The sequence below is a fragment of the Lissotriton helveticus genome, chromosome 2_1, assembly GCF_964261635.1.
Source record: "Lissotriton helveticus chromosome 2_1, aLisHel1.1, whole genome shotgun sequence".
NCBI lineage: Eukaryota > Metazoa > Chordata > Amphibia > Caudata > Salamandridae > Lissotriton > Lissotriton helveticus.
Genome location: NC_136059.1, coordinates 163,805,770 through 164,076,422, shown reverse-complemented (window position 1 = coordinate 164,076,422; position 270,653 = coordinate 163,805,770). Strand labels below are relative to the sequence as shown.

Sequence of the window (270,653 nt, the reverse complement as noted above, 5' to 3'; positions counted from 1 at the left end):
ATAGGCACACTTCCTTTAAAAGAAGTAAATAGAACCATTATGTGTGCAAGCTCCTGCAAAACCCACACACAATACAGTCTACACCTACAGATGTGTGAGAACTGAATCCAGTCTTTGCTGCTCAAATTTTATATCACTTACTGTATAATCCTGTCACTACTTCCTGTCAAAGATAGTTATTTAATGCAGTTTTAATATCGCAGACTTTATCCAAAGGTGTTAGCGCGCTTTACAATAGAACCAAGTACGTTACATAAGGAGATTTACACACTAACAAGTTAAGTTACAAATACAATCAAGATAATTGAAAGAGTAAAAATAAAATGAGAGGTGACAAAATTAGGTAAATAAAAGGTATAGCATACATATTTACAACGTTAAGCTCAAGTATATGCCAAGCGGGCTTGAGGGTCATGAAAAGGGGTGAATTAATCTTGGAAGTGTCTTTGGAAGGGAAGAGATTTAAGAACTGTTTTGAAAGTCCAGATAGAGGTGGTGGTGGTTCGGGGGAAGCCAGTTCCAGATTCTAGCCGCATTCCCAGAGAAGGATTAAGCCATGCATATTTCCCTTTTGTTGCCAGCTCATCATCCCAGTCATTGCTTTCCTTCCACAATGATCACGGATCTGTGCTTTGCTTACCTGTAGTTCAAGCTCAAACCATGCATACAACTCCCAGAATGCAACGTTTTGTTCCTCGAGGGCCCAGAAATAGAATTTCATTATCTCAACAACAAGAAGACGTAGAAAAGCCGCACATCAGATGAGGCTTCAGAATGTATTAATGTGCCCCCCAAAAGTCTCTGACGTGCTTCTGAGGGGTCCTGGATTGCACCGGGAAAATTCCACGTCGCCCATGGCTAACAGCAAAATCCAAAGTTCTGCTCCTCCCATGCTTCCAGGCTCTTGCTATGTTCCCGGACCCCACCCATTTCCTCTTTTCCAAATACCCACATGCAATGGTGACCGGGACTCCTTTCCTGCCCTCTGCTGGGGCAAGGAGCAATGCGTCCACCCCCGGTGAGAACCTGCCCCTGCAGCCGGCCCTGACCCTGCTCATTGCCGTGCTGGTCCCCTGCGTGGTGGTGCTGGCCCTGCTGAACTGCGCCCTGCTGCTCCAGAGGCTGCCGGAGTGCTTCAGGGCGAGGAAGCGGGGCGCGGGCGGGTCGCCATGGAGCGTGGATATAGAGCATGGCGACGAGTCCACCTCGGTGGAGAGCAGCAGCCGGGGCTCCCAGGAGCTGGGGGCGGCCTCTGGCAGCGCGGCGAGCCAGGGACTGGATGTGGCCCGTGCGCTGGGGGACGGGCCGACCCCCGGAGATCGCGACCTCGGCTCCTTCCGGCCCGCCATCACCGTGACCGTCACCCAGGCCTCGGGGTCACTGCGCGGGCAGCCCCTGCGCGGCTTGAACCAAAGGAGGATGTCCCAAAGGACCGTGTCATCCAGTGACCTGGAGGGTCGAGCGAGCCAGGTGCCCCCCAACACTCCAGTGAGCACCCCAGGGCCTCGGGTAGGTACTCGCCAAGCAGCAGTGGTCCGCTTGGACCTCCGGTCTAAAGATGCCCCAGGAGGGCCTCCATCCACGCCTGGGGTTTGAGTCATCAGCACTTCACCTGCTGGGACTTGTAGGCCAGATCTGTCATGGGGAAAGTGAAAATACAAGTCCCAGCATGCAAAGCTCTGTTGGCTTAAAAACAGGACTAGCTGATGAAGATGCTTTGGTGATTACACAATCAGGTACCTGTTGGCCATATATTATAAAGTAGAATGAATGTTACAGAACTTAAAATATGGTGACTGGGTGGACAACTTGAGATCTATACTGTCGTAGGTATGTACTTTTCTTTTACAAATTATCATTGTTCAGTATTCTAGTCTAAAGAGAGCTGTGGTAAATGAAGATGCAGAGAAGCCAGTAGTACAGGTGATAACAGGATGGTTTATGCTTTAGAATAAGAGTCATAGGTCACAGGTAGAAGATGGTAAGCAGCAGAAGACATAAAACTATGGAGAGCATGCATGGCATAGAAATGAAAATACCGGACACACCTCCCTTCTTTAAGGAAACAATGGAAAAGAATGCAGATAATGTGGTAATACTCAACATCATAAATTAAGAAAAATGATTGAGGTAAAAATTCACACACCAATACATAAAGTAAACGGACCAGGGAATGGAAATAATAATAATGCAATTTCATAAATAACAAACACAAAGACAAAAAGTCCTACAGAAAATACAGAGGACAGGGGAGGGGAGAATGCATGATATAGAATGAAGAAAAATGCAAAAACTAGGGGTCACCGTTCCTAAAAGAAGAGTTCTATGGAGGTTAAACAGATTGAGAGGGAGAGTAAACTAGACTGTTTATAATACAAACGGTTCCAGAGTGCGAGCCGCTCCTACCCTGGTCCTCTGGTATTCCGGAAACAGTATAGTGGAGGAGAGTGACGTAGCATAAAGTAAAGTGTTGAGTGGAGTTTAGTAGAGTGGATTAGCGTAGAGTCTAGTAAACTGTTGTAAATTGTAGATGTGTGTCGTAGATTGTTGGGAAGTCTTGTACACTGGTCATTGTAGGGTCATACAATGGAGAAGAGGGGCATAGTGTAGTTGAGTCTTTTGGGTTGCTATACAGTGGAGTAGATTGGAGTTGAGTGGAATAGTTTACAGTGGAGTAAGGTGGCAGAGCTGAGTGTTAAGTTGTGGAGTAGAGTGGAATGGCAAAGCATGCACTGGAGTAAAGTGTCACAGAGTGAAGTGTGGTACAGTGGAGTGGACTGGTGTGTCATAGAGTTTTGGAAACAGTTGTAGAGTGGAGTGCCACAGAGTGTTGTAGAGTGAAGTGTCGTTCAGTTGAGTGGGAGAGAGTAGCATAGAGTGGGGTAGTTTGTCATAGAGTGCAGTAAAGTGGGGTGGCGTGGCATAGAGGGAGTTGCGTGGAGTGTCGTATGGTGGCATAGAGTAAAGTAGAGTTCTGTATATTGCATAGACTGGAGTACACTGTTGTTAAATGGACTTCTATCAGGTAGAGTATTGTATGGTAGAGTGGAGGGGCTTAGAATGTCGTTTACTGGACTAAAGTGGAGTAGACTACAGTGGAATACCATAGAGTGGAGTGGTGTACAGTTGTATAGTGTAGAGACGAGTGGGGTATAGTCAAGTGAAGTGCCGTAGAGTCGAATAGCGTGGAGTAGCAAAGAGTGGAATTGTGTACAGTGGAGTGGAGTACATGGAATAGCGTAGAGTGGAATACCAGTACAGTAGAGTGGAGTGGTGTAGAGTGGAATAGCGTACAGTGGAATGGTGTGTTGCAGAGTGTCAGAGTGTCATACAGTGGGTAAAGTGCCATACAGTTGAGTAGTGTAGAGTGGCGTAAAGTGTCATAAATTGGAATGGCGTGTTGTGGAGTGGCATGTCAAAAGCTAGAGTGGACCGACATACAGTAGTATAGACTGTAGTGGCGTAGAGTCAAGTAGTGTGTCGTAAATTAGTGTTGAGTGCTGGAGAGTGGCATACCGAACAGTAAAGTGGAGAGGTATACAGTAGAATAACGCAGAGTGGAATGGCATACAGTAGAGTGTCATAGAATGGAATAGAATGAAGTGGTGTACAGTGGAATAGCATGCAGTGGAGTGGCCTACAGTGGAGTTGCATACAGTTGAGTCCCGGGATGTACATTTGAGCAGCGTATCATGTAGTGGCATAGACTGGAGTGGACTTAGATTGGAATAGCGTACAGTGGCATAGTGTTGGAGTGGAATAGTGTGGATTGGTGTAGAGTGTAATACCTTACAGTAGAGTGGAATGGCATACAGTGGAGTGGCATAGACTGGAGTGCCTTAGAGTCGAGCAGCCTGTCATACAATACAGTAGAGTGGAATACTGTAGAGTAGAATGGCATACATTTGAATGGCATATAGTGGAGTTGCGTACAGTCGAGTAGCCTGTCACAGAGTAGACTGGTCGGCATAGAGTGGAATGGCATTGAGTGGAATGGCTGCTAATGACTGCCTTTATAAAAGTAAAAGGCAGCCATGTTGCTTTTACCACACTCTAGCTGCGCCCTGGGTTAGGGCCTCAAATATAGTTTAGTAGGTTATATTATTGTTCCCTACCTATTACCACTTAATAAAGGTGGTAATAAGTAGGGACATTAATTTGCATTTTTCTCTATTTTTTTTTTAAAGTTTATACAGTACCACAATAGTTACAGAAACAAAAAAATATTCAAAAAACCTAAAATACACTCATGTACACTATATTAGTGAAATATAATAGTATATGTATGAATAATTAAACAAATGTGTTTTTTATTTAAAAAAAAGTAGTGCAGTAATTTGTAGGTAATACCGCTGCAGCACATCAACTCTTTTGGAAACAATTGAGAATGTAGAAAATTGAAATTACACAGTAGTACAGTATATTTGTGAAATATAGTGTAGTAAAGTGTATCTTACATTTCTTTGTAACATATTTAATTTTTTTCTACGTTTGTAGTACAATGGTACTCCAAAACTTTTTTTTTAAAATACATAGAAAAATATGATTAATTTTCCCTACCTATTATCACTTTAATAAAGTTGCTTTGCCTGTGTTCAGAGTTAGTCTTAGAAATAGTGAAGTAGTAGGTTTTATGTTTTTTCCTCTACCTGTTACCACTTTAAAAAAGTAGTAATCGGTCGGGAACCCAGAACATAGCTAAAGAGGGGTTAAACAAGGCTGCCTTTTACTTTTGTGAAGGAGCCATTACCCAATCATAGACTACCTTGTCATCGGCATGTACTGCGAAGTACCGCAGTAGATTGACAGTATTTTGTGAAATTTCGCAGCTTTAGATATCACTATGTTTAACTCCCTTAAACTTTAAAACTACTTACCCTAGTTACCTGTACTACCAAAACAGCACCATGTTTATTTATTTTATTTATTTAGAAGTTTTCTATAGCGCTAACAAGACCCGAAGGTAGCAGAGCGCTTTACAGTAAAAGGAATGACAGGGTGAACAAAAAGACACGTAACAAATAAAGGCAGTAACCATGTGCACACCATAGTCTATATTCATGCCAAATTTCATGAAAACCCAACCCATCATTTTGCCGCTATGCCCAAGCACAAAGTCTGTGGAAAAGGCAATGGCGGAAAAACGTGTTTCGGGCCTCCCCTGTTTTTCTTTGCATTTCCCTGACCAATCCCCATGTAACATTGCATCACTCACCAAAGTAGAAAAGGCAATAGGTCTGCAAAGTTCCGTGGAGATTCATCAAATGGGTGCAATTTATTAACGTTAAAAAATCTGAGGAGTTCCTATCACCTGTAATCCTAACTATAAACACAGTGGCTACCGTCACTCTGTAATATGTAGATTTACATATTACACCAGTAGTCCCTGGCACTGCAGGAGACTACTTATTGTAAGGATGTGCGCATTGTTGAACGCGGTCACTCATAGTCAGATTAGCGAATGGCTGAAGTGGGCTGGCACTGTTCCCCGTGGTATCTGCTGTTGTGAGCGGAAGCAAAATGTCAGCTACACTGTAGCAGACCAATGAATGAAGGGGGCTGATTGAAAGACATGTATAGTAAGCAGTGTTTCCCAAACAGTGGGGTTGTGTGCCGATGTTGTGGTTGGTCGCAAAAGTTCATGCAATTAATAAAGATACCTTTAAATTCTGCATTTATGTTGTCACATTTCAGGCCTCAAAATCATAATAATGCTACTAGACCTACTGGTCTAGTAACTTGAATAATTTACTCGCCCTGACTGCAAATTACTTGACACATAAACTGGTCTCATTATATCATCCTAGACAAATATTTTATTTTGCAGAGCCACCTTTTTCTTCATTATCACATATGAGAGCGCCTTCCAATATGATTTCAGCATTCCTTCTATACAAAAGAAAATTGATTTGATTTAATAGACTAAACATTTGCTCCATACAGAATAAGAATCTAGCCCACATATAACGTACAGATGACCCCTGACTTGTCTCTTAGTCCAGTAATAGCATTGCCAACAGGGCAGGGATGTTTCTAAGCTTATCTTTAAAAACTCAACTTTTAATACATACATATCTAAAGCATGTAGTGGTAGTGCCTTTACTGACAGACCATCCATCTTCCATTGAAATGCAAAAAACTTTCCCACTAACATGCAGTTTTACTTATAAAACTACGTAGTGTTAATAATCCATGAAAATTTTGTTTCAGCAAACCTATTTATCATTTGCACATCACCAAGTAGTGTTCTGATTTTGTTTTCATCCTATTAAAATATATTTTTCCATGCCATAAAATTACAAAACAAGGGCTTTCATAACTACTGAAATGTATTTCGAAAAGTTTGTCAAGTTCACTTTTTAGCTAGCTACTTAAATGTGTTGGAATAAAACATGACATCCTACAACCTTTCATTTCACACTTTTGGTACAGCACTTTCCTCAGACAGTTCTTTACACAGTCATTGAACTTTGCAGTCAGAGAAAGAAAAGTAATTGTAGATGTATACGTGACTTTTGACCTCTGTCTCTAAACATAGGATACATGTGACAAGATAAAAACAAGATTTAAAGGCGCCTTCACTTTGTAAGAGAACAGAACACCTGTTTCTCAGTAGGGCCTAAATATTATTTCTCAGCAAGGGGCAAGCCAGCCCTAAATATAGCTCGCTCTGATAAAATCTGACTTGTGAGTGGGTGATTTGTCAAGGCCTGCATTTGTTGCGCTTCAAAGACAGAGGCCAAAGGAGCCTATGTCCTCTGACAAATTGCTGCTTTTTAGGTCTCGGCAACGAGAACTATTGTCGCCATGTAAGCTCGCAAGGGAGTACAGAGCGGTGCACGAGCCGACCAGGGTCTGTGGACGCGCACACACAAAGGCAGGCAGGCAGGCACACACCAGACAGACACAGACAGACACACGCACGCACACACGCACACACACACACACACACACACCCTCCCTCTCTGCCCACTCCCTCTCTGCCGCCCCCCCCTCTACCCCCACTCACCGGCTCTTTCCCTCTGCAGCGGGTCAGTCACGGCAGCAGGCAGGCTCGGTGTCTTCTCCAGCGATCTTCAGCTGATGTGCACGCTCACGCTGCGTCTCCTGCGCGCCCACCACGCTGTTTCGCGCCCGTTGATCCTCAGCTTGTGATTACTACTCCTTCTAACCCGGATTCTAAATTACTATTTCTTGGTTCTCTAACTCCACTCTGTTGATTCGTAACAAACTGATATTCAGCACATTTCACAGTCTCGCTTTTGCTTCTCATAAATACAATAAGATTATTTTAAGCAATGTCTACCCTTCTTTTGGTTCTGTGCCTATTATGCTTCGGACTATAGAGTTTTAGAAAGTGTGGTGGAAGATTCCATGATATCAGCGGTGTGCACAGTGCAGAGTGAGTGTGCAGAATGCCGAGTAGTGAGTGCCGAGTAGTGAGTGCCGAGTAGTGAGTGCCGAGTAGTGAGTGCCGAGTAGTGAGTGCAGAGTAGTGAGTGCAGAGTAGTGAGTGCAGAGTAGTGAGTGCAGAGTAGTGAGTGTGTGCAGTGTAGTGAGTGTGTGCAGAGGAGTGAGTGCAGAGGAGTGAGTGCAGAGGAGTGAGTGCAGAGGAGTGAGTGCAGAGTAGTGAGTAGTGAGTGCAGAGTAGTGAGTAGTGAGTGCAGAGTAGTGAGTAGCGAGTGCAGAGTAGTGAGTGCAGAGTAGTGAGTGCAGAGTAGTGAGTAGTGAGTGCAGAGTAGTGAGTAGTGAGTGCAGAGTAGTGAGTAGTGAGTGCAGAGTAGTGAGTGCAGAGTAGTGAGTGCAGAGTAGTGAGTAGTGAGTGCAGAGTAGTGAGTGCAGAGTAGTGAGTGCAAAGTAGTGAGTGCAGAGTAGTGAGTAGTGAGTGCAGAGTAGTGAGTGCAGAGTAGTGAGTGCAGAGTAGTGAGTAGTGAGTGCAGAGTAGTGAGTGCAGAGTAGTGAGTGCAAAGTAGTGAGTGCAGAGTAGTGAGTGCAGAGTAGTGAGTAGTGAGTGCAGAGTAGTGAGTGCAGAGTAGTGAGTGCAAAGTAGTGAGTGCAGAGTAGTGAGTAGTGAGTGCAGAGTAGTGAGTGCAGAGTAGTGAGTGCAGAGTAGTGAGTAGTGAGTGCAGAGTAGTGAGTGCAGAGTAGTGAGTGCAAAGTAGTGAGTGCAGAGTAGTGAGTAGTGAGTGCAGAGTAGTGAGTGCAGAGTAGTGAGTGCAGAGTAGTGAGTGCAGAGTGCAGAGTGCAGAGTAGTGAGTGCAGAGTGCAGAGTAGTGAGTGCAGAGTGCAGAGTAGTGAGTGCAGAGTGCAGTGCAGGTATGTGCAGTGCAGTGCAGGTATGTGCAGTGCAGTGCAGGTGAGTGCAGGTGAGTGCAGTGCAGGTGAGTGCAGTGCAGGTGAGTGCAGTACAGGTGAGTGCAGTGCAGTGCAGGTGAGTGCAGTGCAGGTGAGTGCAGTGCAGGTGAGTGCAGTGCAGGTGAGTGCAGTGCAGTGCAGGTCAGTGCAGTGCAGGTGAGTGCAGTGCAGTGCAGGTGAGTGCAGTGCAGTGCAATGCAGGTGAGTGCAGTGCAGTGCATGTGAGTGCAGTGCAGTGCAGGTGAGTGCAGTGCAGGTGAGTGCAGTGCAGGTGAGTGCAGTGCAGGTGAGTGCAGTGCAGGTGAGTGCAGTGCAGGTGAGTGCAGTGCAGGTGAGTGCAGTGCAGTGCAGGTGAGTGCAGTGCAGTGCAGGTGAGTGCAGTGCAGGGGAGTGCAGTGCAGGTGAGTGCAGTGCAGTGCAGGTGAGTGCAGTGTGTGCAGGTGAGTGCAGTGCAGGTGAGTGCAGTGCAGTGCAGGTGAGTGCAGTGCAGTGCAGGTGAGTGCAGTGCAGTGGAGTGCAGGTGAGTGCAGTGCAGGTGAGTGCAGTGCAGTGGCATGCAGGTGAGTGCAGTGCAGGTGAGTGCAGTGCAGTGGCGTGCAGGTGAGTGCAGTGCAGGTGAGTGCAGTGCAGGTGAGTGCAGTGCAGTGCAGGTGAGTGCAGTGCAGGTGAGTGCAGTGCAGGTGAGTGCAGTGCAGTGCAGGTGAGTGCAGTGCAGGTGAGTGCAGGTGAGTGTAGTGCAGTGCAGGTGAGTGCAGTGCAGGTGAGTGCAGTGCAGGTGAGTGCAGTGCAGGTGAGTGCAGGTGAGTGCAGTGCAGGTGAGTGCAGTGCAGTGCAGGTGAGTGCAGTGCAGGTGAGTGCAGTGCAGTGCAGTGCAGGTGAGTGCAGTGCAGTGCAGTGCAGGTGAGTGCAGTGCAGGTGAGTGCAGTTGAGTGCAGTGCAGTGCAGGTGAGTGCAGTGCAGGTGAGTGCAGTGCAGGTGAGTGCAGTGCAGGTGAGTGCAGTGCAGTGCAGGTGAGTGCAGTGCAGGTGAGTGCAGGTGAGTGCAGTGCAGGTGAGTGCAGTGCAGTGCAGGTGAGTGCAGGTGAGTGCAGTACAGGTGAGTGCAGTGCAGTGCAGGTGAGTGCAGTGCAGGTGAGTGCAGTGCAGGTGAGTGCAGTGCAGGTGAGTGCAGTGCAGTGCAGGTGAGTGCAGTGCAGTGCAATGCAGATGAGTGCAGTGCAGTGCATGTGAGTGCAGTGCAGTGCAGGTGAGTGCAGTGCAGTGCAGGTGAGTGCAGTGCAGGTGAGTGCAGTGCAGGTGAGTGCAGTGCAGGTGAGTGCAGTGCAGTGCACGTGAGTGCAGTGCAGGTGAGTGCAGTGCAGGTGAGTGCAGTGCAGGTGAGTGCAGTGCAGGTGAGTGCAGTGCAGTGCAGGTCAGTGCAGGTCAGTGCAGGTGAGTGCAGTGCAGTGCAGTGCAGTGCAGGTGAGTGCAGTGCAGTGGAGTGCAGTGCAGTGGAGTGCAGTGAAGGTGAGTGCAGTGCAGTGCAGGTGAGTGCAGTGCAGTGGAGTGCAGTGCAGTGCAGGTGAGTGCAGGTGAGTGCAGTGCAGGTGAGTGCAGTGCAGGTGAGTGCAGTGCAGGTGAGTGCAGTGCGTGCAGTGCAGGTGAGTGCAGTGCAGGTGAGTGCAGTGCAGGTGAGTGCAGTGCAGTGCAGGTGAGTGCAGTGCAGTGGAGTGCAGGTGAGTGCAGTGCAGTGCAGGTGAGTGCAGTGCAGTGCAGGTGAGTGCAGTGCAGGTGAGTGCAGGTGAGTGCAGTGCAGGTGAGTGCAGTGCAGGTGAGTGCAGGTGAGTGCAGTGCAGTGCAGGTGAGTGCAGTGCAGTGCTGGTGAGTGCAGTGTAGGTGAGTGCAGTGCAGGTGAGTGCAGTGCAGGTGAGTGCAGTGCAGGTGAGTGCAGTGCAGTGCAGGTGAGTGCAGTGCAGGTGAGTACAGTGCAGGTGAGTGCAGTGCAGTGCAGGTGAGTGCAGTGTGTGCAGTGCAGGTGAGTGCAGTGCAGGTGAGTGCAGGTGAGTGCAGTGCAGTGCAGGTGAGTGCAGTGCAGGTGAGTGCAGTGCAGTGGAGTGCAGGTGAGTGCAGTGCAGGTGAGTGCAGTGCAGTGGCATGCAGGTGAGTGCAGTGCAGGTGAGTGCAGTGCAGTGGCGTGCAGGTGAGTGCAGTGCAGGTGAGTGCAGTGCAGGGCAGGGCAGTGCAGGTGAGTGCAGTGCAGGTGAGTGCAGTGCAGGTGAGTGCAGTGCAGTGCAGGTGAGTGCAGTGCAGGTGAGTGCAGGTGAGTGTAGTGCAGTGCAGGTGAGTGCAGTGCAGGTGAGTGCAGTGCAGGTGAGTGCAGTGCAGGTGAGTGCAGTGCAGTGCAGTGCAGTGCAGGTGAGTGCAGTGCAGGTGAGTGCAGTGCAGGTGAGTGCAGTGCAGTGCAGTGCAGGTGAGTGCAGTGCAGTGCAGTGCAGGTGAGTGCAGTGCAGGTGAGTGCAGTTGAGTGCAGTGCAGGTGAGTGCAGTGCAGGTGAGTGCAGTGCAGGTGAGTGCAGGTGAGTGCAGTGCAGTGCAGGTGAGTGCAGTGCAGGTGAGTGCAGTGCAGTGCAGGTGAGTGCAGTGCAGGTGAGTGCAGTGCAGGTGAGTGCAGGTGAGTGCAGTGCAGGTGAGTGCAGTGCAGTGCAGTGCAGGTGAGTGCAGTGCAGGTGAGTGCAGTGCAGGTGAGTGCAGTGCAGGTGAGTGCAGTGCAGTGCAGGTGAGTGCAGTGCAGGTGAGTGCAGTGCAGGTGAGTGCAGTGCAGGTGAGTGCAGTTGAGTGCAGTGCAGTGCAGGTGAGTGCAGTGCAGGTGAGTGCAGTGCAGTGCAGGTGAGTGCAGAGTGGTGTGTATTGACAATGTAAATGACAATGCCATTTATTTATGATTTAAAGAAAAAAAAAGAAATGTCATGAGCAATGCCAATAGCTCTACCTTTAATGATGCCGAGACCATTGCATTGTAAATGCTTGTTAACATGGGGATTGGTGTTCATCAACTCCTCTCATTTTACTGTTAGGGAAAGTAAAGTGAATTATTTAACTATCTTTCAGGGGTATAGGTGTTTGAAAGGAAAGCCTGTGTGATGTCATTTTTTGTAACACGCAACAACATTTGAATATATACAAATGAACTGTATGCGTTCAGCAGCTAGGAAAGCAAATATGAAGCCCATTTATTTTGTAATTCAGTAGTGTGATGAAAACAAATATGTTAATAGGTTAAAAACAAATCAATACACATTACTTGTTGGTGCACAAATAATAAACTTTCACTTAAACCCGATTTCCGCTCATGATCATTTGTTTGCAGTATAGTTTTATCAGTAAAACAGTGTCTGTGCAAATTTAGTGACCATTTCAAATGAAAATGTGTTGTCTGTAAATGACAATGCGCTACCACACAATTTTTTTGGTTACATAAAAAAAAATCACCCTACTCATGTCATTAACCCCTTCGGTGCTGATGACGGCTCCCGGTCGTCATCAGTTACGGTGTGGGTGTGCTGATGACGGCCGGGAGCCGTCATGACCACGCCCCCTATCGGAATGTGCCGCACAGGCACAGAATTCCGGCCGCAGCCAGGGGGTTAAAGCTGGGTGAGCCGCAAAAGTTTGTCATTGTAAAAAGTGGGTTCTGCTTCTAAAAGGTTTGGAAACCATTGATATAGTCTGAGTATATATGCTTTTTATTAAAAGTAAAAGGTTTTGGCAAACGTCAGACCTAAAAGGAATCCAGTGCCTGAAGCAAGAATGCACAGTTTTATGCTGTCCTCCTGTGTGCAGGCAAAATATTGTGTCTCATGTTGATGACATTCTATTTCACTAATAACTGTCTTGTCAGTAATAAGGAAACGTAGCTAAAGGAGACTGACCCATTATCACATTGTAAGGACTACGTCAAAGGGCTGAATCAAGTCTGAATTGCTAGCCAAAGGGCCTGTATTTTCATGACACCTTTAAGAAAGCCTGTGTGCTTACAAGCCTTTGCAAGCCATAACTCCAGCAACATGCTATCCTACCAACAAAGCAATGCAAATTGATGACTAGCCCTGTGATTGTATGACAAGATAAGGCATTCATACTTCAGGCACTTCCTAAACAAAAAAGTCATGAGCCAGCAATAAATGTCCTCATACTGGAGAAAATGCATAAGCTCTCAATTAAAATATGTCCGCAGTTTAACAAACTTTCTACATGATCCGAATCAACATAATCTAATTGGGACACAAATAAGACAAGACAATTTAACGATCCTCAAAATGCCATAGACAAGTAGGACACCTCATCCAAACAATGGTAAAGTGTAAAAACACATGAAAGCCAGTGGCTTAAGAGGCTGACCCAAAGCAGTCTCTCTCTCTGTACTTCTTATCAAACTTAAAAAAAAATTGATAACATGAGGTCTTTGGACGGATGAAGCTGACCTAATAATGTATTCTGGTGTTTGTATCGGAAACTGGATATATGTTGATTAGGGGCCATGCTATTCCTATCCAGGAGAAACAACAAAAGGAGGGACAAAGATTAAGCTACTGTTCTAAAGTAATCTGGTGCTTATCTGTCGTGGGATTGATTTTTGTCCTCCGGGGTGCCAAGTTTTGTTTTCTGGTCTAGTATTTTCTTGGATGGGACTGGCCCGACATATAGATACGTATCCAAGTGGGAGTAGTATAGTTTGTAGTTGTGTCTGATATTACAGGGAACTCCATTTCCTCCCCCAGGTAACCTGGCTCAGTCAGGGCCTAGTCACCAGATGCCTTAACCACATGCGTGCTCATGACAAGCTCAGCATATATATATATGTATGTATATATGTATATATGTATATTCACTGAAACAACACATGTTAAAGTAACATTATGGTTAGGTGTGATAAAAAATCAGTTTTTGTTTATAAAAAAAAACATAAATTCACTGGAAAAAAATTAAAATTAAAGGCACAGGGCCTGGGAGGAGGGGCAGGCGCAGAGTAACCCTACCCTGCCCCTTATATATTTATATATACTTTTTAATTCTGGACAGGGGACTAAGTCCCTGAGTCCTGTAATGGCTCCCAGCGACACCTTTTTCATGTTGCTGGCAACTAATCAGAGCACCGCGATTGCTGCGGTATGACTCCCGCAGGAGAGAATTGGCACAAGGGAAAAAGCTCCCTGGCCTAAAGAGAAAGCTCTTATTTTTAAATTTGGTTCGAGGGACTCTTGCAAGAGTTACTCAAACCCCATGGTCCTGATATACAAATATTTTCTAAGCAACTACTGAATGGATTTACACCAAAGAGTACAATCTGCGTGGCAAGATCTAGCTTCCAGCCAAATTTGGTGTAATTCCGTAGAGCAGTTGTTGCTTTAGCACTGCTTAAAGAAGTCTATGGAAAATGCACGGGAAATTTGCTTTTGGGACAGCCCCATTTTTTTTTCTCACCCCCGCTTGACAGATTACGCTGAAACTTTCCAGGAAGGAGCTTAAGTGAATTCGCTTTTTTTGGAAAGTTTTTCATGAAGATTTGTCAAACTGCACTAAAGTTTGTAGCAAATGAAAAAACGCTGTGTGTGTATATTGCCTGGTGGGGGTCACCAATTGGTAGTTATAGTTAGGTTAGTTGTTCCATAAGCAAAGCATTTTTTGTGTTGCTAATAACTTCAGCATCATTTTATGAGTCTCCATGAAACTTTACAAAAAAGGTGCTACTTTTTGACTAGCTTGTACATGGAATGTTTCAGGGTGATCAAGCAGGGACAGAGAAAAAAGGAGGGTTCTGCAACGCAAAATCCCCATGCATTCTCCATAGATTTCTTTAAGATGATCTACAGCAAAAACTGCTGAACGGAATGACACCAAATTTAGCATAAAGCTAGATCTTGGTCCACAGATTGCGTTTTTGTGAAATGGTGTAAATCCATTCATCCCTTCAGTATTTTTTTGAGAAATGAAGGTTAAAAAATAATTGGATAACTGGACGGTTGGGTCCGTGAGAGTCTTGAGAGACTCTTGTGGGAGTGTCAGCTTAAAAATAGAGCCTTCTGATTGGCCCAGGGAGATAGATTTCCCTTGGACCATCTTGTTCTCATGGGAGCCAATCTCTAGCGGGAGCGAGCGATCTAATTACAGAACTAATGGACTTAGACCCCTGTACTGAACTTGTTTAAAACAAAAATATACATGTTGAACATGAACCCTGCTACCCATTAAGTGTAGGTATAATGTCAATCACAAGTTTGCTTTACCTATGGGGGTTGTATGTATGATAGCCGTAGTGATGCTTCATATTATTCTGAACTATTTTGCACTTTCATAGCTCTGCTAACTATAACCGGTGAGTTGCTGTGTTCTATTTAGTTCAAAACATTAATGTTGTCACTGACATATTCACCTAACTATAACCTTCTTCAACCTTTGTTTTTTCAGTGAATTACTAAGGTTTTATTTTTAAACAATGACATATCTTTTTATCACACCTAACTATAAAGTTACATTAGCCTTTGTTTTTTTCAGTGAATATATATGCTTCAAGACAATACCTTTCAGCCTTAGAGTGCCGCATAAACTATGCAAATAAGGAAGTAGGGTACTCGTGGTAGTTACCAAGATTTAGGTGAAGAGCGGCTCCTTTATATGGAGCACCCTTCAATATCCCCGACACAGTAAATCTGCTCACTTCAAATGTCTTTTTTTGTAGCAGAGCTTTTAAGCATGGGATTAGCAAAGTGCCATCCACGCCACGCTGAAAAATGACTAAAGCTCTTTACCCCTCCAGGTACATCATTTCAGCTTTTGATTTTCTTTGGATTGGTATAATACCATCCAAGCCAACCTGGAATTAAATAATCAACCTCTGAGCCATGCTCTTGTTCGAATTTGTAAAAGAGGTATTGTTTGGCCAAACACACTTGAGCACCCAGTATGCATCAAGACTATCCCCTTTCGAGGTTAGACTGATGCGTAAGTTATGCAAAAAAGGATGCTCTGGGTAGTTCCCAAGATTTAGGTGGAATGCAGCTCCTTTATATGGAGCACCGTGCAACACCAGTCTTTTGTCATTTTAAAGCATAGGATTAACTTTTTGTAGGGTGCTCCATATAAAGGAGTTGCTCCCCACCTAAATCTTGGGAACGACCCAGAGTTCCCTGCTTCCTTTTTTGCATACATATATCATATAATATATTAAACGCAGAAACCTGACCGCCAAAGGTAGCGGGAGTGGAGCGTAGACCTCCACTCCGGTACCAGGTGTTTAGTCGAGTAACAAACACCAATGAAGCCACATCACAAATTCCAGTGCCAGCAATCCATATTTATTTTCGTAGAAGTGCAAGAGCGAGTGCCCTCCCTGACGCGTTTCGCTCTGCAGGCGGAGCTTGATCACATGACGCGTCAGGAGTAGGCGGTGCAATAAATTCAATTTAAAAGCCCAAGCGCCTAAAGAAACAGGACGCAAGGGTTGCAACACAGCAAATAGGCCAACAATTCATAATTAAAGCAATAGTGCCAGTCAATTATGTACAAAAGGACAATGTTAAGAGCATAGTGCTCAAATGACATGTCAGAATAGCGTCACATGATTTGATCTGACAGCCACTCAAAGGGAGTAAAATGGAAATTGTAAATTAATTTTGTCAGAATCGACCAGAATGTAAAGCACTCTTAAATCTTCACAAATGAAAATAAATAGTGTGCTCAAAAAATCAAATGCAAGTGCATCCAAACATTCTATTACACATTGGTCAAAAGAATTATTTACATGTTCCCTGAGAGAGTTGTCAACGACCCCTATCATAAACACAATACATGTTCAGGTGTCAAGAAAAGTGCCTAAGTGCTAAAGTGCAAGTGCTTCAGAACAATTTCATAATCCAATGAAATACATTATTTTGGCTACGGAAGACTTGAATTGAAAAACTGCAAATGTAAACAAGAAAGACAAAATTTAACACTCAAATGTAACATGTCTCAATGAAATAATCAGAAACAGAGAAATCCCAAGAAATACAGATCAAAAAGGGGAGAAAACTCATTTCAAAAAGGTTAAGGCCAAATACACACAATTTATATAAAATGATGTAATTCATCAAAAGCATTTAACCCGTTAGGGGACCGGGTATCAAGCAATAGAATGAAAAATGCTTCCTTTTGGCGCAGCATTTTTTCGCGATCACCTCCTCTGCTAGGATTGGCTACGGAACACAACAAGGTGTATGTGAAGTCCTTGAGTTTCTTGTCGTGTACCGCTTTGAAGTGGCGAGCCACTGGATAGTTCCTATCTGAGTTAACTATAGACCGGATGTGCTGCAAAATACGCTGATGCGCAGGTAGTTTTGTACTGCCAATATAGGAAAGAGAACATGTGCAGGTAAGCTGGTAGATTACAAAATCACTGCGACATGTCAGATGTTCTCTTATTGGAATCAACCTATCGTTGAAAGCAGATACATAGTGTGTGCCATTGACCGCAAATGTGCAGGCTCGGCATGAGGTGCACCTAAAAAAAACAGGTTTATTGAGCCAATTCGTTTTAGGTGGAAGTTCAGGTTGGGTTCTATCTAATGAATCTTTCATTGAAGGAGCCCTCCTAAACGTGATGGCTGGTGATTTAGGTAAAAATGGGGCAAGAATAACATCAGTGAGTACAATTGGCCACTCCGATCTAATGATGTTACTGATCTTAGATGTTTGAGAGCAGTAGGTGGTGATGAACCGAACAGAGCCCTGTTCTGTGGATTCAAGGATCTCCTTATTTTTAGAGATTAGGAGTTCCTCGCGGGGGCGAGCACGTACCTTAGTCATAGCCTGATCTAAAATGACTTTGCTATAGCCACGTCTGAGGAATCTGGACCTGGATTCCATTAAACATTGGTTTAAGATGTCAGGACTACTGCAGATGCGTTTAATCCGGATAAATTCACCCAAAGGAATGCTGTTGATTGTGTGTGGTGGATGAGCACTGCGGGCATGCAAGATGGAATTACCCGCAGTGCTCTTTCTGTGAAGTTTAGTTTGTATGGTATCATGATCAATGTAGACCTGGACATCCAAGAATTCTGCGAAATCAGATGTGATATTGGCAGTAAACTTTAGATTCCTGTCATTGACATTGATGTCAGTGACGAATGAAGCAGCTTGTTCCTTGGTGCCCCGCCAGACGATAAAAATATCGTCAATAAAGCGCCAATAATGCGCTAGGTGAGGGAGCCAGTGTGCATGGGTGACTCCAAGAACATGCCTCTCCCACCAGCCAACATGAAGACATGAATAGCTGGGGGAGAAGCATGAACCCATGGCCACCCCGCGTTCCTGATGGTAAAAATCTTTTCCAAATTGGAAATAGTTGTTGAAGAGGCATAAGCGTATCATATCCAAAAGCATGAGGTTATGATCTCTAAAACCTGCCTCTCATCCATCCAGAAAATATTTGACTGATTCAAGGCCCTGGAGATGGTTGATGCTGGTTTAAAGTGCCTCAATATCCATCACCAGGAAACAAAAATCAGGACACCAAGTGATTTGACTGACCTTAACCAAAAAATCCGTAGTGTCTTTCAAAAAAGAAGGAAGAGAAAACATATGTGATTGAAGGAAAAAATCCACATATTTAGAAATATTCTCGTTCATACTACCCTGAGCAGAAATGATAGGACGACCAGGGACAGGAAAAGTGCATTTGTGAATTTTGGGTAACAAATAAGAGTGGGGTGATGGGATGTGATACATTCAAAAACTTGGATTCATTCTTTGTCAATAAGCCAGTTCTATACCAGAGATTGATGTCTTTTCTAGTTTTTTCATGGCTTTTAAGCATCACAAATTTAGTGCATTTTGTGTAACAAAGGGGATCACATAGTTGTCGAGCCGCTTCAGAAATGTAATCAGTTTTGGCCCATAACACTGTATTTCCCCCTTTGTCGGCATTCTTCACTACAACCATATTGTTACCCTGGATTTTTTTCACAAGTTTGGTATACTGTGTATTATTGAAATCAACTTGTTTTTTCTTTTTCTGCACCGATTTATTGAGTGCCTTCAATTCTGTTATGATCCTATCACTAAAGACATCCAATGCATCAAGGGCAAAAATGTGGATTTCCCTCGAAAGGTGGTGGGGGGAGAGCAATTAACCGTGATAGCTTGACTCACTGTCAAATCAGTTTGCGAGTTATTTTCATTATCTAAAGACAATAACGTCTGCAGACCCTGCAAATGTTTTACCTGAAGAGATTCGACATTAGATGTTTCAACCTCAGGTACAGCACGTAAAATTGACGTATCAGGATGTAACAAAAAAATTTTTTGCAATTTAATTTTCCTAATAAATTTAAAAACATCGATTCGTGCTTGGACATAAGAAAAGTCATTAGGTGGACAATATGAGAGTCCTAAAGAGAGGAGTTGTTCTTGCGCCCTGGACAATGTCAGATCTGTCAGGTTGATCACTGTGTTGTCTTGTTCACTGGCTAATTGTTCCAGTTCTTGCGAGTTTTGCCTCGCCTTCCACCTCTTTTTGGCAATACGTTTTCTGCAGCGGCGTTTTTGACTGCCGCTTTGTCTGCTTGGGGAGGAGTGTTCCGTGAGCGCAGAGAGTACCTCCGGTCCTCGCTGACAAAATTTAGTTCGTCAACCACAGAGAACTTTGTCAAATCAACTGAAATTGCATCAGCTCGTGATAGACTGCCCTCAGAGCCACTGAATGACGCTACTGATAGATTGTCTTCATTTGTCAATGCAGGGCACGTAGCTGCCCCTGGATCAGTAGTCGTGGTTGTTTTCTGCTGGGTGGACATGGCTTTGCGCTTGTAAGAGTCGTATTTACGTGAAAAAGTAAAAATACGACCTGTCGCGTAGTCCTCTTTGTCCCTGGCAAACTTATTGATTTTCCCTTCTTGAATAGTTTGCTCCAACTTGGCGAGTCTTTGGTCAATTTCTTTGCGGGTGTTCGCTATTACAAGCATAGGATTAACTTTTTGTAGGGTGCTCCATATAAAGGAGTTGCTCCCCACCTAAATCTTGGGAACGACCCAGAGTTCCCTGCTTCCTTTTTTGCATACATATATCATATAATATATACTCACATCCATAGAAAGTCAGATTTAATCATTCTAAGAAAACATTTATTGCCTCAAACAATGGTTGCTTTGCCATCAAAGGAAGTTGGAAAATCTGTGTGTGGCAAGTGGTCTTTTTTGCTCTCTTTTGCCTTGTGGCCTTTTCAACAGCTTTGGTGGTGGAGGATAAGGGGGGGGGCATACGAAAGTAGAGCAGGGCCTGGCCCACCTGGCCCTGAAGTAGAGACGCCAATGCTCCTAAGTTATCCTTCACATCCAACTTGGATCCCAAATCTGTTTAAATAGCATCCTTCAAAAATGTCTTGGAGCGCTCCACTAAACTATTTGCAGAAGTACGATACAGGGTTGTCTTTGCCTTCTTAATTTCATTAAGTTTTAAAAATTTAGCCATTTAATCCAAAATAAATTGCTTATCATTGTCGGAAACTTGATTATTTGGCACACCTTCTCTTGCAAAAACCATCTTTTAAAACATTATTCATATTATTAGTACTTGGAACATCAGCAAACCTAAGTGTGACCCATTTAGAGAAATAATCCGTCAGGACAGTGAGGTATGTCAGATTAGAAGGTAATTTAGCATAACGTGCTGCATAGTCAATGGCTGAATTGTGCCATTCTTTAAGATGTAAATCATCACATTAAGACTTTCTTTGACACTTTCCAGCATTGTTGAAATCTGTCCACAAAATCTCAATGTGACAATCCATGTCTGGCCACTAATATTTTTTTTAAATAACTGCTTAGTAGCCATCGTACCAGGATGTTCACTATGCGCAATTTTAATTAACCACTCTTAAGATGACTGGAGGAATAAAGCGTCTGTGTCCAGTTATCCTACCGTTTTCCTCTGTGAACAAAGAAGTTATTTGTTGGGAAGGTACCAGGGATTTATCCAGTACACAGATTTGAGGCCACCCTCCAACCATGCATAGTTTTACATCCTTGTAACTGCTAGTCCTTATCGCACTCCTGTATCCACTCATTCTCCGTAACCGCTCCAATAAAAGCTTGCAATTCATTCACGACTGCTACCACCCTCTCATTATCTTCCACCTCAGAGTCCTCAGTGTTGCCTGATAATGGCATCCATGACCAGCAGTCAGTGTGCATATTTTTGCCTTCTGGAACATATTTAATATCAAAGGGATATTCCTGGAGCCTTGAAATCAAATGCACTAACCTGGCCGACGCTTCACTTGTAGTATTGTATTCATGTGATAAACCAATCTTTTATGGTCCGTAACAAGATCATATTTGCTGCGCCATAATTATCATTCATCTTCCTGATTGTAAGTAGGAAAATGTCACCCATAGTTCAGACTTTGAGGTCATGAGAGTGAACATTTGGATACTCCAATCTCAATTATCTCCATATTTAAATGGTTTTCTATTCGAACGATTTCCTCGTAATCCTACCCTTTCCCCGCTTGTGACGCCTAAAAAAAATGTTTAATTCTTCACTTGTATGGTGTTTGTATTCTGCATTGTGTGAGGCACCCGAGGCCTGCGATGCTTTTTGGTGAATTTGAAACTTAAATTTGACTTAGGAGTCATAGATTTGTGGAGTTGGTAGGATGTGGCTGGTGTAAGTAGTACCATGGACAGTATCATTCCGGATCTCTTCTAACCTTTGACTGTAGTAGGGCTAGATGCTCATAGAGCTCAGTAGGAGCATGTAAAGATCACTATCTGCTGACCGTAATTTCCTTAACTGTACACATGCAACATCCATCAGGGTTACCTTTCTTTGCTAACTCTGTATTGCGTACAAAATGCGAACTCTCCCATTTTTTCCTTATTGGTGTTATGATCCATAACAAGAGATGGAGCCTAAGTCTCCACAAAATGGCTCAGCATAGGAGCATGATTATACCTGAATGTTAAAAATGTATTCTTCATTACTGGTACTGCCTCCACTTTGCCCAACTAAAAATCTAATTTGTATTTCAATATTTGTTCACTTTGTTTCTGAAAGTCAAAGATATCATTACTGAACACACACCACACTGTGTTGTTAAATAAACCATCATCTACACTGTTAAATAAACAATCCTCTACACAAAAAAAATGATTTTTTTTACCAAAATCTATTTGGGTTGAAAAATTACTTTGTATATTAAATCTTAATCAAGCAACAGAAACATGTTGGTCACACATTCTACAGTACTCAACCCTATTTACAACCTTCTATCTCTTTTCCTCTTGCAGCAATTCAGTAAAGGCAACACAATTTGGCATTTCTCCATTTAGCTCTGAAATGCTTCTAACTAGTTTTAAGTTTGCCAGTCTATAAACCTTATTCTCTAAATGTTGCGATGTTGGTATTTTTTACAATCAATGACATACATTGTCCTGTTACTTTCACACTCATCCTGCTCCAGTCTTTCAGTTGCACCTTGTAGTGTGTGAAGGCAAGCTGTCATAGGATGTCTCAATAATTAAAATGGGGAGGCCTTGGTGGATGAACGAGGGGTAGGGTAGTACGATAGAACCACAACATAGATTGTACCACATTCTGTATTATACATTTTCTCACAAATGCTAATTAAACACAATTTCCCAATACACGGTTCATGCACTCAACTAAACCATTAGTCTATGGGTGGTACAGTGGGCTTCTCAGAAGTTTAATGCCCCCCTGTTGAAGAAATAACTTTAATTATTCACTAACAAGTTGCACACCATTGTCCGATACAATTGTACCCTACTCATAAAAACACATCCTTCAAGAAGTCCAAGGCCTTTTTTGATGTGGGATCCCCTATGAAGCTCACTTCTGGCCACTTTGAATAGTAGAATCTAGAAGAGGATCGTAGAGCATTGAAAGGACCCACAAGGTCAATACCAACTTTTTCCCTTGGCCCTATCTCGGGTATCGAAAGATATCGGAAGTGGGCGCCTCACCCACAGTTTTTCGTGGCATTTTTCATCATTTGCGTCCTCTCCTCATCAAGATATGTGAACACTGCCTTGATGGACTCAACCAGTAGTTGTAGTTTCTAATAAATTTGTCTGGTTAGAAGGAGGGATACATTAGAATACAAACATCTTGCAATATATCTAGTAGATTTCTCTGTTTTATTCAGGGAGTATCAAATAAATGATTACAAATTTTATTAGGCTGTTAGTTGAAGACAATTGTTAATACATCCAGTTTTTGCCTATAGGTATCTGCGTCGTCTTGTTCCCTATTGGGTCATATGCCTTTTTCGAGGCTTATAAGATCCCAAACTGATCAGCATTTCTTTCATATCAATTGTTTCAAGTTAAATACATTTTTTAAGATTTACCCTGTGCTTTATCACAGGAAGACTCTGTAGTCAGGGTGGGCATTGCTCTATGGTAAAGTATAGGGAAATGCTTTAAAACACTATCTTGGAAAAAGGTAGTAAAAATGTTTCTATGATAAATATTAATGTAAAATTATTTTATATATTTTAAATGTAGAACGAAAATAAATAATCCTACAGCACTATTCAACTGTTTTAAAATAAAACTTGAATGTAACAATTTTAAATTACATTACAATTATTTTTCTGATTTGATTTAAAATAAAGTAAATTCCCAACTATAGTAAAAACAAATGTTTTTATTATGCATTAATAATTAAGTGATGTATAGAATTAATTAAAAGTAAATCAATTATATTTTAATACAATTGTTGCATTCATTTTTAAATTAATAATAATAATAATAATCCACATTTGTAAAGCGCACAATCACCCGTAAGGGTCTCTAGGCGGTGGGGGCCGTCGGGAAGATTAAGCAAGCTATTGCCCAGAGCCACATGGTGCTGGGCTAACCTGCCGCCGGAGCCGGGGATCGAACCGTGATCCCCAGATTCCAGCGTCAGTCGCCCTGCCCGCGGCGCCACACCTCTCCCACTAAGGGTATTAACATATTTTATAATTAAATAATAAACATGTACTATTATAGTTTAACATTGAAATATATTTAATTTATTTTTGTTTGCAACTATTTTAAATAATTTAGCTTAACAATATTTCCTATGGCAGTGGTTGGGCATGTGTAGTGCTGGACATACTGTTTATTTCCATTTTTTTCCCTAGTTGTAACTTGTACTTGTAAATTTGGCTCCACCCTCCTTTTTTAGGTGATTGAGATATATGTCCACACGTTTGGAGCAACGTTACACTCATATTTTGTGACTAGCCATGACTAGCCAAAAGAATTAAAGTTGCTCAAAAGTGTAGGAGTATATTGGTCGTGTAAATTACTCAAAAGTGTATTTAACTTTGTGAATAGCCCCCTCCATGTTAACTGTTTGGGGAGACTTTTAGATAAGCTGAAGTTAAATCACTAAACAAATCCCACAGTTGTTGAGTATCTGAGACTTTCCTAGGTTGACATGTTATTAATTAGCTTTTTGGGAATTTGGAGGTGTAAGACCTAAAAACCTAAAAAAAGCCACTTTTATGGGGACAGACCGAGGAACCAGATTTTCTTATTGAAAATTGCAACAAATGATGTGTTTTCTGTGGATTAAAATGTTTAAGGTTATTAGCAAAAGGCATATTGAACCCTGTTTATCTGAAGTATAGGGTTTGGGCCTTTTTCATAGTAAGCATTCTGTCCTACTTAATATGAAATAGAAATATACGAAGAGCGGATTGGGCTCCTGGAATGAGGAATGGGGATGAAGCACCTGATTGGTTTCCCAAAACCAACATCATACCCGATGCCTGGAACAGTCTGCAGTTCTCCTAGGTGAAAACAAGTTCCCTCTGTTAGTAAAAGTCAGAATTCAGCACAGTTTTGTTTCTATTTCTTTTATATTATTATTCTCTTGGTTTTCTTTTTTTTCTCATTTTTATTATTTTTATTTCCCAGTCTTTGCTTTTCTAAAGGAAAGACCTGTGCAGTAATTTACATTTGTATTAACCTATGCTTGTTGCAAGGTTACGTTTGCAGAATCTTACATTTGTGAATATTCTGTATTAATGTTCTATCTGGGACAGTTGGTTGGTGAATTGGATCAACTGCTGCTGCTCTACGTGATGGTCCAGCAACGTTATGGAATAAAGACTACTGAAACTTACCTGATGTCTTCTTTCCTTACAACACACTGCATGGCCCTAGTCATTTCAATATAGCTCCGTGGATTGTTCTCATTTAGTAGTATGGACCATTGGAACAATTCACTGAATGAGAAGGTATTGCACCGTGCAGGTCTTTAATCATTGTAAGGTAAATAGTGTGCATATACCAAGCTCTGCTAATTCATCATGTAAGACCTACTTTGTGCATAGCTGCCAGGTGGCTTCATGCCCAGTGGTGTACCAAAGGTGCCATGGGCCCTAAAACAAGTGAGGAAAATGAGCCACTCTGCCCACCTGTTAAGTGATAAGACTCCCATACCAAGGGTGTGATGGGCCTTCAGACCTCAGGGCCGCCATGCATCTTCAGCTGCAGCCCCATTGATAGCTGTGCCCCTGTGAATCTCATATGTCTGACAAAGAACCTTGCCATCTGACGCATTTGAGGCTCATGGCTGCAGTGTCAAATGTGAAACTACAAGTTCCAGAATGCACATGCTGATGATGAAACATCGAAGCCATGTCGGAAGGTTTACATGGTTGACCTCTTCCTTAGCAGATGCAAGGCTTGCGACAACACAGCACAATTATTATTCTAACAATTTCTTATTTAATGAATAGGCTCACAAATAAAGGCAGGTAAAATTCTGGAAACACAGTGTACACAAATGTAATGGGTAAGACGGCACCAAAACAGCCGAAAATATACCATTTAATCAATCGTACATATTTAACATGGTGCTGTGATCATCTGTAGAATGCATTTTGGTTGATTCAAAATCGCAAACTCTTCCGCCGAATCCACTGCTATTCTCACCTCAACCATCACCACCACTCTTTGTTTTTCCAACCGGCCATACATCCGAGGTCCTCGAGGGGTAAACATCCTTTACAACGCAACTTTTACCACGCAGTGCCTTTACGACGCAACTTTTACAACGCAAACCATTACAACGCATTGCGCTGGGGGGCGCTCTAGGATAGGGAATAGATTAAATTTACTATCCAACACCTTCCCTACTATCCACGGGGACTGGAGTTGGAATAGTAAATTAAACTATTCACTATCCAGCACCCCAAAGCACTATGCGTTGTAAAGGTATTTGTTGTAAATACCGCGTTGTAAAGGCATGCGTGGTAAAAGTATGCGTTGTAACGTCATACATCCTCCTCGAGGCCCTCTTAAGCCACAGGTTAGATGCCTTGCACTGGTTGTATTATTTCCACCAAGAAACTCTCATATTGGAACCCAATACACTGCAAATCTCTGCTGTCCCCGTCCAGTCCACCATTGGAAAAGCTACTGCCAGGAATTGAAACACTTACTGCCTGTGTATGAGATCTGTATGTGTGTTCCCAATACAGCCTGTGAGAAAATCCCTCTTTTGCATGATGGTCCCCATTTTCTGTTGACTGGTATTGGTAGTTTTTGAGCCGTGCACACTGGGGCACTGCTGTCTAGTCCCTAATGTAGGTCTGTGACCCCTTAAACATGGTAGCATTGGCTAATCCCCAATTCAAATGTTTTAACTTTCCAGTAAGGCCATAGTATGTGGTGCAAGAAAATACACCAATGCCATGGGAATTTAAATGCCACCTGTGGACTACAAAAGGGGGTGGTGATGGACGGAGCATCTGAACCAATCAAACACTCACACCCAGTCAAAAGATCTGGGTTTGATCCATCACTGTTCTTTAGCCCACTCTGCCACCCCAGTTCAGACATGGCTATATGCAAATCAGTCTGACCCTGTGCCTCATGGGAACAGTCCAGCCCGTACTGCCAAGCCATGCCTTCCCTGGACCGGAAACAAGCTTCCGAGGACCGGTTTCTGGCATTCCAGCCGTCTTCAGCCCGGCTTGCTTGAATCCAGTGGCAAAGTGAGCAAGGGACTCACGTCTGAGCATACCCTGCCACACTTATGGCGGCCAAAGCGGTACAACTATTGACACGTGGAGTATAATGTGTGAGCTCTCCTGAAGATTAGTGGCATGCTTTCTTAGAGAAAAGCTATGAATGTCTGTCTGCTCTTCCTAGGATGCCACACGAGTCTGAATGTTTCTCAAGAAGTGTATATGTTGATAAATATCTGTTTACCTTTCCACATTCAGGGCCTGCCCTATATCGTGGCACACAAGACATTTACCTTCGGTGGCAGGAAATAAGAGCAGCAGAATCCTTTCTTCAAACTGTACCATTTCATTCTTCTTTAATGTCAGGATGTCTGTTTCTCAAAAAATAGATTATGGTAACAGCCACTGAAGGCAGCTAATGAGATGCATGCATGCCTCTCCAGAGCATCCTTCAGCCTGTTGTAACTGATTAATAACAATACAATGTTTGTTTCTTTTTTTAAATGAATGGTTTCGTGTGCCACTAAACAGTTTTGTGTGTGTCGAGAGTGTAAGAAATGTATTCAACGAAAATGGCATGTTTTTCTAAGGTAGATTGCAGTTTGTTGTAAAAGGTTTCCTTTATATTTACAGTTTGATTGAGATACATGTGATTTACAGTAGGTAAAATGGCACTGGGTTCGCTTGGGTATGCTGTGTATATCTGCTCGGGTTTATGCATGCGCCTGTGCATAAAGTATGCATTTACTCCGAGGGCCATTGTTGAAGTGGCTGTGCCCGGTACATGGAGCCATCTAGCAACCCTAATTGCCATTTCTGTTAGTGATAAAGAGATAACGTTACTGACCTGTAGTGTAACATCTGACTGATTATACTAATGAGACCAAGAGTGAATGCCTAGTATGCGACTGTTTCAAAGAGGGCAAAAAACGGAGGGTCATCGGGACCCGTGCTAGCCGTAAAAGACGGTGCTTAGTAGCACAAATTAATTAACCTGGTTTGTACACACTGCAAGTGTTCAGTTTGCATGTGTGTTTTGTAGGGAGGCAGCATTAACTCTGATTTCCAAAGTAAGCAAATACTGAAAAAACACCTCCGGAATCCCCAAATAGTTTCCACTACAAACAGAAAACCGAAATTATGTTGCAGAATGCTACTGTGTGTCAAAGTTGGGTAGTATTATTATTGTAAGTCACACTATATGCTATTGGAGGGCTTATTCATTTTATGTGCGTGTGTGTGTGTACACACGCTGGTGAAATGGAATGAAACCTCTATGTATTCTAAACGGGTAAAAAAAGAGATCAGTATCACACACCCCAGTATATACCCTCTTCATTATCCCATATTGCTAAATACATTTTTTGCATTTGGATTTATGAGGCCCTTGCGCCACGTTTACGCCGCTGTTGCGTCACGCAAGGCGGCGTAAACGTGGCGCATCCCTACGAACGATTTACAACGTGACGCATCTAGGCAGATGCGTCACGTTGTAAAGCCCTGCGCCGCTTGTGGGCGTTCCGGCGCAGGGTGGGCGTTCCGGGGCAGGTGCGCCTCGCAAAAGTGGCTGAGTGAAATCTATAAGATTTCACTCAGTCACTTTCAGGCCAATGCTGTGTCAAAAGCCTGCGCCTGCTTGAAGCAGGCGTAGGTCTTGATGCAGCATTGGTCAGATAGGGCACCCTCGAGCCTTGCTGGAGCTGCATCGCGCTTGCGACGCAACTCCAGCAATGCGCCGCCTTTACGGCACAGATGCGTCACGCATCTGTGCCGTTTTTGCCCCATGGTGCGCCGCATTGTAAATGCGGCGCACCATGGGTGGCGGAGCTGTGGCGCACTGTGGCGCACATTAACTGGCGCATCCCTGGGGATGCGCCAGTTAACATAAATCTGCCCCTAAGGATTTAAGGCATATGACGTTTCAAGTGTGCCGGCCACACTTCTGTGGTGCCTCCTGCAGCCTCTCCTACTGTTAACAGTGTCAAGAAAGCACAGAGGCGCTCACCATAGCACACAGCTCATGCAGTCACTGCTTGAACACCAGCAGGGCTATTCGCAGAAAAATGCAATAAGTCTTCAGCATTAAAAAAAGCATTTTTGATTTTCTGTTGTAATTGTCGTATACTTCTGTTGCCAAATGTACAGGGGACAATTCTGTACATAGACCACACGCGCAGTCCGCTGTGATGGCCTTTCTTGGGGGGTGTACATGCACCAGCTAGCCTTTAGGGGCCAGTTGTACGACCTGCCAAATAGCGCCTTGCAAATTGCGTCGCAATTGCGACTACCAATTTGTGCGGCGCTATTTGGTTTGGCATGTACAATAGTGTTCTTAACACTGTTTGCGATTCCCAATGGGGTCGCAAATTGCGAGGCTCATGAATATTATATTATATGAGCCTCTCGCAGTTTGCGACCCCATTGGGAATGACAGGCCCTCCCAGGGATGGTGGCCTCCTGGGCTCAGCAGACCACCATGTCTGGGACTGCTTTTAAAGAAAGGTTTTTTTTTTTTTTTTTTTTTTTTAGATGCAGCCCGTTTTCCTTAAAGGAAAACGGGCTGTATTAAAAAAAAAAAAAAAGAGACGTTTTGGTTTCATTTTTTATGGGCAGGCAGTGGCCCCTGGGACCACACCTGCCTCTAAAAAATAACATTGGGACCCCTTCCCATTTGCAAATGCATTACCATCTACTTGAAGTAGGTGGTCATTTGAGAGTGTTTTGCCACCGCAATTGCGGTTGCAAAACATTGGTAGATAGCTTTGCGGTTGCTATTAGGAAGGGAACTCCCGTTCTCATAGTGAGTCGCAAAACAGTATTTTGCGAGTTGCAATTTATTTGCGAGTCGCAAAATACTGTTTGTACATGGGCCCATGCTTTTTAGCGTGCGCAAATGGGTCCGTGACCATTTTACGCACATCTGGCCCTAAGTGTTTTACAGTTTGTTAGATGTTGTACACATTATGGCGGAGGAGCATTGCCTTGCTTTTGGTACCAAAATACCTCAAAATGTCCATGAAAGTAAATGGCATTTAACAATTCCAGGTAAATTATATATTGGTGAATACAATCTTTGATACACATTGTTTTTATTTTTGTTATCTCATATATGGTATGATTTATAAGATGTAGCGGTTTGCTTCTGCTAACTATCCATGTTGCAGGGGGGGCGTGGCCAAGCAGCATGGCCGACAGGACGCGAGCTCCTTCGGCTCCCTGACGGCCGCCGCTATAATCCTGAAGATAAGATCCTTCCAGCCCACCTCAGCGCTTGGTTGAGGGTCCCACGATACTGGAATCTGCTGGATTCCCCCCTGACCCGTTTTGAGGCGGAGGATGGGCGGATTGCGGGAGTGATCTGACCGGCAGAGCTGGCGCCGGACCGATTTGAAATTGAGGCCGGGGACTGCGGCCTAGCCCGGGCATCAGCCTGCTCCGGACGCGGGAGGACCCACTGCCATCGGGGCCTCCCGTTATCACCGGGGCGCCGGAGTGGCGTTGGGATCCTCTGGGGACGAGGAGTCCAGACGCGCCGTCCTTGCTGCCCGTCGACTGGCCTGTGGCAAGGGAAGTGGCCAGCCCATACGCGACAGCATATGGCAAATTGAGGCCGCGGATCGGGCCTGGTCGCGGCCGGGGTCGGACGGTTCCCGGGGAGCCCGCTGCCATCGGGGACCCCCCGGCCTGCAGGAGCTGGTGAGCTGGTGAGCTGAGATCGGGCGGGGCTGCGGGGAGTTGATTGCTCCGGAGGCGGCGCTGGGCCGCGGGGAGCGACACGCCTGGTGCGGGGGAGCCCACTGCCATCGTGGCCCACCGTAGTAGCTGGTCCGCCGCAGCGCCTGGAGCCTATTGAAGACCTGTGGCCTGGTATTCGTGCCCTGTTTGAATCTTGTGCTGGTGCTGTGGCGGCGGCCTGTCCGCTCTGGGACGGGGCCGCGCCGACTTGTAGCCCGGAGTTGTGCCTATGAATTAAGCCTGTTGGAGTGCCTGGCCCAGCTGGCCCACCGCCAGACCCCCTTCAACTGAGACCAGGGGCTGCAGATTGGCTCCGGGCGCCGGCCGCCTCTGGTTGACGGGGGAGGCCACTGCCATCGGGACCTCCCGCTGTCACCGGGGCACCGGAGTGGCGTCAGGGCCTCCTGGAGACGGGGAGCCCGTATGGATTGAATTTCCTGCTGCCTGCCGGCCGCCCTGCTTTGTGGGGGCGTTACTTGCCACTTAAGGCCGCGGATCGGGCCTGGTCGCGAACTTGACCGGCGGGTTTCGGGGGGGGGGGCCACCCTGGGCTCGGAAGAGAACGACGGAGGAGGGCTTGGCGAGCGGAATGGCTCTATGAGAGGCTAACTAGATTAGAGCTGGCGCCGGGCCGCAGAGACGCTGACTTCCTGGTGCGGAGGAGCCCATTGATACCAAGGCCCTCCGCAGTGACTGGGGGGGCCGCAGAGTTTGGACCTATTCAGTTGCCTGGGACCCGGTCCCTGTTCCCTGGCTGACTCTTGGCCTTGGGGTGGAGCAGCGGCCTGTCCGGTGCGGGACGGGGCCGCGCAGCTTGAGGGTGGGAACTGAGCCTGCCTGTGAAGACTGGAAGTGGAGTAAACACGGAAGGCCCGTCGCCATCGAGGCCCCTCCCCCCTGCATGTAAGCGGTAACGGACTACGGCGGCTCGGCGAAGGACTGGGTCTTGGTTGCCCGGACCGGGGGCTGCATCCTGGGCCTAAGTGGCGTGTCCCCCCTGGCGAGAGGAGACCTACTGCTGCAGGGACCTTCAGATGAATCTGGGGAGCAGGTCTTGGGCGGAAGTGTCCGTACACGCGAGAACAGAGTCCTGCGGTGGTGTGGAGGAGGCAACTACCTGTACTTGGATTGGGCTTCCCCTCCCCGTTTAGACTGGGGCCTGGCTTGGCGTTCAACATAGCTGACGGATTGGAGCCTGGACAGGGCAGGTATTTGCTCCTCAGGGCTAAGCTAGATGGCAGGGATGTTACCCTTTTAAATACTTATGCACCGAATGTGGATGATCCAGGATTTTTTCAGGCCCTGGAGATTGTGGACCGAATTTCCCGGTGCCTGGTACGTGTGGGACATCTAGGTGCTCTGCTGTGTGGAGACTCTAGTGGGAGAAAGACCTCTGAGGAGACCCCTGTCACAACTCATGATGCGCAAGGACAGAACGCCTCGGGCTACTCAGCCCAATACTATAACGCAAAATACCACGCAAAGGCTCCCCTCGCAGAGACTCACGCGCCAGTCGGGGCAGGAAGAGGGGGATCCAGCCTCGGAGGAGCCATCGCGGGCGGAATTGTTGAAAGCAATACAGGGGTCTCACTCGGCCTTGGAGCGACAGATTGAGACGGTGTCCATTGACGTGAACCTCCTACGGACTAACCTGCGTAAGGTGGCCGATAAAGTCACAGATGTGGAGGGAAACATTACTCAATTGCAAGGGGAGGTCGCGTCCCTCAAGAAGACGGTCTCATAACTATCTTCCAAGACTGAGGCCTTGGAGCGGAGGGCGGAAGATGCGGAAGGGAGAGCGCGCCGCAGTAACATACGTGTGTTGGGTGCTCCTGAAAGAGTAGAGGCGGGCAACCTGGAACGCTTTCTTGAGCATTGGATTCGTACGGTATTGTGCCCTGAAGGTCTGTCGGAGTTCTTTGTGATAGAAAGGGCCCACAGAGTGTTAGTCCCACCCCCGAGGCCTGGAGTCCCTCCACGGGCTCTCATTGCCAAAATCCTAAACTACCGCGACAGGGACTGCATCCTAAAAGCGGCGAGAGAGTCCAAAGACCTTACATTCGAGAATTCAAAGGTATCTATTTATCCGGACTATACACAATTGGTTCAGGAACAGCGCAAGTCCTTTCTAGCAGTCAAACAAAAGCTTAGGGCGATGCAGCTACAGTACATGCTACTCTACCCAGCGAAGCTCAAGGTTATGTCCCAAGGGAAGGCCGACTTCTTTGAAACCCCCGCGGAAGTATGGGAGTGGCTCGAGATTCGGGGGGATGCCCTCCCTCCCGGAGAACGGGCGGGTGCCCGTAGTACTTGGGGGACCAGGCCACGGAGGCGGCGCAGCCGGAGAAGACGTCGAGGGTCCCGTACAGATGAGAGTGTGGAGAGCAACCGAGTCATGGTGGAAGAAGGTGGCTCCCTTCGCATGGATTTGCCGGAGTCGAATCGATTGCAGGAGGCATCTCGACCTACTTCTCCGGGGGTGATCCTGGTACCAGATACTTTGCTGCCCACTGCGGAGGTGGTCTTCCCAACGAGTGCAACGATCCCGGAGACGGCCGGGGCAGGACCCGGACTGACTGCCGTGAGGAGGAGCCATGGCCCTGCATCATTGTTGGACGCTGGTCATGATGCTGCACTCATGCTGGACAGTAAGGGGGTTATGGCTGATGGGGAGGGGCGCTGTCAGTTGCTGAAGCTTGGGGGAGGGGGGAGAGGGTGGGGCTCAAGGGGCTGTGTGAATGGCGTTCTCCTTTATTGTAAGAGCCGGGGTGGGGGGTTTAGTTTTAGGTCCTGATGGGCGGCCTGGTGGGGAGTCGAGAAGGGGGGTGGGAGGGTAGTTGTCTTCCCTTTTTTCCTTTTTGGTTTTGTGCGTAGGTTAGTAAGGGAGACTGATGGGGAAGCTGTGTACGTCCTGGCACCAGCGTGGGAAGGGCATGTCAGCAGTTGAGGTTGTTGCTAGTATATTGCTCGTGGGTGAGGTTGGGGTTGGAAGGGGTTGGTTGTTAGAGGTAGTTGTAGGCATCGCATGTATGACACATTGGGCATGGGTCTGGGGAAACACTGAGAGTGTAGTATGGGGGGAGGTGGGACACATAATAGACAATGAGTTACAAGTTTGTGAGTTGGAATGTGAGAGGGCTTGGTACTTGCACGAAATGATACAGAGTATCATCTTGGCTTCGAAGACATAAGGTGTCAATTGCATGTCTGCAGGAGACTCATCTTACCAAGGAAGGGGCACAGAAGTTGGGTAGGAAATGGCGGGGTCAGGTGTTCCATTCCTCATACGCTAGGAGAGTGTTGATTTGGGTGGCGCCCGGGGTCCCGTTTGCACCCCAGTATGTAGAGGCAGATATTCAGGGCAGGTATTTGCTCCTCGGGGCTAAGCTAGATGGCAGGGATGTTACACTTTTAAATACTTATGCACCGAATGTGGATGATCCAGGATTTTTTCAGGCCCTGCAGGATATTCTGATTGACGACCTAGAGGCACCACTACTCTGGTTAGGGACTTTAAGTGTGTCCTGGACCCGGTCCTGGACAGATCTCCGCCCCGGGAGGGCACGAAACCCCGTATGACGAAACAGCTTCACGAGGTTATGGAGAATGTAGGAGCTGTGGATATCTAGCGTCAGGCCAATCCGACGCTGCAGGTATGTATACCTGCTTTTCCCCCACTCATAATACACACAGTCGCCTCGCTAGGGTACTGGTTGCTAACGCAGAGAGCAGCATGACTATGCAAGTGACACATCAGGGGCGCTACCTGTCCGACCACTCCCCGGTGGTTTGTCTGGTGGGATGGGGAGCTCCGGTTTCCCGTCCGCGTGCTTGGAGATTCCCAATGGATGTTCTCCGTGACTCCTTGGGCAGAGCACACGTGTAGAAGGCCCTGACTGATTATGTGGACCTTAATTGGGGGCTGGAGGACATGTCGTTGGCTACTAAATGGGAAGCCCTGAAGGCCGTGGTGAGGGGAGCCTGTATGGGATTGACATATGGCATCCGCAGACAGCTTATTAAGGACTTGCAGTCAGCGGAAGGGGAGCTATTGAGTGTTCATACCGACGGGTCTCCTGACGACCTGCAGCGTACGGACGAACGGGTGGCCCAAGGGAAATTCCACGACATGCTAGATCGTTTGGATAAGTACACCCTCTGCCAATATAGGCAGAGGCTCCATAGAGAAGTAGATAAATCAGGGCGACTGCTAGCCTGGATCCTCCGTAAGGAGCAAACCCCGGAACGTATAGTGGCTCTGCGAGACGCCCATGGCAAGGTGGTCCACTCGGAAAGGGAGATTCTTGAGACTCTTAGTTCCCACCTTCAGCAGGTATATACCGTGGACCCAGGCGTATCCGAGGCCTTTTACTCCGCTTATTTGCAGGGGCTGACCCTTCCTTCTATTTCCGCATCCGCGCATAAAGATCTGGATGCAGTACTATCGGCGGAGGAGGTGCGGTCGGCTAACGCCCGCCTGCCGCGCGCAAAGTCGCCGGGTAGTGACGGCTATCCGCCAGAGTTTTATCAGGAGTTCTGAGGCACGATGGCGCGTCTTTTGGTACAGGTCTATGCGGAAGCTTTTGAGACCGGATCTCTCCCTCGGAGCATGTCCAGTAGAGAAATTTGTATGATCCTGAAACCAGGAGGCGATCAGCTTGACCCTTCCGCATATCGCCCTATCACCATGATTAATACTGACGCTAACATTTTGACTAAGTTATTGGCCACCAGCTTGGCCCCGCTTATGACGCACTTGGTCCACCCGGACCAATGCGGCTTTATTCCGGGGCGTAACACCGCCATGAACCTAAGGCGTTTGAACCATATCATGCATGAGGTTCAGGGGTTGGATGAGCAGATGGTGCTCGTATCTATTGACCTGGCCAAAGCGTTCGACAACGTGGACTGGGCTTACCTACAGGAGGTTCTCCGGGCGATGGGTCTGGGCCTGGGCTTTTGCCGATGGGTCCGTATCCTCTACGACTCCCCCAGAGCTCGGGTGCGATTGGGGACTGCGCGTTCAGAGGATTGGCAGTTGGGGCGGGGTACTCGACAGGGGTGTCCCCTCTCACCACTTCTCTTTGCTCTAGCGATTGAGCCTCTGGCCGTCCGGATCCGTCTGGATATGTCGCAATGGGGTATGCAAGTGGGAAACATGTGTAATATTGTCTCCTTGTATGCAGACAATGCCTTGTTGTATTTGAGGGTCCCGAGAGAGGCGCTTCCCATGTTACTCACTCAGCTGCACAGATTTGGAGACGCGTTGGGATTGCGTCTCAATAGACGTAAGTCTTTGATTTATCCGTGGTCAGGATTCGACTCGGTACCTGAGGATGATTTGCCGGAGCTCGGGCTCCGGTGGGAGACGGATTCCTTTCGGTACTTGGGGATTGAGGTGGCATCTACGGAGGCGAGATCCCTGGCCTGTAATATTGAGGTGATTCAATCCCTGCAGAGATCCGTGTCCTTTTGCAACACCCTCCCGCTGTCCCTGATGGGCCGACTTGCTGTCGCGAAGATGGTGATGTTGCCCAGGACGCTGTATATCCTACAAAATACGTTGTAACCCCTTCACCCCAGGGTCTTTCGCACACTCAACGCACTCCTTACATCCCTGCTTTGGGCGAACCGACGTAGTCGGGTTGCCCTTCACACAATGGTGAGAACCTTCGAGGAGGGTGGCCTAGAGGCCCCACGCTTTGACCTGTACTACAATGCCACGCAGTTGATGCCGACCGCTAGATGGTTTGCAGACACGGACATCTGGGAGACACAATTGCTGGCGGGTAAGGTGACGGTACAGGAGCTCCAAGTGGCACTGATGCGGGGAAGGGGGGCAAGCAAGACTCTGCCCTACATCGTGAGACATACAGCGAACGTTTGGCACCGCTTTGTTGAGAGGGTGCTCCGGGCGGCGCCATTCCACAGGGACCTGTCGCTCTGGATCCTGGCACCCATGGTATCGTTGGAGGAGCAGATGTCCTTCCGGGCCTGTCGGGAGGGAGGCTGTTAGACCTTGGCAGATCTGTACCCAACTGAAACCTTCTTGACATATGAACAGGCGGAGGCGGCTTTCGCCCTGGGTAGAGGACAGTTCCTGCATTACCAGGGACTACGGGATGTAGTGAGGTCGCTATGGGCACAGTTCTTAGAGATCCCCCCAATGACCTACACCCTGGACGTATTACTGTCATGTGGTAGAGGCCGTCGACTTGTCTCCCTGCTGTATGCGGCCATGCGTAGGAACTCTACCCCGCCGGTCCCTCCGGCGTGGGTGGCTTGGGAGGAGAATTTGGGTGCCTCAGTGGAGCAAGAGCAACGCAAGCGTATTGGTGGCCTTACAAAGAAGGTCTCTTGTAATGCGCGCTTTAAGTTAATACATTTCAATTTCCTGCACCGCACCTATCTCACCCTGATCTTGCTACAGCGTTACTCCCCGGGCAGGAGGGATGATTGCCCCAGATGTGGCGTAGGGGGAGCGGGGTTCCTACACTTGGCCTGGGGATGTCCAATTGTCCAGAGCTTTTGGGGGACGGTGGTGGAATATATTATATTATTGCCGCAACTGGGATGCGCATTACGCTAACACCTTTGCACTGCTTGCTTGCGTTGGTACCTAGGCCAAAGATACGGAAATTGTCTTATAAATTGATGCAATTGATGCTAGTGCTGGCCAGGCGGAGAGTGGCTATCACTTGGATGGGTCAGAGGGCTCTGGAGATTTCTAAGTGGCTGAGTGATGTGCAGGAATGGTCCCTAGCAGAAGAGACACATATGCAGAGCTGTAAAAGGGAAGAGAAGCTACAGGAGGACCTGCTGGCTTGGCGCGTACTGTGTTCCACAATAGGGGTCCTAGACCAAGCCTCCCATAGTGAGTCAGAGGGGACGAGTGGAGAATTATTCTCATCGATAGGTTCAGACGCTGAGGAAGATAATGGGGAGTCATGGTAAAGGTGCAGTGCGGTGTAGGGACTGGCCCAGCGCTCACAGAATGCTAACTGGTATCTGATACTTTGAAGTGTGTCATGAGTAACTATGTATCTCAGTGTGACCTCTGGTCAACCAGCCGTGCCTTAATGAGTCTGTCAATGTGCATATATGATGTTTTGATGCTGATGGGGGGGATCTTGTTGTTTGTTAATTGTCTTAAAAAATGACAAAAATAAAGTGTATAAAAAAAACTATCCATGTTGCAGGACCCTTGGCATCATCTTGCTGGCATAGTCAAAACCTCAACATCACCAGTTGCTTTTCAATCACTCCCTCTCACAGGCGACCCCGGCGGTACAGTACGCACAGAAGACGAGCACCCAGAGAAAGCGCCAGGGCAACACTATTCTAATTGTGAGTCCCATGGACTCCGTTCACTTCGAGCAGCCCAGCACCATCCGGCACGACCACACGGCAATCCCCTTCTCTGCCAACAGCTCATCGGCTGGTCCCGGCTTGGACAGCGACTTTGGAGCCAGTGCTGGTGAGATTTCCACTCTTTACTTTATGCTCTCTTGAAGATGTTGTATCAAGAGGGGTGACTGGGTTGGTATTGGATTCTATGGAGTTTATTATGCATCCCATCATCACTAACCCTTGAGTAACCATCCTTCCTGCAGACCCTATGCCTCATTCCTCGTACATGAACCCTATATTTATCCCCTTAAGATCATATTTGTGTCTGAAGTCAGAGGATCCAATATACAAGCTTTTTGGTGTGACTTAAATCTGACTTTTCAGGAAGAGCCTTTGTGAATTGGGCCATCAATGTGTCCGGTGAATCCCGAGTCAAAACCTTAAACGGGGCATGGCCTGTGCCTGTGACATGATGTGTGTTCTCTGTGCAGAATTTGTCCTGGTCCTTAACAAAATGAACACTTATCTCCCTGTCCTTGGTCCTGGTCGTCCTCCTCCCTCACTCCTTAGGCAGCTCCCTAAACCCATCTAACACTGAGTGTCACAGCCTACTCTCGCCCGCCTTGTGTCTGCCGTTGTGCTGTTCGGGTAATGCTGTGTTCAAGCTGAACTTACTGTTCTGCTCAAGAAAGTTGGAAACGGCATGGAAAATGTTATTGACCCAATGAATGATAAATAAAGAAATTTAAAAGGTCCGTATGTGTTTTTGGCTCTAATACTACCCTTTGTCACCCGTTTTTGAATTGTAGGATCCTCCTGTAGGACACCTATATATGATCTGGGCCGGGTTCTGTGTGCTCTTCTTTTTGTACTGCTTCGGCCTGCCCTTTATAAAAAAAAAAAAAACCCTACTGGGAAACCCCTTCTGTTTTGTTGTTTCTTGCAGATTTGCTGCCAATTGAGAGATAGGGGCCAGTTCAAGTGCCCACGGGACAGACCGTGGCTACTGCGGCTCAATCGTGTTGCAGAGTGTCCCGTGCTCTGTCCTACTGTGGCTCTGCAAACCTGGCCAAGGGCGTCCCCGTTTGCACTGGACTCTCAGGGTAGTGAGGACCAGCAGTCCCCGCTTCTCATGGAAGCAGTGTGGGTTCCAGATATCAGCACTCAAAAGACCATCAACAGTCTTCATTGTCCAGCCCAGTGCTTCCCATTTACACAAAGGAAATTTAATCTCACACCTGTAAATTCTACACAGTACAATTTATAATTCAAAGCTGTGTCACTGGGTGTGATCCTCCTTCATGGCACTACACCAGCTGATCCTTTTTCCTTGTATCGACCCTTTTAGTAGGCTAGTAAAAGCATGATTCCAACTGAGCCCTTCATTTCACCACAGTCAAACGTGCATTCAGTTCACCAAAGTGCTCAAGTTATTCCTAGCTGTGGTCCAGCGGGTAGGTGATTCTGTTCCTCATTCCTATTGAGCAGTTCTAGATGTCTCTCTGCACTCCTACGGGTGGAACCCTCTGTGAACTGGGATATCCCAAGGTCCCTGGGTAAGCCGGGCGTGGGCTGTGTGGGGATTGAGTGCTCACTTGGCTCAGTCCTGTGATGCTGTGACAAAGGTGCAATCCCAGCGGGTGTGGACCCCTTAGATAGTGGAGAGGTCAGTGGCCCACTCCAGGCCAATGTCCGTAAATGTGGCCTCTTTCGGGCTGAATCGAGGATCACGGCAGGCTCACCGTGCCCAGGCCAATGGCAGTTGCAGCTCTAATCCGGCCAGATCAAGAACACGGCAGAGATAGTCCCGTCCAGCTACAGGCTGTTGCACCCTGCCTGGATCAGGCTAATTGATGATCAAAGACAGTTGCATCCCTGATCGGGCCAAATGATGATCATGGCAGATGGAGCCTTGGCAAAACCTTGGGCTCTACAACAACTTGCAAAGGTTCCCGCCATGAACCACTTATGGGAGACCGCAAAGACCCTCTTCAATGAGGTTTAGACCCCGTTTTCTCTCTATGGATGTTCCTCAGTCCCTGGAGACATGCGGGGTCTCTCTCCTTCCGGACAATCTTGCCTCCTGCATAGCCAGGCAGACTCCTTAAAACTCTCAGCAGAGAGGCAGGTAGACCCCCAGATCTTCCAGCAGAAAGTGCAGACTTCTGGTGATGTCACTGCATCTCTTGGAGACTGTCTGTCGGGCAGACATCAGTCCTGATCACACAGCGGTCCTTCCAGTCCTCTGCGGAGCACTTTCTTTTTTTGTCATGAATGACTTGGAACTGGAGGAAAGTGAGCTAATTTGAGAATCACCTTTCTGCACATTTTCCAGAGAGAGCAAATGCATCCACTGTTTCAAACTTCAGGACTGCTTTGAGGTGGTTCTTCTTTCAGGTTTCCTCCAGAGGCTGCTCTACAAACACAGCCTTTGTGCACAGTGATTCTTCTCACTGCAAGTATCAATGCAGCTTTCTCCAAATTTGAGAATCCACAACACGATCATAACAAAGTGTGAGGTTTCTGTATCTGGTTGTCGTCAGGCCAACTGAAACAGCAATCTGGGGTGGAAAAAAGGGGCGGGCCTGACCATAAAACATTCTCCCCTTGGACAACAGAAACTGTCCCTTAGACCTACCATCAGCCCATGGTTTTCTTCATACTTAGCTGCTAGTAAACTAGACCTACAACAGCTTATGACTTAGATCATACAATAAAGATTTTATAAAAAGAATATAAGGCAAAAACAAGGCAATTTTATGATCAAATTAAGTGGACCAAAAAAACCTGTTTTTTAATAGAATTCGTGCTGTGCACAGTATGACAAAGGAACTCTTGACGGTAGTAATGGAATTACAGGAACCCAAGGATATGCATACCTAAATCCCATGTTCTGTCCAAAGCTGTGAGTTTGGCAACATTATTTTCTGAGAAAATAAATACAGTCAAACGACATCAAATCCGTTATTTCTACACAGCCTTCCTATGATTCGGATTGGATTTGAGATCAAATAAATCGTGAACAACTTCACAGAATTTTCTTTTGCGTCCCTCCACCTTGAGGTTGGTTGTAAGCTGCAGTCGCCCCTATGGTCCTCCGTTTGATATTGGCCATGCTCAATACATGAAAAGTCTATCCCTTTATGATTCAAAGAGGTTATGTCTATCTTTGATTCTGCCCTTGAAGCTGAAGTTGTTCCACGTTTGTGGAAGAAAGCATCAGTTAAACCCTTATCGGGAAAAAAAACAAATCGAGACCATTTCAAGCCCAACAATTTTCACCCACTCTCTCTCCTGCCACATCTGTCTAAATTGTGGTGGCCTCCAGATCGGTGTTCAAGGCTCCATTCTAACCTGGATGTAAACATTTCTGACCTGAGTCAGGTGGTCTCCATCTCTTCCCTACTCCTCACAACCAGCAAGATTTCTTTGTGGTGTACATCAGTGACCCATCCTATCTCAGTGACTGTGTCCTCTCTACGTGCTCCTGTTGGCTGACGTACAACATCAACGCAACGCAAATTGTTATGTCTACCAACAATACTCAGTTAATTTTTCGGACTATACTTAGTTCCTGTATTAACGTTCACTGCTCTGTCAGATTGTTGCAGTAACAAGATGGCGGATGGCAACAAACCATCTAAAACTAAATCCCAGTAGAACAGAACTGCTTTTACGCCAGGTAAGTTTAAAATGACCAGTCTCATGTGGCCTTCTGAGATGGGTGCTTCTCCGTCTCCACCGTTAAGAGTTTGGAACCTGGGGATACTTGTTGAATCCTACTTGGGATTTTGATCCCATGTGTTTAATGTGACTAGAACCTGTGTTTTTTGACCTGCAAGTTATTTGCTCCATTCTCCCCTAGATTGATAACTTAAAGATATCTGTTGTCAGCACTTTAATGTCACAGACATTGGACTATAGAAATCCTGTTTAGTTGCAGTCCCTCAAATATGCAGAAGCCCATCTCTTCTGTTTAAAGAAATGCGAATCGTTTTGCCTACTCTGGCAATTACAGGTGTTACCTGTTCACAAAAGAATTGCTTTCAAAGCACTAGACATCCTCCATACGATATTTTATGTCTGCAAGCCGGAGTTGTTGGCCAAAAAATGTATCTCGAATAAACTATCTAGAACAGTGTTCCTTAACCTATTGTCCACGGACCCTCTGGGGGTCGCAAACCCTACTCATGGGGTCCTCGGCTGCTTATAGAATTCTAAAATTCCTAATAGAAGATTAATAAAGTAAACATTTAAAAAAAAAGCAGAATGTAAAACTAAAAACATTAAAGCTTTTGTAATTGTGAAGGATTTTGAAATTGGAGGCTAGAAATTAAGTTGGTATCCTTGGCATGATTTGTGGTAGCAGTCCAAGTACAGTAAACAGAATATAGTATGGACAGTTTGTGGCCTCAACTGCAGCACTGGTGTGCCTGGACAAAAAGGGCATGCATCAAGGACAAAAAAGACTAACAGCCTGATTCATCAATCTCCCGTTTTGCGAGCCCCTAATAGCGATTCATAACGAATCGCTATTAAGGACTTGCAAAACGGGATTCATGTAGGAATTGCATAAAGAAATGCGATTCCTACACATTCCTTATTTGCGATTAGCAAATTGCTAATCGCAAATAAGGAATAACTCCCCATTCATTCCTATGGGCCTAAAGGCTCATAGGAATGAATGGGGAGACATTCCTTATTTGCGAATAGCAATTTTCTAATCGCAAATAAGATAGCGATTTCAAGGGTGCCAGGGGTGTCCAAAGGACACCCTGTAGCACCCCTGAAATGTAATCTACATTGGAGTTGCGCACACACATGTCCAAAGGACATGTGTGTGTGTGTAACATGCAAAAGAAAAAAATGCACTAAAGTGCTTTAATCTATTTTTTCGCTATTTACCACGAAGTCAGACTTCGTGGTAAATAGCGGCCAAATATAGCGAAATAGCTATTTAAAATTGGTTGATGAATTGCATTTAAGGAATCTCTAATAGAGATTCCTTAAATGCAATTCCTCGCACAATAGTGAATTCTGTAATAGCGATTATTGCATTTGGGATGATGAATCCCAAATGCAATAATTGCGCTCGCAAAGGGCCAGATTCTCAGAATCTGGCCCTTGCGAGCCGATTTTCGTTTCATGAATCAGGCTGTTAGTGGCATGCTAAGGTTTCCCATGCCACTTCATCTTTTGGAAATAAAACCACATTTTAAAAAGCTCCCACCTTCCCTTTAAAACTAAGTTTAGGACTTCACACAGTCTTGGCCCGGCCCAAACTTCAGCACACAGGCTTGGATTGGATTAGCGTGGCACTAGGACCAAAAAAGTCAGGGTACCAGATACATTTGCAGTTGGGCACTCAAGGCAGAGGAACATACTCATAAACCATACATGGGACATTCCCATCCCAACAACTTGTGTCATTGAATAAATGTTGCTTCTAGAAGCCAATATCTAAATCCAAAAATTGTTGTAATCGGGGACGAAAAGAGCGCATTGTTGTGCTCGGAGTTGTATTCTGTTTCAGGATGGGTATTTTTCTTAATCTGAAATCAAGACTTTATGCAAAAAGTCCATTTGCCATTGTTGGCCTATGCTGTGTGAAAGAAAATGTGTGCACATTTTAATCAAAGTGTGAAAGGGTTTATTAGCAGTGGAAAAAATATCTGTAATCTCGGATGCAGCCGACCATGGGGTCCCCCAGCAAACTGTATATGAACGGGCTCTGTAAGCAACGGCAAGGCACCACGATGTAGCAACTAACATACAGGCTTTCAATGGGGATAACATGCCTTTGAAAAACAAAGTACATACACAATTGTCTGGGATCATGAGAAAGGAATAAGGCTGCCTTCAAATCTAGCAAGAATGCAAACTTGTATATTTGACTGAGCAAGCTAAGCAACACTTTCTCATCTCTGGGGCCAAGATGTGATAGACAGGAACTTTATTTAGGAATACTAAGCATGAGCCAGAAAACATGGCTGCAGGAGTCGGTTACACTGAAGCAGTAATTAGTAGTTCACCGCTGGTTCTTCTAAAGCCGAAGTCACCTCAGTAGAAGATGCAGGTTTCAATCAATGAATCAGAAGTTTATATAGCGCGATACTCGCCCATGAGGGTCTTAAGGCGCTGGGGTGGCGAGGGGGCGGCGGCTCCAGGTCAGTCGAAGAGACAGGTCATGAGGTCCTTCCTGAAAGTGTGCAGGGTGGGGGAGCATCTGATGTTCACAAGGAGCTCGTTCCAGGCTTTCGCTGCGATGTAGGAGAAAGCTCTCCTGCCGGTTCTCTTTCTGTGGTTGCGGGGAACCTCTGCCAGGGCGAGGTGGGCGGAGCGGAGGTTCCTCTTGGGTACATGAAAGGATAGTCTCTTGTTGAGGTAATCGGTCTGATGTTGTTGAAGGATTTATAGGCGTGGGTGAGGAGTTTAAAGGTTACCCTCTTTTCGACGGGGAGCAAGTGGAGGCCGCGTAGGTGTTGGATCATGTGCTCATGGCGTGGGGTCCCGAGGACGAGTCTGGCTGCGACGTTCTGGATGGTTTGTAGTTTGTGTAGAAGAGTTTTGTTGATTCCGGTGTGGAGGGTGATGCCGTAGTCCAGACTGCTGGTTATGAGTGCGTGGTTGACTGTCCTTCTGCAGTCTAGGGGGATCCATTTGAAGATCGTATGGAGGAACCTCAATTGGCTCCCAATAGAAGGTAGATCCACCTACAAGATTGCATGTATCACGCACAAAGCACTTCACCAAAACACCCCCTCCTACCTGGCAGAGAAATTGCAAAAAGCTGGGTGCTCCAGGTCTCTGAGGAGCTCTAACTCCCTCGTCCTTATCCCTCCTAAACTCAAATATAAAAAAGCCCAATCTCGTGCTTTTTCGGGGAACGCCCCCATGATCTGAAATTCTCTCCCCAAAGATCTTCGATGCAACCCCTCGTACCCTCTCTTCAAAAAGAGACTCAAAATACTCCTTCTCAACAAATATTGGGGAACGTAATTTCTCTATATTCTGACAATCTTCGCTCCTGGCTCCCTGGTTCTCGCCTCCTCTCAACCCCTTCCCCGCCTTCCATCCCTCATCTCCCCTGTCTACACTCCTATCTCCCTCTGAATTTCTACACTACCCCACCCATATTGATCTCCATCCCCTCTACTACCCCCCTCCCATTCTAATACCTTGTATAATTATATTACTCATATTGAAATGCACATTGTTTATTTTGTTGCAAATGTTATCTACCTTGTAAAGCGCTCTGATACCCTCGGGTCCAGTAGCGCTATATAAAACCTTGGAAATAAAGAAAGAAAGAAAGAAAGAAAAGCTGGTGGAGGCGACGGCGTGATCTGGCGGTTCATGGAGAGGGAGGAGTCGAGGATGATTCCGAGGTTCTGAGCATGGTTTGAAGGGGTGGGTGGGCTCCCGAGGACAGGCGGTGGTGCAGGGTCCGAGGATGAGGATCTCGGTTTTCTCTGAGTTTAGCTTCAGGCAGCTGTCCTCCATCCAGGCGGCCACGTTCTTCATTCCTTCCTGGAAGCAGAGTCTGGTGTCTTCGGGATTCTTCGTGAGCGAGAGGATGAGCTGGGTGTCGTCGGCGTAGGGTACTATGTTAAGCCCATGTTGTCTGGCAGTGAGGGAGGCCATGTAGATGTTGAAGAGCGTAGGGCTGAGAGATGATTCCTGGGGTACTCCGCAGCTGATTTCCGTGGGTTTGGAGAGGAAGGGAGGGAGTCGGATCCTCTGTGTTCTGTCGGAGATGAAGGATTGGATCCAGTCGAGGGCAGCTCCTTGTATTCCTGCGTCGTGAAATCTACCAGCGAGCATGTGATGTGAGACGGTGTTGAACGCTGCGAAGAGGTCTCGTAGGATGGGGTCCGATGTGTGTCCCTGATCCAGTAGCATGCGGATGTAGTCTGTGGCGGCGAGGAGGGCGGTCTCAGTGCTGTGGTTGCTGCGGAATCCAGACTGAGGGGCGTCCAGTTTCAGCCTACGTCCAAACGAGTCTATATTATTATTTTTCAACACTGACAATTCATCCTATTGAAAAGGTAAGATTAAGGTCAACCATCCCTCTGATTAGATAATATCCAATCACCTATGCAGGCTTGTGAGTCTTTCTTTGTCTTCGTTTCATTGTATCTCTCTAAGCGTCTGGATAGCAACTTTGTGATTGGTGGGAGAGTGATAGTCCTAGTCTCCCAAGGACAGTGCTCAATTTAGGTGACAGTCTTACAGAGCTTACAGATTCCTGCATAGTGGAGTGAAACCTAAATCTTGTCAAAGCCTGAGAGAAGAATTACTATAAACATTGTTCCAACAGCTGTGTAACTGCTGTATAATTTTTAGGTGACTGTTCCAGAGCTGGAGAGCACCGTGTGCTTGCCATCTGCAAATTAAACTTAGTTACTTATATGGAGACCTCAGTTTTTGGGCGCAGGATAAAAGTAAGCCAGAAAAAGAGAAACAGTGTTTGACTTGGGGTTTTCTCTTGTTAATGTACCCCAGTGCTTCAATTATATAGGCATATGTTCATGTATTCATGTTCATTTATTACCGAGTACGTTTTTTACTGTGTATTTTACAGTGGCCGCTAATAGATTTACCATGAGCCCCATGTCACCTTTAGTTATGTGAAAGTTCTGCAATTGGTTTTAAACAGTATTTCACCCTGTACATTATCGATGTTTTTCGAAATATTCAACAAGGCCCCATCCTTGACAGTGGGTGTAAGAGCAGCTGATTGAATTGATTTTTATTGTTTTTATAAATACTCAACAAAAGACACTTATGTTTTTAGATCACGTATTAGCCTGAAAGACCTTGCTGCTAGTTGTAGGACTGCCACAATACAGGATCCAGACCTAAAACTGTGAAAGTTGGGGCGGGGCCAAGATGGCGGCCGAGTAGAACGTGCCTGCTCGCTGCTCCATTCTACCACCTAGGCCCCGCCGTACTACCAGCAAATAGGCCGCCGGAGTGGTGTAGAATCGTCACCCCCTCCCCCGGACAATATCGGAGTGCCAATTGGGGTGGAAAAGAGATGCAGAGACGAGATACATCCTACGCCCGAGAGCGAGCGAGCGCCGTGCCCGAGAGCGGCAGATACAGTTGTCGCGACAGCCCGCGGTGTGAGACCGGGCGGTCTGGGACATGCCCCGGACCACCATACCTGGCTGAGACTCTGCTTTCCAAAAGGCATCAGCGGAGGTTTGTCTGTGGGCCTGGTGATAGAGGTGCACCCCGACGCTGTGAATTGGCCCTTGAAGAGGCTAAGATTGGGCAGCCTGCACGAGGTCCGCCACACCCTGCCTAGGACGAGCGCTTTGGAGGCAGAGGGGGGCGTGTTTCCTGGAGACCAGATCGGCAGCGTCAGCCCGGACGGTCCAGCGGAGGGCGTGAGCACAACGTGAGATGCCGGCAAAGGACAGCATGTGATCGCACACAGACTCAGACGGAGGTGAGCAGCATCACCCTCCTCCTCCCTGATCCCCGGAGAAGGACACGAAGCGGTGTCTCATGCTGAGAGGCCTGCGCAGGCTGGTAGGCCTTGATACCAACTGCAGTCAGGGCTTAGGACAGTAATCCTGAGCCACGCGGCTGCCTGACTGGAGGAGAAGATCCCTACTGCCTTGGCCCTGTGGGAAAAGCAACACGACCAAGGTGTGACACAGGAGCAAGGAGTAGTTCAGAGAGCAACCCTCCCCCAAGCGCATCTGGACGGCATTTACCTCCCCCCCACCACTCCAACAGGAGATCATCCGCCTGCAAGACCTGCAATTGGATCTCCAGGTGCATGCAGAGGACCTTGAAAACCATTCCAGACGGAACAATATCAGGATCAGCGCGGTCCCGCAGGGGGCGGATGGGCAAGATATCGAAGTTTACTCTTTCGCTTCATCCTGGGATCCCTGCCTGAAAAATGGATCAAGCTAGAGAGGACTCATCGGGTGGGCCCAAAGAGTGCGGCGAAAGCACCTCCGCCAGATATCCTCATGTGCGCCCATGACTTTCAGCTTAAAGAGAGGATCCTCCGAGCAGCCAGAGACAAAATCCTGACGAATTTCGTTCCAATAGGCCCCTCTTGACCAGGACTTAGCAGCATCTACTCTACAAAAGAGAAGGGAGTTCAGACTGATTACTGCTCACCTGCGCTCAAAAGAAATTTCATACTCCTGGGGACATCCGTTCAGACTCCTTTTTAAATGGGACGGTAAGTTATTCAAGATTCGCTCCCTGCTAGATGCCAAGTAGCCGTTAGGCCTGTCTGACGAAGAGCTGAGCACCCAAGCACAGGAAGGAACTAGGAGAAGATCCCCGGGAACAGAGAGCTGGAAGAGAGTTGGCCTGTATCCGCTTCGCCTTCGACCAAACTCTGGCTAAAGCGACAATCGGTCATTGCCTCCCTGGAGGTTGACTCCGCTAATACGGATTGAGACCTGTTTTGTCATGTTTATTGGGAGGGGGTGGCTGGTATAAATGCATACAACTGATGCTCCCCGGCTACTACTTACTGGGGTTTGGGCGGGGCGGAGGGGCAAAACGGGTCCTGCTGACATCTCACACCTTTCCATGGGCTTGATCACCCAGGACTATTATGATGATCGTAATTTCTTGTTTATTCTTAATTGTATTGTTTTTGGGTTCATCAAGTTCCCTCCTCCCTCACACATAAGCTTCCCAGTCCGAGGCAGCTTAGCTGGGGTTAGGCTCTGGATGCATAACACCAAAACATTTACGAACGAGGCCGGTCTTTGTGGATACTATGGCCTTACAGACTCCTATAGCGCTCTAATTAACCTATCCCTATGGCAGCGGCTCTTAAAATAATACCGCTCAATGTAAAAGGCCTCAATAGTCCAAATAAGAGACAGGCCGTCCTGTCATTTTTGGAAAACTCAGGCGCACATATATGTCTTCTCCAAGAGACACATCTTCTGTCCAAGGATACCCACAGATTGCGCACCAGGGCATTCCCTCACCAACAATTTTCATCCCAACCCTCCAAGACAGTAGGAGTTGGCAGTTTAGTTTCTGCTAAGTTCCAGGGTAAAGTAGGCCCCAAGTGCGCCGAAATGAAGGGAAGGCTGCTGGCGCACACATTCACCTTAGGTCAGCAAAGGCTCACCATCACCACAGTCTAAGCCCCGAATGCTGGGCAGGAAGACATTCTACAGGAGGCGGAAAAAGGGATATCCGAATTCCCTGACAGATCACTGATCATTGGGGGGGAATCTCAATCTCTTCCTTGATAACGAACTGGACAGATCTAGTCAAGGCTACGGACAGACGAGGGCGCTTACTAAAAAGGGGAGACAGCTTCTAACGGATGCAGGGCTGACGGATATATGGAGGTCCCATAACCCGACGTCTAGAGAGTATATGTTTTACTCGCACCCCCACAAGACATATGCTAGAATTGACTACATACTGACCAACAACACGTTGTCCCAGCAGATGCAGCACATCGAGATACTTCCCTGTACCCTATCGGATCACTCAGCAGTGCGTATATCTCTAGCCCTATCTTGCCTACGCCCAGCCCGTCTGCTCTGGAGGTTAAGGGAGACGATGCTACAATGCCCCACAGTAGTTCAGCTGGTCACAAAGTGAAATGAAAGAGTTAGAGCGCATACACCAAAGAACTGGTGCTCCCAGGATGTGAAAACAACTTACAGCCGCGAGAGCTCAACTGGCCGGCCTACATATCGACAGAGCTGAGCATTCTGCCCTGCGGCTTTGGCACGCATTCTGAGGGTGATAGAAGTGGGAAACTCTTGGCTAATAGATTACGGACTCAGCGGCAGTCCTCTTACATTTTCATGCTAATTGATCACACTGGGAAAGAGCAGACCACTGACCAGGGTATTGCAGACACCTTCAGGCAATACAATGCATCCCTGTACGGACGCAGAAGCTCCCTCACGATGTCCCCACCCAATTCTTACAAGGAGTGAGGACTTCCAGGCTGGTTCCAAGCCAAGTGAAAGACCTTGAATCTCCGATTCGGCTGGAGTAGGTTATTTCCGCCATATTTAAGTAAAAAACACTTAAATCTCCGGGCCCGGATGGATTTTCTTCAGTTTTTTATAAAACCTTCTGCGCCACGCTGGCCCCACTGTTAGTGAGGGTATTTAACTCGATTGGGTTGTACTCTCCCATACCACCTACAATGCTGGAAGCATTAGTTACAGTTATATCCAAACCAGGAAAGGACAAACGAGATTGCGCGTCGTACCGTCCTATTTCCCTCCTCAACATGCACCTAAAAATATTCACTGGGATCTTGGTGCAGAGGCTCTCCCCCTGTTTTCCCGGGCTGATTGACCCGGACCAATCGGGCTTTGTACCGGGCTGCCAGTGATTCGACAATACTAAACACCTACTACATATAATAGATAAATCTGAACGCTTCGAAGTCAATCGCATTATATTCTCTGTAGATGGCGAGAAGGTGTTTGACAGGGTGTACTGGCCTACTCTCAAAGCAACACTGGGTCACTTCGGACTGCCGGAGCGTTTTATCAACTGGGTGCTCGGTAGTTACCCCTACACTGCCGCCTCAGTCAGGGTGAATGGTTTGGTCTCACACCCCTTCCCTATTCAACAAGGGACACGGCAGGGATGCCCACTCTTGCCACTCCTGATCGCCCTGTACATGGAGCCTACGGCCCAAACCGTGTGCAACGATCCCTTAATATCCAGGGTGAAGTTCGGCGGCGAAGATCATGAAATTAGCCTCTATGCCGATGATGTGGTGGCCACCTTGGAGTAACCTGAGGAATCTTTACCCGCCTTACTGGAGGAATTAGATCGCTTTGCACAAGCATCTGGATTTAAGGTTAATCTTAACAAATCGCAGGCCCTTAGTTTGACCCTCAGTCCGGACACATTAGAGATGCTTCAGCGGACACACCACCTCCAATGGGCACGGGATACAATTCCCTACCTAGGCCTACAACTCACAGCCAGTATACAAAGCACCACTTCACTGAATTACACGACGCTGCTGCGACACATATACGCGATTGTCTCCACAGATGGAGACCACACTCACTGTCTTGGTTGGGTTGTATAGCGGCAATAAAAATGACAGTACTACCTAAGATAATATATTTGTTTCAAGCCCTCCCTGTAGCCCCCCATCGCCCCCCCCCACATCCCCTCTCTGGGGTGTTGCACTCACTACAGAGGGATCTGGAGCGCTTTGTTTGGTGGGACCAACGTCCCAGAATGCATAGAGAACTAGGCTATAGGACCCTAACTGAAGGGGGGTTAGCGATCCCAAACTTGCAGGAATCCTACTGGGCGGTGCAGCGGAGGGCTCTGGTTGAGTGGTCCTGACCTGAATCATAGAAACACTGGCTGTGCATGGATAGGGCCCTAGCTAGACAACCACTATGGGGAGTCCCCTTTCTCCCAAAAGCAACTAGGCCTCGCAACCTGTACCTCTCAATAGTTACGCATTCTACTTTATCAGCTTAGGACAGGGTCGCTGTAGGAAGGTAGAATCTGACTGCATGGCTGCCCCACTCTTTTCCTGGTGTTTTGATGGTTTTTGACTTAGTTTGGCTGGGATCCCTGCTAATCAGGGCCCCGCCTATCTGCTTTCCTCTTTAAAGTGATTCCATGTACATAAGGTACACTCCAGATTGGTTACTGGGTTACCCTTGTGAGTTCCTAGTATATGGTACCTTAGGTACTAAAGGCATAGGTACCCCAGAGGCCTACCAGGGACTGAAGCATGTATTATGCCACCCCTGGGAAGCCTACCAAAATGGTACCACAGGACTGCTACTGCAGCCTGAGTAAGGTGGTGCATGCACACCTTACTGAGATGTAGGCTACCTATATCTACCTCATATCACTGACACTTATAAACTATATCTACCTCATATCACTGACACATATAAACCTATAAGTCACTCCAATGGCAGGCCTTATCAATCCTGAAGGCAGAGTGCTTGGTTTTGTGTGAGAGGGTGCCCATGCATGAGCAGGGACCCTCTGCAGCTTTTGGAATCTATTCTCTGTAGCTGTTCTATGATGCAGCCAGACCATAAACTCTTAAGTGCATTATAACCTCGCGGTTATTGCTAACTTTGGAATGGCTGCATGGAAACATGTTGTGTTTGGTGTCAAACACTTAGGAATCCTACCACCCCGCCAGTCCTGGCAGCAAGGGCTAGAATTCCACCCTTCTAGAGGGAGAAGACAAGTACCCACTGACCTAACCGGTAATAGTTTAAAAGAGCCCCAGCATCATAAAATGGATGCTTCAGCCACAGACACGAGTCTGACCTGCTGCTGCTGGATGAAACTCCAGCAGGGGAGGCCAATAGGTTTCCTGTCACAGGGAGGTGTAATCACCTCCCAGACAGGGTTTAGTGTATTGGGGCTGGGTGGGTGCATTCAGATAATGCTTTCCAGACCGTTCTGGGGGCACACTTGATGTCCCTGTGCATATCCCAGTTCAAACCGGTTGCAGGGGCACTCAGCCCCTGCTCTGGCATGAAACTGGACAAAGGGAAAGGGGTGTAGCCACCCCCTCCCCAGACCCTCCCATAGGTGGGTCGCCAGAGTATGTCCAAGCCCTAATCTTTGTATAAGTATGGGATCCCAGTCCTTAGGACTTCAGATTACACCTGGACAAAACTCTGCAACATATATGCTGGAACTTCGACATTCTACATTGACTAGAAGACGGACGAATCTCCCTTGGGGTCAAGGAGTGACTCCCCTGCAGGCACCAAAGAAGCATCTTGCCGGTCTGCATTTTCGGGGCTCTCGCTGAACTCCGAAGTATTTACGACTCAGGACACGGACTTCCAGACTTCTCAGAGGCTGACACGAGATCCCAGCAAAGCTGAGACCCGCAGCCCTCACGAGTGACGTGGGACCGGAACTCCTGGACACCGTGCACATTTGCTAGTGCATCCATTTCCCGAGCTTTCCTGAAGTTGTGCATTGGGCTACTTGTAGTCCAAGCCCCGAGCACCATTTGCACTGAAGATTGTAGGCCTACACTCCAGGAGTGTTCCGTGAGCCCGCTTCTAGCATTTCTGCTTGAGGCCCCTTCGCGATCCCTGGTCCGCCGATAAGTGGGACCCCACGAAGGTAACTCTTCTTTTCCTTGGCTTCCCTGGTTACTCAAGACGTGCCCTGACTCCCACCAAGGGGTGAGTCCATCAGACCTTGCTGGTCTACACCGAAGCCAATCTCTGCTTTCTGTGTGGGTTGCTGTTGCCAAGGCTTGTTGGGTTCAATCCGGAAACCGACACCGCAGCACTCGACATCCTTCATGGGACAGCTCGAATCCAGCTTCTGGTCGTCGTCGCATCCTGGTCCTCGTGGCTGAAGAGTCAAGCTTCACCTTCTTCACCTGAAATCACCCGACATCGGTGGGCATCCGCTCATCGCCTTCCTGGTCCCTGGCAAGTGACCCAGACTCTTTCCCCTCTGCTTTCAGGTTCTTCACATCTCCGATCCACCCGGACACTTTCCACATGGTCGCCAGCCGCACTTTGCAGCAGCTCGCCATTGAAATCAACGACGAAAACCGACACGAAAAGACACCTATGCACCCGGCTTCCCTGGGTGAGGTAACTCGAGTACTCCGGTGCTCCCATGGGTGTTGACTCTAGAACCTCCTAGTTCTAAAGGGGTTTGCTCCAAGTCCTCTTCTAAGTGTCATTAATCTTTAAATTTCCAACCACGACTTTCCCCATTGAAGTTAATGGTGATTCGCGGCTGTGTTTAGACACTGCATGCGTCCCAAGGGGGTCCCCTGTGTGTCTACCTTGGGTGGTTCCTGGTAGCCCCAGCGGTTCTAAAGGCTCTAGGCCTTGTATCCATGTCAGTCGTGGTTCTTATACCACTTTCTTAATTTATGGTCTGGTATGCCCCTAGGGCTCAACGTATATTGTGCTAATTTACTGTGTGCTAAATAAGTTTACTGAATGTACTTTTGCCTCTAGCCTCATAAAGAGACTAGAGGGATGTGTTTAGAATAAATACATATATTCTATATATATATATACCTTGTGTGGTTCTCCTTTCAATTGGTCATTCATGAGATTATAGACTGGTAAAACAAGCTGCTTTACATTCCTTAAAGACTTAGCCTGAAGGCTGCTCTCCACAGCTACCACTAGGATAGCTTTCTATATAGGTTGTCTTTAAACCTACCATCAATAATGGTCGTTTGGATTGGTGCAAGGTGCCCACTAGAATAGTGGACAGCATATGATAGGCCAACTTCTCACAGTTGCCACCTCACAAGGACTCGCAACATTTCCATCCCCAATCCCACCTATAGTCTGCAACCCTTACTTTACCCCAGGGCTTGATGTGTCAGTGTTTGCACAATGGTCGAAAGAAGGCTGCTGCTCAATAGGACATTTCTTTGACGTGGAGGGGCCCCTGTCTTTCAATGACTTTTATGCGCAGCATAATATCCCGGAGAAGGAGCGCTACCGATACAAGCAGATCCGACGCAGGGTAATGCTGCCAGAGGTACGAGGGGGGGGGCAGAGACACCACTTACACCATTCGAAAAATGGTTACTCACAATACACACCCTCGCACGCTTTACAACACTTCTATAGGTTTCTCCTGCGCAAGCCTGGGACAGAGAAAACCCCTGGACAGTTAAGGTGGGAGGACGCTCTCGCAGAAGGAATGGACAGATGTTTACTATAGGGCCTGACATACAGCATGTAGCGTTGCTAATATTGAAACCGCAACGTAAATTGCGACCTATAATTATCTGACACCTCAGCATCCCCACACACATAACCTACTATGCTGGAGAGACTGCGGCTCACTGGGTACTCTGACTCACCTACTGTGGGAATGCCCCAAATATCAAGCTATTGGGAACTAGACGACATTGACGCCCACTTTAAAACCCAAATTCCTCTCTTCCCAGGCTACACACTCCTGGGCCTGCCTAATCCTCTCTCCTTCCCACTTAGATCATGGAGGGCCAGGCAGATGGCTCTAGCGCTGTTGGCAGCCGTACAAAATATCCTATCTCACTGGGCGAATGCAACACCACCCACCTACTTTGGGTGGCTCCTTAGACTGTGTTGGATCCTGGGGATGGAAAAAATCTCCCTTTCACTCTCCAATCCCAAGGCCTCCTTCCAGGACCTTTGGGAGCCCATCCTATCGCTGCTAACTTTGAAACTCAAAGAACTCAAGGCCGAAATATTTAAGATTAATACGATTAGCACACCCACCGACAGGTTGGGGGGTGGTTCTGGCGTTTTGGGATCTTTTGTCTCCTTATTTATCTTAGCCACCCCATAGGTGGGCGCGCAGCAATGAACATAGAATGCCTTTCAATTTTGCACTTTGTATTTTTATCTAGAAATTAATAAAGAATTTTTAAAAAAACTATAAGTTGGTATTGCGCATCAGCACATAATGGCGAAACTGTGTGCTCAAATGTGAAATGATGGGCAATATGTTGCTAAGTAGGGCAGAGGCCTAAGAAAGGATCAACTAGCAAGTGATCAATAAGGAACCCTGGCTTTCTCGACCCGTATATCCATTTCGGGCATTAGCTTGGCATGCATCGTTTCGTCAAAAAGGCTGTAAGACGAGATGGACTTTCGGCCAGGGTATCCCTGTCTGGCTTTGTATAAAAATGTAACCAAATACCTGGTTCGCCAGTAGAAGGGGACTCTGGTATTTAATAGTGGCTCGGCTCTCTGGCGGAGCACCATCCTCGGCCAATGTACATCCTAGTTTGCGCTCGTAGAGCAACATAACACTGGTGGATACATCAGTAGGAGGAGACCATATGGAAGCTGATGGATATTCAGTTAGAAGGAATAGAATGGATATCTGGGCAGAGAGCATCTTGAACTATTGACATAAAGTTACGCTAGACCTCTCAGTCAAAGCAGATAAAATTGACCAGACTTATGATTTTATAGTGCCTGGTGTCTTCTACATTATTCTCCTTTGTGGGCAAAACCTTGTACCACAGGTTGCTACCCCTCTTCCTTCTGCTGAATGTCAGTAGTAATTGAACACATTAACGTTATAAACATTGCATATTCCATGTTAGACACTGGTAATGTACACATAGGCCCTTGATACAGGTATGGGGGTTAAACTCCAATCCCTGCGCTGACGGAAGCTTGCAGAGGGATCAGAATTATGAGTTGTGTGATAATTATCATCCTCTTGCAGTCTTCCACTGACCGATTCTAGCACGTCAAACCTGTCTAAATTAGCCTGGGAAAAGGCCAGGAAAAAAAAGGTAGAACATGAAAAATGTAGTGTTCAATACAGATTCTGTATGTTTTGCTTAATTTCCAAGATTAAAACACATACATTGAGGTGTTTATTACACTTTTTAAATACCACAGGAAAATGGTACTTCGTGGCTGTTGTAAATATTCCCTATTATGCACAATTTGTAAGAGGGCCACAGTGCCCATTCTTACAAATGCAAGAACTATAAAAACCAGTTGGGACTGGACCTTCCTGCCTCCTGATTTAGAGTGAGTAATGAACTACCTCACTTCGCATAATCCAGTAACTGTTCTTTCTTGGGTTGCAGGTGTTTCCCTACGGATCCTGTCCTCGGACAGTGAGAGCTGCTCTTACTCCTGGGTGTCCGGCCTGGAGTGGGACTACTATGACCCGGGCTACAAGAGAAGAAATCAACGCCGTATACAACGACACCAGTTTCCGATTCTCTGTAGCAAGCAGTATTGGGTATGAGAAGACCTCAAACTGGGCCCAAGCTACTGAGGCCTCTGCTCTGACATGCCTGGGTCGGCTTCCGCTAAGAACCTCAGCCAGCAGTCTCAGTAAATTGTCTCCATTATCACTCTGTATCATTGTGGGAGATCCACTACCTGGGTATTCAGGTCAATACTGGTCTAATTTGGAAGAAGATAGTCGAAAGGTGACGGAGGAAGCGGCTGCAACCAGTAACGCTGTTTTTTTGCACGTATTAACATGTTATGTCATGTATAGCTATATGTATTTACACAGTCACTTGCACACACATGTCCACATCACGCTGTGAAACATCTGACAAGCACTTGGGCTCCGTGGCCACCTGACAGAGCCTACTCTGAGCCCTGCAACACTACACTTGACCCTTGATTTATTTCTCCATTTATTATTTAATGCCATCACTAAACTTGACCCTTGATTTTTCTCCATTTATTGTTTAATGCCAACACTGCACTTGACCCTTGATTTTTCTCCATTTATTGCTTAATGCAGCACTGCACTTGACCCTTTATTTTTCTCCATTTATTGTTTAATGCCAACACTGCACTTGACCCTTGATTTTTCTCTATTTATTGTTGAATGCCAACACTGCACTTGACCTTTGATTTTGCTCTATTTATTGTTTAATGCCAACACTGCACTTGACCTTTAATTTTGCTCTATTTATTGTTTAATGCCAACACTGCACTTGACCCTTGATTTTTCTCCATTTATTGTTTAATACCAACACTGCACTTGACCCTTGATTTTTGTCCATTTATTGTTTAATGCCATCACTATACTTGACCCTTGATTTTATTTCTCCATGTTTATTAACGATTTTTCGTCTATGCAGGCACCCACACAAACCTATCTTGTCTGTTCACATGCCCGCACATACTCACATCCGACTTAGAAAAATTAACCCTCACCCACACTCTACATTCAAGAGAACATATTAGGCCAAAATAATATTGAAATGTGATTTTCTGTTAATGTGGTGCTAAGCAGAATCTGTTTCAAAAGAACCATCTTTAAATCGTACAACTTAATCCGACTCCCATAGACCGTCCGTGTATTTATATCCATGTGCGTCTAATTTTTATGTATTTATTTATTTTGTTTATGTCAACTGCACAAAATCTAAATCGAAAGTAGGCCCTGTCCCCGTCTATGAAAGTGAAATATGTATTTTTTAAAGAGCTTGATGAGTTTTAATGGCTGACTCAGGAGGGAAAAAAAGACCTATTTTAATTGTATTTTATTCTAGAAATATTTATTAAAGTTGTATATTATTTTCGTTGTGCTTGGGATGCTAGTGTTTTTACTTCTCAGTATCAGGACAATGGCAGGATACCCTTCCTGGGCGAGTTGTGCACTATACAAATATACGTAACATAACAATATCTGTGAAATTAAATGAAATGAAAAATTATATTTATATAGCGCATAGACTACCCCGAGGCCTCGCAGCGCTTTGACTGAATTCCAAGACGGTAGGCTGGGGTAGTTAACAAGCTTTTCCAAACAAGTGAGTTTTTAAAGACCTCCTGAATGACATCCGGTTGTTGTTCTCTCTAAGGTCAAGTGGGAGGGAATTCCATATTCTCGCAGCATTGTGTGAGAATGAGCGACCGCCCCAGCGAGCTCTGTTAATTTTAGTCGCGGTGGCTAGATGCAACGAGCTGGAGCGGAGAGCTCTGAGAGGGGGGTAGGGAGTGGCTAGGGGGTACATGATGGCTGGGCCTGTTCTATGAATGGCTTTTTGGACGAGGCACATGGCTTTGAATTGTACCCTGGCAGCTACAGGAAGCCAATGTAGCTTCTTTAGAGCATGTTTGGCCGACTGCCAGGAGAGTTGGATCGCTCACAAGATTCATCCCATTAGCGCAAACTGTGCATTGACTTCATTCAGAATTCTAAGTTTTTTATTTTTGTACTTTAAATTACTGTAATTTGGGGAAAATTGTATTTACCAACTTGGCAGTGGGCTATATTGTTCTAATAGTGCTCCACAGCAAAGGTTATGATTCCACTTCACTTCATACAGCTTTTTTCAACTCGCATATAAATCTTGCATGTGAAATATAAAAGGTGCCTGATTCTGAAGTACGGATTCCTTGGATTTAGAAAGGCAACTGAACGGAAAACTCAAGTCCCGTGCATAGTGTGGACAGTTGGTGCATTTCTGAAACATGGCTCGTCAGTAAATGCTGGAGACTGAGTATAAATAAAATAATAAATAAATAAGGGTTAACGACTTGATGATTTGGCCCATGTTGCAGTGACACTCGTTTGTTAGTCTTTTCTGTCCAAACCCATAATGTGAAACTGAACTCCTTTATCTTTGGCATTTTCAGTGTTACCTGGGAGTCCTCCCAGCCCCCTTCTATTGGACTAATTTGGAACTACTCTACTACTTCTGTAGTGACAACCCTCACACCTGTTACTTTGGTTTGCAGGGTACCAGTATCAGGTGGTGCTTGACTCTTCCTTTTCGCCTCACATATCTTTGAGGTGACCCTATGGCCTCACATATCATTGAGGTGACCCTATAGGAATATTATTATGCTCTTTTTATAGTTTCTTTATCCGAATGATGAAAATATTTAACGTATGCTGATTCAGTCTTGATTATTGTAGCTCTTCAACTATTCTGGTTTTTCCATTACGTATGACTCATATGGATACTTTTGAATTTTGTTATTTATTTGGAGTTGATAGTGACTGCCTACCTTAACAGCCACCCAGCTACGCTTGACTCATTCGGACATTTTGGATCTTGGGTTATTTTCTCTGGAGCCTCAAGATCATAGCTACACTTGTATGATGTAATGATACGTGCGCCGCATATTCCAGCTTTATTAGCCTTGAAAAAGTCCCAGTACTTATTCAGAGTACGGATGAAACACGTGTCGGCTGTCGTTTTATCAATTGGAAAATAACTTTTATGGATCAATAAAGAAAAAGATGACATAAATATGAACTTTATCCACTGATTTGTTCTGTCCTATACCACAAGCTACAGATTGTATTTGGATTCAATACTGTTACGACTATTAATCATATTAGTCTTAAATGTACTTGCACCTGAGGATTGTGCTCTCCTTGACCGTTCTCGTCTGAATATACATTTGTCAATCCTTTTGGTTTGACAACTTTGATCCTTCCTGGTAGTGGGGATATTGGTCTATGCAGCACTCCGTCTTTGATATTTAGAAAGATTGTATTGACTTTTCCAGCACTGTTTCTCAGTAAACTGTTATTAGTGTATGTGCGGTCTCTTCCAAATCTTTGGACACACCATTACAGTTTCTTGTATGACCTATTACTTTGTGGCCTGGTCTGCAGGAGGACATCTTCTGAGAAGGCCTGAGCCTTCTGAAAGCCCTAATGATGGGTTGAATTCAGAGCTAATTCTGGACCACATATTTCTTTTAGAACCCAAATTGTGCAGAACAATGCTGGCAGTCTCAAAGCACTTCTCACAAGATGAGAGCCAGTAGCCTGTGTATTTTTAAGTTTGTTTTCAGGACTACCACTGAATATGTAAATAAATGTCATCTAAAATCTGTATGGGTGGGCGTGGCCAACATTGGTGGACAAACTCTGGGAATTTCTCCTGCTGAAGAGACAATGTGGTGGTGGAGATTTGTGAGGAAGACCATCTGCGAAGCACCCCGAAATATAGCAGGTGCTGAAGTTCATGACTGTGACTATAGTTTGAAGATTCCCCATGCCTGGAACTAGAAAACTGAGGTGATGAAGTTGGTCTGCGTTGACTGAACCACACGCTGCAGCCAAGCACTGGTGGCTCCCATGCGGCTAAAGAGATACATCTTTATGCGGGATCCAACCTCCATCTCTGATGCTGACAAAGACCGAGCACTCGAGGGTCTCCCCGATGTCCAAGGGGTGTCCTGAATTAGAGGTGACACCCTATTGGAGAGTTGGGGATTACTCAAGCAATTATTATGCTCCATTCTTTCCAGAACCCTTTTCTCCTTCCCCAGTGTTTTTTTTTTTCTCATAGAATTTTAATGGCACCCAAGCCTGTAGTCTTTATAATGAAGCATCTTTGGTGGCCAAAACACCAGATGGTGGCCAGATGCCAAGTTTTCTCTTTCCCTGAAGTATTATTTTTTTTTAACCGGTGCTCCTTATTGCACCTGGCCAAACTGTAGAAAGCTACCAGAGGACCCCACGTTAAGTGTTGATTTCAGGCCTTTCACTACCTTTCGACTAGATGGTAGGTTCTTCGTGGACAGAAACGAGGCTGTCATCACGACTGAGGTCATGCGTGTTCTGGGAAGAAGTGTTTGATTTATGATGTCTAGGGAGCAGGGATTTCCCTTGTGGACATGAAGGCAGATGTCTACAGTTGAAACAGCACAGAATAGGGAGGGATGAAAATCTGGACCGTCTATGATTGTTGTTGCTGCCTCAGCAGGACCAAAGGATAGCAGCAACCAAGAGCGAGAAGTGGGGTCACGGTGTGGCGCCGTGCTGAGGGAAGACCTCTGCGGGCTGCTGTACAAAACTGAAAGGAATACCACTCAAGTGATCATGACATTCAAGGGGTGGAGCAATGAGAAGGAAGGCAAACACAATGGCTCAAAGCAGCCATTCCACTGGAGACCGACCAAACTGAGATGAATGGTGTGATTCAGTGCCTCGTCACATGAGCACCTAAAGGGTACAGCTGATACTCATAGGCACTGCGCAGTATGACATCTAGAGGGAGGCGATAAGCAACTAGAAGCAGGCCCACTCGCGGGGCTTGGCGCTCGGAGAGACAGAAGTGTAGCAGAGAGTAAATAATATGAGGTACCAGAATACTTTTTCTGACTTTACCAAGAAGCCAAATTGGCGGTGTGGGTTGAATCGGACAACTGGAAGGTTCACAATGGAGGAGGCCCATTAGAGCAACCAACAGATCCATTGATATGTATGGAGGAAACTTTTAATTTACTATCCGAGGGCTGTCCACCACATTTCCACCCCATATGACCTGCTGAATGTGGGCGTTTTCTTGATCTAACAAAGAGATGAACACTGCAGGTACGTGGTAATGACAAAGAACTTAAACAAATGTAATTCGACCTATTATAATGGAATTGCTCTCAGACTGCCCTTTTGGTTGGTAATAGATATTGTTAATTTGATATATTGCCAATATAGGTAAATTTACAAAAACCTTAATCATTGCTGATACCCGTATGTGGATATCCTCTCAATGGATCCCGCCCTCCTGTTCCGCACTTCCCTCTATCCGCTGCTAGTCATACACAATAGTAATATGTTGGTTAGCACTAGATCTAAAGAAAGGAGAATGGAATAAAAGAGAGGCCCGGGATATCACCATTCTGACTTGCCACGCTGACACCTACTCTGCTTGGCGCAGACATCCACCTGGGTGGATATCTGAAGACGAGTGATATATTGAATACCTTAGCCCTGTACTGAAGCACCTTACTCTTGCTGTACCAAATGGTACACCTTCAGAATATCTCAAAGTCTCTGGGGTTTGGATGGAACTCTGACATTCCTAGTACTGAATAATGTCTCCGCAGTTGATATTTGGAGTTTAGGCTTCATCTCGCTCCCCTCGCTGAAAAGGCTTCTGCCCTATGTATTTGTGAGACCACACTCTCTTGTTCAGATATAATTTGAAGGCTTTTTCTTATACAGTACCAGCGGCGGCTCCTCTACAATGGCGGAGGAGCATCGCCCCACTGGCACAGAGCCAGCAGCTGAAAAATAACACTATATTTTATTGTTTTATTTTTCAGCTGCTGGCTGAACCAGCTTATAAAGGTAGCGGCGGGGCCAGGCCAAGTCAGATGGGGCGGACTGGTGTGCACGGCTAAGTGCGCAAGTCAGTTTGGCCAGCCAAATAACATACGCAGTTAGGTTTCTCCAACCCAGCTGTATTGCACAGCCTGGTTGGAGAAACATCACGGACTCCCTGTGCCTGAGCGAGCACTAAACCAGCCCGCTGATACCAATCCCTGTGCAGCTCTCATGCTTGGTAATAGCGTGAAAGCCGCGCGGATATTCAATGGTGAGTCTATGGTGCCGTCCCAGGGACTGATGAGAGCAGAGGAGCACCAAGGCCCGAGGTATCAGGTAAATTGTTATTTATTTATTATTAGCCCCACCTGCACTCCCTCCATGCGCTCCACCCAAACACTCTCCACCCGCCCGACCACTTTTTATTTGTGTCGGCTGCCACTGCACAGTAACATAAATAAACATTCATTGGGACTGTATACGCCACACTGATACCATTGAATCCCTTTCGTAAGTTTAAGCCACTACCCTAAATAGAATATGTACATCGTGAAAATATCGACCATCTTTAAAGGGGGTGTGGGTCCTTTCCACTTCTTATGCAGCACAGTATCCGAATGAGCAGCAACAAGTAATAGTTTGTACTCCTACTGTGGTATCTGTGAAACAGTACTTTATTTTTCTTTTAATAAACATTCTTTGCTGAGTGTTTATTGATGTCAACACCAAAACAAATCAACAATAACAGTTGCCATGGAGTACATAGTCGGGGAGAAATATCATAAAGATTCGATGTACATGGGGTAGTACCAATGTCAAGTACCAACGCGCATGTCGCACATGCTGTTCTGGCATCACCAAGTCTAAAAGAACATAAAACCCACTCAGCCACCTTCGTCCAGAAGGAATAAACTGCTAGATTCATCAAAGACCCGTTTTGCGAGTCTTTAATAGCGATTCATAAGGAATCGCTATTAAGGACTTGCAAAACGGGATTCATGTAGGAATTGCAAAAAATATTGCGATTCCTACATGTTCCTTATTTGCGATTAGCAAATTGCTAATCGCAAATAAGGAATAACTCCCCATGCATTCCTATGGGCCTACAGGCAAATAAGGATGCGATTTCAAGGGTGCAGGGGTGTCCAAAGGACACCCTGTAGCACCCCTGAAATGTGAATTTACACTGATGTTGTGCACACATGTGTCCAAAGGACATGTGTGTGTGTAACATGCAACTTAGAAAAATGCATTAAAGTTTTCGCTATTTACCACGAGGTTTGACTTCGTGGTAAATAGCGGTCCTAAATTGCGAATTCGCAATTTTTAAATGTTTCATGAATAGCATTTAAGGAATCTCTAATAGAGATTCCTTAAATGCTAATCCTCGCATATTAGCGAATTCTTTATTAGCGATTCTTGCATTTGGGATGATGAATCCCAAATGCAAAAATTGCACTCGCAAAGAGCCAGATTCTCAGAATCTGGCCCTTTTGCAAGCGCATTTCGCTTGATGAATCTGGCTGAAAGTGTCGGGTGATGCCAAGGTAAGTGTAAAAAGGAGCTTCCGGGTGTTGACAGTGGGGGCAATGTGGGGATTTTGAACGGTCCGTGTTGTGCAGGGTTAAAGGTGTTCTGAAAGTGCGATGCAGAAAATGAATGTGTGTGAGCTTAAACCTGGCATTACTGGAATTAGACCGCACTAGGCCACACATTCTTGCCCACTGTATGTCCTTATTTGTACCCCACGTTCTCCGTCCTAAGCTGCTCTGGAGGAGGGTGGTTCACGTGTGTGTTCTGTCTGCTGATACAGCCTTGTAAAGATGCATAGCCAGATGTCGCCCTCCCCTCTGTTCCAGCAAGACCCAAAATGTATGTCAAGTGTTGCTGGGAACGAGGTCCATAGATCTTTAGTTATGGCTGTGAGGCTGGCATGGTTCAGGCAGTGTCCTTTTCCCAGGTTAAAACTATAGTGGGCAGCTTCAAAGGATGTCAATTCTTCATTGGGGAAACGAGCCCCCTAACGGTTCGCATGCCCCTTCTCAGCAGGGGGACATGGACACAGAGTCTGCGAGTTCCCTGAATGCCGGCAGGTCCCAGAACACAAACTCCCTGGCAAAGAAGGCTTTTCCAAGGTCCACTTCACAGTGCGTTCCCACAGCAGTGCAGTGTGTTTCACCAGGAAAGGGCACGCTGCCCACCAGGAAAGGGCACGCTGCCCTCCCCTCTTCCTCCCACCAGCAGCATCTGGGGTAATGTGAAGTCTCTAGTAGAGTCCATCTATACCTTCTTCTCCCAATCATCTCCTTCCATGAGCCAGGGTGCTGCAGGCTGCATTAGCGCGGCCAAGTAAGATTGCTCCAGATGTGGGAATGCCAGTCCTCCCTCCGCCAATGGATGGAACAGGATGTTCCTGGCGACCCAGCTGCGACCTCTGCCCATATCAGAGAGGTAGGATGGGTGTTCAGTTGCCTGAAGCTATCCAGAGGGAGATGGTCAAACGGGTGTTGAATGCAGTAAAGGCAGCATGGCACAAAAAATAAAAAATTGTAGCCAGCTTTGTGCTCCATGATGGAGAGCTGGATATTGTTCCAAAACTGGATGAAGGATCGGCGGCCCTCCACGACCCTGGTAATATTGTACTGTAAGCGTTTCTGAGTCGTGTATGCCACCATCATGCCCAGATAGCAAAACTAATCACTTTCTCAGCAGAGTGGGAGGACCGGCAAGGGATCAGTGGGCTACGACTGTAGAGTACCCAGTGGGAAGACTCTGATTTCTTGTAGTTAATACGGAGGCGGAGATCTCGACAAACCTGTCTAAGCGATCCAGCAGTAGGGAGAGTGAGTGTCTGGGCACTGATCAGTCAAAAAGGGAGACATCTGCAAAAAGAGACACCAGGTGAGTAGTTTCCCCCAAAGTAATCGCCCAGGGCGCAATCTCCCGCCAAATCCAAACGGGCACAAGTACCAAGGCGAGGGCAAAAAGGAGCAGAGATAGTGGACAGCCCTGTCGCGTCCCTCTACTAAGGGGCAGCTTTCAGCGCATAGTTTGCCGACTCTCACCCTGGCAGGAGGGCTCATGCACAATAGTTTTACCCAGGAGCGAGAATGAGGGCCAACCCCCATCGCTCCCAAGATCTGCATGAGGTATTGCCAATCCACTGTATTGAAGGTTTTGGCAATATCAATTGAGACAACGGCTAGCTCATTCTCCCTACCCCTAATGCAAGATGTTAATCTCCAGAGATTCCTAGTAGAGTTACAACCAGGTATGAACCCGCGTTGATCATCATGGACTAAATACTTAATCACTGGGCACAACTGGAGTTTGGGGGCTTAACAACAAAGAATTTTCATATCCGTATTAATCATGGTCAAAGGTCTATAGGAGGAGGGATCCGAACTGTCTAACCCTGGTTTTAGCATCATCGATATGTAACCCTTGTGCAAGGATCCGGGCAGTACCTGGGAGTGTTAAGCTTCGAGGTACTCTTCTAACAAGTGCTGGCTAAGGGAAAGGAAGAATGCCTGGTAAAACTCCACATGGAAGCCATCGCCACCTGGTGCCTTTCCCCTTGGCAGCTGGTGGTGTGCCGTTTGAACCTCCTCCACAGTGAGCTCTGCCTCCAAATCCTTCATTGCCTCTTCATCCAGTTGGGGTAGGGGTTTGAAATTCATAAATGCAGTAATACGACCTGGATCAGGCTGATTGGGGCGTCTGTAGACTTGATGTTGGTGAGTCTTCAGTGCATCAACGACACCACTTTTGGTGTAAATATTCCTTGCCGAAGAATCTCTATGGTAGCGTACAGGGGAACGGGGAGTCTCTCGTCTGAGGATCCAAGCTAACAATTGTCCGGCACTATTGCCCTCCCTGTAGAGAAGTTGGTGGTATGATTTTAGGGTATATTTCTCTAGCCTGTTCCACACTTCTGTGACGTGATGCCATGCTTCTAGCTCTCTATGGTGGTCAAAGGTGCCATCAGGGGATATTTGCTGCAAGCGTGCCAGCTCCTCTCTGCGTGGCAACTCGGGCTGGAGGGAACACCTCACTAGACAAGAGAGTTCAACGAGCTCAACACAGTACCTCCAAATCACCGCTTTCATCGCTTCCCATTCCATTGCACGATACAGTGTGGTGGACCAATTTATCGCAGACTAATTCGAAAGAGACTCTGCAATTGTCTCCCTTCCCTCCACCTGTTGAAGAATCTCAGGGGAAAGTTTCCATCCCGTGGGTAATCAATGTGTGTTCCCCCAGCCAATTTCACAGAGCACCGGGGCATGGTCTGAAAAATAACTGGATAAGTAGGCTGTTATTTGTACCCTCCCCAGTGAGTCCGATAACAGTATGTGATCTAAACTGTGGTATGTGCATGAGTGGGTGAATAGCAAGTGATTTCTTTCACAGAGAGGTGAGTGGCCCTCCATTTATCACAGTGCCTCATGTTAGGGACTCCCTCTTATAGGGTATGTGCTATTTTAGGTTTTGTGTCAGGCGAGGGGGTTGGCTGCCCATCTCACCATCTAGTACGCAATTGAAGTCCCCACTCCAGACTGTCCAACTCTCTGGTGCCAGTGATATAACTGCCTGAATTTTGGTGAAGAATTGCCCATCATCAATGTTAGGTCATAATTATTCACAATGGTCTATTTCACACCATAAAGTCTGTTCTATACAAGTAAGAAATGCCTCCCCTCAGCTTCCATGTATGTCAGATCAAAGGGCGTCCCAGGTGTTTTCCAAATAAGGACTCTCATGGCAAATGTTGAGTAGTTAGCAGAGTTAAGCTGTCCCTTCCATTTTCTGGCCAACTGGCCCGCTTCCATGTTGCACATGCGATATGAATAGCGTTCTTCTTCAGAAAAGACAGTATTCTATACCTTTTTCTGTAAGTATCCAGACCTCTCACATTCCAGGATATGAACTTATATGTACCAGAACAAACCAGTATGACTGTAAATGTGCGTGGTAATCAAGAATTCCCTCCCTGGAGGAGGAGCTACGCTAGCAACCAAGATGGCCGCGTAAGCTCCCGGCTCTGCCGACCTCCGCCAGTAGCTCATGAATCCTGGTATTTATCCTGAATTCGCACCGGACTCCCGGGTGACTGAGGTGTTCCTGAATCTAAAGGTGCAATCCCGAGATTTCCATCTTCTCGAATGATGAAGATATGCCGTGTTTTCATTCTCGGCCTAACCCAGCGTTGAAGCCGGGGCCTCAATTTCTAACCCATCCGGGTTGAAGTTGAACAACATCGGCCACGGGACTTGGGCGGTGTCCGGTCTCCCGAAGTGGAGAATATCCTGACTGATTTGGATGGCGATACTGTGGTCGGTTGATTCCGAAGATACAGCGGCGTGACGCATCGGTCGCTGTGGTCGGGGGTCCGTTGCCCGGAGGCTCTGCTAGGCTCCCGGGGTCGACGGGCTTGGATCCTCGCTGGCGGCGAAGGTGTCGATATCGCGAACTTGAGAGCGCCCGCTGTTGCCATCGGCCCCACCTGTGCCTGATATCCCGGAGTAGTCGACCTCCAGGGTTCAAGACCTGATCTGTCGCTTTGCGAGAGGGGATGGAGCGGGTGGAATATACGCCGTCGCTGCGGATCGTAATGGCCGCCATTGGGGTGCTCCTCTCGCAGGTCACCGCCATCATCCAGAAAATGGTCGTAACAGTTGACAATATCTGCCTGAGACCGGACTACGACCCCTCGATAGGTTTGAAACAAGCTGTGTTACCCGCGGAGCAGGTTAAGCCTGAGACTGAGGGCCCCGTGCGGAAGCCAGATTTGGTGTTTTCTGTCGGCTCCCAAATAACAGCTAGCGAGCATGGGACTATCATAAGCTCATCATGCGCAAGGTCGATACCGCCCAAGATGGACATAGACAATCTTATACTCCATAATAAGTTCCTCAGTGACTATCGGAGTGATTCGTTATCCTTTTCCTCCCAGTTGGCTCAATCACGTTCTTGTGTCTTCTCTTTGGTGGACAGTTATCTCCGTTGGACTTGTGGACTTCGAGTACTAGTATCCTGGTTTCGATCCTACCGTCCTGACTTTGACTTTTTGGAACATTTGGATACTTCTATTGAGATGGCAGTTCGAGCGGAGAGGGCTCGCATGAAAGGGCTCGCATGAAAAATCGGAGTGGCCAGGGTTGAATTTGACTGTCTGGGTTTGATAAAATGGCTTCATTTGCTACGGGACTTGTAACCTATAATGATGTGGGAGTCGGGTGGTTTTCGCAAACTCCCCCGGTTGGCTTGTAATTGTAGCTTTAAATTGTCTGATTATATTTAGGGGTGGGTCGCTTCTGGTGGGTGGTAAGGGAGACCGGGGGCCTGTCTGATATCTCCTCCTTCACTCTTTTCCTTCTTTTAGGTTTAGTTCTTGGGCGACAGGCACGCTGCTAGTGGGGTTAGGCCGTAGCCATTGCAGGGGTGCAGGGTCGGGGGGTATGAGTTTTTTTTTTTTTGTCTTTGTTTAGTTCTATGGCCTTTTTTCTTTTCTCTTTTTTCTCCTTTTTACGAGAGGTGGGTTGTTTATCCTGAATCGCATTTCCTCTCTTATCTGGGTGTCTACTCTGGTCTTATATATTCTGAATCGCGGGTGGGCGGGTCCTGCAGACTGAGGCTTACCGAGGTTGTTGATTATACGGTCTCTCCTTTTTCATATGCTTCTCGACGTTGACGTCTCATACTCCTGTGTATTGATTTCTCTGCATTGGCCTATTCATCTACATACGGTTGTATCTATTCTATTGTATGGCACCTGATATTTGTAATATTTCCTCTTGTTTCGCTTCAATAAAAAGATTTTTAAAAATGATGACATGAACCCAAGGGTCAGCACAGAAAAACTTGCATTAATACCCCCCCCCCACACACACACAGGTGTAACTTAACTCCCTTCTTATACAAGTCCAGTTACTTTGATGTGTCACAACAAACACTATTTTAGCACAAATCCCCAGCAGACACCAAACGGGTCTCGACATAGGAAAAAAAAAGCCCCCAAAGGACCCTCCCAACCACCAAGTAGCGGCATTATCCCACCCAAATATCACATGCTAAAGCCAGACCGAATACAGAATATCAAGGACCACCCGGACAGAAGTTAACAGCCAGCAAGCATGTCATTCAGTACATACATAAACCATATGAAGACAAATCCAGATTACGGCAGCACAGTTTCAGGCACAGTGTAGCTGTTTTGTGAAGGCGAGTCGTAGTCGCTGTCTCCAAAGTTTCGGACACTAAGGTATGATCATCTGTGGTTGAGTTTATGGTTCAGTTCTCCCTGACCACAATGTGGGTGGACCTCCCGCAGGCAGCTGCCCCCACCCTTGGGGCTTCTACTTTAGCCCTTCCCTGTGCCAGTAGAAAATAGGTCTGCACTGCTCAACATGTGCTCCAGGATTCGGTTATACATATCCAGCCAGGCCCATACCTCTGCAGTGTGCTAGAAAAAGTGTGATTTTCCAATGGCTATGACACAGAGCTTCACAGGGTATAGTAACATGTACTTGATGTCCATTTCCCAAAGCTGCGTCTTTACTGCAAGGAAGGATTTGCACCTCTCCGGGGCTATTTGTGTGTAGTCTGTGTATGTAGCAGTGTTATTGTTCTCAAATTGTGGGACTGACATTTCCTTGGTGACCCTCAGTATGGCATCTCTATAGCCATAGTCTAAAATTCTGGCAATGAGGACTCTGGGCTGCTCCGCCAACGTTGGCTAGGGGACCAGTGGCATATGAGCTCGCTCTATTACAAAGAAGTCTGAGAGGCCTCTGGGTCGCATTTGCCGCTCTCAATCTTCAAGCAAGATCTCCGCCACCTGGCTCAGCCCGTTCAGGAAATCCGAGAAGTCGCATATTGTTTTGGCATGAATGACCTTCAGCGTCTTCCATTCGATTTTCCAGAACATTTGTGACAACTGGCATCTGGGATACCTGTTGCTTAAGTAGACCGACTTGCGTTTGCAAAGTCATAATGTTGGTTTCTGCATTATCCATTTTGTCTGTTACTTTCCATAGGTCCGTACACAATAGGTTTACTTCAATGGAGACATTTGCTATCTGTCCTTCCAGTGCCTCCCTGGAGCATTGCATAGCAGTAAGAAGAGGCGCCCAGGAAGGCTCCGCTGAGTGCTCCGGGAGATATTCCGGAGTCATCGCCTGAACCTACTGGGTTATCCTGTCGGCTGATGAGTAGTGGTGTATTGGGTTATGGTATTACCCTGGGTCTGATGTTCTGGCCTATCTTTTTCCATGGTAGCATTGTAACAGGGTACACTGACACAGATGACCTCAACAGTTTGATACCTCCCACAATATTGTGAAGGGTTGCGGACTTAAGCGTGCTATCTATCTAGATTGTCCACATATGGGGCGTGCAGAAAACAGCCACCGAGATACTGACTGAGAAGGAACAGAGCTTCGTCTCCGCAGAAGTGCTGCTGGCACTGAGGTGCCTGCCAAACTGCTGAGGGGTCACTGATCTCCAGCTTGGAGGGGGCCAGCAGATAGAGAAAGCACAGACTGGAGAGCTCAGACCGGCCCCCTCTGCACCTTCGGTCGGGCCCCATGGCGAGGCAGCACTCTGCACCAGTCAGGGCCTCAGCAGACACCAGGTGACGGTCGGTGCCGCAGCTCCACTTTATCTGTGCAGGTCACCATGCACCCTCCCCGCAAGTCATCCCCCCACCCGAACATCCTTGCACTAGTCACCCAGGGTGGGGGGAGGGGGGTGGGTAGACCTACCATGGTGATGTGCCGCTTGGTCGCCCAGTCTCTATGCCGGTCTCTGCCGTTCTGGGTGTGGGGGCTGCCTTCAGCGGTCAGACCCCCAGTGGTGAGCCAAATCTCTGTGAGCAGCAGGGGCACTGGGGGTGTGGGGGGTTCCCCAGAAAGGCACTTCAAGGTGTTCACCATCCCATTGAGCAGAAGGGGTGAAACCGCTCCAAGTGTCCACTGTATCCAGGCTGGCCCTCACTCCGTCCAGGTGAGTGTGCAAAGACTCAGTGCCCCCAAAGCACCACCCCTGCAGACACTCAGCAGGGGGGGGTGTCCGCCAGAGCAAATTCACGCCTGTCCATCTGGCCGTCACGCCTATACGCTCAGTTCCATTAGCAACAGCCCGCAAGCCAGCTCCATATGGGGTGGGCCAACTCTCCCCCAGTTGCCAAGGCCTCGGGTGGACACCTTCCTCCAAGCCTCGGAAGTACCAGACCACTCCTGCACACAGATAGAACACAAGTGCTCACTGCGCCAAGCTGTGGACATTAGACTTGAGGTCCAACCCAACACAGGCCAGCCGGCCCAGCCACCCAAGCAGGCCCAGCCACCCAAGCAGGCCCTAATATGGCTCCAGCTCCAACACTGGCGGGTGTCTGCTCATTATCAACAGGGGACCTCCAGCAGCCGCTCAATCTGTTGAGCATCATAGTGCCTATATAGGCAACACTCCCCACCCTATGCAAAGTTAGCATGCACAATGGAATGAATAAATAAATACACAACACAATTTTTTGTTTGGAAAAGATTGCTGCAGGTTTATTCCGTACAAAAGTATGCAACATGGTGGGTTAACTTACGGGCGATGCAAGGGCAGGCAGCGGTGACTGACCTATGCTACCCTGCCCGCCTGATGATCCCAATTGTACTGTGGCCAATCTAATCAGTGCTATCAGTTAAGATGGGATCTCCCTCCCTTGGATCCCATGGACCACTGGTCCACCATCTTACTCAGGGCACTTTTTTGGGCTGAGCGTTGCAAGGCCAGCCCCTGGTTGTTCAGGCTTACAACTACCCTAAGGACTAGTGGGGCGCTGACTATTTTCTTCCAGGGACCTGCCATAAAGACTCCTGGCTTTTGGCACTGGCACCCCTATTGTGCTCCTGAAGAGGTACCCTTCCACCTCCGGATCGTGCTGTAACTCTGCCAAAGCTCTGGAAGCCGGGTCGCCTCCAGAGCCCCCCACTGAGGACTGCTGTTCCCCTCACTTGCAACCTGCTATTTCCAGTGCCCCACTAATGTCCAGTAAGAACAGATCCAGGCCCACCTTTGACAGGTGTGCCCTGTCCTCAAAATACCCTTTGGTGTTGGCATGAATTAGCCCGTGCCTGATGAAGCCAAAGCACTTTGGTCCGTGAACTTGCGCATGGCGCTCTTTACCCTTCTCTGGTATTGTTCAACTGCCTCACATGGCCTGGCACCTTGCCATACCCTTCGCTGGACTATTTCTGAACACCATAACTTGCATTGCCCAATGTATTTGCTGATTTCACCCATATCTGCTATCATTGCCTGAAACAATGCCCCTCTGCCCATAACCATGAGATCGTTGTCTCAAAGGTGGATGACCATGATGTTCGGGGCCTCCCCACCCTTCCAGTCTCTGCTGCAGTTTGTTGAGCAGGCTGTGCCATCTCATGCCAGGGTACCCCAGCCAGACTACCGGTGTGTGAGAGAACCTGTGCTTCCAAGTCCTGTGTTCAAACCATTACGCCAACCTGGGGATGCACGAGTGGCCGATCACCCACACCTTGAACCCCGGCAAAATAAATGGATGCTAATTTTCACACACTTATTTAATGATGCTACACATTAAACCAGGCAAATCTAGTAAAAAATCGTATCACACTGCTCACAATACTGCACGATATACATAACAAATTAATGACACTTCTAAGCATATCATTCTGTTGGTGCCTAGCCAACCCCTCGAAGCCCTTCACGGGGGGATGTAGCGCTCATAACAATGTGATTCCCAGTGTACCACCTTTTTTATGCGCTCTGGTGAGGCCAACCTTGAAAGCCGTGGTGGCTGCCCCAAATCTGAACGAATGACTAGAAAACTTCTTGTCTGGGTGCGCATGGCCTGACAACACCAAGCAAGCCATCATGATCCGGTCCACCTGAAATTTTGTGAGTGGCACCCAATCAGCATGAATTAAAAAATAGCCTGCTGAGTTCGGGCGGACGACTAAATAATCGCTGACCAGCACGACCGGGCATTACCGTTTGTCCCCCAGAGGCTGTAAAACTACTTGTGTCCCTCACCTGCCTGGTCAGTTTTGGATCTTCTGATGTGTATCTTTAGGGAGTTACTAGTCAGCTGGACATCCTGGCTACATAAAGCATCTCCTGACCCATCCTTTTTGGAGCTAGCTACCAATTCACTCATTCTAAACGCCCCAAAAATGCCAGTCAGAATGCTGAGACTGGCCTCAAAGTGGGAATTCATGGCCTTGCCAACCACCTCCAATATGCCTTGCAGTGTATTGAAATCGATAGGTGGCCTAGTGTCTGGTACCTTGATATCGTCTCTAGCCCACGCATTGAGAGCAGCCGGAATGAGGAAGGTCTTAGCTGGATCCTGCGACCCAATGACTTTTGCATTGTGACTTACAGCTACTAAGTGGCTTGTGACCCACGAATGTTCTTTTGCCCACAGTACAAATGATTGAACTCTGTGCTCCATCTGAGTCGAATACTGCCCTTCACCCCAGAGACTTTAAAAAATGTGGGGAAATAGGCCTTGTACTTCTTCCTGGTCCCAGATGCGAGGGAAATGTCCCCCAGTTTCTTTAAGCGCAGTTCCACAGTAGAATATGCCCGAGGTGTGTCGGGAAGAGGGCCATCTCTGCTCTCGCTCATGGCCATGTCTCCCGCAAACGGAGACACTAAAAACAAGAGAGATCGTCAGCTGCCACATTCTTGACTCCCTCAATCTGTCTGGCCTGAACTCAACATTGATGCGCAGACAAGCCCTGACTAGCTCCCTTAACAAACAAAGGACCAGGGGGCACTTAGCTGTTTGCCCATTGATGGCCTGCACCACTGCCATGTTGTCCAAGCAGAACAGGACTCTCTTGGATGCTAAAGCCTCAGGCCAGAAGTGCCGGGCAGCCACTATGGGAAACAACTCAAGTAAGGTGACGTTCGCTGTGATCTTCTTCCTGAGCCAGGCATTCGGCCACTTTTTGGCACACCACTCACTGCCCATTATTGCCCCATAGCCCTCTCTTCCTGACGCATCAGTGAATATGCAAAGTTTTGGGCTGCCCACCCACGGGGACCTACATATCACAGTACCATTGAAATTCAACAAAAACTCAGCCACATTAGTAGGTCCTCCTTCAAACCTTTACTCGGTCTGACCATGTGATGTTTCTTCTTCACATTGGCTGTGGCCCTGGCTAGTCTCCTTGCAAAAACTCTGTCCGCTGGGATCCCCCTGGCTGCGAAATTTAGTTTACCGAACAGGCTATGGATAACATCCAGGGGGGGCCTTGTCCTTAGCCTGTATATCCTGGCACAATGTCTGTACTTTGCCTGCTGGAAGCCTGGACACACCCTCAACTGTGTCCAATTCAATGTCCAGAAAAGTGAAAACCTGTGCCGGACCCTCAGTCTTCCCAGGCGCCAAGGGGACACCTAAATGCCCAATCAGCTCCTGGAAGCACTGTAATGCTTTGTTGCATCCCTGCTCCTCCAATGAATAGGAAATCATCTAAGTAGTGAGTTACCCCTTCAATGCCATGTGACCAAGTAAGCACCCATTGTAGAAAACAACTGAATGCCTCAAAGTATGTGCAGGACGCCCTGCAACCCATCGGCATACACCTGTAGTAGAAAAACTGTCCCTGCCACTTGAAACCCAGCAGGTGAGGACTCTCTGGGTGGACCCGCACCAAGCGAAAGGCCGACTCAATGTCCGCCTTTACCATCCAGGCCCCTTTACCTGCACTCCCCATAATGTTGATCGATACGTCGAACGAACAGTAAGAGACGGAATAGGTTCCGTCCTCCAGCCAGTGCTTAACCGAATTACCCTCCGGGTAAGACAGGTGGTGGATCAATCTGAAAGTCCCCTGATCTTTTTTAGGGACCACTCCAAGGGGGAGACCAAAAAGCATCTGTATCAGGCATGAATGATATTCCTCTGTATACGGCATGAGGAGCCTGACCCTTTCCTGGACACAAATTCGTACTGCTATAGCGGAGGAGCAGCCGTTTCCAACTAAGATTACAGTGTTTACATTACACCGAACTCGCACTTACTGACAATTGCATTAACGTCTTTATTCAGAAGACAGGATGCTGTATCCAAAGAGCTACACCCTCAAAATAATGACAATCACAGATGTCTTCATAACCTACACAAGCATTGGCAAAGTCAGTAGATATGGGTGTCATTTTGAGAACAAAACTAAAACATAAAAAGCATACTCCAGTAAAGAAGAAAAAAAAAATTTGTTTTTTTTACATACAAGGCATCTGCGAGATAAAGTGCCATGATACAGTGTACTTTTGAGATGTAAAATAATCTGTCAGGTGTTGCAACATTGCAATGCAAGTCCACCAAAGGAGGCTGAAGGATACATCAAACAGCCAGTTGCCTGAGGGGTGAGAGACTTGTCTGGGCGGCGTTGAGTGCCTCACCTTGACTTGCAAGCATAAAAGTTCAATGCATGTCTGCGTTGTGAAGCTTTCAAATCAACATCATGCCTTCTTGTACCAGGCACTTCCCTTTAGGACTGGTACTGCAGCTACGAGTGATGTATCATCATGTCGTTAGGATAACTGCACTAGTAACAGTCATAAAGGAATGGCTCCTGGGCACAGGTTATGTATTTTGGAGCAGATTTACAAGCCCCTTGCGCCACTTTTACGTCACTTTTCCCGTGTTAAAAGTTACGCAAAAGTGGCGCAAAGGGCTTGTAAATCTGCCCCTTTGTTTTTACTGCCTCTTTATTCCCTCTCCTTCTCCTAAATTCTCTGAGGTTTTAGTATGCAGTTTACAATCAACTACATCAGGCAATATTTAACATCTACATAGACAATGTAAATGATCCATCTATCCTTAATCTTACCTATCGTTTTCAATCTTGTGCACTTTCTCAATTCTCCTTATTGCTCAGGACAACACAATATCCTGCACCGCGTTTAGTCCACTATGTTTGTCAGACCACTGTTTGATAGAATTTTCTATCCTGCATGCTTGGAGAACTGCAGTTTTATAGCAGCAACAAATGCTGTACACAGAATACAGGAATCTGTGAATTCCAGAAGTGGAAAGTACCCTCCAAGCTTCTCTTAAGGCCCCACCAGGCCCCTGCACCTCTCTAGTATCGTCCACATCTCTTCAGTATGTCAAAATCTCTCTTTAGTACCCTCCAAGCTTCTCTTCGATATCATCCAAGCCTCTCTTCGGTACCCTCCAAGCCTGTCTTCGGTATCCTCCAAGCCTGTCTTCAGTATCCTCCAAGTTTGTCTTCGGTATCCTCCAAGCCAGTCTTCAGTATCCTCCAAGTTTGTCTTCGGTATCCTCCAAGCCAGTCTTCGGTATCCCCGCACATCAGAACCATACCGTCCTTTGTGGAATTCAAAAGACAACTCAAATCCCTGTTCCTCAACCGTTCTCTTGTTTGTGGATAACACGGTACAGACAGCAACCACAGAGCTATGCAACCGCAATGATTCCTGAAACCAAAGAAGTTTCTGCATTACAATTACGCAGCTCTTACTCTAACACTCATTGATTGTTAATACCTTTCTTATGTCATGTTTCTGTTGATTATATGCTATTCTCTTAATGTAAAGCGCTCTGCTACCTTTGGGTCTTGACAGCGCTATAGAAAACGTCTGAAATAAATAAATAAAAAATATCCTCTAAGCCTCTCTTAAGTATCCCCCGAGCCTCTCTTCAGTATCCCCCAAACCTCTCTTCGGTATGCCCCGAGCTTCTCTTCGGTATCCCCTGAATCTCTCTTCGGTATCCGCTGAATCTCTCTTCGGTATCTGCTGAATCTCTCTTCGGTATCTGCTGAATCTCTCTTCGGTATCCCCCCAAGCCTCTCTTCGGTAACTTCCAAGCCTCTCTTCGGTATCTTCCAAGCCTCCCTTTGGTATCATCCACGCATCTCTTCGGTATCCCCCAAACCTCTCTGCGGTATCCTCCAACCCGCTCTTTAGTATTCTTCACCCTTCTCTTCAGTGTCCATCAAGTTTCTCTTCAGATCGATTGAAATCCAGGGCCTCATTTACTATTATTTCAGGCAATGCAACAACGCTAGGGAAATCGCTGCGTTACGTAAAACGGAGAGATCAAAAATGCACTCTATCTATAATGATATGGTGCACTTGCGCTCCCTCCTAGCAGTGGCCGCCAGTGTGTTGCCTAGAGCCAGTGCAGACACCCTTGCACCATGGTGCAAGGAGGCCTGAATTATAAGCGGGATTGTTTTGTGCACGAAGAGACACTATACTGCACAAATCTTTAGACGCGTATTCCTCTCTCTGAAAGAGGACATAATGAAGAGAAATAAAGCTATTTCTCCTTGTTAATGCCTGTCTGTGGGGGGTGCACCATTGTGGCATAATCCCAGGTTCACTGCCTTTAGTTAAATCTAGGATTGGGTCAAATTCCATGGATGGATGTGAATGCCCATGCTCCAACCATGCAATGCCTCTCACAACTAAATGTAACAGCGCAAACCACTGCGTTGTATTTTATTCTTTATAAAATGTGTATAGCGAAATACTCCTGAAAGAAGCATTTATGAAAATATATTTATTCAATTTTTTATGGTTATTTTTTTATGGTTGATCAGCGAGATCCAGACCCAAATAAAGTAGGTGAAAATAATTCCGTGTAAGAAAAACTTAAATCAATGGGGGTACTCTTGTGCTTAAGTTGAGGTATGTATACTGCTTTATTTAGTGGAATATAATTATTTTTAGATACAGCATGGACAACAGACAATTGTATAGTTATTTAAATGTCACATTAAATTACAACTTAAGAAGAGTGTGCCTATTGATTTGTTGCTCTTATACTATTTTTTTTTCATTTAATGGCAGTGTTAGGGTCAGGCTCTGACTTATCCACCATAAAACACATAACAAAAAAATGAACGAAATAAAACCTTTATGAATAGTGTGCTATACATATTATTTACCCATCTTCTGTGGGAAGACTGACTGCCCTAGTGTGTTTACATTTCTTTGCAGCTGCACGGTGTGGCACAAATTCCTCTTTTGTGCTTTTTAAAATCCCATTTAAGGCCTTGGTTGCCTTGCGATGACATGTTTTACACAAGGACAGCGCAAGTGCTTTGTAATTCTGGCCCCCATATGTTTTAGAGACATGCCTTTGATATAGTAACATGTTTCTAATGAATGAACAGACACTAAGGGGCTCATTAGGATGACAGGCGGACTTTGTCTGCCCGCCATCCTGTCGGAATTCGGGACCACCCGCCATAAGGGCGGGGGTCCCGTGGGGGTATTAGGATGTGCCCGCCACAGTGGCGGGCACATTCTGCATTTTCAGCATTGTGGCGGGCCACAATGCTAAAAATGCATATCAGCATTTGCATAAAAAGCGGCAGGCACCGCGCGGTGCCTGCCACTTTGTTTATGCAAATGAAGGGGGGTACCACAGGTTACCCCCCGTGTGCACCCCCCACCTATACTTCACTCTGGGGGCCCGCAGGGGGCCCCCAGAGTGAAGACCGCATGCCTTTCCATGGCGGCATCGCCACCGCCGAAAGGCACCTAAGAACACCCATCATAATATGGCTGGCGGTGTCTGATAGACACCGCCACCATATTATTCCTTTTCTGCCCCGGCCGCAAGGCGACCGGGGTGGAAAAGCGGCGGACGGTCTTTCTGTCCGCCGAGGTCCCCCCCCCGCCATACTAATATGGTGGGGAAAACGAGTGTGGATGTGATCTTGCACATTTTATTTCTCTCCAAAATTAGAAATATTTAAGACAGTACAGTTCAAGATTTCGCACTCACTGCAAATGGTCCACCACCTTATCTTGAAGACTCCACTGCTCTAGTCTGATTTTGAGCTGCAAGACTCTTCTACTCACTTCAAAGACTGGACCACTGTATATGCAGCTCGATGCTTGAGCCGATTAAATCCGTTTCCTCTCTAAAATCAAGTCCACCACTGCACAGCCACTACTTAATATTCTCAACCTTGTCGCTCAGGCAGTGTAGGGTCCCAACAGCTTTCAAAATGGGAACTGTTCTAAAATACCTGGGGCCTCATTTATGAGGCTATGCGTCACTTTTACGCCGCTGGTGCGTCACTTTTTGGGACGCACCAGTGGCGTAAAAAATGCGCCTTGTTGCGCCATATTTACAAAGTGACGCATCTAGGTAGATGCGTCACTTTGTAAACCCCTGCGCTACATTCTACCTGCGTCAGGTATAATGTATGCAGGAAGGCGTTCTGACGCAAGAAAGGGTCATAGAAGTGACGCAGTGAAATCTATAAGATTTCACTGCACCACTTCTAGGACACAAATGCGTCAATTTCTTACGCCTGCCTCACAGCAGGCGTAAGACTGACGCAGGCCCTTTCACATGGGGCTTGCCCCATGTGAAAGGTCACATTGCTGGAGTTGCGTCACTTTTGTGACACACTCCAGCAATGCGTCACTTTTGCGCCATACAGATACACCAGAAATACTGACGTATCTGTAACTCCTTGCGACATGATGCGTCATACTGTAAATATGACGCATCATTGGTGTCGCAGTGAAAAGTGACGCATCGCTGTTTTCACGCAGTGATGCGTCACTTTTCGTAAATGAGGCCCCTAGATCCCTCAAACACATCTACGTTTTGCCTCTCTCGCCAGCAGCTGCCACACTTGTGGGACCCTATGTTGTAAAGGAACTCTGGTCCTTCCAGGAATCTGTCACCAAGGACTTGGCCAGTGTGCCAACTCGAATCAGAATAGCAAAAGTAGTACTAAAACCATTCTACAAACCACTGATCAATATTTGAGCAAGATTTCTTCCAGGTAATCAATCAATCAATCAAGATACTTATAAAGCGTCTACATACCCGTGGGGGTCTCAAGACGCTGGGACAAACAATTCCATGGAACATTACAAGGATAGTTAGTGGACACTGAAGAACTTAAAATCAATCCTAGTCTAGTGCACAATATGAACCGTAACTACAATCAAGACAAATAAAATAGCAGCAGCAACGTTCAACAAAAGTGTAAAAAAAGAACTACTCTAACATGACTGCAGCAGTAAGTCTATAGCAATCCTACCCTCTTTCTGCTACTTTTAAGCACTGGTCTAATTCTAGCACAAACAAACAAACAAAACATTCAGAGTTTCAGAAATGATACACACCAGTGCACCTGTTTGAACAAGGTCAGCTGCACTGAGAAGTCAGTGAGTGAAGTAAAAATGCCTTCAGTCCTAGTAGCCTTCAGCTAGACCTGGAGATCGGGTTCTATGTGGCCTGTCCCAGGGTCAGCAGCATGAAGATTACTCTGTGCCCTTCATTCTCTGTGCTCAACTTCAATAACAATCTTGAGGCTAGAAACTCTTAGCAAAAGCAATTAACAGAAAGTGGCCTGATGCCCTTTCGATTATTTTAATTTTACGAGTTTGTGTGCTTTTGAAATAACAGCAAACAAGACACGTAGTTGTCAACCTTCTAGAAACACTGGGAAATTAATAACAATCAAATGAAACATTTACAGATCAGTGTTCCACCTAAATACTGCAAATATGTTCAAGTATGCTTGATTATCACATTGCAGAACAGATTATCAATGGAATATGTGTCCCATCAATCACACGCAGTCTGCATTTATATGACTCTACATATTCAATTTTTTTGATTGAATATAACCTGTAACTGAAGCAGCTGAATACCCCCACTAGAAAAGACATTCATCACGCATCTAGGAGTGGTATGCCAAGGGTTCCATAACCAAACCAGCTCAAACAACAAGTTTGCCCCATCTTGACCCTTGCTGTGGGAAAGGAGTATAAAAGTCTGATCCAGCCCAGAATTTGATGACCTCTTGCAATCTTTTCCAGATATGTCTTCAGACACGCCCACCTCAGGGATTCAAAGGCTTGCTCCATATCCAGTGCCACAACAGTGTTGGGGAGCTCAGGCAGTACCACGGTCACTACATGGAATAGCCTTCTAGTATTGGAAGAAATGTGACAACCTGGGATAAATCCACTCTGGTATGAATGGATCAGTTTGGAATCAAGATTCAGTAACAAGGGTCAGTGTGAAGCTCTCTCGTGTTTTGACCGTGCCCAGTTTTGGGGAATACCACTGAGTTGCTTTCTCAACTGCAACTGCTCTGAAAACTGAAACTACCTATCTCAGCTTCGGTAAAGGACTCAAGACATGGCTCTTTCGGCAATGATTTGTGTTTGTTCTCTTTTCTTTCTTTTAATCTGTCCCTTGGCGCCGGCAAACCCTCTGTGGGTAGCTGCGCGCCTTGAAAGTTAAATAAATATATATATATCCTGAATCAGCACATGGAAGGGGCAGTCGTCAGGATGTTGTTCCATATCCTGAGTCTATAGATGCAAAAGGCATGTTTCCTGTGTTTTCTTTTTCTTTTTTCCCTTTTTCTCCAGTCTGATAGGGTCCTGGTTGCAGGTATATCGAAGGTCACCACATATAGTGAGCTTCTCAGCCATAAAGGCAGATTGTGATGTTTTTCTGTATGATGGAGTCTGCTTTAAAGATCAAGCAAATGGAGCACCATTAGGATGGGGCTGGTTTGATCAGATTTCTTCAGGGCTTGGATGAGATGTGCTGCACTGTGCTGGATGCTCTTTAAGGGGCACAGTGTGTAGTTTGGGAGGCCATGGACCAGGGCGTCTTGGCCATTCAGATACAAGGGTCTGAACAGCCATTCTCAAGTCACTTTCTGGCAGGAATGGTTTAACTTTCTTCGGTACACAGAGCTGATAAAAAGCCATGTAGATTTTCTAGGTACATGTCACCGAGGCAGGTTTGTATCATTTCTCACTTGTTGTTCTTGGTAAATAACTACAATTACGTCTTGGTAGGCCTGAGTTTCATTTAGGCTCTGGACTTCCAGGTCTGGATGAGGCACAGACCGTGTTTTAGGTGATGGTTGTCTGGAACACACAGAGGAGACTTTTTTGTTTGAGTTTGTTTACTGAATTATCCTGGATTAACCGGCTCACCGTAGAGCATGAAAGAGGCGATACACACAATCTACACATTCTCCACAATTCTGGTCTCAATCAATCAATCAATCAGAGTACTTGTAAAGCACGCTACTTACCCATGAGTGTCTCAAGGCGCTGAGGGGAGGGGATGCCGCTACTGCTCGAAGAGCCAGGTCTTGAGGAGTCTTTTTTGAAGGCGAGTAGGTCTTGGGTCTGCCATAAGTGGGTAGGGAGGGTGTTCCAGGTCTTAGCGGCGAGGTAGGAGAAGGATCTGCTGCCGGAGGTTGTTCGTTGGATGCGGGGAACAGCGGCGAGGGTGAGGCTGGTGGAGCGGAGGTGGGGGTGTAGAAGCTAAGTCTGCTGTTCAGGTAGGCTGGTCCGGCGTTGTGTAGTGCTTTGTGTGTGTGGGTGAGGAGCTTGAAGGTGATCCTCTTGTTGATGGGGAGCCAGTGTAGGTCTCACAGGTGGGGGGTGATGTGGCTGCGGCGGGGGACGTTGACGATCAGTCGGGCGGAGGCGGATTGGATGCGTTGTAGTCGTCGTAGGTGTTTGGCTGGGATTCCTGCGTAGAGTTAGTTGCCGTAGTCCAGTCTGCTGCTGACAAGGGCCTGTGTCACCGTTCTTCTTGTTTCGGTCAGGATCCACTTGTAGATCCTGCGGAGCATGCAGAGGGTGTTGAAGCAGGAGGCTGGGATGGCGTTGACTTGTTTAGACATGGAGAGTAAGGAGTTGAGGATGAATCCTAGGTTGCGTGCATGGTCGGTGGGTGTCGGTGCTGTTCCCAGTGTGGTCGTCCACCAGGAGTCGTCCCAGGCTGAGGGGGTGGGTCCGAGGATGAGTACCTCCGTCTTGTCGGAGTTCAGCTTCAGGCGGCTGTTCCTCATCCAGTCGGCGACAGCCTTCATTCCCTCGTGGACGTTGGTTTTGGCGGTGTGCGGGTCCTTGGTGAGGGAGAGGATGAGCTGGGCATTATCTGCGTAGGAGATGATATTGAGGTCGTGTTGGCGGGCCGCTTGTGTAAGGGGGGCCATGTAGATGTTGAACAGTGTCGGGCTGAGGGTTGAGCCCTGGGGGATGCCGCAGATGATGTCGGTGGCCTCGGATCGGAAGGGCGGGAGGCGGACGCTCTGGGTTCTGCCGGAAAGGAAGGACGAGGTCCAGTCAAGGGCCTTCTCTTAGATTCCGGCTTCTAGGAGGCGTGTCTTTAGAGTGCGATGGCAGACCGTGTCGAAGGTGGCTGACAGTTTATAGGTAAAGGTCTATAGCTGAGTTAGTCAACCTATTGACAAAAGCAATTCTAGGTCTAAAGAACTAAAATGAGATAAGAAACCCCACCACTCAATTGGCCAAAATTATAACCCAAGAACCAATATTTTAGAGCCAGAGTATGCAAAATGAATCTCTTTTTATTTTGTTGTAATCTTTGCACTATTTTCTTTGTTTTGGATTTTATGTTTAAATCAAACTGTATATGTCTTCATTAAAGAATCATAAAAAACATCAAGCATTCATTATGCAAAAATTAGTGAACAGTACAAACAAAACATAGACTGAAGTTGATGGAGGCAAGGTGGTAGATAAGACTATGCGCGATTCGGCGTTATCGCCTTCATCGGGTCATCAGGTCACCGTCTTATTGCACTGAAAACTGATCACCATGAGAATTTCTAGTCCAGATACCACATATTGATGAAAAAGGCGGTCAGCGGCATGTGAAAAGATATCAATTTCCCAAGGAAGTGAAGATAGTTCACTATGTACAAGTCGAGGGCATCATGGAATAGAGTGGTGTACAGTGTCCCAAGTACGATAAAGATGTAGAAGTTATCAAAGCACTAAAGTCTTAAAGATAAACTTTACGCGTGCAAAATGATCGTCTCAATAGGGATAGCTCCGGGCGCTTCTTTATGTAAACGAAAATTACTTCAAAGGGTTGGTGCGCTTTAGGCAGTGAATGATAGCCTCGTTTTGTTCGGTAAAAACTGATGCGAATTTGATTTAGGGACTTTCAGTGTTCCGTACCACAGTATCCGTTTGGAACAGAGAAGCGTATCCCCAGAAACAGAGAGTCCGCATGTAGATAGGGGGTTCTGATATGTGCAGGCTGGATACGTATTGTGGAATGACCGTCATAGACCAAGGCGGCTGACAGGTCCAGGAGGATGAGGGCTGATGTTTCGCCGTTGTCTAGTTGGCGCCTGATGTCGTCTGTGGTGGCGATGAGGGCTGTCTCGGTGCTGTGGTTTCCTCTGAACCCGGACTGGGACGGGTCCAAGATGTTGTTTTCTTCCAGGTGGCGGGTCAGTTGCATGTTGATGATTTTCTCGATGACCTTCGCCGGGAATGGGAGCAGGGAAATGGGCCGGAAATTCTTGAGGTCCTTGGTGTCTGCCTTGGGCTTCTTGAGGAGAGCATTGATTTCGGCGTGTTTCCAGCTTTCCGGGAATGTCGCTGTTTCGAAGGAGAAGTTGATGACCTTCCGTAGTTGGGGTGCGATAGCAGCGTCTGCTTTGTTGAATACGTGGTGTGGGCACGGGTCTGACGGAGATCCTGAGTGGATGGAGTTCATGACCTTGCGTGTCTCGTCGTCGTGGACGTTGGACCAGGAGGTCAGGCGGTTGGCGCTGGTGGTGTTCACAGGGGAGGTGGGGTCTGGCATAGTTGGGGCGGTCATGGTGTTGAAGCTGTCATTGATGTCAGCCATCTTGCGGTGGAAGAAGATGGCCAGTGAGTTGCACAGTTCTTGTGAGGTTGGTATGTTGTTGGCGTTGGCACAGGGGTTGGAGAGTTCCTTTACGATGCTGAAAAGCTCTTTGCTGTCGTGTGCGTTGTTATCCAGGCGGTCTTTGAAGGAGGATCTCTTGGCTAATCTGATGAGGTGGTGATGTCTGCGGGTGGCGTCCTTGTGGGCTGCGTGGTTGTCCGGAGTGCGTTCGTGGAGCCATATCTTCTCCAGTTTCTGGCATGCGCGTTTGGAGGTCTGCAGCTCGTCGGTGAACCAGGTGGCTCTCTTGCTGGTTTGGTTGTTGGAGGGTTTCTTGAGTGGGGCAAGGGTGTTGGCGCAGTTGTCGATCCACTGTCTGAGGTTGCGGGCTTCGGTGTCTGGGTTGGTGGGGTCGGTGGGTGGGTTTTGGGCGAGGGTGGTGATCAGCTGGTCTTCGGTGACTTTGCTCCAGCAGCGGCGAGGTAGCTGTTGGGTGCGGTGGTGCGTGGTTGGTTTATTGAAGGTGAAATGGATGCAGTGGTGGTTGGTCCAGTGGAGTTCGGTGGTGTGGTGTGGGTGCCTGTGGAGAAGACGGGGTCCAGCGTCTCACAGGAAATATAACATGTAAAACACAGTTCTAACTTACCTGTGCATCATCTGGTAACATAACTCTCCCGTTAGTAATTATATCAGGACTAAGCATCCACTTATTCAAAGAATCTCATTTAGTGACTCACTGTTTTGTTGAGTATTCCCTCATTGTTTGGCTCACACCACATAAAGCATTCAGTTCATGTATGCCCTCCGACTCTCCTCAAACACTTGAAGCTGGTCATTCAGTTTATAAAGCACCCTCATTCTGTCATGTCCGATGGTAAGGCAGCATTCCAGTATTACAGGATACAGCTTGGCAACAGCCAGTAGAGTCCAATCCTCTTTTTAATGCCTAGTAATGCCAACAATGTCCTGCACATCATGCAGAAGTGCCAGTTCAAGAAATGGCTGTAGGTGTGAGTCTCTCAACGTCTGCAGTTGGTGCCAGATGGAGCTCCAGTAAGTTTGCAACTTTAGACGTAGCCACAAAACAACGAAATGCATCTCCTCTGGTTTGGTCACATCTCAAACCTTTTGCGTTAGGTGCAAGTTTCGCCCTGTAAAGTTTTTAAGGAGACCAGTGCAAAATCTGAATTTTAATAGAGCCTTGCAAAGGCTTCTACCATGTTCATGTAGTAGATCATTCCATCCCATTGAGTTCATTGCAAGGCTTTTGAAGGTGTGGTTCCCACCTTTTATAAAGGTGTTTCAGGCTCGGTTTAGAATACAGTATGTCTTTATGTTTGATATAGGACCTAGGCCAATTTCCTGTATGGTCCCCATTTTCCAGATAGTCATGCAAAGTTTATGTATCCACTGCATGTTATTCAGCAACTAGTAAGGCAGGCATTAATTTGCAGACAACTCAAACTATTGTAGTATGGTTTTTCGGGCCTCTTTTTGTGTGCATGTTAAGTTTGCATGGCTTATTAGAAGTTTAAACGCCATTTTACCCTTTGCTGCTTTTTGCAGACGACACTGCTTAGCTGTTTATGCAAAGTTAGCTTTCACGAAGGTCTATACATGAGAGGTTTGTTTTTCAACATCTCTAGACATACATCGTGCCCCCAGTCTGTACAGTGAGTGCTGAGTCGTCAAGGTTATCATAACATGTGAGCCTGTTTATCGGCGTGTCCCTGTAACACATTCTAGACACAACATTTTGGCAGCTGCAAGCCGAGTAGGATTCTGGCGTCTTTATCATAGCACACTTGCCATAATTTTACACACTTGGAAGATTCCAGGGATGCAGAGAGACTAGCCGATCCAGATGTAATTTACACTTACTGAGCGGACAGGTAATGAGGTCCCCCAAAACAAGCTCAAGAGAACTTCTATAGTTTTATAATACATAGTTCCTATATAGGAAGGGTGTTTAAATGAGGCGCTTTTAATCACCTGTTTGCACTATCATTGTAATATGATTCCTCCTTTTGTATTTTATGGAGTTGTAACCATGCTGGCCATATTATTTTTAATCATATGTTTGCTTATTTTGACTAAAATACTGCGCTTGAGAGCACGTCGTTAAAATAAATATTTTAACCTTACCGAGTCTCTTTTTTACTCCTGTTGTGGAATGGTATGAGAATATAACAAAATAGTGTTCTCACTTCCCACCATTCCTGAAATGGTCCTAAGTCACATGTTCTAGGTTGTCTAATCATTGGTTACTTTGCTATAGGATGAAGAGCTAATGTGACACTGATTGCTAGCTGGTTGGGGTTTCTAGGTACTGAGGTGAGTTTCTGGTACACCACAATTCACTAATGTCCTAGGTCTCTGTGCACAGTTCTGTGTATGAGCAGAAATCCTTGCAACACTATTTTGAGTCAAAATAGAATCTTCTGCACATGCATACAACTTGCCGTCTGTAAGGACGTGACCAGTGAGAGGATGCCACTGCACGCACATTGTGGTCAGTGAAATGCCTCCTAGCCAATCGAATTTCTGTATTGTTCCAAGTATGTGCTTGCAGATATAGGGATGAATGAAAGTTGGTACAAAGCGCACTCGGGTCAAGACATTAATCTGATCTCCTAATATGTGTGCAATGTTGGAACTATGCCTACTGAGCATATGTATAATAGTACATATGTGGCCTAGCCCCTACCTAGGTGACTAGGACTCCAACATGCATCAATTTGAACATAAAATGTTTGTATGATAGATTTAAATTTAATACAACTTTATTGATGTATCAATTCTACATTTATTCTTTAAACATAAATCAAAAGAAGAATTTTGATATGCACATATAACACAAATTCCAAAATGCAAACAAGTTTTCCTTGTAAATACACAATTACATCAGTTTTAACATTTAAAGATTCCAGCCCAATGCATTTCGAGACATTGTCTCTTCGTCAGGGGTCTGTCTGTAAGAACATAAAAAAGAATCACGATGTAACACAATCATTTGATGTAAAAGCGAAAGGTTAGTGTTAGTAATACACTCTCAATGTTTATTGACTCCACATTTGTGACACAGACCATCACCATAGTGCCATAAACCAAAAATTAAAACTTACGCGGAATCTCTGATGACAACTGTATTGTCAACTGAAACCATATTGTGAAAAAAAACATTTCGAGATCACTATTTCGCCTAAAGATACTAAAAACAACTATCAATGTATGAAAGTCAACCTTTTATCCCTTAAAATCAGTGGTCAGTTGCTGGCTTTCGCTACATATGTCGCCGCTAGTGTCTTAATAGATGCTGAATATATCCTCTTTTTAATCATACATGACCTTGAGGAGGAAATCTTCAATTAAAAAAATTATTTGTCAAAACGTATGGAAACCGAACCCTGGGACACATTTCTGGAAGAACTCAATCTAAAACTTGATAAATATGGCAAAGAACTACAAGAGACTAAATTAAGAAAATTTAAGAGACACTATCGAGTACAAATTGAATGAAGCGTATACTTGGGCAGAGGTATACGCCCAACTCAGATTTAATAAACGTACCACTCAAACATCATCTGAGGAAAGGGTCGTCTCAGATCGTGATCTAGATACCTCCAGATAACCAGTTCGTCAATAAACAGTGAGCATAGAGAAATCTAAGGAGTCATCAGAATCCACATTAGGATCATCTCCAAGAGTGTCTTTTCTAGAGTGGGCTATAGAAACTGTGAGATCTCCAGAAGAACCGACAGGATCATTCATAAGCAAGAAACAAGGAGAGGAAAAGGAGAAAGAGAAAGAAAAACTCAAGAAAGGTTTACGGAGTCAAACACAGAAATGAGTCTGGTTGTAAATATGTCTCAATTGCACCTTTTAAAATTTGAAATTGGAGTTCTCAATAAAGGTATATCGTTCATGAGCACTTATAACACATCAGAATTTGAAACTGAGATAGCGCTTTTTAAATTTATGAGAACTCTCAGACTAAGGAATTTCTTCACAAATGTGTGTCCGCAAGATCCGACTAAGGAAACTGCTACATTTAAAGCTAGAAGTACTTTCATGGCGCCGGTTTCTCATAAGACTTAGGATACTTTTGAGTTACTCATAAAAAAAGATATAAAGAAACTAAATTACGGAAGTAGACAAAGTAATTTAAGCAGGGCAGAATATAGTACATTAAAAGCATTGGCGAAGAATACGGGCATAACCATCCAAAAAGCGAACAAAGGAGGAGGACTTGTTGTCATGGATACAGAATATTACAACAGAAAAGCCATGGAACATGTGAATGACACTAAAACTTATGGATACCTAAACTCAGATCTAACCACCGAAATTGCGGAAAATCTCAATAAAATCTTGGATATTGCTGAAGAACATCATTGGATAGATTCAACTACAAAAAAGTATCTAACAAATTCATTCCCAAAGAGACCAAGAATCTACTTCTTACCTAAAATACATAAAAGTCAAACTGACCCTCCTTTCAGACCTATTGTAGCAGGCTGTGAATCGATATTTGAGAATCTTGGAAGATTTATTGACCATTACCTACAGCCATTTGTCCAGCAATGGACTACCTATATTGAAGATACAACTGATTTTTTAAGAAGTCTTGAGAACCTCAACGAACCTGTTTCAGAGGAGTGGATTCTTTGCACGATAGATGTAATTGCTTTACATACCTCTATCCCCCATGCTAGTGGGTTGGAAGCTGTAGAATGGGCACTACTAAACCAAGAAAATTTGGATGCACCGACATGTTTTATTCTCCAACTTCTAGAATTCTGTTTGCAAAACAGCTATTTCACCTGGCAAGACAAATTCTTTATTCAATTGAATGGTATATGCATAGGATTTCCAGGAGCACCTGCATATGCCAATACATTCATGGCTAAGTTTGAAAATGATTTCATTTTATCTGATGTTACATGGAAAGAAGGTCTTATTTTCATTCGAAGATACATTGATGACTTATTGCTCTATTATATAGTAGCTTCCATCCGCCATATCTTGTCAACAACTTGCCACTTTCACAATTTTTACGCATTTGTCGAATTTCATCAGATCTCAAATCTTGTGAAGAGACTTGCTTACAGCAAAAACAAAATTACCTAGACAGAGGATACCCTGAAACTCTAGTACAGAGCAAAATGGAGAAAGCGAGACTGATACCAAGACAAAAATTATTGAAAAAAACTGAAAGATTACCCACACAAAGAACAGTGTTTGTTTCGAAATATTCTACGGCATCCAGGGACATCAGACAAATCATAATGAAACGCTGGGAACTATTAGAAACAGAAGAGGATTTTCAACAGCTATTCAAAAATAAGCCGCTTTTCGCATACACTAGGGCTAAAAATCTTAAAGAAATGTTATCCAATAAAGGTAATACCAGAACAGAAAAGACATCGCAGAAACCTGGAACATTCAAATGCTGGAATTATGTGCATTGCAATAATGCTATTTTAGGGGACACTCTTTTGCATCCCCAATCAAGAAGTAAAATCAAATTACACAATCACACAACCTGTGATTCAGAGTATGTAATATATACCATCAAATGTCCATGTGGACTTTTATAGGTGGGAAAAACAGAGAGAAGAATGAAAATATGCCTTTCAGAACACAAAAGCAGGATACGAACTGGTAATTTGACTTCCCCACTAGCAACTCATTGGAATGATCAACGGCACACGATTGCTCAGCTTAAATTTCAAATTATTGAACAGGTCAACAAACAACCTGGGGCTAACAACTCAACAAAAACTTCTCCAGAGAGAAGTTTACTGGATAAAAAAAATTGAGAACCTTATATCCTTTAGGATTAAATGACAAATTGGAGATGTCGTGTTTTCTCTAAGTATGCCTCTCAAAAATTTTCACATCAGCTGACTACGGATACACTTTACATAGTTTTGCACATATCATTAGCTTTAATATAGGTAGAATAAACATTCATGTATCTATTATTTACAATTGTTTGGAATTTAATAAATTGCATTGGGATATTGTCGATATATTGTAACATCTATGATAATATCTATGCCTAACTGTCACCTATTTTCACTTTCATTTTCTATACACTGGGGTTAGTGTTTTCACTGTTGGATTCTATTTGAATTTTGTGTGAACTTTATTTACATCATGTCGTGGCTACAGGTTTCCCGGTTTTTCTTCGGGTCATGTATTTATTCCGTTTTCGATTTGCACTGATTTTGAAGTCCCTCTTCGAGGTTCACACAAGTAATGAAGATGTTACGTACATGCTGGTAGTTGTATCGATTCGGAGATCAGTCCGTTTTTGATATTGTTGACACGGAAGTTTTCGTTTTTCGTTTCATGAAGTACAGAGATTTTTCCAACGAAAACGGCTCTTTTTTTCTAAAAAAACTTGACATGTAGTCTGTTTTCCATGTTCCTTATGTAAGGAATCACATGATACTCTGAACGAGTATTTTTCTGGAAAGAACACTGGTTGTCAATACGGGATGGAACGAGCATGTACTATCCGCGTTGATAGTTTTGTGGACATAACGAAGAGACCGTGGTAAGCGAATCACGAGTACTTAATTTACTTTAGTGTTAATTGTTTTTCCTGAGATAGTTTGTGAGTTACAAAGCAGCTTATTCTATGGTATTTCAGATTGCAGGCAATATTTGGTTCTCCTCGCCGCAGAGGTGTTGGACGATATAGCGGTATTAGACTGCTCTTGGACTATTAAGTAATGAAAATCTGGTCTACGTACTAGCAGCTCAGGAAGGTGAGATTGGTGTAGGACTTTGCAGAGTCTTCCTGTGATATTCGACTAAATGTTACAACGTCGTTATTTTCTTTACAGCATTCATTTTATGAACGTTACTGATTAAAAAGAGGATATATTCAGCATCTATTAAGGGACTAGCGGCAACATATGTAGCGAAAGCCAGCAACTGACCACTGATTTTAAGGTATAAAAGGTTGACTTTCATACATTGATAGTTGTTTTTAGTATCTTTAGGTGAAATAGTGATCTCGAAATGTTTTTTTCACAATTTGGTTTCAGTTGACAATGCAGTTGTCATCAGAGATTCCGCGTAAGTTTTATTTTTTGGTTTATGGCACTATGGTGATGGTCTGTTTTACAAATGTGGAGTCAATAAACATTGAGAGTGTATTACTAACATTTCGCTTTTACCTCAAATGATTGTGTTACATCGTGATTCTTTTTTATGTTCTTACAGACAGACCCCTGACGAAGAGACAATGTCTCGAAATGCATTGGGCTGGAATCTTTAAATGTTAAAACTGATGTAATTGTGTATTTACAAGGAAAACTTGTTTGCATTTTGGAATTTGTGTTATATGTGCATATCAAAATTCTTCTTTTGATTTATGTTTAAAGAATAAATGTACAATTGATACATCGATAAAGTTGTATTAAATTTAAATCTTTCATACAAACATTTTATGTTCAAGTTGATGCATGTTGTAGTCCTAGTCGCCTAGGTAGGGGCCAGGCCACATATTTGCAGATATAGGGAAGCATATTTTTTAATTTTACGCCTAGACATATTTTTAGAGATCCTGCCAAGACTGGTTTTCTCCAGCCTCTTTATGGACATTTTATTTCCTCGTAAATTACTAAAGGGCCTTTGAGTCCTTTTTATAGTTGGTGCTCTTACCAATTCCCTGATTAATTGACTGAACCTAGTCATGTGTTTCCAATTTCAGATTAAAAGGGCAGGTCAGCTATTGACAGGTGCTGGTCCAGGTGGAACACTTCAATGTTTGAGTGGGGCAAACCACCAGATGTCATGGCTGCAAGCAGTTACACCCAGGCCAGTCTCAATTTGCCTGCCTGCCACATGCAGTCTTTAAATCTATGATCAATGCAAAGTTGTGGTTGGAGCACTGGGATTGGCATCACGTCGAGAACATAAATAAAACATGGAGTAACCACCATCTGAATTGTCTGAATCCACCTCCACATAGGGTGTTGAAGCTGGCTCTAGATCCCTGACCATCGCTTGTAAATTATTGCTCACCACAATGCCCAGACATTTAATTTTCATGTGCACCCACCAGGATGGGAGGGCGTTCAAGCAGCGCGCTGTCTAAGAGACATCATAAGTATGGCGTCACACTTGACCCATTTCAGTTTGCAGCCTGTAAAAGTGGGGATAAGATATTCATATGGCCAGGTATTTAAGAGCTGGGAGGCCAATGTCGGCAAGATGTCGTTCGCATACAGCATCAGCTTTCGGTTATCTGCAGGGGTATCACCGCCCACAACATCGCTGACTGACAGCTGGCAACGGCTAGAGACTGTAGTGGAAGTAAAAACAGTAGGGGAAACAAGGCATCCCTGTATGGACCCTCTGTTAATGACAAATGTCTCAGGTAAAAATGTATGACAATGGCTGACGGATTGCAGTATAGCCATTGTGTCATGGCCAGAAGAGAGGGCTCAAGCCCATCGTGGTGAGCACTCAGAAGAGACAGCCCCATTCCAAACGATGGTACACCTCTTCAGAGAGGAGGGAGAGGGTCGCCTTTTCATCTTCATCCTGTCTGGTACGCCAGATTAAGAGTGACACTATGCTAATGGCTGCAAGGGGAACACCCTGGTACAAATCCAACTTGGTTCTTGTGCGGTAATGACTTTTTAACCTTGTTGCTATGTTGATTAAAGGTATGGGTCTGTAACTTTTGCAGCGTAATGGATCTCTACCAGTCTCAAAAATCAGTGATATGTAAGCCCTTTTGAAGTCGGACGACAGCACTTTCATTTGCAGGTTTTCCCAAAACATCTACCTAGTAGAAGGACTGAGAGGAGGAGGTTGTCTTCGACGTGTAAGATCGCAGTCTCTGTGCGGTGGCATGATCTGAAGCGGGATTGATAGCGCAGGAGAAGCATAGACTGCTTTTTCAATGACCTTGTAGATTAACTGTAGCAGAGCAATTGGAAGGTCATCATGGCAGAGTGTACATTTCTGTAGGAGTGGGCCTGTCTTGAGAGCTTCTGGGAAGATACATCAAGTGAGGGAGGGACCGACAATGGTATGTAGGGGTAAGAGCTTCTCTAGGGAAAGCTTTGACGAAGAACTAGGGTAAGCCATCTTCATAAGAGGTGGCTTTGGGGGAGATTAGTATGTCTGCAGGAGACCAAGCTTTGAAGACTGAGCATGCAGAATCCTACGAGAAGGATGTGGTACTAAGAGGAAAAGCAGCCTTTGTTTTTTCGATGTACTGCAATGTCTTCTGTATTTTTCCACTAAAGAAGAGGTTGAGGACATTGTATTAGTCTGTGGTATGCAAGGCAAGCAGTTGATGCAGTGCTAGATTCTTTTGAGGATACTACTGCTGCTATGTTAATTTATGGTATTGTACTTTGCATTGGCTGATGTGATGAGTTGTTTGTGTTTCGCAAAGACTATTCAGTAGCAGCAGGTCTTCATGAGACGACTAATATCATCGGGGGAAGCATTATTTCCTTTCCAGACTGCTGATGGCGAGTTTGTTGGCAGCAAGTTCTTTAGAGTATCAGGGTGCTGAAGGTTCTGGCTTGCACTTGTGTTTTATTTGGCGTGTGTGCATCGCACTTGCTTTTCCAGAAGATGTCTTATAGACAGATGTTCTTTTAGACAGATGTTCATGTCAGACATGGAGTTGGCAAGGCAGGAGTCAAATTCAGGCTATAAATTGTCAATGGAGAAGCCTTTGAAAGCTTAGCGTTCTCTTTTGGGCTGACCCTGGTGTGTTGGTTGGTAGTTGATCAGGGAGATGGCGAGGTGGTATTAATAGTCACCCCACAAACAGGAAGATTATGTCTTCACCAGAAATAGTTAAAAAAGTCAAGTAACTTTTTTTCTGATGGATACATCTTCCTGCAATGTTCTCACATTATCGAAAGTCCAAAATGATACCTACTTGGAAGACGGGATCGAGTAATGCTGGTTAGCCCAAGAAACGATGAAACACAGCTCGGGGTTTAATAATAATAAATAACAAAGCCAATAGTCCTGAGATGTGAAGTAGTAGTGCTTTGAAACATTATGCACACACAACCACATAATAGTGTGGCAGGCGTTTTCAACCAGGACACCTCTGGAAGGAGCTGTGGTACCAGCTATGGCCGTGGTAGAGAAAGCACAAATGCCCTCAAGAGGGTTTTTTCTTGGCCAGGGCATAGCAGATAAAGAGAATGACAAATGAGAAATGGTGCACTGTGGCACACCCTTGCACTTTTTACTTCCAGCAAAGCCAACAAATAGCTGGTTATCAAGTCTGCCCTGTCGCTTGCAGTCTTAGTACATTATCATATGCCTAGGGACTAGCCTATGCAAATGTTCCTTCTTGATTAGACGCAGAAGACGGAAGTTGGAAGGGTAATAGAATGGCCCATTTCAACTTCAGAAACTACTTCTGGTAAGAAGGCTGGCCAGGTACGAAGGATCAACTTATCCAGATGGAAAACTGGAGAACAGACGAACTGGAAGGGCCTGAAGATCTCCAACCCTGCAACCAGAAGGTTCCAACAAAATTGTTTTCAGAATAAGAAGTCACAAACTATGCATCAGCTCAAATGGAAATGCCATCAAAAAGTCACAAGATTCAGATACTATTAATGAGCAATAAACTGAGTGGGCAGCAACAAATAAAAAGCCAAACATTCAGAAATGTGCCACTATTAAACATGGGAGGTTGGTTAGGAAGACCAAAAAGACAGAGCAGCTACATAGCTTTTGCCTCAGAGACAGGCCGCCTGCAGTTCAAGCACATTAAGTTGAAGGGTGTTCAGACACAGACCAAATGCCATGTGCTGATGTGTCACCCAAATGAGCACCCTAGCCCAGTGACAAGACATCCATTACCACAGTAGACTGAGCCTGCAGAAGCCTGAATGGGCAACTCCTTAAAAGGTCAGAGGGGTCCTTCGATCAGTGCAGATCCTGATGCATCAACTAGAAGGTCCACACCTGAAACAAGAGCATGTCCTTGGTGTTGCATCCACTGTCTCCTCAGGCACCATGGGAGGGCTCTCGTCCGGTATCTTACATGAGACACCAGCAGAATTCATTAGGTCTAGAAGCTAAGCAGGTGACAGACTGCAGGACTGGTATCTGTGCTTGAGACATCTGAAGCATCACCAACAGTCACAACCGTGTAAGGAGAAGAAAAGGGCTACACGCGAGTTGTGTCGAGCACCACCTTAATGAATGTCAGCCTCTGAGTGCGAGGAGACTTCTAGATATGGATGTTAAACCCCAGGTTGTGGTGAAGTCCACTGCAGAGGTTTATCGTACATGGGGGACTCCGCATAAGGGAGAATAGTCTGAAGGTTTGGACGCAGCAGGGCCAACCGAGAACTTGGAAATGGCTTGCTGCTTCTGGTGGTGGCACCCTCTGGATTCACCTCTGCCCCAAAAGGATCAAAGCGGTTGCTTGGGCAAATGGAGAAACGGAGATGGATCGTCCTTGTCAATACTGCACAGGAAGGCCAGGACCACGATGCGAGCCACGGTCTTGCTGTTCTTGAAATGTTTCAAGGAAGTGTCAGCCTTCTCTCAAACAGCTGCTCATCATCAAAGATCATGTTATTGAGAGAAACCTGGACATCTCACAAAAACCTATTGGAGCCCATACAAGCATGCTGACACAGCATGACGGCCCTACCCATAGACAGAGCAACTGTGTCTACAGAGTCAAAGCCACACCCCAGGATCTAGGCCATCACTCACAAGGTCAGAGAATGGCTTCTTCATATGGCTTGCCAGGCTGATAGTTGCAAGTTTGGCCGGATCCCATAAGGAATGCATCAGGTGGTATGAGACGTGCAGGGTGCCAAGCAGCAAGAGGCAAAATATTTGTGCATTAAGGTGTGAATTTTCTTGGATTCCCTGTCCAGGGGAACCATAGGGAAGGCATTAGGGTTCCACTTTGAAGATTATGTTGAACCACCAGACTCTGGTTACAAAGTAGAGGCCACACACACAGCCATTAGCATGACTTACAGGCCCCAGAAAAGGTTGCTACCATTATAGGGTATAAGAGAGCCTCAATAAGCAGACCCAAGGACTCCACAGAAACTGTGCAGGAGACAAAGATTTTGTCAAAATGATACATGCACTTCAGTGCAAGGCAAAGTCAATTCCAAGTTCTCTGTCGTCTTACAAATGACTTTTGTAAGAGGAGTTCTCCTCCAAACCTAGACCAGAGGGAGGTCTAATTCTGGTGAAGGTACAAGCATTTTCAAAGTCCAAGCAGCATCAGTATTGTAAGAGGACCAGAGACTATCCGCATTCAAGTTATCCTTCTTCAGGCCAGAGTGCTAATCCAAAGTAGCCAAGATGTTTGCATCCGAACTGAAAATCTCCTCCAAGTTGATGACATGGGGAGATTCTCACATTAAAGTTCATTATTAAAATGAACAATCAACCGCTCCTTTGCTACACAGAGGATACATTTCCCATCAACTCCTTGACTAGTGCTTGCTCAATGGGCAGCATCAGCTACAAAACTGGCGCTCAAGAAGGGCCAGAGCAATCTGCGCCCTATTTAGTGTCTGCTTTTCATTAGGTGCAGTGTCAGTATCCGACACCACCAAAGCCACAGGAAGAGAGACCCCCGGGGGAGCAGCCAAGAGTATTGTTAGACTGCTTCAACCACCATGGGGTCTGCTGAAGAACTGGGAAACTAGTGTCTCCTCTTCTTAGGTGCCATCTGAGGAGGCGTCACCAAATAAAGGAAGAGTCTGACTGGGGGGAATGGTGTAAACTCCCATGAATGTGAATCCTTCCTTGAAGGCGAAGATTTCTCCTTCCTACAATACTTTGTGGGAATATCTGTTAGAATGCTCCTTAAAATAGGACTTACTTTTGGGAGAATTGGGATTGGGTTTCTCCCTGAGGGTCTTAACCAGAAATAACTAGGCCACCCACACCTTAATGATCTTCAGGTGCATGTAGGCACAAGATCTGCAGGTAGCAGAGCCGAGACTCTACCCCCATTTGTTTGTCAAGGGCAGGGGGTGGGGAGTGGAGACTGAAATAAGCATAATCTTGCAGCACCTTTTACATGGCTTAAACTCAGAGGCCCTTTGCTGAGGCTGTGTTCTAGGAAGTATAGTTAAAGTTCTTTTAGCTTTAACATAGCAAGTTTGCATACATTTAACAATCCAACTAGAAATACCAGATTTAGAGATAGGATTTCCTTTATAAGGTGGAGCAAATGCAACAAAATCTTGTCCTATCAATGTTGAATAATATTGCTCTTTATACACTGTGGGCCCGATTCACAGAACTAACTTAAGACAAAATCCTAAACTTACTACTTTTGGTATTCACAGAAGTTAGGATTTTGTCTTAAGTTTGTCTTAAGACAGACTTAAGACAAAATCCTAACTTAAGTCTGTCTTAAGTCTGTCTTAAGATAAACTTAAGACAAAATCCTAACTTCTGTGAATACCAAAAGTAGTAAGTTTAGGATTTTGTCTTAACTTAGTTCTGTGAATCGGGCCCTGTGTGTGTAGAGCACTTTCTGCTGCTGAATCAGGTTGAGGGAAGAACACAGGTAACTCAACTGATTGGTTAATATGAAAATCAGAAACTACTTTTGGAAGGAATTTTGGGTTTGTACAAACCACCACACTGGCTTTATGAAGTTGAAAGAAAGGTTCTTCCAAGGTTAATGCCTGTTGCTCACCAACAGGCCTAATGAAGTGATAGCAATTAGAAAGGCAGCCTTCTATGAAAGAAATTGTAAAGAACAATTGTTTAGTGGCTCACGAGGTGGACCTGTAAGCCTTGTGAGAACAATGTTAAGGTTCCAGACAGGAGCAGGTGGTACACCGAGTGGTATTATTCTTTTAAGGCCTTCCATAAAAGCTTTAATTACTGGAACTTTGAATAAAGATAAATGTCTGTTTTTAAGATATGCAGCTACTGCCGCAAGGTGTAGGTGGACGGATGTGTAGGCTAAGCCAACCCGCTGTAGATGCAAAAGATAAATAATATTTTGTATAAATGCATCTAGCGGATCAATTTTGTTATTGCAATACATCACAAACTTTTTCCACTTGACTGCGTAACATGCTCTAGTGGTAGGCTTTCTTTCTTCTTTAAGAATTGTCATACAACCTTGTGGCAGGTTTAGGTATCTGAAATCTAGGACTTCATGAGTTGGATCGCTAGGGTGAGCTCCTTTGGGTTTGGATGCCTGATATCTCCACGGTTCTGCGTCAGAAGGCTGGAAGTGAGTTGCAGCTTTTGGTGTGGAACCACTGACTGTTCTAGTAGCATGGTGAACCATTGGGGACAAGGCCATGAGAGAGCCACAAGAATCTATGCGAGTGATGTTTGCCTGAGTTTCCGAACCAGAAATGGAAGGAAATGAAGAGGCAGAAAAGCATAAGCAATTATCCCTGACCAGTTGATCCATAGGGCATTGCCTTTGGATAGATGGTGTGGGAATCTGGAGGCAGAGTTTGGGCATGTTGAGTTCTCTGATGTGGCTAAGAGGTGTAGCTGAGGAACCCCCCATTTTTGGAAATATGAAAGGAGAACTTGGGGATGAAGTTCCCATTCGGGTACTTCTTGCCGCATTGTCCCGAAGTCAGCAAATTGGTTGTGCCTGGAAGGTGTTCTGCCAGAAGAAGAATTTTTTGATTTATTGCCCAACGCCAAATGGTCGGAGAGAGGTGTGACAGATGGAGTGCCCCCTCCCCGATTTAGTACATCGCTGTCATGGTCTGTCCGGACTAGGAAAACCTTCCCTATGAGGTGACCCTGAATTGTTAGATGCTGGAGATGGGCACTCTAACCTGTGAGAAATGCAACCGATGTTAGTATGATTTGTGGAATCTGGTCAATGAAGGGCCGCCCTTTTGTTAGATTTTGTGTGTTCCACCACTACAGAAAGCAACGAGTGCCACTGTCTACCAACACTGGATCTGTTAATTGACCCTGTGATTAATTCCACTGACATGCTAAGCATTCCTGTATAGAACGCATGTATAATTTTGCACGAGGCACTATTGCAATGCATGATGCCATCATTCCTAATAATTGCATGAAAATTTTGACTGCTAGGTATTGGTTGTTTTGAAACTATAGTAATCACCGTTCCCTGTAGGACGCACGCGCACCATCTTGTGTGGAGCGTGCGCGCGCGCACACAGGCCGTCGCTAGAGAGAGTCGCGCCGCCGGCCGCTTTAAAGAAGCAAGCAGCGCGAACATGAGGCACTTTTTCATGCGGCGGAGCAGGCGTGAGGAGTGCAGGTAAGGAGGCGGGGGGCTGGTGGGGATTGGGGCGCTTGCAGCTATGTGGGTGCGCGGGGCAGACTGTGGCCTTTTGTTTAAGTATTGCTGTGAATCAGAGCCCTTTCACGGGCTCCGATTTACAGCAATACTTAAACAAAAGGCCACAGTGGCTGGTGAAATGAGAGGAACAGAAGGCAAGAGGGCATAAAGGCACGAAAAACGAGTGGGACAAGGGCATAAAGGCACAAAAACGAGTGGGACAGAAGGCATAAAGGCACAAAAAACAAGTGGGACAGAGGGCATAAAGGCACAAAAACCGAGTGGAACAGGGGGCAGAAAGGCACAAAAACCGAGTGGAACAGAGGGCAGAAAGGCACCAAACACGAGTGGAAGAGAGCACAAGGGCACAAAAAAACGAGGGGAAAACGAAGTGGAACAGAGGGCAGAAAGGCACAAAAAACAAGTGGGACAGAGGGCAGAAAGGCACAAAAAATGAGTGGAACAGAGAGCTGAAGGGCACAAAAAAACAAGGGGAAAACAAAGTGGAACAGAGGGCAGAAAGGCACAAAAAATGAGTGGAACAGAGGGCAGAAGGGCACAAAAAACGAGGGGAAAACGAAGTGGAACAGAGGGCAGAAAGGCACAAAAAAACGAGGGGAAAAACGAGTGGCACAGAGGGCAGAAAGGCACAAAAACAAGTGGAACAGAGGGCAGAAAAACACAAAAAACGAGTGGAACAGAGGGCAGAAGGGCACAAAAAACGAGGGGAAAACGAAGTGGAACAGAGGGCAGAAAGGCACAACAAACGAGTGGAACAGAGGGCAGAAGGGCATAAAAAACAAGGAGAAAACGAAGTGGAACAGAGGGCAGAAAGGCACAAAAAACGAGTGGAACAGAGCAGAAGGGCACAAAAAAACTAGGGGAAAACGAAGTGGAACAGCGGGCAGAAAGGCACAAAAAACGAGGGAAAAAACGAGTGGCACAGAGGGCAGAAAGGCACAAAAACAAGGGGAAAATGAAGTGGAACAGAGGGCAGAAAGGCACAAAAAATCGAGTGGAACAGAGGACAGAAGGGAAAAAAAACGAGTGGAACAGAGGGCAGAAAGGCACAAAAAACGAGGCAAATACGAGTGGAACAGAAGGCAAAAGGGGCAAAAAAACGAGTGTCACAGAGGGCAGACGGGCACAAAAAACTAATGGCACAGAGGCAAAATACAGAATACAGAAATATAGGGGCAGCTAAGAACAGAAGGCAGAGAGGCACGGGGGCAGCGAGGGGAACAGAAGGGAAAACTGGGCAGAGACAGGCAGCAAGGGGTACAGAAGTAAAGACCGGGCAGAGAGAGCACGGGGACAACGAGGGGAACATAGGGAAGAAAAAGGGGCACGGACCATGTGCAGGCAGCGGGGAAGACAGACAACAGCAGTCAGAGACACAACACTGACAATACATGCAATACAATATGTTTGCAATCTGCCCTTAAGACCCTTATTGTGGCTCTGTATGTGTGAAAATGCACCATCTTTTCACTTTTTAAAGTAAAAGTTTTGAGTGCCATTTGGCACCGCAGACACGCCCGGTTTGGTTCCTTGCGCACATAGCCATGGTTGCAGCACACAGAGACCCTCCACTGCTGCACACAGAGGAGAAAAAAATAGAGGGAACATTGATAGTAATAAAATGTGAAAGTTTTGAATTCAGACTGCATTGGGAGAGGCTAGAGCTGTGAGAGCGTTTAGCATCGCTCCTAGATATGGTTGCAGATGTGAGGGTTGAAGATGAGACTTTTGTGCATCGACTGCAGATCCCAATCGATGGAGGTCTATGGTAGTTTAAGTGGGTTAACACTTTTGCTGTGTGTTGGCTTTGTTATCCAAATGTACAGATAGGGGAAGACATGAATTTGTTGTGTTCTTAGATGAGCTGCTACTACTTGTGGACATTTTGGGAAAACTCTGGGTGCAGTAGAAACAATGAATGGGAGCACCTTAAATTGATAGTTATTTCCTGCTATCACAAACCTGAAAAATTTCCGATGTACTGGGTGAAGAGTAATGTGGAAGTATGCGTCCTTTAAGTCCAGTGTTGACAAAGTTGCCTTGTTGTAAAAGCGAAAGCACTTGCTGAAGCGTGACCACATGGAAGTGTTCTGATAGTATGTATAGGTTTAGCGGTCTGAGATCTAATATTGGTTGCAGAGAACCGTCCTTTGGAGAAGCGTGGCTCAATGGTTAGAGCGGCAGACCCTGATGCGTGGCGCCGCGGCCAGGGCGACTGACGCTGGAATCTGGGGATCAGGGTTCGATCCCCGGCTCCGGCGGCAGGTTAGCCCAGCACCATGTGACTCTGGGCAATAGCTTGCTTAATCTTCCCGACGGCCCCCAGCGCCTAGAGACCCTTACGGGTGATTGTGCGCTTAACAAATGTGGATTATTATTATTATGCAGAGCTCTGGCCCGGGACCAGGGTTCAATTCCCGCCTCAGCGGCTCTTGGACTCAATTTCCCCAGATCTGATAATTCTCGCATCGGTGCCAAGTCTAATCATGGGTCCCACTCTGTGACTCTGGGCAAAAGCTTGCTTAATCTCCACAACAGCCCCAGCAGCACTTGGATGCCTGGCTTCATCTTGGGGGTGCCCAGGAGTGGGCATTTCACAGGAAAGCCAGGATGGGTTCCACAGCGGTATGAATACAGCGCTACGAGGCCTCCGGGTAGAAGTGCGCTTTATAAATACTATACATTTACATTTGGGATTTAGGAAGTAATGTGAATAAACTCCTAATCCTTGAGGTTGTACTGGAACTGGTTGTATAGCTCCTATTGTTAGAAGTGCTTGTACTTCTTGCGTGGGTAGCAGTTAATGTTATAATGAAAGTTGGTGATTGCAAGTTGGAATATTGGGAGGATTGCTGGTAAGCTCCAGGCAATGACTATGTTGGATAATGTTTAATACCCATTTGTCTGATGTTATGGCTTGCCAAATGGGAAGAAATTGTTGTAGTCTTCCCCCTACAGGTGTAAGATGGTCAGGAAGTCACTATTTGTTGGGAGATGGAGGTACATGTTGGTGTACCTTTACCTCTGCCTTTAAAATAGTTCCTTCTATATCCACTTTTATAGAAACCTCTAGATGGAAAGGGTTGTGTGTTTGAATTGTATGAGGCCACATTAGGATCTGAGGAATTACTTTAGGAACCTCCTCTATAGAATGAACGTCAAAAGAAGCCTCTGTTGGATGGTAGCTGAAGTGTTCCCATTGACTTTGCCACTTCTGTATCCTTTTTCATTTTCTCAAGTGACTCGTCTATTTCAGGTCCAAAAAGATGTTTATCAAAGGGATCATTGAGAATAGACCGTTGTACTTCTGGTTTAAAACCAGAAATTCTCAGCCACGCATATCTCTTAAGAGGAATGTTGGTATTAATTCCCCTTGCTGCAGTATCAGCATCTAGAAACCGTTATAGATGAATAAGATATTAATTTTCCTTCTTGCACTAATTCTTGTTCTTTTTTCTTATGTTCTTCAGGGAAGTATTGAGTAATTCCTCCATTTCGACCCAGTGGGCCCTCTCATACCTAGCTAACAGGCCTTGGGAGCTGGCTATACCCCAATGGTTGGCGGCTTGTGCAGCCCCTCTTTTCCCTGATACATCTATTATTTTAGACTGTCTGGAGGTGGTGCATCAGGTGAAGTCTGAGTTTGCTCTTTTCCAAGCATTGGATACAACCAAAGTACTTAAAGGTAACTGCCCCCTGATAAAAAAAATTGGGCCAGATGGTAGAGGTTTGTATTGTTTGTCAACCCTGGGTGTTAATATATGTGCCCATACAGGGTCCTTAAAAGTGTCATCAGCATGGTGCATCATGCCTTTTAACATGGGTAAAGATGGAGTTGTTCTATGTGCATTTCCTAAAGTTTCAAAGTAAGTCCTCCTCTAGAGATTCCTTGTGTAAGTAACTCTATGGTATGAAGCTGCCCTGTTAATTAACTCCTGGTATAATGTGTTGTCATCAGGAGGTGATGGTTTTGCAGGGAATAAGTCAGGATCATTATCCATATGCAGAACAATATTGTAATCATTCAGGCTGTGTATGTGGAGAACCCTGTGGTGTAAGGTCGAATGGGTTTGAGCATGGTAATGGTGTAAGGGATTGAGGGATAAGGTGGAAAGGGCTGGTAGGAACGTCCTTTTTTACAGGGATTTTGTAGGTTATTTCCTCTGAAGGAATTTTCCTTTTGGAAGATACCGATTTTGCCAATATATGTCCAGTGTCTGGATTAATGAAAATTTTCATTTGCTTAGGATTCAGTTTTTCCTGAATAGTTTCCAGGGTTGTTCTGGGGGCTTTTATAGAGCATCCTTTGGTTAGGGTGCTGAAATTTTCAGTCCATAACTGGATCTGTCTTTTTTATCCTTTGGATCCGAAGGTTTCGGTGCCGAAGTTGTTTTGTCTCGGCTCGAGGCCAAGTCAGAAGGTTTGGTGTATCGTTTTCAGTGCAGAGCTTGAGGGCAGGGAGTTGGAAGCAGTATCTCAGTGCAGACCATGACTAGATGGCAGTGGTGGCCCAGAAGCCATTTGTTTGGTGGAAGCAAGTTTAGTGGGCAAAGGGGCTTTGTTATTCACTGAAGCCTGTCCAGCTGGAACGTCTTCAGACTCAAGCTCGATTCCTAGTTCGGAATCTGAATCTTGGATGGAGAATGCCTGCTCCTCTTCTACTGCTGACGCTTACATTGCTTGCTCGGTATCTTCTCCTAAGATATCCATGGTGTGTTCAATGTTCTGCCGCTGCGTGTCCTTTCGTCAAGCCCAAAGTCTTTTTCGATCTGAACGACCAACAAGCTTCGCAATCTTCTTCCTTGTGCTCCGGTGAGAGGAACAAATTGCAGACATAACGCTAGTCAGTACATGGATATTTGGAGTGGCACAGAGGACAGAATTGGAAAGAAGTCATCAGTATCGGAGTGGAAGTAAACCGGCAAGGCTAGGCCCAAAGGCCGCCAGTGAGGTCTTCTCAATCGAAGATAAAGTTGTCTGATTGTGACACTCTGAGGATGATGAACGCATAGGGAACAATACAGACGAGGGTACAGTGGATTGCGCACCATGGGGATCCCGAAGAACAGTTTCGAAACCGAGCGCCGCAAACCATATGGCAGAAAGAAAACAATCTAACAATGGAGTTGATGCCCATGCGCACTAACACCAAAAGCACCCACCTTACCTCATCGCTGGAAAAGACTTCTTCAAAGAAAAACAAATTGCAACCATCCGGACCCAACACTAGATGGAAGGAGTATGCAAAGCATGTGTATCGACAGAACACATGCCTCGAACAGCTACTTTCCTAGATAAGTATTGAACCGCAGGAAAGTAGTGGTCCAAATGGAAGTCCCATGAGCCTTTAGTACAAAGTTGAGATTCCAAGCTGGCACTGGTGGAAGCGTAGGGAGAATTACTCCAAAGTCCCTCCATGAATGCTTTAATGACTGGTATCTAGAATAAAGATATATGTTGTCAGTTTTTTAGATAGGCTACAATGACAGCAAGGTGTAGGCGTATTGATGTGTAGGATAACTGAGGTGTTAAGATGCTGCAGATAAATAATTGTTTGTACCTGTGCATCTAAAGGGTTTACTTTTTTAATCTGGCAGTATAGAACAAACCTTTTCCATTTGGCAGCATAGCACTTTCTAGTTGTAGGCCTATGAGCTTCTTTAAGAATATCCAAACATTGTAGCGGTAGGTTACGATACCCTAATTCTATGACTTCAGGAGCTATATGGCAAGGTTCATTTCCTTGGAATTGGGATATCGGATTGCGCCATGGTCTGTGTGAAAAGGTTCTGGTTGAGGGAAAGTTTCTCGTGGAGAACTTGAGAGTTCCAGTAGTGCGGTGAACCATGGTTGAAGGGCCCAAATTGGAGCTAGGAGAACTAGGGTTAGGTAGGTTGCCAGAGCTTTCTGACCACAATTGGAATTAGGGAGAGAGGTGGAAAAGTGAAGGCAAATATCCCGGACCAGTTTATCCATAAGAGCATTTCCCTTGTATTGTGGGTGTGGGAACTTAGATGCAAAGTTTAGGCATTCTGCATTTTCTGGGGTTGTGAACAAGTCTATTTGCGGAAATCCCCACTTGTGAAAATATGATAGGAGGACTCTGGGGTGGAGTTCCCATATCCTGCTGAGCTGGTCTGCAACTTGATGGTTTGTCCCTGGTACATGTTCTGCTAGGAGATGAATGTTGTGATGTACTGCTAAGCGCCATATGGTCTGGGCTAGGTGTGATAATTGCAGATAGTGGGAGTGCCACCAGTTTTTGTAGATAGTACATGATTGTCATTGACAGTCCGGATTAGGACAACGTTTTTCAGGTGAGACAGGAATGCTTTCAATGGCAGGTGATAAGCTTGAAGCTTTAGGTAATTTATATGGCGACCCAGGTATGTGAAGTCCCATTCACACTGAATTATATGATTTTGAAGGTGAACTCCCCATCCCTTCAGTGATAACACTTCTAAAAACCCCTAAACAGAAAACAAACGTGTTCTCCTTAGCTACATGATTAGGATCACACCTCCATTACTCTGAGATCTAAACATTCAGCCTTAACATGCGAATGTTGAAATTCTCTAAGGTCTTAACCACTTCAAAAAGACCTTTGCGCCGGTCTCTATTTTCAATAACTAACAAGACCCATTGTATAGTTCCTAAAATTATAGGATATGTAGTCTGACATTACAGAGCAGCTGTAAACAAAGCTCATGTTTAGCAAACTGAACAGTAGTCAGTGACTGACTTAGACCTCCTTTACACAGCTGAGAAGCACAATTGCAGTGATGTGTACATTTGCTACTCCCGATCCTATTTGCTGCCTGGTTACCATAATTAAACAGCGAAGAATGAATGAAAATCCAATACTGTAGTTTTAATTCAGTCTTAAGAAAAGATGATTAGCTTACCTTTTAAGACTTAAGGCAAATACAATTTATTTTCGTTACCAACAGAGCAAACGTAACATTACAAATTTGACCAAGCCTAAACCTCCAACTAGACTAGTCTGCCAACTGCAGATCACACTCTCCAACTAGGTGACCTGTTGTGTGGCGTTTTAGGCTCCAATTTAATTTTAATGATTCATGCCCCAATATAGGTACAATTCATGTTGCCCTTATATAGGCATAGAAATCCAGCCCTTATTTAGGCATAGCCCATGCTACCCAAATACAGGCATGGCTACTTCCATCCATTCACCAAACGTCACAACCATTTTTTGGAAAACAAGCTTGAGCCATTAGGGAACTTCCCTTTGCTTGAATATTGATTTCTCCAACAACTCAGTTACTTTACAATGAACAACTATTTCCCAGGGGTTCATTTATGACGTTCATATGCCCGACTTTACGTCAAACCATGATTTCTAAACACCTTCAAGGTATAAATATACCTTCACTTGCTATAGCAAGATACGGTGGTTCGGAGCAGTTCAAAGACCTACTTGCCCGACGCAGCTCGCAACAGCAAGTGCCAATGGAAGCAGACTCTCCAGCTGACGCACTGATCAGGAAGCAGCCTTTCTCCTGCCGAGAATCCAGCTCCAGCGTTTCCAGCTCCCCTTGCGGGGTGTTGGGAAATAGAGTCCCGAGAAAAAGATACCAGACCTCCTTCATTCTAACAAGGTATGGAGCTGATTAGAACCTAGAGAAACCTTTGGTAGATGATTCTTGGCAAAAACAAAACCTATGCTAAACAATACTTACTTCTTCCCTCATACTACTTAGGTTAGGTACATTGGGGTAGGCCTATTTTCAAAGCACCAGTTGAGTATTTTAGTCTATGTTATTTATGTTTGTATTTTATGTATGTATTTTTATATGTCTTATGAAATAATACTGTAAGAGCATTGTATGGTTTCTATTACTGTTTACGCTGTACGCATTATACTTTGCAGTCTGCCTAACGATTCTAGCAGTACACTTCTCTTGCATGATAAAGAAGACTGTTCAATAAACCCTTTTATTGAAAACACCCGTCTCACTATTTCTCTACAACTCTGTAGAAACAAAGCATGCACGATTGACTGAGTGAACTAGTTAACTATTGTTTTCACGACTCAGAGATATATTCTTATTCTTGGGAAACCAAGCTGTCATGTTTATGCGGTTGTCAGAAACGAATCCCTTCTTGTTTATTCGAGAAAGTTTCTAGTGACCTCTGAATTAGCTGGCACGCACACAATTAAGCCTATTGGGAATATAGGAACTACACTACATGGCGCCCAACGTTTGGTAAAGCACTAATTTAACGCTAGATACTAAAGTAACTCAGTCGTGCTTTTCTCAGAGACCCCTTTTTCTGTAAATACTCCAATAGACGTCTGGAGTCTGTAAAAGGATAATTTCCACCATAGCTGAGCAGGACGAAAAATCCTATGTATTAGTTTTTGTTTTTTTCAACGTTGAAGGATACAGTGTTCCAAAATATTGTGCATCTTATCTTTGTTTCCTTGAAACTTGCTCTGCAAACTTTCAGTCAACAAAATGTACCTAAACAGGAATAACAATCCCGGAGCAAGTGGAGCTACAGGCGACAACGTCGTACAAACTTTAAAGGTCTCCAAGAGACTGACGAGGATGCTTTAAGCATTCCAGAAAATTTAAGGAAAGCCATCACTATAAAACTCATACGAAATGGCCTATCAGCAAGAGGCTATAGGGTAGTTTTTGTGATAGAGGCACATAAATATCACTAGACAGAGGTATTCTATTCATGGATAGTCTTCCCTGAAGCAGATCAAAGAACAAAAGTGTTTCACTTCTACAAAGAAGATGAACCACCAGAGGAATACATTCCTTTTGAGGATATAGAAATTCCACTAACTTACCAGGAGCATGTGCTCTGGTTTAAAGGCGCCCTAAAACATAAAATCACATTACCAGGCTCGGTCCACTAGGTAGACCAAGAGCAACATGGCCGGTATTAGCCAGCTATACACCACATCCTGCCATTGAATTTTTTTTAGATGAGGAGCTATTAGTTCAACTCAAAGAGCTAATCAAAATCTATAGACAATTGGTTCAATGTGTCATGGGGACTCATACAGTCTAACCGGCAATAATGATTTCACAGCATCCTCCTTACCAGGGGAGCACAAATAAAATTACACCACACTCTACATTCGGTTGTTGGTAAGTTGCTGGCAAAACGGGAACAAATTCCATTCTGGATAGCTCAGAAAATTACTCAAATCGAGGCAGTATTTCCTAATACTACCCCTCATGAGAAACACAGAATTTTAACAATCTGCTCACACAATCAGGATCGCACCACACCTGGAGGACTGTGACACTTGGGGTACAGTCTTTGCTGCAATTTACACTAAAACACATGGTGTTCCGCCTTAGGCGGTAATACCAGACGTCCTGAAACAAATTCAAAATGAATACGGGGCAGAGCCTGCTCTAAATCTAGGTATGAAATTACTGAAATATTTCAAACAGGTCTCAACAATATTAGCTAATATTAAAGGTGAAGCAGCATCCATGGCGATCTGCCAAAAGTTAAGGGAATTTGATGTAACTGAGCAACCACAAGCACTGGCCAGAATAATTGAAAAATCCTATGAAGAATTAGGCAGCGACAGCTTAGGTGGTAAACCTGTTGAACCCCAACTGTCAGAAAGACCTGACAAGTCTTTAATAAAAACACTACTGTTCCTCCCAAAAAGAAGTGGGAGAACACTAAACAAACTTCTAAAGAGAAGCGTTCTCAATCCCGAGGTAGGTCTCCTCAAAAGGAGCCCTCTGAAAGGAGGTATAAACTCAGGAATAGGGATAATTGAGAAAACTTGATAGATATCAAGATACTGATACACGTTCCTCTCGTACCTTTCAGACTTCGTCACAGAAATCCGAAAGAAGAGGACGGTCAGAACACAAGGAAGAACGCGTGAAGTCCAAAGACTAGCAACACGTTCAGAAAAATAAGAAAACTCAATTCACCAAAAAGAAAGTAGCAGGTCTAAAAATCAGACATGCCAAGGATCTGGAGGACACAACTCAGGAACGGGGAATGGGCTCAAACTATGTTGGACAGCGCAGCAGAAGTCACCATAGCTCGCAAGAACTTAAAGGATTATCTGGAGACAGTGGACTTGAATGAGTTCATTCAAGTTGAAACTTCAGATACCAGGGTTAGTGTCCCACATAAGTTATATGAAGTAACACTCCGGATGGAGGGGGACATAAGAAAAATAAGAGCACTCTTTTGGGAGCAGCTTTCTAAGGGTTATGACATTCTTCTAGCTGAACAAGACTAGCCACCACAATTTGTCAGGGAGTGCCAACATGGCGAAGACATCATTATGCCAGCTTTCTCCAACCACATTCCAATTCATTTAAAATATACTTACGCCAGGAAACGGGCAGTTGCCCAGGCTCCTGCATTATATAAATATCATGTAGGATGGGATGAGGATTCTCCTCATCATAAAATCCAGTTTAAAAAAAAATCAACCATCTGCACAAAGGCAGTAACCAGTTAAGCAAGAAGCTATAAAAACAGGTGAGGGAGATATTAGATCAACTTGAATACCAAGGGGTGATTGAAACATGCACCTAGTCAATGAACAATCCTTTCTTTCCTGTCACCAAACCAGACAATACATATCGTCTAGATTTGGATTACAGACATTTAAACTCTTGTTGCAAAACATTAGCAGTACAAAATGCACACAGTGCAGCACTAATGAATAACATTGTGCGTAAAAAGTATAAAATCACATTAGATTGTCATGGGGATGAGCCTTGCATTTACACTGTGGTAAATTGGCATGAGCTTATTAGAAGTTTAAACGCCATTTTTCCTTTCTGCTGCCTTTGCACACGGCACACATTACTATAAATGTTTAGAGTTTAGGAGAGTGTTTTGCTTCACACGAGAATAATATGTTTTTCTATATTAGCAGCTTTGCTTGGTAAGCTTTGTCTGAACAGTGAGTGCCGAGGCCTTCAAAGTTATTTGAACACAGTGGTTGTTGTTCGGGCTGATCAGCGCACGTTCTAGACATAACATATATGCAGCTGTGGCCACCTCTGAGTTTGGCGCGTTTAATAATGCACTGCGTAGACATGATCACACACACTTGGAGAACATTTGCATGCAGAGAGCTGGTACAGAAACTGATGTGATCCATTTCTGCTAGGACCAGAGGTATGTAACCGCCCTTGTAATCCCATAAGACCTTCTGTAGATATAAAATAACCTACTAGCAAGGGAGGGTGAGATATAGGTGTATTCTAACCTGTTTCCATTTAGCATTGTAACATGCTTTCTCCCATTGTATTTTATGGAATAGTAACTATGCTGATAATCTTGTTGATTATAATATGTCTGCTTGTATTAGCTGAAATACTGCACATGAGAACACGGCATTAGAAATAAATATTTCAAACTTGCATGTGTCTCCATTTACTCCCTGTTTTGGACTGGTATGAGAGTATAACAAAAGAGTGTTCATGCGTTCCACATTGCCGGAGGTATTCTAAGTTCCATGTTCCGGGTTGTCTAATCATTGGTGTTATGGAAGAACCAATGAGACACTGATTGCTAGTCTGGTAGGGGATATTGGCTACTAAGGTGAGTTTTGGCACACCCTAATTCACTGAGGTTCCAAGTCTCTATGCACAGTTCTGTGTAGGAGCAGAATCCAAATTCAAATGGTTTCTTCGGTCAAAACATTGCACCAGAAAGTAGGTATTTGACCGCTTTCTCAATTATGGGGACATAGGGTCACTTCTGTCCCACAGGTATTCAAGAATCGTCCAGGGTTATTGTCAGCCAGCCAGAGTAACAGAGTTACTACAAACCTATGATGATGAGGCATCATCATATGTCGATGACCTCTAACAGACAATGACTTGGAAAGGAACTTGAAAAGGGTGAATACAATTATATTGGGATTCACCTCTGAAGGGTATAAATTCAATTTTAAGAAATCGAGAATTGCCCATTTAAACGTCCTCTTTCTGGGATATGAATTATCAAGTGAAGACAAAAGCCTGGCAGCAAACTTTCTAGAGAAATGTGCGCCGCTCCAACCTCCAAAAACGCTGAAAAACGTAGTCAATTCTAGGTTGTTTTTTTTTGTTTGTTTTTTTGCAAAGTTTTATATAGCGCGAACTAGAACCGAACCGAATCAGTTATCAGAGCGCTTTACATAGCACCAGTTACGTTACATGAGGACACACTTTCATTTTAGGCACGGGGAGATTAAGTGATTTGCCCAGAATCACAGGAGGTTTTGGCGTCGTTACCGAGACTCGAACCCAGATCCCAAGGTCCAAGGTCGAGCGCCCTAGCCGTTAGGCCAACTCCACTCCCAATTTTTTTTTTCCTACTTTTCAGAAGAATTTACATTCTAAACTACGCAGAAAGGGTTAAACCTCTACAAATGAATCAAACCCGATTTTAAAACCGTTAATTGGCCAAAAAAAACACAGAAATTTTGCATTCAGTCCAAACAGACATGTTAGCAACAAAACATTTGCAAAACGCGTAAACGCACGCAACTTAGTGATCCGAATCATTCCAGGACAATGCGGATTCACGTACTTATCGAAAAATAAAGAACAGAACGACCAACCAAGGTCTAGCACAACCAGAAACATGTACCTTAAACAATCTTAAATTTGGTGCAACACACTTCCCGCACCCGTCCCAGGGTGCTAATCAGGTCAAAATGTTCGTCGAGAGGTGGAAGGTGCACTCGTTGGAATTAGACGCGAACGCACTTAGTCCAATAAAACAATTTTTTTTCTCTTTATTCAGGTAATCTTTAACAAGGACAGCATACAGCCAACGCGTTTCATTCCATGTAGGAACTTTGTCAGGGCTCCACATACAAATTGGCCAATTAAGCGTTATAAGCAATCCAGGTAGTTCTAGAGGTATGCAGAAATAATTCTAAAAAGAATGATCTATTGTGTCAATACAAAAGATGACCAAAAGGCAGTATTAATATCCACGTAGAACCACATCTCCCCAGGGGCAAAGTCATAGGAGGGTACAATCTTATAACTAATCCATATGAAACCTCACAATATCCAAGAACAGGGCGCAAATGTGATGAAGATTTATACCAGGTACAAGGTATAGGTAAGTATCTAACAATTATATTCGCAGGTAGACATATACACGAAAGAAGCACTTTTGAATTCCAGGTGAAATTAAGCACAAGGAATGGCGAGACGTGCAGTGATTTGCAGGTATTACTCTGCGCATCGGACGGCGATTCCCAGCATAGTAACAGGAAAACCTCAGGCGTTGGTACCGAGGCGCCCTTCCTTATTTAAATCCCAAAGGTGTTCCCGCGTCTGTGATTCACATACTTAACACTTAACAAAGGAGAAAAAGTACCAATAGCTTACAAATCACACTTGTATACACAAGCCGAAATGAAATTAACTTCTACAGAATAAATTCTGACAGCGGTTCAAACTGCAGTAGCAAAAGAGAGCCCTTGCACAGGGTAAGCACATTATGGTCGTTACACCTGTACCTGCCTTGGAGGCAGTGACAAAAGCGAGCATTCCAAATGCTAAATCTTTACATCCAAGATGGATACAATGGGTTCATTCTCTTGCTGCTACAGACATTGAATACGTTTTTGATCCATATTTGAAGACACAAGCTTTTCTACAATACAAACAAGAATGTCCTCTGCCTACTGAAATTCTGCCTCTAGAGCAGTATGAATGTATAATTTATACTGACGGATCGGCCCAACCCGCTACGGGGGGTGGGGGGTAAACAAGTCTATAGTGCTGCGTGTGCAATCGTTAAAGGTCACTGGCACGATTGTAAATTCTGATCAATGGTCACTAAAACGCAATCTCTAGGAGATTGTACAGCTCAGCGAGCTGAACTACAAACATTCAAGATGGCACTTGAAAATACGGACAGCGAATTCCCCACACTCAGTGTGCGATTCGTATTATTGTGTTCAATCTTACAATGAATACTTGCAGAACTGGATTCAAAACGGTTACATAGATGCAAAAGGTGGCACAATCAAGCATAAATTGCTTTGGGAACAAGTCGTTCAGTTACGACAAGGACTACAACACGCTCACGTGATACATACACTGAGTTATCAACGTGATGGCGTTCACGTTGCAGAGAATTAATTTGCTGATGAAGACGCGAAGGCAGCTGTGCAAACAGCTTCCGTAGCTGCAATCACTCGTTCAAAAACAAAAATAGACAGCGAAATAATGCTAGCCGTCAATGCTTCAAGCAAAGACAATTGTAAGACATTACCAAAAGGCTTTCTAACTCAAATACTCATATATAACTGATGCAAATTATGGTCAGTTTCCTCGAATCCCTGGAGTGTGGGATAGAGTAATTCCAAACATGGAACATATATTAGGACTAATCTTAGCAGCACATGAAGGGCTCGCCTCTGCACATGCAGGTGTTTTCGCCACAGTGTCATTATTAAAACAGAGATACTGGTGGCCACGCATGGGGATAGAAACCAGAAACTATGTTTTGGAATGTGAAATCTGCCAAAAGATGAAAGTCTCTACAGTGAAACGTCCTGCGCAGACGCCCCTTTTAATCTCAGATAAACCATTAGCTTGCGTTTACCTAGATTACTGTGGTCAATTGCAGAGGGATGGTAACGAATAGTTTCTTACCGGTCGGTGTAGTTATGCAGCTTGAAGATCTTTCTGGATTCACTATGCTGTGCATCATTCCACGGTCTAGTGGTTGGGTCCTGAATTGTAGTCTTCTTTGTTTTTTTTTTGTAGCCCAGGTGTGCGTCAATATCCCACCTTTTGGTGTCCTTCAGTGACGTCGGCATGCTTCCTGCGGAAGCTCCCACCCTTGGGCGCCATCTTCGGATTCTTTTTTTCTCGTTTTGTGTTTTTGCGAATCCTTGGCAATGTTCAAGTAAGTTTTTTTAATCCGCTTTGTCGTTCAAAGTATATGTTTCAGTGTTGACCTTGTCTTTTACCACCTGATTCTCCAGCCTCATCTTTCTGGCGGAGGTGGGTGGGTTCGCTTGTGAATCCAGAAAGATCTTCAAGCTGCAAAACTACACCGACCGGTAAGAAACGATTCGTTTTGCAGCGTGAATCTTTCTGGATTCACTATGCTGTGCATAGACTTTGTAGCGGTTTGTTATTTTTGTGGCGGCTGGGTGGAAGATGAGCGTTGGCTGTTGAATATATGTTGAAGCACTTTCTGTCCTACTTGTGCTTCCTTGTTCATTTGTATATCCACACAGTAGTGCTTAGTGAACGTGTGCACTGAGGCCCATGTTGCCGCCAGGCAAATGTCTTGAATGGGTGTGTTAGCCAGGAAGGCTATCGTTGCTCCCTTTTTCCTAGTTGAGTGGGCACACGCCCCCTCCGCTAGCTCTTGGGCTGCTTGTTTGTGGCAGAATTTAATAGTTTGTGCGATCCATCGTGCGATGGTCCCCTTTGTTACTTGTCTACCCAGGAAACTGCTTGCGAAGTACACAAAAAACTGTTTAGTCTTCCTGTGTTCCTTTCTATGTAGTGCATTACTGCCCTTCTAGCGTCCAGAGTGTGGAGTGCCCTCTCTGCGCTTGTGATTGGTTTTTGAAAGAAACTTGGTATTTGAACTGTTTGGTTGATGTGAAACCTCAACACCACCTTTGGCATGAAGTGTGGATCCGTTGTCATCACCACCCTATCATTATGAATTTGGATGTAGGGTTCTTGTAGTTCGCTCACCCTGCGCAGGGAGGTGATAGCCACCAAGAAGGTGGTTTTCATTGCATTTGCAGGGAAGCCTTATGAATCAGTTCAAAAGGCGCCTTCATGAGCTCTGTCAGGACTAGATTAAGGTTCCATGCTGATGGCAGCATCCTCTTAGGTGGCAGCATCCTCTTAGGTGGTGCGATCCTTTTTGCCCCTTCCATGAATCTCTTTACTATCTGTGACGTAAAGAAACTCTTTCCAGTCTCTCCTCTTGTGTTGGCCACAATTGCTGCCAGGTGTACTCTCAGCAAGGATGAGCTTAGCTTTGCTTTCAGCAGGTGCGTGAGGTACCTTAGCACTGTTTGCTCCCTTGTCATCTTTCTGTGTAGCTTCTTCTTGCTGCACCATTCTGTGAACCTTCTCCATTTTGCCAAATTGCACCTTCGTCTGCTAGGCCTCCTTGCCTCTCGCAGTACCCGCAGGGTGCTCTCCGGTATCCTCAGGTGCGCAAACTCCATGTCTTCAGGAGCCATGCTGCTAGGCTGTGGCTCTCTGGTTCTGGGTGTAGTACCTCTCCGTTTTGCATGGACAGTAGCTCTTTTCTTCTCCCAAACTTGTGGGGTGCACCTTGTGCCATTTCCATTACCTGCGAGTACCATGTCTGCCTGGCCTATTGTGGTGCCACCAGGATCAGAGTCATGTTGCTGGTCCTGCACTTGTTGAGTACCCTGTGTATCAGGGGTATCAGGGGGAAAAGCATAAGCAAATGTTCTCGACCAGCTTATCCATAGGGCATTCCCAGGGAACCTTCCCCTGGTTGACGGGAGGCGAAGTTTTTGCATTTTGCATTCTGGTGTGTTGCAAATAGGTCCACAGTCGGTGCTCCCCACCTTCTGAATAGCCTTAGCGTTTCCTGTGCATTGACGCCGATGTCTGTCTGCGGAGCCAGTCTGCCTCCACATTGTCTTTCCCTGGTAGGTGTATGGCTAGCAGGTCTTTCTTTAGTGGGATGGCCCATCTCCATATCTCGTGCGCTAGGTTCGATAGCGGCGGAGATTGCGTTCCTCCCTGCTTGTTGACGTAGAAGGAGTAGTTTCTGTCCTGTAACTCCAGTTCTGTAGTAGGGGTATCTCTGTTATAGTCATAATCTAGTGAATAGTCCCGCCCATGTGCGTGGACCCCGGAGCAATCAAAAATAATCTCTTACAGTGTCAAAAAATGCAGAAATGCATAGACACTTAAGAGAGAATTTAAAGACAGATAATGCAGCCTAAAAAGGCTACACTGTCCAGTACTTCAACTAGAAATTCCACCATAAAATCCACAAAACAGCAAAGCCTGTACAGATTTCCCTTGCTTTACAAGCAAAATCCCTCAGGAATGATAGAGAGAAGAACCTGGACAGACAAGCCCCATAGGCTGCCATTATGTGGCTCAAAACAGGATACTGTGCCTATAAGAGAATCTTCCAGAACCTTCTCCCAGTATCCCAGAATGCATAGCAGGTCCAACTTACTTCAGTTCTTTTTGAAGGCGTAACACACCAGACCTGTAGCATTCCATAAAGGAATATGTCTCTCTCCACCAGGGAGGAGGGAGGGCGCTTATGACTATAACAGAGATACCCCTACTACAGAACTGGAGTTACAGGACAGAAACTACTCCTTCTGTAGTAGGGGATCTCTGTGTATAGTCATAATCTGGTGAATAAAATGGCAAGCCCATCCCCACACCAAAGCGGCGGTGGAGAAAAGAGAATTAACGCCACTACTGTGCGAACAGATTTCGCAGCGAAGCCTGCCCAACCTGAGCGTCTGCCCTGGCATCAGAGTCCAGGCAGTAATGCTTAGCAAAGGTATGAACCGACTTCCAAGTGGCCGCCTTGCAGATCTCTGCAATCGGAACATTACGGAGCAATGCTGTTGTGGCAGCCTTGCCCCTGGTGGAATGAGCCTTAGGCTTACCTCCTAAGGTCTTATTAGCTTTTTGGTAACACAGCTGTATGCAGGACACAATCCACCTAGAGATAGACTGCTTAGAGGTCGCAAGACCCGTCCTGACTAATCCATAATTGATGAACAATTGGTCCGACCTACGAATATCACTGGTTTTATCCAGATAAAATTTCAGCACCCTCCTAACATCCAGAGAATGTAAAGACCTTTCCGCTGGAGACGAAGGATTCTGAAAGAACGTAGGTAAAGTTATAGCCTGATTGATATGAAAATCAGAAACAACCTTGGGAAGAAACTTAGGGTGAGTACGCATAACAACCTTAGCAGCATGAAATACAGTATAAGGTTCTTGGCAACACAACGCCTGAATTTCACTGACCCTGCGGGCCGATGTAATGGCCACGAGGAACGCCGCCTTCCAGGACCGGTGCTGCAATGAAGCCTTATGAATAGGTTCAAAAGGCTCCTTTATCAATCTGGACAGCACCACATTCAAGTCCCACGAAGGCGAAGGAAGCCTGACAGGAGGGAACACTTTCTTCAAGCCTTCCAAAAAATCTTTGATCACAGGGATCTGAAAGAAGGAAGTCTGTGAAGGGCATTTCCTGTAGGCAGTCAAAGCAGCCAGATGAACCTTAATGGAATGAACATTAAGGCCAGATGAAGCAGATATGGAAGGATGACATCCTCCTTGCATGTAGTCGGGTCATAGTTCTTAGACTTGCACCAGATGCAAAACCTCTTCCACTTGTAAGCATAAGAAGTCCTAGTGGAAGGTCGCTTAGCCTCCTTCAGTATGTCCATACAATCCTCAGGGAGATTCAGATGGCCATATTGCACTATTTCAGGAGCCATGCCGCCAAACTCAAAGACGAGAGGTTGGGGTGCACCATCCCCGCCCGAACTTCGTGAGAAGGTCCGGCCTGCACGGCAGCTTCATGTGAGGAAGGAGAGACCGGTGAAGCAGGTCCGTGAACCACCACTGTCTGGGCCATTCCGGGGCAATCAGTATCATCCGCGCCCTGGACTGGGACAGCTTGATGAGAACCGTCGGAATCAGGGGAATGGGTGGAAAAGCGTACAGAAAGCTGTTCGACCAGTTGATCCATAACGCGTTCCCCAGCGTCCCCTGCTGGTAGTACCTGGAGGCGAAGTCTCGGCATTTGCTGTTTTCGGCGGTGGCGAACAGATCTACGTCTGGCGTTCCCCACCTTGCGAAGACTTCTCCTAGTACTTCGTCGTTTATGACCCATTCGTGGTTTTCCTGAATCAGTCTGCTCAGTTCGTCTGCCTGAACATTCTGTACACCTGGCAGATGCGTGGCCGTTATCGACAGTCCTCGAGCCAGAAGCCAGTGCCAGATCGCCTGCGCCTCCTGTGACAGTGCGTGATCTCGAGCCCCCCTGCTTGTTGAGGTAATACATCGTTGTCGTGTTGTCCGTCTGAACAAGCAGAGAGTTGGTCTGAAAGGATGGATGAAAGGCCTTCAGTGCCAAGTGAACAGCTCTGAGTTCCAGGAAATTGATGTGGTACGTGGACTCCGTCGGGGACCACGTCCCTTGAATCTGTAGGTCTCCGGCGTGCGCTCCCCAGCCCTGGAGAGAAGCATCCGTCACGATAGTCTGAGTGGGAATGTCCTTGTGGAAGGGAACCCCTCTGAGGAGATTCTCCGCTGAACACCACCACTTCAGAGACTGAAGAGCATGTAGAGACAGTCGTATCTTGTCGTCCCAAGATCCTCTCCTCTGGTTCCATTGATCTTCTAAGCACTCTTGCAGCGGTCTCATGTGCAGCCGTGCATGTGGCGTCAGGAAGATACAAGAGGCCATCGATCCCAGTAGAGACGACACCGTCCTCACTGTTGGAGCTGGAGCGGCCATAAGAGCCTGAGCCTTCCGAAGGAGTGATAATCCTCGCTCCTCCGAAGGAGACACGCTTGCTGACAGCGTATCGATGGAGGCTCCCAAGTACTGGATGCACTGGACCGGAGTCGGGACAGACTTGGACATGTTGATGTGCAACCCCAGCTTGTTCAATAGAACGCACGTCTTCTGGAACAGTGTGCTTGAGCTTCCGAGAAGGAGGAGGCCTTGATCAACCAATCGTCCAGGTACGGGTAGACAAACACCTTGTTCTTCCTCAGGTGTGCCGCTACCACTGCCATGCACTTCGAGAATGTCCTGGGCGCAGACTTCAGCCCGAATGGAAGTACCGTGTACTGATAGTGATTGGTGCCGACTTGAAATCGCAGAAACTTCCTGTGTTTGCATGCAACGGGTACATGGAAGTATGCATCCTGTAGGTCTATGGCACACATCCAATCTCCTCGTTGCAACTGAGGGTAGATCTGATGCAACGACAGCATGCGAAACTTTTCTCTGCGAATCCACTTGTTTGCCTGTCGCAAGTCCAGAATGGGCCTGAACTCGTTCTTGTCCTTCTTGCGGACCAGAAAGAACCGGGAGTACAGGCCTCTTCCTCTTTGAGACAGAGGTACGTCCTCTTTCGCCCTTTTCCTTAACAGGATATCGGCCTCCGCCTGGAGCTCGCGCAGCTGATACTGCGAGCTGACCGGGGGAATCGATGGAGGAGGGCTGGTGAACCGAAGACTGTATCCATTGCAAACAATATTCAGCACCCACTTGTCCTGAGTAATTTTTCTCCACTCTGCCAGAAAAAATTGAACGCTTCCCCCCACCGGAGCGGGTAACGGACGAAGGGGAAGTAACCGCTAAGGGTCGAGACCCAGCCGGGCCCTTGTCCGCGGTAGAGGACTGTTGTCCACCTCTACCCCTCTGACTCTTCTGGAAGGGCCTTCTGTACTGCTGCTGTTGTTGCTGCTGCTGCTGTTGCCCAGAAGGCTGTCCCCTTCCTCTACCCTGCGACCCGAACCGTCGTTGGAACTGGCGGTAGGGTTTCTTTTCTTTGGGCTTCTCCAAGCCCACAGCCGTCAGGGTTTCAACCTCGGCCTTCATCCTGGCCATTTCGTCATCTGCGTGTTTCCCGAAGAGGGTATCGCCGGAAAACGGCAGATTTGCCACTCGTTGTTGTGCTTCAGGCTTGAGCGACGTCAGCCGGAGCCAAGCATGGCGTCTCTGATTGATACCATGGCAGTATCCATGCGCGGCCAACAGAGAGATATCCGCCGCGGCGCTGATGGCCTGGTTCGAAACCAGCATCCCTTCCTGGACGATCTCCATGAAGTCCTCTCTCCTGTCACGCGGGACAAGATCCGCGAACTGTTCCATGGAGTCCCACAGCGCACGGTCATACCGCCCCAACAACGCCGAGTCGCTGGAGGCCTTCATCGTCGTGGAAGACGTCCCACACGCCTTCCGTCCAGCCGAGTCAATCCAGCGGCTCTCCTTATCCGGAGGCACAGTGGAGGACGGGGAGGTAGCATGCAGTTTCCGAGCCGCTGTCACAATCACCGAATCAGGTACTGGGTCCTTCCGTAAGAAGGCCAGGTCCGACTCTGGAGCCCGGTACTTCTTGACAAGCCTGGAGGGAGCGGCTTTCACCACCGCCGGTGTAAGGAAGAGCTGTTCAGCAGGCTCGATCCAGTCCTGGCACCAAAGGCAGTAGGGGACGAGACAGGTGCTTCGTGTGCAAAGTCTCGAAGATCACAGAAGTCGTGGGCGTAGGGGCCGTCACCTTGATCCCCAACTTCGCAGCCCCTCTCAGGAGAACCTCCTGGAACGTGCCAATGTCATCTATCGGAGACACCCTCGTCTCCGGTGAATCCGACAATGTAGGTGAATACGAACGGGTCCCAGAGGCCGAACGGGACCTGGACCTATGCCTCCTATGGCGATGTCTGGATCTCGAGGAGGATCCGTGCCCACTCCTAGATCCATCTCTCCTCCCAGAGCATGACCTCGATCTCCTGGGTATGGGACGCTCCGCCGGCTTCCCCGGGTCGGACGTCTTGGGCTTAGGAGGAACCTTCGACTTAGGAGTCTTCTTCGGAGGTGTCGGAAGTCTGGGCATCGACACCGATCTCGGTGGAACCGGAGGAGGAACACCCGGTACCGGGGCCTGCGGTCCGGAAGGAAGAGCAGGTAGGGGAGGCAATGGAGGAGGAGTCGGAGCCCTCGGAGGAGGACCTCTAGGCAAAGGAGGAGGAGGTGTAATATTCTTCTTAGGGGTATACACCTCCGAGTACGCCATTCCCGGCGAGCCACCATCCCGTCCTGACTGAGGGGAGCCCCCCCCAGTCTTCGGCCTGTCCTTACGACCCCCTGACGTCGAAGACCGGTGTTCAGACGTCGAACGTGGTCCCCTCGACGTCGAGCGGCCCTTCGGCGTCGACCGTTTTACATGCCTCGGCGTCGACCAGCTTCTATGCCTCGACGTCGATCCTGACCAGATAGACGATCCTCGAAACCTCGACGACGATCGCTTGTGCCTCGGCGTCGACCGCCTCGACGGCGACCTCTTCGACAGCGACCTCTTCGACTGTCTCAACGGCGACCTCGATCGCCTCGACGTCGACTTCTTCTTCGCCGGGACCCTTTCTGCCTCGACGGCGATCTTTTCCGCTTCGACGGCGGCCTCGACGACGATGATGTCCTCGCCCTTGACGGCGAACGGCGGTGTCGCCTCGACGGCGAGCGCCGACGCCTGGTCCGTCGACGCCGTCCACTCGATGTCGACGGCAACGACGAAGAAACCGTCACTGGGTTCGACAGCGGCCGGTGTAAGCTCCTCGACGTCGACGGGCGACGTTTTCTCGACCCAGAGCCCTGGGGAGACTGGGAACTGGCCGTGGACCTTCCTCTCGACGTCGTGGTCAGAGCCACCGATCCCGACGGAGAAATAGGACGTTTGCTGGACTTCCTGCCCCTGGGGAGCCCCCAGAGGCCTCAGCATGGGCAGATGAAGCCCCAGCAGACCCACCTTGAGCCTTAAGCCTCCTTTCCTCGAGGCCCTGAAGTCTGATCTTCCTCCTGTCTTTCAGGGTCCTGCCAGAGAAGCCTTTACAGATCTCACACTTCTCTGGAACACGGGAAGAGGGCAGGCAGAGGATACACACCTCATGAGGGTCTGACTTAGCCATCTTCCTGGAGCACTCAGGGCATTTGTTGAAAAAAGAAGGCATATTCGACAAAAAAAGAGTGCAAACACCAAGAAGAAAAGTCACAAAGTACTTTAAAAGTACTCAAAAACGAAATTTCAATGAAAAAACACTAAACAACCCTAAAAAGGGAGAGCTCAATGCTCCAGGGTCCTGCTTGCAGGAGCCGGAAAAAAGAACTGAAGTAAGTTGGACCTGTTATGCATTCTGGGATACTGGGAGAAGGTTCTGGAAGATTCTCTTAAAGGCACAGTATCCTGTTTTGAGCCACATAATGGCAGCCTATGGGGCTTGTCTGTCCAGCTTCTTCTCTCTATCATTCCTGAGGGATTTTGCTGGTAAAGCAAGGGAAATCTGTACAGGCTTTGCTGTTTTGTGGATTTTATGGTGGAATTTCTAGTTGAAGTACTGGACAGTGTAGCCTTTTTAGGCTGCATTATCTGTCTTTAAATTCTCTCTTAAGTGTCTATGCATTTCTGCATTTTTTGATACTGTAAGAGATTATTTTTGATTGCTCCGGGGTCCACGCACATGGGCGGGACTATTCACTAGATTATGACTATACACAGAGATCCCCTACTACAGAACATAGTCATCGTGTTGTCCGTCTGGATCAACACTCTGGCTGTACAATTCTGTAGGGAAGGCTTTCAGGGCGAGGAACACGGTCTTTAGTTCCAGGTAGTTGATGTGTTTGACCGCATCCACTGGAGTCGACAGACCCCTCACCCTGAGCTTGCTCATGTGCGCTCCTCATCCCTTCTGGGATGCGTCTGTGGTGATGGTCACGTTGGGGTCGGTGGTGTTAGAGGCTTTCCCCTTGTTAAGTTCTCCATGTTCCACCACGGCATCTCCTCCTGCACTGCGTGCGTTACAACCACTAGATCTTCCCAACTCCCTGTAGCTTGTGACCATTGTTCTTGCAGCCATTCTTGGAATGGTCTCATGTGGAGGCGTACATTTGGTACTATATGTATGCTTGAGGCCATCATGCCCATGACCATGCTCGCTGTCCTCATAGCCAGAGCTCGCCCCTTCTGGTAGAGGCGTGTCTCCTTCAGTAGCGCCTGTGTCCTCTTGTCGCTGGGGAACACCTTGCTTTGTATGGTGTTGATCTGAGCCCATAGGAAGACCTTTACTTGCTCTGGTTCCATAGAGTATTTCCCCCAGTGAATGGAGAATCCCAGGTCTATCAAAGTCTTTGTCACACGCTGGACATGTTCCTTGCATGTTGTTAGAACTGGCTATTTCTGGTAGGCTAAGGCTGACGCCAAAGCCAGGCAGAAACCACCATTCTAGTCAGGGCAAGGGAGTCACACGCCAAGATAACCCCTGCTCACCCCCTTGGTAGCTTGGCACGAGCAGACAGGCTTATCCCGGCGGCAATGTGTAAAGCATTTGCGCCAGCACACAACAGCAACAACATCCTAGGCACACCACAAAAGGAACTCCACACAAGGTTATATAAAAATAACTTCTGTATTGTCAGAACACATCAGATAGAAATCACATGTACATTGTGCCAACTGGCACAGGCAATATTCACAAGGGATTATTTACAAGACAGGGCCACATGGGCCACTGTCAGAATCAACACTTTTAGAAATAGCACTTTTAGAACTTAGAATAAGTGTAGCACAAAAGAACAATTATAGGTCACAACCAGTAACTACTGGTAAAGGTAGGTACACACTACGCAATACTAATAACTATAGGCCTAGATCACGCAGGGGACCAGGACCTCACTAGGACCACCTGTACTGGAAAGAACAACCACCTAAGTATCACAATACAATTAGGGGTATAAGCAAGAACACATTACACATGATGCATCACAACATTCAGAGGTGCAGGGAAGGAAAACACATGATGCATAAACCAACACATTTAGAGGTGTAAAATCAAGGAAGACACATGATGCATAAAAACATTCAGAGGTGCCAGAACATAACTCAATAGCGCAAAAACACATGATGCCCAAAAACATTCAGAGGTGTAAAAAAACCACATATTGCACAAAACTTATAAGCCACCACTTGTGGCAGTCCCTAGGCCATCTGGCCTCTCTAGGGCAAGGACACCCTGTGTCCCAAATGTCAGGGCAGGCTGCAAGCAGCCAAGTACAAGCCTAAACGTAGCAGCTGCCCACGAAGTGCTGGACAGTCAATGATGGGGCCAGCTTGGGAGCCTCGCTGGGCTCAAGAAATAAAGGTGGCCCACAAGAACCTCTCTCAGGGCTTTACCAACAAAATGCCCCCACGAGCCTCTCTCAGGGCTCAAGAACAAAAGATGTGGTGGGCTCTAAAACAGCAATGTGCCCCCTAGAGCCATCTGGCTCTGCAACTCGGTAGAGTGGCCCACTGCCATCCGGGGCCACCCTAATTTCACCCCAGTCACTGTGCCTCTCTTCGGCGCTGTCATTGGCCCCCCCATGGCCTCACATGGGCTCTAAACACGGTGGGGCGCTCTGAATAACACAAAGGGCAACCGCCCCAAGCCCTCGCTTACCGGGCTCCGGGGATGATGTAGCAGCATCGCGCTGCAGACTCTCTCTTCCAAGGCGGCGGGGCAGGCACCAGCAATGTGCCTCGAGCCCCTCCGCTCCTCTCTCGCTGCTGGCTGTTAGGACGTCCTTTCAGTAGCCCTGGGCTCCTTTCCCCTCCCAGGAACCTCGCAAGGACGACGCCGCACTGCCTCTTCCCCAGGGCTCCCTCCTGGGACCCCGGGCTTCACCGCACCGGCAGGGCTCTCCCCTCTCATGGGAGCCCTGCTGCCACCGCCATCTTCACTGCTCCCCTTCGTCCACGATGTGGCCAACCAGAGCGCGGCTCACGGGGACGAGCCCCCCACCAGCGTCCCAATCACCTCGCCCCAATGACAGCGCGGCGCCTCCGGTTCTCCGTCCACGGCTCCGGGCGGGGGACAGCGATTTCTCTGGCACCAAATGAGGGGTGGGCACCATCGGTGCATAAAACAAATGCCGAAGCGAGGTGGGCACTCGCCAAATAAATAAATACGGGCAAAGTCACAGGGTAGGCACCTGCCAATCCTCACGCAAAATGCGTGACGGCGACACGCTCACACTACAGCAAAAAGCGCTCTCCAGCGCTATGGGACCAAATAAACCGCTCTCCCAGTGCTATAAGCAATAAAGCAGCCCCCATGAGTGAAGGGGGCAGGAGAGCCAGGCAAAGGGGTCCCCAAAAGTCCTGGGCAGCAAAAATATGGAGCAAGCAACACCCAAGGAAAAAGGAAAGTCCTTCAGGTGTCCAAGTCCATCCAGGGGCTGGGCAGGGCCCAGGGAGGCAAGCTTTCCCCTGGGCCCAAACAGCAGCACGCCCCTGGCAGATTCAAGTAGGAAACAAGAACATTTTGTAAGGGGACACAGCCCCTTTTTATACTATAAAATCCTTTGTATAAAGGGTGCAGGCAGTGTGAGAACCGGCTACAACTGGTTATAGGGAACTCCTTTCAGTGTGAGGGGCAGAGGCGACAGCCGCCCATCAGGAGGTGGAGCCAGCATTGTGGCAGGCAGGCACAGCCCTATTCACTCCCAGGTGCTATCTCCGCCCACCACTCTAGTTGCAGATGCAGTCATTCAACCACGGGCTGACTCAGACAACCTCCTGGGGGCTGTCATCCTCAAATCAGACAGTCAATCCACAAGCAGGCCCAGGCACTCCTGGAGCCAGGCGCCAGCCAATCACGTGCCAGCAGACTCACTACACACGCACACCCATGTCTAGAAGTGGCACTTCCGCACTAGACACATTCATGCCACATACATCATTACGCAGCATTTAATTTCACGAGTTTGCACATACCAAACTCGACCCTGCACTCCCCACACATCAGGAACTACCATGGTCACACATATTCCCCATGCATTCCTATGGGAGGGCAGGTCACTCACCACACATACACAGAGAGCTCACGCACTTTACACTGTACCACAGTGAAAAAGTGCGCAAAGGCCTAAAATCACCAACACCAGGTTCCAGAAACAGGCTAGGAAAAAGCAAAAAGTTTCGGGGTGAACCTGCCAAAAAGGGCCAGGTCCAACACAACCCCCTTCCAGCCAAAACGCAGGGAAGACCAATCACTCCACTGATGGGCTTCCCTGCTTTGGGGGACAAAACACGGACCCGCACGGCAGGGACACCCTCCGGTTTTTCGCCACTCTGAACTCACATGTATTTCTCTCAACAAGAGGTCTCTGGCACAACTAGGATACCCCACTGGTACTCTCTAGTCATCCACAGCCAGGACCAGGCCCTAGGCCATCCAAATGTCACAGGTCCTGACCAAACCACAGAGTGGGGGGGTAGTAACCCCTGGCACACAATAGCCATTCTCCACTCTCCCTCTCAGTGTAGCTACAACTACCACTGATCCTTCAGCCTAGGGACCATACCCTCAGGCTGACCAGAGGTCACGGGCAAGAATGCCCCACCCTACCTCTACTTCTGGGGTTCCGCACCCTCCCAGGGAAGCACCCACCAGAACACAACTCTCCTACCAGTTCAGGACCGCTCTCCATCACTGGTCTACCACCTGGGATCTGGAAACTATTTCACTTCAGAGGTACACAGCACAGTCCCTCTTCAAGCAGGTGGGGGGACACAGCACACAGCAAAGTCCCCTTTCCTCTACCTTAGTGGAAACAACAAACTGCAGGTGAGCCCCAAATCACACAGCAAGGGCAACCCCCTCAGTCTCTTCAGCTGATCTACTTTGGCAGAGATTCCTTCTTGACCTGGAAGTTTCCTAATCTCCCAAACTAGGATCTAAACCCTCAGGTTGCACCGGGGTCAGAGACAAGGACAACGTCCCTCTGCACCCCCTTCCAGAGTTCTGCACCCTCCCACCTTGGAGCGGTACCCCTGGAAGCCAAACCCGGTCAGGACACTGATTACAAATGTCCTTCCCTCCAGGTCAGGCTGAACCTGAACCTGGCCTCCCCCCTCCTCGGGGAATGACCTCCAGAGGCCCCACAAATGGTCAAGCACTCTAGACGGTCAAATGCCCAGCAAACCAGGACTTCTGCACCCTCCACTTAGTAGCGGTACAACCCAACACCAGGACCGCCGGAGTTCTGGTTACAGACACTCCCCGTCCTCTAGACACAGGAAGATCCTCCTCAAATGACCTGCAAGTACAGACTAGGCCTCTGACCTGGCGCTCCCTTAGGGAACCCTCCAGGCCCTGAGACAGGGTTTCGGGCCAACGTGGGACACACCGTCCCACACTCACTCTGCCTCCACTGAGACAGGACGTGAGCCCCTACACCCCTACCATCCTACTGGGCCCTAGCTGGGCTACACATGAACCTCTTCCCCTACACAGGATCATCAGATACACAAGCCACTACTTTTAGAATCACTCCCTAATGCCTCTGCAAGACATCTAGCACACCGCCAGACATCCACCTTATCATCCAGTGCCTCTGCAGGACCTCCTGCACACCACCAGAGGTACACCTCCCATGCAAGCTCCTTTTAAAAAACTCACACCAACTCCTCCAGTTCAACACATCACTCATCCACACACTCCCCCTCCAGACTGGTGGGACAGTTCCTCACTGCCTCTGACTCTCAACCTGTACCCCTCTTACTGAGCACCAGGCACCATACTCTGGGAACTGGGAATGGGACTACATGCACTGATCACATTTTATCTGCCACCACTGGATCCTACCATACAGGAGAATCCAGACACACACACACACACTACACTCAGGGGATAACCACCCTCCCGAGCAAGCCATTTCTCCTCCACACTCCCTCTCTTCCATCTACCCACACAGGGACAGGAACAGGGATTGGGCACTGAACCCAGCAAGGGATTCCTAATCTATGGGACCCTCCCCCTCTACTGGCGTGCGGCCCTGTCATTTTCTCTCATCTGCCACTAAACATAAAAGCGCAGGAACACCATCTGAAAATGACACTCTTGAGGAAAAACAAAATCATAAACAATAATCCCAAACATGTGACTATCTAAAAAATGCAGAGTTTTGTTATGTAGCCAGCTGTCGCTGTGGCACTGCGCAAACACAAGTCCTAATCCTCACCGCTGTCCAACAATGTTAGAACTGGCTATTTCTGGTAGGCTAAGGCTGGCGCCAAAGCCAGGCAGAAACCACCATTCTAGTCAGGGCAAGGGAGTCACACGCCAAGATGACGCCTGCTCACCCCCTTGGTAGCTTGGCACGAGCAGACAGGCTTATCCCGGAGGCAATGTGTAAAGCATTTGCGCAAGCACACAACAGCAACAACATCCTACGCACACCATAAAAGGAACTCCACACAAGGTTATATAAAAACAACTTCTGTATTGTTAGAAACTGGCACGGGCAATATTCACAAGGGATTATTTACAAGACAGGGCCACATGGGCCACTGTCAGAATCAACACTTTTAGAAATAGCACTTTTGGAACTTAGAATAAGTCTAGCACAAAAGAACAATTATAGGTCACTACTGGTAAAGGTAGGTACACACTACGCAATACTAATAACCATAGGCCTAGATCACGCAGGGGACCAGGACCTCACTAGGACCACCTGTACTGGAAAGAACAACCACCTAAGTATCACAATACAATTCGGGGTATACGCAAGAACACATTACACATGATGCATCACAACCTTTCAGAGGTGTAGGGAAGGAAAACACATGATGCATAAAACATACATTCAGCGGTGTAATAACTAGACACATGATGCATCAAAAACACATTCAGAGGTGCAGGGAAGGAAAAACACGATGCATAAACCAACACATTCAGAGGTGTAAAATTAAGGAAGACACATGATGCATAAAAACATTCAAAGGTGCCAGAACATAACTCAATAGCGCAAAAACACATGATGCCCAAAAACATTCAGAGGTGTAAAAAAAAAACACACATATTGCGCAAAACTTATAAGCCACCACTTGTGTCAGTCCCTAGGCCATCTGGCCTCTCTAGGGCTAGGACGCCCTGTGTCCCAAATGTCAGGGCAGGCTGCAGGCAGCCAAGTACAAGCCTAAACGTAGCAGCTGCCCACGAAGTGCTGGGCAGCTGGGAAGTCAATGATGGGGCCAGCTTGGGAGCCTCGCTGGGCTCAAGAAATGAAGGTGGCCCACAAGAACCTCTCTCAGGGCTTTACCAACAAAATGCCCCCACGAGCCTCTCTCAGGGCTCAAGAACAAAAGATGTGGGCGGGGAGCCTCTCTGGGCTCTAAAACAGCAATGTGCCCCCTAGAGCCATCTGGCTCTGCAACTCAGTAGAGTGGCCCACTGCCATCCGGGGCCACCCTAATTGCACCCCAGTCACTGTGCCTCTCTTCGGCACCATCATTGCCCCCCCCCCGGGGCCTCACATGGGCTCTAAACACGGTGGGGCGCTCTGAATAACACAAAGGGCAACCGCCCCAAGCCCTCGCTTTCCGGGCTCCGGGGATGATGTAGCAGCATCACGCTGCAGACTCTCTCTTCCAAGGCGGCGGGGCAGGCACCGGCAATGTGCCTCGAGACCCTCTGCTCCTCTCTCGCTGCTGGAGGTTAGGACGTCCTTTCAGTAGCGCGGGGCTCCTCTTCCCTCCCAGGAGCCTCGCAAGGACGCCGCCGCACTGCCTCTTCCCCTGGGCCCCCTCCTGGGACCCCGGGGCTTCACCGCACCGGCAGGACTCTCCTCTCTCATGCGAGCCCTGCTGCCGCCGCCATCTTCACTGCTCCCCTTCGTCCGCGATGTGGCCAACCAGAGCGCGGCCTCACAGGACGAGCCTCCCAATGATAGCGCGGCGCCTCCGGTTCTCCGTCCACGGCTCCGGGCGGGGGACAGCGAATTCTCTGGCGCCAAATGAGGGGTGGGCACCCTCAGTGCATAAAACAAATGCCGAAGCGAGGTGGGCACTCGCCAAATAATTAAATAAATACGGGCAAAGTCGCAGGGTAGGCACCTGCCAATACCGCAAAATGGGTGACAGCGACACGCTCGCACTACAGCAAAAAGCGTTCTCCAGCGCTATCGGACCAAATAAAGCGCTCTACCAGCGCTATAAGCAATAAAGCAGCCCCCATGAGTGAAGGGGGCAGGAGAGCCAGGCAAAGGGGTCCCCAAAAGTCCTGGGCAGCAAAAATATGGAGCAAGCAGCGCCCAAGAAAAAAGGAAAGTCCTTCAGGTGTCCAAGTCCATCCAGGGGCTGGGTAGGGCCCAGGGAGGCAAGCTTTCCCCTGGGCCCAAGCATCAGCACGCCCCTGGCAGATTCAAGTAGGAAACAAGAACATTTTGGAAGGGGACACAGCCCCTTTTTATACTATAAAATCCTTTGTCTAAAGGGTGCATGCAGAGTGAGAACCAGCAAGAACTGGTTATAGGGAACTCCTTTCAGTGTGAGGGGCAGAGGCGACAGCCGCCCAGCAGGAGGTGGAGCCAGCATTGTGGCAGGCAGGCACAGCCCTATTCACTCCCAGGTGCTATCTCCTCCCACTTCCCTAGTTGCAGATGCAGTCATTCAACCAAGGGCTGACTCAGACAACCACCTGGGGGCTCCCCAGCCCCTGTCACCCTCAAACCAGACAGTCAATCCACAAGCAGGCCCAGGCACTCCTGGAGCCAGGCGCCAGCTAATCACGTGCCAGCAGACTCACTACACATGCACACCCATGTCTAGAAGTGGCACTTCCGCACTAGACACATTCATGCCACATACATCATTACGCAGCATTTAATCTTGCGAGTTTGCACATACCAAACTCGACCCTGCACTCCCCACACATCAGGAACTACCATGGTCACACATATTCCCCATGCATTCCTATGGGAGGGTAGGTCACTCACCACACATACACAGAGAGCTCACGCACTTTACACTGTACCACAGTGAAAAAGTGCGCAAAGGCCTAAAATCACCAACACCAGGTTCCAGAAACAGGCTAGTAAAAAGCAAAAAGTTTCGGGGTGAACCTGCCAAAAAGGGCCAGGTCCAACACATGTCCTGTGTGAATTTGCCTTTATTAGCCAGTCGTCCAGGTAAGGGTATACATGGATCCCTTCCCTTCTCAGGTGCGCTGCCACCGCTGCGAGGCACTTGGTGAAGACCCTTGGTGCGGATTTTAGTCCGAACGCTAAGGCTGTGACCTGGTAGTGATGTTTGTTGATGGTAAATCTGAGCAGATGTTTGTGCTGCCTGTTCATCGGGATGTGCAGATAGGCGTCTTTGAGGTCTATGGTGGCCATGAAATCTCCGTCCCCTATCTGGGGAATAACCTCCTGTAGAGACGTCATTTTGAACTTTTGTGTTTTTATGTATTTGTTCAGGAACCTGAGGTCCAGGATGGGTCTTAGTGTTTCGTCCACCTTTGGTACCAGGAAGTAGGTGGAGTACACTCCCTTTTTACTTTCTCGGTATGGTACTGGTTCGATGGCCTCCTTTTGGAGCAGTTCCTTCGCTTCCCTTTGAAGCAGTTCCAGTTCTTTCCCTGACTGCACTTTTTTGTTTTTCCGTTTGGCGGTGTCCTTTCCAGTTCTATACAGTATCCGAACTGTATGATGTTCAGTATCCACTTGTCTGTTATCTTCTTCCACTCTCTGAAGAAGTGACTTAGCCTGCCTCCTACTGGTGTTACATGTTCCATGGTATTTGGTCCGTGTAACCCTGTGTTGGTCCTTTTGTGCTCCACCCTGGGAGGCGTCATGCGGGTGGGCACATACTGTGTGACGGCGTCACTTAGAGGTGGCTTGATGACCTATTTTGTTCTGGCCACGTCTGTTTCCTCTCCCGCGAAAGGAGTGGCCCCTTTGCTGGTTGTGCCAGTTTTGTTTTTATTGTCCCTGGTTCTCTCCCTGGTTGGACTGCTGGAAGGTCTGGTGCGACATTCCTGGCTGGTTCCCCCTCTTCCGTTCGGTCTCCGTGACGGGGTACCCCTCTTCATTCCTCTGAATTGTAAGGCCCCCATGGACCTTGCAGTGTCGTTTTCCTTTTTAAGCTGGGTGAGTTTGTCATCCACCGGCACTCCAAGCAGTGTCTCCCCTTCGAATGGGGTGCTAAGAATGTTGTGCTGAACCTCTTGTTTGAAACCTGAGATCCTGAGCCAGGCTTGCCTTCTTTCAGTGATTCCCAACATCATCAGCCTGCTGGATGTGTCTGCTCCAACCAAGGCTGTTTTGAGGCAAGCGTTCACCACATTCTTCCCCTCCTCCACAAGGTGTGAGGCTCTATGTTGGTACTCTTGTGGGAGGTGCTTCATCAGCTGCCCAATTTGGTCCAGGATTTGGTACTGGTGCCTATTCAGTAGGGCGTTTGAGTTTGCCATGCGCCAATGCATTGCTGCATTCCTTTCTATCTTTCTCCCAGTCAGGTCCATTCACCTGCTTTCCTTGTCTGGCGGTGGCCCTGATGTTGTCGGCACATTTTCCCTCTTCCTTGCGGTCGCCGTGATAATGGAGTCCGCCAGGACTGTCCCTCTGATGTACTGGGGATCTTTCGAGGAGTGTTTGTATTTCTTCTCCGTCCTCGGCGTAACTGACCTGCATGTCGCCGGTTCCTTGAACGCCTCCTTCCCCTGAGTCATGACACTTTCAAGCATTGGGAAAAACTGGTTCCTGGTCTGCGTGGGGAGTAGGGTCTCCAATAGGAAGTCAGACTTTTGTTTCTCTTCGTCAAGTTTGACTCCAAACGCCGTTGCCGCATTCTTTATCACCATATTGTACGCCCAAATGACGTCTGGCGGCAAAGGCCTCGAAGGGTACGTGTCTACGCCCTCTTCTGGACGTTCGGTGTCTAGGTCCTGCCATTCCAGGTCCTGCGTCCCAGAGGATGCTGACCCGAGGAACGTCCTCTGGTCGTCGTCACCCACCTCCTCATAGTAGAAGTCTTCATCCTCTTGATGTTCTAGAGTTTCGGGGCTTTTCTGTGGCTCTACGGACTCAAAATCCTCCTCCTCTTCTACTAATTCGACGATAACCGTTGGTGTTTTCGACGGAATAGTGAATTGTTTGAGTCGCACTCCTTTCTTCGTAGGATGCTATCCATTTTAGCCTCGAGGCGTTTTTTCTTTCTTTCCAGTTTGGCGGTCTGTTTGGCATGTATTTCGATGTCGAAATGGGCCTTGTTTCCTTTGTCGACGTCGAGGCGACCTTTGGGGCCTTCTCTTTCGAAGTCGAACGTTCCTTTTCGGGGACGTGCTTAGAGGACCATGGCTTTTCGCCGGCTTTCGCCGCCTGGGAGTCCTTCTCGAACGATCCGCTGGGCTCTCTGTCCTTGGATGCAGCTGCGGCCGACGAGATTTTTAGCGCCAGTGCTCCCTTCGAGGACAGACTCAGTTTTTCGAGAGTCTGATTCAGACCTTCGATGGTCTGTCGGGGCTTTTGGGGTCGACGACTTTCCTACCTCTGTAGAAGTTGTCTTATCGGTCTCTATGACTGTGTAGCCGTCTTCTTCTCCGGCGACGTGGTCTACTTCGTCAGTCAAGAGTCCCAGGTCTCGAAAGGACGGTGGTTGGCCCTTCTCTGTCACGGAGAGTCTTCGGTGTGAAGGCCGAGCAAGCGGTGCAGTCCTTGCTCTCGTGGTCGACCGGTAAGCAGAGGTTGCAAACCGGGTGCTGGTTCTACTGCGCGTACTTGTGGTGGCAGTTACGGCAGAATTTGAAAGGGGTGTTTTCCATTTCTTGCGCTCAGGGGGGCCCCCTATATGCGCTTTCTCCGTTGGATGTCGAAGTTCTCGAAGTTCTCCTTCTTCGTCGTCCCGGCTTATATATGTTCTTCTTTGTCGTCTTCTCAGTCTTTTCCTGCAAAATTCGACTCTTCTGTGTCTTTTCCCATCCAAAACTCTGGAGCCTCTCGGGAACGATCCAGACCCAACGGCGGAAAAAATAATCTGAAGATGGCGCCCAAGGGTGGGAGCGTCCGCGGGAAGCGTTCCGAAGTCACGGAAGGACACCAAAAGGTGGGACGTTGACGCACACCTGGGCTACACAAAAAAAAAAAAACAGAAGACTACGATTTAGGACCCAACCGCTAGACTGCGGAATGATGCACAGCATAGTGAATCCAGAAAGATTCACGCTGCAAAACTATAAATATATTATGGTCGCAGTGGATTGGTGTTCAAGGTTTAATTGGATGTGGCCTCAGGGCTCGGCTGACGCTCGAACTGTTATAAAAGATTTGCGAGTCTTTATCGGCACATACGCAGTCGGCACGCTACATTCTTACAAGGGTCCTGCGATTAGCTCTCGAGCTTACAAGGACGCCATGGCCAAATTGGACGTTGCATTGCGGTACTCTAGTCCATTCCAACCTGAGGGAAATTCGGCAATGGAGAGAAAAAAAAAACGGAACATAAAGCAATCTATAACAGCTTGGGGTGTTGGGTGGGTCAAACATCTAATAAGTGTCCAACATAGTCTTAATATGCCAAGAAGTTCTCTAGGGGGTATCACTCCATATGAAGACCTTTTTCTAACCAGAATGATAATTCGGACTTCAGTGGTAGAACAAAAACCCTTTGATATCAAAGACCGTTTGGCTGTTTTGCAGGACTTAAATAAAATAAGAACGAAACAAAGTAACGTGTTCCTGAAGCCAACAGCCACTGAAGAAACCAACCGTCCCAGCAAGGTCTGTTCGGATTCCTAAGCTTGGGAATCTAGTCAGAGAAAAGATCGCAGACAAAAGGGAATTTGGGCCTTCTTGCAGACAACCAGTACCTGTCCTACCAATCCACGGATCAAGAACAGTATTACTGCCACCCCTTGCTGGTAAAAAGAACAGGTTTGTGTCCATCGACATTGTAAAACCACATCATGTGGCCGATCATAAACAGTAGGCCAAGTGCAGACGCCCTAATCTGGGTACTATCCAAGAGGTTCAAACTGAGAGACTCATCACCTTTGAAGAATCTGCAGTGCGAAAAGGACTAAGCAACAAAGCTATGAAACTTTTACCTCTTGAAACCCAAATAGTTTGTCAAGAAACACCTGACTACAATGAAATAGCATCGGACTATACAAATTGAACAAGTGATCAAGTGGTTCCTGCGATTTCAACGAATGCTGATGCAATCCCTACAATTGACAAAACTGCCTCTGGCTATTTCATTAACTATGATACTTTTTCCGAGGATCCCTGCAAACCTGAAACGACACCAGTAAAGAGAACTTTCAAAGAACAAGCAACAAAACTTTTTCATCACCTGGAAAAGACTTATCTGGTTTCACCATGGATTGAACTTTGGATTGTGTTTGGTTGTACTTTTTCTTCTACTTTGGTTGACTCTTGTAATAACTTTGGGAATGCCGATAAATGGAAGATATGTGAAAAAGGACACAGCAAGTAAGAACATCAACTTACTCCTCAAGCCACACAACTCATCTCATCGTGAACAAAGTGACTTGTCATGAGTGAACATCACAGCCGTTCCTTTACCAGGAGGTATAACTTGGGACAGAACAGGATTGTGACATTTTTGGTTTCGGCAGAGCAGTTGAAGATTCCACACCAGTTCAAGATTTCCTTGAATGACTCATCTAGTACCTTTTCTGATGGTTGGGACTTTGAGACTGTTAATAATATGACGTCAGACTTAGAAATGTCTGCTGTATTTACAAATCGTGAGAACTTAGAAGGTTCATCAGATTATGAACAAATGTATTGTTATAATCACTATGGTCATCATTTCTTGCACACAGCTGCAAATCCTAGAAATGTACTGATGTATAACCAATGGGAACATTGTCCAACGCCACCAAAGGTTAACTCAAAAACATTTTATGGCAAATTTCCATACTTTTCAGGTTTTAATGTATCAAATCCAGAATCATTTTACTTTAAAAATGTTAATAAGATAGGAATGAAAAGTATATTGACAAATACCAAGCAAATTTATTCTGGCCCACAGCACAAACAACTGTCAAGCTAGATTCCTGAATAAAACACAAAGGGTTCACATTCACTAGGCCCGATCCAAGATACGTTCAGAGACTGCATCCAGGAATATTAACATACAGTGTAGGGAAACTGTGCTTTGAATGGTTACATAGATCTACACTAAAGGATGTTAAACACTTATCTTTACTTAAAGATGGCGCTGATCTACGGGAATTCTTGCTAGGACCAAGAACACTGCGCCATAAACGTTTTATATACGCCGTTATCTATGCATTGTGTAATGAAGCATGGAAGATTACGCAAGCAGAGACTGCAGAACAAATACGAGAAATTGATCATATTAACTTAGAGAAATCTCTCTGTAGTTGACAATGGGTTAACGACTGTCATCCAAGATATATTCTTTGGACAGCATAGTATCTTCTGGACAAAATTTATGAGATGACCAGGCATATATATAGGCGCACAACAAGAGTATGGCTTTTAGTATAACATTCACAGTAATGATGTATGCCTCAAAGCAAAGAAAGGAAGGTCACCCCTCTTCCATACAAACCCAGAATAACAATTCCAGGCAAACACTTCAAAATAGTTCCTTGCTGAGCAACACAATAAGTACAATCCAATTGTTCATGTATATCAAACATTTTTTTCAATCCCAGAATTCCATGTAAGGAAAGTCACTTCAATTATAACACCAAGGTACGTTGTTGTTTTGCAGCATCAATCCAATTTTATTATAGACTTCCTTCCATCAATCAAAAAATTGACAGCCAACACGTGTTTCGTCAGGCATTAATATCATGCCTTTCGACTTCTTCAGGGCTGCAAGCCAAGAAGATTACAATACGACACTATTAACAACCTATAAAGCTTCAAAATCTATCTTTTCTAAAATTAATGGGTAAAGTCACCACCTACGTGCAAAACCTACTCCCGATACATGAGTGAAATTGGATTTAATAAAGAAAGGAGAGAAAAAAGAAGACACCCTATAAAAATGGTGCATACCCTGGTGTCAAAGAAAACACGGAGAGACCCAAAGTCCCAAATCTGTCAGGGATAAATAAAATATAGTATGTTTACCAGTTCGAATAATCTCTGTTCATATGATTTCCATAAACATAACCAAAAGCTGGGCTCTGAAACGAAAGGAACCCATCCTTAGTCTCGCATCAGCCACTGTATTCGTTAAATGTAGTAATATACTCACTTAAACAAAGAAAATCGTAGCGTGTAAAAATCGTCATTTATTTGTATCCATAGTTATATCCCAATATTCCAATATATTCACGTTATTTGTATCCTGAAATACAATAATTAAGTCGTATCTTAAACATGTCTGATACGAGTGGTAATGTACATGTATTTAAGACAGTTTTTTCGGGACTGTTAGCACCCTTTGAAGCAGTCTTAGGAATATTTCCAAACTTCGTGCACTCTGTGTTTGGCGGATTGCCTCTCTTTTTTAATTCGCTGCAGGGATATTATTTTTGCTCCTTCTGCTTCGATATGACAAGCCAATCCACAAGAGACACCCAGTTCACCGTGGAGAACACTCTATTGGCGATGAAGTGTGAGCGCATCGTCCAAATTTTGGGACTACCTCGTCTAAGAGAATTAAATTCCACATGGTTTCTATCTTTCAAACCAATTTGACAAGATTGCATCTTACCTGTTTTACGATGCCTGCTATGCGGAGAAGAATGCGTGTTAGACACCTGTCTCACACTCCCATCAGTCATGCCAACGGATGTTGATACTTTGCTGGACCCGGTAAAGGCCCATGCACAGTGTTGTCCCCAGCGGCTACCGATTCTGATGACTGCATTCATTGAGATCTGACACAAAATGCTGACGGTGAGGTACGAGAGGAAACCGGCACAACAGGTACCTTCCAATTCAAACATTGCTAATGCGACGAACGCTGACAGCGATGCTTCACATCTATGTGCGGTTGATCTTCTTAACGTGGTAATCCAACTTTCACTTACAATGGTAGACAAATTCTTTACAGACTTGGAAGACTTTATGTTTTCTCCAAACAATAACACTGTCTTTTGAATTTGGCACGCAGTGTTCTGAGACTCTGAATTCGACCTTCATTTTTTCAAAACAAAGTTCCAACTTCTTTTTTCTATGATTAACTTTTTCTTTTTCCAAATTTGTATTTTTCATTTTTTGGCACAAAGTAATCTGCTTGAAGTAGAACTATTCATAGAGAACTAGACTTTTGAAAACTTCCAGAGACAATATTTGACCTTGTCCACATTCAAACAGTTGATATAATCTGCCATGAAATGGTCTCGAATCTTTCTTCTGTATTTAAGAGCCATTTGATGAAAGTATTTTTTTTTCCATGATTCATTCGGTTAGCATTTTCAAATGTCAAACTATATGCTTTGAATGAAACATTGCTTTAAATGCGTACAGCACATATGCTCTTTTTCATGTACAACCAGTACCAATGCATTATTTATGTATTTTGGGTGGTTTTTTAACACATCATGTTTAGATATGTTTAACGTGTTTAGAACTTAGTAATGTCGTACATAAGAAAGTGGAGTGGGTGTTGTGTGGCGTTTGAGGCTTCAATTGAATTTTCCCGATTCATGCCCTTATATAGGTACAATTCACGTTGCACTTATATAGGCATAGAAATCCAGCCCTATTTAGGCATAGACCATGCTACCCAAATACAGGCATGGCTACTTCCATCCATTCACCAAACGTCACAACAATTTCTTGGAAAACCAGCTTAAGCCGTTCGGGAACTTCCTCTTGCTTGAATATTGATTTCTCCTAGAACTCAGTTACTTTACAATGAACAACTATTCCCCAGGGGTTCATTTATGACGTTCATATGCCCGACTTTACGTCAAACTATGGCATTTCTAAACACCTTAAAGGTATAAATATACTTTCACTTGCTATAGCAAGATACGGTGGTTCGGAGCAGTTCTAAGACGTACTTGCCAGAAGCAGCTTGCTACAGCAAGTGCCGAAGGAAGCAGACTCTCCGGCTGACGCACTGATCAGGAAGCGGCCTTTCTCCTGCCGAGAATCCAGCTCCAGCGTTTCCAGCTCCCCTTGCGGGGTGTTGGGAAATAGAGTCCCAAGAAAAAGATACCAGACCTCCTTCATTCTAACAAGGTATGGAGCTGATTAGAACCTAGAGAAACCTTTGGTAGATTCTTGGCAAAAACAAAATCTCTGCTAAACAATACTTACTTCTTTCCTCGTACTAGACTTAAGTTAGGTACATTGGGGTAGGTGTATTCTGTGTATTCTAGAAGCATCAGTTGAGTATTTTAGTCTGTTAATTATGTACGTATTTTTATGACTTAGAAACCATACAATCGTCTGCCTAACGATTGTAGCAGTTCACTTCTCTTGCATGAGAAAGAAGACTGTTCAATAAACCCTTTTATTGAAAACGCTTCTCACTATTTCTCTGCAACTCTGTAGAAACTAGGCATGCACGATTGACTGAGTGAACTAGTTATCTATTGTTTCCACGACTCAGATATGGAATATGCTACTTACCAGTATGCATCTGTTCTTGGCATGTAGAGCTGCAGAGTCGTATACTGTGCATTAGATCGCCACCTGGTGTTGGGCTCGGATGATTGCAGGTTGTTGTCTTGGAAGAAGTCTTTGTAGTCAAGAGATAGGTGACTCCTCCCTTGGACAATACTGCGCATGGTCATCGACTCCATCCTCAGATTGTTTTTCGCCATGATGGGAAATGATGGAGTTAGTAGAAGTAAAGATAAAGAAAGGATGTCCATGCGTGTGCATCTAATTAAGATGATAACTGGAACGGATACAAGCTCCGGGGAGGCGGTAGGGCATATACGACTCTGCAGCTCTACATGCCAAGAACAGATGCATACTGGTAAGTAGCATATTCCGTTCGAGGCATATGAGCTGCAGATCGTATACTGTGCATTGATTGTGCAGCTGTGTCTCCCCTAGCGGTGGTCACCTGTATCCGTTGCAGTATTCTGAAACAGTGTTCTAAGGACAGCTTGGCCTACTGCAGCTTGCTGCTTGGCTTGCACATCAACACAATGGTGTTTCGTGAAGGTGTGAATTGTAGACCATGTGGCTGCCTTGCATATGTCCTCTAGTGGTATATTTCCTAAGAAAGCCATAGAGGCTCCTAGTTTGCGAGTAGTGTGTGCTCTAGGAGGAACTGTTAGTGTACATTTTGCCTTTTGATAGCATATTTGTATACACTTTACAATCCACCTGGCAATCCCCCCCTTAGAGATGGGGTTGCCTTTGTGTGGAGGAGAGACAGATACAAATAATTGTTTTGTTTTTCTGAAGGTTTGGGTCAGATCTGTGTAGTATAACAGGGCTCTTCAAACATCTAAAGTGTGTAAGGCCCTTTCTGCAACAGAGTCCGGGTTTTGAAAAAACACCGGTAGCTCTACTGATGGGTTTAGGTGAAAAGGAGTAATAACCTTTGGCAGGAATTTGGGATTAGGCCTAAGAACCACTTTGTTAGTGTGTATCTGAAAGAATGGTTCTTGTATTGTGAATGCTTGTATTTCGCTAACTCTTCTGAGAGAGGTGATGGCCACAAGGAAAGCAGTTTTCCATGTTAGGAACTGTAATTCACACTTATGTAAAGGCTCGAAAGGGGGTCCCATAAGTCTAGTCAGGACCACCTTTAGGTTCCATACTGGAGCAGGTGGTGACCTAGGTGGGATTATAAATTGTAATCCTTCCGTAAAAGCTTTGATAGCAGGTACTCTGAATAGAGATAGATGTTGTCTATTCTGTAAATAGGCTGCTATTGCTGCCAGATGCAGTCGTATGGAAGAGTAAGCTAAATTGGACCTTTGTAGGTGTAGAAGGTAGCAAATGATATTTTGGATGGAAACATCCAGTGGATCAATGTGATTATTGTTGCAATATATTGCAAATCTTTTCCACTTAGCAGCATAACACGCTCTGGTAGTGGGTTTTCTAGCCTCTTTAATTATATTCATACAGTCTGGTGGTATGTTTAAGTAACCAAACTCTAAGACTTCAGGAGCCAGATTGCCAAATTCAGTTGGCTTGGTTCTGGGTGTCTTATTTCTCCATGGTTCTGTGTTAACAGGGAGGGCATAAGCTTTAATTTTTGATGTGGAACTAGTGAGAGATCCAGCAGTGTGGTGAACCACGGCTGGCGTGCCCATGTGGGCGCTACTAGTATCAGTTTGAGAGACTGTTGTCTGAGTTTGCGCACTACTGGTGGAATGAGTGGGAGAGGCGGAAAAGCGTATGCAAATCTGCCTGACCAGTTCATCCATATTGCATTCCCCTCTGACCTTGGGTGTGGAAACCTGGCGGCAAAGGTTGGGCATTTTGTGCTCTCATGGGTGGCAAACAGATCCATCTGTGGATGCCCCCACAATTGGAAGAATGGCTGAAGAACTTGTGGATGTATCTCCCATTCGTGAATCTGTTGTGGCTGTCGACTTAACAGATCTGCTATCGGATTGTGATTTCCTGGAAGCTGCTCTACTGTCAAATGTATGTTTTGAGGAATGGCCCATCTCCAAATGTTCTGTGCAAGCTGGGACAGTTGCAGAGAGTGTGTCCCCCCCCTTCCTCCCCGTTTTAGTATATAGTACATGGCTGTCATATTGTCCGTCCGGATTAAGACAGCTTTGTTTTGAATTTGTACTTGAAATGCTTTGAGTGCTAGGAAAATTGCTAGCAGCTCTAGATGGTTGATCTGGAACAGTTTTTGTTGGTTGTTCCATTGGCCTTGTGTGGTATAGTGTAGGAGATGGGCTCCCCATCCTGTGAGGAAAGCGTCTGTTGTGAGCACTATCTGTGGAACATGCTCTAGGAACGGCCGTCCCTTTGTCAAATTTTTGGTGTTCCACAATTGCAGAGAGCGATATGTACGGCTGTCCACCAACACCAGGTCTGTGCGCTGACCTTGAGCCAGATTCCATTGTTGTGCTAGACATTCTTGTAAGGTCGCATTTGCAGTCTTGCATGTGGCACTATAAAGATGCAAGACGCCATCATTCCAATTAGTCTCATGAACACTCTGGCTTGGAGAGACTGCTGGTGTTGAAAAATGGAGACTAAGGTCTAAATGCTTTGTTTCCTGGCTGGACTGGGATATGCTAGAGCTGTAGATGTTTCTATAGTAGCTCCCAGATACTGATGAACGTGCGAAGGCTCTAGGTGCGACTTGGTGTAGTTTATGGTAAACCCTAAGTCGTGCAGTGTTTGAATTGTTTGCTTTGTGTGTTGGACACATTGACTGAATGATTTTGCTTTTATTGAGCCAGTCGTCTAGATAAGGGAAGACATGTATCTGTTGTCTTCTGAGATGTGCCGCTACTACTGCTAAGCACTTTGTGAACACTCGTGGTGCTGTTGTGACCCCGAATGGAAGGACTTTGAATTGATAGTGATGTCCTTGTATGACAAACCTTAGGTACTTCCTGTGAGCAGGATGTATAGGAATGTGAAAGTAGGCGTCCTTTAGGTCTAGTGTTGAAAGAAAATCGCCTTTTGTAGTAGTGGGAGTACTTGCTGCAGAGTGATCATGTGAAAATGATCTGACTGTATGCAATGGTTGTGGGGCCGGAGGTCGAGAATTGGCCTTAGTGTCCCGCCCTTTTTGGGAATTAGGAAGTACAAGGAGTAAACTCCTGTTCCTTGTTCCTCTAAAGGAATTACTTGTATAGCATCTTTTTGTAGAAGTGCTAGAACTTCTTGTTGAAGTAGAGTAGTATGGTCTGTGGACATTGGACCCTGCCTGGGAGGGGGGATTGCTGCGAGTTCTAGGCAGTAGCCATCATGGATAATTTGTCTTACCCACCTGTCTGTTGTGATGGAATTCCAGACAGGTAGGAACTGCGATAATCTGCCCCCCCACAGGGGTGGAATGCTGTGGTGGAGGCAGAGGGAAGTCACTGTTTGGGAGTGGAAGAGGAGCGGTTGTTATTACCTCTACCTCTTCTCTTGTTATTTCCCCTGTATCCTCCTTTGAAGTAGCCTTTGTTAGAAGAGGTCTGTGTATTTGTTTTAAAAGAGGACGTTGTATCTGCGCTGGTTTGCTTAGAGCCTCCTCTATAGAAGGAGCGGCGAAAAGAACTTCTAGTCTGTGTGGATTGTAATGCACCCATAGACTTAGCTGTGTCTGTGTCTTTTTTCATCTTTTCTAGTGTGTTGTCTACTTCCGGCCCGAACAATTGGTTTTGATTGAAGGGCTGGTTCAAGATGGTAGTTTGTACCTCGGTTTTAAAACCGGAAATGCGTAGCCACATATGTTGCCTAAGTAGAACACTGGTATTGACTGCTCTGGATGCTGTGTCAGCTACATCTAGTGCACATTTAATTGAGGCATTGGATATTAACTTGCCTTCCTGTATGAGCTCTGTTGCCTGATCTTTGTACTGATCTGGGAGGTGCTCCATTATCTTTTCTAGTTGGTCGTAGTGCACCCTATCATAGCGTGAGAGCAGTGCTTGTGTATTTGCTAATCGCCATATGTTTGTTGCTTGCGCAGCAATCCGTTTCCCTGACGCATCAATAACTTTAGATTCTTTGTCAGGCGGGGGCGTGTCACCAGAAGTCTGGGAATTGGCTCTTTTTTGTGCATTAGACACTACTAAAGAGACTAGTGGCAGATGTCCCTTAATATAGACTGGATCAGATGGTGCTGGTCTGTATTTCTTTTCAATTCTTGGATTTAGTACCCTACAGCGTACCGGGTCTTTAAATATTTCTGGAGCATGTTTAATGACTCCTTTGATCATAGGTAATATTTGTGTAGACCTTTGTGACTGCTCAAATGCATCCAGTAAAAAATCCTCCTCAATGGCATCAGAGTGCATTGAGACCCCGTGGTAAAGGGCTGCCCTATTCAATAAATGATTAAACCCAATACTATCCTCTGGAGGGGAAGGTTTGGTTGGGTAGGACTGAGGATCAGGAATGTCGGGCACATTGTGTGGTGGGAAGTCATACATGTCATCATCCTTAGGATATTCAGGATTGAGATCCTCATCTAAAGGGTATTCTTGTGGTTCTGGTATGTCATTCCCCCCCACCTATATCATACTCCTCATCAGTGTGGTGTGATGCTGCAGGAGATTGAACAGAAGAAACTGTAGGTTCAATGTAAGGAGGGATAGGAGAAGAAGGTAAAGGAGAGGAAGGGTGCATTGGAGAAGTTGCAGTCCTTTTTGGCAGGAACCACAGGTGGAAGTGGTGTTTCTGCTGGTCTCTTTTTATAAGGAATAGCCTCTACATGTCCAGTCTTTGGATTGATATAGACTTTCTTTTGTTTAGGATCTGGCCTTAACAGTTCTTCCTCCTCTGCAACCACCTTTGGTGTCGATTTTTTTGGTGCCGATAGGGGTTGTTTCGTGTGTTTTGCTTTAGGAGGCATTATTGAGTCCTGTGGCAAAGTTTTCGGTGCCGAAGGTGGTTTTGGCTTGGTAGGAGTTTTTGGTACCGAGGTTGGAGATTTGGGAGTGGAGACAGGTCTCGTTGGCCTTGCGGCGTTGGACTCTGGCGTCCCATCTTTATTTTTGGAACCGGAAGGCTTCGGAGTCTGAGCTTTTCTCGGATCCAGAACAGTCTTAGGCTTCGGCACCGAGGCGTCTTGATTTGGGTGTCGAAGGATCTTGGTCTTTGGGCACCGATGGGCGTTTTGGCTTCGGTGTCGAGGAATCCTTCGGTACCGAAGGATGTGTGTGCTTCGGTGCCAATGGAAGAGGTGGAATTGGCACGTGTGGTCTTGTCGGTGCCGAGGCACCGGAAGGCGTAGTTGTTTTCCTCGGAGCAGAGCCCAAAGGCGGGGCGTCGGAGGGGGTATTTCGGTCCTGACTGGGCCCCTTGGGCGGAATGCTGACCGTTGCCTTTGGTTTGTGTAGTGTCTGTTGTGCAGGGGCAGAGGTACTCCCGGGTTGTCGAGATGGAATCGAATCGTCTGAGTCCTCTGCCCCCCGATACGATCTGGAGATCAGGCGAGTCTACCTCGGCGACGAGTGGAGCCTCGCCTCCGAGAAGTCTTCTTCGACGATCTCCTCCTCAAAGATGGCCTCCGGTGCTGTTGCTGATCTCATCTCGTGTCGACGCGCCCTCCGATCCCGAATGGTCTTCTTCGATCAGAAGTACGCACAAGCTGTGCAGGTCGACTGTCGTGTTCCAGCGATAGACAGAGGTTGCAATAAACCTCGTGATGGTCGCTATGAGGTAACTTTGCTCGACATACCGGGCATCTCTTAAATGGAGTTCTGTCCATGAGGTGTAGGCCGTACGGCACAGATAGGCCCAATGGCCCGCGTCGACGCACCGGAATGTAGTTGATGTTGAAAGTTGTTTATTTGATGTCGATGATGTTATAAAGTTGTTTGCGCTTCAAAGTTGCAGAAAAGTCTTTTCTAGCCGGAGCGGAAAACTTTCATCCGAACCCAGTGGCGGAAAAAAACAATCTGAGGATGGAGTCGATGACCATGCGCAGTATTGTCCAAGGGAGGAGTCACCCATCTCGTGACTACAAAGACTTCTTCCAAGAAGACAACAACCTGCAATTATCCGAGCCCAACACCAGGTGGCGATTTAATGCACAGTATACGATCTGCAGCTCATACGCCTCGAACATTCTTATTCTTGGGAAACAAAGTTGTCATGTTTATGCGGTTGTCAGAAACTAATCCCTTCTTGTTCATTCGAGAAAGTATCTAGTGACCTCTGAGTTAGCTGGCACATACACATAATTAAGTTTAGTATATTCGATAGAGACCTATTGACACAAGTCCTACGTCAAATCTATAGGATATATTATTCCAATGCGCAGAGCCTATTGGGAATATAGGAACTACACTACAGACCTAGAGATCTAATTAGCCTGAAACAACTTTCTTTCACAGTAGGATGATGGCATCATCCTGGAACTATGCGTTAAAACTCTACCCTACATCTTTTTCCCTTTCTCTCGGATGTAACAACCATTGGAGTACATACACCCTTTGCATCTATTGATCCAGCATCTCATGTACTGTACTCTGACAAGTGCCTGAAATATGCCATGCAGAAGTTGCAGATATTCTTTCTGTACCTGTGATGGCCTGCCACCTGGTTCACAGCATTTCTTACAGGGTATACAGCTTACATTTTTGAGCTTTTAGTGCACTTCTATTAGAGGATTTCCCAAATGACGTTGCTGTGATGCAAAGGAAACCTCCATTTTCAGAGTACTGTGCAATAGCTGTCTTCCACGTTGGAACACAGAATCGAGAAACTAGGCAGATGGCAAGTGTGTACCCAAAAATTCAAGTTACAATCATTCACGAATTCCTTACTCATCTCTGGTTTAAAATTCCATCAGAAGAAAGCGGTCTTTCTTAGTCTAAAGAATTATTTGCCTACTGTGGAGTCAACAACACTGCAGAACAAAATTAGCCTGAAGCTACAGAATGAAGCATATTCCTTATGTGCATTTGCGAATTATGAGGAATCGTTCAGTTGATGCATTTTTCTCAAGCATACTGAGGAAAACCAAATTCAAGTAAAACATTCTACAAACTTGATTAAAAAAAATATTTAAAAAACAAGCATTTAACTTATTCTCGGTTCAGGTGAAGATCTTTTAATTTATAATAAGTTTTAACATTGTGCCCCTTTACTGACATTGGAAAAGGAAATAAAAGTTCTTTGCTTGTTTTTTGAAAAATATTTTTGTTTTGTTTTCAGTTTTATTACCATTTTGACACAGGCTAGCGTTGCACCCACTTCTAAAGCTGCGGGAAATCGGACAAATGAAATCAAACAGAATGGAAGTAATTTCCCAGAAAATGAATCCACTCTGTTTAATTGACTGCACTGCCTTGGAAATAAACGAAAACTGCTTTTGCAACAAAAAGCCCCTGTACAAAAGAAAAAAACCAACAAGTCGGAGACGCAGCTACGCTGTTCTGACTGAGGAATGAAGAAGCCAAGAAGTCCATGAACACTGGAATATCTGCACAACGTGGAGCGGCGGCCTGCCAGTTGTTTTTGGTCCAGCTAAAATAAGTGCTTTAACCATACAGATCGTCATCATTGTCTTCATTGTACACGTTGCCACCACTTCCTGGCGCAGAGCCTTGGCTTGGTCCAGCTCCGGGTTGGCTGCCTGATGGGAACCTATGAAAAGAGATCCAAGTTTTAATAGACTTCAACAGAACGGAAGCAAACACGTTAATACAGCTATCCGTAAGACATAGGAAAATAAGATTAGTGGACAATCACCAGTTCATTAAGTTTGTACGGCTAGCCAAAATAAAGAGGCAAAACAGAATACAACTTTACAATATCAGACACCCTGAATTCATCCTATATTCATTCGCTCCATGATTCCGAGCTCCACAGGGCCCCTGGTCGCCGCTAAGGGAGAAAACTGCTATGCAATTAATGCACTAGTGTGTGGTCTGCATCCCATGGAAAATGCTACTTACCAGTATGCATCTGTTCTTGGCATGTAGGGCTGCTAGCCACACACTAGTGCATAGATCGCCATCTGGTGGTGGGCCCGGATGATTACACTTTGTTCTTGTCTTGGAAGAGTCTTTGTTAGATGATGACTCCTGTAGATCTTAGTGCGCATAGGCATCGCCTCTATCTTCAGATTGTTTTTCGCCATTGGGGAAATGATGGAGTTGAAGGAGTGCAGAAAAAGATGTCCATGTCTTGGGTTTCTAATTAAGATATTACTGGAACAGATATAGGTAGCAGGGGAGTCCGGTGTCCACACACAAGGGGGGGGTAGGGGGGGGACTATTCCTTAGATTATGACTATACACAGAGATCCCCTACTACAGAAGTAGCATTTTCTGTTCAAGGAATATGGGCTGCAGATCACACACTAGTGCATTGATTGCGTAGCAGTTTTCTCCCCTAGCGGCGACCACCAGTATCTGTTGCAGTAGTTTGAAATAATGTCTTGAGTACAGCCTGGCCCCCACTAGCTTGTTGTTTTGCTTGCACATCTATACAGTAGTGTTTTGTAAATGTGTGCGGTGTAGACCATGTAGCTGCTTTACAGATATCATCTGGGGGTGTATTTCCTAGGAATGCCATAGATGCCCCTATTTTACGGGTGGAATGAGCCCTAGGGGGAATGGATAGTGTGTGTTTTGCTTTTTGGTTACAAATTTGAATGCATTTAACAATCCACCTTGGAATCCCAGCTTTTGAAATGGGATTACCTTTATGTGGAGGAGAAAAGGACACAAACAAACAATTGTTTTGTTTTACGAAATGGTTTTGTCCTATCAATGTAGTCTAGGAGCGCTCTTTTTACATCTAATGTATTGTTGTTGAGAAAAGAATACTGGCAGCTCAATAGATTGGTTAAGGTGGAACGGTGAAATGACTTTTGGAAGGAATTTTGGGTTTGTTTTAAGAACCACTTTGTTGTGATGTAGTTGTATGAATGGTTCTTGAATTGTTAATGCCTGGTTCTCACTCTTCTGAGTGAGGTAATAGCAACTAAAAAGCAACTTTCCATGTAAGGAACTGTAATTCACACTTCTACAATGGTTCAAATGGAGGACCCATAAGTCTAGTGAGAGGAATTATTATTTTGAGTCCTACCATGAACGCTTTGATGGCAGGTACTCTAAATAATGACAAATGTTGTCCGTTTTGAAGGTAGGCTGCTACAGCATCAAGATGTAACCTGATTGCGGAGTACGCTAAACTACATCTTTGTAGATTGAGCAGGTAGTATATGATGTTTTGGATAGACACATCTAATGGGTTAATGTTATTTGTGCACCTTTTCCATTAGGCTGCATAGCATGCTCTAGTGGTGGGGCGTTTCGCTTCTTTTATGACATTCATGCAATCTGGTGGAAGATTGAGGTATCCAAATTCTAAGACCTCAGGTGCCAAATCACTAGGTTGAGCTGCATTGGGTCTGGATGCATGATGTCTCCATGGTTCTGTGTCAGTAGATGTGGAGAGAGTTTTAATTTTTGATGTGGTACTACTGAGAGTTCTAATAGTTTGGTGTACCACGGTGGTCTTGCCCACGTTGGTGCTATAAGAATCAATGTGAGGGAATGTTGCTGTAGCTTGCGTACCACTAACTGAATTAGTGAGAGGTGGAAAAGCGTACGCAAATTTGTTTGACCAGCTCATCCATATCGCATTGCCTTTGGACAATGGGTGTGGATATCTGGCGGCGAAGCTTGGGCATTTGGAGTTGCGGTGTGTGGCGAACAGATCTATCTCTGGTTGGCCCCACTTGTGAAAGAAAGGTTGAAGAATTTGAGGATGAAGTTCCCACTCGTGTATCTGTTGTCTTTAACGACTTAACAGATCTGCAATTGGATTGTGAGCTACTGGTATGTTCTGCTAACAAAGATTTTTTGAGGAATGGCCCACCTCCATATGCTTTGCGCCAGCCGGGAGAGCTGTAAAGAGTGTGTTCCTCCCTGTTTTTGGATGTAATACATGGCAGTTATATTGTCTGTACGGACTAGTACAACCTTGTTTGATAGATAATGTTGAAACTATTTTAGAGCTAGAAAAATTGCTAGCAACTCCAGATGATTTATGTGGAGTAGCTTTTGTTGGGGTGTCTATGTGGCTTGTACTGTGTGTTGTTCCAAATGCACTTCCCATCCTGTGAGAGATGAGTCTGTGGTTAGCACCACTTGTGGAATAGGCTCTATGAACGTCAGGCCCTTGGAAAGGTTTTTGGTGTTCCACGACTGTAGAGAGATGCGCCCGGTCGTCCACCACCACCAGATCTGTTATTTGTTGTGGAGCCTGATTCCACTGACTTTCTAAGCACTCTTGTATGGGTCGCATTTGGAGTCTTGCGTGTGGCACTATGAAAATGCATCATTCCGATTAATTGCATGAACACTTGAGCTGGTAGCGAGTGCTGTGGCTGGAACTTTTGTATAAGAGCTTGCATACTTTGTATCCTTGTTCGATTTGGGGATGCAATTGCTTTGGAGGTATCTATTGTGGCACCCAGATACTGTTGAGACAGGGATGGTCGGAGATGTGACTTCTTTTGATTTACTGTGAATCCTAGCTTGTGTAACAGACAGATGGTCTGATGCGTGTGCTGTACACATTGGTGGTACGACTTGGAGTTTATTAACCAGTCATCTAGGTATGGGAAGACATAAGGAATATGCTACTTACCAGTATGCATCTGTTCTTGGCATAGAGGGCTGCAGAGTGGTACATTTATGAATAGATCGCCATCTGGTGTTGGGCTCGGATGATTGCACTTGTTTTTCTTCTGGAGAAGTCTTTGTCGTCATAGATGACTCCTCCTCTTGGTGTTAGTGCGCATGGGCATCGGCTCCATCCTTAGATTGTTTTGCCATAGTAGGGTTAGATGGAGTAGTGTAGTATAATACATAAAGATATGCCCATGTAAATGTATCTAAATAAGATAATGTTGGGACAGACACAGGTTTCCGGGGAGGCAGGGAGGGCATGTACCACTCTGCAGCCCTCTATGCCAAGAACAGATGCATACTGGTAAGTAGCATATTCCGTTCGAGGCATATGGGCTGCAGATGGTACATTTATGAATAGATTGTACAGCAGTTACCTCCCTAGCGGTGGTCACCAGTGTCTGTCGCAACTGTTTGAAATAGAGTTTTTAATACAGCTTGGCCCACTCTGGCTTGTTGTGTAGCCTGTACATCAACACAGTAGTGCTTTGTGAATGTATGTGGTGTAGACCAAGTTGCTGCTCTACATATGTCATCTAGGGGAATGTTCCCTAAGAATGCCATAGATGCTCCTAGCTTTCGTGTAGAATGAGCTCTAGGAGGAACAGTTAATGTTCTCTTTGCTTTAATGTAACATATCTGTATACATCTTACAATCCATCTAGCGATGCCTGCTTTAGAGATAGGATTGCCCTTATGTGTTGGGGAAAATGCTACAAATAGTTGTTTAGTTTTCCTGAAGTTTTATGTCCTTTCTATGTAGTACAAAATGGCTCTTTTGACATCTAGTGTATATAGAGCCCTTTCTGCTACCGTCTGTGGCTTTGGAAAAAAGACTGGTAGCTCCACTGGCTGGTTGATGTGAAATGCTGAAATTACTTTAGGCAAGAACTTTGGGTTTGTTCTAAGAACCACTTTATTCTGGTGTAACTGTAGGAATGGTTCTTGTATTGTCAATGCCTGTAATTCACTTACTCTCCTGAGTGAGGTAATGGCTATAAGGAACGCCACCTTCCATGTAAGGAATTGTATCTCGCACCTATGCATAGGTTCGAAAGGTGGTCCCATTAGTCTGGTGAGTACTACGTTGAGGTTCCAGACCGGGGAAGGTGGTAATCTTGGTGGAATGACTCTTTTAAGGCCTTCCATGAAGGCTTTTATCGCTGGCACTCTGAACAGTGATATATGCTGCCTGTTTTGCAGGTACGCTGCTATAGCTGCTAAATGTACTCTGATAGATGTGTACGCGAGATTACATTGCTGTAAGTGTAGTAAGTAGCAAATAATCTCCCTTGTTGATACGTCCAGAGGGTTGATATTATTAGTAGTACAGTGTATAGCAAACCTCTTCCACTTAGCTGCATAGCATGCTCTGGTGGTGGGACGTCTCGCTTGTTTAATTATCTCCATGCAATTTGGGGGTAGATCTAAGTACCCAAATTCTAGGATTTCAGGAGCCAGATCGCTAGGTTCAGTTGTGTGGGATCTTGGTGCATTATTTCTCCATGGTTCTGTGTAAGGTGCATGGGTAGAATTCTTAGCTTTTGATGTGGCACTTGTGAGAGTTGCAGGAGCGTGGTGAACCACGGTTGTCTTGCCCACGTGGGTGCTACTAGTATCATGGTCATTGAGTGTTGTTGCAGCTTCCTGACCACTAATGGGATTAGTGGGAGAGGGGGAAAAGCGTATGCCAATTTGTTGGACCAATTTATCCATAACTCATTGCCCTGCGACAGGTGGTGTGGGTACCTGGACGCGAAGCTTTGGCATTTTGCGTTCTGATGAGTGGCAAAGAGGTCTATCTCTTGCTGTCCCCATCTTTGGAAGAATGGCTGCAGTATTTGTTGGTGCAGTTCCCATTCGTGTATTTGTTCCGACTGTCTGCTTAAGATGTCTGCTATCTGGTTTTGGACTCCTGGTAGGTGTTCGGCTAACAGATAGATGTTTTGAGGAATGGCCCATCTCCAGATTTCCTGTGCTAGTCCGGATAGTTGGAGAGAGTGCGTCCCCCCCTGTTTTTGAATATAATACATTGCTGTCATGTTGTCTGTTCTGATCAGGACTGCTTTGTTGGCAACATGTATTTGTAAGGCTTTCAATGCTAGAAACACTGCTAGTAGTTCTAGATGATTGATGTGCAGTCTTTTTTCCTGCACACTCCACCTTCCTTGTACTGTGTATTTCTCCATATGTGCTCCCCATCCTGTGAGCGATGCGTCCGCTGTTATTGTCACCTGTGGAATCGGTTCTAGGAACGACCGCCCCTTGGCAATATTTGTTGTGTTCCACCACTTCAGAGAGCGGTGTGTGCGGTCGTCTACCAACACCAGATCTGTAATCTGTCCTTGAGCCTGATTCCACTGTGTCGCTAAGCATTCTTGTAGCGGACGCATTTGTAGTTTGGCATATGGTATTGTGTGTTTTGAAGACATTCCTCTTGTGACTTGGCTTTTATTAGCCAGTCGTCCAAGTATGGGAAGACATGTATTTGTTGTCTTCTTAGGTGAGCTGCCACCACTGCCAGGCATTTTGTGAACACCCTTGGTGCCGTTGTGACACCAAACGGAAGGACTTTGAACTGATAATGTTGTCCTTCTACCACAAACCTGAGGTATTTCCTGTGGGCTTTGTGAATTGGGATATGAAAGTAAGCGTCTTTTAGATCCAGTGTAGAAAGAAAGTCCCCTTTCTTCAGTAAAGGAAGTACTTGTTGGAGCGTGACCATGTGGAAATGTTCCGAATTTATGTATGCGTTGAGGTCTCAGGTCCAGTATTGGCCTTAGAGACCCGTCCTTTTTGGGAATTAGGAAGTATAGGGAGTATACTCCTGTTCCTTGTTGGTGCTGTGGAACCTTCTCTATGGCATGCTTTTCTAGTAGGGATAGTACTTCTTGTTTTAACAGTGTCAGGTGATCTTGTTTCATTGGACGCTGTTTGGGGGGGATGTTTGGTGGGGTAGATGTGAGTTCCAGGCAATAACCATGTTGGATAATTTGTCTCACCCACCTGTCTGATGTGATGTTTTCCCAGACAGGTAGGAACTGTGATAGGCGTCCCCCGACCGGTGTTATATGGTCTGGGGGGAGCTGTATGAAGTCACTGCTTTGGGGTTGGAGAGTTACGGTTGTTGTTGTTTCCGCGACCTCTACCTTTGTTGTTGTTACCTCTGTAACTACCTCTAGAATTACCTCTGGGTGATGTAGGTGTAAAAGAGGTTTGTTGCTGGCTTGTACCTGTATTTTTTGGATCCTCCTCTATAGGTGGACCTACGAAAGGAACCTCTTTGTGTCGGCTGTTGCAATGCTCCCATTGATTTAGCCGTTTCCGTATCCTTTTCCATCTTTTCTAAGGCCTCATCTGTCCCTGTGCCGAAAAGTGTTTTCTCATCAAAAAGTTGGTTCAGTAATGATGTTTGTACCTCTTGTTTGAACCCTGAAACCCTGAGCCATGCAGGTCTCCTTAACATGATGCTTGTGTTTATAGATCTTGCTGCAGTGTCTGCCGCGTCTAGGGCGCACTTGATTGAAGTGTTAGTAATTAACTTCCCTTCCTGTATCAGTTGATCTGCTCTCTTTTGATGTTCGTTAGGGAGATGTGTGATGAGCTTTTCTAACTCATCATAATGCGCTCTGTCATACCTTGCAAGTAGTGCTTGTGTATTAGCTATGCGCCAGCTGTTTGCCGCTTGAGATGCTACCCTCTTACCAGAGGCATCTATTAGCTTAGACTCTTTGTCAGGAGGTGGAGCTTCTCCTGTAGATAAAGAGTTTGCTCTCTTACGAGCGTTTGTGACTACTAGTGAGTCTAGAGGAATTTGCCCTTTAATGAATATTGGGTCTTTTGGAGCTGCTCTATATTTCTTATCAATCCTTGGGTTCAGTACCCTAGCCCTCACCGGGTCTTTGAATATTTCTGATGTGTGAGTGAGAAGGCCCTTAAGCATTGTAGTGTTCCTGATGTTCTTTGTGTAGTAGGTAGTGTTTCTAATAAGAAATCCTCTATTTGAGGTTCTGCATGTAGTTCTACCTTGTGGTATTTTGCTGCTCTATTAATGAGTTGCGCAAAACCAGTATTATCATCAGGAGGTGAAGGTTTTGAAGGATACAGTTCAGGGTCGTTATCGTTATCTGACCCTACATTGTACTCTTCCCATGGGTCTGCCTCCTCTGGGATTGTGTCTTCATCATCCCCAGGATGTTCTCCCTCCCCTGTGTCACTTTCTACATCTGTTGTAGGTGTAGATGGTCGTGTGGGAGGAATATTTGGCCTATTGTGAGGAAGAGGAGAAGAGGGTGTGTCTCTAGGTTTTGGAGAATGGGGAGGAGTTGTATTTGTCCCCATTGTTCTCTTCTTCGGATGAGTCCTGTCGTCCGACTGTTCATTCTTCCTCTTTTTAGGTAGTTCTGTGACTACCTTGCCAGTTTGTGGATCAATAAACAGAGTCTTTTGTTTAGGATCTGTTTTATATTCCTGTGTCGGTACCGCAGTTTTCGGGTCCGAAAGGTGTTTTTTCTTCCGACTGTCCATTTGTGTTTTCGGCACCGAGATTTTATTCGGATCCGATGTTTTCGGTGTCGACGATGTCCCCGGTGTCGAGGGTGTTTGACGTCGAAACGTGTTTCGGTGTCGACATGGACTGTTTCGACTTCGAGCTTTCTTTGACATGGAGCTTCGGTGTCGATGTGGGTCGTCTATCGGAACCACCATGATGGGAGACCGAGTGTTTCGGTTTCGTTGCCGGGCCCGAAGGCGGGGCGTCGGAAACTTTTTTCGGTTGTCTGACCGGGCTCGAGGGCCGGGTCGACACCGTGCGGGGTCTGTTCTTTGGTAAAGGGACGTCGTCACTCACGGTTTGCTGGACGTCGATTTCCTCGACGTCGGACTCGTCCACTTCTGACCCCGCTTCGTCGACCTCCTCTTCCTCCTGTTCTGGTCCTCGAACAGCTCCGGGATTGCTTGTGACTGCATTCTCGATACCTCGTGTCTTCGGGCTCGACGGTTTCTAATCGTCGATTTTGAAGAAAATGCTGCACAGGCCTCACAGTCCCTGGATTCGTGTTCAGGGGACAAGCAGAGGTTGCACACTTCGTGTAGGTCCTTGTGTGGGAACTTAGCACCACACGTTGGACATTTTTTGAATGGAGTCCTTTCCATGGACTCCGGGCTGGACTACGTCGAGCTGGTCTTCTCGTAGTCGTCGTTCTTCGAAACGCGTCGAGATGGAATTGGAGTCGCGTTCGATAACAATACCGTCGAATTGGAAAGGGTTACGCGCCGAATATAACCTTTATTGAAGTCGGTCCGGAGCGCTTCGATCCTCATCCGAACCCGATGGCGGAAAAAAACAATCTAAGGATGGAGCCGATGCCCATGCGCACTAACACCAAGAGGAGGAGTCATCTATGACGACAAAGACTTCTCCAGAAGAAAAACAAGTGCAATCATCCGAGCCCAACACCAGATGGCGATCTATTCATAAATGTACCATCTGCAGCCCATATGCCTCGAACACTGAATTATTTGTCTTACCGACCTGTCTGGAGTGAAGGAGTTCCAGTCAGGTAGGAAATGTTAAAATGTCCTCCCCCCGACAGAAGTGGAATGGTCTGGGGGGATGGGAGGGAAGTCACTGTTTGGGAGTAGAGGCATTGCGGTTGTTGTTGCCTCTGCCTCTACCTTTATTGTTGTTACCTCTATATCCTCCTCTGAAATAACCTACTGGGCGAGGTTCGGGTGGGCGCTTTATAAGAGGAGGTGTTGTCAGTTTGAAAACCTTTAGAGGCACCCCTGTAAGAGGAGCGACAAAAGGACGCTAGGTGGGTCTGAGTTTGTAAGGCTCCCATGGATTTTGCCTGATCAGTATCTTTTTTTCATTTTCTCTAGTGCGTGGTCAACTGTTGGACCAAAAAGATGTTGCTGGTCAAAGGGTTGATTTAGGATACTGATCTGTACTTCTAGCTTGAACCCAGAGATGCGTAACCAGGCATGTCTGCGTAACAGTACTCCTGTATTTATTGCCCTGGAGGTTGTGTCAGCAGCATCTAACGCACAGCGGATTGAGGTATTGGTAATAACCTTGCCTTCCTGTATTAAGTCAGAAGCCCTGGCTTTATATTGTTCTGGTAAATGTTGCATAAGTGTTTCTAGCGCATCATAATGAGCTCGATCAGATCTTGCTAACAAAGCTTGACATTGGGTGCTTGTGAGATGGTGCATTTTCCTGAAGCATCTAAAAGCTTAGACTCCTTATCAGGGGGTGGAGCATCCCCTGTTGTCTGCGAGTTAACTCTTTTCCTCACATTAGAGACTACTAATGAGTCTAATGGCAGCTGACCTTTGATGCATGCTGCGTCAGTTGGAGCCGCTTTACACTTTTTTTTCTAGTCTGGGGTTAATTACCCTGGCTCTGATGTGGTCTTTGAATACCTCTGGTGCATGTTTTACCACTCCATTAAGTATTGGTAATGTGGTTGTGGTTTTATGTGACAACAGTATTGTATCCATAAGGAAGTCTTCTTCCGCTGGATCTGTATGTAAGTCCACTCCATGAAAAGTAGCTGCTCTATGAATGAGCTGTGTAAACCCAATAGTGTCATCTGGAGGAGATGGTCTAGAAGGGTATGTGTCATCTTGTGGCAGATCTGGTGCATCTGGCGCACTATAATATTCCCAGGGATCATCTGATGGCCCAGGTATATTGTCAGTGTCATCTGTGTCATCCATGTGTTGCTCACTTTCTACCCCCTGTGAATAATTGTCTACATAGTCCTCATCCTGTGCTGTAGGAATATGTGTAATGGATGGTGAGTGTGCAGGAGAAATGTCTATTGGTAACTCTAGCAATGGTGAAGGAATTCTTATGGGGGAAGTTTGAGCATGTTTTTAAGAGGAACTGGAGGTGGCTTGGGAGTGTCCATTTTCCTCTTTTCAGGCACTGTAATTACATGTCCAGTCTTTGGATGAATAGGAAGAGTCTTTTGTTTTGGATCTGGTTAGAAAAGCTCTGCAGAAGTATCCTTTCTCGGTGCCAATTTATCTTGCTTGGGACCGAATTGCTTAGAAGTTTTTACAGTGTCTATTGCGGTCTTTGGAGCAGATCTTGGTTTCGGTTCCGAAGACTTGGAATCATGTTTCTTTTTCGGATCGGATCTTTTTGGATCTGGAATTACTGGTCCCGAAGTGCGTTTGGGATCATCGACCTTCGGAGCTGAAGTGTGTTTCGGTGCAGAGGTGGGCTTTTGGTCGATTTTTTTCGGAACCTGAGTAGTCTTCGGTTCGATAGACTTGGGGACAGCTTTCGGTGCTGAGCTTGTTTTCAGCTCGACCGGTTTCGGTACCAAGGGCTGCTTCGGTGCCGGAGTTAGTTTTGGTTTGAGGACCTTCGGCTTGTCGGAACCGACAGACTGGCTCAAGCCAGAGTGAACTGGAGGCTTTTTTGGATTCTTCGATGCCGAGCCAGAAGGCGGGGCGTCCGAAGGTTTTGGTCGGTGTGCACCTTGACCCGGAGGTGGAACCGAAGTCTGCACCGGTATGGGGGGCGGGGGAGGGGGGGTGAACAGGGTCGACGCTTGTACTCACGACATGTTGACCAGCTGGAAGAAGATAGTCATCTTCTGATTGTCCCTCCGCTCCGGAAGCTGAATCCTCTGCTTCGGTAACAATGTCGTCCTGCTGTTCTTCGGACTCTAGCTCGATCGGAGCCTCGTCTATGAGGAGGTCTGGTGTCGGAAGAGAACTGCGCCATGACTCTTCGAGCTCTGATGGTTTTCTTGGACCGGAACGAAGCGCAGGCCTGGCAATCTCGACTTTCGTGCTCTAGGGACAAGCACATATTGTAAACCTCATGAAGATCAGTGTGGGGAAATTTGTGTCCACACCGGGGGCACTTCTTGAAGGGTGTTCTTTGCATGAGCCAAAGGCCCAATGGCGCAGTTGGGCCAGACGGCCCTGACGAACGCTGGAATCAAGAAGCGCATGCCTTTCTTCGACGCGGGTAACTCGGATTACTATCGAAGACGATACCGATGGTATGATGCAGGACTGGAAGTCGAAAGGAGATCGGTAACGGGACCGAACGATAAACAGCCCAATGGCGGAAAAAAACAATCTGAAGATGGAGTCGATGCCCATGTGCACTAAGAACTACAGGAGGAGTCATCTAACAGACAAAGACTCTTCCAAGACAACAACAAAGTGTAATAATCTGGGCCCACCACCAGATGGCGATCTATGCACTAGTGTGTGGTCGGCAACCCATATGCCTCGAACAGATGGTTACAAAGGTGCTCTAGAACTTATAGCTGTTGCAGCTGTGCAATCAACCTGTATACATTTGAGGTCTAATCACCGATGCTTACCAGTCCACCTCACAGCTTTCTTCTGAACTCTGTGCTTGACAGCCTTGATGTCTTAGTAGAGGTAGGCCAATTTAGAAAAAGAAAAGTTCCTTTTCCCAGATGAGTTTCTGTAATGTTTTTCATGTGAGAGGGGGGCTCCATAACGGGGCACGATAGATCTCTGAAGGGGAAGCTGAAGCAGTAAGTATCTCACAGTGCTTTTACTGGGTCTTAAAGGTGGTCAGAGTGTAATGCTCATCCAATCCTAGCCCACTTCATTTTATCGTATAATAACTCCTTTAGCTATTTACCGATCCCTTTTTAATCTGCATGAACTCCATTATCTTCTCTGAAGATCACACCGACTCCTATTAATTTAATCTACTAAAAAGGAACTGGAGTAAATTCACTGAATGGTTTTCTAAGAGTATAAGCTTAATTTCAATAACCAACGACCACAGGATGCTTCAAGGCAGCCAATGCAAAAACCTTTTGGCTGTCCCATGGGGTTGGTGGTGGACCGGGGTTGGGAAGGAGTATGTCTTATACATTTTGAAGACCTGTGATGTGCATGTTAACAGAAAATATGGTCCCTTCTTCAGAGTAGCGCCTATGCGAATGGAAACATACTTCACGGCAGCAGTAGCAGTTACCCATTAGAGGCCCGTTTACCTTCTGGAAGGAATTATTTCTACAGCACACTATCCACCTAGATATGGTTTGCTTTGCAGAGGTAATGCTTGTGCAAACCGCACAATAGTGGACAAAATATTGAGGATTGTCTGAACTCCTTTATCATGAATGACTAAGCCTGTGGTTCCCAAACTGTGCGCCGCGGCGCCCTGGTGCGCCGTTATCAGGAGCCAGGGGCGCCGCGCACGATCTGGGAAAGGCAGTGTGAAAGTCACACTAAGAATGTGTCACTTTCGCCTCCGTGATGAATAGGTGGCTCTGCCCCTACTCTCTGCCTTTCTGAAGCAGAGCATCACGGCTGCCGGCGGAGGGAGGGAGGGGGGGGGGGGTGGCAATCAACTCTTTCAGCTGCTGATGAGCTGTGATAGAGATGCTGGTCAGTGGCAGAAAGGAAGGTGTTGCAGCGCAGGAGGGGGGTCATGCTCCTTGTGGAGTCATGAGCACCGTCGATTATTTAGATGCAAATAGCATTGAAAGAGTAAATTAAACTAATTTTTTTATTTTTTCCCCTCAATTTTTATATAGAGCAAACCCAACCCAAACATACTGGAGTGCTTTACATGAGCACCGTTGACATTTCATAAGGACATGTTCCTTTTTTAGATATGGAGAGATTAAGTGATTTGCCCAGGATCACAGGATGTTGAGCTAAAACCAGAATCAAACCTAATTCCTCAGGTCCAAAGTGGGTAGCTCGGACCTCAAGCTCCATCTTCTCCCCTCCTCTACCCATGCTCAGGACCTGTCCAGGGAGTACACTCTTAATATCTATGTCATACATCTGTGGTTCCCAAAGTGTGCGCCGCGGCACCCGGGTGCGCCGTGCAGGGAAGCCAGGGGCGCCGCGCCGCTGTGCAGGATGTGGGTCTGACAAAAATATATAATTATCCTCAAAATGTAGTGAAACTGCGAGCTGCCAATTTTGGAGCTAGGGAACGAGGTTCGACCCTCGATGTCAGCTCAGAATCCTGTGTCATTCTGGGCAAATCACTTAATCTCCCAGCGCCTACAAAAACAGAATACATGTATGTATCCTTGGGTGGGTGGGTGCAGGGTCAGGGTCCTGGTGGAGAGCATTGGGTGGGTGGGTGCAGGGTTAGGAGCCTGGTGGAGAGCGTAGGGTGGGTGCAGGATCAGGGGTCTGGTGGAGAGCGTTGGGTGGGTGGGTGCGGGGTCAGGGGCCTGGTGGAGAACGTTGGGTGGGTGCAGGGTCAGGGTCCTGGTGGAGAGCGTTGGGTGGGTGGGTGCAGGGTTAGGAGCCTGGTGGAGAGCGTAGGGTGGGTGCAGGGTCAGGGGTCTGGTGGAGAGCGGTGGGTGCAGGGTGGGGGGCCTGGTGGAGAGCGTTGGGTGGGTGCAGGGTGGGGGGCCTGGTGGAGAGCGTTGGGTGGGTGCAGGTTCAGGGGCCTGGTGGAGAGCATTGGGTGCGTGCAGGGTGAGAGGCCTGTTGGAGAGCGTTGGGTGGGCGTCTTATGCCCTTATGCAGCCGCACTCTGCCAGCTTCTGTCTTTGCCTCACTCCTCGTTGAGGGGTCGTCACTCGTGACTGCTGCATGTTGGTGAGTGTGAGGGGAGAAAGGGTGCTAGGCAGAGGGGAGAAAGGGTGCTAGGCAGAGGGGAGAAAGGGTGCTAGGCAGAGGGGAGAAAGGGTGCAAGGCAGAGGGGAGAAAGGGTGCAAGGCAGAGGGGAGAAGGGTGCAAGGCAGAGGGGAGAAGGGTGCAAGGCAGAGGGGAGAAGGGTGCAACGAGGAGGGGGAGAAGGGTGCAAGACAGGGGAGAAGGGTGCAAGGCAGAGGGGAGAAGGGTGCAAGGCAGAGGGGAGAAGGGTGCAAGGGGGATGGTGATGAAGTTAAAAATTTGCCCCCCCCCCGAAAACATTTCTGCGGATACCCATGATCAGAGCCCACCTCAGGTAAACTTCTTGTAACGCCACAGAGCTCCTTGATCCTTTCTCTATCCTGGTTACTTTTAGTGGGAGTACTTTATACTACTCTATGTATGCATTGACATGTACTTTATAAGATCTTTGTGATTGCAAATAAAGTTTTATGATAGTGATGGCTTCTCTCTGAATTCTTCATCACGTCTAGACTTGATTCTTCATGTAGACCAGTGGTTCCCAAAGGGTGCGCCGCTGCACCCCGGTGTGCGCGTAAAAAAATGGTGGGGAGCCACGGCCAACTGCCAATTAGGTCAAGGGAGCCACGGGTCAAAAAAGTTTGGGAACCACTGGACTAAGCAGTAATTTGCAGCCATCTGATGTAGGAAGAAACTTTCTGCCAGAGAGAAAGTATCTTTGCGAATCATAAGGGAAACAGTTTGAGGTGAAGATCAGCTGTGTTTTTGGAAAGGAGGATGACTTCGTAAAGCTACTGTTTATACGATCACCTTTGGTATGTTTCGTCAGATGGCTCAACTTCCAGCGCATGTAGCAGGAATACAAGAACAGGAGACTCAACTAGGGCAGATTTTGTCCTACTGACCACCTCTTGAGCCAGAGGAATCTTATGGAGGTGCTGAATAGAAACATACCTAATCTGCACTGATGTCCAGTATCCATGTAATTTGACATAAATAAGAAAGCTCTCATGGATTTATGGTGTCGTCATACACAATAGGAATTAGAGCTGCATTAATCCCTTGCATGATTTTTGTAGCAAACACCTAGGCAACTCAACAGATTTCAATTAGTGGTGGTAACATATAAACCTCCAATATTAAAATTCACCGTCATATAAACGCCAACAGTATTACTTCATAATTTTTTACGACCTGTAAACAATCAGTGCTCCTCCATCAAAGCGTTGTTACCTGAAGCTGCCAAATCCACGGCTTTGCTGTAATGTCTGTGCAAACATCTCATATTTCCTGATGTCATTGTCACTGACAGAGCGGCGGGCAAAGCGCATAGCCTCCTCAAAATGATCCTTGCGGATTTCAGGGACTGGATCATCCTCCTCCACTTCCTAAAATAAAAGGAATACATGTGATAATGCCCATGAACCCAAGCAGTCAAAGCACACAAATATTTACAGAGATTCTTAGCATGACCGGGGGGAATAATTAAAGTATCCTACAAAAGAACTCTTGCCGGTAGGGAGAAAGGTTCATAGTTTGAGCATGTAAAAGCAAGCCAATTCCATGCAATAGAGGGAATGAGTGAATGGAGGTGCAGGACTCACAAACATGAGTAATATTTAAGTGCTGTCTCCCATGCTCAGAGTAAGAAATGTTAAGTGGGGGAAAGGGATTCATAGAAAAGAGCACCCCACGAATGATACAGAACGGAGACAGTTGTGTTCTATGGCCCAAGAAACAACCTATGGTTTAAATGTATCAATTAGAATGTTGAAAGCAGTTTGAAAAAAGCCCCGCACCCCACCAAGAGTCAGTTATACCAATAAAGCATTCAGCATTTGCCCATCTCCAGTCTGTCACTTTCCATGACAAAAATGCTAAACTCAATCTTGAAGTGACTTTTAGGATCAGCTACTTTGTCCGAGATGTGGTTAAAACAAACCCGACATCCGTACAACCTGTAGCCCCTTTGCTACTTAAAGCAAGTATATACACACACACACCAATATGAACTAGGTATTATTAACGACACTTCCGATTTAGCGTGGCAGCTGGCAAGAGATGGCCCAGAGACCTTTCTTAGATTAAGTGAGGAAATGCTGAGGGATTACAGTCACTGAATGAACACTAGAAGATATTCTGCAGGGATCTTACCATGGCTGAGGGATTGGTCTGTCGCTCCCGCTCTCTCCGGATCTCGTTCTCGATGCACTCGCGGATAGCTAACTTGCATGCTCGCTGGCAAATTTCTGTCAGATCCGCACCAGAGAAGCCATTGGTCATTTTAGCCAGGAAATCGACATCTACATCCTGTGAAGGATAGAAAAAGCAGTTCAACTTTGGATGCCTACCACAGTTCTACACTTCACCAAAATACAGAGTTGGATACCTTTCATCCAGAAAGTGGCAGCGTTTATCTTCAATGACCGAGAACAACATCTGCACATCAGATTACAGTCAAATGCCCTTCGTGCATGGGCCACAGTGTTAAAATTCAATGATGGGGAACAAGATCTGCTCCTCTCTACAGCTCTACTTGCAACCTTCGTCTTTACTAGCTATCTAAATCTGAAAAACACATCAGTGACCGAAAATTGTGTCACGTACTCAGTAAGCATAAATGCTTAAGGGCCAACAGCAGAATAATAAATGTGTAAAGACCACTGTGTCCGAAATCTCCAATTGTGCCAAGCTTTTAATTTGGTTTAAATATTTAGGTAAGTTGTCCGCAACGTTAAACAAAGTGAAACTGAAGCATTATTCCTAGCAGCAGAGTGGCCCAATTTATAAACAAAAAACACAAAACACTAAATTTTAACATCAAAGAGTAACAATCGTATGCAATATAACAAATCTGAAAATCAGTGTATTCAGCAATCTACTCAGAACATCCTTATACACAGAGACCCATGTATACACTGGTCTTCAAGAAACATTCTAAATATGTGGTCTTGCCCAAAATCTTAAGGGCAACACCTATTCGCCTTTCGGTACCAGGCTGGGATCTCTCAGTTCTGTACGGTTTAGTACGAGGCAGATTGTCAATAGAGAAAGAACCGACCCGTTCTCTCTAATATGTTGAATATAGTATACCCAGCCAAGTACACTAACTCGGTTTTGGTGATCTATCGACGTTCTAGAACTGCGTTCTTAGTTTGTTTTTAGTATTTAATATTAAATTTGCATGGAAGCATTGTGCTTAATGACTTTCTAAAGTGAGCAAAATGAATTTGATGAAAGGACCAATAGAGGTAGCACACGTGCCTGAGGAAGAGGCAAGATATACAAATCAACAAGAGAAATAAGACAACTAGTACTCTTAGCTGAAACTACTGTGGCAAAAATGCACCACCAACTACTAATGTAAGATCAAGGGTTATGAAATTTTTGCTTTTATCAAGTACAAACTGCAGAAATTACAGGGCATGAAAGAATATGGATAACCAAACGCATATGCGCCACTTCTGAAACGAATGCGCAGCTCATTTTTGTCAGTGTCCCAGTTTGGACGAAATCAGGAGACCGATATTGTGAAATACTTTAGAAGTTGAGGGTCAAAAAACATTAGAGGCAATCAAAATCAGTGACCAGGTACAAAGGTATCATCCAAGTGTACATGTTCAACTTAAACTGGTGGAAAAACTATTCTGGACAGCTTTAAATGAGAAACTTACCAATCTTGCTCATTTTATTCGTGATTGCTAATAAAACGAATGAAAACGCAGATTAGAATCTTTTGAAATTTAACCTGCATTCTCAGTCATAATGTAATTTCATAGTGCCAAGTCACAACCGTATACTTATTTTAATCTGAAAGTCTGGATGACTGATATTTTTTGATTTTGTACACCTGGCTTTGCCATGGAGAAATTATGGGCTTGACTATACTGTGCCTGATTACCAACAGTACAATCAATGGATCCATAGCAGTAGCCTGGTCTGACCAGCTCCATCTCCCACTTCACCTCACCCTTCCTGCCCTTATGCAAGTGTCTTCCTGGTACACTCGGAATATCAGTTCCCAGACTCATTCTAGGAAACAAACATACATAAAGGAAACACCCAAATGAACTCACCTTGTAGTTCTTAGAACTGCCAGAATGGCCTGTAAAAGAAGACTTACAAAGCTAAACAAACCTTTATCACTAGCAAACTTAATACAGGTAGGCTCCACCCCAAAGCTTCGGTCGGTGAGCTTCGGTCACCCATCTCGACCTCCTTGACAAATCTAGGTGTGAAGATTTTACTAGCTTCTTCCGAAAAACAGATCAGTAACCTTTCAAATTAATGTAAACATTCCTCCCAAGAAATCTTAACGTTCACTAAAACACTTTTGACTGCCACTCCTCCTAACTTTGAAAATTGCAGAGACAATAACATCAGATTACACCAATACCCCATTTGTGCTCCCAAGCCAAACAGAGGCACAGTCTCACCAATACAGTTAACCCGCATCAATGCTTCTCTACAAGAGTACCAGAGTAGACACTTTAAAATCAGTCCTACAAGACCTCTTTAGGACATAAGGAGCACATCGCTTGAACACAAAGTTTTACACTGACCTCCCTTTATGTCAAAGCTACTGGAACAAGCATTGACAAGCCAATTAGGTCTCCCCCTGCCCCCCTCCCCCCATGCTATGCTTTTTTTTGGCTATTTGGAGTAGTTCACGCTTAGGCCCCTGTAACCCTTTGACCACATAAGGTATCCACGCCAAATTTGCATCCTTTTCTTCCATCATGGGGATTTTAAAGGTACCCAGGGTTTGTTGATTCCCCAGGAGGGGACCCAGAAATTAGCCACAATACAGCTACATTATTTTTTGGGGGGGGAAATGGGACAAAAGTGGTACACATGAAACGGTCTTTTTTTTCCCCAGCAAATGGTATCAAAGGGGTTGTGGTGCTGAAATCACCATCTTCCCAGGTTTCAGGGACAAGAAGGCTTGTCCGAAAACCAAACTTTATTTTATACACAGTTTTGTCATTTACTGGGACATAGCCTATTTTTTGTGCTTTCAACCTCCTTCCAGTTAATGGTAAAAATGGGTATGAAAGCAGTGATAGTTCCTGGAAAGCTATACATTTCTGAAAAGTAGACAACATTTTGGCTTTAGCAAGGGGTCATTTGTGTAGCTCATTCAAGGTTTTCTCTTGGAAACTAACAGTTGAAAAGTGTAAAAAAAAAACTACCCATTTTTGCCAATGTTTTCACCTGTAACTACGACAGATGTTTGAAAGCAATATACTGTTACATCCGCTGGACCCTTCTGGTTGTGGACTTGTAGGTTAACCAAGAATCCAAGGAACCCAGAGCCAATAACTGAGCAGCGTCTTGCAATGTGTACCGGGTATGTAGCAATTCATTTGGGACAATATGAACATGGAAAAATTGGTATGAAAGACACCTATGTATTTCTGAAATGGGAACAAAATATATAGTTCGTAAACAGTAGCTGTTCGCACATCTCCGAAATTGTGGGTACCCATACAAGCATGTGAATTATAGCACATTTTTTTAAGTGATTTTTTTGTTGTTTTTTTTTACACATTGGCTTACATTTGGAAGGCAGAAATGCATTGAAAGTCAATAGGTAATAACAGTTGCTCTACAATTCGGTGTTCATCTAAGTCTCCCAATAAAAATGGTACCTCACTTGTGTGGGTAGGTGTAGGGCCCGCGACAGGAAACAGCCCAAAACGCAACGAGGCCACACCACATTTTTACAGTGAGAACTGACCCTTTATTTGCAAGGTGCCTAGCTGTAGATTTTGAACCATAGCCCTGCCGACACCTAGGGAAACCTAGCAAACTAGACACCCAGGGAGATACAGGATGAGATGACCTGCCTGGCTCACACCAGGTACTGTTACAAAGAATCACTTGCAAACCTGAAAAGAATCTGCCCAGATTCCAGAACTTTCCATCACAGAAAGGTGAAGATTTTTTTTTTTAATAAGTTTGAGGTTTGCAAAGGATTCTGGGTAACAGAACAGAGTGAGCCACACAAGTCACCACATCCTGGACTCCCCTGGGTGTTTAGTTTTTAAAAATGTATAGGTTTGCGGTTTTCTTGGGAGCCAGCTGTGCTGGGACCCAAAATCCACAGGTAGGCACATTCCGGGAAAAAAGTCTGTGCCTAGTGGGCTTTCTGCCACCCTGGGAAGGGGGAAATCAGGGGCTATTGCCCAGATATGCCCCCTGGGCCTAGTGGGCTTTTACCACCAACTCCAACCCCCCCCCTTTCTGGTGGAATCTTTAAAATCGTATAGGAAGCACTCCACTTGTCCTGTGGGGAGAGGCAAGTCAAACCGTTTAGTCACTCGCTAAAATAGCTCATTGAATACCCTCCTCTCTCCCCAGATGTCCTCCGGCGGGTATTGGCCAGTGTAGGAGACTGTGAGAATGGAGCAATCTAATCATCCCTTTCCGCACCCAGAGGATCTGCATCGTGAACCAATTACCCTTCCTCTGGCTGCTCCTTCGGATCACTTTTGAAAAAATCATCCCTGACTGTTATGACCGGAGGGGCCGCCACACTTGTGCTGCACTAGGAGTGCGTAGAACTGGGTGAAGTGATTCTGGGAAACGTTTGTAATAGTCATCCAACATGTGTCTGAGGTTCGTGACCAGGGACATTGGTACTGCTTTGGTTCCCCTCGTGAAGGAGGCATATTATTATAATCCTCCTCAAAGTCTTAATGCTGTTGGAAACTATCATTGGTGTGGCCTAGGTTGAGGACGATCTTTAAAAGAAAAATCGGTCTCCATATACTCCAAAGTATCCCCTTGATACTCTTCCTCGTCAGTGTCCTGGCATTTCACCTTCAGTTGAGATGGACTATATGCTAGTCTGAACAAACTTTCATCTGCAGATTCTTATCTAGAAGATTTACTGCGGAAGCGTCAATACTTTGCTCAAGGATGTCAGATTTGAGGATATTCACTTCGATTCCAGTGGTGTCTTTCTTCTGCTCCGTCAACGAGTATCTTTGAAACCATGCCCCTATCTAGAAATTAATTTAGCAATTCACTGCTCCCAGACCAACTGGATTTGCACCACAAATGCGTGCTGGCCAACTCCTCGCCAAAAAAATAACATTCAAGTTGGATGTATCCAATCTGACTTCATTGAATTGGCTGCACCTTTGAATACGATGTACCCTCAAACCTGCAGGCATCACAGACAAAGCCATGCATTCAAACACCCCAAACAATCTTGTTTCTAAAGTTACTCTTGCAGAAGGAACACAAATATTAAGAGGCGAGGTTTTGGTGCTGCATAATATAACAAAGTGTGAAGTCGGAGGAAGAGGGAGACAGAAAACCCGCCTTGGCGGGAGAAATCAGCTTCGGACAACAGCACTCCTTATGCTCTCCGGACAGGAGCATGCCTTTCTGCTCCTGCATATCCCCCACTGCCACACGAGTCTTGTACTACTTTACATTCCACGTTATGACCATTTACCATTTCTGCGTCCCTGCCGATCTCTGAAACGTCACATTATTTCTACATAATAAGAAATATCCACCTCAAAAGGAAAATGCGAAGAGCTCCGAAACCCTAGCCTGGCTGACACTTGCTCTGTACGAAATACTGTGCTCAAAACTCATGGACTACGACTGCCACCCTGTGGCATAAAAGGGAACTGCACCTTTATAATCTATGGGTGCGTGGGAATGCTTGCCTGCCACATGACAAAGGTACCAGGGACAATGTGTAGCTCAATGAAAAGTTACAAGAGTGCATGGAATAATTCTAAGAACGCGTGGACTCTGTAGTCTTGGCTATTATCGATAACACTTTGGACGACTTCAAATTGAACATGTCTTTGTGATGGCAGAGGCTTACTAAGGAATAAATAAGACAGCAACCCCGGCACAAGTGCTCGAACTGAGCCCCTGGACTTCGGCAACCACAGAAGGGCCTAGGCTAGCAGAACATGGACTTCACAGCAGGAAAAAAGGCAGACAGTGATATTCGCAAAGCAAAACAAGAGAGCTGTAACTTACCTTAGCAACCGGGGACTTCCTGAGGTTGGCCTTCAGAATGGCCATGCGGGACTTCTCATCAGGCAGAGGGATGTAAATCAACTGATCAAGGCGGCCAGGTCGCAGAATGGCCGGATCGATGATATCAGGACGGTTCGTGGCACCGATGATGAACACGTTCTTCTTGGTGGACATCCCATCCATCTCCGTGAGGATCTGATTGATGACTCGGTCTGCGGCTCCACCACCGTCGCCGATGTTCCCCCCTCGAGCCTTGGCTATGGAGTCCAGCTCATCGAAGAACAGCACACAAGGAGCTGCCTGGCGCGCCTGCCGAGCAATCACATGTCATTAGGATATCTAAAGGCAAGGACCCGGAATCGGCAAAATCTGTCAGGTCATCTATTAAGAGGGGTTAAAGATCACTCTCTTGTTAAGAAACACAAGCTTGGGACGGGACACTTAGGACAGCCCCCCCCTCCTATTTTTATTGGGTCGATAAAGTCTTTCCACAAAAAGACATTTAAGCTCAGTTTATGTTCCGATGCACAGGAATTAGGTAAACATTAAACGAGGCATTTCCCCTCTTCACAAAAGCATCCTACAAAGTGCCACAAAACCAAGAAGCTACAATATAGCATGCTGCATGCTTGAACCATTATCGGCGTCACTCTTCAGCTCACCTTATCAAAGATCTCTCGGACGTTTGCTTCAGATTCTCCAAACCACATTGTGAGCAGCTCTGGCCCCTTGATGGAAATAAAGTTGGCCTGACACTCATTGGCAATCGCTTTCGCCAGTAGAGTTTTACCACATCCCGGGGGTCCGTAAAATAGCACTCCTTTGGAAGGGGTCATTCCAAACTTGAGGAACTTGTCTGGATGCTCCACAGGGTACTACAAATTAAAGTTGCAAAAAAAGTTTGCATCAAGAGATCAATTAAGAAATCAACTTCTAAACAAGAGGAAAAAAAAGCAAATGCTAAACAGAAGCCAGCAAGAAGACTAAATGTTTAGCAGAACAAAGCTGCCAACAAGTGTCTGCCCCTTTTTTTTTTATATATACACACACACAAAGGAAACATCTGAAAAACAGCTTAAATGTTTCCTATTTTGTGAGCCTTGAAACTGCGCTTGGGTTTTACTAGCTATTTTAATTGTGTATTTTTTCAAATGCTCACTTTTTAGTTAATACCTTTGGTTAACTTACAGTGCATCTACACTGAATGTTACGTCTAATGTTAGTTTAGTGTCGAAGAGATTCGGTCAGAGGCACAGGCTAAAAGTGAAAAAGCAGGCTTTGCCATATGCTTACATATTGCAGTCTGTTGATTCACCCTGGCGGAAGTGCTCATCACTGGCTGGTCCTCCAGAGACCAGGCATGTTGCGCCCTTTCACCAGGCAGCACGAGTATCAAAGAGAATAACCCTACTCCGCTGAACTATAGAGCATCAATAAAGAGACCTACGCAATGTAGATGAGCAAATGGACGACTTCAACTCATGAATTGTAAAGCCATAAATTAACCGATCACAGCTGTGAATGCTCTACTTGTTGCTGCGAGGCCATCTGCGTTTACCAGGGGCAACGTCAGGGGAGGTGGTGCAAGGTTTCATTTTGTGTTGGAAACACTATTTGTTAATGCCAAAGAAAGCATATAAACAAAAAACACAATCTATGTAAGCAACTCTTCTCCAATTACATCACTGTGTTAAGTAAACTGCAGGTCTGTTCAAGACATTTAGCAAATCTATCCAATAGGGTTTCACACCACAACTTGGGAGAAAGGATCAACCCACTACTAGGCATAGACATTAGTGCTTAATTCGTAAACAAAACAAAAAAAGTGCCAGAGCCTTGTCAAGAGGCCACTGCAGCTTGCACCAACCATTACACCAGCCAACGCTGCCAATGACAATACCAACTACTAACCGTCACATTCCTAGTATTCCAGGCCCCAAAAGCTACAAAATGGCTTGGGTGGCAGTATTAGTCATTTTTATTACGGACTGAATAATAAACAACTGTTGTGTGAATCTCCAAATTAGACAAACAGCACCACCATGAGGCACACTGTCAGATGTACCGAAGTTGACAATTAAGTGCCATTGCCGAGCATCGAAACCACCGGCTCAAATTAAACACTGGCAGACATTCAAGTCTACCTCACTCATCTTTTCATCATTCATAGAACCGAGAATCGTTTCCAAGGACTCCAGCTGATTCTTCAGTTCTACATGTTTAAAGCTCCTCAGATTATCCATTCATGGGAGTCTCCACAACAAACCTTACGCTTCGAGCATGCTAGAGTAATCTATCTATATCTACACATATACACATGTATGTACATATACAGATACACACGCTTCGAGCATGCTAGAGTTATCTATATCTACACATATACACACGTATGTACATATACAGAAAAATAGGATGCCAATCATTGTAGACTCAGTTAATAATTTGTTAAGTAAACAAGATTCCTTCAATTCCTGGCATGTGCCTGCCTAGAAAACGACAGCCATTTACAGAACCTCATGCTGCATCTATGGGAGAAAATTTAGTATAGAGCATTTTAGCAAGGCAGGTTTCACATGATTGAAGAGTTAACCATATTCGTTTGTGCTGTACTCAGATGTTCAGCTATTTCCATGAAACAATAACTCCAGAAAGAAGAGCCATTACAAATGATCAGAATGCTGAACTGGTTGACGTCCATGCCCTGAACATCAAAGACTCTGCACAGCAGTGCTGAGAATAATAAAGCAGGGGATTGCAAAATATTAAAGGGCTAACGATACAGTAAGTACATATCTTTAAGGGAGTGAGAAAACTACTTGGACTGATGGAACCAATCTGCTCAGTAAAAAACAATCTGCCCAGCTACTGCTGCTTCATGCAACAGTAGCTTCATGCAAGGTAGTTCAAGTTCAAGTTCATGCATTTATAAAGCGCACTACTCACCCAGAGGGTCTCAAGGCGCTGGAGGGAGGGGTTTACTGTTTATCGAATAGCCATGTTTTCAGTTCTTTTCTGAAGGAGATGTGATTCTGAGTAAGGCGGAGGTGGGTGGGGAGTGAGTTCCAGGTCTTGGCAGCCAGGAAGGAGAAGGATCTGCCACCCATGGTGGTTTTTCGGATGCGCGGGACTGCGGCGAGGGCTTGATTGGATGATCTTAGTTGGCGGATGGGATTGTAGAAGGACAGTCGGGTGTTGAGGCATTCGGGTCCTAGCTTATAGAGGGCCTTGTGTGCGTGGGTAAGAAGGCGAAAGGTAATTATTTTGTTGACGGGAAGCCAGTGGAGGTTTTTTAAGTGACCGGAGATGTGCTCTCGGCGTGGGAAGTCTAATATGAGTCTCGCTGATGCGTTTTGGATGCGCTGGAGCTTTTTCTGCAATTTTGTTGTAATTCCGGCGTAGAGTGTGTTGCCATAGTCCAGTCGACTCGTGACCAGTGCATGGGTAACAGTCTTTCTTGTTTCGAGGGGGATCCAGCGGAAGATCTTTTTGAGAATGTGGAGGACGTTGAAGCAGGAGGACGATACGGCGTTGACTTGTCTGGACATTGAGAGGGAGGAGTCTAGAATGAAGCCAAGGTTACGTGCATGGTCTGTGGGTGTGGGCGCAGATCCCAAAGCGGAAGGCCACCAGGAGTCGTCCCAAGCTGAGGGGGAGGATCCTAGGATGAGCACCTCCGTTTTGTCAGAGTTGAGTTTTAAGCGGCTCGGTTTCATCCATTCGGCTACTTCTTTCATACCTTCGTGAAGGTTGTTTTTGGCGGTGTTGGGGTCTTTGGTGAGGGAAAGGATTAGTTGGGTGTCGTCGGCGTAGGAGATGATGTTGAGATTGTGTTGACGTGCGATGAAGGCGAGGGGACTCATGTAGACGTTGAAGAGGGTGGGACTGAGTGAGGAGCCTTGAGGTACGCCGCAGATGACTTCGGTGGGCTCTGAGTAGAAAGGGGGGAGTCGGACTCTCTGGGTTCTCCCGGCTAGGAACGAGATGATCCAGTCCAAGGCTTTTCCTTGTATGCAGATGTTGAGGCGTTGTATGAGGGTGTTGTGACAGACCGTGTCGAAGGCGGCGGAGAGGTCGAGTAGAATGAGGGCCACTGTTTCACCGTTGTCCAGGAGTGTTCGGATGTCGTCGGTCGCCGCAATGAGGGCGGTTTCGGTGCTGTGTTTGGCTCGAAAGCCGTTCTGTGAGGGATCTAGGGAGTTGTTGGATTCAAGGAAGGCTGCGAGTTGGCTATTGACGGCTTTCTCGATGACTTTGGCCGGGAAAGGGAGGAGGGAAATGGGTCGGTAGTTTTTCAGTTCTGAGGGGTCTGCTGTTGGTTTTTTCAGAAGGGCGCTGAGTTCGGCGTGTTTCCATATTTCTGGAAAGGTGGCGGAGTTGAAGGAGCAGTTGATGACATCGCGGAGTTGGGGTAGTAATAATTACCTCGATCAGAAGTGTGATATATATATATATATATATTCACTGAAAAAAACAAAGGTTACAGAGACGTTCTAGTTCGGTTCAGATTTTACACTCCCAAAACTATAGAAATTCAGCAGTTCTAGTTATCTCAAGTAAGTATTACTAGTGTCCTAAAGTAACTATAACCCAGGCCACTGCCAAGCACAGTTCTCATCAATAATTTATTTGCAAATGTTGCAGTGATATTATCAATGATGTCAGATGTCAAGAGTGATGTAAATGCGGGGTAATTAGCAGTGCATGGCGATGGTGCGAGTTATTGTTACCTTAGGGCAGGAGTAATAGTTAAGTAATAGTTACTTGAGAAAAATAGAACTGCTGAATTTCTATGGTTTTGTGTGGGTAAAATCCGAACCAAACTAGAACGTCCTTGTAACCTTTGCTTTTTATTGAATTTCACAGTTTTAAAAAAAATATATCAATTGTACTACAATTTGACCCATAAGTTCAATTAACTAATTCATTTTCACAAGTTTGAAAATAAATTTTCTACACACATTCATTCTTGTATATTTTAAAACAAAAATTAAGGTAACTTAGGTAGTCTTTCCATAAATGCAATGCACCAAGTCTTGGTTTCATTTTATAGATCCCCAGAGCCATAGCAAATTCTCAGACAAATAAGGGGTCTGCAGGTTATATTGCACACATTCAATATTAAAACAACAATACATTTAATACAAACATAAGCTATTGCAATTTCTAGAAGTGCATCACTGCTGGTGTGCGAGTGGCTATGTGGGCGCTTTTGTAGGTCTGTGGGTGTGCGAGTGAGTGGTTGTGTAGGTGTGTGTGCAAGTGCTTTTCTGGTTCTGAGTCATGTAGGAGTGGCTGTATGGGTAGGTGTGTGGGTCTAACTGGGTATATTTTACTTTAATTTGGGTCTGGATCCGCAGATACTTGCACAATAAAAAACGTATTTAGACAATTCCTTGCCCATGAGGTGTCCCTCACAGACCCCTTCATCAGGTTCATGGAGTCAGGGTACCTCTACCTAGACCCTATCACTTTTAAATGTTATTTTCACCCCTGGGAACAGATGCCCAAAATGGCTGCTGCAATTTTCCTCTCAAATTACAGCCAGCCAATCACAGCATTGCAGTTGGCGCGTGGGTCCGCGTCTCTAGATACACAAACATTTAACTTTAAGAACTCTAAAACTACTACACAGATGTACACCAAATTACAAAAGCACTCTTTCTGGACCAAGATCTATTTTTCTACTAAATTTGGTGTGATTTCATTCAGCGGTTGAATCAATCAAAACCTTGGTTAGCAACTGTAAGAAAGATCAGCATTGCAAATTTTAGATTAGGTATCGTTTGATTATTCTTTGGTCAAGCAAAACTGACACGGGACCTAATTAGTTCATACTTCTTTGGGGGCAAACGGTTCAATAACCAACTCCACACACTATTTTACCTGTACAAGCTCTTGAAGCTCTCTCTTCACATCTTCGAGACCACCAATATCTTCCCAAGTGACCTGTGGCACCTCTACTACTGTCTCACGCAGTGCAGATGGGTTACTCTGACTCAAAGCCCACTGCAGAAACACAAAACATAGTTAGTGCTTGAACACTATCACACTTAAAGCCCTGGTATGTATTAGAGGTTTTAAGCACAGCCAAGTGACACCTTACCCTGAAATCGTCCATGGTCACAGCCAATGAGTTCATTACTTCTGCATCAATGGTTTCATCCTCCAGATCAATGAGATCCATCTTCTTTCGGATAGCCTGTAGAGCAGCCTCCGAGCACAGAGCAGCCAAGTCAGCACCAACGTGTCCATGTGTCTCATTTGCCACCTGGAGTAATTGGGAACAGGAAAAAATGAAACGGCATAACAGTCACAACAGACCTAAAAACAGTGTGCTTCTGAAGTTTAAGATCAATAGAACACCCTCATCAAAGTTAGTAGTGTACAAACTAGAGAGAACTAAATGTAGGATTAGAGTAACGCCATACATATTAAGAAAAGACTTTCAACAACCACTTCTAGATCACCTACCTGCTCCAGATCAACATCATCAGCGAGCTTCATGTTCTTGGTGTGGATCTGCAGAATTTCCAACCGACCAGTTGCATCTGGAATTCCGATATCTACTTCCCTGTCAAAACGGCCTGTAGAGTAGATGGCAGACAATTAACATTCAAAAATCACTTCAGACTGTCAATCACAAAGTTTCAATTCCAGAGAGAAGTTATAGCAGCGAAGCAGGAGCAATCCTGGCGATTGGTCTGAGAGGCCTGCTCTGCTGCTCAGACACTGCGGCATTTCTCCAACCCGGCTGTAAACACAGCAGGGTTGGAGAAATAGAAGTGCACATGGTATGTTTGGCTGGCCTAGGACGGCTAGCCAAACATGCATGCGCACTTCTAAGTGCCACCACCTGCCTGTAATGGCCCGGCCACGCCCTGCACGCATGTCAAAATCAGTCAAAGAAAAATAAAATGATAATGTTTCATTAATATTCTTTTGTTTGACTGACGAGTGGGGCGACGCTCTTCTGCCATTACGGAGGAGCCTCCGTTGGGTGCAAGCGATGCATGGTGAAGTAGGAAATTGTATAGGCCTTAGTTAAACTTTGGGGAAATTTCTAAAGGGAGAGATGAGTCACTAAAAAGACTAATCAATCGGGAAGGTTGTTAACTGCTTGGAAAACCTGGGAAGGGTGGAGCAGAAAGCTGGCGTTTGGCACCCTCTACGTTACAGTGATTTTATAATATGCTTCATTGGTATCCAGGTGGGCAGCAGGAGCAGGCAGTAAACCATAATGGGAGGAGCAATGCATGCTGACGCTGCCGAGGTACCGGGCTCCCACCGCACGCCGATGGTGGGTCCCATCTCTTGCTGCTGGCGCTGAACAGCCTCAGCCACACGAGCAGTGAGAGCAGCCGCAAGCTGGGGATACAAGTACTAATACCAGCCACAGATTATGGTAAATGCAGCCTGTTTCGCTTACTTCCCATCATCGACATCAGACTTCAGGGACTGCACTCTTCCATGAACAGTGGTGAAAGTGAAGAATAGCTGTGCATGGTGTCAATGAGCGCCTCAGAAGACACTATGCCATCATGCAGCTTGCATGCTCTTCGGAGGTATAGGAGTGCCTAGCAATGTAGCGACACCTGCATGTGCAGCCATCACAGTTCCATATATGCACAATTAAAGAACATAGTCGCAGTAGTCCTTGGTACTGAAGAACTGCTTTGTGTACGACATACTCCGTGTGAAAGGACATACTCCAGCACCAGCGTAGCTAGGGGGGGGGGCGAGGGGTGCGGTCCGCCCCAGGCGGCACTATTTCGGGGGTGGCAGTTGTGCGACCCTAGTGGCACGTGGCGGCAGCGTTTATTAGGGGACAGTGGACACTGACACACACATCACCGACACACCGCCCTCCCCTACACCTGCAGCTGAGTCTGTCACTGACTGAGGAGCCCTTTCTGCGCATGTTACTTGACGTGCAGTTACGAAACTGAAAGCGCACTGACTGCATGGGACGCACGCACCACCTCCTAGCATAGTGGCGGTGGTGCGGTGCGCGGGGTACCTTGCATGTGGTTCCCAGGGCCGTCAATCATGTAGCGCGTGAAAGCGCTACGAATGACGGCCCTGGGCATCATTTTTGGCCAGCCCCTGCGCACTGCTGTTAAAATACAGCAGTGACGCAAGCTACCATCACGCGCTGAGGGACCGGGACCTGGCAAGACTATAGAGGTTAAACCATTAATGCCTACGTGAGAGAAGGGGAATTGTGGGCTGAGGCACTAAGAAGCGGAGTCTCTCCCTGCAAATGATGATCATGTCGCAATGTGGCCTCGTGCATCTTGGAAATGAAAGGCAGGTCGGGAGCATTGTATCAGAGGCCGGGCCAAGCAGCAGGGAAAGAAAAGGGCCTGCTTCGCACAACACACAAGTTAGTTACATCGGGCAGCTACTGCGGTGAGGCCTAATTACCAGGACTCACTATAAGAGATAGCAGCACCAGGAGGCAGCGGCGCCGGAGAACAAAGGCATGGCGAAGCACAGCAATCTTTATGAAGAGCGGACAAGCCCCGCTCCCCACCCCACCCGAAGACAGAGGCCCAAGAAGGGGAAAAGGGCTACGATGGATAATTAACCAGGTGATCATACATGATGTGAGAAATGTTTGTGGCCGAAATTTGACCATGAGGGTAGTGATAATTATATTTGGAGCAGGCTGCCCAGGTGATTGCTGATGACAGGGGAGGGGGAAGCTGTACAGTACAGCTGTTCAGGGGCCCTCACACTTTTTACACTGCATGCTTTAAAGGCTTCATTTACCTTTTTCTATTACGGTTATACACTAACATTTGCGAGGTCAATAGCTGTAAATCAAACAATTGCGAGACCACCTATTGCATTTCCAATCATAAATCAAAATGTTTCACCACTGGCATATTACACCACTTAACATCAAAAATTTAAATTGCCTTGCAAGGCAAGTCGGGAAGGACTTGCAAGGACTGCCTTGCAAGTCCTTCCCGACCCTGGTCTACTGTGCCACCCGTGTTTTCTAATTACTTAACTGTATACGCTCATTCTTTGTATTTTGTTATAATGTTTAATGCACATGGCTGATTATGTATATTGTTATATTGTTATATTATTGACGCACCTGGTTGACTTTGCACACTTTACCCTCTCCATCTCAACGTTCCTTACTACTCTCGCACCTGTGGGACTATACACCCTGCTCACACCTACCTCAACCTAACTGTATACGCTCACTCTTTGTATTTTGTTATAATGTTTGATGCACTTGGTTGATTATGTATATTGTTATATTGTTATATTATTGACGCACCTGGTTGACTTTGCACACTTTACCCTCTCCTTCTCAACGTACCTTACTACTCTCGCACCTGTGGGACTATACACCCTGCTCACACCTACCTCAACTGTTCCCTCCTTTAAACTCTAAATATTCTAAACACGTTTAAGCAGGTATATGCTCCTTATTATTGCACTTTATACTATTGACGCATTTGTCTGTCTATACACTGTGTACCGACACTACCTCACCTGTTATCTACCTCATGTCCTTTATCCCACCTATGTAACTTGCACCTTGTACCTAACTACCTCATATATTACTCTGTATATACGCTTTATTACTTTGTATTTTTTACCCCCATGCCCTTGTAAAGCGCTCTGATATCTGCAAAGATCCTGTTCGCGCTATATAAAACTTTCAAAATAAATAAATAAATAAAAATAAAATAAATGACTAAAAGGTAACAGACATGGGGCCACCATCCCTGTAATTTTCTCCAATAGTACTGTGTCGCAATGTGTGATCTACCTTATTAGTTTTCATAAGGTAGGTCAGATTTAGACCCACACTGATTTGGATTTTTAAGAATCAAGCTATAGTACTTCTTAAAAATCCTGACTGGTCGCAATATGTAGCCAGCACTTTGTAACCAGATTTTTACGCCTATGGCCCATCGTTTTCTTAATGCACATCATCTCTGTTTCGAGCCCAACAGTTGTGCTTTAAAGGCATCTGATCCTTGCAACTTTTAATGATTTGATTCACTGATTGACTTCTTCATCTATCAATATATTTTAGATTTTAAAGGACTACTCCTTTCTGTTATTTGTGTGCATACAGTTACCGGCTGTAACTTTCTGAACACAAAACAACTGGTATTGCAAAGGACACTTGTACTCTGATGTTGGGGCTATGTGAGTCTACTTTCATGTATGCAATTGTTCTCACACATGGATTCTATGTTTAACCCTATTTGTGAAGACCCCTGAATATTTAAACAAGCTATTTGGTGTTTTTATGGGTTTATAAAATGTGCGTTACATCTTTCATCCCCTATGGATAATCATGTAGAGCTATGAAGTTTCCATCTGTTTTTTAAAAATCTCACAAAGATTATTTCTTCCTTATTTGTCGGCCACATTTAAAATTTCATTCTTTCCCTCAGTAACTTAATTTGTGAGAGGAACCTAAGCCATTCCAGGTTTCAGCTGGTTTGCTTTTGACTCACACTCTAACTCCATCAGGAAAACTGGCACTCCCTAAGGAGCTTTATTTATTATGTATGGTTAAATTCATCGATGGATCTCCAAGAAAAAACTCAGAACTGAATGGGGTAAAGAAGCATAGGGTCCCAGATACAGAATTATTCAGCATAGGTTTCAAGCTAGCCTGGGTTTAGGAGACAGCCTGTCATGCCTCTGAGCACCGAACAGCAGGCGATAAAGAAACTGAAGTTTGCTTCAGATCGAAATTTGCGATTGTTGCCTTTGGTGTTGTTGGCAATGGATAGGAGCAATTTAATCTAAATCAGTATCTTTTTTCCTTATTTTGATCTTCCATAGCCACCACCTAATAAGTGAAATTTCTGTTCTAGTATGTGTGTAGGCACAACACAAGAGATCCGCATGTACAAGCATGTGTTCTATGCTAATGCATGTCACGTTTTACATGCATTGCTCTAGAGTAGCCATAGTCACTGAGAATGCAGGGTGCAAAGGAAAGAAAAACAGCTGCCTTAACAAAGGTTTCTTACTTCCTCCCACCAAAGGCCACCAAGAACAGCTCATGCTTTCTCAGTGTGACTCTGGATGTTAAGGCCACTTACACGAAGGCGGCACTTTAAGACTTTAGGTTGTCATCTGATTCCCGGACATATTCCTCTTACAGCGTTGCAATGGTTTGCAACAAGACAAAGTTTTGACTGTCCTTGGACACTGACTACAAGTGAGCTGCTGTGAGGGCAAGCCTGACACAGGCCGGAGACAATGGCCCTACAGTGAGCAACTCGGGCATCAATAATCTCCCAAGAAAAAAAAAGCCAACAGCAAGTTATGGGAAATCATGCCAGCAAGCTGGACAGGGGACGCAGTGTGCATGAAAGTGAAAGTGTCCAGTCATATTTGTGAGCCATCACCGAGAGAGTCGCAGTCACGATTGCGAATAAACACAGCACAGATCTGAAATCATGTTGGTTAGCAAGCATCTGACCGTCATACAACACAATTATGAACTTTTAAAAACTAAAAAAGTCCGGAGGAGTGCTCAAAAGCAGAAACAAATTCGATGAGTTATTACTAGCCTCAGTTTAGGAATGTGTAATAACATCTATTCAGACCAACACATTGCCACTGCTTTGGTCATATTTTTGGTTAAATATGCCAGAGGTTGCCAACAAGTCAACCTTGATACCTCTGTACTTATATATTATTATTGCAAATAGAACAATTGATGGACAGAATGCAGAACAATGTCACACATTCACCCCAGTACAGAGATCTGGGCCTAAAGCCTTCGCTTTTTGCTCCCTGTGCCATTCCAGTTTGAACCCAGCCATATGCAAATCAGTCTTGATTTGCATATGACCAAGTCTAAACTGGGGTTGCACGGTGAGCAAAAGAATGATGGATTTAACTCCGATCTCTTGACTGGGGGTGAATGTATTGATTTGTTCTGCATTCCGTCCATCAACTGTATGTCTTTGTACTGCCGGTGTATTCAACTGTGTAGCCTTGGCCTGTGTCATGCACGTGCATGTAACTTGCATGATCGAGGTAACTATTAGCGGCGATACCACGTGTCTGTTAGACCTCTTTCAAGTGCTCGCCATTCTTTTTACCCAGCATCCCCCCCCTACCTTCCATGGGCGGCAATTTGAGGGATAGCCCCGGGCACCAGAAGCTCTAGCTACGCCCCTGTACTCCAGTCACTCATAGTGAAGTTCACCAACGGCTGAAGTGCTGCTAGAAGTATACTATAGAGATATCTTTAGTTAAAGCTAAAGGACTTGGCTAGCATCCCACTCAAAACAACAAATTAATTCCTTATATAGCAGTGTTATGCAGTGGGCAATTTAGAGCAGGCGTCTCCAACTAATCCCTCACGAGCTACTTACTCGGAGCTCTCCAGCTGCCTGCAAGGAGCTCTCCAGCGTGTAGCCTAACCTACTAAATTAGAAGCTTTTGCTTGTTCAATTAATATACGTGCAATTGAAAAGCATGCATTCAGGACGAAAATGTGTGTATTTTCAGAACTCAAAAGCAGATGTTTGGAGAAAAAGGTTTACATTTGCAAAATATACAAAAAGCTGATAATCGAGAGATTAATCCTGCAGCGTTTAGGAGACTTGATATTAGTGCCATGGCATTGCAGCTATTGCTCCCCACATAGAGGCCTTCTACCTTGATAAAGTCTTTTCATACTACTGCTGGCAACCATGCCTGATGAACGGAGGTGGTCACTGCTCGGAATCTTGAACGTGGTGAACAATAATATAAACTTGCCTGCTGTGGCCATTATGCAAGACTAAAAATAGTAGCAGCTCAAGATTATCAGTGAAAACAAATAGCTCACCTCAGAAAAGGCTGGAGGCCCCTGGATTAGATCAATTCACACAAAAGGTTTAAAAAAGACACAAACAAGTGTCTACTAGTAACATAAAAGTGTCAATATGCTATTAAATGTATCCATGTTTTCACTGATAATCTACAAAGTATTTGCTACCCATCGGATAATTGGTTACAAGATTGGCAAATGTATCCATTCTCAACTGTCTACGCATTGAAGATTTAAGAACTGAGTCTGGAATAGTAGTGTTTTGCTTGGGAGTGGAGGAGACCCCGCCCGGTATTACTTCTTTCTGTGGCGAGACCTAGGGGGTAATTAAGTTCCATCACCTCAACTCATGAAGCTCACAAAGAACATGCTCTACCCCGCCCATTCCACCTACCTCAACCCTAACATCTGTTGCTAGACAGAAAATCTAAGGTTAACAAAACAAAAAGAAATGCATCTCTAGAAAGGCATCAAAGAGAGATTTAGCCTATCATCAGTTTCCAGGATATAGGTGCTGGGATACTGGGAGTCCAGAATCTATTATGGGCAGTGTCCTGGCGCCCTAAATCTGGGCTCTTAAAAAGTTATTTCCCACGGAATAGGGAACAAAATGTGAATCCAGAGATACTGGAACAAATCTGCTTTCTGGAGGTGGCCAATGAAAGCTCGAGCAAGGCACGACTAGTCGGATGGATGCCTGGCTCAGCTCGAGGTCCTTAGGAACCTTGAACACAAAACGAGCCAAGGTTTCATGTGACTTCTACCCACCACCCAGGCGCTACCCTTATGGTAAAAGAGTTCAAATGAAAACAAGAGCTAAATGGAAACTCATTTAGTGACTGATATGTACAAAGTGAAACCACAAAAACGGCTTTTAATCCCAGATTCCCTGCTTAACTAAACTGGATGATCTTCGGCAAATATTTTATTTTGCCGATCCTCCTTTTACTTTATCAGATATGAAAGCATCTTCAAATCCGCAAGTTCAGAACAGGAATTGAAAAAAGAACGTATAGGTTTTGATTTATTAAGACTATAATACGGCTATATCTATAAGCACCTGGGTCACAGAGGGTGCACAAAAACTGAATTGCTCCTAGGTCACTAACAACATTGTCGCCAGGACAGAGGAGGGGCCCAGAACGGTTCTAACCTCATGATTAAATAAAAACTATCACTTTTCTTAAGTACCTCTCAGTGTAGTAAAATTATGCGACTTACTATTCCGCATGTTTAAGACATTGGTTTTAATTTTGAGGAGACTCATTTTACGTGATTGCCTGTGGTTTACATAGCAAACATTTCAGGGCTCGGCTCATACACTGGCACTCTGAGCTAGAGCCTCCTCTTAGCAAGGGTCTGCCTTTTTACGTCTCCACCTAGCGAAGGCTGCGCTTGCGCAGTCTCGCTGGGGAGAACTGATGTTTTAGAGAGTGGGGCTTGAACCCACCCCTCTTCTCCATTGGCTGGCTTCCTAAACAGAGGCCAGCCATTGGAGAGGGGGTCACTCCGTTCAAGCCCCGTCTTTTTGGGATTCGGGGTGTGTTTTTTACTTGCTTTCTCTCCTATTCCCATTGGCTGGAATTTTACCTTCCAGCCAATGGGAAGCGGAGAGAAAGAAAAACACGCCCGAATCCCAAAATGACGCTGCGTTTCTCCGAGGCACTGCCGCATCGCCTCGGAGAAACATGGTGGCGTTTTCATGTCGTGGGAGCGGGTGAGTGATCGTAGCACGGGGCCCGTTAGCAATCCACTTAAAATTACAATAAAACAACGGCCATAGTTGACTTTCCTGACTTTCGTCGTGATTGCCCCCAGTCCCCCCCCCCCCCCCCCTGACGTACTTCGGCTGTTTCGGGAGCTGCTCGTCTCCACTCGCCTCCCCCCATTCCCTCTGCCCGAAGCCCTCCTCCGTCCCGCTCTCGCATTAAAGGGGTAGTCTCGTGTAAAGGTGCCAGAGGAAGTTGCTCTAAATGAAGGTTGACCAAGCCCAACGTCAGACTGCCTCTTGAATTATATCCGTTGTGAGGGCTCAGCTGGACAGATGGTTTGTAGTCGTTGTCACAGCATGACCTCATGTTCAGAGATATGCAGTGTCAGACCCGCTTAGGTGTGCTACGGGGCAAGCTGGATCAGCGTGGCCTCAACCGTATGTTTGGGTTGTGTGCATCCGATGTCCTGGGGTCTATTGCCTTTCAGTAACCGTGGGATTCAGTGGAGCTGGCAGGGAGCACCACGGCACTGAGAATGCTTGAAATTTCTTTCAAGTCCTTGTCTCAAAATTTGTTTTAATTTCAATTTATGAGCGTCTATGTCGGTTTCACTCATTCTCGCTAGAACTATAAACACCTTTGCTTTTAGCTAGATTTGATAACTTTCTCCTCACTGCCCTCTACTCTGCACTACCCTCCTCTACATTGCCAGCTGCTGCTTTACCCTGCCTTTACTGCTTCACATTGTTTTTAATCACACTCCATTTCACTCATTCCTTCTTATCCGCCTTCCATTTGCTCCTCTGGTCTTCTCTACCCTACTTGACTTCCTTCCCTTTGCGTGCATTTCACTGCCCTCATTTGTACCCCCTTATCATTACGGTCTCCTAACCCGTCACGTTTTCAATGTTTTTGCCTTTTCTCCTTGCTCCCTGCCCTACCTTTCTCTATTGCACTCTTATTTCTTGCCCATCTGTTCTTCCCCACATGACTTCTGCTCTGACGATCCCTTCCAGTCTTCAAGTGCCCCCCTTACATCTTTCTGCTCTCATTTGACCTCACATGAGCTCCCCAACGTACTTTCTTCTAGCAACTGGTGCTTTGTGTGTCTCCCGATATACCTTTAGTCTATCACAATTGTTGATTGGGTAAGTGTTCCATGTACCTGGGTATTCTCTCCTCCTCTGCGTCTGTTTATAGCTGTTGTCCTAGAAAGAACTGATGTGCAAGTGATTTTTATCCTGGGTGTGTATGGCTTCCCCGGTTTCTCTTGTTGTAGCTTTAGTCTCTACAAGGTGTTGATGTGCAAATATTATGGTGTGTAACTCTGTGTGTTTCCTATCTCTTTGAGCAACTTTAGTCTCCGGTAAAAGCGGATATGAGATTATTCTATGTGTTTTAAGTCTAGGACAGTTGCAGACAGACTGACTTGGAAAAAGCTATTGCTCCCCGTGGTGCTTTAGTTCATGTAACTGGACTGTACCATGCTTCTGCTACATGGTACACCTGAGGGCTCACTTAAGTACCCCGAATTCTCCTTTCCTCATTATTTCCTTTCTCCTCCCTTTTCTTTAGTCTTCTGTATTTCTACTTTTTGTGCTTCCCTTCTTCACAGCCACACTATTTTCCTTAAAGGTAGTGGTACACACATTGACCTTTATGCCGGGTGGAATGTAGCTGGAGGTAGCAGGCTTTAGAGACTTTTCCAAGAAAAGTATAACTACTTTTTTTTTGGGATAAAGACATAGCTCCCCTGCTGCGTTTTCAAACATTTCTTGGAGGTTTTGGATTTGCTGAGTGGCTGTGATTCAGTGTACAGCCTAGGCTTGGAAGAGATTTATAATGCACACAATGGAACGTTTTCCTTTTTCAGCAGAGATGAAATATCATTTATTATCAAAGAATGACAAAGGCATTTAGGTTGTAGTTAACGTGCTCTATCAATATTTCTTCTTAGTGGTAAAAGCGTTATCTTCTTTATGGGTCCTGATGGTCACATAAAGAAGATAAGAAACCTTTTAAGTCAGCAGGAAGTGCGGGCGCCCAGTCTGAAAGGGACGGGCTTAGAGACAAAAGGCTGTGTCATGGCGAGCGCTTGTTCCCTTTGCTGTAGCTGAGAGTACAGGGCTAGAAGATGGTGATGGAAAAGACGCTGCTAATTGATCCAAGTGGTCTGGCCCAACAGCCCCTGCCCCTTCCTGTGCATCAATGTTTTCCTGTATCTTATTATGACCAACCGTAGCCTCTATTGAGTTGACCCCTCCACCCAGCGATTGTCTCTTCTAAGTCAGTGTGATTTGATTAGGTCTAGCTGTGGTGGCTTTCAGCAAAAAATGAATCAAATTTAGAGATATGTCCCTCCTCAGTTGTTATTGTATTTACCTTTTTCTTCCCCATGCGGTCTTCAGAGAGTTCTTATATGAGGAGTCAGAGAGGGGGCCCAACCCAGCCTCCACCAGGCTCCAAAGGGCTTACCCAGGTGCAATGGAGGATGGGGATTGTAGTGCCACCTGCAGCGTGTTTCGCATCTTCTCCCGGCCGTGACTCACTACTACTCACTGTAGTCCTCTCTACAACTCACTACTACTCACTCTCTAGTACTCACTCTACTCCTCCACTATACACTCTACTACTCCTCCACTACACACACACACACACACTACTACTCCTCCACTACACACACTACTACTCCTCCACTACACACACTACTACTCCTCCACTACACACACTCTACTACTCCTCCACTACACACTCTACTACTCCTCCACTACACACTCTACTACTCCTCCACTACACACTCTCTACTACTCCTCCACTACACACACTCTACTACTCCTCCACTACACACTCTACTACTCCTCCACTACACACTCTCTACTACTCCTCCACTACACACTCTCTACTACTCCTCCACTACACACTCTCTACTACTCCTCCACTACACACTCTCTACTACTCCTCCACTACACACTCTCTACTACTCCTCCACTACACACTCTCTACTACTCCTCCACTACACACTCTCTACTACTCCTCCACTACACACTCTCTACTACTCCTCCACTACACACTCTCTACTACTCCTCCACTACACACTCTCTACTACTCCTCCACTACACACTCTCTACTACTCCTCCACTACACACTCTCTACTACTCCACTACACACTCTCTACTACTCCACTACACACTCTCTACTACACACACTCTACTATTCACTATTACTCACTCTACTACTAGGTCGCACATTTGCGAGAGAGTAAGCTATTGGCATTGTAAATGACAGTGCCATTTATTTATCTGTTTTCAAAACCAACACATAAATAAAAATATTGTCATTTACAATGCCAATAGCTCTAACTTTTGCCAAGGCGAGACCGTTGCATTGTAAATGCTTGTTGTTTGTTGGCTTGCCCACCTCCACTTCAGTTCAAAACCTGCTTGGAGCAGGGGAGGGGAGTGTATGTGCAGGGGCTGGGTGGTGCCTGCTGCAGTGCACACATTTGGTGTCTCCAGACCACTTATTACTAGGTCCAAACTTTAGAGGCATTCAAATCTGCCAGAGTGGTACCGCTAAGGGACACATGTAATGAGTGCTTTACTTGTCTGTTGACCCAGTTCACATAACAGCAATTTGCGCCACTGACTATACAGTACACCTATGGTGAATGTGACTTCGGCATTTACAGCGTTGGAGGACCCAGTGTGTCAAGGCGCAAGTTTCTTTTCCTATGGTCTGTCCCTATTTTCCTGGTCTCTTCCGAAGCCCTGCAGCCCGGTCGGGCTCTTATTTCTACTGCAATTTCTCTCTCCTCTTTCCACCAGTCGGGTCTAGTAGGTCCAGGCACTTTAGACTTACATGTCAAGGACACCTTGTGGCGGGACGATACCTCTGTGAAAGACTCTAGAGCTCCCAGACCTTCTATCAGTCTAGCCCTGCACCCTGTGCGCCTTCCTTCTCAAGAAAGCAGAACCGAGGGAAAAGGCATTGGCTGCTGGATTACTGAATACTAAATAGAGCGAGTTGACTCTGCCCCCTGCCTTAGTACTGAACATCCCAACAGCCCCTGCTCATTCCTCTTGAGCAGGCTGCTATTCTAAGTCACAGTTAGGAGCGTTGAGTTAACGCCCCACGCACATGCGGAAGACCCACCCCCACAGGCAGCATATATCGGATACAGATGTTGTGACGCCATGCTGGTCCGCCATGTTAGTGTCAGGCCACGTGCATTATTACATTATTGGGTTTATGTGCACACCATGGCTCGGACAGGACCGCACATGTCACTCGCACCCAATGACTGCCTGGTCTGGCAGTACGAGGCGCCTCTTCACCAAACCCTTCCTACTGCCCCGAGCCCCTTCCCAATCCTGGCTTTTGGACCCAGTGCCCAGAAAGAAAAAAAAAGCAGAGGGGCCAGCTAACTTGGGTAGTGGCACACGCTGGGCTTCTTTCGAATGCCAGAGGGATCTTCCTGCGACAGTTAACAGGAGTAGTTTTGTCCAGGGCCGGAGTGGCCGTAGTGGGCACCGGTGTTTCCCCAGTGGGCAGGAAGGGTGGGGGCCGGTTTTGCACCGGTCAGGGCTGTTTTTTGTACATGGTGCAGGTTTCGCAGCAGTGCTGCAATATCGACCTCCTGTACCAAAAGCAGCAGCAGCCCCCCTTGTTGGTCCGACTTAATTGCCAGGGCTGGTTTGTGTGCCCAGTTTGACCCTGTCTTTGTCCAAAAGAGGACCGCCGTTTGTCCTTTCACAATGCAGCCGTTATTCCACTTGCACTCATTTCCAGAAGAGGGAGTGTTACGGTGCTCCCACTGTCAAGCGGACCAGCGGCAGATAAATCCAAATAAAAGTTCACTCTGCGTGGACCCTAGAGCGGTCAGCTAGGATATGAACTGACATGTACAAGAGGCAAGAGACCATTGCAGGCCGAGCCAAAGTCTAGCTGTAGAGTTAAGTCAAAGCGGAGCAGTACATTGTAGACGCAGAGGGGTTCTGAGCTTTTTACCACGATGGCTCGGGGAGGGACAATTGGGGTACTTGTATGATCACCCTCACACACACTGAGCTCATCTGAGGTTGATGCACTAAAGGGCATCAGGTCACAATACATGCATTAAACAGGAGGGAAGATTTGCTTCCTGCCACTAAGGTAAACCCATCAGTACTAGCAACAAGCCCTCTACCACACACGTCTAGTCACTCAACTAATGCATCTATCCCCAGGCACTTGCCACGCCATCCATCCATCCACTGAATGCTGTATTCACCGACCTACCAATAAGCATAGACACACATACAGTCACTAATCAATAAAGAAAGCACTTTTTTGTTGGTTTACAAAAAGCCAGACCTGTACACATCTTTATCAGTCCAAGCCCTTTATACCACTTCCCTGATCCCAGCATTGCCCACCCAGGAGCACCCCAACTCGCCAATACCAACAGAATGGACTGGGCCTTGCTAAATACTTTCATTTTATTTTCAACTGGAACTTAAACTAGCTCACCAGCCTCATACTTCTAATTAATAAACGGGCAACTAAGCTTATAGCTCAAACAAAGTTGGCAAAGTTCGCCGAGGCTTTCCTTTTTGGTAATCTTCCATTTGGGAATAGATGGATTACAATTTCGTGGAATCTTAAGAGTGCATTATGTGGTTGGCTTCTCTAACAGTGGCGATTCTTTTATATGTGCGGAGGGGCTATGCGCTTGTCCTTTTTCTGCCCCCTACTTTGTGCTTTTTATTGTACAATTAAGACTACGTGTCAAAACAACTTTGTGCCAGTAAACTGACTCAGGCTGTCTGGTGACTTCAGGCAGCATTCGCAAGTCAGGTTTATGGCAGGCACAAATCATGCACTCTGAGCATGCGCCAATCCTAGATTTGCCGGCTGACGAGCTCACAGCCCTGAGGCTTATGACGTCACCAGCTCAGCAAAGCCATTGAAGTCCTAGCCAATAAAGCTATCCCTGGGCACTGTCGACTTCAGCTCTGCAGAGGCCAGGGCTACACATCAATCACAGTTGAGCAAGCCTCACTGTAGTGTTAACCCCACCCTACCCTGACTGTGACCAATCAAATGATGGTGTCTGTCAGTTCCCTCCTACCGCCTGCAGGAGTGCGGGTCAGGATGCATTTGAAGTTATTGGTAGCTGCCATACCATACAGGCTGACCCTCTGGCTTACAAACGAGACGTTGCCCTCACAGTTAAAACAAATGGCAATGCCGCCGGTCCAACCTCACGTGGATCCAGGGGCGCAACTAGGTCTTAATTTCGGGGGGGCTAACATGGCAAATGAAGGGGCGTGGCTAATGTTAATCAATGGGGCGGAGCTAAAATGGCAGATAATCAGGATCGGTTAAGCCCCCTCACACCCTAAAACCCATACCCGCCCTTAACCCTAAAATTACCCCTGGCACCCCAAATCCCATACCCATCCTGATCCCTAAATTTATCCCCCTGGCACCCCAAAACCCATACCCACCCCACACCCTAAAATTACCCCCTGGCACCCCAAAACCCATTACCCCCTGAACCCTAAAATCACCCCCCTGGAGCCCCAAAACCCATACCCGCCCTGAACCCTAAAATTACCCCTGGCACCCCAAACCCATACCGAACCCTAAAATTACCCCTGGCACCCCAAAACCCATACCCGCAGTGATCCCTAAAATTACACCCTTGCCCCCCAAAACCCTAAAACCACCCCCCTGGAGCCCCAAAACCCATATCCCTGAACCTTAAATTACCCCTGGCACCCCAGAAACCATACCCATGCTGAACCATACATTCCCCCTTGCCCCCCAAAACCCATACCCACCCCACACCCGTAAATTACCCTCTGGCACCCCAAAACCCATACCCATGCTGAACCATAAATTCCCCCCGGCACCCCATAACCTATACCCACGCTGAACCCAAAAATGACCCCTGGCACCCCAAAACCCATACCCACCCTAAACCCTAAAATTGCCCCCTGGATCCCCAAACCCCATACCCACTCAGAACCCTAAAATTACCCCCTGGCACCCTAATCCGTAACCCACCATGAACCATAAAATTACTCACTAGCACCCTAAAACCCACTCCCACCCTGAACTCTAAAGTTACCCACTAGCACCCCCCAAAAAAATGAACACTACAAACTTACATTACAGTTGCATATTTGGAGGTGACTGTCCTCTTTGACGTTTCTATGTATGTAAGTCAAGAACAACATTCACAGTAATCTAGATATGCAGGCAGTAGGTAATGCTGTGCTGAAAAATGCATTAAAGTTACTGGAACTTACATAAAAAACTGCTGCCTGCTCTTCTAATGCTATACTGTGGAGTCGAGCTGATCAGCAGCACTGTGTCCTGGCATCCAGCCCATCGAAGGTCTCAGAGTAGATAGGTCTCCTGGTTTCTCATTGCCTGGGTCTCCTCTGCTTCTTCGTCGGTGCCCTTGGCCCTGTTCACCATTTATCTGGTGAGCAGCGCCGTGGATGTGAATTCCATCCAAGTTCACAGACAGCAGGGTGAAAGGGATGGCCAGTGCAGGTAATGCTTTTCCTTTGAAAATTAATTTCTGCTGGTGTCATAGCCCAGGGTTTGCTGTCTGTGCACTTGGATGGAATACACATCTATACAAGTGCACAGACAGCAAACCCTGGGCTATGATGCCAGCAGAAATTCCTTTACAAAGGAAAATCCCTACCTTAACTGGCCATGCCTTCCCCCTGCTGTGCACTTCACAACCCATCAAGTGCTTAGGTGAAATCCCTGCCTTCAGGCGAAGGATTTCACCTCAGCAGCGCCACTGAAGCCCGGTGAGCCCAATAGGTGTTGCGCGCCTGCGTGGATCCGGCGTCTACTGTTGTTTTTCCGTGCCCAGCTGCAGGTCATTGGTGTAATGATGAGGCATCATGCTGTGCAAGTGGCGCCATGCAGATTTTGCGAGTCAGTGCGTGCAACCGTTCTCGCAGAGGCCGCCGCACCCCCCCCCCCCAAAGGGGGGGCTCAAGGGCCGGCGCCATAACCCGCGCCGTGCCCATGGGGAGAACCGGTTCTGGGCGCTTCAGGGCGCCCAGAAGAAAAACACGCACCCAAGCCGCCCGGAAGTGGACAGTGCCCGGTGGCGCCAAGTGGCCAGCCAATGGGCACGCGGCGCAACGTTCGAACTCCCCAATCAGGGGGGTCACCTGGAACCAAACAGACAATATGGGCCATATAAGGCGCTGCTCTCCAGGTCAGCTCACCAACTTCGGCGGGAGCAGGGAGAGCGGCACACCAACGGACGATTCGGAGAGGCCAAGGCGAAGCGCTGACGGAGGTCATCGGAGAAGTCGACCATCGCTGGATCGCCGCGCCATCGGAGAAGCAGTCCATCGCTGGAGCACCGCTTCACCCAAGAAACCGACCATCGCTGGAGCACCGCTTCACCCGAGAAACTGACCATCGTCGGACTACCGGTGCTAATAGTGCACCCGAGTGTCTGCTCGACTTGAGGAAGCTCCCCCTGCATTTCCCGACGAGAGCCCCAGAGGCACGGAACTTACGGGCCCACGTGGGCGAAGGTACGGGGACCAGCTGCCTCAGCGCGCATATTGCCGCTGGACGGAGGGCGGGAAGTCCGAAAATAAAGGAAACGGCTGTACGGCATTAAATCTTCGTGGGGTATTAGGAGCGCCGGTTGTACACCGACGCCGCGCAGGGTCCTGCTGCCGGGTGGAGGTCCACAGCTACTAGCCGGAAGCTGCACGCATTCCGTGAGTGCGGGACACGTCGTTACGGCCTGGCAGCCGGGGCGGAACGGAGCGCGTGAGTCGCGCAGAGGCTGAGAGCTTGAAGGACGGCAGAGCGGGACAGGCCGTTACGGCCAGGCAGCCGAGGCAGAAGTGAGCGCGGGAGCCGCCCCGCAACGTAGGAAGCAGCTGCTCGAGGCCGGAACACACGCATTGGGCTGCACCTCTCGGGCGGCCAAGAAGGCCACTCGAGGCACGAACCAGCATCCCGCGCAGGGACTTGCCGGGGCAGCAGCAAGTGATCGGAAACAGAGCAACAAAGCACTGGGTGAAGGGCCCTGGAAGCCTTAGAGCATCAAGTTATGGCAGACGGTCAGCCAGAGGAGGTCGCAGAGCTGCTGAAAAGAATACGGGAGGTATCAGCTGTCCACGGCAGCGAATGGCTGCAACCACATATCGACCAGGCGAAGGGCGACGCGCCGGCAGGCAATGGGGAAGAGGAGGCTGGCCCTTCCTCACCAAAAAGGCGCAAATGCATACCCCAGAAGAAGGCGCCAAAGAAGAATTCCCAGAGAAAGGAGTGGCAGCAAAAAGGGGGTGTGCCAGCGGACCCAGCAGTCAACGGCAAGATGACCGGCGGCGCAGCAAATGGTGAGCATTTTGCAAAGATTGTAAATGTGTCTTAAATCATGGACCCCTGCATGGCTTAGCAGCACGGGGCAGGGGGGGCAAAGGGAGCAGCGCGCAGAGGAGGCGGGAAGCCTGCCATGGCACTTGACCGACCCAGGCTGGGCGCGACAGGCGACAGTGCAGGGGCAGGGAGGGCCTTCTGGGCAGGGCGAACAGGTGTCCCCGCTCGCCGCATGGGTGTATGGTAATGCAACAGGTAACCCAATGCGAGAGGTCTCGGGTGGCGACCCTTACTTCAGGCCATCCCCTGGGCCAGCATCCTTAACCAGGGCCACTGGTGTAGCGTGCCTCATCCCCTTGGCAGTCAAGGAGAGGATATAGCGCAAAGAATTGATAGACATTTTTTCCTTACTGGAGATACAATTAGAAGGGCTGGACCTCACAACTTGCGACAAGAAAGAGGAGGACAGGAAGGAAAGGCGCAGCGCCAGGAAAGAGGAGCTTTGAAAACTGGTTGGATGCCTTTAGGATCATGGCATGCATTATAGTTGAGAAGTCCCCGCGCTGCGCGGCGGATTTATGGCTGTACGAGGCCAACATCCACTGGGCGCAGAAACAGTTCCCCGGTGATGCGTGGCTGGAGTATGACAAAGGCTTTAGGCTAAAAATGCAGAGGCATCCCGAGATGGAGTGGAACGAGGAGGACGTCTCAGGCTTTATGGCCGTTACCTCTGGCCCCTCGCATCCTCAACGCATAGTCTACTCTCGGTCTGAATTATTAGATTGTAGACCAAGTCAAGCGCCCGTTAGTCGGCAGGCTACTACTTCCAAGCCTAGCCCTATCTCATGTGGATTGCTTAATGTTCGTTCCCTTTGTAAGCACCACACTGAGATTGCTCTCCTCATTGAGTCAACGGGGCTTGATGTTTTATTCCTAACGGAAACCTGGACCCGGGAGGACTGTGAGGTCGAGCTGGGCTTGGCCTGTCCTCCAGGTTATAAAATCAACCATACCCTTCGTATGAAGAACCGGGGCGGTGGGATTGGCTTCATTTTTAGAGACACGCTAGCTCTCTCCCAGCTCAAGATTAGAGAGGTACTGGGCTTCGAGCTGATGGGGTTTGCTTTTAAAGGCCATGAAAAGACACGCTGTTCTGGGGTCCTGTGCTACCGTCCGCCGGGAAATGCACCCTCCCTCCCCGATTTCATTGACCTGATTTATGATCTCTCGAACACCCACTCTAAGTTGGTGGTTTTAGGAGACTTTAATCTGTGGCCGGGCGGTCCATTGGACAGTGCCTTTTCCACCCTGTGCCAAGCCTGCAATGACATTAAGCTGCAACAGCTTGTTCGTTCTGCCACACATCGGAAGGGTCACGCCTTGGATCTTGTATTTGCAGACGCTCAACTAGTGACGGTGAATGACATCCTCTGCCAGTGCTGGACGGATCACTCATTGGTTGCCTTCTCCCTTTATGTGGAGGATTGTATTTCGGCGGAGGCTGGGGCCAGACAGGCCAAGTTGAGCAGGCCCTGGTCCCGCCTGTTAAAATCCGCGCCCTTGCCAAACCTACTACCGGACAATTTTAGTCTGAGTGTTTCGGCTGAGGAGAGCTATACTGCCTTCTGCCGATCCATTTCGAACTCTTTGGATAAGGTGGCACCACTCCGCAGGTCTAGGGGTAGACTGAATCGGGCTTGCCCCTGGTACACGGACGACCTGCGGCAGTTAAAGCTGAGCTGTAAACGCGCCGAAAGGGCATGGAGGAAGCAGTATTCTGACTCTTTGAAGGCCATCTTCAAACAGTCATTGCAGGAATACAAGGCACAGATCAAGGTGGCTAAGGCATTCTATTTGGAAGCCACCTTGAATCAGGCTCCCAACAAGTCGCAAGCATTGTTTAAAATTGTCAGGGACCTGACCCATCCTTCATGTGCGGCCAATAATGTACCTGCGTCGCAGGCTCTATGCGACTCCTTGGCGAATGCCTTCGAAGAGAAGATTGCTAAAATCTTGGAAGGTTTACAGAGTCCAACACCCACCCCCTTCGATCTGGGAGCTCCGGATGGCTCGCCCAGTCGACCCCAGCTGAGTGGCACCGCTCTCAGTCTGGGAGCTCCGGACGAGTCACCTAGTCGACCCCAGCCGAATGGTTGTGCTCTTAGCCTGGGAGCCCCGGCGGTTCCATCCAGTCGACCCCAGCTGAGCGGTCATGCTCTCAGTCTGGGAGCTCCGGACGGCTCGCCCACTCGACCTCAGCTGAGTGGCACTGCTCTCAGTCTGGGAGCTCCGCACGAGTCACCTAGTCGACCCCGATGGAGCGGGCCTGTCTCTGGCCTGGGAGCTCCGGGCACTTTGCCCAGTCGACCCCAGCTGGGTGGATATCCCCCCAGTTTGGGAGCTCTGGACGTGGTGCCCAGTCGACCCCAGTTGAGTCGTTTCCCTACCCCCTCCTTTGAGGAGTTCTGTAGTGTGGCACAAATGGTATCATCTGGCTCTCCTCTTGATCCATTGCCACCAAAATTTTGGAAAATATTTCAGGACGAACTCTTCCAGCCTTTGTACTCCATCTGCCTCCAGTCGTTTGACACTGCAACGGTTCCGGAGTGCTGGAAACTGGCAGCTGTGTCTCCCCTCTTGAAGAAATCCACCTTGGACCCCGCCTGCTTGTCCAACTACAGACCGATTTCCTTGCTCCCCTTCCCCATTAAGATCATGGAGAAGTTGGTGACCCGTTCTCTGTCTGGCTTCCTGGAAGAAAACATCTGGTTCGATGAGGTACAGTTTGGTTTTCGCCCAGCACACGGGATGGAATCGGCGCTGGTGACCGTGCTGGACAACTTACGTTCGCGGGTCGACAGTGGACGGGCAGCCTTCTTGGTGCTGCTCGACATGTCAGCCGCGTTCGACACGGTCTGCCATCGTACCCTCATCAGGAGACTGGAAGAGTGCGGGGTCACGGCAGGTGCAAGGGACTGGCTGGTCTCCTATCTGACCAATCGGCAGCAGGTGGTGGCGTTGCCTCCTTTCAGCTCGGAGGTGCGGAGAGTAGGGCAGGGGGTACCGCAGGGCTCGGCCATCAGCCCGATACTCTTCAATCTTTACCTCCGACCTCTGGTCCAACTAATTAAATCATTTGGTATCTCCGCATTTAATTATGCGGATGACACCCAGCTGGTCTTTTCGCTGGAAGGGAAGAACGCGATTCCGCTGGAGGCTTTTCACCGATGCATGTTGGCCACAGCGGATTGGCTCCGGTCCAACTCCTTGCAGTTTAACAGTACAAAGACCGAGGTGTTGTACTGTTCTATGGACCGGATTCCTCGTGAACTTCCGGTGAACTTCTGGCCCCCGACCTTCCCCGAGATTGTGTCTGCTGCTGAGTCGGCACGCAACCTGGGGGTGATTTTTGGCCCCAACTTGCAGCTGGATATGTACGTGAATAAGACCACATCCACGTGCATGATGCTGCTTCGTATGCTGCGTAAAGTTCTGCCCCTTCTCCCCGAGCAGGCTAGGCCCGAAGTAGTGTGTGGTACCATCTTGAGTCGTCTTGACTATTGTAATGCGCTACTTCTGGAGGCTCCAAAAACACTGCTGGGGAAGTTGCAGCGGGTGCAGAACTTGGCCGCCAAGCTGGCTCTTTCTCGCCCCACTCACAGCTCTTCAACAGCAGCCCTACGAGACCTACACTGGCTGCCAGTGCACCTACGTGTTTGTTACAAGGCTGCATGTTTAGTGTTCAGGGCGGTGCATGGACAAGGCCCGGTTCCATTGCAGGACATGTTGAACAAGTTACTTACCTTCGGTAACGATATATCTGTAAGAAACAGTAGTTAGTATTAGATTCCTTACCTTAGAATATCCCCAGGCGTCAGTCTGGATCCGGAAACTTTTGCGTAGCAGTACCCCTGCGCGTCGGTAGGCGTCGTCTGCAGGCGTCCCCTGCGGCTCCGCGTCGTCGGCGTCGTGCGCCGTGATGACGTCGCTGGAGTATATAGACGCCGCCTCCGCGCGCTGACGTCAGTTCTTTGCACACAGCTTTTCCGCGCCAGAACACGCAGAGCCATGTGAGAACCAACACTGGTGCCATTTGAAACTAGGGCCCTGAAAGGGATGTCCCTAACCCTAGGTATCAGTTCGCAGAACGGGGAGGATGGGCGGGGCGGTAAGGAATCTAATACTAACTACTGTTTCTTACAGATATATCGTTACCGAAGGTAAGTAACTTGTTCATCTGAAAGAAACAGGTTAGTATTAGATTCCTTACCTTAGAATAGATACCCCAGCAATACCAACCCCGGTGGTGGGTCTGCGAACCAATACAACCTACACCAGAAAGTCCTGGAGGACCGAACGGCCAAAGAAGCCATCCCTCCGGACTTGACTGTCCAGGCAGTAGTGCCTCGCAAAGGTGTGCAGCGAGGCCCACGTGGCCGCCTGGCAAATGTCCTGCAAAGGGACTCCCCGGCCCAGGGCAGTAGTAGCCGCCGTGGCCCGAGTGGAATGGGCCCTCAGCCCAACAGGAGGCTCCTTCCGAGCCAAAGAGTAGCATGCTTTGATGCACAGGACGACCCACCGAGAGATGGTCCGTTTCTGTACCGCCCTTCCCTTCTTCTCACCCACGTAGCCAACAAACAGTTGGTCATCCACCCGGAACTGGCGTGTGCGATCCATATAGAATGAAAGCGCACGTTTTGGGTCCAGACGATGGAGCCGCTCTTCATCCTTTGAAGGATGCGGAGGCGGGAAGAAGGAGGGCAAGGTGATGGACTGCCCAATGTGAAAAGCAGAGACTACCTTGGGCAGGAAAGAAGGTCTGGTCCGAAGAACCACCTTATCAGGATGAACAGACAAGAAAGGAGGTTGAACAGAAAGAGCCTGGAGCTCACTCACTCTCCTGGCAGAGGTGATGGCTACCAGGAAGGCCGTCTTTAAGGTGAGAAGACGGAGAGGACAGGAATGAAGGGGCTCAAAGGGAGCGCACATCAGGAAAGTCAAAACCAGGTTCAAGTCCCACTGAGGCATCACGAACGGAGCTGGAGGATACATGTGCGTGATGCCCTTTAAGAATCTTAACACAATAGGGGACTTGAACAAAGATGGCTGATCAGGTAGCCTCAAGAAGGCGGAAAGGGCAGAAAGATAGCCCTTGATAGTGCCCAGAGCAGAGCCCTGCTGGGCAAGGGAAAGGAGGAAGAGGAGAACCTCAGATAGAGGGGCAGAAAGGGGATCCACAGCCTTTGCTGTGCACCATGCCACAAATCTGTTCCACCGGCAGGCGTATACCGACTTTGTGGAGGGACGCCTGGCTGCCAGAATGACATCACAGACTTCAGGAGGCAAGTCAAATGGCCTCAACTGTCGCCGCTCAATCTCCACGCATGGAGGTGGAGACTGGACAGGTTCGGGTGGAGGACCGTCCCCTGCTGCTGCGACAGAAGGTCCTCCTGAAGGGGCAGGCGGATCGAGGGACCGACTGTCATGCTGAGTAGCTCGGGATACCAGTACCTTCGAGCCCAGTCCGGAGCCACAAGGATAACTTGGGCCCGGTCGCGCCTGATCTTCTTCAGCACTCTGGGCAGAAGTGGTATAGGCGGAAAGGCGTACAACAGACCGCAACTCCACTCGCGCCGAAAGGCGTCGCCGAGCGAGTGCCGTCTTGGAAACTCCAACGCGCAGAACTGATGACATTGCGCGTTCTCTTCTGTGGCGAATAGATCTAACCAAGGCTCTCCCCATTGCTGAAAGAGGCCTCTCGCCACATCCGAGTTCAGACGCCATTCGTGATCCACCGAGCACCGACGGCTGAGTTCGTCCGCCCTGGCGTTCAGAGAACCTGCCAGGTGTTGAACCGTCAGAGTCACGCCCTGACGTTCCAGCCATTGCCAGAGGCGCAGAGCCTCTTGGCAAAGGGTCCACGACCCCACACCGCCCTGTTTGTTGCAGTACCACATGGCGGTGGTGTTGTCCGTGAACACCTGCACTACACTCCCGTTGACAAAGGGGAGGAATGCCTTCAGTGCCAGGCGAATCGCCCGCAGCTCCAACATGTTGATATGGAGCCGGGACTCCGCCGGAGACCAGAGGCCTCTGATCTCCGCCTCTCCCAAGTGGCCACCCCAGCCTTGGAGGGACGCGTCCGTCACAACCACGTGCTCCGGCTGGGGAAGGGAGAGGGATCTGCCCCTGACCCAATCGCGGTCTGTAAGCCACCACTGCAACTGTCTCGCAGTGCCCTCCGAGATCAGGACATGGTCGGATAGGTTGCCCTGATGCTGGGCCCACTGAAACTTCAGGTCCCACTGCAGAGCCCGCATCCGCCATCTGGCGTGATGCACCAGAAGGATGCAGGAGGCCATCAGCCCCAGAAGCCGCAGCGTCAACCTGACCGAAACCCGGGACAACGGCTGAAAGATGGGAATCAGAGCCTGAATATCCCGGACCCGCCGTTCCGGGGGATAAACCCGAAACTGCGCCGAGTCGAGAACCGCTCCGATGAAAAGGAGCTTTTGAGAGGGACACAGGTGTGATTTCGGCACATTGATGGAAAACCCCAACTCGTGCAGGAGGTCTGCCGTCATCTGAAGGTGGTGGACGACTGTCTGGGGCGAGCCCGCCTTCAACAGCCAGTCGTCGAGGTAGGGGAAGACTGAAACCCCTAACCGGCGCAGATGAGCTGCGACCACCGCCATCACTTTCGTGAACACCCGTGGGGCGCTGGTAAGGCCGAATGGGAGCACGATAAACTGAAAATGCTCGTGGCCTACCGTGAACCGCAGGTAACGCCGGTGGGCCGGCAGGACGGGGATGTGAAAGTACGCATCCTGCAAGTCCAACGCTACCATCCAGTCTTGTGGGTCTAGAGCAGCCAAGACCTGAGCCAAAGTCAACATCTTGAACTTCTCCTTCCGGAGGAAGCCGTTGACGTTCCGTAGATCCAAGATAGGACGCAGGCCTCCCTTGTCCTTCTTGGGTACCAGAAAGTAGTGGGAGTAGCAACCACACCCTACTTCTGGCCCAGGAACGCGCTCGATGGCCCCCTTGGCCAAGAGGGCCGTAACTTCCTCCTGCAGAAGTGTCAAGTGGTCCCCCGACACACGGTGGTTCTGCGGTGGCATGGCTGGAGGAGTGGACTCGAAGGGGAGGGCATAGCCCCTTCGGACAAGCTGCAGCACCCACCTGTCCGATGTTATCGCGCGCCAGCGGGAGTGGTGATGGCGAACCCTGCCACCCACTGGCGTCACGTGAGCCCGAAAGCTCGGACTAGGAAGGCTTGGATGCCGCAGCGGAGGGAGGCGTGGACTGACCACGACGCTGGCCTCTACCGCCACCACGGCGGAAACCACGGGCGCCACCGCGCTGGGGAGCGCTCTGCGCCGCGTGGCTGGCAGCACGTGTGGGACCTCCTCTCCCTTGGCCACGAAAGGGCCGAAACGAACCCGTCTGCTGGCGCTGGGTCTGGGTCGAGAGACCCAAGGACTTGGCCGTGACCCTGGAGTCCTTGAAGCGCTCCAGCGCGTGGTCCGCTTTGTCACCAAATAGGCGACTGCCATCAAATGGCATGTCCATAAGCGTATTTTGGACGTCTGGTGAGAAGTTGGCAGATCTCAGCCAGGCATGGCGACGAATCGCCACCGTAGTGGACATGGCCCGTCCCAGTGAGTCCGTGGTGTCCAGACCACAACGGATCGAGTACCGCGCCGCATCCCGGCCTTCAACAAAGGCCCGGGTGAGCTTGTCCCGCACTTCCTGGGGGCATTGCGGCAAACACTCCTCGACCGTATCCCACAGGGAGTGGGTGTAGCGGCCCAAGAGGCACGCGGTGTTACAAGACCGCAGCCCAGCACTCAAAGAGGAAAACACTTTCTTTCCAAATTGGTCGTACCTCTTTGATTCCCGGTCGGGCGGAGCCGACGGAAATGCGGACTGCGAAGTGGAGGCCTGGATCACCAGACTCTCCGGGGAGGGATGGGTGGACAGGAAGGCAGGGTCGTCCGCGCAGGGACGGTGACGCCTGGCAACGTTCCGGTCAACCGGCGCACCAGAGGCGGGCCTGGACCAGGTGCCCAGAAGGACATCCGTCAGGGCCTCATTAAACGGCAGCAGAGGCTCCTGGGGGCATGACTGCGGTTTAAAAACTTCCGTCAGGATATTCGGTTTGACCTTCGCGACGGGGAGCTCAAGGTGTAAGGCCTTGGCAGCCCTCATCAGGACCACCGAATAGGCAGCACCCGCCTCGGACGCCACAGGGGACGGAGAGACAAACCCAGGGTTGGGCGACTCGTCCAGGCCACTGGCATCACCCAGATCACCTACCCAGTCCACATCGTACTGGCAGGCACGGGATAGAGGGTCCTCAGACCCCTCCCAACCCTCTCCATACTCCTCCTCGTCATACCCATATTCTGGGTCGACGATATAGACATCGGGGTCAACGGGCCCCATCGGCGTCGGGTCCGGCGTCGGCCGACGCCGGTCCGGCTCCGAGTCCGGAGTCGGGGAGGAAAGGGGGGTGGCGCCGCGCGGCGTCGGTGCCGGGGACCCGACGCCGGCCGGAGCCGACGGCAGAGTCGCTGCACCACGCGGGGGCGGTACCACGGGCTGGCCCACAGGAACCGACGCCGGAGAGGCCGGGAGACCAGCCGGCGACGAACCAGAGGGAACCAGCGGCGCCGGGGCCGGAGCCACCGGCGGCGCCGGAGCACCCGAACCGCTCGGGCCCCCAGACGGGACCGACGGGCCCGCAGGCGCCGAAGGCCCCGCCGGAGAAGACCTCGCCCTCATAGCAATGAGGAAGGCCTCGATCTCCTCACGCGACGCGCCTTCCCCAGGGACCGACAGGTGTGGGGTAGACGGCGTCGGCGACCCATGCGGGACCGCGGGGGTGGGGTCACCCGAGCCCCCGGCCGCAGCACGCGGGCGTCGGGGGGAGTCGGGGGTGCGATGGCGACGCCCCGACTTCTTGTGCTTACCTGACGAGCCGGAGGAATGGTGGCGACTCCCGGAGCGCCCATGGCGGCTCCGCGACCGCTCCCTCGACCGCTCCCTCGACCTCCGACCGGACCGGGACCGCTCTCGACGCGGGGCCGACAACCGGAGTTCGAGAAGCTTGCGGGACCGCTCCCGCCTAGCTTTTCCAGTCAAGGCCCGACAGTCGACGCAGGACTCCACGTCGTGGTCCGCGCCCAGACACCGGAGGCAGAGTCGATGGTGGTCGGTGACCGACATCATGCGGTCGCACTCGTCACAACTCTTGAAACCGGGCATCCTACCGGCACCGTAAAGATCAATCAGTTAACAAAAAACTTGGTCAAAAGACCGGAGTACTGCTCTTCGGATCTGCGCTAACTGGCGCGGAAAAAAGAAGAACTGACGTCAGCGCGCGGAGGCGGCGTCTATATACTCCAGCGACGTCATCACGGCGCACGACGCCGACGACGCGGAGCCGCAGGGGACGCCTGCAGACGACGCCTACCGACGCGCAGGGGTACTGCTACGCAAAAGTTTCCGGATCCAGACTGACGCCTGGGGATATTCTAAGGTAAGGAATCTAATACTAACCTGTTTCTTTCAGATTGTTTGGTACTCTCCTGCGCGGTCCTTACGCTCTTCTTCGGATCATCTGCTTGTGGTACCGAGATTCCAGAGAGTGAGGATGGGGTGCCGCTCGTTTAGTGTCGCGGCGGCCAAGCTCTGGAACTCGCTACCACCGTCCCTAAGAAGCCAAAGGGACCTCCTCCCGTTTAGAAAAGCCCTGAAAACCCATCTCTTCCCCAGGGTTGTCTGAGCAGCGTATGTGGTGATATTGTGGATTTCAAGCGCCAGGATGCCCTTGGGGTGACAGGACCGCGCTATAAAAGTATACATACATTTATACACAAAATGCTAGCGGCGAAGGAATTAAAAGCCTGGGCGGGAAAAGGGGACCAGTCCTTTCGGAGCACATATTACAAGGGCAGGGGCAGGTCATTCCACAAGTCACAGCATGCCTCGGGGAGCCCCCGGTCTCCCACAAGAGCCACGGCCATATGCTGGAAGTTTGACGCAGGGGAGTGCACATGGGGCTCCACGTGTAAATTCCAACACACATGCTCAAGCTGCGGGGGGAGGCATCCGGCGGCTACATGCCGGAGCAAGCGCGAGTCAAAAGGCGACAAGAAAGACAAGAGTAAGAAGCAGTAGCCATATGGGGGCGGGGGGGGGGGGGGGGCTTGAGGACATCAAAAATTGCCAGCTGGCCAAGTCCCCCATTAACACACAACAGCTGCGCAGGTTGGCCAACAAGTACCCGAACAGGGCGGATGCAGCAGTCCTAGTGGGGGGGTTTGAGGAAGGTTTCAGGATCCCATTTAGGGGCCACTTGCCATTGGAGGGAGCAGACAATCTAAAATCAGCCATGCAGCATCCTGAAGTGGTGCGGGACAAATTGGCCAAGGAGAAATCACTGGGTAGAATTGAGGGCCCCCTCCCACAAACATTACATAGGGGCATAGTTGTTTCCCCACTGGGTGTGGTCCCCAAGAAGGAACCAGGCCAATTCAGACTCATACACCATCTCTCCTTCCCTGAAGGATCCTCCGTAAATGAAGGCATCCCCCCTGAGGCTTGCTCGGTTGGGTATGCATCGGTGGACGACGCAATCGATTTGGTAAAGGCGGCAGGAAAAGGGGCCCTTATGGCCAAGGCGGACATTGAATCCGTTTTTCGCCTCATGCCCGTCCACCCGGCTAGTTTTCACCTATTGGGCTTCCGGTGGGAGGGTTATTTTTTTTTTTGACAAAGCCTTGCCCATGGGCTGTGCCATATCATGTTCATACTTCGAGCAGTTTGCTACATTCCTTGAGTGGGCCCTGCACGACAGGCACCCGGATGGCGGGAAACTGCATTACCTGGACGACGTCATGTTCACTGGCCCAGCTGGTTCCCCCACATGCGGGAGCACGCTGGCGGCTTTTGAGGATTTGGCCAGGACACTGGGGGTCCCCTTAGCGGCAAAAAAAAACGACAGGGCCAACTACCAGCCTTACCTTTTTGGGAATAGAATTAGACTCCACAGCCAGGACAGCCAGGCTGCCGGCGGACAAGGTTAGAGACTTCAGGGAAGAGGTCAGGAAGCTGCTGGGCCGGAACAAAGCCACACTCCGCGAATTGCAAGGGGTGATTGGGAAACTCAATTTCGCGGCTAGGGTGATCCCCGCAGCCAGGGTGTTTTCCAGGCAGTTGACACAACTGACATCAGGCATCACGCACAAACACTACCACATCCGGCTGGGGAAGGGTGTTAAACAAGACTTGCTAATGTGGGATGAGTTCCTGCAGGATTTTAACGGTATACTAATCTGGAGAGAAGGACGGGTCTCAGCCAAGCAGATAGCCCTGTTCACAGACGCGGCAGGGAGTCTGGGATTCGGGGCAATCCTGGGGAAGCATTGGTGTGCGAGCCAGTGGCCGGAGAGATGGCACGCGCAGGGCATAACCAGCAATATCACATTCCTAGAGCTCTTCCCAATAATAGTGGCACTGACAATTTGGAAACAGGAGCTCAGAAACATGAAGTTGACCCTGTGGTCCGATAATAAGGGGGTGGTGCAGGCCATTAACAAAGGCGCAGCGAGATGCCCTGACACTTTGAGGCTAATGCGACAGTTGATTAAAATTACAGCTGGAGGGGAACCTGGAGCTGAAGGCTCGTCATGTACCCGGGGCGGAGAACACGGCGGTGGACGCCCTGTCGCGATCCCATATGCAGCAATTCAGGACACTAGTACCAGGGGCGGACAAGGAGATGACCCCTTTCCCAGCATATCTGTGGGACCTGGGGGAATAGATCTGTCCAGACTAGTTATGCACACGCTAACCCCGGAGGCAGCCAGAAGGTACAAGAAGTATGCAGCCACGGTAATGAGAGTGGGGGGCATACAGTCACTGGACGACAGGGCAAGGACACGAACAGCGGTGGAGAAATTTGTCCGGTGGGCTTTCGATACCAAAAAGACAAGGTCATGGGCGCAGGCCCATCTGTCCGCCATCGCCCATTTCGCCAAGATAGTGGCAGGGGAAGACCCCACAGCATCCCTGTATTTAAGAACAGCATTGAAAGGGTGGAGAAGAGCGGAAGGGGTAAAAAAGGACACTAGGCGCCCCATAGACTTTGATAGGCTGGGCGAGTTACTGGGCGCATTGGTAGGGGTGGCGGCTGGCAGCTTTGAGCTCTCCCTATTCAGGGCAGCATTTACCACGGCATTCTTTGGTGCTTTCCGCATCAGCGAGCTGGTGGCGCCCAACAAGTCAGGCCCGGCCCTATTGTGCCTGCAGGCGGCTGACATTAGGCCTATGGAAAGGGCAGTGGAAATAATGTTGAGACGGTCAAAAACGGACAAAGCAGGGAAGGGTGTGACCATACGGTTGCAATGCATCCCGGGGGCGGACCTCTGCACGGTATGCTGCCTGCAGAGCTACATGGTGACCCGCCCGGCGGGGGAGGGACCCCTGTTTAAACATCAGGATGGCAGCAACCTGAGCAGGTTTCAATTTACTGTGGTAATGCGACAGAGTCTGGCCAAAGCCGGGCTGCATCCAAGGTCTTTTGCCCCCCACTCTTTCAGGATCGGCGCTGCAACCTCAGCATCGCAGCATGGCATGCCAGAGGAGAGGATCCAGGCAGTGGGCAGGTGGCGGTCTCAAGCATATAAAACGTACATCCGCCCTCATCTGGTGTAAAAAAATTTTTTTACAAAAATAGAGAGAGAGGGAGAGGCCACTTTGGGGTGCCGTACGGCAGGGTGGTGAGGAACACTCTCCCCCACCGCACCTCACATTGCAGACAGTCAACTGGTGCGCAGAAGGCCACCTTATGCTTCGTGCTTTTCACCTTGCAGACAATCAACCGGTGCGCAGACGGCCACCTTATGCTGCTTCCTTCTCTCAGCAGGGGGACGACCTCATCTAGTATGGGTCGTGGGCCACTCCTTCGTGTCCAGGATGGAGTCCTGGTGGCGGCAGTCGGGGCACAAGATGGAGAGCAAGCCCAAAGTGACGTACATCCGCTGGCTGGGCCTGCCAGGGATGAAATGGAAACAGCTGCTGACCGCATTGGACAATCTACTAGCTGATTCGGCATGACATCCGGACGTCCTCATCATTCACCTCGGCGGCAACGACCTGACGCAACTGGGGCGCAAAGCAGTGGGACAAGCCATACAGACGGATCTCACCAGGATATCGACATGGTTCGCTCCCACGACGGTCATCTGGTCCGAAATGGTCAGCAGAAAGCAATGGAGAGGCGCTGACTCCCACAAGGCGGTAGACAACGCCAGGAGAAAATTGAACATCGCAATGCATAAATTCTGCAAAACAAACGGGCCGGAATCAATCAGGCATGGGCTGATTCACCCAGGACGCCCTGAACTTTATGGGCCGGATGGGGTCCACCTATCTGACAGAGGGATGCAAGTCTTCTGGGACAACCTGTGGGGTGCGATGGTCCTCGCAGGATGTATATAAAAAAATTAATTAAAAAAAAGCCACATACCTGGGGGCTGGGGGGGACTGAGGGGCCACAGGAAGACGTGAGCCTCCCTGCGGCGTGGCGGAAATTGGTACAATGGTTGGCTAAGGAAACACACCGGAGGGCGGTGTGTAGGAGAAGGGCCACTCACTTTTGGATGCCGCACGGCAGGGTGAGGTGGCAGCACCAAGGAGGGGAGGAGCAGGAGGAGACTGCACTCGCGGCCCAAACGCGGCCAAACGGCAGTGCGCAAAAGGTAGCGAGCTGGGGGACCTAACTCCAAAAGAAAAAGCTCCCCTCCAATACACGCCAAAGGCGTGGGTGACCAACCAATGGTGATCCTGGAAATAACCTACAGAGAGGACCACCAAGGACTGACAAGGAAGCTGGTTGCTGGTACCATTTACGAACTGATAAGTAACATTGACCTGTTATAAATTATGACATGTATGATTTATGAACAATATTGTGCAGTTCGCAAATGACCTAAGCATAGCCAGCATGTGTAATTATAATAAACTGCGGCCAACAACGACCACTACATGGACACGCATTGTTGGCTATCTTTACTGGAAGGAGGGTAGAGGGGCGGTAGGGAGGGCGGGGGGGAGGGGAAATATCTCCACAGGATGGGCACGTGCGAGGGTTATTGTAATTTACTCGAACCAGGCTCACAGGAGGTGGTCCGTTGGAGGAATTACTGCCGCTGCAGAGGAGGACACAGAACGTCGCGAGAGAGAGAGAGACCTTTAAATCTGCTGTCTCTCCTTGCCTGCAGAAACTAAGTTCAGTATTGCAGTATTGGCTTAGTTAGGGGGGTAGGTGCTGTCGAGACTCTGGCTGGCACGGAGAGCAGCCGGGCTAACAGCACGCAATAATATAAGTGCCACTACCAGCCAGAAATACAGCACTTCTGAGTGAAGACAGCTACTGCTTGGCTCCGGTGACGTCGGGTCAGGCACTCTCCTCAACTGAGGCCTGCGGTTGCATCCCGTGCCCCCATGCCCTCTGCACAGCCATCCAAAGAATTCAGGCCCATGACGAAACGAAGTCAAAGTGGTGAAGCGCTCAGGCTGGTACATACAGAAGCACTGGTTTACCGGCAGCAGTCAGGTGAGTCTACAGGCTCTGTACTGTTCAGTTGATCTCTGCAGCATTTGCTTATCAATACTAGGCGGCAATGCCGGTTAGTGCACAAAATGCATGTGCTTGTTTCATCTCTCAGCAAACAATTAAAGCAATTAGTAGTGTTTAACAGTCTTCATGCCCTTTTATTCGTTTGTGGCTGGATTGGAATCCCGCCGTCGTGTGTGATCGCTCTCTCTGCTCGACCTTAAGGGTTGATAAACTGTAGCACTTAGTTGCCAAATTGATAGCTAGTGTGAATCCTTTACTGAAAAGCACATTTTGTTAGTAATTGATATGTCATCGGCAGCCAGCGTTTTAAAAGAACTGCTCCAAAGCACATTGTGCGAGTTACAGGTGGAAAGCAAGAAATCAGTCTATAAATGCCTTAGCCATTTTCAAACCTTTACAAATACTCCCTTTTTATGTGTGTGTTCTAGAGCGGGACGATCCCTCTCGTCTGACTTTTTTTACAAAGAGAATATTTGTAAAGGTTTGAGTTTGGTTGTCACATACACGGGCTCTGCAGACAATGTGATGTGTTGCAGAAACAGTTTGGATTTGAAGGGCCATTTATCTCTTCGAGATAGGGTAGATAACACGTGGCATTACAAATGTTTATTTTTGACACCTTTCTGTGCACTTATTTTGGTAGATTTCTTCATTAAGGTTAGTGTTGGCCCTCCCACCCCTGGTTCGGTCTCAGTTAAAGTAAAATCGTCCAGAGTGCCTTGCAAATCAAAAGTGAAATCGTGCTCCATCATGAAAGGAGTCATCAAAAGATGGTGTGATGGGGCACGGGAGAGGGTGAATGAATACAACCCATGCACATTGTATTAGACTGCACCATTTATATAGCACTTACTATACTTGTGCAAAGTGTTAAACACGTACACGCAGGGATAGTAAACTACACCATGTATACACCACCGGCACCATGTTTTCGCTTCTCACAAACGCACTCTCCGAGTCCAATGGGCCTCCATTTTTCGATTTTCACCTAAACTGCACTGTGATTTCTTTGTTGATGTTCGGAGCCTCTGCTGCTCACACATGTATTAAAACAGCAAATTCAAATTTACCAATGGACTAGGACTGTGACTGACTTATGTTTGAGCATCAAGGATTTCCTCCTCCAGCACAGTTTACAGCCTAGCCTGAGAACGGTGTGCTTTGTTTGCCTATGGAATGACAAATGGCTTGCAGCCTATGTAAACTGGTTTGATGAAAGCAAAGGGCTTCCAAATGCAAGCAATACAATTCAAGCCATTTGTCAGGACATAAAAACACTGGACCTGGTAACAGATTAGATGGGTTGACACCATTGCCTTGGGCTGTACTCTACTCTAGTGTAAATTTTGAAAAAGACAATCTAAGGAGGCACCACTACGTTTTGATGCACTGTGCTCTTGTGAACAGGCCAGTGAGTTAACATAGCAGTTCTCTGGTTATATTGAATTACCAGCTAGCTACAAATTACATTAGCATATTAAATATCTTTATTGATGTCATAACTACAGTTTCACAATTCTTGTACTGTTAAGCTCCGAGTGATAACATGTATAGATACGTGTAATCAGGACCAAACTGGACTGCTTCGAGTCAAGAGGCCCTGGCGGGATCGTCCTTTCTTGGCACTGATCCTTGTGAGAACAAAAGCGCTCGCTGTGCCTGTGCTAGTGTGCTGAGGTACATGTGGAGAGAGTTATAATCTAAAATTCCCACAGTTTGCCGAAATAACGTTTGCTTGGCTAATACTAAAAAAAAATCTAGGATGAACTAATCTTGGGATTGCTTTCTTTCGCCATCTAATTTTTAAAGTATTTGCAATGTACAGTGTTACCAATGGTGTGAGCCTGGACTTCATCAACCAATACAGTAAAGAGGCAGAGATGTGTTACAGGTAGAAAACACTTAGAGGCCCTGTTTCCATTGGTTGTGTGTGCTTGACTTGAGGGTCATTTTGCAAGCAGACCATTTCGAGGATGGGGCACATTTTTGATTTGCTTCTAATGTTTTCTTCACACTTGTACTTTAAAATGCTATATTTAGATTCCTTTTTGAAACAATTTGCTGTAATTATGTGGTGTGAAAAGCCACCATTTGAATCAATTTTTCCCAAACGCGCAGCACCCCCCCCTCCTCCGCACCTTCCTTTTGCAATTGGGGCTCGCTTGCTCACTCGTTATACTACGATACTATTTTTCGCATCACCACTTTCAAAATCAACCAGCTGCCACTGTTCTCTAATCTTCTGTCACCCTGCTCACAGCCACAACACTTCACTAGCATGGCCTTCCAGGAACACCTGCTTTGCTAGGTAAGCTGAGTAAGCAGCACGCATGCAGATGCACTCTATCATAACTGCAGCTTGAGCGCTGGGGTAGCACCTGTGTTACTTGCTACTGCCCTTTCATCTCTGCAAGCCACCTATATTATGAATCCAATCAGTTTACAAGAAAAAAACATTATAAATATTAAACTGGTTATAATGGACCACAGCTCCAGCTCAGTTCCTAGCAGATGTGGAGGGGCAGCACGAAGATTACACAATTAGGACACATTATGCCAAAGATGTAAATGTGGAAGGCTTTTCCTTACCAAATCGTCTGAGCGCAGGGTCGATGCTGTTTGGTCTGTTAGTAGCAGCCATAACAATTACATGTGCCCTCTGCTTCAGGCCGTCCATGAGCGTGAGCAGCTGAGACACGATACGGCGCTCCACTTCACCATGTGTCTGAAGGAAAGCAAGCAGAAATCAGAATCTTCGTTCATTTAAAATTCCATCCTCCACCTGTAATGTAGCTCAGGGAGCATCATATGGTGTCGCCCTCAGAGCATCACTGGATTAATCCAACAACAGAGGTGATCAAAGAGCTCATGTTCCTACCAGAACTCATGTATAATGCTGGCAATGTCGTTGCATTCATCAGCCGGGTACACAATGCGAATACAGGTCTGTAACTTGTACTTTTTCTTTATTTGTTAAGATCAGTGCTAAGTACAAGTTATGTAACCTCCTGAAGGACTATAAAATTTTAGCAGCACATTTAGACATCTTGATTAAAAAAAAAAAAAAAAACAAGAAAAAGAAACATAAAACAATCAAAGCAACGGATGCTTGTTGAAAATTTGGACACTAACAACAGGACTCTTAACCCACCCGGCCCCCAATATATCTGTAAAAGCCTTCAGGCAATCCTGTAGGTGGCAATTGTGCTTTTTGGGTGGTGGGTTTTGGATTATTCATTTTTAATGCATACTTGTACAGACTATTATAAAGGATGCTGCCTTCTATTCAAAGAGCATTACTAGGTACCAAAGCAGTTCGATCAAAGTAAGATATGGCTTCTAGTCTCCATGCAAGTATCAAGTCACTCAATACCTATTTTAGTTTAGCAAGCGGAGCAGTCCTTAACAGTCGACTGGAAGCATTCTCCATGGATTAATATTAGACTCATGGCTCAAAGTTGAAAGGAAATCTAGCACCTCCCACGAAGATTTCTTTTTTTGGGGCGGGGTAACTACTTCGGCCCAGATGGTACTAGGATATTTTAATTTACTTGGTTACTGGGGAGGGTAGATAGATGGCAGGATCTGACGGGGGGGGGGAATTGTAGAGCCCTGGCAAGCCAATGAACAGCGAGGGCTAGTCCATGAAGCTTGGAATCCTAACAGGCTCATAGGGGCTCATTAGGATGGAGGGCGGATCAGAGTCCGCCGGCCATCTCTGCGGTGTGTGGACCAGCCGGCAGACATGCAAAGGTCCTGCACCGCAAACTAGGATGCGACCGCCACCATGGCGGTCACATCCTGCAATTTAACACCCGCCGCGATGTTAAAATCTCATATCTAGCTTTTCACTGGAACACATGGCAGGCACCTCGTGCAGCACCCAAGTGCACCCCGCCTCCCCCATCTTACATACAAATGGTTAATTGAGGTTTACAAAGTCTAAGACTTCAGGAGTCACCTCGCTAGATTGCGTGCCTTTGGATAGGGATGGTAAATTTAGCCACTTGGCACATTTTTACTTGGCAATGCGGGAATCAATGGAAGAAGAGTAAAAGCATATGCAAATAACCCAGACCAGTTTATCCACAGGCTAAAAGATGGGGAAATCTGTGGACAGGTTGGTTTTCAACTGTAGAAAACAAATCTAAGTCAGTATGCACTACCACTGGAAGTATAGTTTGAGGATCTCAGGATTCAGTTCCCAATAGGTTTTGTCTTGGTTGTGCCAGATGAGCAGGTCTGCAAAGTCAGTATCTGTCACAGGAAGGTGTTATGCCAAACGGAGAAAGTGGCATTTCAGAAGCAAGTGCCACACTGGTTGTGCAGATGGAGACCGAAGTGGTGGAAGTGTGTCCTTCCCATTTTCTAGATCTGCTATATGGCTACCATATGGTATCTGCATATATTGTTGCACCCTAAGTGTGTGATTAAAGCGGTCAGTGCGACAAATGCTGCCTTTGGTCGGTGCATTTTCCCAGGACTGTGCTCCCCATGGCCTGTCTCAAGGCCAATATAAAAAGGTGTTTGTTTCGAGTCCCAACTATCTACCACGTTGTTATGAGGGTGTGTCAAGGAATCAGAAGTCTTGCCATGAGATGCTTTTGGGAGCCTAGGACAGCAAAGCAAAAGAATGTGCCTTTAGATATCACCTTTCAAGACTGATCCTCCTTCTGCGTCAAATGTATTTTGTAGGGTGAAACGGCATCATGTTTCAATTTAGGGTTTCACGGAGCTCATGTGAGCATACTTGCACAATATTTTCAAATGCCCCCGAAACCTCTATCGTTTGAATCCATGACTGTGCAGTAAACCCACCTATAGCCAGGATGCATAGCCTGTTTAAACTTGAAATGCGGATACATTTAATAGCTATCTTCACCGTGATAGAGGCAGATTACATACCAGTTACCTCTTGGGTTGTGCCAACAATAACGAATTCAACACTGCCTCTTTTCCATCTCTCAAGCCACACAGACGTCATTCTAATATGACCCGGAAAGAGAATATGAAGGCTTCATGAGTCCACTTTAAATGCCTCGATGACCTTTATGTTCTGCAGTATATTTGAATGCTCTCAGTTAGTTTTCTAATGTCGCACATAAAACGTTTTTGGGTCAAGACAATTTCAAAAGATGAAGCTCTACACTTCTGATTCTAACACAATATATTTAAAAAATCCTAAGGGGGCGGGTGGTTGTGTGCTGATGCATTGTGGGTTTCAGTGCTGTAATTTCGAAGTAATTAAGTTTTAATAGTCTAACCGTGAAACTAGATGACAGAATATTGCACTGCAACCACAATGACTGCAAACAATTACCACACACACACACAGTGTAAGGCCCTGTAACCTTCAACTGCCCCAGGAGCCAAAGAAAAGGTCTCACATTTGCGGTCAAGAGGTGACATTAGAAGAAACAGTCTACCATTCGATAAAGTTCCGTTTTAACAAACAAGGTATATCTACAATGATAATGTGAGGCAGGAATCTGCACTGGATATGGGCACAAAGAGCATGCTTAGTTAGGACACGAGTCTCCCCACTCAAAAGAGCAGGCTGTGGAGTCAAACGTAAGCAGTTGCACATGTTCCCTAAAGAAGAGGGCTAAGAGTCCAGCTCCTACCAATCAGTTCTCTCCAGGAAAGTGTTCCCCACTGCACTTCTACTTCTCCATTCCTCCTTCTTAATCCCTCCACAAGGGCTATCTCGTTTGAATAGCTCATCTGTTTTTGAGAAGCCAAAGATTAAGAGATAAAGACATGGGAGCTACAGTAGTCCTGGTTCAACTCAGCCCAGTTTTGTTACTTGGAGAATAGTAGGTCTTTGGTTTGGATAAATAAAACATCATTGGGGCGTTAAGGAGATCTGTGGCTTGCTTATTTGGGACCACATTTGTGTTCCAGATGGATCACAAACATCTCAAACAGCTCATGCCTATGAATAATGAAAAATACCAAGTTGTTCAGGGGATTCAATGTCCTTAAGGTTTAGAACTTCGGTGTGGAACAGAAGGTATGAATATTACATAGAAATGCCAACAGACTTTGTAGGATTGCCAGGAAGGCTAACATAGGAAAAGTGTGATGATAGAGCAACTGTCCATGTAACAGCTTTGTTGAAGCTATAGCATTCTAATCAATTTGATAGGCCTTTTTGACAAGGCAATACCTCTTGTAATCCAAGTACAAATGTTCGACTGTGCTTGTAAGGAACACATGTTCTACTTATAAAAATTAATAATGCGTTCCTGCAACTCATTTTGTGTCTAGAAAGATATCCCTTTTATACTGCAGCTGTGCAAAAAGTTAAATCAAAAGAAAGAAAATTAACATTTATTTTGAAACCAGGAAGAAGCCAGCCAAGAGCATTGCATTTTGTTCTCCTGCTAGCACCCGCTATTGATTAAGTATGGTGTACTTTAGAAACGGTTTACATACTAGCTCTTTAACAGACGAACAAGTTGTTGTACACAAGAGAGCAAAAGAAAAAAAAATATTGACACAACATAGATGCTATTGTTCGCAACTGGTGAAAAGGCTATTCTAATTTGTTCAAGAGAACAAATTATCACTACTTTGATTACCATTACCGTATAGAATGACGCAATACATCAAATTGATGACTCAGAATGGGCAATAAAGGAGAAACATGCAAACAAAGTATGTGGTGCATCAAGAGTTCTGATGAAATAATGATAATTTAGAGTCAGAGAAGACATGGGTTAGTGTCACTAACCTTCTCTCTCTTTGGTGCAATGGCATCAAGCTCATCAATGAATATGATGGCCGGAGCATTTTTTTCTGCCTCTTCAAAGGCCTTACGCAGATTACTCTCAGATTCTCCAGCCAGTTTGCTCATGATCTCAGGACCTGCAAATCAAAGTTATTTCATCCATTCAATAATAGTTTCTACTCTGTAGATCACACAGGTCTATAAAACAGATTAAATATAAAACTTTTATAGGGAAATAAAAACAGATTTAGATTAACTTCTAGAGCACAAACTGTACCACAAGTGGCAATAAGAGAAAAACAAAACATCAAGGAACCAATGAAGCAGACAAACAGCAGTTTTCAAGTAATCTGAATGCAAGGTGGTATCCAAATGCTCCTGATGTTTTACCTAGCCTGGGTACCAAAAGAAAACAAGCATCCCTCAACACATTATGCATGAGTATAGCATCAACTTCCTCAGGTGTCTGCATGAAATGTCGCCAACCCCTTTTAAGATGAGACTGTTACAAGCTGCAACAACAGCCCCATAAATAGAAGTAGAAGATTTCAAAAGACTAACAAAGCACTACTGTGACAACCAGGTTGCTGGGGCTCCATGGTACTAGGAGCCCCAGCAACAACTGGAGTGGTTCACAGCTGTGTCCTGGGGCCAAAGTATTATTGGACTCCGAACTAGATTACCAAGTACTCCTCTACAGCACTTGCCTATAAGGGTAGAAATAAAGAGTAAACCAAGACTTACTCAGGGAGGTGGACCAGGCACATTGTATCCAGTGTACACCATAATACTGCTAATAAGATAAATGCCTAATCAGGGATTTACTTTATAAAACATAAAAGTACTTTAATATACACACATGAAAAATATACTCCACAAACCTAAAATACACAGTGAGAACCAGATGTCTCACCCTCAGGGCCAGAGTTTTGACCACAAACCGCAATATAGCGCCTAGACACTAAGCACTATAAAAACTGTTAACATTGCATTACATTGGTCAAGTTGCACAGGGTTACTCATCAAATATAGAGCAATGGAACCAATAATTGTATTACAGTGTTCGGGTTCAGCAGGTGATAAGACATCACATGTTCCTTGTCCACCCACTGCCCCCCACCCCAAAGCAATTTCAGTGCCCATCCTTCCTTGGCAAAGCCAGCGCTCTGGATAAAAGTGCCTGGTGTTTTAGCAGTTACTGGAGTCCCACCAGACTCCGGTGTAGCAGCTAGCTATATCAGGGTAGTGTCTGGCTAGGGTGCCAGTCCATTCCGATACCCTCAGATGACACAAACGTGGTGGGGCCTGTACCACTTATCATGGTCTAGATTTTCTAATGGTCTAGATTTTCTAATAGCAGGGGCACCCAAGGGAACAGTGCTACTTGCAACAGTGCAGGACAAGCAAGGACAAATCTGGAGACTATGTAAGTTCTAGGGCAGAGACCAAGGTTTTAAATGATACATTCTTAAACAGGGCACTTTTCCACCAGCTACAGATGGTAAATGAAAGCACCCACTTACAGCACAGGGGGAGGGGTCAAAGGCAAAGCCTTCAATGATAACATGGAGCTTTCACCATCTCCCTCGATGTTGATGGGCAGCAAGTTTCCTTATCTTGAGCAGCTGTCTTACGTCACCTTGCGTTCCAAAGGCAGGAGCTTCTACAAGCCTCAGACAGGTACTTCTCTGCTCCGGTGGCCAGCCAACCAGCTCCTTCCGTCAGACTGGCTAATTCCTTTCATTGGTAATCCATCACAGAGACACCTCCTCAAGTTCAAATCCTATCTCTGTGTCTGAAAGCATGGCAATCAAACCATGGTTTCCACTACTGAATCTTCACGTTTCTGACAAGGCACCCACAAGGGGTGCCGAGGAAGCAAACAGCCTTGAACAACAAAACTGGCCAATGAGGGCAGACTATCATCATTCCCTTGGTGACAGGTTAATCCAATCAGAATGTGCTATTTTTGCATTTTGTGTGGCCCTCCTATTCCAGGACATATTTCCTGTTTGATCATTGTGAGATCAGTCCCTGTGAGGAGGCCCCTCAGTCTCTTGGTACTGGCCTGTTCAAGCTCCAAGTGAGGAATTTTAATTAACTGGAGACCAGGAGGCCCGGGCCATAACTCAGCATAAAAGGAGATGGTTTCATCCATGCACAGAGGATCTTAGCCAAATACAGGTAAGAGCTAGTGCCAACCCCAACCAGACAAGCTTCTACTAGGAATGGGCACGGGGAGCTGGAATGTCCATCATAACAGATACTAGTTCCGCTCACTTTCAACACAATGGCTCACCATCCTCACCCAGTGAGCCCACTGGTTCTAAAACCACATACATACCCGAGTCAGACTGCACAGACTTTATTTACCAAGAGTGAGCAGATATGGTTATTTAAAATGTCACGAGGGCTAGTACACTACTCAAATGATTGACGTTATGAGCCATTAAAACAAAAGGAGAAGTCATAAAGCAGCTTTTACCATTGATCAGGAAGAAGAAGGCTCCAGTTTCATTTGCAACTGCCCGGGCTATAAGGGTTTTTCCAGTGCCAGGGGGTCCATACAGTAGGATACCACGTGGAGGCTGTGGGAGAAAGAGGATGTTAAAATCAGCAAGATTACAAGCCATTGTCTACAACTCTACTCTAACAAAACTTTTTTTTTCCTTTTAGTGATTAGTTATGGTTTGGCAAAATACACTACAAAGAGTGTATTCAGAACAAGATGTCCTGAAGAAAAGAATTGGTAAGCTGATGTTCTACACTGAATTTAAAATTTAACATCCTTTCTAATCACGTGTTTTTCTTAGGATGCAAATCAGTAGTGGCATGAAAGAAATTAAAACAAACTAGTTATGTGGCAAGGCGTGCTATGAACGTGAGAGGGGTTATACAGATTTAAAGAAGGCAGAAGAATAGGCGAACTAAGTGGGTTTTACCATCAGATGGCTTAAATGATTTTGAAACCTGCAGGTGTAGTAAAGCATACTTTGGTTTTACCTTCACACCTATAGCCTTAAAAAGCGCCGGGTGCCTGAGTGGGAGCTCAACCATTTCCTTGATCTGCGCCAACTGCTTCCGGCAGCCACCAATATCATCATAACCAACTTCATTCAGGGACTCCTCTTCATCCTGTAAGAAGGAAGCAAACAAATATCACCCAGATATCGCGAAAGGGTCACAATAACGCTACACAGCACAAAAACATCTGAGCGGTGAAACATCCAAAAATAAAAACAAACAGTAAATATTCAGGCACCTTCTGTAGACAGAGGCTTTGCAGGGCCACCAAATCTAATGAAGCAGAACCCTAGACACAAACTAAACTTTTAATAAGACACTTGCAGTAAGATAAATGCATGTGCTGCACTGAAAAATTAGGGCGGGCACTTGAATAAACACAAACTCTCCATTACCAGATTAGAGGGGATAAGTGTATAATGCCAGCCCAGCACACAATCACTGTTCAGCCTTTACACAGAATCCCATGGCCAGCATAGTTTCCTGTGCCATCATAACATTCTAGCCCAAGGAGAATAAGACACCTAGCTGTTACTCTGGTGTGAAAATGGCAGGATGTAGGAGAAGAAATGAAACGTGTTTATTCACAAAACAGGAATTTGCAATCTTAACTGAATTTCCACACACACTCATTCACAGATAAATATAACCAGAGCCCAGGTTTGTGGATATTCCAGGACGGATACACCTGTAAAGGTCATTGAATACTACTTTAAAACGGACACACATAGAAATGCTAACAGATCGATGCACGCATACATAAGGCCTTCACCACCCACTCTCCCAGCAAACACCAACAAATATACAAGGCAACAAAGAAAAGTAAGAGATAAAGGAAAAAAACACTGTAGCATACCACGATATTAAAACAAGGTATCGCACAAGTACAAAGATTGGTGGTAGCATGCAACCAAGGCACAATATTTGCAGTAAAATATCCTGCCTCCTGACCCAAGGAGAATTTGATGTTGAGCCTCCACATATTTACCTCACCCCACATCCAGAAAGCGAGACATGTTTGTAATTTGAAAAGAGCCCCTTTCCCCAGTATAAGGGGTTCACCAACTAAAATAGAATATACAAAATGTTAATGGAAAGCACACCCAAGCAGTGTATAGCCCTCAAATGATATGGGCCAGTTTCTACCAAACAAAGCACTATTGGGCACCTGTGGTGCCCTCCATTACCATATGAAAGAACAAAAACACATGCACAGGTTGTAAGGCCTCATAGATCTTGGATATGTGAGACTTCCCACAGAAATGCATGGATGTCCTGAGAGAGGCTAATCCCTCATGAACCATTCTGCCAAGTTAAAGCTGGCTGGTTCTGGGTGACATCGTTTTACCTCTGTATTGTTATCAGGTCCTATAAGGGGGTAGTTTTATTATCCTGCCTTCTGCCATTTCCAACAGGTCCATAAACCAGATCTCTGGCTCACTATGGAGCTATCATTAATAGTGCACAGGTTGTGAATCTGCAGCTGCTTAACACTAGCATCATCAGTGGGATTAAGGAAAAGACTTACACACATTTCCCTGACCATTCTATTGATAGGGCATTGGTGGCAAAGACAAATGAGTGGGATGCTTCTGCATTTTGCATTTAAGTGCTTTGCAAATAAGTCCATTTCCCGTCTGCCCCACTCATGAAAGACAACTATTTCTTGCTATAGCTCCCACTTGTAAAAGCCACCTGCTGACTTCTACGTTTTTGGAGACTGGCAAATGTATCCCTACCAGGTTGATCGCTCCTTGTACTGCCCTTGTCCATACCTCCTGTGCTAGTTTAGACAACATGCAAGTGGAAAGCCTTCAGTGTCAGAAAAACGTTTTTTAGCTCTATAATAGTTATGAATTTTTGTGTCATCAAATTAGCCTTCACCAGGCAACTGTCCAAGATGGGGTACACTCATATTCCCGTCTTCTCAAGTGCACGGCTACCACAGCAAGACATTTCATAAACACAGTTCATCCCAAAGGGAAGCACCTTGAATTGAATTGATAATGTACAATGTCCAACACAAACCGGAGATATTTCTTGTGACTGAGAGGTAGCCTTGAGGACTATGGTTGCCAAGTAGTCGTCCTGACCCACCCGCCACACTTTTTTCTCCCAAGAGTGGGATGACTACTTGCAGCGTGGCAATCTTATTCTCTTGTTGAACATGTTCAAGAATCAAAGGTCTAGAATATGTCTGTATACGTTGGGATTCCGAAACAAGATCTGACAGTACAGTCTTGGTTGTAGCCGCATTTAGTAGGTTCCCTCTTGGTTGTATTTCTAGGGGGTATTTTACTGCTTGTTAAAAGAAAATTACCTCTTCCCTTTTGCCAGTTCTCCTTTCCGCTTTCCCGGTAGTGGTTTGTGTTGATGCTCTATGGAACAATCCTGTCGTATGACACGGAGTACCCATTTGTCTGAGGAGATTGCTCTCTACTTCATGGATCAATCCTCCTATCCGGCCCCATACTGGTATTGTGTTCCTTCAGTGATGTTGATGCTAGCCCTGTTCCCCCTCTGGAGATCTTTGAGATAAATCTCCTGACTCAAAATGGCTGTCTGGACATCAAACATGGTACTGCCCCAGTGTGGTTGTGCTCTGTGCCACAGGCTGTGGTGCATACGTGGCCTCTGGGGACAGGGCTCAATAATCCCTCTCCACCCAGCCTTTCTCTTGAACGAGGCACTGTCTCCGGAAGAACTCCATATGCTGCAAGGTTCATCCATTGATTGGTCCTTCATTTGTTAGAGCAAATTTTTCCTCGTAGCTTCAAAAAAGGCTTTTCTTTTGAAAGGCATGTTTATCATCAATGCCTGGACCCTTTACTTAAACCCGGATACCATTAGCCAGGAAAGCCTTCGGAGTGTGGTACCTGTGCATGTCTGCCTGCCAGCTGTGTCTGCTGCATCTAGTGCGGATTTCAGAAATGTATTGGTGATGGTTTTACCGAATGTAAAACTGCCTTTGCCCATTAGGAGAGGTTAGAGTAGGTCCTCCCATGGTTAGAGTAGGTCCTCCCATGGTTAGAGTAGGTCCTCCCATGGCCATCTCTGTTTAGGAGGACACTGGAGTTAGCTATACACCATTTTGGGGCAACTGGCATATCCATCTTCCAACCCAACCGCTTAGGTTTCCTTTCCTTGTCTGGTCACGGACCACTGTATGTAGGAGCACTGGCCTCCTTTCTGTCTGGGGACACTACTACAGAATCAGCTGGGATGTTTAAGTATGTAGGGTCCTGAGAGGACTGTCAATACATTTGTACTACCCTGGTTGTAATGGCATTTGAAGAGACCAGCTCCCCAAAAGGCTTACATCCCCTGATCCACGAACCTTATTAGCAAAGGAAAGTACCAATTTGTGTGTGGAGGGGAAGAGGGTTTCAAGCCAAAAACATAAATCAGTTTGTTCCTCCTGTAAGTGCACCCTAAGTATGTGCTCGCTGTTCATTCAATGACAAGTGTTGTACATGGCAATGTCATCTGGAGTTAATGGTTTCGAGTGGACTGAGTCTATGACTTCTTCTAGTGAGCAGATGTTCATTTACTACCAGCTCCCTTTTGTTGAGCTGGGTCCCATAAAAGGGATAGATCAGAACTCCTCATAGAAGACTTCTTGCTCCTCTCCTTATGATTCAGGTGTTGCAGGAGGGCCCCAGTTCCGTATTTTCCTCCTCTGGTCTTTTAGTCTTCTGTCCTTGCTGGGTTTAAGGCCTTGAAAGAGTTGTCAAACTCCTTCCTTTAAACCGCTGAGTCAACATTTCTTTTTCTAGACTTCTAGCACCGGTTGCTCTGAGTCAACAAGTCCTTCGCTACATTGCTGGGGCTTTTTTAGGAGCTTTTTTCCGCCTTGGACTTTCACAGTACCACCCTTCAAGTCAAAGTTGTCTTTATTCGATCTTCCAAGGACAGACCATAAAAGATACACAAAAGTAAAACAATAAATAAAAAAAAATGATACATTACACAGTACCATTAAAATTTTGGAGTCGAGCAAGAGTTTGAGGGTTTGTACCAGATGGTGTCCTTGTGATTGTCCAAATGGGGCTCTTGGTGTTTAAACTTCCCATTGGTGTCAAGGATGTTTTGGGGGACTAAGTCTGAGGATTTCGGTTCAGCCACGCTGCAACACAGTGGTGTTGCAGGTATGCATTTTTTATGCTCTGAATTATTTAGTGCCTTTTTCTGCAAATCCGCTCTTCCAAGATAAGAGATGCTCTTCCCATATTTTCCTTGTCACTCAACTACCTCAAGCCTCTAAGGCATGGCTAAAGTGCTGTGGACAGAAATGCTTCACAAGGCTCAAACCCTTCGGACTGAAAGTCCCTAGACAGGCAGAGAATGCAGACTTCATGACTACCCTCCTGTGAGAGTTTCTTGTGGAACTTCAGGTAAAACCTAAAGGCTGCATTTTTTTTTAATCTCTTCCCATAGGCTCCGATCCCCATTCCAGTCCTCATAATCCAACCCATGTGGTAGAGGTCTCTCATAAAAAAAAAATTTTTTAAAGGCTTTCAGTAGTTTTGGGCTCCTCTCAATTACTTCTGTTGATCCTGGGTCTTCGCTCCATGTACAGGGTTTATTTATTTATTTATTTATTCAAAGTTTTATATAGCGCGAACAAGATCCTTACAGATATCAGAGCGCTTCACATAGACAGGGTAGGGGCAGTAGGAATGAACAGAGATAATGGGAGCAGTGTAGTAGTCATTAACATGGTAATAATAATAACATACATAAAACATATCAATATACAATCAGGTAAACAAGTAATATAAGACAGCACAAGTCATTGATCCCACTACAGGGGTGTTCAGGTACACCTTGGGTGTGTGGATGGCTTATACCAGTGTTCTAGTATAGAGAGAACACTGAGTGAGGGCAACGGGAGAGTGGATCAGTAAACCAGCGTGTATCCTAGATTGGTCGGTAGACGGGAGTAGCGTAGTAGTGTCCCCATCATGTAGAAGTATAGTGCCAAAGGACAATGTGAACAATGGTACAAAGCAATGCAGAGTCTCTGATCCAGCACCTATGAGGTTCAGGAGATCTTGGCCAGAAGGATGGTTTTCACCTCTTTCTTGAAGAGTGCAGTGGAGGAGATAAGCCTGGTTTCAGGGGGGAGCGCATTCCAGATCCTGGGTGCCATTCCTGAAAAGGAGCGCTTGTATGTTTTCTCTTTCCGGAATCTACGAGGTTTCAGGAGTAGATTTTTTGTACTTCTATTGGATCTCGAACCTCCTGATATAGACAATTTTTGAGCGAGGTAGTTGGGTGCATTGTGGTGCACGGCCACGTGGGTCATAACTGCAATTTTTAGCTGTATTCTGGCTTCAAAAGGCAGCCATTTTAGAGACTTTAAGTCTGGGGATATATGCGAATGCTTTCTTGATCCAGTAATGAGTCTCGCGGCAGCGTTCAGGGAGGCTCTTAAGGGTGCGGTTGTGGATAGCGGGATTCCGCTGAGGGCCACAATTCCGTAGTCTATTCGAGGGATGACTAAAGCTTGTACAGCAGTTTGGAAGTCTTCGGCAGGGAGGAAGGGTTTAATTTTCCTCAGTGTGTCGATTTGGAAATTAGCTGCTTTTGTGGCTTTGCTAACGTGCTGCTGCATGTTGAGCTTGGCGTCGAGAGTGACGCCTAGGGATTTCGCCGAGTCCACGATTGAAGGTTGGACATGGAGTGCTGTTAGGTTATTGAGCCAGGTTTGGGTGATGGAAATTTTCGCCGGGGGTGAGATGAGTAGGAGTTTTCAGAGCATTTAGTTTGAGGTGATTATCGGCCAGCCAAGATTGAGTGTTAATAAGCGTGGAATTCAGAGGTTTGATATCTTCCGGGGATTGTAGTTTTAGGTAAAGTTGTGTGTCGTCGGCGTACATATGGAATTGGACATTGGAAGCTTGGAGCAAGGTGGCGAGCGGTTCCATGACGAGGTTGAACAGTGTGGGGGAGAGGGAGGATCCTTGTGGAACCCCTAGATCTGCAGGCACAGGTGTAGATAGCACATTGTCGATCTTGAACTTCTGAGACCGATTGTGAAGGAAGGACGAAAACCATTTGAGAACAGTTCCCGATATACCCATTCTAGTGCTTAGCAGCTCCAGCAAGTTCTCATGTTTGACCGTGTCAAATGCTGACGAGAGGTCAAGAAGGATGAGGAGGCAGGACTCATTGCGATCAAGAATTTGGAGGGCGTCATCAATTATGTGTGTCATAGCTGTTTCCATACTATGTTTCGCTCGGAAGCCTGATTGATGAGGGTTGAGGAGGTCAAATTGGTCAATGTGTTTTGTTAGTTGGAGTTGGACACATTTCTCCAGCAGTTTGGCCAGGGTGGGGATATTGGTAATGGGACGGTAATTGTTTAGGTCAGACGGATCAGCTGTAGGTTTCTTGAGAATAGGCGTTACTTGCCCCACCTTGAGGGAGTCTGGAATGAGGCCTTGTTGCAGAGAGCGGTTGACGATTTTGGTCCAGAGAGGGAGGAGCAAGGGGATGAAGTCTTTTACAGCACTAGCAGGTAGAGGGTCTGTGAGGTGATTAGAGGGCTTTAAGGTGCAGAGCAGTTTGTGTATTGCTTCTTCCGAATAGGTATCGAAGTACAGCCAAGTTGCCTTGTTTTAGGTTGAGTGTTAGCCATTCTGGTGTGGTTGGGGAATCGGCTTACATCCATGATGAGGTCATTTCTTATGTTGTCAGTCTTTAGCTTAAAGAAAGCAGAGAAGGCTTCACAGTGTGGGGTGTCGCTTGTTGTGCTGTTTGATTGTAAGGGTTGTGTCTTTGTTTGGGTCTTGATTAGTTCAAACAGCTTTCTTGGCCTGTTTTTTGCTTGGTCCAACTGGCGGCTAAAGAAGTCCGACTTTGTGCGCTTTATTTTCCTGAAGTAGGCATTTCTCTTGTTCTTAAGCCTTTTGAGGTGCAGTGCTGAAGGGTCAGATCTCCAGGTGCGCTCTGCCATTCGCATAGTACGCCTGTCGTCATTGAGTCTATCATCGAACCAGGGGTTAGAAATTTTGGTGGAGACTCTTCAGTTGCAGGGGGGCGACTTCATTGACTATTGTATTCATAGAGTCAAGGTAGTGGTCGATCAGTGATTGAACATCCGAGGCACCTGAAGGGGGATGGAGGAGATTGCCGATGTGGGGAGGCAGGGTAGAGGGATTAAGATTCTTCATGTCTCTTTTCCAAGTTTTGGATTTGATTGGTTGAGCCGGGTTAGGTTTAACTTTCTCATTGATAAAGAAGGTGATAATGTGGTGATCTGACCAATCGCAGGGTAGAATCGCCTCCAGTTGTGTAGAGTTCTCTTTGGCAATGATGAGATCGAGTATCGAGCCTTTGTCGTGTGTTGGTCTATCGCATATTTGGGTGAGGTCAAGCGCATTAAGGAGAGTTTTGAGACTATTCACCACTGTGTCTTTCTGATCGTTCCAGTGGAGATTGAAGTCACCCAGGTAGACTTGGGTGGTCTGCCGACCGGCATTGGAAGTGATCACGTCCATGAGTTGTTGGGTGAATATGAGATTGTCACCAGGCGGGTGATAGATGAGATGTAAAGCACAAACTTGTTTGCCTTCGCTGGCGATGTCGAGGCAGAGGAGTTCACAGGAGGAGAGGGAGGGGGCGGTGCCTTTAGTAACGGAGAGGTTGCTCCTAAAAATGCAAGCAATTCCCCCGCCCGTCTTGCCAGGAGATCTGTCCAGCCTAATGATGTGATAATGGGGGGGGGGGACTAGTATGTCCATAATCGGGGTAGAGGTTTCAGTAAGCCACGTCTCCGTTAGAAAGGCTAGGTCCAGATCCCTAGCTGAGACGAGATCAGCGATGTCGGAGGAGTGTCTCTGGGCTGATCTGCAGTTGAGTAGGATGCATTTGAGTTTGGGAGAGAGAAGGGTGGTCGAGCTTTCTAGTGTGAGGGGAACTTTTCTGAGGTTGTTGGGGACGGAACCTCTGTTATTGAGTGTTGGGAGCCTCAGAGGGTTTGTAAGAATTGTGGGTATGGGGATGTGTGTGTTGGATATGTGTTTTACCGGACCTGGGCCATAAGAGCGTAGGAGAGAGCATAGGTCGTGGTCCGACAATGGGTTGAGGACACGACGGGGGCGGTGGGAGTTGTTGCGAACGGGGATAGTCGGCCAGCGCGGGTGTCGTCGGAGGCGAGGGTATGTAGGGAGGGTGCGTCGTTTGTAGGGTAGAGGGATGGTGGGAGGTAGGCTGGGCTGTGAGGAGAGAAGGTCTTTGATTGCGTGGACATCTTTTTTGATTTGTAGAATATCCTCTTTGACTTGTTGGAGGGTGGATAAAGTCAGGTCGGGAGGTGCATTGGGGATAGGGTTGGTGGTGAGAGCCATTGGTGAGTGGTTGAGTAGTGCGCTGGAAAGCGGGCAGGGTATCGAGGGGGGGGGATATACTAGCATTGTTGGAAGGTTCTGCGGTGCTAATGAGTGGTATGGCATTCAAAGTGTGGGCGTGTTTGTGAGCGAGGGGTGTGGGTGAAGTAGGTGAAGCAGGCGGTGGGTGGGAGGCATAGGTAGTGACGTCAGTGGGACACGGTGCAGGAGAGTAGAAGAGTGAGTGAAGGCTGAAGACAGTGGGGGAGACGGGAGGGTAGTGAGGGCTGAGAATAGGAGGTGGGAGAGAGGGGGATGCTAAGGTAAGGGAGGCGGTGTGTTCTGTATCTTTTGTTGGGAGGGTGAGAGTGTCGTGGATGGGGGTGGGGAGGGAGAGGTGTCTGCCGTGGGGGGGGATGGGAGGGGGGGTGGATAAACTCCGAATGGTGGTGTGTTCAGATGGTGGCGTGTTGTGGGTGAGAGTTGTTGTGTCAGGTGTGAGAGACTCGAGGGTGGGAGTGGGGAGGGAGCTGGAGAGGGAGAGGGGTCTGCCGTGGGGGGGAAGGGGGGGTGGATAGACTCCGAGCGGTGGCGTGTTCAGATGGTGGCGTGTTGTGGGTGGGAGTTGTTATGTCAGGGGGGAGAGGGATGAAGGGGGTATGAGTGGGAATAAGAGGGGTCATGTTAGAGGGGAGGCTAGTATATGAGGTGGAGATATTTGTGACTGTCCTTGGGGAGTGTGGGGCGTTAACAGCAGGTGGGCCATTTACTGGGGTGCTGGGGGTAGAGGTGTTGTAGGTGGGGGCTGCGACGTCAGGGGTGATAGTGCTGGTGGAGTTCTGGGTGGGGGTCCGCAGCTTGGAAAGGTGCTCTTTGAACTTGGGGAACAGGTTTGTCTAGTAGTTCCAAGTTCTTGTCCGTGGATTGAATTAGGACAATCCCGTTATTGTAGATAGTAATGGTAGTCCTGCCAGGGAAGAGGTGGGAAGGTGTGATAGAGAGGGTTAGGCCATGAGTTGTTTTCCTGGTGGAGGAGACGGTGAGTAGGGATAGGAACGTTTTTCTCCATTGGGCTCTGCGTGAGGTGTGGAAGATGATATCAGTGTTCAGGGCTCCATTGCCCGGTGAGAAGTAGGTGTCGGCAAAGGGTGTTTCAGGGTGCGACCTCAAGAAGTTATGTTTAAAACGTTTAGTGGCTTTTTTGGTGAGAGTGGAGGGGTAGTTGATTCTAAAAGTGTGCTTGCCGTTGAGCTCCATTTTTTGTGCCAGGGTTTACTTTTGGCATAGTCTATTGTCTATTACTTTGCTTAACTGTGACCTGTCGCTTTCAATAGAGCTTCAAAACCCAAGTGTTAAAAAAAAAAAACATGAAAATGCAACCACACATTGGCGCTTCAGGGATGTCACAGGGAATAAGAAAGACAATTCTGGACGCAGCCACTAGATGGTGGAATAATGAGCACAAAATGTGAATCCAGAATAGATTCACAATGAAAAAAAATACCAATCAACTGTGTTTTATGTTATCTCCAGAAAGTGCTACTTGATAGAGGTTGCTAATTATGTAACCTGTATTTATACCATCCTGAGTTAGCCCTTCATTTGTTTTGTCCCTGGCTCACCGGAAAATAATCTTTGCCTTAAGCATCAATTGCCAAGGGAGGCCATCATAATGTATGAGATATCCATTTCTCACATTACGTGCTTAACAAACCAGAACTACTAAGACATGCTATGGCAAGCAAAGCTTGCATCAACCAAGATAAGTGGAGCAATATTAACACATTCTGGGGAATCAAACAGAGAACAGCAAACTCAGGTTTGTTTTGGTGCCTTCCACTTTATTGGTAGAGCTCCACCCCTAACTTTAATAGGCATTAGACTTACAGCAGTCAAATCTTGCTTTTAGAGCAGGGCCGTTATGAAACGCAAATTAAGCACCGCTGAGAATCACATTTACTGCACTATTCTTATTAAAGCAAAGTTGGTTTTAAGAAGAGGTCTTCGTTTTCAAACAACCCCTGAAAGTTAAGATAGGTCATTGCATCTAAGCGGGATCGTAGCTTACCTCTCGTTTGATAGGCTCCCCTTCACAATGGATCACTGTATCTGGGGCCACTATACAGTATGGGCTTGGATCAGTCTCAACAACTTTAAACTCCACTGCACGCATGCCTCCACGGACCAAGAAAATATCACCTGTTCATTAAGAAAGAAACATTTCAGGTGACTAGACTACAAAGATGACACTTGGGGATTTGAAAAGCATAGTGGTAAGCTGTATACATTCAAGATGCAGCTAATACATTAACCGGAAAAAGATGCACAATGTATTTCCAGTTCCAATCTACAGCACACGCAAATCGTTGATTACTGATTTAAGTTGGTAACCCAACAGCAAATTTAGAAAAAGAGTAATAAAATTTCCAACAAGAACACTTCTGAGAAAGGGTTTACAAAGTGTGTAACATGGACAAAATACATTAAAATTCCTAATTTGACCAAGGAAATTCGATAGTGCCCCTAGCCAAAAGGGAAACATGGCACATATGGCCTTCAACAGGAACGAGCGGTGGATGCTTTTAGGTTTCAGTGGCACTGTAAGGACAGAACATTTTTAAATCAAAACAGTAAAACTGCAGTCGATAAATCAGCAAGAATAATATATCTCTACAGTACTAGAGGGTGGCAACTGATTTTTTAATCAGTGACGATAAAGAATTTGACAGAACTGCATTATTGTCTACTAAAGCAGAGGACCCAGTAACTGTTTATATAGCACAGCTCAGCAGCCATACTGTAGGTCCGAGTGATGGCATGCACTTCAGAGACTCTGTGTTGGAACCACAAGTCACATCTGGAGCACAATGTCCAGAAGTAATGAGTGAGTAAGAATTCAGCAGCCATATTATGGACATGGTTGGGCGTCTTGGTGTGCAAGATGGGTCTATGAAGTGATAGTGGGGAACAGTGTGGTGTTATATAATGAAGTACATCAGAAGGAGTAAAGGCACCTTACTTTAAATAGGGCGCATTGCCTTCATCTGTCACCTTTAAACGGGTATCCTTACGCAGGTCTGGTCGGTGTGCCTCATTACAATGGTTTTGAGGTCCGACTCTGCAGGCTAAAAGCTTTTCTTTAATTAGAGACAGCAGAACCCAGTCCTTGTTTGGATAAAAAGTAGTGCATCTCAAGGTAAGGCAAGTGCACAGATGTCGATTTGGACATCCAAAAATCAAATCCAGTTCTATTTGCACAATTTGTTAAACCAGAAATCTATTGCTGAATCTTAGCAGCGCTAAGTTACGCATGTGCAAAGTTGGGTAACAGGTACACCTCTAATTCGGACAAGCATAATGTCAGTCTTTCCATCTCAAGTTTACTATGTGACACATACTCCCTCTTTGTCCATTTTGGAATTAAGTATCTTAAAAGCTAATTTTTACACAAAGATGTTAGGAACGAGACGCCAGCTTTAACAGAGTTTATATTTTTTGCCAGTGTTTAGATTTGCATTATTCTCCATGCAATAGGCATTCGTATGAATATTGCCACTCTAACTTCAGTGATTTGTTAACCCCTTCCACGCTGATGACGAGCTGATGACGAGCCTCCTCGCACGCTGATGACGAGCCCAGCTCGTCACGTAAAGTGCGCTTTGAAAAATCTCAGCTGACGAGCGGAATTCCGCCCGCACGCATGCGGTTAAGAAAAAACATTTATTGAGTTTGTATGGTACCATCTGGGCAGCAGCCCTGCATATACACATTGAAACCTCGGATAATTCAAGAGCACCAGATTTTGTGTACAAAATTAGAACCAGTAACAGATATGACAAAAACTTTGCGCGGACAATCCCATTACCTGTAAAATGTGGTAAATGTGTTAGAGTTGTTGTGTTGCCTGAGAGATGGTATTGAATGTGCGGTGTTGTGGCCCAGGACGTATGTGGAAACACCTACATCAGGGGGGTATGGGAGGGGAGAAAGATCTATATCCCAGTATGCTGCCCATCGAGACCATATTTTCCTGTTTTTCAAGGGACAACCTCTCGACTGGAAGATAGCAAAATCTCTGCTCCCATGCATCTATCCAGTCCGGTTTGTCATTTCCCTATTGTTGCGGGATGGGGCGGGAAGGTTCCCTTCCACAGTAGAGCAATATCATGGTTAGCTATGGTAAGGGCCAGGAATAGTAGGTGTTTATACCGTTTCCCACAATCCCATGTAATAAAAATAGCTTGGGATCGAATGGGAGGTCCCAGGAAAGCACCTCACCCAGGCAGGTCGAAACCCAACGCCAGAAGGGCTGTAGTATAGTACAGTCCCAAACTGAGTGCATAAATGTTTCCTCATCTCTACCGCAGCGTAGACATTGAGGGGGGATTGAATAACTCCCATCTTCCAGGGACTGAGTCGGGTATAATCAAGCGCTGGGATGCCTTCGGGTAGCCATGCCCTATATAAGAATCATTTCTATTCTATTCCATTTCTATTCTATAATACACTCAGTGTATGTATTTAATATTTCAGTGCTTTTTAAACTTGATTTTGTCTATATCAGTGTTCATATACTATAATGTACTAAGATTTGTTTAGCTGCTTAGGTGGTGAATACCACAACTATTTTATATTAAACTGTTGTGGTATTTGTAGAGCATGATCTCCAACGACTACCCAAACGCAAGGAACTGACATTTACACAGTTAGGACCACCAACATAAATCAAAAGACACAAATATAAAGCTGGTACATTGCAAATTACAATTACATTTTTAAAGAACGGAAAGAAAAATGTGAAGAACAAAAATGTGGATCAACAGCAGCTCTATAGTACTTGCGACATTACCTTTTCTAATTGGTCTATAGGCTTCCAGGAAGTATGGTTTAAGATACACCTCAAAGAGGTTTCCAGTGATCCCTTCCACTGTATCATCAATGGGCAGTACATGAATCCGCTTTCCATACTTCACATCTGGGCATGGCTGAATGCTAAAAAAGGAATATGTAGATATGATAAATTTAGAAATAAATACCCTCTCAAAAACAATTTCTCCAAAATGCATATCGACAAAGATGTGCTGCTAGTGCAGAGAGCACTAAAAGCAGCTCTTACTTTAAGTGCAAGAAGCATATTTTAGAGGGGCACTCCATGTTCAGCGGAGGAATAGGACTCAAACAGTTGCTTCTTTGTTCAACTTCTTTCTAACCATACCCTTACATCTGTCATCAAGACATGCTACAAATACATTATAAACCCCAAAACCTAAAAGGAAAATACATTTTTAAAAATGCGTTGCCAACCACCACCAGAGCATCTCAGCTCATTTTCCTTTCAAAATCTTAGAACAGTTTGTATACAAGTTATCTAACCAGTTACTACCCAGCCTTCAACCAGGTTTCCCTGCGCACCTAAAAGGTCCATAAACGTGCTTGAAATTTCAGCACCCCTTATTTGCATACTCCTTGACGTATCCAACGAGGCCAACACCGCCTCCCATCCTACCTTAATCACCCTGCTTAATACCTTGAACATTACTGCCTTATCTTTCAAGTGGTTCACCTCCTGCAAACCCACCAAGGTCATAAAGTGTTGGTAAGCCTTACCAGTCATTCTTGGCCCCCTCGCATTCGCTCCCTCTACACCACCTCTATCACCAGCATCACCTCGTTTGGTGTCTCTTGTCATCTGCCTCCAACACTCATGGTTTCCTAATTTCTAGCCCATCATTCCCTCCTACTGTTAGTGGAGACCGTAAGGAATGCCTATTAATCACTGGATGGCTTAACATCTCCTCGTTTTAAACTCTAACAGGATCGGTATTTCTGTACCGGTCCTCTTTTCCAGCGCTGACAAATTCCTTCCTAAACTCCCCGGAATGTGCCGTTTGTGCCAGAATCTGGGCATACTATCCAACCCTGATAAGTGCCTTGAACCTCATTATCACCCTAACACGCTATCAAGTTCAAAACATTTGAGAAATCCATGCAGTTGCCCCATTACCCACGGTTTGTGCTCTGATCAGCTAACTCTCACGCAGAAAATCAATCTTCTGCTATAGACTTTAAGGCTTACCCCAGTACGCTTTCCTCATGGTGTAAAACTTCATAAACATTGCCAATAGTATCTTACACTACCTGCCAAAACACACTCCTATTCTGCGGTACAACACCAGCTCATTGTCTGCTAAAAACCATGCCCTCTGCAAGCTACTGGCATTTAGAGACATCTATCACCTATTCCACTATGACCTCTCTGTAACCGTAGTCCGTCACAACCTAGCTTCTCCCGAACCGCTTTATGCTGCAACATTGTAGCTCTGGGACCCCCTCTATTGGATTGCACCATTTTCAGGGCATCAATGTGGCATCCACATCGGCGTGAGACAACAGAATGGCTCCCATCTTAACCTGCCCACATGACAAATAAATATACAAATGGCTGCATGTTTGTTAGACTAGATTTAATCATATTCGCTGAACGTCTGCAGGAACTGGCAAAACTCACACAGTAGCAACTCATCCTAACAGCCTGTACTCACTTTTTAGTCTAATCACCCAATTCCTATATATCTATATCATTCTTTTGTACAGCTTTTCTGACCAAAACGCTATGATCTTCAATAAAGAAATGATTTAGGCATTTCTGTGTGAAGGTACTTGACTGCAGTCTTTGTCTTTATCCATTACAGTAATCTTCAACAGCACAACGATGTTCACTTCTATAGTTAAAATTCAGAACAATTACCAGAAAGATACTGCTCCTTTTGGGAGACTTTCTTTAGTTAAAAAGGAACACAAGTGAATACAAAATGTGTTGCTCTGACAATTTTAATCCCCAATAATGCAACAGAACTCTAGGGCCTTATAGATGAAATCTTATCAACTGAATGTAAACAATCCATCGTCTACGTCCATTAGCTGCTGAGAGAACTACTTATAAATGAATGACAATGAAACCAAAACATTTGTTCCAGATGAATGTTTCACACAGAACCACCCCCACTCCACCACCCATGGGCAGCTGTGGCTACCAGCCTATGTGGACACAGTCATCCCAGTCAGTATCTACCCAAGCCTATTGCTGCTCCCACACTTAATCCATGATCTAGGTTATTTGTGATTGGTGCAATGGGATAAGTTTCATGACTTTAAGGTATTTGAGATAGGTTAACTGTATAAAAACTGCTACGAGAGCACTTTTAATGCTTAGGATATTAACGTATCAAATACTTCCAACAGTCAGTCTCAATTTGATTTGACATTACATGGCTAAATAGATCCTAAAGGCGAGACCGTTGCATTGCAAATGCTTGTTTTAGGTTTGACACCTGGGTAGATCTTACTAAAGGGGTTTTTCTTCCTGGTAGCCAATTTTAAATCACCTCTCACTTTATCACTGCACGCACTGCAACTATCTATATTGCTTTGCTTCTAGTGAACTTAGTAGATCCTAGAATGGACTACTTTAAAACATCCCTGAGCTTCCCCTCCTAGGGAGGGGGTTGTAGCTCTTGGTTGCACTAGGTTTTGCAACCAAGAGGAGATCCCAGATGATGCATGCCACTTTGGTGGGTGTTGGGTTTCCGTCCGCTATAATGGACTCCTCCGAGATCTAGGAGAGATTTGACACCTGAAACTATTTGTGCTCCTTAGCTTGTTTAAGCTAGATTCGACCCACGGATTCCTTTTGGTTCTTTAACTTAGGATAATGCCAACGTAGGTGTGTCATCACAAAAGCCACCCCAGCACAATTGTATCCGTCGAGAATCTCATTCATATAATTTGACCGTAGTGTGATACTTGGTCACGGCTTCTTTCCAGGTCACACTTCCTGCTGATATGCAGTCTCGTGTCTCTACATACCCCAGCTCACACTCACATCTAGAGAGAATATTTGAAGCACCTGCATTTTGAAAAGCCAATTCTCAAATTTAGTCAGGGTTCCAAAAGCTACTGGTTTCAATTTAGGGTGCAAAGCCCGGCCTTAGCTGGCAGTAGTGATATTGTTTGGTCTCTAGAAGGCCCTAGTACCACTTAAGTCTCAATTTATCTAATCAAGTTTTGTACAGATCTCCCAGTTGAATACATCTTCTAGCAGTCCATTAATTTAAAACATTGCCTTCAATCACAGGAGTCAAGTTGGGATTATCTTTAAGGAGTGAAAATGGTGAAGTAAAAAGGGAGTAACATGTATCTTAACAGCCACTTTATCCAATACCACCAGAGTCTCCCTCGTTACCGGGAAGGAGTGTAAATCTTACCCTCTAGGTTTCCTCTCCATACATTGTACCTTCCATATTAGTCTTCCTGCCACCATTTGGTTGATAACTCACCATTGTTTCTCAGTTTTCCAGTATACTGGGAAAGTAATTGGAATCCTGGAAGAATATGATGTCTGGAATACCTAATCAGCCCTTTTCCAGCACTTCACATAACAGATTTATCCAGCCTAGATCTGTTCCCAGTGTGGATAAAGTCGTTACTGGACAGCTTGAAGTTTTTAAGGAGCGGGTGGGGGGCAAAGATGGGCAGCGTCTGGAATAAGTAAATAATCTTAGGGAGTCATTCATCTTAATAGGCACCATTCTCATGAGCCAAAAGGTGCCTTCTTGATGCCAAGACTGGACGGCCTTCTTGAGACTGCATAACAGGGTTACAACTGACAGGGATCACCTTCTCTGTAGCTGGGGTTATCTGCACATCTACGTAGTGATACAGATCAAGTTAAATAACTGCATCAGCAGGGGCCCGGGGTAGGAAGCAGCAGAATTTCTAAAAACGCAGTGTAACCATCCAGGTCTTGGGCTAAGGGCTATGATTCATCAGGAGATATTTTCTGAAAAGTAAGATTCTCTGAAGAGGGGTCAATGGCCAATATAGTCTGCTAGAGAAGGCATAGAATGTCTCAGAAATCAATTAATCATCTTTTATCAAGGATCCAGACTCATTTTACACATTATCGATCCTATATATTACGATCTTCATTTGGAGCTGGCCTGCTGGTCCCCTAATACAGTTGCAGTGTTTCAGCAATAATAGTTCTTTATCAGTCTTGTCTCCTCACTAATTTATGCTGCATTTTCAATAATCCTATCCTGCTGTATTCATTCCAACTCTTGTGTGCTCTTTTAGGTACTTAATTGCTTCTGCCCTCGAATTGCTTAGGTTAGAATGATGTCCCTTAGAACTGCTTCTAGAGCATCTCCTAGCTAATCACTTCTGTATCTTGCTTTGCGTTTTATAGCTGTTTCCCAGCCTCCATTACTTTGTGGAGTGTGTCCCACCTGTGGGACACCCCCGCGCCGCACGGCCACCAGCTGCTGCGTGTGCCCCCAGTGCCTGCCTCTGCCTCAGCGCCGTTCTCGCTGCTGCCTTGAGCGCTCCCCTTTGGTTTCTGCCCGTTTTGTCGGAAAATTGTGCTTGTTTTGTTTCTGTGCCCGAGATCGCGTTTCCACTGTTTTTTCCCCGTTTTGTCCTGTATTATTGCCTGTTTTTCTCTGTGACGTTTTTCTCCTCGTGTATTTGACCTCCATTGTGCCTGTCTCCTTCCTGCTTGCCCGCCTACCTCGCCGCTCTCCCTCCCCGCTCCCGCTTCCCGCCACCGCCATTAGCCCCGCCCCTTTTTCTTCTGTACCCTCCCCGCTCCCGCCTCCCAGCTGCTCCGCCCACCCGCGCACTTCGCCTTAAATGGCGACCGTGCGAACGCGCAGCGTTGACGCGCAGCGGGCGCGCCGATTGTGCGCCGAAGGCGCGCCAAAGGTAAGCCCGTCTGCGCCCGTCCGCGCCTGGACCGCGCCCAGTGCCAGGACCCCTGGACCTCGACGATCCCGACCGACCCGCAGGACGTACTCCGCCGCCACCCTCAGCGCACTCAACACCGGCCGACGCCCAGAGTGCCACCAAGCCACTCCACGACGCACCCACGGACCTTTCAGCTGCCACGCCTGCAAGTTCGCCTGCATCCGGACCTGCCTCACACCAGCACCCGCCAAATCGAACACCAGCAGCACACACCTCAAGTGCATCCTGCTCAACACCCGTTCCGTCCACAGACACGCCGTAGAACTCTGGAACCTCCTAGACGCCACAGCCCCTGACGTTGCCTTCCTCACAGAGACCTGGATGAACGCCTCTTCAGCTCCCGACATCGCCATCGCCATCCCAGAAGGCTACAAGATCGTCCGCAGGGACCGCAACGCCAACCAGATGGGAGGAGGCATCGCCATCATCCACAGGAACACCATCCGTCTCACGACCAGCACCGACAACACCCTGACCAGCGCCGAACACCTGCATTTCCAGATCCACACCAACCCGAACACCACCCTCAGAGGCACCCTGATCTACCGACCCCCCGGACCACGCACACATTTCAGCGAGGACATCGCCGACTTCGTCAGCCCGCATGCCCTCCCCTCCGCTGACTACATCCTCCTGGGAGACCTCAACTTCCATCTGGAAAACAACAACGACCGCAACTCCAGCACCCTGCTCGACAACCTCGCCAACCTGGGACTCAAGCAACTGGTGTCCACCCCCACCCACCGCGCCGGACACACACTCGACGCAGTCTTCTCCTCCAGCAAAGACGTCAGCTTCAGCCACGCCACTGAGCTTCAATGGACGGACCACAGCTGCGTCCACTTCACCTTCAAGAGAACGACGACCCACCACCACCAGCAACAGACCGCCCGCAGAAGCTGGAACAAGATCACAGCAGACCAGCTCGCCACGTCCCTGAGCCAGCACCCTCCTGCCAGCTCAGCAGACCCCAGCCAGGCCGCCAACAACCTCACGAAGTGGATCAGCATCTGCGCGGACGAGCTCGCCCCTCTGAGGACCCCGCCTAGCAGACCCGGCAGCAAGAAGGCCCCATGGTTCACCGACGAACTCAAGAGCTCCAAGAAGAACTGCCGAGCCCTCGAGAAAGTCTGGAGAAGGGAACCGACACCGGACAACAGGACCTCCTTCAAACTTGCCACCCGGAAACACCACCAGCTGATCCGCGCCGCCAAGAAAACAGCTTTCAAGGACCGGCTGGACAACAACGCACACAACTGCAAGGAACTCTTCAACATCGTGAAAGAGCTTTCCAACCCCAGCGCAGGAAACAACGACATCACCCCATCGCAAGACCTCTGCAACTCCCTCGCTTCATACTTCCACAACAAGATCGCCGACATACACAACAGCTTCAACAACCAACCAACGCACACCATGACCGAACAACCACCCCCCACCACCACCCTCCACGCCTGGACCCCGATCAGCACCGAAGACACCATCCGCACGATGAACTCCATCCACTCCGGATCACCGACCGACCCCTGCCCTCACCACGTCTTCAACAAGGCCGACGCTGTCATCGCACCCCACCTGCGAGACATCATCAACACATCCTTCGACACCGCCACCTTCCCCGAGAGCTGGAAGCACGCCGAACTCAGCGCTCTTCTCAAAAAACCCACAGCGGACCCCTCCGAACTCAAGAATTACCGCCCCATCTCGCTCCTCCCGTTTCCAGCCAAAGTCATCGAGAAGATCGTCAACAAGCAGATGGCCGCCTTCCTCGAGACGAACGGATCCCTCGACCCCTCACAGTCCGGCTTCAGAGCCAACCACAGCACCGAGACCGCCCTCATCGCCGCCACCGATGACATCCGAGCCCTGATGGACAATGGAGAAACAGCGGCCCTCATCCTCCTAGACCTCTCCGCGGCATTCGACACGGTCTGCCACCGCACCCTAGTACGGCGCCTCAGCAACATCGGCATCCAGGACAAGGCGCTGGAATGGATCATCTCCTTCCTCGACGGAAGAACACAGAGAGTCCGCCTACCACCGTACAAGTCAGAGGCCTCCGAAGTCATCTGCGGCGTCCCCCAAGGATCATCCCTGAGCCCCACCCTCTTCAACGTCTACATGAGCCCCCTCGCGGCCATCGTACGCAAACACAACCTCAGCATAATCTCCTACGCCGACGACACCCAGCTGATCCTCTCCCTGACCAACGACCCCGCCGCCGCCAGAGCCAACCTGCACGAAGGGATGAAAGAGGTAGCCGAGTGGATGACGACCAGCCGCCTGAAACTGAACTCGGACAAGACGGAGGTCCTCATCCTGGGCTCCTCACCCTCCGCCTGGGACGACTCCTGGTGGCCCCCCGCCCTGGGCACCGCACCCAAACCGACTGACCATGCACGAAACCTGGGCGTCATCCTGGACTCCTCCCTCTCCATGACCAGGCAAGTCAACAACGTCTCCTCGGCGTGCTTCAACATCCTACGCATGCTACGGAAGATCTTCTGGTGGATCCCCACCGAGACCAGGAAGACCGTCACCCAGGCCCTCGTCACCAGCCGACTGGACTACGGCAACGCCCTCTACGCCGGTACCACCGCCAAGCTCCAGAAGAGACTCCAGCGGATCCAGAACGCCTCAGCCAGACTCATCCTCGACATCCCACGAACCAGTCACATCTCCGGACATCTGAAAGACCTTCACTGGCTCCCCGTCAACAAAAGAATCACCTTCCGCCTCCTCACCCACGCACACAAAGCCCTACACGACCAAGGCCCGAGCTACCTCAACAGCCGAGTCAACTTCTACGCTCCCAAACGCCACCTCCGATCAGCCAACCACGCCCTCGCCGCCGTCCCCCGCATCCGAAGAGCGACTACAGGAGGAAGGTCCTTCTCCTACCTGGCCGCCAAGACCTGGAACTCCCTCCCGACCGACCTGCGCCTGACCCAAGACCACCTCTCCTTCAGGAAGAAGCTGAAGACCTGGCTGTTCGAGCAGTAGCGGCACCGCCCCCCCCCCCCCCCCCCCGCGCCTTGAGACCCTACGGGTATGTAGCGCGCTTTATAAGTGTCAATGATTGATAGAGGGCAATATCCTTTAGGACTGTTCTCTGAAGGTTTTTCACACCGGAGTCTAGTAAGCTCATATTGCGATTTAAATTCCTGTCCAATGATGCAGACTTTAGTTCCAATGTCAATCAGAAATTGCTGTAAGATTCCTGGGCTGACAGCAATATTCTAAAGCTCACCGGACTGTTTGAGGGGGAAAGATGGGGTGGCAACTTTTTTAGAGTCTCCTAATCTTTCCTCCCTTATCTGCTAATGAGCCTATCCTTTAATCAAGGTTCAGGTTTGTCTTTGTCATTAGGACCATTACGGCTGACATGTCAGGCTCTACTTGGCAGACAGTTGCCTGTACCTTGCTCTTCAGTAGAGCAGTGTCAGTACTAACTCCAGTGCCAGTGAGGAACCAGTCGCCTAGTCCCCACCATCACCACAGAAGCAGTAAAAACGTCTCCGTTACCCCGCCTCAAACACCAAACACCACCCACCTGGGTGCCTACATAATGCCAGTGCAAAACACAACGATTCCAGATCCCATTATACAGTTCAACACCTAACTATGGTAGTACTTACAGCAGAAAGTCACAATCAACATAAAAAAATTAACTTTAACTAAAAATATATTTAGTCTGGGGAAACAGCTCACTAGTAGCCCAAAACATAGCAGCTTTTTTTGTGCAGCTGTATGTAGCGCGGATTAGACCCGGAGGCATCAGAGTGCTTTATGTGAGCACCAGTTATGTTACAGACAGACACGGGGAGATTACGTGATTTGCCAAGAATCACAATGTTGAGCGTCCCTGCTGAGACTCAAATCCAGTTCCCCAGCTCAGAGGTCAACCGCCCTAGCCGTTAGGCCACATTCTCTCCTCAGCTTGCACCATTTTAAAATGACTAATACATTGATAATGGGAACAATTAATTATAACCACCATCTCATCAAGATGCATGGACTAAATTTGTGTATCAGCTAAATTATATAAGACAAAGCCTAAAGTCAGGTGTGATGTACATATCAAAGGATATGGTGCCAAATCTCCGTCTAAAATGTAATGGATCTGTCTGAAGAGCACTGACTGAGCAGAGAAAGCCAGCAGGCCTTATAAAACAAGACATTTGTTCCAAAATTAATGTTTTATTTAGAGGAGGGGGTTTACAAGCAATGCGAGTAAATCTACCAAAAAATAAGTATATTTAGTTTCGCCCAAGTAGGCAGGTAACTATCAATTTTAAATTTGGCCACTATTATGCCAGCAAAAATTTCTCCTGCTCTGCTACTGGATAAGGGTATCTCAATCAGAAATGGTGGCAGAGCTACTGCCAATCTAGAGCGATGTTCTGCTGCCATTTCTAGGAAATACCATATAAAACATTGAGGACAAAGCGGAGCATCCCCAAAAAGACAGAAAATATAGTTAACCGATATGTTAAGGCGGCTAGATATGGAGACCACAATATACCACCGACTTAGGCCCACATTGGGGCAAAGGCTGTTAAACAGATCGTCACTCGTTGGGTTGCCATCCCATTTTCACATTCCCATTACAAAACGTTACATTCAAATCCTAACTCTCCGCCAAAACCCACCCAATTTGCAGTAATTTAAAATAGGTCACTGCTAGAAAACTATGTATTCCCTGCCCCCCTCCTTTTTTATTTTTTTTAAGAACGGACAATGAATCTTTTAAGATACAAATTGCTAATGTAAAAGCCCTGTAGTCTTTGCTAAACAAGAGTCTTGATTCCCAAAAACAAGTCCTTCTAGTTTAACACCTACTTCTTCAATGGTTTTCTACTGTGTTAACATATTGATCAGCTGCAGCACAGTTTAGAATTAAAATTAAATCACAGAACAAACAGATAATCTATTAAGGAAAAGGCCCTATGCTTTCAAAATATAGTAACCATCTAGCGTATTAGGTCACAAGAACACAAGTAAAAATGCTTGGTCAGCACTAAACATTTCCAATAGACCACGATGGCCTCGGGTATTCAAAAGCCACAAATGACAGTGGACAAATCTAGTACCTGATCACATCTCCCAGCCGAACTCGTAGATTGTTACGGACAACCCTGTTCATGCGGATCTTCTCATCTGAACAGGTATCGTCAGAAAGGACAATGCAAACTGCTTCACGCCTCTTCTTCCCTTTCAGAAGAACTGTATCCCCCCTAAACAACTGCAATTCATCCATTTTCGCCTGCACAAAAAAGAAAAAATACAATTTCAAGTTTTTAGGTAAATACAGCGTTTGTTGTATTCAAAAGGCCATATTGTTTAATTGCAGTCACGTTTCCAGGGATCACAGTTACTCATGGTGATTATCTGAACAAAGAACACTTCACTGTACCAAATTAAAGACTAGCTAGTTTACTTACACAAGACTTGGGGGCTGATGCAGATAATGTCTACGATGGGCAGAAATTTTAACAAATGGCAAAAAGCCTTTACAAGACTTAAAACCCCCAAAAAAACTTTCATTTCCTCTACGGTATTGAGAAAGAAAGAGGGATGTGAATGCCAAATCCCTCTACATGTTAAGCCGTTGAGAATTTTGCTGGTGGCAAAACCAGCCTGTCCTAACTAAAGGATGTGCTTTGCAATAGAATAACCCGACCTGGGGAGACACAGGTCAGCCATTAATTAGACATCCATTCTACAATTTCATCATTCTTACAAGCACACATGATTCAAACACAAGACGCAGCAAGTTTCTGAATGATCTCACCACACAGCTGTCTTCTTACTCTAAGAAGAACTTATATGGCATTTACATAACTCCTAAAAAATAAAACAACTTACAAAGCGCTTGTGAACAACAATTACTAAGCTAATAAAGGGATGAGGGAGGTGGGTGGCGGAAAGCTGAATGGAGTTACACATATCCCTCGGAACGACAGCCAAGATTCCTGCAATCCTGTCCAAAAAACCAAAGCACACGGACATCGCAGAGTGGAAGTTAATTAGGACGCCTTCCTGCAAAAACCAGTGAGGGGCACTGCATTAAAATTCACTACAAAACAAAATTATCCCTGGACATGGGGACCCCAAATACAGCTGATAAGATGGTAGGGAGCAAAAAACTAAAGGGAACATATGAATCAAAACGAGAAGCAAAATACAGAAATAAAGATAGCAGGAGACTTAACAGCCATATAAGGCTCTGTCAAACATCAGAAGAATATCAACTGAAAGCACAGCGGATCGGGACAAGTACACAAAGGGATTTTACAGACTGTATAAACTACAGTTACGACAGCATAGTACATGAAAGTGGTACACTGTCCCCCCCGAAAATAATTTGATAAACAATCCAAACCCAAGCACTACTACTATTTCTGAAGATGCGGCCTAAGCTACAACTCCCAACCATCAAAAAACTGCCAAAGCAAGATGCGCCACATAAAAGGATTTGAATGATCAAAAATGGGAACAGTATGGCTGCCTGACACCATGCGACAGAAAATGATGAAGAAAACACATCAAGGGCCAAAATGGAGGATGCATTTGTTTACACAGACACTGAAATGGTGGAATACAGGACACAGCTGAGCATGCAGAAAAGGCAACATTCGACCTACAAAAAAAAGGGAAAGGCTTAGCCAAAAAAAAAACAAAAAAAAAAAAACACGTTCCATTGTATAGGGCTGATACCCAAAAGAACGATCAAGATGTCCGAGAAGTGAGCATGCCTGCGAGTTTATAAAGCAATGATATATTATCTTATCTAGTAATATGGAAAACAGAAGTAGCTCGACAAGAGTTACCTCAAATCGTCAATCCTGAGACCGCACAGAGCCCCGCTAAGTCTCCCACACATCTGGAGACCCCACAAAATCTGTGGTGGCAAAACTCTTGCATTACAAAGATAGTTGAGACTGTTCTGCAAACGGTACGCACAGCATGACCACTTAAGTGGAATAAAACAACGAAGCTGAACGGCGAGGAAGTAAAGAAGTTGAAAGTACAAGGCTCTGCAATATTAGATGTTTATCAAAATAAAGGTATCCTAGAAAAAATGGCCTTCAAAAAATTTGTAACAGCTTCTAGACCACCTGAATTAGAAAGCATGGTTATCTTTTTAAAAGTCTGTCTGTTGAAAGCCTACTGACAAAGCTTAAGTTATGATGCAGCACGGCCATGTGAAGTTCCACACATGCAGCTTAAGAATCAGATTATATGGTTCCTTATTGTCCGGATCATCTTCATTAAGATGCACATTTTCAGGAAATAAAGCGGACAGTTTAACAATAGAGCGAGGTGTTGAAAAGTAGACTTCAATGTAGAAGAATCTAGGCATCTGGAACGGTTGCTATAGGACTCTTATAAAACATTGCGCAGTTTCAAAGCTGCAAGGAGAGGTGGGATCGCAGAGTGTTGGTCACAGTGTCCACTGCCATTTCTTAAGCACAAATTTTGATGCACAGAACTGAACAATCATTTCTACTTAAAGGACATAAACAGGAAAACATAGCCCGTCTGTATGCGCTTGGAATTTCTAGAAGTAAGAAGATGAAAATGTGTGAGATTTACCCATCTCATAACAGAACAAAGGAAAAGCTTATGCACATAACAGTAAATGCACCAGCAGAAAACATTTATTGAAAACAGAGCGGATGTTTGCCTTTTATTTATCTGTACCACTTGTCGGTCTGAATTTTATCTCACCTTAGGGATCTGAAGCTATTCTCCATACGGATTATACCTTTAATTCCAAGTAATTATCAGTTATACACATAATTGAAAGCCACATGAGACTAATCAAGCAAAATCTGAGATCTAGACGAGTGTGCTCCACAACACAATTACTAGAGAAGCCAGCTGCACTTACCTGGGACAATGACACCACACTGTTGTCCTCATTGATCGCTTCATCAACAATTAGTCTATTAGGTCTGCTCTTCTGCTTCAGTATTGCAGTGGACAGGTCATCTGCAGATTTGGAACTATGAAAAGAAGTAAATTTAATTTGTATGAAAAGGTATTGTTTTTATGTGCGAGTTTTCATTGCCTTTCAAAAAACATGTGCCTAACCCGAATGGTGTTCAGATTAGTAGCTGCAACCCCCCCCCCCCCAAACTATAATGAAAGGAAGGAGTGATATTTAAGTGGGTCAGAGATAGCCTTTAGAGGATAATATGCTGAATTGCTTATTTCTATGGTCTCAAAGAAGGAGATGTGGGTGGGATATGCAGGAACTAGTTAATGCATGTGCAGTTCAAAGAGTTAACAAAAGTCTAAATGTTATTTTTAGGTCACATGCTGCTTACAAATATTCCTGCCAGTATCTGCAAACAACTACTTTTCAGTAATCCTGAAACTCAGCCCAGGCCATCATTCCAGACTCTCTCTCCCCCCCCCCCCCACCCCAAACCTTGCTTTTGCCTATTCCCAGAGATTAATTGGTGCTTTTCATTCCACTGCCTACCATGTATTACCATCCATTTAATTCAGTCAGTAGTTGCCTTCCCATACAAATTCATTGCTCACAATTCACCTTTTCTAAGTTCAGATCGCATCTCTGCTTTCAATGTTCTTACCCATGCACAGTCAGGTAATGGATGCGAGGGCTAAACGTACCCTTCCTTCCAACGTTTAAACGTGGTTTTTTTTCGCCTACAAACTCCCAGTTTCACTCAGAATCACGCTTTGGACAGTTGCTGTCTAAACAGGTGCTGAAGTCTTATCTTGAAAGGAACATGCCTATGAGAACTGGAACTTATCAGCAACTTCAGATTTATCTCCAAATGCGAACAGCATTCTACCAGAGGCAGGGGAAATGTGCTTTTAAGAGGGAAAACTACACATTGTTGCAATTAGCTCTACCTTGTACATTCAACTATCCATAGTTTTTCTTCCTCTGATGCATCCTGACGGTTTCTAAAAAATCTTCAATTTCACAAACCGGATACATGTTTCACATATGTAGACCCATATTTAGAGTAGGTATGTATGAGTGGGGATTTTGGAGTTCGAGAACTGCAGCTGGGACCTTATTTGCCGATCACCAGGCACGCCACGAGTTTGCAGGCCTGGAAGATAGCTAACAATATATCTCCTCCAGGAAGAATGACTCGTGCAAGAGAAGGAAACGGCTTCCCGAGTGCCTGTGAGTGGTGCATTTGCCAGAATGGCTAATAATACATTCATTAACGAGTTACACCGGAACATTCAAGAATTTAGAGTGAGTACAGCTGATCTATGAATAGCACAGTTTTGTGGCGCTGCTCACCAAGTAGCCGTGCTTCTGTGCCAGTGTCCCCACCAGTTGTGGGTGGCAGCGATTGGTCGGTCACTGGATGAACAGATAACAGTTAATCCAAGCCTCCCCATCTAACACGTGGCACAGAACTGTATGGGGAACCAAAAGATGGACAGCAAAGCATGTACGGTGGCCATCCGTGCCATGGATGGCATCTTCATAGGTCATAAATGGCGGAGAAGTTGTTGTACTTAAACTTCCTTAGTGGGCAGTAAGAAATGAGACAGGCATCAAGTCACCAACAGCAGCTTCAAGCCCATGGATGAATTACTGAGCACTGAAGGAGAAACATTTGGTTGGGGAGGAGAACTGGTATTAGGTGGTTCAGTGACTGCCTTTAGAAAATAATATTCACACACCTGCTTGCATCTCATTCATCTCTTACCATTCACTATTCAATGTCAGGCTACAACAGTGCCCTGTAAATTAACTGCACGGCACAGCCATCTTACGAGAGTGCTTCAATGATAGGACGCACATAATGTGTTTCACACAACGTACATCTTGTACCAGTGGAATACTTAACACAAGGAACAGACTATATCCACTCCTGTGAAGGTACCTATTTTTAAATGACTGGTTTCGAGCAGCTTTTGTGTATTATTGGTATTTAGCAGCATTTGTGTATTATTGGTATTTAGCAATCACTTTCGGAATAGATTTGTGTTCTACATATCTTTCCTCAGACTTATAACCGTGTACCATTAAGGTTTTTTTTAAGTTAAATGCCATATTTAGTATTTTACATCATTAGAAGAAAATATTGGTTGGTGGTAGTAAGAGAAGGCAATCATGGACTACATGCAAGAGGCCTTAGCTATTAAGTATTGCACCAAGTACTAGTAGCAGAATAATGAAATGATGCAAAGATGTACGAGTGTTAGGTCTGGATACAGGAAGACTGGCGCATTACTTTCGCAGTATAGAAAGGCGAGACACTCATCAGAAGCTAAATCGTGTTTGCAATAAATGCTGTTAGTTTGAAATAGTTCTTCTGACAAGAGCCCTTAAACTGAATGCTGGACGCTAAAGTGGGTTTATTATGGGAATCTGAAACGTATGAGCCAACCAATGGTTGGGCTATGGTAAAAGGTATTGGATTCCAATCTGGCCCTTGAACAGGATAGTTTGCTCTGGCATTAATGATCTGTGGTCAAGTCAACTTGGGCATGTGCTAAAGTTATATTCTAGGGTCCGGGTATTGGAATTACGAGATAGTGTAACAGTGGTGTTTTCCATTTAATTATGGATTTACCATAGTAATCAGATATTACATCATTATCTACTTAGCTTGCATAATTCAGCCAAAAATGCTTATTTTTAGCTTAAACAGGTAAAAGCTCCTCAGAAAATGTCACATCTGCTGCGCTGTGGTAGACCATTTGTGAAGGTTAACTGGTCATCTTTTAATTGAGGATTGTTGTGTTCAAGTGTTTAACTGGTACTCATGCATTGAAACCACGCCTAGACACCAATGTGTTAAAATGACAAACTTATTAAGCAAATTGCCACACATTGAAATGCATTGCCAAGCATAATTTGCCCTTTCTTGCTGTATAATGTAATCAATACTGCTATATAATCTGACCCCTTCTATAATTACTGTGTAATTCCTGCGGCTCTGTGTGCACCTCCCCAAAAATGTATGACCCAAAGGACTTAGCATGACTGTGCCTCAGTTTCATTATGTTGTCAACATTCAAACCAGTTCGTAATACGCTTCAAAAGAAAAATAGTAGGTTATTCTTAAAAAAGTGAATACCTGTGACCTTCATGAACCAACTTAAAGTGCTAACTACTGAAGGGATCAATCATTAATTCCTTCAGACAGCTTCTCATTTTAAAATCAGTCCAAATGTGATGCTCCTGTTCAACTAGCCCTCAATTCGTACTTCTAGAAGACACATGGTAATGTTACAAATAGCCAGTGTTCTGCTTGTTCAATACAGAGGAAAATCAGGCAATATACTTAAGTGCGAGGTGCTTTCACATCTAATATTCAATTAACTTTATTTCGATAAAAGGTATCATAAAAGTTCATAAAAGGTTCACATCTAATATGAACCACGAGTCACATTCCGAAAGTGGTGACTAATCAACAACTGTACAAAGTAACATGTACAGGAAACCTTGCATGGAAGAAGAAATCATTAACAGATATGCAGCTCTCAATTTTATCAGTGGTGGAGTAAGACATTATAAAATGGTGGAGTAATCGGTCTAATAAATTATCATTGTGATAGGACTCCTCTGTACTAAGTAGTCATAGGAACCGAGACAGTCAGCGTTAAACGGTCTGAGTAAAAATTCATATGGACAGGTCAAATTTCTTCCAAGATAACAGATTTTGGTTCTGGAAGTAGGAGGCAATGGGTTGTTTTGCAAAAAGCAGTTGAATGTTGACTGGAAGAGCATGAATCTTAAGTCCAAATATTAAGTACATTCTGGTCGGTCAACGATGAGGATTTACAATTCAATGTCCACCATGGGTTATGAGTGGCTTAGATTACAGCTCAGCGACTTTAAAATTCAGTATAAAGTATACGATGTCCTTTGTCTGCTAGGATGGACATTAAAATACAGAAAAAGTCGCTGAGATAACGACTGTTACAGAAAGACATTGACTATCACTGGAACAGAAGCTGTGGCACCTCTTTACTTGCTTAAGAATGTGCAATATAATGCTAAAGAAACTGATCAAATCATTAAAGTAGACTGACCTCATTAACACATTAAACGCAGCCAAAAAGTAACATGCGCTCTTGCTAAATCCATGTGCAATCTGTAATATACGTATATATTTAGGCCTATGAAATCGAGCTATGGTGAGGGTTTCAACAAATGAAACTATATGTACATCCGACAGTGCAAATTCACTAGGAACTAAGCTAAACAATAAAAAGGACAAGAATACATACTCGGCTGGAATGCGGCAAAAACATTAACTTTTAAAATTATGTTTTGTGGGTGGAGGGCTGATGAAAAGGCAGTGTATTAAAAAAATAAAGCAGCATTATAGCGTGTGGTTTGCGATAAAGGCCATCTATGTGGATATTTACCCCGCACTACTCAAAGGCATGACCAATTTCATAATAGCATGAAAACAACTACACGAGGCATCAGAGTGAGAACAGCCTCTGAAACAAGCTGCATTGTCGAGCCTATGGATATCGAGGCCCTTCGGCACGGGAGATGCCACAGCCTGCTTCGGTAACTGCAGGCGATGATGCTGGATAAACAGTGCGCAGCAACGCCTGTCGCCAGCCTATCAAATTACAGGGGAAAAGTGCTGTGTTCATCCTGCTCCTGGGAGACCAGCATCGGACAGCTCGAAGTTAATATGACATGGAATCACTAATGCAAGGGCTCACAGAAGCATTATGTTCAAAGTATTGGCCCATCAGAAAATTTAAAAAAAGAGTAATTCTGAAAACGAGCGCCGTAACATCTGCGCACATTCTATCTTTACCAGCGTTAAGAGCTGACACGCCTGCTATGATGCAACCACAGCCAGGAAACTGAAACCGAGGGCGCCTCTGCGCAGGGAACAAACAAAGCAAACAGGCTGGCTGTGGCGAGTCCGAGAACTCGGCTTCAAATCACCATAAAATGCCACGTGTTTTACAACTGAACAACCTTCCTTCGAAATGTAGATAGCGAACTATGGTAGACCTTTAAAAGACGCACTGTCACTCTGCTTCTGCCAAGACCCGAAAAGCTAGCACCCCAATTTGTATTCATTCCCACTACCTATCTTAAGCCAGTGGAAATTAAATATAAAAATGTGCTACTCACAAATGTGGGTGAGACTATTTCTACAGCTTTCTTTGTATAAGACTTAAAGTCAATTGCGTATTCATGTGAAGGGCACCATGTAGTTCTTAGGGGCCAAACTTCGGCGATAGGTTCTCCTGTGGGCCCTCCGATATATCTCGGATAAGTAAACTGGTGTAGAAGGAAACCGTTATTCATGACTTTACAGCCACACTAATGCACAGGACGTGCTATGCGACAATCGAATAAAAAATAAGTAAATTGCAGTAAGCCCAGGTCAAGATATCGATCATGTATGTACATGAACCAAACATCAGTCTTTGTGTTTGTGAAGTCAGCAACACATTCATAAGAAGTCCTCTTCCTGTGTTTTCCCTATTCAAAAGGCAGTTTTGAGGAAACAGATTTCATCTTAAACAGAACAAATTATAATTCTGCTTCTGGATAATCCGGTGTAAACTGTATAAATTAGTTTTCAGACAAACGTGAAGAGAGATGCACTGTTCACAGTGGGGGCCTACATCCGAACTGGGACATGTTATGAGTGTTGGGGGCTCAACTTATTTTTTGAGAGGTGGGGGTATTCGTAACTACTAATATATACGATCCAATTCCAGCCTTTTCGTGGCCTCATCACAGACAGTGCAAAAGCACAATTGTCCAAATTCTAACGGCGTTTATATTTAATATTCAGGGATAGTGAGGCATGTTTTCAATATTTTAAGAGAGCAGGAGCTCACACATTACTGAAAATATTCTCTGTGACACCCTCCGACTTCTCATATGTGAGGTGTTTGGGGATCCAAAAAACGTTTTATGTATGTTGGATGAAAAATATTTGTCTGTAATAGACTCTCACACATCACGCACATTAAAAGTACATCAAAGAAAAACGGTTTAAGAATTGCAAGGTCGTCAGGGCAAGACTGCAGAACAGAGTCGGATCTAAGATGGGGCCCTGCGCAAGCGCTCACTTTGCCCATGCCTTAAAACGACTGCGTGGGAATGTACCTTTACTATACATTAGTTTAGGACTTATGCCAGAGAGCTGTAAATCGACCTCACCTACTAGGGCAGGCATTGAGATGCATGTTAAAAAGCGAAGAACAACCAGCGCCAAGAGGTAGATAGATTTTATAACCGATGTTACCGAGTCAACAGAGGGTAGCACAAAGTACCTTATAACATTTAGATGAAACTTAGAGTATTAGTAAAGTTGACCGCTGTTCTAACATTCTTTTTAGATACATCGTATTTTAGGTTCCGATACATTTCAACAGGCACGGGTTTGCGCTTATAACAGATCTGCTAAACAATGAGCTATTTCTTGGACTTCAGTTGGATGTGCATGCCCACTAAATGTGCCTACAGAGGCAGTTGTTGGAGTTAAAAGGGATATAGGGTCCAGTACGCTGCTAGCCGGTGGCTCCCATAGCATCGGGACTTGCGGGCCTTCTGACAAAGGAGACGGTTCCACTGCATGTAACTCCGATGCCTGGCCCTCTCCCCAGGTACAGCTGCCAGCCCGGTGACACAAAGAGCGCAGGCAGCTCCCTCTGCTCGTGGGCAGCACCGGGGCCTACATGACACAGCAGGAAGCAGGCCCGAAAGCCGGCCTCCCCCTCTCCTTGACACATGCCCGCCCCCCGCGCTGTCACACGGGCCTGGGGGCGCCACCGGGCAGAAAGCAGCAACTGGAGGCCCAGAGCCCCCATGCCCAGGCAGTAGACCCCCCCAAGATTGCACGGCGACCCCCGGCTCCACGGACCCAGGCGGCCCCGAGCTTCCCTCGGACACTCACTCGGATCCCGAGGCCATGGCTGCGGTGCTGGTGCCGGTGCTCGCTGCGGGTTTCTGGCCGGCTCTGCCTCGCGCTTTCCGCTCTGACTGACGATCCCGGCCGAAGCTTTCACAACCGAGTCATCCGGCAGCACGAGAAGGGATCTGCGCTTGCGCAAGGCCCTGCAATCCCGAGCAATGAAACGAAACACGGGTCGCCGGGGCGAAGGGACTTCCTGCTCCTCCTGCTAACGCGACGCCGATTGGCCAGTGAGAGGAGCACACGGAAGTGACCGGTTCACAACTCCACCAATAAAAAGATGTGAAAGTCAGCTTCCGAGTTCTACCAAGCGACTCTTTTTCATTGGCTGACTCTAACAATTGACGTCATACTGACACCATAGCCATTGGTTGGAGCAGTGCAATATGAGACGACATTATGTAAATCTTCGGCACAAAAGGCACGTGAGGGTGAAACGCAACCTTACATGTCTGCGTGTGATTGGCTGATTGTATTTTGCCAGTCATGCTGGATGAAGCTTCGTCACTCGCGGACTTATTTACCGGTTCAGTGTGAAGGTTTAAGCTTAGTCAATGCGGGTTCCACGTTGTGTGATCCTCAGTAGTGACACCCTCTTCATGACTGTAAGAACCTGCCTCTGTATAGGATATTGCCACTAAGTGGTCATACCTGACAGAGTCCAGGAGTTTCCCAAAAGTGTACAGGGCTCTATTAGTGGTAGTGTTGGTGAGCAGCCTTAGGCCTAACACAGAGGAGTGCATGACATTCAGTCCTGCCAAGTATCACGCATCAGGAATTAGACTAACGCATTTCAGTGTGGTAATCTGCATTACAGTACTGAAATGCATTATCACGCATATCTGTGTAGTGTCGCAGCTGCCATCCTTAACCCCTTCCATGCTCATGACGGAACGGTTCCGTCATCAGCGTCGGTGCTCCGGTGCTGATGACGGAACATTTCCGTCATGAGTCAATGTGATTTATGACCCTTCAGCACTGCAGCGAAATTCGCGCAGCACTGAAGGGGTTAATATATAAAACTAACCCAGTTTCTGGAGAAGGTACTGAGCCCTTTAAAATGGAGACAATTAATTATAGCAACCCTTTGTTATGAGGTCCCGCATGTTGAGGGCGCGCGCCTATGTGGAATGCTTCTATTTCAACATTTGAATGCTACGTGGTGTGCCTCGCGACATCAGTAGTTTGTCAGTTACTGCTTGGGGGATGCTGCTACTTTGTGCCTGTGTGAATAAACCTTCTTGAAGCGACACTTGCCTCCGTGTCATCAGTACTTTACAAAATTTTATTGGCGACGACCTTCAGCCGGCACAGCACACAGTTAGCGGCACAATACCTGCGTGTGCAGAGGCACTATTACTGAACCTGTGCTCATCGCGGCTCAGCAGAGGGGTGAGGGGTGGAAGTGCGACTGAAGTGACCCCCAACGCTCCGCATCATCAACAGGATAACTACATTTATGGGGTAAGAGAGTGTGAAAATTGACCCCCAACGTGCCGTTTTTGTCCTTCACGGCTTAGAGTGCAGAAGTTGCTAATTGATGGGCAAGCAGTATCTTGTCTGGAACCTCGACGGAACGCAACTGTGTGAGCTTGAAGACTGTGGCGCATTTCTGAGCTAGTGCTTAATGGTGCTGGAAGATTGTGAAGCAGGTGCTTTCACATGACAAGCTCAGAGGCAGCAGTTGACTTAACGCGCTACCGCTCAAAGGTGAAGCAGGCGCGCTGAGAGGATTTCTTTTGTAATTGACATCAGAGCAGCTGCCAGTGATGCGCCCTCGTGATGGAGCCTCCCCCACCCCCCACCTTAAGGCTGTAGACACACGTTATTTTTTTTATTCTTTCTCCGGCTCACACTCCCAGATCAGTCATGCTGAGTTCATTTTGGTTAATTTTTCAGCCTATGAATGTAACAGCCTTCTCATTTTCTGCTTCTTGGTGTCCATTTACATAACATTGGTGAACATTTTACATACTGCTGTCCAGTGGTATTTTTATCTTTTACAAAGCTACCCCTGATGAGAGGTAGGCTCCCCAGTGCACAACTTGAACATGACACGTGGTCTAAAGTTTTGAAACACGCTTCACATAAAGTTCAATCCACAAGATTCATTGATTCTTCATTCTTTAATGAATATACATTCTACTCCATGTATAATTCATCATGTTCCAAATATTGATAATATATATCATCCACAAAGGTAGTTCTCAATATTCAATGATCCCAATGCATTTCGGGCTAAACCGTAGCCCTTCCTCAGGGGATAGCTCTACAAACAAAGGAAATGTTATCATCAGGTCTAATTCGATTTGACATAAATAATACTGCAAGTATGAAAGTACTGAATTATCCAGACTGTGTATAGAAATCATAAAACCAAGGGTAAAATAACGTGAAAGAACCCAACTTGCCAAAATGCATGTGTCACCACAAGCAGAAAGTCAAAGTACCAAAAATGTAAGAGTTACTACGTGCCTCAAGATCTTAAACTCGCAAACGGAGCCACAAACAGCCCCAACTTCCTATATCCAGTTCCACCCAGGGCGTGTACAGAGCATGTAAATAAATGCGTGATACTAAAACTTAAAGAGAAGCTCAAAATGCACCTCGGTGTAATTATTTTTATCTTTGCCAGAGGATGTACTTCTGTATATTCCAACCCTCACTTCCTTTCATCATGGATGTCACAGCTTTAGATGTCACAGCAGTCTCTTCTCCTCCACATTTTCTTTCTCAACCTGCCATTCCCAGCATCGAGTGGGATGAGTGGATTGACATCTTTGACAATTATCTTGAGGCGTTGGATGCTCAGGATTTTAGCTCTAGTAGGAAAAGAGTGATTTTACTTATCAGTCTAGGTAAAGAGGGACAACAAATTTTCAAGTACCTTCCAGCTGTCGCTGACAAACGTGGCCAACCCATTGAAGACGTCTATCTGGAAGCACGGAAAAGGTTGGAGAAAAGGTTTGCACAAGAGACAAATATCGTCATGAGGAGGCACACATTTTACACTCAACCACAGAGAAGTGGTGAATCAATTGATTACTTTGTCACAAGACTGCGTGAACTTTCCCTCATATGTAGATTTGGTCCAATGGCTGAGGAGATGATACAGGATCAACTGATAGTGCAATGCAGAAGTAGAAAGACTCAAGAACGGCTGTGGGCTGCAGAGAACCCCACTCTAAAAGATGCCATTGATATAGCAAAGATAGTAGAATAGTCGGAGTTTGGAGATGGATCGTAAAGATTCTGAATTGAACAGTAATGGTGAAGGGGAAACATCTGTTGTGGAAGGAGGTGAAGGGGAAGTGGCTGCGCCCACCAGATTTAGTGGCAAGAGTAATAGGGGCTTTTCTGGCAACAGGCCATTTCCTAGCAAGTTTGGCAATATGATGTGTAGCAAGTGTGGTAGTACATATCACACAGCTGATTAAAAAAATTGCTGGGCCATAGGCAAAGAGTGCAGGAAATACGGCCGCAGAGGTCATTTTGCTAATATGTGTCGATATGTTAACAAAGGAAAGGTGGCTGTGTTGAATGAAGAGGCCTACTATAGTGAATGCTTGCTTAGGCTTGACAGAATCCTTTGTGTTGAACCTTCCCAAATCGAGAAGGGTGACAATGAAGAAGTTCTTACAACCAACTCTTCATGTTTTGATAATAAGAGAAGACACAGACCCAAGGCATAATTTGTCATTGCTAACAGAAAAGTTGATCTTATGGTAGATTCGGGTTCATTGTACACCAACGTACCTAAGAGGATATACGAACAAGAGTGGCCAGCAGATCTCTTTTGGGGTTAACTCCTTCATTAGAAAGGGAGTGTCCCAAGTACTCCACTTCCGTGACGAGGAAGGCACATTTTTCTCTTCGTAGTTTTAAACCTGCCCCTAGAAGTCTTGCAAGTGCTTCCTTTAGCACCAAGTTGTGACTCTTTTCACTATCACCAAAAACTAGGATAAGTAGATGATGTTCTTCATGACTCTAAACACTTCTGACACCATCCTCTGAAAAACACTGGCAGCAGAGGATAGTCCAAAAGGCATCCTGGTAAATTGGAAGATGCCTTCCATGGTTATGAAAGCTGTCAAGTGTTTAGAGGAGTCATGTTAATGCTAAAACGATTGTCACAGTTGATGCAAGCGACACTGGTATTGGTTCTGTCCTATCACAGAATGATGGTACAACCGAAAAAACAGTAGCTTTCACCTCACGCACCTTGACAACCATTGAATGTCATTACTCAGTGATAGAAAAAGAAACTTTAGCTGCCACTTGGGGAGTTGAATATTTTAGAACATATGTCTGGGGATGTAAGATTCTTCTCCGTACAGACCACAAGCCACTACTTAAAATTTTGTCATCTGGTGGGACCGGAAAGGGATCAGCCAGACTAGCTCGCCTGGCCTGCAGGTTACAAGAGTACAACTTTCAGATAGAGTTCATTTCTGGGTGGCGCAATGTCCAGGCAGACTGCTTATCATGTTTGCCTTTAGAGTGGGAAAACTGGATAAGATTGGAGTCACTAAGAGTGCAAGAGAAGGAGCCGTTTCATGTGTGGAAGATGTTGTTCAATGGAGTCGTGGGTTGGTCAACAAAGAAGAATGGGCAAGTGCCATGTCAGAGGATGAAGTACTTAAAGTCGCCACAACCTCATTCTTAAAGGAGGGCGAAGAGAGAGCACCTTGCCTTGTAATGTGAGACCTTTTAATTCCATTATCAATGAATTATCCATTGTTGCAGACCAGATTATCATGTCTGGTGATAAGATTGTCCCTCCCCTTGGCATTCGCAAGAGGTTATTTGACATAGCCCATGAGGGACACATGGGGCAGACCATCACCAAGATTAAGGAACGAGTTCTGGTGGCCAGGAATGGATAGGTGAAGCTGTCGATTGGTGCAGCGAGTGCAAGGAGTGTGAGAAGAGGAGTGTGAGAAGAGGTAAAAGGTTGGACCACAGCCTGTTCCAAGTTCCATCCATTATCCCAGTGTGAGTTGGCGTAGTATTTACCTCAACTTCATTGGACCCATGCCAGGAGTTCATCCCAATAAGAGATTTGGAATGGTTGTAATGGATGTTCACTCTAGATGGCTGATTGTGCATCTCCTTCCCGAAATCACCACTAGAGTCACCATAAAAGTGTTGCCCTGCATTTTTAAAGAAGAAGGTTGTCCCAATTTCCTTATTACAGACAATGGCACACAGCTGACTTCCAGTGAAATGGGTAAATTCGTTCGCCATTGTGGGATCAAACATTCTCTCAATGCACTTTATAATCCCCAGTCCAATGGTATTGTAGAAAGAGCCAACCGTATGATTAAAGGTGCTATACGTCACACTCTCGCCAATAACCTGGATGTTGATGAGACCTTGAATGAACTGGTGTGGGCTTACCGCACCATTGAAAATACCACTACTGGTGTTGTTCCTTTCGTTGCCATGCGTGGAAGGAAACCCTCTACTAAACTAGTACCCTCTTGGGTCAGAGTTATTGGAAGTGAAGAGTGTGTGTGTGGGTGACGCATCTAAATCCACTTCTGCACCCACTCTCGTGAGCACTCAGCCTATGTCCCACACTAGTCTCCAGGCTGGAGATTGGGTCAAATTTAGATCTGGTCGTTGGGTTAAGGGTGTGTGTAAGTTCCGGGGCCCTTTCCAGGTTAAAGAAGTTCACCAGTGGCATGTTGTTTTGACAAATGGAGAAAAGTGAATCTACGTAGAGTAGCCAAGTACTGCTCACGAGACAATCCACCCAGGGCTAGCGGGGGTAGAGATTCTTGTTCATGTTATATGTTAGCGCATGATTATCAGTTATTGAACAGTTCTCGCTCTTGTGCAGAAATGAGAGCACCTGGTCCCAGTGGAGACAACTTCGGTGTTCACCAGGGCCACAGTAATCAAAATCAAGATTTACATCCTTCACAAACCACTCAACATTGTCAAAGACCCTAATGGGTCAAAGGGCATCCTCACCACTTACATGATTTCCTAGTGGGTTAGCCCTTTCCTTTCTTTGCTCACTTTCTGCGTCTCTGTCTCCCCCGGTCCTGCACTCTTCATTCTTCTTTTCATCCTTGCTCTCCCTCATCCTCTCCTGCATCCCCTCTCCTGTTTATAGCTATTCTGTGTGTTATTCAATCTGCGTGTAGAACAAAGGAGGGTATGTTATGATGTCCCTCATGTTGAGGCCGCCCGCCTCTGCGGAATGCTTCTATTTCAACGTTCGAACGCTACGTGGTGTGCCTCACGACATCGGCAGTTTGTCAGTTACTGCTAGCTGAGGCGTGAGGGACGCTGCTACTCTGTGCCTGTGTAAATAAACCTTCTTGAAGCGACACTTGCCTCCGTGTCATCAGTACTTTACAACACCCTTCTGAGAGGAATCACTACTATCCTGGGGTTACACATGACCTGCATGCTTTAGAAAACGTCTTATTAGAAGACATGAGAATTATGGCAAGTTTGAAAATGGGTAGAAGGCACCTGACCGCCCTTCCTGCTATCTGATGGTTTCTTTTGGACAAAAACAAGGGGACCTGATAATTGGCTAGGGACCACGGTTAACAATTCTATTAAGAGGAACAATGGTCCTTAGCAGACTGAAGAATGAAACACAAAAATACAATATAGGCCACAATAGGTTACTATATGAATCCACTGTCCAGCCGGACATGGAGTTTTATTCAATAATAGTTAAGAATATAATCAGCAATTTCTGAAACAAAAGTTTCTATGATAGGGCACAAGCCTGTACCCTATATTGGGAAGGAAGTGTGGAAGATAATACACAACGTTCAAACAAAACAAGGTAACATAAATACAGGCAAAGACTTTGAGCTGTGGTAACTCGCATGTATTGCACTTTGCAGCGAGTTTAACCAAAAATAGGAACCACATTAGTTAGACACAATGGAGAACTGTGGTGCTATTTACAAGTGTCGACGTTTCGATCCCATGCTCATTAATTATCGGGATCATCATCAGGACTCAATCATAACATTTGCCTGGGTAAAATAGTAACGGCCAGTGTTTAGATTACTGGCACTTGCTGCAGCCAAAAGAAAGTACGGCGCGATAGCCGCTGAAGATGTGCTGATTTAAAAACCCATACACTTAATTGGCAAATTGGGCCATTTTAAAGCAATTGGAGGGGGTTAAGTGACCCGTGCTTTCCAAATAGTATTGAGCTCCCAGGGAACAGGACTTCTGGTCTCTTGGTAGACAGCTATGTCATTACAAGCCATCGTGCCATAGACGAGGACAGCAGACAGACTGTTGCTGTTTCCAGCCTTCAAATTTTAAACTGAGCCGGCTCTACCAAGCTATCGCGCCGTACTTTCTTTTGGCTGCAGCAAGTGCCAGTAATCTAAACACTGGCCGTTACTATTTTTCCCAGGCAAATGTTATGATTTAGTCCTGATGATGATCCCGATAATTAATGAGCATGGTATCGAAACGTTGACACTTGTAAATAGCTCCACAGTTCTCCATTGTGTCTAACTAGTGTGGTTCCTATTTTTGGTTAAACTCGCTGCAAAGTGCGATACATGCGAGTTACCACAGCTCAAAGTCTTTGCCTGTATTTATGTTACCTTGTTTTGTTTGAACGTTGTGTATTGTCTTCCACACTTCCTTCCCAATATAGGGTACAGGCTTGTGCCCTATCATAGAAACTTTTGTTTCAGAAATTGCTGATTATATTCTTAGCTATTATTGAATAAAACTCCATGTCCGGCTGGACAGTGGATTCATATAGTAACCTATTGTGGCCTATATTGTATTTTCGTGTTTTATTCTTCAGTCTGCTAAGGACCATTGCTCCTCTTAATAGATATGATGGTTTCTTGTCACATTTATAATGATGGATCTCGGTACTGTCAATGACTGTAAGTGCCTTAATTAAAGCAGGCATTGTTCACAGTCCTTAAGGTAGGGGTGTGTGGCGGGGTGAGAGAGGGCTTGGGGACAGGACTAGCTGCTTCTAGACTAGTTGAGGCCCTGAGGGACGGTTCACCGGAAGGAGAGGCAGAGAACTTGAATAAGCTTTTCAAAGAGGGCTTTATTTGCGTGTATGTCTTTCTCTGTCTACTGGTGATGCGTTCTCGGGCAAAGGCGGCAGGATCATAGGATGTTAACCGGGTAGGATCCAGGATGCCTCGGTCTCGGGTCCGGTCTTCTCAGGAACCAGTTCGCACCGTGTGGAAGAAGAGAAAGTAAGTATTAGGACCATTCAGGCACTATACTTTGTTAGGGACCGGGAGTGAGGGTAACCAGTGCTCGGGTGTATCTTACAAAGAGTAGCTCGTGAGGGATTGGTGCTCGTGGTGGCGGGGATGCAGGGCAGCTGTACACGGGTCTGTACACTTAATCTACGGGAGGCAGGTTTCGTTGTCCCATCCAACCCGCCATACGACCCGGTACCTGTTGGAGCCACACTCCTCCCGTGGGAGTGTGGCGGTGCTGCTCGTTTTTCCGATGGCCTCCTGGCTTCCCCGACTCCTCTCCTGGACTCGATAGGCTCTCCTCAGCTTCGGTGTAACGGCCCACTCGCTCCTCGGCTCCACTCCTCTCCTGGGAAACGCTGTCCGTCGCTTCCTGCTTCCGGGGCTCTTTTGACGCCGGCGCGTCCGTCGATGGGGGCGGGGCTGTCAGTGAGGGCTCCCATTCCTTAAAGGCGTAGGGCTTGTTTCCTTCCTTCGTCGGCCACCAGTACTCCGGATCTCCGGCGTTCCAATCCTCTCCCTCGGGGCGGTCAGGGTGCTGCATGGAGGGAACGGAGGTACGTGAAACAGCGGTGGCTGACCACCAGTCCATAGTCTGATCCCCCTCTACGGGTGCTTGTGACCCCACCCCATCACACACCTCCCCTCCTGGACTCTCCCGATCGGGGAGAGGAAACACCCTGGACAGGAAGTCCGCATTCCCATTGTCTTTTCCTTTTTTGTGTTGTACCGTGAAGGAGTAGGGTTGAAGGGAGAGAAACCACCGTAGGACACGGGGGTTGTGACTGCTTTGTTGGTGCATCCAACGCAGCGGGGCATGATCAGTATGGCGGAAGAATGTCCTGCCCTCTAAATAATACTGTAGCTTCTCAACCACCCATTTAATGGCCAGGCATTCCCGCTCAATGGTGGAATACCTTGTTTCCCGGGGATACAATTTCCTACTTATATACACTATTGGATGCTCCAGTCCGTCTGGACCTTTCTGGGACAGGATTGCCCCCACCCCCACATTGGATGCGTCCGTTGCTAGTACAAAGGGTTTCTCGAAGTCCGGGGATATCAACAAGGGGGCTCAGGTCATGGCTCGTTTAAGAAGGGTAAATGCTGTGAGGGCCTCCTGGGAGGGATGGGTTAGGTCTCGGGGTCTGACTTCCTTCCTCAAGAGATCGGTAAGGGGTGAGGCTGATTCCGCGAAATTGGGGATAAAGCGCCGGTAGTATCCTATGAGGCCTAAAAAGGCTCTCAGTTCTTTTTTTGTCGTCGGATAGGACACCTTGTTGATGGCCTTCACTTTTTCTTCTTGGGGGGCTATATGGCCTTCTCCCAACACATACCCCAGATAGTTCACTTTAGAGAAAGCCGCTCTGGACTTTTTAGCATTGATATGTAGGCCGGCCTTTTGTAGCGCGGTCAGGATGGTCTGGATGTGTTTCAGGTGTTCATCCCAGCTCCTGCTGAAGATCACTATGTCGTCCAGGTAAGCTGAACTAAAGGAGAGGTGAGGCCGTAGTACTCTGTTCATTAGGCGTTGGAAGGTTGCGGGGGCGCCGTGTAGGCCAAACGGCAGCACGGTGAATTCGTAGAGGCCGTCATCCGTAACAAAGGCCGTCTTCTTCCTGTCTTCCTCACGGAGGGGCACCTGCCAGTACCCCTTCGTGAGGTCCAGGGTGGTTATGTACACAGAGTCTCCGATCTTTTCTATTAGTTCGTCCACCCTGGGGATAGGGTAGGTGTCAAAGGTGGATATCGTGTTCAGCGCCCGGAAGTCCATGCAAAACCGCTTGGACCCATCGGGTTTTGGGATCATCACAATCGGGGAGGACCAGTCGCTGTTTGAGGGTCGGATCACGCCGAGGTCCAACATCTCCCTGACTTCTTTCTTCACAGCGGCCCGTCGAGCCGCGGGGATCCAGTATGGTTTTGGTTTCACGATCTTCCCCTGTTCGGTATTGATGTGGTGTTCGACGAGGCTCGTTTTTCCAGGGAGATCGGAGAAGATAGGTGAAAAGGGAAGCAGTACATGATGCAGGGTACCCTCCATCTTTGTGGTCAGTTCGGGGTTCACCACTAGCTGCTTTACTGTGGAAGGAAATATCATTGCGGGACAAGCCGTGTGTACGCCTCTAGGAGCCGGACCCAACCATTCCTTCAGCAGGTTGATATGGTAGCTTTGGGTTTTTCTTGCCGACAGTCGTAGCTTATACGTCGTGTCCCCTATCGTTTCAACCACTTGATATGGTCCCTGCCATTCGCTCTTGTTTTTCCCGCTTATGGAGGGGAGTAACACCAGGGCCCACTTCCCCACGGAGAGACGCCTCAGTCTCTTCCCCTTATCGTAGGTCTTCTTTTGCTCCCCTTGTTTCTGTTCCAAATTGAAGGAAGCAAGGCCCCTCAACTTGCCAAGCCTGCTCCTCAAATGCATGGTGTAATCGAAGACCGCCCTCTGTTCTTGTATCTCCTCGGATTCCCACAGGTCCTTGGTGATCTCTAATAACGATCTTGGGTGACGTCCGTATAAGAGCTCAAAGGAAGAGCACCCCAGACTGCTTTGTTTTTGGGCTCTTAGCACGTACAGGGCCAGTGGTAGCAGCCGATCCCAGTCCGGTCCTTCCGATGTCATCATCTTCTTGAGAACGTTTTTCAGGGACTGGTTATACCTTTCCACCAGCCCGTCGGTCTGGGGGTGGTAGACAGAGGTTTTCAGATGCTTTATGTGCAGGGTCTTGCAGATCTCTTTAATCAGTTTGGATGTGAACGGCGTTCCTTGATCCGTCAACACTTCCTTGGGAAACCCCACTCTAGCAAACAACTCTACGAACCGGTCTGCAATGGCTGCGGTAGTGGGGGCTCTTAACGGAAACGCTTCCACAAATCTAGTAGCATAGTCCACTATCACCAGCGCATACACGTGCCCTTTTGCTGTTTTAGGCAGAGGGCCTATTAAACCCATGCCGACACGTTCAAAGGGTACTCCCATGATGGGCAATGGATACAACGGAGCGGCGCTAGGACGATGCGTGTTCTTTCTCTGGCACACCTCACACTGAGCACAGTAATCTTGCACTTCTTTGTAAATGCCCGGCCAGAAGAAATACCTCAGGATACTCTCCGTGTTTTTTTCTTTGCCCAAATGCCCAGCGGTTAGGTGCTTGTGGGCGTAGAAGAGCACCTCGTCTCTGAAGGACCGGGGTACCAGTAGCTGGGGCTGGCTGTTCTCCTGGGGTTGACGATACAGCAATTCGTTCCTTATGCGGAAATGGGGGTGGACGGGGGATTGTGTTCCCTGGTGTGCATGTGCGTTCTCCCACGCATTGAATAGAGTTCGTTCTTCTGCCTGAGCATAACGAAAGCTATGGTCTGTAGTCCAAGGCTCCGGAGCAAGGTAGTGGGGTATCGGACGGTCGCCTTTTGGCTGGGAGGGCCCTAGGGAGTTCCTGAACAAGGAAAGGAAGTCGGGATTGTCTACCCCTACTGTGACATCCTCGGGTAAAGAATCCACCACCCCGACCCTTACCGTACAGGGACCCTTCTCCTTGGGGGTGAGTGTGATAGAGGCCAGGGGGTAGGGCTTAACATCCCCATGGACACATCTGATGTGTACGAGGGCGCCGGGGACATACTGGCTAGGTAAAACAAAGCGCTCCTGCACCACCGACTGCCTACACCCAGAGTCCAACAGGGCCCTCACCTGCAAGCCATTCATCCACATACTTACGTAGAAGGAAGAACCCAATTCGGAGGAATATAGTACTGTCCTGGGGAGATACCCCAACTCCATTGGTTCCTCAGGGGGGTTCTTTTCCGGGGATACATGCGGGCTATGTGTCCTCATTCACCGCATTCAAAACATTGCGGCCCTCTCAACATGGGGGAAACCGCTCCGGGGGGTTTGAAACGCCCTGTTTCCCCGCTGGGTTTGGGTTTTTTCTCCGTCTTGATGGGTAACGGATGCTTCGATGCTTTATCGTTGTCCCAAGAGGGGTTCTTGGGCTGCGCTCTGGCGTAGTTGGCAGCCATTTCGATGGCCTGCTCGATCCCTAAGCCCGAATGTTGACGTAGCCATCGTTGGGAGGCATAGGGGAGTGCGTCCATAAACTGTTCCAGATACACTTTATGCAGTATTTCCTCCTTAGAGCACACTTCTGGCGTTAGCCATTTGTCGGCGGCCATTTTCAGGTGGAAGAAGAGGGTCTTCGGGTTCTCTCCTGGAAAGCCTCTCTCCTTCCTGAACTTCACTCTATACGCTTCCTGGTCGAGCCCCAGGTGATCCAAGATCACTCCCTTTATAACCGTGTATGGGGTGTTTCCTAAAGGGTTTGCGGCCTGATAGGCAGATTGGGCTTCTCCCGTGAGCAAAGGGGCCAGGAAGAAGGGCCACTTTTCTTCGGGCCATCCCAAAGCCCTGGCGGCCCTCTCGAAGTTCATCAGGAAGGCGTCGGGGTCTTCCCCGTGCAGATACTTCTGTAAAGATATACCCGTGGGGTGAGGAGTGTGCACCCTTGCTTCACCCATGGGTAGTATCGCGGGAGGCGGCACATTTTTCAGGCTCTCGATCTGGGCAGAGATGGTGGATTTGAACAACTCGCGATCGGCTTGGGCGGAGGTCAACTGTCTTTCGACTGCCCACTTGAGTTTCTCTTGTCCCTTTATAATGTGCTGGATCAGGGCGTCCATCTCGCTGGCACAGATGGTCTGGTCTTCTGATCCCACTTCTGACACCAGTTGTGGCGGGGTGAGAGAGGGCTTGGGGACAGGGCTAGCTGCTTCTAGACTAGTTGAGGCCCTGAGGGACGGTTCACCGGAAGGAGAGGCAGAGAACTTGAATAAGCTTTTCAAAGAGGGCTTTATTTGCGTGTATGTCTTTCTCTGTCTACTGGTGATGCGTTCTCGGGCAAAGGGGGCAGGATCGTAGGATGTTGACAGGGGAGGATCCAGGATGCCTCGGTCTCGGGTCCGGTGTTCTCAGGAGCCAGTTCGCACCGTGTGGAAGAAGAGAAAGTAAGTATTAGGGCCATTCAGGCACTATACTTTGTTAGGGACCGGGAGTGAGGGTAACCAGTGCTCGGGTGTATCTTACAAAGAGTAGCTCGTGAGGGATTGGTTCTCGTGGTGGCGGGGATGCAGGGCAGCTGTACACGGGTCTGTACACTTAATCTACGGGAGGCAGGTTTCGTTGTCCCATCCAACCCGCCATACGACCCCGTACCTGTTGGAGCCACACTCCTCCCGTGGGAGTGTGGCGGGGCGGCTCGTTTTTCGGATGGCCTCCTGGCTTCCCCGACTCCTCTCCTGGACTCGATAGGCTCTCCTCAGCTTCGGTGTAACGGCTCACTCGCTCCTCGGCTCCACTCCTCTCCTGGGAAACGCTGTCCGTCGCTTCCTGCTTCCGGGGCTCTTTTGACGCCGGCGCGTCCGTCGATGGGGGCGGGGCTGTCAGTGAGGGCTCCCATTCCTTAAAGGCGTAGGGCTTGTTTCCTTCCTTCGTCGGCCACCAGTACTCCGGATCTCCGGCGTTCCAATCCTCTCCCTCAGGGCGGTCAGGGTGCTGCATGGAGGGAACGGAGGTACGTGAAACAGCGGTGGCTGACCACCAGTCCATAGTCTGATCCCCCTCTACCGGTGCTTGTGACCCCACCCCGTCACAGGGTGCAATCATTAAAATGGTATAATAAAACAAGCACTGTCACGTGAAAGTGCTCCTTCTAAGATTTGCAAGTTTGTGTAGTTCTGACTTTGGGATGCATCAACAGTTGGATAGATGAGTGCATCGATAATTAATGAGTGCATCTTTGAATGCGTTATTAATTAATAACTGAGTGAATGGCAGGGGTGTAACACAGGCCCCTGCAGCCTCTGCAGTGCAGGGGGGATCGGGACCCCAAACCTCTCATGGGTAGGGTTACCAACCATACGTAAATTTCACAGACCGTCTGTAATTTTGACCTCATGTTCATTGTCCGTGAGGATCCCTTTTACGGATGCCTATTGTTCGTAATTTTGGGCTTTGCAAGTCTATCTGAACAGATCTTCCTGACCACTTCTCTCACCAAAAGTGCCTGCTCACGACCATGAGTTGTAAGCAAAATATCAGACTGGACAATCCAGTGCAGTAACCATATAAATAGATTATTATCATATGAAATACCACAAAAGACCTGCACAGTTGTTCAAAGCTGCACGCACACCGAAAAACGATTGTCTCAAACTAACATAAAACTTATTTTGACTTGTACTTAAGTGGTTGTCTATTTACTTTTATACTATTGCGCAACTCCCTCTGATGTGACTATAAAACATACCTTTTGTCCAGACGATTTGCCCTGAATTTTGACCTCTGTCCTGAATTTTGCCCTCTCTCCTGAATTTTTACACTTATCGCCCTGAATTTGCACCAATGCCAGAGAGCGGGAAGTTTTGAGGAAGGGCCGGCACTCTGTGCTAGCTGGTTTGCGGCCATCATCATATTAACAGTAAGATTGGCCTAACATCTAGGGCAGTCCACCTTGAATCTGGGGAACTGGGTTCGAGTCTCGGCAACGACGCTGAACATCCTGTAATTCTAGGCAAATCACTTAATCACCCCGTGCCTAGCAAAAAAAATGAATGTGTCCTCATGTAATGCAACTGGTGCTATGAAAAGCTCTCTGATACCCGATACCTTCGGGTCAAGGTTGCGCTATATAAAACTTTGTTAAAAAAGAAACCTGTTTGCAAGAGTTTCTCTTGTGTGAAAGGAAACCTCATAACTCTGACAGTATCTACCTGGAAAAGTTGATATCTGTTCAGAGAGCTCTTATGAAGGTGGAGTCCTGACAGCGTGGGCGGGAGATCTACTCTGCAGTAGGAAGAGAGGCTCCGCTGAAGGGTGAACTGGCAACGCTATATGCAGTAGGTCTGTGTTTTTAAAATGACATTAGGATTTCTGTTTGCTACAGAGTATGCGCTGCTCTTCTGAGTTTATTAACTTGTGCCAGTAAGTGTTAACTATCAGAACTCGAGGGGGGCGTGGCTTGCCGCTTGAAGATGGCGGTCGCAGCTTAAGCGAGCTCCGGCCAGCCCGCTAATTATCCGACAGTTATCCTGCCCCTGCCCTGATCTCGGGTGCCCATATCCTGAGCACGGGGTCTGGGACCGCTCGGCAGCGCTCCGGTATCCTGAGCGGAGCTCCCGGGGCCCGAGACGTGTAGCAGAGCGACGAGCCCCTCAGAGGCCTGGATCGGGGAAGCGGAGCCGGGGACCTGGAGTTTCGAGTCCCCGGGTCCGGACTCACGACAGGCAACCTGGGGCCATAGAGGACGGCCGGCAGCTGAGACCCCTCAGAGGCGCCCGCTAACAGGCGCTTGCCCGCACCCCCAACCACGCATCATCGGACCTTCGTTGCACCTGAGGAGAGGTCCTGGGGACAGAGGAGGGGCGCGCTGGCCTAGGGATCCCCGACGAGGCGCCGGCCATTTTGAGCGGCCCGGGCGCCCAGCAAGATCCCCGACCTCGCGTTAGCGAGTGGCCGACCCGCGGTGCGGGCCTCCCGGCCACCGCCGACCACACGATCCAGCTCGGCGGGGAAGCGAACAGAGCCCCGGCGGACGGAACCGGGCCATCCCGCGGAGGTGCGGGGGGGAGTGGCGGCTGGCGGAGCCCTTCGGCGGACAGACCGGATCGGCGCTAGTGTTGGCGGGGGCTACTGGAGACGCAGCATACCCCTGGAAGGGGACATCCGCCGGTGGGTGGCGGCCCCCCGCCCCCCTCTTCCCTGGCTTACTCGGTGGGTACCTAGAGGACCAACCACTGGAGGGACCAACGAGGTGTTTTGGGCTGGGGCCCTCTGCTGGGCGCTGTAGGCCTGAGTGCTGATATACTGGGGAGACCTCTGGACTGTAGGCCCTGACTCCCGAGGCTGATGCTGGCTGGCTGCACACTGGGGCTGGCTCCCTCGCCCTGAGACGTGGTCCATTCCCTTTGGAGGGGTGCACGCCCTGCAGTCGACTGAACCCCCGGCTGGGGTGTGCTGGGCCCGGAACCCCCCTCTGCTGCGGTAAAGAACTAGTGGGGGTCCCACTGCTCACTTTGCGCCCCCAGGAGGTGGGGATTGGAGAGACGCTTCGCGCCTGGACTCAGCTGCCACCATGGGGCGCCGCCTAAAGCCCGCGACAGATGCGGAGGAGGGGGCGCCGAGCAGCCAGAGCTCTACAGTGAGCGGAGGCCCAACATCGGGCCTCCCGCAAGGCCAACTGGAACAAATTCTACGGGCCATAGCGGACACCAGGGAGGCCCTGCGCCTAGATATCAGCCAAGTGTCCACAAGCCTGGGACTACTGCGAGCGGACCACGGCAAGTTGGCAGACCGGGTCAAACAGACGGAGTGCCAACTGGACATGCTAGAACCGACGGCCAGGGTGAACGAGGTTGCCATGGGGGAGCTGCAGCACAGGGTACACCTACTGGAACAGAGAGCGGAAGACGCGGAAGGGCGCAATCGCCGCAACAACATCCGTGTGGTTGGCCTGCCGGAGAAAATTGAAGGGACGGACATGCTGGGCTACCTGGAGCCCTGGCTGCGCAACGTGGTGGCGCCGGAGGGCCTGACCCCGTTCTACACGTTGGAGCGCGCTCACCGGGTGCCGGCTCGGCCCCCAGCGGAGGGCAGACCACCGCGTCCAGTGGTGGCGCGCTTGCTACACTTGCCTTTCGGGCGCAGGCTCGGTCTGCTCCTTTCTTTATCAACTCTTTGATCTCCTCTCACGCCCCTCCCCGCACCCTCCTTCCTCCTCCCTTTCTCTCCTCCACGTTCCCCGCTACCGTAAGTCCCGCACAGGGGGCACCCGCTTCTCTGTGCGTGCTCCGCAGATCTGGAACTCTCTTCCTCTCTCTATCCGCTCCATTCCCATTTTTTCTCATTTCCGAAAAGCCCTCAAAACTTTTTTCTTTCTTCAGGCTTTCCCGGACTAAACCCTTCCCGCACATGTTAGGTAGATACCGATGTGTTCCTCAGCGCCAGGAAGCCGCTTGGCCACAGAGCGCTTTATAAGTTTCTTTTTCATTTCATTTCATTTCATTTCAAGGACCGGGACTTTATCCTACAGAAGGCGAGGGCGCTGTGGCCCTACCGGGTGGACAATGCTCAGGTCTCTATATACCCGGATTACTCCCTCGAGGTGCAGAGGCAGCGCTCCACCTTTCTGGCAGTCAAGAGAGCACTACGGGAGGAGAGCATCCGCTACTCGCTACTATTTCCTGCACGTCTGCGGATCATGTTAGATGGCAAATCTTCTTTCTACAACTCTCCGGACGAAGTATGGGACTGGCTGGAGCTCTACAAAGCTGGGACGGATGCTCCCCCGGCAACTGACGAGCAGCGAAGGAAGACACAGAAATCCAAACGACCCAGAAGACCCAGGAAGCGACCGCCGAAAGTTGGAACACCCTCTGTCTCGCAAACCGTGCTAGAACGCAGGGAGGCCCTTCGGGCGGTCTATACTATCTCCAGGGCGGTAACAGCGACGTCTGCAGCGGAGATGGGCTCCCAGGAGGGCTCGGAGGATGCAGTGACGGAGGAGTCGAGTGCTGAGGATAAAGGGCCACTTCATGTCACGCCTGGGACAGCTGATGGCTTACTGGATGAGTGACCCTCAGGACCTGTCATGCTGGTATCGTATTTGCAGCTGGGACCCCTGTTTGGGACTAGGGCGGAGGCACATGGCTGAGAAGGGTGGACTGTAGCGGGGTGGTGGAGGGATTCCCTCCCGCTGCTGATGATTTAGACCTTTGCGGGGACGGGGATGTGGGGCAATGGGGGCGCACTGAGAAGGGCTGGCCCGGTGGTAGGGCTCGCTCACGACCTGTTGGAGGTAGCAACAGACCGCCCCCCCTTTCTCACACCTACTGTGGTACTCTGGTAGTTGCCGGAGACTGTTAAATTGAGGTTATTGACATTTGGATGGGACTCTGCTGTTTGGGGCCTGTTCTGGGGATGGGTGGGACATGGGGTTGTTGGGCGGTGTTCCGGGGTTGGATTGGGGGTGATGTCAGTGTGTCCAGGCTCTTATCTATCGACGGGGCTGCTATTACTGTTGTGAATGGGGACCATACCTGACCTAAAGTGTGTAACCTGGAATGTGAGGGGACTGAACTCCATGCTGAAGCGCCACAGGGTACATGCCTATCTAGTTCGTAGGGGGATACAAATAGCCTTTCTACAAGAGACGCATCTTGACCAACGTGAAGGGCGGGCTTTACAGCGTAGATGGCGGGGTCAGCTATTCCATACGAGCTACTCGGCCTTTGCGAGAGGGGTCTTGATCTGGGTGCGGGCGGGGGTCCCCTTTCAACCGGTGCAGACGGTGCTTGACCCTGAGGGGAGGCTCGTAGCTGTACAGGGCCGTTTGGACGGGGAGGGATGTGACAATCTGTAGCATCTACGCCCCCAATGTAGACCAAACTGCCTTCTTTGCGCGCCTCTCGGGGAAACTGGCGTCAGTACTAGCCAATGCGGTCTTACTGGGGGGGGACTTTAATTCAGTCCTTGATGTGGGGTTAGACAGGTCTCACCCTCCACTGGCGCAGGCAGCGGCGCACAGGCTGGCACAGAGTAGGCGGACATGGCAGAGTAGCTGGGGCCTGGTTGATGCATGGCGAACCCAACACCCGACAGAGAAAGATTTCTCGTTCTATTCCCCTCCGCACGAGCTTCATGTTCGCCTTGACAGCATTCTGTGCACGCCAGATGTTCAATGCTTGGTCCGACACAGTGAATATCTGGCGAAAACAATTTCTGACCACAACCCTTCCCTGGTGACGATGCACTGGACGCGGCAACGCCAAGCTATACCGACATGGCGATTGAACCCGCTGGCGCTGGAGGACACTGTGTTTAGGACAGAGGTAGGCAATGGGGTGGAGGGCTATTTTGGCGCTAACGCGGGCACAGCTTCCAGCAGGGCGCTGGAGTGGGACGCCTTTAAGGCGGTGGTTCGGGGAATCTGCATCTCAGCCACAGCGGGAGTCCGCAAGACTCTCCTACGGGACCTCACGCGGAGCGAGGATCGCTTGCGCGGGGAGGAGAGGCGCTACCACGCGACCCCAGACGCTCGCGAGGTGGTTTCGGCGGCAAGGGAGGCAGTGGCGGCGGCTACGGAGAAGGTGCGCTGTTTTGATTATAAGGAGTTCCTTGTTCGGGCCCATGCTGAGCGCGACAAAGTGGGTTCACTTCTAGCCTGGCTGGCCGCTCCGGGAGCCCGCGGCACCCCGATTGTAGCTCTATCTACGCCGGAAGGGAATGAGGTTTACACTCAGTCGGAGATCAATGGCCAGTTTTTCGCATATTACGCGCAACTGTATAGGAGTGCGATGCCGTGTATACCAGAAGAATTGGGTGAGTTTCTCCGGGTGGCGCAGCTCCCCCGGCTTGACCCTGAGCACGTGGCCCTACTGGGCGGAGACATCTCTGAAGGTGAAATTCGGGTGGCCATTAAACAGATGGCTCGCCGGAAGACTCCCGGTACGGATGGGCTACCGATCGAGTTTTATGCAGCCTACGCTGACATGTTGGTACCACGCTTGCTGGTGGTATACCAAGAGGCATGGGAAACGGGGACCCTCCCTGCAACGACCCGCGAAGCCTTGGTGATCCCCTTACTGAAGCGGGACGGC

The 270,653-nt window shown here is 46.9% G+C and overlaps 2 protein-coding genes across 2 annotated transcripts; one reads left to right on the top strand and one right to left on the bottom strand.

Annotated features, from left to right (window-relative positions):
- The first annotated feature begins 754 nt into the window (after positions 1–754).
- LOC144819265 (protein huluwa-like) lies at positions 755–57,418 on the top strand. Its single transcript, XM_078677232.1, has 3 exons — positions 755–1,509; positions 37,371–37,572; positions 56,020–57,418. Exons 1-3 carry the CDS (start codon positions 910–912, stop codon positions 56,181–56,183), a joined length of 966 nt encoding a protein of 321 aa, XP_078533358.1. The 5' UTR covers positions 755–909; the 3' UTR covers positions 56,184–57,418.
- Positions 57,419–147,194: 89,776 nt separating this feature from the next.
- VCP (valosin containing protein) lies at positions 147,195–251,050 on the bottom strand. The gene is made up of 17 exons (XM_078674682.1): positions 250,759–251,050; positions 243,753–243,867; positions 240,949–241,121; positions 230,901–231,043; positions 228,120–228,250; positions 217,698–217,829; positions 217,180–217,282; positions 214,698–214,831; positions 210,551–210,686; positions 175,894–176,006; positions 175,526–175,690; positions 175,306–175,428; positions 170,085–170,297; positions 169,423–169,731; positions 163,564–163,719; positions 162,643–162,797; positions 147,195–147,748 (listed from the first exon to the last, which is right to left on the bottom strand). The coding sequence occupies exons 1-17, from the start codon at positions 250,773–250,775 to the stop codon at positions 147,643–147,645; spliced, it is 2,424 nt and encodes an 807-aa protein (XP_078530808.1). The 5' UTR covers positions 250,776–251,050; the 3' UTR covers positions 147,195–147,642.
- Between the last annotated feature and the right edge of the window lie 19,603 nt (positions 251,051–270,653).

Excerpts from the sequence above, each read along its gene's own strand:
- LOC144819265 (XM_078677232.1), top strand. The coding sequence starts at position 910 with ATGTTCCCGGACCCCACCCATTTCCTCTTTTCCAAATACCCACATGCA. Across the intron at positions 1,510-37,370 it reads TGAGCACCCCAGGGCCTCGG|GCGACCCCGGCGGTACAGTA; the intron begins GTAGGTACTCGC and ends TCCCTCTCACAG. Across the intron at positions 37,573-56,019 it reads CGACTTTGGAGCCAGTGCTG|GTGTTTCCCTACGGATCCTG; the intron begins GTGAGATTTCCA and ends CTTGGGTTGCAG.
- VCP (XM_078674682.1), bottom strand. Across the intron at positions 241,122-243,752 it reads GTGTGGTGTCATTGTCCCAG|GCGAAAATGGATGAATTGCA; the intron begins GTAAGTGCAGCT and ends TTTTTTGTGCAG. Across the intron at positions 231,044-240,948 it reads CGGCTGGGAGATGTGATCAG|CATTCAGCCATGCCCAGATG; the intron begins GTACTAGATTTG and ends TTCCTTTTTTAG.